At 33.9% G+C, this 287010-nt stretch overlaps 31 protein-coding genes and 5 long non-coding RNA genes across 41 annotated transcripts; 16 read left to right on the top strand and 20 right to left on the bottom strand.

The window, feature by feature from the left end:
- Positions 1 to 3202: 3202 nt before the first annotated feature.
- On the bottom strand, positions 3203 to 6858 carry LOC108217979 (histone-lysine N-methyltransferase, H3 lysine-9 specific SUVH5). Its single transcript, XM_017390892.2, has 2 exons — positions 6784 to 6858; positions 3203 to 5869 (listed from the first exon to the last, which is right to left on the bottom strand). Exon 2 carries the CDS (start codon positions 5816 to 5818, stop codon positions 3458 to 3460), a length of 2361 nt encoding a protein of 786 aa, XP_017246381.2. The 5' UTR covers positions 5819 to 5869; positions 6784 to 6858; the 3' UTR covers positions 3203 to 3457.
- Positions 6859 to 16708: 9850 nt separating this feature from the next.
- Positions 16709 to 23190, top strand: LOC135151994 (uncharacterized). The gene is made up of 4 exons (XR_010291041.1): positions 16709 to 16815; positions 18264 to 18403; positions 19689 to 19778; positions 22897 to 23190. It is a non-coding gene; the product is annotated as an uncharacterized LOC135151994 (long non-coding RNA).
- A 2210-nt stretch (positions 23191 to 25400) lies between these two features.
- On the bottom strand, positions 25401 to 29283 carry LOC108217321 (histone-lysine N-methyltransferase, H3 lysine-9 specific SUVH5). The gene has a single exon (XM_017390157.2). The coding sequence runs from the start codon at positions 27850 to 27852 to the stop codon at positions 25606 to 25608; it is 2247 nt and encodes a 748-aa protein (XP_017245646.2). The 5' UTR covers positions 27853 to 29283; the 3' UTR covers positions 25401 to 25605.
- A 3424-nt stretch (positions 29284 to 32707) lies between these two features.
- Positions 32708 to 36290, top strand: LOC135151938 (uncharacterized). Its single transcript, XR_010290919.1, has 3 exons — positions 32708 to 33092; positions 34876 to 35069; positions 35991 to 36290. It is a non-coding gene; the product is annotated as an uncharacterized LOC135151938 (long non-coding RNA).
- A 7368-nt stretch (positions 36291 to 43658) lies between these two features.
- LOC135151944 (uncharacterized) lies at positions 43659 to 47241 on the top strand. The gene is made up of 3 exons (XR_010290926.1): positions 43659 to 44043; positions 45827 to 46020; positions 46942 to 47241. It is a non-coding gene; the product is annotated as an uncharacterized LOC135151944 (long non-coding RNA).
- Positions 47242 to 54610: 7369 nt separating this feature from the next.
- LOC135151972 (uncharacterized) lies at positions 54611 to 58193 on the top strand. Its single transcript, XR_010290987.1, has 3 exons — positions 54611 to 54995; positions 56779 to 56972; positions 57894 to 58193. It is a non-coding gene; the product is annotated as an uncharacterized LOC135151972 (long non-coding RNA).
- Positions 58194 to 59405: 1212 nt separating this feature from the next.
- LOC108216908 (histone-lysine N-methyltransferase, H3 lysine-9 specific SUVH5) lies at positions 59406 to 62691 on the bottom strand. The gene is made up of 2 exons (XM_017389770.2): positions 62546 to 62691; positions 59406 to 61772 (listed from the first exon to the last, which is right to left on the bottom strand). Exon 2 carries the CDS (start codon positions 61711 to 61713, stop codon positions 59578 to 59580), a length of 2136 nt encoding a protein of 711 aa, XP_017245259.1. The 5' UTR covers positions 61714 to 61772; positions 62546 to 62691; the 3' UTR covers positions 59406 to 59577.
- Positions 62692 to 65557: 2866 nt separating this feature from the next.
- On the bottom strand, positions 65558 to 77197 carry LOC108216056 (ATP-dependent DNA helicase SRS2-like protein At4g25120). The gene is made up of 29 exons (XM_017388717.2): positions 76939 to 77197; positions 75640 to 76804; positions 75509 to 75550; positions 75192 to 75355; positions 74312 to 74513; positions 73243 to 73299; positions 73062 to 73167; positions 72843 to 72976; positions 72643 to 72717; positions 72365 to 72490; positions 72157 to 72285; positions 71983 to 72066; positions 71528 to 71641; positions 71279 to 71379; positions 71129 to 71195; positions 70790 to 70840; positions 70138 to 70215; positions 69603 to 69809; positions 69460 to 69498; positions 68728 to 68799; positions 68530 to 68616; positions 68390 to 68446; positions 67446 to 67654; positions 67264 to 67357; positions 66982 to 67032; positions 66585 to 66647; positions 66357 to 66416; positions 65845 to 65907; positions 65558 to 65723 (listed from the first exon to the last, which is right to left on the bottom strand). The coding sequence occupies exons 1-29, from the start codon at positions 77076 to 77078 to the stop codon at positions 65634 to 65636; spliced, it is 3927 nt and encodes a 1308-aa protein (XP_017244206.1). The 5' UTR covers positions 77079 to 77197; the 3' UTR covers positions 65558 to 65633.
- A 1464-nt stretch (positions 77198 to 78661) lies between these two features.
- Positions 78662 to 85128, bottom strand: LOC108215709 (uncharacterized). The gene is made up of 8 exons (XM_017388260.2): positions 84745 to 85128; positions 82967 to 83106; positions 82711 to 82810; positions 82526 to 82624; positions 81790 to 82137; positions 80618 to 80710; positions 80323 to 80529; positions 78662 to 79261 (listed from the first exon to the last, which is right to left on the bottom strand). The coding sequence occupies exons 1-8, from the start codon at positions 85045 to 85047 to the stop codon at positions 79007 to 79009; spliced, it is 1545 nt and encodes a 514-aa protein (XP_017243749.1). The 5' UTR covers positions 85048 to 85128; the 3' UTR covers positions 78662 to 79006.
- Positions 85129 to 86025: 897 nt separating this feature from the next.
- LOC108215808 (light-harvesting complex-like protein 3 isotype 1, chloroplastic) lies at positions 86026 to 87586 on the bottom strand. Its single transcript, XM_017388383.2, has 3 exons — positions 86720 to 87586; positions 86500 to 86637; positions 86026 to 86421 (listed from the first exon to the last, which is right to left on the bottom strand). Exons 1-3 carry the CDS (start codon positions 87084 to 87086, stop codon positions 86168 to 86170), a joined length of 759 nt encoding a protein of 252 aa, XP_017243872.1. The 5' UTR covers positions 87087 to 87586; the 3' UTR covers positions 86026 to 86167.
- A 129-nt stretch (positions 87587 to 87715) lies between these two features.
- Positions 87716 to 91354, bottom strand: LOC108215807 (glutamate dehydrogenase A). The gene is made up of 9 exons (XM_017388381.2): positions 91111 to 91354; positions 90878 to 90991; positions 90119 to 90340; positions 89930 to 90004; positions 89689 to 89805; positions 89263 to 89513; positions 88603 to 88678; positions 88436 to 88522; positions 87716 to 88069 (listed from the first exon to the last, which is right to left on the bottom strand). Exons 1-9 carry the CDS (start codon positions 91216 to 91218, stop codon positions 87884 to 87886), a joined length of 1236 nt encoding a protein of 411 aa, XP_017243870.1. The 5' UTR covers positions 91219 to 91354; the 3' UTR covers positions 87716 to 87883.
- Positions 91355 to 95394: 4040 nt separating this feature from the next.
- LOC108216482 (mediator of RNA polymerase II transcription subunit 31) lies at positions 95395 to 98364 on the bottom strand. The gene is made up of 6 exons (XM_017389251.2): positions 98244 to 98364; positions 97654 to 97717; positions 97478 to 97575; positions 96661 to 96757; positions 96429 to 96507; positions 95395 to 95957 (listed from the first exon to the last, which is right to left on the bottom strand). Exons 2-6 carry the CDS (start codon positions 97698 to 97700, stop codon positions 95670 to 95672), a joined length of 609 nt encoding a protein of 202 aa, XP_017244740.1. The 5' UTR covers positions 97701 to 97717; positions 98244 to 98364; the 3' UTR covers positions 95395 to 95669.
- Positions 98365 to 104083: 5719 nt separating this feature from the next.
- On the top strand, positions 104084 to 110751 carry LOC108219021 (polyadenylate-binding protein 1). Its single transcript, XM_017392251.2, has 6 exons — positions 104084 to 104338; positions 104460 to 104562; positions 107976 to 108049; positions 108436 to 108627; positions 108726 to 108856; positions 110223 to 110751. The coding sequence occupies exons 1-6, from the start codon at positions 104225 to 104227 to the stop codon at positions 110266 to 110268; spliced, it is 660 nt and encodes a 219-aa protein (XP_017247740.1). The 5' UTR covers positions 104084 to 104224; the 3' UTR covers positions 110269 to 110751.
- A 1822-nt stretch (positions 110752 to 112573) lies between these two features.
- Positions 112574 to 120064, top strand: LOC108219020 (polyadenylate-binding protein 2-like). Its single transcript, XM_017392250.2, has 6 exons — positions 112574 to 112940; positions 113058 to 113160; positions 116566 to 116639; positions 117861 to 118052; positions 118151 to 118281; positions 119712 to 120064. The coding sequence occupies exons 1-6, from the start codon at positions 112827 to 112829 to the stop codon at positions 119755 to 119757; spliced, it is 660 nt and encodes a 219-aa protein (XP_017247739.2). The 5' UTR covers positions 112574 to 112826; the 3' UTR covers positions 119758 to 120064.
- A 2737-nt stretch (positions 120065 to 122801) lies between these two features.
- LOC108216100 (polyadenylate-binding protein 2) lies at positions 122802 to 128729 on the top strand. Its single transcript, XM_017388781.2, has 6 exons — positions 122802 to 123053; positions 123171 to 123273; positions 126369 to 126439; positions 126526 to 126717; positions 126816 to 126946; positions 128231 to 128729. The coding sequence occupies exons 1-6, from the start codon at positions 122940 to 122942 to the stop codon at positions 128274 to 128276; spliced, it is 657 nt and encodes a 218-aa protein (XP_017244270.1). The 5' UTR covers positions 122802 to 122939; the 3' UTR covers positions 128277 to 128729.
- A 4610-nt stretch (positions 128730 to 133339) lies between these two features.
- LOC108216006 (casein kinase II subunit beta-1) lies at positions 133340 to 139065 on the top strand. The gene is made up of 6 exons (XM_017388656.2): positions 133340 to 133599; positions 135583 to 135801; positions 137092 to 137201; positions 137288 to 137453; positions 138172 to 138308; positions 138742 to 139065. Exons 1-5 carry the CDS (start codon positions 133554 to 133556, stop codon positions 138300 to 138302), a joined length of 672 nt encoding a protein of 223 aa, XP_017244145.1. The 5' UTR covers positions 133340 to 133553; the 3' UTR covers positions 138303 to 138308; positions 138742 to 139065.
- An 838-nt stretch (positions 139066 to 139903) lies between these two features.
- On the bottom strand, positions 139904 to 144711 carry LOC108218932 (uncharacterized). The gene is made up of 8 exons (XM_017392114.2): positions 144162 to 144711; positions 142816 to 142963; positions 142562 to 142712; positions 142350 to 142475; positions 142154 to 142234; positions 141423 to 141615; positions 141067 to 141337; positions 139904 to 140513 (listed from the first exon to the last, which is right to left on the bottom strand). Exons 1-8 carry the CDS (start codon positions 144357 to 144359, stop codon positions 140248 to 140250), a joined length of 1434 nt encoding a protein of 477 aa, XP_017247603.1. The 5' UTR covers positions 144360 to 144711; the 3' UTR covers positions 139904 to 140247.
- A 12810-nt stretch (positions 144712 to 157521) lies between these two features.
- Positions 157522 to 158482, bottom strand: LOC108216651 (uncharacterized). Its single transcript, XM_017389476.2, has one exon. It carries the CDS (start codon positions 158271 to 158273, stop codon positions 157740 to 157742), a length of 534 nt encoding a protein of 177 aa, XP_017244965.1. The 5' UTR covers positions 158274 to 158482; the 3' UTR covers positions 157522 to 157739.
- Positions 158483 to 162053: 3571 nt separating this feature from the next.
- LOC108218375 (heat shock protein 90-5, chloroplastic) lies at positions 162054 to 163915 on the top strand. The gene is given in 9 exon segments (XM_064091264.1): positions 162054 to 162156; positions 162416 to 162548; positions 162630 to 162790; positions 162880 to 162971; positions 163052 to 163135; positions 163229 to 163372; positions 163602 to 163650; positions 163653 to 163717; positions 163898 to 163915. Coding segments are annotated over 7 exon segments (456 nt in total). The 5' UTR covers positions 162054 to 162156; positions 162416 to 162548; positions 162630 to 162771; the 3' UTR covers positions 163901 to 163915.
- Positions 163916 to 172232: 8317 nt separating this feature from the next.
- On the top strand, positions 172233 to 175493 carry LOC108215520 (cytochrome P450 714A1). The gene is made up of 5 exons (XM_017387997.2): positions 172233 to 172716; positions 173736 to 173962; positions 174074 to 174324; positions 174560 to 174935; positions 175011 to 175493. The coding sequence occupies exons 1-5, from the start codon at positions 172356 to 172358 to the stop codon at positions 175443 to 175445; spliced, it is 1650 nt and encodes a 549-aa protein (XP_017243486.1). The 5' UTR covers positions 172233 to 172355; the 3' UTR covers positions 175446 to 175493.
- A 762-nt stretch (positions 175494 to 176255) lies between these two features.
- LOC108215708 (uncharacterized) lies at positions 176256 to 179607 on the top strand. The gene is made up of 6 exons (XM_017388259.2): positions 176256 to 176779; positions 177497 to 177605; positions 177727 to 177818; positions 177920 to 178178; positions 178868 to 179011; positions 179246 to 179607. The coding sequence occupies exons 1-6, from the start codon at positions 176433 to 176435 to the stop codon at positions 179339 to 179341; spliced, it is 1047 nt and encodes a 348-aa protein (XP_017243748.1). The 5' UTR covers positions 176256 to 176432; the 3' UTR covers positions 179342 to 179607.
- A 4612-nt stretch (positions 179608 to 184219) lies between these two features.
- LOC108215721 (uncharacterized) lies at positions 184220 to 189619 on the bottom strand. The gene is made up of 8 exons (XM_017388274.2): positions 188934 to 189619; positions 188005 to 188081; positions 187662 to 187830; positions 186911 to 186999; positions 186617 to 186781; positions 186450 to 186527; positions 185942 to 186045; positions 184220 to 184842 (listed from the first exon to the last, which is right to left on the bottom strand). Exons 1-8 carry the CDS (start codon positions 189493 to 189495, stop codon positions 184737 to 184739), a joined length of 1350 nt encoding a protein of 449 aa, XP_017243763.1. The 5' UTR covers positions 189496 to 189619; the 3' UTR covers positions 184220 to 184736.
- A 2230-nt stretch (positions 189620 to 191849) lies between these two features.
- LOC108216001 (hydroxyacylglutathione hydrolase cytoplasmic) lies at positions 191850 to 194349 on the bottom strand. Of its 2 annotated transcripts, XM_017388647.2 has the most exons (8): positions 194190 to 194349; positions 193975 to 194097; positions 193487 to 193648; positions 193087 to 193165; positions 192670 to 192783; positions 192403 to 192579; positions 192102 to 192172; positions 191850 to 191934 (listed from the first exon to the last, which is right to left on the bottom strand). In XM_017388647.2, the coding sequence occupies exons 1-8, from the start codon at positions 194234 to 194236 to the stop codon at positions 191919 to 191921; spliced, it is 789 nt and encodes a 262-aa protein (XP_017244136.1). In that variant the 5' UTR covers positions 194237 to 194349; the 3' UTR covers positions 191850 to 191918. The 2 variants fall into 2 exon arrangements, with proteins under 2 accessions (XP_017244136.1, XP_017244138.1); XM_017388649.2 differs by having other exon boundaries at positions 191933 to 192172.
- A 948-nt stretch (positions 194350 to 195297) lies between these two features.
- LOC108216180 (calvin cycle protein CP12-3, chloroplastic-like) lies at positions 195298 to 195675 on the bottom strand. The gene has a single exon (XM_017388872.2). The coding sequence runs from the start codon at positions 195673 to 195675 to the stop codon at positions 195298 to 195300; it is 378 nt and encodes a 125-aa protein (XP_017244361.1).
- A 793-nt stretch (positions 195676 to 196468) lies between these two features.
- Positions 196469 to 198840, top strand: LOC108216178 (low affinity inorganic phosphate transporter 8). The gene has a single exon (XM_017388868.2). The coding sequence runs from the start codon at positions 197108 to 197110 to the stop codon at positions 198776 to 198778; it is 1671 nt and encodes a 556-aa protein (XP_017244357.1). The 5' UTR covers positions 196469 to 197107; the 3' UTR covers positions 198779 to 198840.
- Positions 198841 to 198967: 127 nt separating this feature from the next.
- LOC108216179 (methylesterase 17) lies at positions 198968 to 201626 on the bottom strand. Its single transcript, XM_017388870.2, has 4 exons — positions 201325 to 201626; positions 201093 to 201233; positions 199521 to 199655; positions 198968 to 199398 (listed from the first exon to the last, which is right to left on the bottom strand). Exons 1-4 carry the CDS (start codon positions 201556 to 201558, stop codon positions 199111 to 199113), a joined length of 798 nt encoding a protein of 265 aa, XP_017244359.1. The 5' UTR covers positions 201559 to 201626; the 3' UTR covers positions 198968 to 199110.
- A 2532-nt stretch (positions 201627 to 204158) lies between these two features.
- On the top strand, positions 204159 to 222190 carry LOC108218626 (uncharacterized). The gene is made up of 21 exons (XM_017391652.2): positions 204159 to 204256; positions 204461 to 205267; positions 205382 to 205585; positions 205911 to 205972; positions 206291 to 206732; positions 207582 to 207782; positions 208678 to 208933; positions 209458 to 209698; positions 209794 to 209963; positions 210047 to 210419; positions 210501 to 210625; positions 210880 to 211046; positions 211349 to 211562; positions 211676 to 211882; positions 214226 to 214342; positions 214831 to 215073; positions 216048 to 216231; positions 217333 to 217532; positions 218115 to 218266; positions 221198 to 221459; positions 221565 to 222190. The coding sequence occupies exons 2-21, from the start codon at positions 204462 to 204464 to the stop codon at positions 221817 to 221819; spliced, it is 4881 nt and encodes a 1626-aa protein (XP_017247141.1). The 5' UTR covers positions 204159 to 204256; position 204461; the 3' UTR covers positions 221820 to 222190.
- Positions 222191 to 225257: 3067 nt separating this feature from the next.
- On the bottom strand, positions 225258 to 227171 carry LOC108216450 (uncharacterized). The gene is made up of 2 exons (XR_001806091.2): positions 226917 to 227171; positions 225258 to 225540 (listed from the first exon to the last, which is right to left on the bottom strand). It is a non-coding gene; the product is annotated as an uncharacterized LOC108216450 (long non-coding RNA).
- A 1905-nt stretch (positions 227172 to 229076) lies between these two features.
- LOC108217898 (two-component response regulator ARR17) lies at positions 229077 to 231625 on the bottom strand. The gene is made up of 5 exons (XM_017390802.2): positions 231098 to 231625; positions 229908 to 229987; positions 229735 to 229812; positions 229522 to 229592; positions 229077 to 229442 (listed from the first exon to the last, which is right to left on the bottom strand). Exons 1-5 carry the CDS (start codon positions 231231 to 231233, stop codon positions 229346 to 229348), a joined length of 462 nt encoding a protein of 153 aa, XP_017246291.1. The 5' UTR covers positions 231234 to 231625; the 3' UTR covers positions 229077 to 229345.
- A 3255-nt stretch (positions 231626 to 234880) lies between these two features.
- Positions 234881 to 239159, bottom strand: LOC108217934 (uncharacterized). Of its 2 annotated transcripts, none has more exons than XM_017390847.2 (4): positions 238238 to 239159; positions 237489 to 237654; positions 236494 to 236618; positions 234881 to 236332 (listed from the first exon to the last, which is right to left on the bottom strand). In XM_017390847.2, exons 1-4 carry the CDS (start codon positions 238241 to 238243, stop codon positions 236009 to 236011), a joined length of 621 nt encoding a protein of 206 aa, XP_017246336.1. In that variant the 5' UTR covers positions 238244 to 239159; the 3' UTR covers positions 234881 to 236008. The 2 variants fall into 2 exon arrangements, with proteins under 2 accessions (XP_017246336.1, XP_017246335.1); XM_017390846.2 differs by lacking the exon at positions 238238 to 239159 and adding an exon at positions 237784 to 238224 and having other exon boundaries at positions 234883 to 236332.
- A 128-nt stretch (positions 239160 to 239287) lies between these two features.
- LOC108216317 (uncharacterized) lies at positions 239288 to 240337 on the bottom strand. Its single transcript, XM_017389050.2, has one exon. It carries the CDS (start codon positions 240155 to 240157, stop codon positions 239420 to 239422), a length of 738 nt encoding a protein of 245 aa, XP_017244539.1. The 5' UTR covers positions 240158 to 240337; the 3' UTR covers positions 239288 to 239419.
- A 5505-nt stretch (positions 240338 to 245842) lies between these two features.
- On the bottom strand, positions 245843 to 252387 carry LOC108215926 (uncharacterized). Of its 2 annotated transcripts, none has more exons than XM_017388559.2 (7): positions 252232 to 252387; positions 249980 to 251258; positions 249377 to 249431; positions 249171 to 249289; positions 247926 to 248016; positions 246380 to 246427; positions 245843 to 246175 (listed from the first exon to the last, which is right to left on the bottom strand). In XM_017388559.2, the coding sequence occupies exons 2-7, from the start codon at positions 251164 to 251166 to the stop codon at positions 246131 to 246133; spliced, it is 1545 nt and encodes a 514-aa protein (XP_017244048.1). In that variant the 5' UTR covers positions 251167 to 251258; positions 252232 to 252387; the 3' UTR covers positions 245843 to 246130. The 2 variants fall into 2 exon arrangements, with proteins under 2 accessions (XP_017244048.1, XP_017244047.1); XM_017388558.2 differs by having other exon boundaries at positions 249980 to 251302; positions 252232 to 252374.
- A 4264-nt stretch (positions 252388 to 256651) lies between these two features.
- On the bottom strand, positions 256652 to 258739 carry LOC108215987 (protein CHLOROPLAST IMPORT APPARATUS 2). 2 transcript variants are annotated; one of them, XM_017388632.2, is made up of 2 exons: positions 258603 to 258739; positions 256652 to 257806 (listed from the first exon to the last, which is right to left on the bottom strand). In XM_017388632.2, the coding sequence occupies exon 2, from the start codon at positions 257796 to 257798 to the stop codon at positions 256767 to 256769; it is 1032 nt and encodes a 343-aa protein (XP_017244121.1). In that variant the 5' UTR covers positions 257799 to 257806; positions 258603 to 258739; the 3' UTR covers positions 256652 to 256766. The 2 variants fall into 2 exon arrangements, with proteins under 2 accessions (XP_017244121.1, XP_017244120.1); XM_017388631.2 differs by lacking the exon at positions 258603 to 258739 and adding an exon at positions 258003 to 258198.
- Positions 258740 to 267157: 8418 nt separating this feature from the next.
- Positions 267158 to 271156, top strand: LOC108219084 (uncharacterized membrane protein At1g16860). Of its 2 annotated transcripts, XM_017392346.2 has the most exons (6): positions 267158 to 267336; positions 268154 to 268922; positions 269055 to 269151; positions 269858 to 270013; positions 270188 to 270399; positions 270619 to 271156. In XM_017392346.2, the coding sequence occupies exons 2-6, from the start codon at positions 268273 to 268275 to the stop codon at positions 270809 to 270811; spliced, it is 1308 nt and encodes a 435-aa protein (XP_017247835.1). In that variant the 5' UTR covers positions 267158 to 267336; positions 268154 to 268272; the 3' UTR covers positions 270812 to 271156. The 2 variants fall into 2 exon arrangements, with proteins under 2 accessions (XP_017247835.1, XP_017247834.1); XM_017392345.2 differs by having other exon boundaries at positions 267192 to 267336; positions 268154 to 269151.
- Positions 271157 to 273998: 2842 nt separating this feature from the next.
- On the top strand, positions 273999 to 278402 carry LOC135152301 (RNA-binding KH domain-containing protein PEPPER-like). Its single transcript, XM_064092188.1, has 7 exons — positions 273999 to 274079; positions 274182 to 274267; positions 274381 to 274433; positions 275737 to 275888; positions 276024 to 276221; positions 277430 to 277624; positions 278361 to 278402. The coding sequence occupies exons 1-7, from the start codon at positions 273999 to 274001 to the stop codon at positions 278400 to 278402; spliced, it is 807 nt and encodes a 268-aa protein (XP_063948258.1).
- A 20-nt stretch (positions 278403 to 278422) lies between these two features.
- On the top strand, positions 278423 to 284390 carry LOC135152300 (uncharacterized). The gene is made up of 7 exons (XM_064092187.1): positions 278423 to 278438; positions 281105 to 281475; positions 281970 to 282219; positions 282768 to 282955; positions 283136 to 283394; positions 283954 to 284105; positions 284223 to 284390. The coding sequence occupies exons 1-7, from the start codon at positions 278423 to 278425 to the stop codon at positions 284388 to 284390; spliced, it is 1404 nt and encodes a 467-aa protein (XP_063948257.1).
- Positions 284391 to 287010: the final 2620 nt, after the last annotated feature.

Raw genomic sequence — 287010 nt, 5'->3', positions numbered from 1 at the left:
TTATTATCACCTACAAGTTACAAGTTCAACCATTACAATTAACATTTCTCAAGAAAAACCAAGAGATTTAATCTTTACAAGAACATGATACAAAATCATAAAGATTTACATAAAAATCAAGAACTGAATACAAAAGTGATACAATCTACAATAAAATTTTTAGGGTAAATTTTTAACTATACTTGCTCGCGGGAGAAAAGTCTTGAAACTACTAGATGAAATAAATAAAATTATGCTCATTATTGCCTATTTATAATACATAATTAGTAGGTTTTGGCAAGAAAGAACAGGGATTAAAATAAAATTACATAATTAATAAATAATAATTAATTGAAAGATTTGTAGGTACTCGAAATATGGATTTTTCTTGTCCATGCATCTTGAATGAATAAACCCATAAAATTAATTGTCTGCAGATTATATTATCTAATTAATTAAATAATTTTTGTGCAACGTGTATCTTATCCTATCTGTTTAATTATATTACCCTATTTGTTTTCGGGTTTTATATCAAACTGGCCACTCGTTGCGTTAAAATATCTCACTTGACCCACACATCTCAACGGGGACTCATTTCAGCCACTATAAACTAAATACATATCATTTTACCCACATCACTATTCATACCTCCTTACTTAATCATTTATCAAAAATTAACCGTTTGTTTTTTTACAACGAAACCACTTCGAGTACTTTCATATTTGTCTCTAGTATTTATCAAAATAATTTGAGAATTTTATAAAGCAACATAACTATGTAATTAAAAATATATGTAGCTATAAATATATATTTATTTGATCACCCTTGTTATGTTACTTTATAATTTCCCAAATTATTTTGATAAATACTAGAGATAATTATGAAAGTACTCGAAGTGGTTTCGTAGTAAAAAAACAAACGGTTAATTTTTTATAAAAAATTAAGTAAAAATGTATGAATAGTGATGTGGGTAAAATGATATGTATTTGGTTTATAGTGGCTTAAATGAGTCCGTTGAGATGTGTGGTTCAAGTGAGATATTTTGACCCAACGAGTGGCCCGTTTGATATAACCCCATTTGTTTTCACATGGCTCGCTTGGTTTTTAGCTGGAAAATTTTACAGCTATCTAAAATTTTGGATTCCATGTGCTCTTGGTTTGGCAACTCCAACAGCTGTGATGGTTGGTACTGGAGTTGGTGCCACTCAAGGTATTCTTAACAAAGGTGGCCAGGCCCTAGAGAGTGCTTATATAACCAATAAACAAACAAATTAGGCTACTTTACACTTACCATCATCGTTCAGGTGAACTGTATTGTCTTTGACAAGACTGGGACTCTAACAATGGGCAAGCCACAGGTAGTCGACACAAAACTTCTAAGAAACATGGTTTTCTTGGAGAATTTTACAAGCTGATCGCTGCAGCTGAGGTGAATTCTTGGTTTTTAGGGCTTATATTTTTTGTTTCCTACGGCCTAAGAATTCATATTTCCGGAAGATACTATATTCTGCAACAAAATTGCAGAATAGGCTTTGGTCTGGCAAATGGATGTCATCTAGATCTAGTAAATACAGTAGCTTTTAAGCATATGAACATATTGCATAAGTACTGTTGTGATGAACTTGTATCAGGTAAACAGCGAGCACCCTTTGGCCAAGGCGATTGTAGAGTATGCTAAGAACTTTAGAGAGGATGGGGAAAATCCTGTCTGGCCAGAAGCTCGAGACTTTGAATCTATTACTGGACACGGTGTGAAAGCTGTAGTTCGTAATCTACGCATATGCTATTGTGTTATTAAAACTAGAACGTTCTAGCTATACAGATTGTCGAAAAGATAAAATCTGATCTTACCTAGCTACAAAATATAGGACATTATAGTCTAGTATCAAAAAGTCATGTAACTGAATATGAGTTACAGGTGCATGAAAGCAGAATATTGTGCAATATGTAGGACATCATCATAAATAAGATATCAGAGAAAATCAAAACCTAGCAGAGCTTTATAGAGACAAATAATGTCTGAAAATAATAAATCATACTTGATTCATCTTAAAATCAAAATCTGAATTGAGTCATGTTAACAACATATATATACTGCATTTTGTGCATACTATGATCTGATTTCTCCAAATCATCGCCTTTTTTCTTGCTTTTTTCTCATCACAAGCATACGACCAAAACTGTTCAATTTGTTATTTAACATTCTAATAATACCGAATTACCGATATAAGGCAAACTAGAGTCTGGAATAAAAATATGCACTTTTATAAAGAGTCAGTGCAAATCTCATTACATATTTTATAGACTAAAGATTCATTGCCATTTTTCTTACTCTTTTTCCCTCATCATTAGATGTATCCCTTTTGTTTTCGTCTTCCAAGCATTAGAACTTTCATTATGCTTCCTCGCTTCTTACTCATTACTTGTAATTCATACTTTCTTTACATTATCTAAATCACTTTTCTAATTATTATTTCTTGCAAATGTGATCATTTCTATTCCCACATCATCCCTTATATTATAACCTGCTAGATCAATGTAAGAAGGAGATTTTTTTCATCCATTAATTGTACAACCAAGGGGAGGTTATAAGTCGGTTCTTCTCCTTCTGTGACCTGCAATCAAAATATAGCATTGTCTTGCATTCTTTTCTGCAGAAATCTCTAATTTTAAATATGTTTGTTAATCTTCATGTTAAAAACAAAGGCAAATACACCCAATTTCAAGACCACGGATCCAATGTTATACAATCTCAACATGGAATAGCTATATTCTTGAAAACATAAATCATGAGCTCATGACAAAATAAAGACCTTTGCTGATGTTTATTTTATAGAATGACCAGTTCTTCATTGTCTTATCTCTGCATAATTCACTATAACATTCTTATGATTTTGTCCTAACTCCCGTGAAGTAGCCAAGTTCACTAGCAGAACAACAAAACAGGACAATTTGGATCTTTAAGAAAAATAAATCTCACCCTTTTATTTCTTAATTAAACATGTCAAAAATATACTAAAAACATCATTTGCTACACAATGTCATCCATTTGTAAAGAAATTCAAATTTTGTAAAAATAAACCGCCAAATAAACTCTAAGCAAAATATTACATGACTATATCCTGTCACGATAAAATCTAACTTTGACAACTACAAGATAAAAGCATTTGTTTGCAACACTGACTATGCACGCAAAAAACCAAATAAACAAACTAGCACCGATACGGCGATACCACATACTAAGGCCCTTAACTCCCATAACTATAAGTCTATAACACATATATTGTTATGCCACTTAAATACAGTTTACTTATGAATAAATTTTGAATGCAAATCGAGTTTTCATACTCATAAAATATGCAATACATGTGACTAATATGAAATTCTTTGAAATATGATAGTAGCTGGATGTAAATCAGAGGCCGCTATCATTTAAGCTAACATAGAGGCTTTGCTGAGGAGCTGTTGTATTACTTGTTCAAGGCAGCTTGTAGTCAAAAGTGAGCTCCTTCCTCGGAGGTATGTTCCTAGCAGCAAACAGCATTACATGCGGCCTTCTCATGTCTTCGTGATCAAATAGAGCACACTTAGCATATAGATTAGGAGAACAGCTATGCCTTATAAATTTTGCCACATTCCCAAACATCGCAGTTTTTGCATCATTAGAATTTCCAGCATCAACTGCTGATTCGTCGAAATCAATTCTTCCCTCCTCTTCCTTGTACTGAAGCAACTCTCCAACATACTCACAGATGAACCTCCCTTCTGAGATAAAATTTCTTGATCTAACACCCCAGCCTGTGGGTATAGTCTTGAAGATCTCTAGCTGGAGTTTTATACCATGTTGGCTCATTCGGTTTTTGCAATCAGGGGGACATTTGCAACAAGGACCACACTCGTAAACAACAGGATCCTTTTTGACAATAGAAACACTGTTGTTTATCGAAACCTTTCCATCACTCTTGTCGATGCAAGAACATAGGATTTCTTTCGAGCATCCATTAAGGCAATCACAGCCACTAGACTTAGTGTCAACACACTGCTGAGAGTGGTACGCCATCTTCGTTGTGTACTTGAAAGCTGGGGGTTTCTGACCATCTATTGCATTTACCACGCGAACTGGCATGTTTTCTTCCCCATTGGAAATATCAAGAATAACTACAGGACCTTGTGTTGCTTTGTTAAATTTTCTCGATGTGTTCTGTGTATTCCACCTAGGAAGCTCCTGCTGTCCCTGGATTCTTTCCAACTGAAACTTGTATACCAAATTTCCACAATGCTCGCGCTCTGGCCAACACTTTCTGACAAAGTATAGCCCGTCATAAACAAATTTTGATTTGTTCACGGAATCTGCAAGCGTCGATTTTGGCGCTTTCATATTCTGCATTCCTCTAATAACCCTCACTGGAACATCATTAATGCTATTCTTTAGTGCAAGGTTACCTCGAACTAATTTCTGGTCTTCAGGTTTCCCAGAACTGGGATTTGGTTTACCACCTTCCCCCCCATAAATCAAGACATCAGAGGAATGATTTTTATCACCATGCCGACCAGAGGTAACAATACTGGTGGCACAAATTTTTCCACCTATATTTTTATAATCTATACCAGCCAAGAACTTGCTGTGTAGGCCAACAATTACAAGTTCAGCTCTTGATTGAAATTGGTCCCCAATTTCAATACCAGGCAGAGCTCCGACACATTTATCAACATTAAGCCATTTCTTGTGATCTTTCAGTTGCATTGCTGCATCTACATAGATCTGCATACCAATCTTTCTTTTTCCATTTGTCTTCACTTTGTCGTCTTTCCGAACCCTTTCTAGTGTATCTTTATATAGATCCAGCACCTTCCTCACCTGATCCTGACAGCGATCTGCCTGATAGTTTTCTGGTAAACTGTTTTGATCAGTTTCCTTGTAGTTGCACGGCATATTGCTCTTATCATTCTCATTTCTGCATGCAAGAGAGATCTTACAAATTCCACTAGAGCCATAACTAATTTTTCCAGCAGGTTCCTCTTGAACTTCCATTATTTTCTCACTTGCATGTGCAGCCAGCTTCAACTCGTCATGTCTAGAAACTACCTTATCTTTTGCTACACTTTTTGCTACTCTTAATGCACCTTTATCAACCTTCACCCCTACCTCCTTCCCATCATTATCCATATGTATCATCTCCACCACAGTTCCTTCTTTTTCTGTATACATCCCATTCCACATCTCACATCCAGAAGAGGTAATGCGATCTAGTCCTCCAGAAGTCTTCTTAGGATTATGAATCTCCTTCTGAATAAGCATTGTGTCCACCAAAGCTGCACGTTCCACATTATCCTTTCCATTGCGTGAAAAATCACATCCAGAAGAGGAAACACAATCTAGTCTTCCAGAAGTTTGTGAAGGACGAGAATCCATCCAAGGGTTATGTGATGAAACCTGCCTATTCTCACCACTGAAGTTCATTTCCCGAGGAAAATCATCAGCCTCCATTCTTCCTAATACAGCCTCTCTAATCACTTTTGGCGGCCTCATCTCTGTTTTTCTTTCAGTTCGCTTCTCTGTTCGGTCAACAACCTCTTCACCATAAGAAACCAGTTGTTCTCTCACTTTGCATGTTGCACCAGCTGGTGCTGATCTACCAGGCAACTCTAGTGTACTGACCCCTCTCTCACTTCCAAGTTTCTTATATTTTAGCTGTGGAATGTGAGGTTGGGGAACCTGATCAACTGTTAAGCGCTCGCAATTGCACGACACATCTACGCCATCACAACTGCCACTCTCAAGTGAGCGTTTTCGGTTGATTGCAGAGCAATCTTCGTTATCAATCAGAAATGTCCTCATCAACCTAGGCTCAACTTGATCTTCTGATAGATCTTGTGATATGTAGTGATGCTGCAAAAGAAACGACGAGGGAAAGAAAAATGCAACATTAAATGGCAGATCCAAGACTCCATTGAAAGGAAGCTAAAACATTGTATAAATTTACACTATTTAAACCATAACATAAGCAAAATTCATAAAGAGCATAGCTCTAAATAGAAAAACTTAAACATTAACAGAATCAGGGTTTACGAATTTATCAGTTACTTCCTTATCTGGCATAAAGTACGCTCAACTTCTGGTTTATCATTAAATATACATTCTATACATCTGTTTATTCGCAATAGCATCAAGAATTAGGTCATGGAATACATTATACACACACAAAAACAATTCAGTTCTACTGTAACTACAATAAGGTGAATGTGTGCCATTGTGCGGGTTTCATCTAGAGACTAGAGGAAACAAGTTACATATAAATCACAATAATCTAAAACCTCATATTACAAAAAAGACAAAACAGACACTCACACACAAAACAAACAACAGGTGAACCGGAGAACAAAATGCATAGAGAATAAGAGAATGTAAGCACAAAAGAGTGATATTTGGACATGACGAAGTTCGTGATTAATTAACCGAAAACTAACCATAACAAGTTCATTCAGAGGAACTTTCGTGAAATTCAAGAGTAAAGTTGAACACACACAGAGTAAGGGGGGGAGGGAGGGAGAGAGAGAGAGAGAGAGAGACTGAGGGGGGAAGAGAGAGACTAGGGGGAGAGGGAGAGAGGGGTGGTCTCTGCATATATATACCTCAAATCAAGATGACATTAGAGCCCTAAAAAGGTGAATTATGCCACAAGAAAACACACAATTAAGCAGAAACTAACTATAAACAGTAGAATACAAGAATCCAGTAGAAACGTAAAGATGTATGAACATTAAAATGTATATGCATAAAAAGAAGAATGAGAGAACACTCACTTGAACGGTATGGAGAAATGGGGTTTGAGTTGGCGACGGAGCTAATGGAATAATAATACTATAATAAAGGAGGGAAGGAAAATACAAAGAGACTTGGCCGTTGGTATGATTGTCCTGTAGCTAAATACAGTATACAGCAACTCTTGTTCATTAAATTTAAATTTAAAATTCGATTTTTCTGTGGGGTAGGCCCATGTTTGCACTAAGATTTACAAGTGTGGCTACATTTGATTGGTTCATACCCTCTCAGCCCCATTGAATTGTATACACTATACAGTTTCTTTTTTGGGACATCTTATCAATTGTATACATACCAAAAATAGTATGTTTTTATAATATAAAAACTTATCTCCACCCACTACTTTCTTACACTTCACCCACTTTATACCTTAAATATTAGTAGGTCCCACCATTTTACTCATACTACACTCTTTTTACACCTTAAATAATAATCGGACCCACCACTTCACCCACTTTTCTTACTTTTCATCACTAAATTACACTTTTTCTTAACCTCCGTGCCACTCCCCATATGTATACTACTCACCGGGACAGAGGGAGTAATTTTTAATAATGGTGAACCTCTCAACAACCACACTAATTAAAAATGAACAAAAATAACTCCTATCTGCAACCATTATTTTATGATATTCTTTTTTAGGATGTCTCATCCAATTTTTTATCTTTCAAAATTTACCGAAAATAGTTAATGGGTTTTACCACTTTCCCACTTTTCTTCCCTTTTTGCACTATTTTTACTCCACTATCTCGTTTTATATATTAAAAATTAATGGGTCCCACAACTTCACCCACTTTTCTTAATCTTTTCCACTATTTTATATTTCTTAACCCCCGTGTCCAAATCATACGTAAAAAATTGCCGCGACGAAGGAAGTAGGATGTAGTGCTAAGCATTTGCTCATGGCACACACTAAACAAACTTGACCAACTTAGCCTTCTAATGGAAATAGTAGGTTCTAGATATCAATCAATTAATTATATTTATACAGGCCCTCTGAGAATTAGCGATTAGTAGTTAGCTGTGGATTGAATTAGATGTTTTGACTAGCTGACTGAATTAGATATTTTGACTAGCGGATTGAATTACTTGTTTCTGATAAAACTGTTTGTTAAATAGATGATTGATTAACTTTTTCTGACACAAATCAAAATCACTAATACAAAAAACTCCACAAAATACTTTTTTCAAAATTAGCTTTTTGGATTCAAACCTCTATTTCATATCCGCTAACTACCAAACACTAATTTTAACGTATTTTAGTAGTTAAACCTATAAAACATCTCAAAACTCTAATTTTGCTCTTAACCTCTAACTATAAAACAGGACCCTAATGTTTGTTAAGTTAACAGCATTAAAAATATTTAATAATTTTGGATACGCGCATTTAATTGATTGACGGAATAATTAAAAAAAAACGGCCCCTCTATATGCAAAATTCAGTTCACTAGCTAGCTCATATTTACCTTTATTCAACCCTAAAATACATAACAAACTCATTATAAATATATGTATAATAAAAGTTGAAATATATAGATATATGACTAAAAAATTGTCTAGATGTCATAAAATTATATTAATCTATGATATTTTATGAATGTGGTACATTTAATCCAATTAAGATGAGATTGTAGGAGAAATTTGATAAAGTATTTTCTAGTCATATATTATTTATTTGATTGTAAAAATTTGACTTTTTTTATTATAACTATATGTTCTGTTAGTTTTAAAAAAAACTACTATATGTTCCGTTTCCAACATTTAACCGAAGCATTATTTGAGAGTAGGCTTATTGAATTCGGTTGAACAATAATATGACTGACTTAAAAACGGTCCCACACAATATTCTAGCCACAGATATATAATAAAAGGGTCTTTCTAATGTGTGCCCATGGCACGCACACACTAACAACCACTTTTTGTTGAGATGGAGGGCTTTTACTGGTCATGTTTTTTGTGCATTTGCAGGGGGAGGTTTTGGTCAATAAAAGCTCTCAACCTCAACAAAAAGTGGTTGTTAGAAAAAATCCGATAATAAAATAGTCAAGAGAGCAAATCTGTGGGTAGCCACAAAACAAGATGGTATAAATTGTAACGTAGATATAAAACTCCAAATACATCAAATTAATTTTTTTTTTTTTTAACGTAGGAACCCGCAACCGCTATAAGAAATGAGTGTAAAGATATCCCCAAGATTGTTTCATTAAATTCAAAGTATTCATATGAAAATAAGATCTATGGAACATTTAGTTCAACTAACTGAGTTTCTAACCATTAACCCCCTCACCGAAATTAATTTACAAATAACCTTACACAACTATAAATTGGGGGAAGGCACTCTTGTATTCCTGCAAGCAACTCACTAGGAGTATTCTTCCCTTAATAATATTAAGGAAAGCAAAAGTTTAATTTTTTTGAATAATTGTATTAATAATTATAAACACCACATAAAATAATTCGAATATTAGTGGTGGATGACGATCTAACAAGTTTATTAGTGGCCAAAGCAGCACTCCAGAGATGTAGTTATGAAGGTCTAGTTTGACTTTTCAATTAGAAAGTTTTCACTTTTGCTTGTTTTTCTTGATAATGTGTGATTTAAAATGTTTGTTTTTAAATGTATCTTCTTGGTACTTTATTTTAGCATAATCTTCTGAATCAATTTTATAGACGGGCAACGACACATAGTAATACAGATGATGTGTGTGTTCCGTTGTGATGGGGAGTGATGTTCGACAATTGTTATCTAAAATATTGATCAAATTCTTGCCTACCTTAGCAACTTATATATAATCACAAGGCAGTATACTATATTTGAGAATTTTTGGCTAGTTTATTGAAAATGTTGTTGAATAAGTAATATATACACACACGTAACAAAAAGAAAAATTCTTACAATCAAATTCCATTTTAAATTTGGCATTATGTATTTAGTCCTGATTTATTCAAAATTTAGTGGATTCAAAAGATTTGTAGATTTTCTTTTATAATTAATCACTAATTAATAAAAAAAAATGTATGTATGTATGTATGTATTTTGTTTATTAGTAAGAGTTTAGAACTTCTACCTCTCAGTATATCAGTGCAGATTTTTCAAGACAATCACCCATTGATGACTGTTTATACTCTGAATTGCAGTGACGGCTGTGACTCATGCCTTACCGGCGCTCAGCATACTTGAGCACAAAGATGAAAGGGAAAGATCGTATGATATGGTGTTAGCTGACGTGCACATGCCTGTCATGAATGGTTTCGACCTCTTGAAACGCGTTAATGGAGAGTTTAACTTACCCATTGTCTGTTGTCCGTAAGTGTCTTTTTTTTTTGACAGATAAGTTTTTGCATCGTTTCTTAATATTATATATGTCATTTATGTTTATATTTTCACGAATTGAATGAATAAATTTGATGTGTACACATTGATTTCACTTCTGACTGAGAAATGACCTGTTTTCTTTTACTCATATATCGAATTATGTTAAAGTTTTCTAATAAGGGTTTTATATCAATCTGGCCACTCATTACGTCAAAATATCTCACTTGACCCACCCATTTCATTGGCGGCTCATTTTAGCCACTATAAACAATATATATATATATATATATATATATATATATATATATATATATCATTTTACCCATATTACTATTCATATCTTTTTACTTCATCATTTATAAAAAATTAACCGTTTGTTTTTTTACTACGAAACCACTTCGAGTACCTTCATAATTGTCTCTAGTATTTACCAAAATAATTTGGGAATTAATAAAGAAACATAGCTATATAGTTAAAAAAATATTTAGCTATAAATATATATTTATGTGATCACCTAACTATTTTGCTTTAGAAATTCTTAATTTATTTTGATAAATACTAGATACAATTATGAAGGTACTTAAAATGGTTTGGTAGTAAAAAAATAAATGGTTGATTTTTGGTAAATGATTAAGTAAAGAGATATGAATAGTGATGTGGGCAAAATGATATATATTTGGTTTACCGTGGCTTAAACGAGTTCCCGATGAGATGAGTGGGTCAAGTGAGATATTTTGACAAAATTGGTAGCCAGTTTGATATATAACCCTTTCTAATAAACATTAAACTTGTGATCAACAGTGATTTCTGCTGATGATAGGCCCAATGTTATCTCCAAAGGGCTTCAACTAGGGGCACCTGCATTCGTCGTAAAGCCAATGATAATTGATCAAGCAAAAACAATGTGGCGACATTGGATGACATGGAAGAATAGGGAAAGACATGCTTGGCGAGAATTCAACCGAGTTAATTCTATACCCAGAATACGCTTTTTCTCGCCTTCTGGTTCTGGCTCAGATACGGAGGTTTATAACCCTAGAGGTTAGGAACCCCTAATTCATTATTAATAATTTAATATGTTTATATACAGTATAGTATAAATGATGCTTTGTTGGCTTTGACACAGAAAGGAAAGGTAATAAAGCTAACTGGACCTCAAACCTTCATAATCGTTTTGTGGAGGTTATGCTAATCCTTGGCCCGAAAGGTAAGCTACATATACACAGACTTTTGCATATCACCCACAGAAATTTACTATACATATTGTCTCAGAAACTAATTACATTATATGCAGAGTCTGTTCCCAAAAAGATACTTGATTAGATGAATGTACCTTGGCTAACCAGGGAACAAGTGGCTATATAGCCACCTCCATGTTTTCGAAATTGAACCTTATTGTATATGCTTATGTTGCACAATTAAAGAGAGTTTAAAAATTAAATTAAATAGCACATTTCATTAGCAAATCAACAACATTGTATTATACTTTCTTTTCACTACTGTAAAAAATGTAACTACCGGAATATTTTTGTGATTGACATGTGAAATGCAGAAATTCCGGAAGTAATTCCGGAATATTTTTGGGAATATTTGTAATGAGATCTTACAAATTCCACTAGAGCCATAACTAATTTTTCCAGCAGGTTCCTCTTGAACTTCCATTATTTTCTCACTCGCATGTAGGGGTGAGCAAAACCGAACCGGAACCGAAAAACCGGACCGAACCGTATAAATTCGGTTCGGTTCGGTCCTAATTTTCTGAAAGTTCGGTCCATTCGGTCCGGACCGAATAGACCGAAATAAAGTTCGGTCCGGTCCGGTCCGTAAAAAAATATTTCGGTCCGGACCGAATAGACCGAATTGTCCAAAATATATATAATTTTAATTTATATTTATATTATATATGTATCTTATATGTTATAATTATAAAATCTAGTTTGTAAATTTAATTATATATATCTTTAATGAATTGGGGGTGATTAATTAATATGAAAATTTTAAAATAAATCATGAATTTTAGTTAAAAAATATAATATTTTTTTATTTTTAAAATAATTTCGGTTCCTTCGGTCCGGACCGGACCGAACCGAACTATTTCGGTTCGGTCCGGTTCGGTCCATTATAAAACTTCGGTCCGGTTCGGTCCGAAAAAAATCTAAACTTGGGTTCTCGGTCTATTCGGTTCGGTCCGGTTTTGGACCGAACCGACCGAATGCTCACCCCTACTCGCATGTGCAGCCAGCTTCAACTCGTCATGTCTAGAAACTACCTTATCTTTTGCTACACTTTTTGCTACTCTTAATGCACCTTTATCAACCTTCACCGCTACCTCCTTCCCATCATTATCCATATGTATCATCTCCACCACAGTTCCTTCTTTTGCTGTATACTTCCCATTCCACATCTCACATCCAGAAGAGGTAATGCGATCTAGTCCTCCAGAAGTCTTCTTAGGATTATGAATCTCCTTCTGAATAAGCATTGTGTCCACCAAAGCTGCACGTTCCACATTATACTTTCCATTGCGTGAAAAATCACATCCAGAAGAGGAATCTTCGTTATCAATCAGAAATGTCCTCATCAACCTAGGCTCAACTCGATCTTCTGATAGATCTTCTGATATGTAGTGATGCTGCAAAAGAAACGACGAGGGAAAGAAAAATGCAACATTAAATGTCAGATCCAAGACTCCATTGAAAGGAAGCTAAAACATTGTATAATGTTACACTATTTAAACCATAACATAAGCAAAATTCATAAAGAACATAGCTCAAAACAGAAAAACTTAAACATTAACAGAATCAGGGTTTACGAATTTATCAGTTACTTCCTTATCTGGCATAAAGTACGCTCAACTTCTGGTTTATCATTAAATATACATTCTATACATCTGTTTATTCGCAATAGCATCAAGAATTAGGTCATGGAATACATTATACACACACAAAAACAATTCAGTTCTACTGTAACTACAATAAGGTGAATGTGTGCCATTGTGCGGGTTTCATCTAGAGACTAGAGGAAACAAGTTACATATAAATCACAACAATCTAAAACCTCATATTACAAAAAAGACAAAACAGACACTCACACACAAAACAAACAACAGGTGAACCGGAGAACAAAATGCATAGAGAATAAGAGAATGTAAGCACAAAAGAGTGATATTTGGACATGATGAAGTTCGTGATTAATTAACCGAAAACTAACCATAACAAGTTCATTCAGAGGAACTTTCGTTAAATACAAAAGTAAAGTTAAACACACACAGAGTAAGGGGGGGAGAGAGAGAGAGAGGGAGAGAGCGAGAGAGGAAAGGAGGGAGGGAGGGAGGGAGAGAGAGAGAGAGAGACTGGGGGGGAGGGGGAGAGAATTAAGCAGAATCTAACTATAAACAGTACAATACAAGAATCCAGTAGAAACGTAAAAATGTATGAACGTTAAAATGTACTCCTATATGCATAGAAAGAAGAATGAGAGAACACTCACTTGAACGGTATGGACTATGGAGAGTTGGCTACGGAGCTAGTTGAATAAAATAATGAAGGAGGGAAGGAAAATACAAAGAGACTTGGCAGTTGGTATGGTTGTCCTGTTGCTAAATACAGTATACAGCAACTCTTGTTCATAAATTTAAATTTAAAATTAGATTTTTCTATGATGTAGGCCCATGTTTGCATTAAGATTTACAAGTGTGGCTACTTTTGATTGGTTCATAATTTTTAATAATGATGAAGTTCTCTGCATTATGACAAGTCAACAACCACATCAATTAAAAAATAAACAAAACATAACTCCTCTCTGCAACCATTTTTTTATGATATTCTTTTTTAGGTGCATCATCCAATTATTTACATTTCAAAATTTAAATGGGTCCCACTACTTTCACATTTTTTTTCTCTTTTTACACTATTTTTACTTCAATGTCTCGCTTTTATATATTAAAAATTAATGGATCCCACAACTTCACCCATTTTTTTTTCTTTTCCACTACTTTTTACATATTTGTTAGCCTCTGTGCCCAAATCATACGTAAAAAATTGGCCGGCCAGGAGGAAGTAGAATGTAGTGCTTAGCATTTGCTCATGGCACACACTAAACATACTTGACCAACTTAGCCTTTTAATAGAAATAGCAGGTTCTAGATTTCATCATCAATCAATTAATTATATTTATATAGGTCTTGTTTGGAAATTAGCGGTTAGCCGTTAACAGATTGAATTAGATGTTTTGACTACTTGATTGAATTAGTTGTTTTTCGTAAAATTGTTTGTTAAATAGCTGATTGATTAACTTTTTATGACACAAACCACAATCGCTAATCCAAAAAACTCCTCAAAATAGTTTTTTCAAATTAGTTTTTTGGATTCAAACCTCTATTTCAATCCGTTAACTACCAAACACTAATATTAACTTATTTTTGTGGTCAAACTTATAAAACACCTCAAATTTCTAATTTTGCTCCTAAAGTCCGATTTCCAAATAGGAACATAATATTTGTTAAGTTAACAACATTAAAAAAAAAATTATGATACATGAGTGGAGGGTAAGGTAATATAGTAACAAAAATAAAAAAATGTGCAACATAAATATTCTAGAAGATTTTACCAATTAAGAAATATATAGGAATGAACAAAAAAAATTTGTCATGTACATAAAAAAAATGTTTGTGAAAAAATTGAGAACAAGTTAAGTGGGACTTCAAGTGGTTGAGCTCTTGGCTCCGTCCTCCTGAAGTGTCTAATCAATTAGAAAAACAATATAACATACTCCGTTATCGGGTTCTTATATTCTCATTTCTTTATTTTGTTTCTTTGTCCCAAAAAGTTTTCAATGTTAAATTATTTTTTAAAATAGCATAACTTTTTTAATAACATATATCTATAAATAAATAAAATATAACTTTTGATAGGAGACGATAAAAATAGGACTCCGAGAGTATTATTTTTGTGAATGATTTTCTTTTTCAATATTAGATTTCCTTCTCTTAATTTTTATAAATTCTATATTGTTAATTAGATATACATATTAAAAGTGTTTTTGTAATCTATTATTTAGTACCTCTAATTTCTTTATAGTTTGGCGCATATTATAAAGTGCACATAATCTATAGTTTCATAATTTATCTTTTAAAATATTATATAAAAATATGAATATTATATATTTTATTAAAATAATTTGTTTTTAATAATTCATGAGACTATATTTATTAAAAGCCGAACTTCTCTCCCCCAACATAAAATATTGAGAGATAGAGCATGTAATGACCCGGGTTTTTCTTTAATTAATTACTAGTTGTTATTAATTTTCTAAAAAGAGGAGGAATAAAATTTTATATTTTATTTTTAATTTGTTGGATTTTCAAAAATAATTTTTGTGAGATTGCAATTATGTGAATAATTGTTAAATGCATTATATGATTATTTGCATTTTTTTTAGATTTAAATTTTCTTGAGCATTGTTATTGATTTTATAATTTTGAGATAATTCAAAATTATATTTTAAACCTAGAATTTTAATTGGTATTCGTTTGTGCCAATTATTTTATTTAGATTTAACTTATAAAATCTCCGATTAGTGATATTTTAAATTTGGGATTATTTACAAAGGTTCATACTTTGTAAATATATATTTATATTATTTTCTAATAAAATGAGTTTCGGTGATTATATAATTTTGTGAATAATTATATTATCTGAAAATATAATTTGAATTGATGTGATTATCAGAATTAATTGTGATACGTGTTAAGTGAGCAATTTTATTTGTTTAATTTCTGTCCGTGTGACTGTGTGAGTAGTTTATAATTGGGTTTATTTAGATTTTTTATAAATTAGAAATCTTCTTTAATTTAGAAATATCAAAATCCGTGTTTATTTATATTACAAAATTTTGTCCAATTGAAATTTACCAGAATATTTCAATTTTGGTATTTTTATGTTTTAACTGATTTCAGAATATTTATAAATCTCGTGAATAATTAATTATAATTATTTGCACTTTAAAATTTTAGTTGGACAATTTAAATTAAATATTTAATAACTTTTAAAAATAAAACATTTCACGGATTTATTGCACTTAGAAAATTTGGGAGTTTCGGATATTTTAGTTAGATGTTTCGAAAACATTTTTGAGCCCCATATTTATATTAATGTTAAAATTATCTTCTTTCAAATTATTGGGGTGGATTTTATCTAGAATAATATAAGCTAAAATTATCTTCTTTCAAATTATTGGGGTGGATTTTATTTAGAATAATATAAGCAGTTGCGTAAGATTGGTGTGTACAACTGGTCGCCTTAAATCAGATATATACTTAGATTTTACTCCCTCCGTTTCAAATTAGATTTTACTCCCTCCGTTTCAAATTACATGCGCATTTTTAAAAAATCGTTTAAGAAAAATAGATTTTGAAAAATAAAGTGTAATAAATCATTAATTGAATCTAATGTGTGGTATATGGTTGGTTTTGGAAATATAAATTGTATAACTTTACATAAAGTTGGATTAGACAAGTATTTTGAAACAATTTTTTTTTCCTAAAGTAAAAATGTATTTTGAAATGGATGAAGTATTTTTTTATAAAATGAAACACAATAGCAACAACAGGCGGCAGCGTGAGAAAGAAATTGGGGAAAACAGGGGTGGGTGCTAGGGTTTTGAGTCCTTATCCATTCAATCCGATTGATTCACGCAGGTAACGTTTTGATAAATGGGTTGTGTGTACGTTTATATATGTACTTGTATACAATGATTGTTGTGTTGTTGAGATCGGAGATGTGGGGGCGGGTGGTTGATAAGCAGAGGGATGAAGAGAGGGAGTACCTGTGGTGATGGTGGTGGTGAGGCGGTGATGCCGCGAACCGAGGAGCCGCCGCCGCGGCTGGACGTCGAAGCGGCGACGCGGCTGACACTGGAGGAGAAGATGGCTGGTGGTGTTTAAGGAGCAGCGGCGATTAACCCCAAGATGAGGGTTGCAGCGGTGAGGTCGTGGTGGCAGGCTGCGTCACCGCCGCTGTTGGAGGTGAACGGAGGAAGTGGGTGAGTTTTGTTGGCTGATGCGCGATTGGTTGGAGGGGTGAAAGACAAAAACAAATATTAATTTTGTTTTATTATTTTTATTATTGTTGTTGTTAATAAATGATAACAATAATATCAATAATATTAATGAAATTAGAGAAAAGTTTTTTGGAGATCACTATTTTATCGGAGACCTTGGAGACCACTTATATTCTCCAATTAAAACACTACAAAATTTATTGTTTTGCGAAGTACATTCTATAAATATCACTATTTCATTGAAAATGTTGAAAATTATTTGTGCTAAACAAGCAGAACATGTATGTTCCGCAAGATCAACAAATGTTCTGTACACTAAACATGGTTTTGTAAAATAATATGTTTTTTAATGTTTTATTTGCCAAATGTATACAATTTGCAAGATTGTTAATAAAATAATGATATTTGTAGAACATGATTCGAAAAATAATACGTTTTGCAATATTTTTATGGAGTATTTTAGTTTCAGTACATAAGTGGTCTCCAAGTCTCTGATGAAAAAGTGGTCTCCATAAAACTTATCCCAATGAAATTAATATATAATTTTGATTGCTCTATTTAATTGCAAGGTGTATTATCATTATTATAATTATAATACAAGGTGGTTATTAATTATAAACCTTTGTTTTCAATTACTATATCCGCTTATTAGTGTTGAATAACATGTTTAGTTATAAAATCTGGCAGATTAGACACGAGAATTTGATTGTTGTAATTATATATTATGTTGATTGATTAATTGTCGGGATTGCTCTAAAATGATAGAGGTGTTGTCCGAATTTTAGTCTATTATTAAGAATTGGATTTAAATTGAGAACCGAATTTTGATTATAATTCAGATTCTGATTAAGATTTGGACAGATTCTTGGATTATCGGTTATGATTATTTATAAATAATAAAGCATGTCAATCTCGTGATACGTGACAATGTGATTACGTGTTTAAATTATGAATATTATGTGTACATAATAGTTAAAAATATTTATATACCACGAAGGGTAGAATTAGATTTCGGTTCGACTTCTTGATTTAGACGACAATCTGGTTTGTTCGTCAACTAAAGTATTATTTTATTGTTGTATGTAGTCGACCAAGATGATTTATCAATGACGATCAGAAGTAGTTGAATTGCGTAGTCGTGTTGTGTTGAGCCAGATGCTAGATGCCAAGGCAATCTAAAGTTTTCGAGTAGCGTGACTGTGATGTCACTAGTTTTGTTGTCAGAGGCAAGTTTTCTAATTATGACTTGTATTTATTGCAAGAAAATTTTTGGTCACTTCTATTTAAAGAGGATCATTCATATTCATATTTTGTTATGGTAACCAGTAGTGCATATCCTATATTTAAAAATACAATGTTATTATTTTTCTATTGTAACTACTTCAAGTATTTTGCTCTACATCTTTTTATAACCAATTACGTTTTATTTTCGTCACTCAATAAACATTTTCTGCTATTGCACATAAGCATTCATGATCTTTTGAATGTCTTTATAAAATTATAGTTGTTTTCAGCATTTTAAAAAGATAAGCTGATTAAGCTTTGAAATTATTTGATTAAAGATTTTCAATTGTTCTCTCTCATATATTTGAACATGTACTTTTTACGAGTATATTAGTTACCTGAACTACCTTACACAATTTCGAGCATGAAAGCTATTTTACTTGCATCATTATGTTGGACATGTGTACACAATAAGTACACTCACATCATGTCTACAATATTTTATCAACTGTTGTTTTATATAAATGTTTCCCCCTGAAAAGAACTTTTATTTAAATGTTTTAGAAATGCTGAACCGTTAATTTAACTGTTATTATCATGGTTTTGATATAAAACAAGGTTGTCGATTTTTCGATACCTCGCTTATTTTGTGATTGGAAGTACCCTCGGGGACCGACTGTCCAGTTACAATTTAGGCCAATGTGTGCCTTGGATCCCTTAAAATTTGGTGACATGCTTCGTGCATGATCCGGTGCTATCTCGCGACTGATCATCGGCTATAGCATAGCGTGACGCTGAAGCATTTGTTGCTCAGTGATAGTTAGAGCTAAGAATGAGTTGAGGTCTTCTTAATTATTCAACTCATCATTGTCATGCTGGTTTAGCAACTAAATATATGGAAATTTAGTCGACAATGATGGACACTGAATATTTAAGAATTTCTTGAACTGTGGTTTATGAACAGTTGATTATCAAAAGTTATTTTGAACTTCTCAAATGATTAAATTTTTGAAGTTCTTGCAAAGGCATTATTTTATGAGATTTGCTATAATGCGAATCAGTATGGTTTGAAAGATTTTGAGGTGAATCATTTATTTAATTCTAAATGTTTTCTCATGATACAAATTCTCTCTCCAATTTGGAATCGCATTATCAATGTTTTAAATTGAAATCCATTATCTATTGGATTTGAAATTCCTGCATATTATGGATTTACCTGATTATCCCTTTAAAGTTTTCTTGCTGAACATTTTCGCTCACCCTTTCTATTATTTCTAATCCTTTCAGCTAGGGTTTAAGATGATTCACCTGTGTAAGCTGTGCGTAAGATTGATGCTAAGCGAGATTGTCAGGTAGATGTCTACGAGACTAATTACGGTTAGAATTATTTTATTTCAGTTCAGTTGTGACTAGAATTATCTATTTGGTTATCAGTTACTCTTCTTATCGAAATTTAACTGGTAATGTAGTTTAAGTTGTAATGAGATTTTAAGGTTTTGGTTTCTGATTTCGATGCTGTAACCTATTAGCGATCCTGTTTTTAGGGGGTCAAAGTGATTTTGATTTAAATCTCTTTTAAAACCTTCCAGATTTTTAATTATATGTTTTACCTTCTTTCGCAAATACAGGTTTTTAAATGATTTTCTTTTAGTGGCACCAAATCCAGACCCCCGGATTCCTAGGCTGTCACAGAGCAAGTATCTTTTCATAAGAAAATGTATTAAGACATTTTCACATTACCACTCGTTGTTAGATCATGAGTCAAGGTATATGTGAAAAGTTGATTGTCACTTGTTGCTATCACCAACAAATTTCCATTCATGACCGTAAAGCCTGATATAGTTGACCTCAAATCTTCATACAATCCCGTAGCCTTTTATTCTATATTCTCATATCCACACAAAAACTCCGCCGACTCCTTGTATTTATTTGATATGAATTTTATTGAGTTGATTCCTATTTAATTGATAGAAACTTTATATGGTTAATTCCCATGTTAAATAGTTCGATAAATCTATAATTTGTAATTAATTTAGAGTTATAATAGATATGTGTTACGTATATTTAATCCGTAATTGTTTTAGAGTTAGATTAGGTAATTCTAATTTTGGTTGGAATTCTTTTAGACGTAAGAGTTGTAGTTGTTTGACAAACGAAGTCTAAAGGAATTTTTAAGTTAAATAACTTAAATATGTTTTATAAATAAAATTCATTATTTAAATATTTAATTTATTTTATGTTCTCAGATCCGTACAAAAGATCTGTTGACTCCCTATATTTATTTGATAAAATTTTTATAGAGAATTCATATTTATGTGATAAGGATTTTATAGAGTTAATTTCTGAGTTAAATTGTTTCGGTTTTAAAATTAAAATATTTAGTTATATATTGGGATAGAATTCTATATCATGAATAATCGTTATGTGAAAAAGTCTTGATCAATATATATGTCTTATATCTTCTAATAGAAGTACAATACTTTTAATAGGAGTTTAATAATGATATAATAATAATTAAATATAATATATGATGACCAAATTTTGGTACTCTGGTATGATATCCCACCAAAACATGGTTTCGCTTATTAATAAAGGGTATTGATTGATTATATTTAGTAGACAACTAAGAGGCTCTTGGAGATGTTCTGACGGGGGTGTATTTGATTGAGATTTTAATGCATTGTTTTTAGTCTATGGATTTTAATGGATTGTATGGGATTTTGATTTTGTGCGGATTCTTGATGAAATTTAGCAGAGTTGATAGGATTTAGGTACAATGCTTTAAAATCCCATTGAATTTGGTGGAATTTCAATAAACTTAAAATACACTGAACAATGCCACAAAATCCATCATTTTAAATGGAAAAAAATCCATCAGCATTTGAATACCATCAGATTTTAATAGATTTTAAACAATCCCAATTGAATACCATCGGATTTTAAAGCATAATTTAAAATCTCAATTGAATACCACCAGATTTTGTAGCATAATTTAAAATCTCAATTGAATACCTCAAGATTTTAATGGATTTCAAACAATCCCAATCGAATACCCTCGGATTTCATGAATGCAAAAAAATGCTTTAAAATCCCAAGCCAATACACCCTTCTAAGTTTTTTTTTTTATAAGAAAATATATTGATTAAGAGATTCTCTAATTTAAAGGTTAGCTTTTCTATATATATTTTACCCGTATCAAAATTGCAAACACCAAATTGTGAGTTAAATAAAACTTGAGCATAGAGATTACAGATACAGAATATCAAGAGAACCATCCAAAGCAAACAAACAAAAAAAACTCCTAGACACGCCGCTATTCGATTGCATTGTTTACTGCAGCGGCAATGGAAGTTCACCATGTCCGCATGGTCTAAGAGTGTTGGAATATGAATAAAAGCACACGTCCTCCCTTCCACATTGATCATGAGAGCCAATCTTAGCAGCTCTTTTCACATTACTACTCGTTGTTAGATCACGAGTCAAGGTATATGTGAAAAGTTGATTGTCACTTGTTGCTATCACCAACAAATTTCCATTCATGACAGTAAAGCCTGATATCGTTGGCCTCGAATCTTCATACAATCCCATAGCCTTTGATCGTGCCTTCATAATCATCCTCCATGTGTTCAAATCAACATCCGTCAAAACCCATACGCTAAACACAAGTTTCATTAATCTGATCAAGCATATAGATTCTGTACCACATTCCGGATCCCTGAATTTGAATACACCAAACTTGCAATTATCATCCAAAACACCCTTTCTTGCAGGTCTCGGTATTTTTAGGAATCTGGAAATAGAGTTCCCAAAATTATAACTCATAATGTATGGCCAATAAAAAGGACTATCTTTTGTTAAATACTTATTCCAATCTGACATGAAGTAAATTGTTCCGCCACCATTTTCATTCTTCAGATAAGCTGGTGATCCAAAGTCAATACTCCTCAAACCAACCATCATCTCTCCACGCTCTTGCCATACTTTATTCTGAGGCGAGTAAATTGAGCATAACCTGGCGTACCAGTTTCCCAAACATCTTCTGACCTTGATCCCACATGCATCAACATGTAATCACCCTCCTGATTGTGATCAACAAGAATAAAATTAAAGGGATGATTATTATTGAAGTTAATGGTTGGCTTGATAATTGGCAACCATGTTCTTGTGACAGGATTACACAAAAAAACTGGATATTCAGCATCGTATATATTCTTACAACACAATAATCCGTTGTGGGATGCTAGAATTGAGCCGGTCATGGATAAAAACTCATGAGAGACAGGAGGAAAACCACAAAAAGATCTAAAAGTCTCACACAAAAACTTAAGTTGCAGAGGGATTGGGGAGGATTTTTCACAATGTTTTGACTGGATGAAAAAACATGAATCTTCTTTATCCTGGAGATTTTTAAATTGTTTATTTGCAAGTAATTGGCTAGATAAATTTTCATGACATTGTTTTGAAATTATACTCAATTTAAGAACTGATTTTGCAGGCAAATGAGAGAAGATTTCAAAAGCAAGAACATCCATGATGACAAAATTGATGAAAAGAATTATCAGACTATGAATAAATATGCGGACATGGCAAGTATATTTATAGTGCAAGTAAGATTTAGCAATTGATATCTAAATTGATTGTTGATATCAAAATAAATTCTAACTCTTTTACTATTGTGTGTAAGATTATAGATTTGATATTTTTTTTTTTGAATTCTTATAGATTTGATATTTGATTTGATGAAGATTTGATATTATTTTATATTTGATTTGATCAAGATTTGATATTATTTTGCATAGATTATAAATTAAGATTTGATATCAATCATCAGTCATCTATATAAAAGAGGATGCGGGCGTCTCTTGAATTGTTTGACTCAGTATTCTAATTTTTCTTTCTTAAATTTATAGAAACTATATTTATTTCAAAAATTATGTTTAAGAATTCTAAATATAATACAATTCTTTTCTTATTGGGTTCTAAAGTTAATTCAATTCTTTTTCATATATAGAAATCATAAGGGTATCAATTCTAAACAATATAAGGTACCATCTATGAAATTCTAAGCAGTTAAGAAATAGGAATCTTAAAATAAAATAGAGATAATTCTAAACAATTAAGAAATAGGAATCTTAAAGAAAAAATAATAGCTAAAAACTATGAAATTGGATATATTTTTCCAATTATAATTATAATTTTATCATAATGTGAATGATTCTTGATTAGTATTGTGTTTGAGGGGAGGGCGGCCCAAATTAATTTTTATCTAAATAATAATAAATTTTTTATTAGTACTATGTAAGACGGGAAAGCGGCTAAAATAATTTTTTATCTAAGTAATTATATATATTTTTTTATTAAAACGGACCACAGCTTAAAAAAAAATTATTCAATTATAATCTTTAACTTTACCATAATTATTTTGATCAAAAAAAAAAAACTTTACCATAATTATAATAATTTTTATTAGTATTGTGTTTGATGGTAGGGGGACTCAAAGTCTCAAACTAATATCAATATTATAATGTCTTGTTATTAGTATTGTGTTTAAGAAGATAGCGGCTCAAATTAATTTTTATCTATATTGTTATATTTAATTTTATCATAATTATAATAATTATTGATTAATATTGTCTTTGATGTGAGGGCGGGTATAACAATTTTTTTATTAGTATTGTGTTTGACAGGAGGGCCACTTAAATAAATTTTTATATTAATTATGATATTTTTTATTAATGATTTTTTTAACAAGAACATGACTCAAAATAACTTTTATGCAATTATAATCTTAATTCGTATTAAAACTTATAAAAAAAGATTCTTAATTAGTATTGTGTTTCGAGAGAACTGCGGTCAAATTAATTTTTATCTAAATAATAATAATTTTCTCTTAGTAATATGTTTGACGGGAAAGCGGTTAGAACAATTTTTTTTCTAAGTTATAATGTATTTTTTTATTAAACGGGATCACGGCTTAAAATAATTTTTATCCAATTTTTAACTTTATCATAATTATAACAATTTTTTATTTGTATCGTGTTTAACAGTAGGGCGACTCAAACTAATATATGTATTATAATTTTTGTTATTAGTATTGTGTTTGACAAGATAACGGCTCAAACTAATTTTTTATCTATATTATTATATTTAATTTTATCGTAATTATAATAATTATTGATTAATATTATTTTTGATGAGAGGGCGGTTCAAACAATTTTTTTATTAGTATTGTGTTTTACAAGAGAGCTACTTAAACAAATTTTTAGACTAATTATAATTATTTTTTATAAATGATATGTTTAATGGGAACATGACTCAAGATAACTATTATGCAATTATAATATTAATTCGTATCAAAATTTATAAAAAAAAATCCATAACTCCGCCGCGAAGAGCGGCTTTATTCACTAGTTATTTTCATAAGATTATTGGTTTGATATCTTTATTGGATCAAGATTTGATATTTGTTTAATAAGATTTTAGGTAAAATGCAAATTTTTATCCCGACGAGTTTTTAGCGTTACTTTATAGCATGCATTTTGAAAATCCTATAAAATACACTTTTATACTAATTATTTAAAAAAGAATTCCCTAAATAAAAGTTCGTCGAACTTTTATTCAAAAATAATAATTAAAAAACATTATGAAACTTTATAAGTGTCTTAAAATGCGTGGAAATGTATATAAATAATCACATGGAACGGAGGAAATATTAGGTAAAAATTTTCATTATATAAAATATAATTTCAATTTATTTGAACCAGACAATAGGCAAACATCAAAAGAAATAATATTATACTAAACTATAAAATCAAAAAATATTCTTATTAGACATAATTAAATTAAACATATTTGTATATATATGCACTAGCTACCATGACAAGATGAAAGAAACAAATACAAAAAAATACGGCGAGTTATTTTTCAAAATCTAAGTGAGATTAGGCATAATGAACTAATGATCCGAATCACCAACAATAACAAATAAGAATGGTGTGCTATAACATTGTGCATCAGATATATCTGATTAAAGATTTCAAATATATGACAATGTCATGGATGTTTCAAAATATGATTAACTTTTAAATGGAAACTGATTTTTCATGCTAACAAAATATGCAATACATGTGACTGATATGAAAATTTATGCATATTCTTTGAATTATGAATAGTATCTGGATCTAAATCAAAGCCAGCTATCAAATTAGCTAACCGAGAGGCTTTGCTGAGGAGCTGTTGTAGGCAGCTTGTAGTCAAAAGTGAGCTCCTTCCTCGGAGGTATGTTCCTAGCAGCGAACAGCATTACATGAGGCCTTCTCATATCCTCGTGATCAAATAGAACACACTTGGCATATAGATTAGGAGAACAGCTATGCTTTATAAATCTTGCCACATTCCCAAACATCACAGTTTTTGCATCATTAGAATTTCCAGCATCAACTGCTGATTCGTCAAAATCAATTCTTCCCTCCTCTTCCTTGTACTTTAGCAAATCTCCAACATACTCACAGATGAACCTCCCCTCTGAGATAAAATTTCTTGATCTAACACCCCAGCCCGTAGGTGTATTCTTGAAGACCTCTAGCTGGAGTTTTACACCATGTTGGCTCGTTCTGTTTTTGCAACCAGGAGGACATTTGCAACAAGGACCACACTCGTAAACAATAGGATCCTTTTTGACAATAGAAACACTATTGTCTATTGAAACCTTTCCATTACTCATGACGATGCAAGAACATAGGGTTTCTTTCGAGCATCCATCAAGGCAATCACAGCCACCAGACTTAGAGACCACGCACTGCTGAGAGTGGTACGCCATCTTCGTTGTGTACTTGAAAGGTGGGGGTTTCTGACAATCTATTGCATTTACCACACGAACTGGCATGTTTTCTTCCCCATTGGAAATATCATTAAGAACTATAGGGCATTGTGTTGCTTTGTTAAATTTCCTCAAAGTGTTCTGTGTAGTCCACCGAGGAAGCTCCTGCTGTCCCTGGATTCTTTCCAACTGAAATTTGTATACCAAATTTCCACAATGCTCGCGCTCTGGCCAACACTTTCTGACAAAGTATAGCCCGTCATAAACAAATTTGGACACGGAATCTGCAAGGGTCAATTCAGGCGCTTTCACATTCTGAATTCTTCTAATAACCCTTACTGGAACATCATTAGTGCTATTCTTTAGCGCAAGGTTACCTCGGACTAATTTCTGGTCTTCAGGTTTCTCAGAACCGCGATTTGGTTTACCACCTTCCCCCACATAAATCAAGACGTCAGAGGAATGATTTTTATCACCATGGTGACCAGAGGTAACAATACTGCTGGCACAAATTTTTCCACCCATATTCTTATAATCTATTCCAGCCAAGAACTTGCTGTGTAGGCCAACAATTACAAGTTCAGCTCTCGATTGAAATTGGTCCCCAATTTCAATACCAGGCAGAGCTCCGAAACATTTATCAACATTAAGCCATTTCTTGTGATCTTTCAGTTGCATTGCTGCATCTACATAAATCTGCATACCAATCTTTCTTTTTCCATTTGTCTTCACTTTATCGTCTTTCCGAACCCTTTCTAGTGTATCTTTATATAGATCCAGCACCTTCCTCACCTGATCCCGACAGAGATCTGCCTGATAGTTGTCTGGTAAACTATTTAGAGTCAGAACCTCATGCATCTTGTTTTGATGCGTTTCCTTGTAGTTGCACTGCATATTGCTCTTATCATTCTCATTTTTGCATGCAAGAGAGATCTTACAAATTCCACTAGAGCCATAAGTAATTTTTCCACCAGATTCCTCTTGAACTTCCATCTCCCTCTCATGTGCAGCCAGCTTAAACTCATCATGTCTAGCAACTACCTTATCTTTTGCTACTCTTAATGCACCTTTATCAACCTTCGCCCCTACCTCCTTCCCATCATTATCCATATGTATCATCTCCACCACAGTTCTTTGTTCTGCAGTATACTTTCCATTCCAGACCTCACAACCGAAAGAGGTAATGCGATCATCAGCCTCCATTCTTCCTAATACAGCCTCTCTAATCACTTTTGGCGGCCTCATATCTGTTTTTCTTTCAGTTTGCCTCTCTGTTCGATCAACGAGCTCTTTACCAGAAGAAACCAGTTGTTCTCTCACTTTGCATGTTGCATCAGCTGGTGCTAATGTACCAGGCAACTCTAGTGTACTGAGCCTTCTCTCACTTCCAAGTTTCTTATATTTTAGCTGTGGAATGTGAGATTGGTGAACCTGATCAACTGTTAAGCTCTTGCAATTGGGCAACACATCTACGCCTTCACAACTGCCACTCTCAAGTGAGCGTTTCCGGCTCATTACAGCGCAATCTTCTTTGTCAATCAGAAACGTCCTCATCAAACTAGGCTGAACTTGATCTTCTGATATGTAGAGATGCTGCAAAAGAAACAACAGGTTAAAGAAAAAATGCAACATCAAATGGCAGATCCAAGACTACATTGAAAGAAAGCTACAACATTGTATAAATTTACAAGCTATATAAACCATAACATAAATTAATTCATATAGAGCACAGCTCAAAACAGATGAACTTAAACATTAACAGAACTGAGGAGTCATGGTACTTTCTTCTGGAAAGACATGAACAGGAACCAAGAGAGACAAAGATGTGCTTAGCCACCTGATGAAAGTCATGTGTATATATAAAGAAGACGTGCATAACATTTTTAACTTATAAATGTGAATGTGAAGGTGCACTCTGCATCTCTCAAGTGTATCCGTAACTTACTCATCAAGTATTGCTGTACCAAATTATTGATATGAATATTGTTTAGTTTATGCATTCCCGTTATGAGAAAAAATATATAGTACCAAAGATCATTTGGTTTATGAATTGGTCAGTTAGTTTCTTATTAATTAATTATTAATCAATCAATTGTGTTTTATTGCTAATATACATTTTATGCCTCTCCATCAAGAATCAAGTCCGGAAGGAACACAGAAAACACAAAACAAGTAACCAACTAGTTACAATCAACAGCACTAGGGTGAATAAATGCATGGTAAATCTATAAACAAAATAATCTGAAATCCCACAAAATTTCAGTAAGCGGAAACTTAATTAAATGGTGATTCAGGCAACGAGAACACGCACATATGCTCTAGAAAAGAAGAGCATTCTTAAATTACAAGAGTAAAGTTGAACATATACATATACATACACCAAGAGATCAAGAATGAAATGATCTCTGGCTCACATAATAATAAAAAATATTAATCTAATCACTTGTCCTGTCCTCAATCGTACAAGTCAAGTAAAATTCTCAAGAATGTTTATTGTAGATAGTTTTGCCTTGTCGACTTAATGAGAAGTTAGCTGGAAAGATAATTCATGTTCGGCTTTACTGACATTTTAGGTTTACCGAATCAGAATCTTCAATATATTAAATCCTCTAAGTCCAGGTGCTGCGCCTATTTTGTTCAACCTGGGTTATCTATATGTTAGTTCTTTTAATTAATATATTCTCATAGGGAACTAGGTAAGCAGAAAAGTATTACTGGATCAGGGTTAAGAATTTATCAGTTACTTCCTTGCCTGGCAAAAAGTAGGCTCAACTTCTGGTTTTATCATTAAGTATACATTCTATACATCTGTTTATTCGCAATAGCATCAAGAATTAGGTCATGGAATAATACATTATACACACACAAACACAATTCGGTTCTACTGTAACTACAATAAGGTAAACGTGTGCCATTGTGCGCGGGTTTCATCTAGAGACTAGAGGAAACAAGTTACATATAAAACACAATAATCTAAAACCTCATACTACAATACGCACGCACACAAAACAAACAACATGGAGAACAAAATGCATAGAGAATAAGAGAATGTAAACACACAAGAGTGATATTTGGACATGACAAAGTTCGTGATTAATTAACCGAAAACTAACCATAACAAGTTCATTCAGAGGAACTTTCGCGAAATTCAAGAGTAAAGTTGAACACACACAGAGTAAGGGGGGGAGAGAGAGAGGGGAGGGAGGGAGGGGGAGAGAGAGAGAGAGAGAGAGAGAGAGGGAGAGGAGAGAGAGAGACTGAGGGAGAGGGAGAGGGGGAGAGAGAGAGAGAGAGAGAGAGAGAGATAGAGATAGAGAGAGAGAGAGAGAGAGAGAGAGAGAGAGAGAGAGGTGGTGTCTGCATATATATACCTCAAAACAAGATGACATTAGAGCCCTGAAAAGGTGAATTATGCAACAAGAAAACACACAATTAAGCAGAAACTAACTATAAACAGTACAATACAAGAATGCAGTAGAAATGTAAAAAAAATATGAACAGAAAATGTATATGCACAGAAAGAAGAATAAGAGAGCACTCACCTGAAGTGTATCGAGAAATGGGGTTTCAGGGGGCAACGGAGCAAATTGAAAAATGATAAAGGAGGGAAGAAGAATACAAACAGAGTTCAGTTGGCATAATTGTCCTCTTATTAAATACGGCCAACTACAGTAATTATGTTTACAAATTTGATTTTAAAATTGTATTACCGTTCTACTTGGAAACGGGCGATTCTAAAATTTACCGATTAATTATATTTATCTAGTTTTTTTTAAGTTAATAATATTGAAAATATTTGATGATAAATCATATATATTTATTTATGAATGAATGACAGTAAGATAATGTAGAGACATAATAACAAAATATAAAGATGTGTAAAATAAATATTCTAGATAATTTTATAAATTGAGAAATGTATATAACTGAATAAAGAAAATTGTCATCTACATAACAAGTAGTGGAAAAATTGAGAACGAGTTAGGTGGATCTTAAAAAGTTAAATAAACAATTATTTTTAAGATTGTCTAGTTATTTAAATTCTCATTTTCTTTTTCTTTTTTTGTTTCTTTATCTCAACAAGTTGTCTATTTTATAATATAATATTACAATTAAATAAAATGTGGATTCGGATTTAGGGACAAGAAACACTACAAGAAATCTCGAAATCACCAACCAAGAGGGGCGTATTGGATTGAAATTTTAAAACATTTTTTTGCATTCATGAAATCCGAGGGTATTCGATTGGGATTGTTTGAAATGCATTAAAATCTTGAGGTATTCAATTGGGATTTTGAATTATGCTACAAAATCTGGTGGTATTCAATTGAGATTTTAAATTATGCTTTAAAATCCGGTGGTATTCAATTGAGATTGTTTAAAATCCATTAAAATCTGATGGTATTCAAATGTTGACGGGTTTTTTTCATTTCATAAAATGGTGGATTTTGTGGCATTATTCAGTGTATTTTAAGTTTTATGAAATCCCACCAAAATCAATGGGATTTTGAAGCATTGTGCTTAAATCCTATCAACTCTGCGATATTTTATCAAGAATCCGTACAAAACCAAAATCACATACAATCCATTAAAGTCCATAGAGTAAAAACAATCCATTAAAATCCCAATTGAATACACCCTCGCAAATTTTCCAACAGAAACAATTCCGTTACAATTTTTCAACGGAAAACTCACCATTTTTTATGCCGTCAAGCCGTCAACAATAGATTACCAACGATCTACTAACTAAAATTTATCAACGGAATATTTCTTTGGAAAACGGGGGCGCCAAAATCTCCCGTTAAGTTATAGCGACAGAATTATTAACGGATTCTCAACGGAAATCTTAGCATCCGAATATCAATAGACTTGTTACGGATTAGCAACGGATAAATTCATCACAATTTTCGTTGGTAATTCTATTGGTAATCTGTCAGTTAGCAACGGAATTTCCGATGATAACTTGGTGTTAAATTCATCACTACTTCTATTGATAATTTCATTGGTAATCTGTCAGTTAGCAACAAAATTTCCATACATGTCAACTGTTTGTAGATATAATCATATAAGCAAGATCATAAATATGAAATTACAACAAATAACTAGTGCTCTACGTGCTAAATTAAAAAACGGACCTCTAATATGCACCAGATTCAAGTGTAGGATTAAATTACACGATAGTGATGAAAAGAAGAATAAAACATATTGTACAACAACAAAATATGTTGTGATCCTGGTGAAAAACTGTATAGTAGAATTGAATAGAAAAAGAACAATCACATGTATTACACAAAGACGGTATAAAAAATATTTTATGATCCCGGTGAAAAAACTACATAGACAATATACGCAACAATTATTCAGACAGTATGAATGACGAACCTCATTTAGTATTACATAAAAATTACTCAAATAGTCAAACAACTAACTTTCAATAAGTCAGTAAAAATAAATGATATTACAATTAAAAGGATTAATTAAATTAAAATTATTTTTTTCTAATTTGACTATTAATTGAAACTGTAATATCCCATATTTTTAAATTTAGATTTGATTGTTATAAATCTATCTGTCTAAATATTATTGTTGGCTTTAGTTGAAAAGTGAATTGATTATGTGAATAGTTTTATATGATTATACTTGTTTTGTGGATTAATATGGATTTTACAAATATTGCGTCCTCCTTCTTTCTCTGATTCCGAGGACGGAATCCCTATAAGGAGGGTAGATTGTAATAACCCGGATTTTAAAAATATCTTTATTAATATTATAAATGATTTTCTTAAAAAGTAAGGAATAAGATTTAATATTTTATTCCAGTTTAAGGAGTTTTCAAGGTTTTATATTTAAACCCCGGGTTATTGTGTTATTGATAAATAATTGTATTTTCAAAAGTGATTTTCATATATTGTTTCGAAAATTCTGTATGAATATTATGTGAATATATGTGTGATGTGAGTAAGTGGTATTGGTGGATTTGTTGGTTAATTAATTATGGTTAATTATGAGTATTATATGATTAATATATGAATTTTTGTGAATTTTATATTATCTGGTTTATTGCGTTAACTGCTCATATGTGTTCGTATTTGAGAGATTTCAATTTCTATATGCTCAGGAGAAAATATAGTTTATTTGGATATTTTCATATCGATTTATGGAATGTTAGATGATTTTATAATCGATTTACGGATTTAATTGCGTATATTTATATTTATTGATTAATTATTTGACTTCCGTAAAACCGTCCACTCGTAACGATGTAGCAAATTTTCTTCCCGAAAGTTTCAACAAAACTGACCTTTAGCCTAATTTGAATATTCCGGACATTTTTCGTGTTTTGACTTTTTCGATCCGGAGTACGGTTTTCCCCGGAGTCGGTCCGGCGGAGTTTTTCGGATATTTTAATTGTGGATAATTATCCAGTTTGTCTCGATAAGCGTGAAACGAGATATTTTGATTATTATATTCATCCTTATCTTGTAATAATGGCAATGGGACCCGCAGACCAATAATTGAGTTAAAAAGCCCCGTTTTGATGATTATCTCGAAAACCAGTACCGATTGGACCCCGCTTTATTAATATAAAGCTATTAAATACGTATTTTCATGTCATAAACGATCCAAAGGGGTACCAATTATTTGTAAATATAAATAGACCTTTCTAGAGCTGATTTTCACCCGTAAAATCATTCCACCAGTTTCTCTGCACGAATACCGAGAGAAACCGAGCGGTGTTCTTCGTGTTCTTCATAATCAAACGAAGATTTGAAGGCGTTATTGGAGTCAGAATCAAGCGTGCGAATAGTCAAATCGAAGATATCGAAGAATAGAACTCTAATCAATCATCAAAAACAACCTGAGATTCACAGGTAGGGAGTAATTGAAGCTTTAAGATTCGAATTATTAAGATTTAAATAGTGAATTTTTGCAAACTTGGTTGTTTGATTGTTTTGATGCTTCTATGTTGTAGAACGTGTTTTTCTCGTCGTTTTGGTATATTATATGTTGATTTTTGAGTTCCATAACACCTAGAAAAATGGGTTTGATTATTTAGTTGTGTTCTTGAATGTTCTTGAGTGTTCTTGGATATTTTTAATTGGAAATTGGGGGTTTGTAATCTGGTAGTTCGGGGTATGATTGGAAGGTACTAGCATGTGTATTTTGAGGTGTAGAATCGATTGGTAGCTTCAAATCGAGTGGAGGAGGTCTGGTCGTGTTCGTCGGAGAAGCTCAGCCATGGCGGCGTCGAGTTTTCTCGGCGGGATTTACGGCCAAATGGCCGATTGTTTGCTTAAAGTGATGGCACGAATAGGTTCCTGGTGGCCTCTAGAGTGATTCTGGAGATTCTGGGAGGCAGTGGTGGCCTCTGTGGCCGTATCCGGCGAAGTTAGTGGTGGCCGGCGGCAAATTGCCGTTTGGCCACCCAACTTGTAAAGATGATGAAGTGCAAGCACTGCACTTTCGTTTTTCGCAAACAGTCCATCAAACTTCTCAAAAGTTACACTTTTCACCCTGTGTTAAAAGTTTATGAATCTGACACTTTAAACCTTTTGATTTTAATTTTCAAAAATTGTTTTTATTTAATTATTTGAATTTCAAAAATAGTTTTTAATTATTTCTTTATTCAAAAATAAATCTAAATTAGTTTATTAATTAATTTTAATTAGTAATTAATTATTTTAATTGGTCAATTAATTTAAATATTAATTGATTAATTAATTTAATTAATTATTAATTGATTTTAATTGATTAATTATTTGGATTTAATTATTCCTTTTTGATTTAAAAATCCCAAAAATAGTTTCGAGCTTTGAAATATTTTTCTAAATTATTTTCAAGGCTCTATTATTGTTTATGAATGATTTCAAGTCCAATTTCAAGTATTTGGGACTTGATTATTTATCCGAAAAGTGATTCTTTTATCGATTTTAATTCCGAAAAATGTTTAAAAATTCCAGAAAATTCCCGAAAAATCATTTTAAACCCAGGAATTGATTTGAAATCAATTGGGATGGGAGACTTAATGTGTAATGTGTTGTCTGCTATCAGTGTAAGGTATTATATGTTGAGAGCGGAGTCAGAAAACGGTTGTGGTCATAACTTTTGATTCGTAAGTCGGAATCGAGTGAAACGAAAGAGAGATGAAAGCTTATAAAGTCTAGTTTGATATGACATAATATTATGATGGAGTCGAGAATCTGAATAATTTTTGTTAAATGTGCAAAATGTGATTATATGTTATTTGATTGCTATTAATTGATGATTACGTGATATATATGTTTATTCTTGATATTATATACATGATAAATGATTTGAATGACATAGTGTCATGACTTGACTGATATTGGATAAGAACATATGGATTATAGGAATTGAAATTGGTTGATTGGTTGTTGATTGAGAATAGGTTGATAGGTGGATAGTCTTATAAATAGACGAGACTCTGTCAGATTATCGATATGATTTATATGAGTTTTGAATTGTGACATACTATGTGGAGAATGATATGACTATATATTAGAGTCAAAGCATGATTATGTGTTAAGTGATATGTGATAGGTTTAAAGGGGTATATAAGTGGGTATCGGTATACGTGATATGTGTATGCGATATATTGTTTAGTGACTATAGTATTATCTTATTCTCATAAAGGATTTGGACGAGACGTGTACGCTGGAAGACGTCAGAAAGTCGGATTGGTATTGCAAAGCGAATAAGGGATGATTGAGTAAGCGAAGCGAAGTGGCGAATAGAGTATAGCTAGAGATGGTCTAGAGATTACGAGATGCATAGATTGTGAAAGTGGAAAGATGAGATAGAGATGTGAGACTGGAGTCAGATTTAAGGCAAGTATCCTACACCCTGCTTTTGGATATATTGCATATTCTGATCCATTCTTTTCTATATGTGTTGCAAGTATCCTAAACCTTTCTCTCGGATATATTGCAAATATTCAGATCCATTCCTTTGGTATATGTTTCAAGTATTCATACCTTTCTTTTCAATGTTCGAAAGTGCGAGTATTCTAACCCATTGTTTCTAATCTTCAAGTTTCTAAAGAATTTCCGTTTTACAAATTAATTCGAAGTTCAGATTGTCATTGAAGCATGTGTTGCTCAGTGATAGTTAGAGCTTTGAATGAATTGGGATCTTCTTGATTATTCAACCCGCCATTGTCATGCTGGTTTAGCAGGCTAAATTCAGTTGCTTAGCCGATAATGGAGGATACTGAATAGTCGAGGATTTCCTGAACTGTGATTTATGAAATGATGGATCATGATTTATGAATAGATTATTATCAAAGTTTGAATTGGAATTATTCTGTTGTTGATGATATTTATGATGATATTCTGCTAATTTATATTGGCTTCTTGAATTGAATTAGAGAATTGGATTATTGTTTTTATATAAACCTGTGGACCAGATTCGTGGTCATGTTAGGCCAATGAGTGCCTTGGATCCAGTGATAGAGCATGGCGGGGCCTGCTCGGGGTTAGTGCGGAACTGATCAGCTGCCTAACCTTGGTTTTAATTAAAATGTGATAGTCCAATTCAATAATTCTTTGGAAAGATTGAATTTCTCAGTTTAAATGCTGCAAGGTATTGTGAATTATTCTATACAATACCATGAACCCATGAACTCAGGTTGAATCCTTTTATATCTTGAACTCGTGAACTTCTATTATATCATTTCAGAACTATCATTGTTTATTATTACTTGCTGAGCATTGTTGCTCACCCTTGCTATTCCTTTCTAACCATTTCAGAAAGGCTTAAAGATGAGATGATTGATTGAGATTGTGAGTAAGGCTAATGCTAGGCGAGGAGACAGAGTTGAGGACCCAGTGGTCGAGGAGTGTTCAGGAAAATTGATGAGGTTGGTGCAAGCTGGAATAGTTGACAGTGATTCTTCTTATTGAGGATGATCTGATTGGTAAGAGATGTTGTGTAATAATAGTGGTAGATTCTAATTTCAATACTGTAACCTGGATGCGATCCTGTTGCTTTTAGGGGGTTTAAATGTTCTCTTTCGAATCAGTTATTAAAGTTTAAATGTTCTCTTGAAATTCTCCTATTATGGCTTTCAAGTTTGAAATTCAGGTTTTGAAATCATTCGATTTATGTTCTCATTCAAATCTTTTATTAAATGTTTTCAGGTTTTAAATTCTCTGATTTTTATTATCTTTTGAAAAAAAATACAGGTTTTCAAAAGTGTTTAAAAATGGGTTTATGTGGTGACGTCAGAATCCAGGCCCCCGGATTCTCGGACCGTCACAGTTGGTATCAGAGCAACAGGTTATAAGTATTTGAAATTAGAATATAGATCATAGTTATAGGTTTTCTAGAGAAGAATGTGGTGTAACCTCACATAGAGGTATGGTCGGACTATTTAGGAATAGTCTAGAGATGTGAGTGAAGCATAGAGTTTAGTTAGATGATCAAGTTAAGTGTGGATATCTAAAGAGATTAGGATTCTTAAGTTTAGACATATGATTTCTAGTATGTTGATTAATTGAGATGGTGAATTGTGGGAAAGGTCAGTATTAGACCTATATAGAAGAGTTTGATAGTGAATGATTGAGTTGAGAATGGTGAAAATGCAGAGTTCAGAGTATTCTGACTATACTGCATATTTGAAATTGGATTATTGTATTGATTTGAGGATGATATAAATGCATGGTTCATAGTATGTTGACCATGTCAGATATTTGGAAGATGTATATGGTTTTAGTGAGATATGAAGAGTTAGTGTAGAATATGAGTTGTGTTGAATTAGAAGGAGAGATTAGTGGATAGAGGTTGATAGATGAGAAGTGCATGATAGAGAGTATGTGGAGTTGAGTCCAGTTATTAGAGGTGATGTCTGCGAGTAAGTTAGAACGTTAGTCCTCGACGACAACGCTTCGAGCTAATCGGGATTTCAAATGGCATCAAGGTGGGCCCATAACCCACAGGTTGATGATCCAGACAATCGAAGATACGTTACGTGTTTGTGCTATGGACTTCAAAGGCAACTGGATGAAACATGAGAACGTGGACTACATGGGCGAGAGTTATTACGAACGATAACGTCTACGATGACATCTTACGAGGCTATTACGAGTCAACATCGATCGATTATCGAGAACGTTGAAAAGAAGACATATATCGAACAATGATTTACTGAAGCAGAGCGGGAATGTGAGAAGACCTTGGCAATACCTCTCTTCAATTAAAGATTCTTTTGCATTGTTTTTCTCATCAGCGAGATATTATCATGATATCTTTTCTACAAAAGTTTTGATAAATGAGATCTTCAATTTCTCACATTCTAAGATGATAATGATATTGATTATTGGTGTGAGTTGGTATTGAATCAGTGTATGATAAAGGCGTGTTTATGAAGAGACAGTGGAATTCCTTGATATTATTTGATATCCCTTGATATTCTTTCATATTCTTTGATATCCCTTAATATTCGTTGATATTCTTTGACATTCTTTGATATTCCTTGATAACTTTTCGATATTCCTTAATATATTCCTCGATAATCCTTAACATTCCTTGATGCTACTTGAGATTTCTTGGATTCTTTCCATCTGATTGGGATGAACAACCCTATTTATAGGGGACACAAGGTATACCTGTCTGTGTGATAGGAGTTGGATGGGACGCCATCACTTGTGTGTGTTGTGATTACAAGAAGGTTAACAACCTTTAGTAGTGTCTAATATGGACACGCAACATTAAGTTCAATTGATCGTATTGATCTCCCAGTCACTCTTGTATTCCAATGTGACCTATTTTGAAAATATCTTGTTCTTCCGAAATTCCCAAAGATTGATTCTTGGGAAATGAAGTTTGCAATTGTGAAGGTGTTGATTTTCCTATTTCTTTAACTTTGAAGGTATGCCAAAGTTGATCAAAGGCGGATGAGCATGTGATATTATGAAGCGTGTACCACGATCTTATAAATGATACGTTTTAGTTTCTTCGGAGGATTCCGAGGACGGAATCCTTATAAGGGGGGTAGAATGTAATATCCCATATTTTTAAATTTAGATTTGATTGTTATAAATCTATCTGTCTAAATATTATTGTTGGCTTTAGTTGAAAAGTGAATTGATTATGTGAATAGTTTTATATGATTATACTTGTTTTGTGGATTAATATGGATTTTACAAATATTGCGTCCTCCTTCTTTCTCTGATTCCGAGGACGGAATCCCTATAAGGAGGGTAGATTGTAATAACCCGGATTTTAAAAATATCTTTATTAATATTATAAATGATTTTCTTAAAAAGTAAGGAATAAGATTTAATATTTTATTCCAGTTTAAGGAGTTTTCAAGGTTTTATATTTAAACCCCGGGTTATTGTGTTATTGATAAATAATTGTATTTTCAAAAGTGATTTTCATATATTGTTTCGAAAATTCTGTATGAATATTATGTGAATATATGTGTGATGTGAGTAAGTGGTATTGGTGGATTTGTTGGTTAATTAATTATGGTTAATTATGAGTATTATATGATTAATATATGAATTTTTGTGAATTTTATATTATCTGGTTTATTGCGTTAACTGCTCATATGTGTTCGTATTTGAGAGATTTCAATTTCTATATGCTCAGGAGAAAATATAGTTTATTTGGATATTTTCATATCGATTTATGGAATGTTAGATGATTTTATAATCGATTTACGGATTTAATTGCGTATATTTATATTTATTGATTAATTATTTGACTTCCGTAAAACCGTCCACTCGTAACGATGTAGCAAATTTTCTTCCCGAAAGTTTCAACAAAACTGACCTTTAGCCTAATTTGAATATTCCGGACATTTTTCGTGTTTTGATTTTAATTGATTTATTAATTAGATTTAATTATTTAAAATGATTTTAAAATTCCGAAAAATAGTTTCGAGCTTTGAAATATTATTCAAAAATATGTGTGAAGCTCGTTAATTGATTTCAAATGCTTTCGGACTTGATTTCGAGTATCCAAAATTGATTATTTATTTATAAAATGATTCTTTGACCTGTTTTAATTCCGAAAAATGTTCTAAAATTCATATAAAATGCCAGAAAAATCCTTTTGACTTCAAACCTTCTTTGAAAAAAATAAATTTTATCGAATATCTTATGTGATACGTGTTATGTGATATCTGATTGATGTGTTACGTGTCTACATGAACATTATAGGATTGTTTTGATATATCTTTTGATCCGTAAGTCGGATTTAAATGAAACGAAGGGTAGTTAGGAACTCGTTACGAAGGTGTGATGATAAGAATAGTATGAGATCATATATTGATAAAGAATTGTTGTGATTAGCAGAAGAAGCGAGACGTAGGAAGGGAAAGCAAGTGGTGATAGAGTAGTATAGCGAGCAAGCGTAGTTGAAACTTGGGATCAGCTATATAAGGCAAGTTCCCTCAGACTTTCCTTCAATTATATGTTGTATCTGTTGTGATTATTTAGTGAACTTTCTGATGAAGTCCTGTGACCTATTGAATTATCGCATGGATTATTTATCCTATTGATTCTTGAACCTTCAACCAAATTTCTTGAACTATTTTATGGATTATTTATCCTATTGATTCTTGAACCTTCAACCAGATTTCTTGAACTATATTATGGATTACTTACCTTATTGATTCTTGAACCTTTGACCGATTCTTTGATACCTGCTACGAAACTTATTTCAATTGTAAACTTTCAATCTTTAAAACTTCCAAATGGTTACCATAAGAACCTAATTTCATTTCAAGAATATACCCTCGATACCTCAACCAGTTATCAATCACTCTTCTTTCAGACCGTAACCAGTTGATCAACCCCAAATAACGTCTGTTATGGCATATACCTTACAGTTGATTGATTCTTTCCATAAACTCCAATTTCTTGATCTTAACAGCATTCGTTTATACTTGGATTCTGTTTGTGAACCTAGAACCCTTCTTCATATAAACGCTACACTTTGATATGCTTTGCCATCTTAGGAGGCAATGTTTGATTCTTGTCTAAACCATGAAGTTATTTCTCATTCCTCCTTTTGAGATCTATCTGAGACACTTTGAATAGTAGTCTGCTTCTGCTTCAAAATTTATTTATGATATTGATGTTTCTATTTTATTGGATAATATTGTTGATCATCTTGATTGTGATAGAATTGGATAGTTTTCTAAAACTTGGGACCAAATGAATGGTCAGACCAGATGAGTGGTCGCTTTAGGCCAATGTGTGCCTTGGATCCAGTAAACGAGCATGGTGGGACCTGCTCGGGGTTAGTGTCTGACTGATCAGCAGCCTAACCTTTGATTTTTAAAAATAAATTCAATATCCAATTCTAATCGTACTTTAAAAAACAAATCTTGGTATTGAGATTGATTCCTTGAGACACTGGTTTCCTTCAGCTTATGATTAATATTTTAAATTGATATTGTTATACTTGCTGAGCTGGTTAGCTCACTCTTGCGGTATTTTATGTTCTTTCCAGTGAAGGCAGAGAAAGTTGGTAACGATGACCCTCAGGCTAGTAGTAAGGTCAGGATTCCAGGCTAGGAGATGAAGAGAGCTATCAGCAGCACCTGGCTTTTCATATATGTACTAGTTTGAATAACGAGACACAAATGGCGTGTAAGCTTGTAAGATTTAAGTTTTTATTTTGGGATTTGGGTTTGTAATAATTAAAGTTGTGTTGTGGCTTGTTTTATACTTTAACCTGTTGCGATCCAAGGACAGTGAAGGGTCACTATATATATTATATCATTAATTACAGGTTTATGTTGAGATGTGGACCCCAAACTTCTGACCCGGGTTTGGAGGGCGCCACAGGTACATAGAGGTATGGTCGGACTATTTAGGAATAGTCTAGAGATGTGAGTGAAGCATAGAGTTTAGTTAGATGATCAAGTTAAGTGTGGATATCTAAAGAGATTAGGATTCTTAAGTTTAGACATATGATTTCTAGTATGTTGATTAATTGAGATGGTGAATTGTGGGAAAGGTCAGTATTAGACCTATATAGAAGAGTTTGATAGTGAATGATTGAGTTGAGAATGGTGAAAATGCAGAGTTCAGAGTATTCTGACTATACTGCATATTTGAAATTGGATTATTGTATTGATTTGAGGATGATATAAATGCATGGTTCATAGTATGTTGACCATGTCAGATATTTGGAAGATGTATATGGTTTTAGTGAGATATGAAGAGTTAGTGTAGAATATGAGTTGTGTTGAATTAGAAGGAGAGATTAGTGGATAGAGGTTGATAGATGAGAAGTGCATGATAGAGAGTATGTGGAGTTGAGTCCAGTTATTAGAGGTGATGTCTGCGAGTAAGTTAGAACGTTAGTCCTCGACGACAACGCTTCGAGCTAATCGGGATTTCAAATGGCATCAAGGTGGGCCCATAACCCACAGGTTGATGATCCAGACAATCGAAGATACGTTACGTGTTTGTGCTATGGACTTCAAAGGCAACTGGATGAAACATGAGAACGTGGACTACATGGGCGAGAGTTATTACGAACGATAACGTCTACGATGACATCTTACGAGGCTATTACGAGTCAACATCGATCGATTATCGAGAACGTTGAAAAGAAGACATATATCGAACAATGATTTACTGAAGCAGAGCGGGAATGTGAGAAGACCTTGGCAATACCTCTCTTCAATTAAAGATTCTTTTGCATTGTTTTTCTCATCAGCGAGATATTATCATGATATCTTTTCTACAAAAGTTTTGATAAATGAGATCTTCAATTTCTCACATTCTAAGATGATAATGATATTGATTATTGGTGTGAGTTGGTATTGAATCAGTGTATGATAAAGGCGTGTTTATGAAGAGACAGTGGAATTCCTTGATATTATTTGATATCCCTTGATATTCTTTCATATTCTTTGATATCCCTTAATATTCGTTGATATTCTTTGACATTCTTTGATATTCCTTGATAACTTTTCGATATTCCTTAATATATTCCTCGATAATCCTTAACATTCCTTGATGCTACTTGAGATTTCTTGGATTCTTTCCATCTGATTGGGATGAACAACCCTATTTATAGGGGACACAAGGTATACCTGTCTGTGTGATAGGAGTTGGATGGGACGCCATCACTTGTGTGTGTTGTGATTACAAGAAGGTTAACAACCTTTAGTAGTGTCTAATATGGACACGCAACATTAAGTTCAATTGATCGTATTGATCTCCCAGTCACTCTTGTATTCCAATGTGACCTATTTTGAAAATATCTTGTTCTTCCGAAATTCCCAAAGATTGATTCTTGGGAAATGAAGTTTGCAATTGTGAAGGTGTTGATTTTCCTATTTCTTTAACTTTGAAGGTATGCCAAAGTTGATCAAAGGCGGATGAGCATGTGATATTATGAAGCGTGTACCACGATCTTATAAATGATACGTTTTAGTTTCTTCGGAGGATTCCGAGGACGGAATCCTTATAAGGGGGGTAGAATGTAATATCCCATATTTTTAAATTTAGATTTGATTGTTATAAATCTATCTGTCTAAATATTATTGTTGGCTTTAGTTGAAAAGTGAATTGATTATGTGAATAGTTTTATATGATTATACTTGTTTTGTGGATTAATATGGATTTTACAAATATTGCGTCCTCCTTCTTTCTCTGATTCCGAGGACGGAATCCCTATAAGGAGGGTAGATTGTAATAACCCGGATTTTAAAAATATCTTTATTAATATTATAAATGATTTTCTTAAAAAGTAAGGAATAAGATTTAATATTTTATTCCAGTTTAAGGAGTTTTCAAGGTTTTATATTTAAACCCCGGGTTATTGTGTTATTGATAAATAATTGTATTTTCAAAAGTGATTTTCATATATTGTTTCGAAAATTCTGTATGAATATTATGTGAATATATGTGTGATGTGAGTAAGTGGTATTGGTGGATTTGTTGGTTAATTAATTATGGTTAATTATGAGTATTATATGATTAATATATGAATTTTTGTGAATTTTATATTATCTGGTTTATTGCGTTAACTGCTCATATGTGTTCGTATTTGAGAGATTTCAATTTCTATATGCTCAGGAGAAAATATAGTTTATTTGGATATTTTCATATCGATTTATGGAATGTTAGATGATTTTATAATCGATTTACGGATTTAATTGCGTATATTTATATTTATTGATTAATTATTTGACTTCCGTAAAACCGTCCACTCGTAACGATGTAGCAAATTTTCTTCCCGAAAGTTTCAACAAAACTGACCTTTAGCCTAATTTGAATATTCCGGACATTTTTCGTGTTTTGACTTTTTCGATCCGGAGTACGGTTTTCCCCGGAGTCGGTCCGGCGGAGTTTTTCGGATATTTTAATTGTGGATAATTATCCAGTTTGTCTCGATAAGCGTGAAACGAGATATTTTGATTATTATATTCATCCTTATCTTGTAATAATGGCAATGGGACCCGCAGACCAATAATTGAGTTAAAAAGCCCCGTTTTGATGATTATCTCGAAAACCAGTACCGATTGGACCCCGCTTTATTAATATAAAGCTATTAAATACGTATTTTCATGTCATAAACGATCCAAAGGGGTACCAATTATTTGTAAATATAAATAGACCTTTCTAGAGCTGATTTTCACCCGTAAAATCATTCCACCAGTTTCTCTGCACGAATACCGAGAGAAACCGAGCGGTGTTCTTCGTGTTCTTCATAATCAAACGAAGATTTGAAGGCGTTATTGGAGTCAGAATCAAGCGTGCGAATAGTCAAATCGAAGATATCGAAGAATAGAACTCTAATCAATCATCAAAAACAACCTGAGATTCACAGGTAGGGAGTAATTGAAGCTTTAAGATTCGAATTATTAAGATTTAAATAGTGAATTTTTGCAAACTTGGTTGTTTGATTGTTTTGATGCTTCTATGTTGTAGAACGTGTTTTTCTCGTCGTTTTGGTATATTATATGTTGATTTTTGAGTTCCATAACACCTAGAAAAATGGGTTTGATTATTTAGTTGTGTTCTTGAATGTTCTTGAGTGTTCTTGGATATTTTTAATTGGAAATTGGGGGTTTGTAATCTGGTAGTTCGGGGTATGATTGGAAGGTACTAGCATGTGTATTTTGAGGTGTAGAATCGATTGGTAGCTTCAAATCGAGTGGAGGAGGTCTGGTCGTGTTCGTCGGAGAAGCTCAGCCATGGCGGCGTCGAGTTTTCTCGGCGGGATTTACGGCCAAATGGCCGATTGTTTGCTTAAAGTGATGGCACGAATAGGTTCCTGGTGGCCTCTAGAGTGATTCTGGAGATTCTGGGAGGCAGTGGTGGCCTCTGTGGCCGTATCCGGCGAAGTTAGTGGTGGCCGGCGGCAAATTGCCGTTTGGCCACCCAACTTGTAAAGATGATGAAGTGCAAGCACTGCACTTTCGTTTTTCGCAAACAGTCCATCAAACTTCTCAAAAGTTACACTTTTCACCCTGTGTTAAAAGTTTATGAATCTGACACTTTAAACCTTTTGATTTTAATTTTCAAAAATTGTTTTTATTTAATTATTTGAATTTCAAAAATAGTTTTTAATTATTTCTTTATTCAAAAATAAATCTAAATTAGTTTATTAATTAATTTTAATTAGTAATTAATTATTTTAATTGGTCAATTAATTTAAATATTAATTGATTAATTAATTTAATTAATTATTAATTGATTTTAATTGATTAATTATTTGGATTTAATTATTCCTTTTTGATTTAAAAATCCCAAAAATAGTTTCGAGCTTTGAAATATTTTTCTAAATTATTTTCAAGGCTCTATTATTGTTTATGAATGATTTCAAGTCCAATTTCAAGTATTTGGGACTTGATTATTTATCCGAAAAGTGATTCTTTTATCGATTTTAATTCCGAAAAATGTTTAAAAATTCCAGAAAATTCCCGAAAAATCATTTTAAACCCAGGAATTGATTTGAAATCAATTGGGATGGGAGACTTAATGTGTAATGTGTTGTCTGCTATCAGTGTAAGGTATTATATGTTGAGAGCGGAGTCAGAAAACGGTTGTGGTCATAACTTTTGATTCGTAAGTCGGAATCGAGTGAAACGAAAGAGAGATGAAAGCTTATAAAGTCTAGTTTGATATGACATAATATTATGATGGAGTCGAGAATCTGAATAATTTTTGTTAAATGTGCAAAATGTGATTATATGTTATTTGATTGCTATTAATTGATGATTACGTGATATATATGTTTATTCTTGATATTATATACATGATAAATGATTTGAATGACATAGTGTCATGACTTGACTGATATTGGATAAGAACATATGGATTATAGGAATTGAAATTGGTTGATTGGTTGTTGATTGAGAATAGGTTGATAGGTGGATAGTCTTATAAATAGACGAGACTCTGTCAGATTATCGATATGATTTATATGAGTTTTGAATTGTGACATACTATGTGGAGAATGATATGACTATATATTAGAGTCAAAGCATGATTATGTGTTAAGTGATATGTGATAGGTTTAAAGGGGTATATAAGTGGGTATCGGTATACGTGATATGTGTATGCGATATATTGTTTAGTGACTATAGTATTATCTTATTCTCATAAAGGATTTGGACGAGACGTGTACGCTGGAAGACGTCAGAAAGTCGGATTGGTATTGCAAAGCGAATAAGGGATGATTGAGTAAGCGAAGCGAAGTGGCGAATAGAGTATAGCTAGAGATGGTCTAGAGATTACGAGATGCATAGATTGTGAAAGTGGAAAGATGAGATAGAGATGTGAGACTGGAGTCAGATTTAAGGCAAGTATCCTACACCCTGCTTTTGGATATATTGCATATTCTGATCCATTCTTTTCTATATGTGTTGCAAGTATCCTAAACCTTTCTCTCGGATATATTGCAAATATTCAGATCCATTCCTTTGGTATATGTTTCAAGTATTCATACCTTTCTTTTCAATGTTCGAAAGTGCGAGTATTCTAACCCATTGTTTCTAATCTTCAAGTTTCTAAAGAATTTCCGTTTTACAAATTAATTCGAAGTTCAGATTGTCATTGAAGCATGTGTTGCTCAGTGATAGTTAGAGCTTTGAATGAATTGGGATCTTCTTGATTATTCAACCCGCCATTGTCATGCTGGTTTAGCAGGCTAAATTCAGTTGCTTAGCCGATAATGGAGGATACTGAATAGTCGAGGATTTCCTGAACTGTGATTTATGAAATGATGGATCATGATTTATGAATAGATTATTATCAAAGTTTGAATTGGAATTATTCTGTTGTTGATGATATTTATGATGATATTCTGCTAATTTATATTGGCTTCTTGAATTGAATTAGAGAATTGGATTATTGTTTTTATATAAACCTGTGGACCAGATTCGTGGTCATGTTAGGCCAATGAGTGCCTTGGATCCAGTGATAGAGCATGGCGGGGCCTGCTCGGGGTTAGTGCGGAACTGATCAGCTGCCTAACCTTGGTTTTAATTAAAATGTGATAGTCCAATTCAATAATTCTTTGGAAAGATTGAATTTCTCAGTTTAAATGCTGCAAGGTATTGTGAATTATTCTATACAATACCATGAACCCATGAACTCAGGTTGAATCCTTTTATATCTTGAACTCGTGAACTTCTATTATATCATTTCAGAACTATCATTGTTTATTATTACTTGCTGAGCATTGTTGCTCACCCTTGCTATTCCTTTCTAACCATTTCAGAAAGGCTTAAAGATGAGATGATTGATTGAGATTGTGAGTAAGGCTAATGCTAGGCGAGGAGACAGAGTTGAGGACCCAGTGGTCGAGGAGTGTTCAGGAAAATTGATGAGGTTGGTGCAAGCTGGAATAGTTGACAGTGATTCTTCTTATTGAGGATGATCTGATTGGTAAGAGATGTTGTGTAATAATAGTGGTAGATTCTAATTTCAATACTGTAACCTGGATGCGATCCTGTTGCTTTTAGGGGGTTTAAATGTTCTCTTTCGAATCAGTTATTAAAGTTTAAATGTTCTCTTGAAATTCTCCTATTATGGCTTTCAAGTTTGAAATTCAGGTTTTGAAATCATTCGATTTATGTTCTCATTCAAATCTTTTATTAAATGTTTTCAGGTTTTAAATTCTCTGATTTTTATTATCTTTTGAAAAAAAAATACAGGTTTTCAAAAGTGTTTAAAAATGGGTTTATGTGGTGACGTCAGAATCCAGGCCCCCGGATTCTCGGACCGTCACAGTTGGTATCAGAGCAACAGGTTATAAGTATTTGAAATTAGAATATAGATCATAGTTATAGGTTTTCTAGAGAAGAATGTGGTGTAACCTCACATAGAGGTATGGTCGGACTATTTAGGAATAGTCTAGAGATGTGAGTGAAGCATAGAGTTTAGTTAGATGATCAAGTTAAGTGTGGATATCTAAAGAGATTAGGATTCTTAAGTTTAGACATATGATTTCTAGTATGTTGATTAATTGAGATGGTGAATTGTGGGAAAGGTCAGTATTAGACCTATATAGAAGAGTTTGATAGTGAATGATTGAGTTGAGAATGGTGAAAATGCAGAGTTCAGAGTATTCTGACTATACTGCATATTTGAAATTGGATTATTGTATTGATTTGAGGATGATATAAATGCATGGTTCATAGTATGTTGACCATGTCAGATATTTGGAAGATGTATATGGTTTTAGTGAGATATGAAGAGTTAGTGTAGAATATGAGTTGTGTTGAATTAGAAGGAGAGATTAGTGGATAGAGGTTGATAGATGAGAAGTGCATGATAGAGAGTATGTGGAGTTGAGTCCAGTTATTAGAGGTGATGTCTGCGAGTAAGTTAGAACGTTAGTCCTCGACGACAACGCTTCGAGCTAATCGGGATTTCAAATGGCATCAAGGTGGGCCCATAACCCACAGGTTGATGATCCAGACAATCGAAGATACGTTACGTGTTTGTGCTATGGACTTCAAAGGCAACTGGATGAAACATGAGAACGTGGACTACATGGGCGAGAGTTATTACGAACGATAACGTCTACGATGACATCTTACGAGGCTATTACGAGTCAACATCGATCGATTATCGAGAACGTTGAAAAGAAGACATATATCGAACAATGATTTACTGAAGCAGAGCGGGAATGTGAGAAGACCTTGGCAATACCTCTCTTCAATTAAAGATTCTTTTGCATTGTTTTTCTCATCAGCGAGATATTATCATGATATCTTTTCCACAAAAGTTTTGATAAATGAGATCTTCAATTTCTCACATTCTAAGATGATAATGATATTGATTATTGGTGTGAGTTGGTATTGAATCAGTGTATGATAAAGGCGTGTTTATGAAGAGACAGTGGAATTCCTTGATATTATTTGATATCCCTTGATATTCTTTCATATTCTTTGATATCCCTTAATATTCGTTGATATTCTTTGACATTCTTTGATATTCCTTGATAACTTTTCGATATTCCTTAATATATTCCTCGATAATCCTTAACATTCCTTGATGCTACTTGAGATTTCTTGGATTCTTTCCATCTGATTGGGATGAACAACCCTATTTATAGGGGACACAAGGTATACCTGTCTGTGTGATAGGAGTTGGATGGGACGCCATCACTTGTGTGTGTTGTGATTACAAGAAGGTTAACAACCTTTAGTAGTGTCTAATATGGACACGCAACATTAAGTTCAATTGATCGTATTGATCTCCCAGTCACTCTTGTATTCCAATGTGACCTATTTTGAAAATATCTTGTTCTTCCGAAATTCCCAAAGATTGATTCTTGGGAAATGAAGTTTGCAATTGTGAAGGTGTTGATTTTCCTATTTCTTTAACTTTGAAGGTATGCCAAAGTTGATCAAAGGCGGATGAGCATGTGATATTATGAAGCGTGTACCACGATCTTATAAATGATACGTTTTAGTTTCTTCGGAGGATTCCGAGGACGGAATCCTTATAAGGGGGGTAGAATGTAATATCCCATATTTTTAAATTTAGATTTGATTGTTATAAATCTATCTGTCTAAATATTATTGTTGGCTTTAGTTGAAAAGTGAATTGATTATGTGAATAGTTTTATATGATTATACTTGTTTTGTGGATTAATATGGATTTTACAAATATTGCGTCCTCCTTCTTTCTCTGATTCCGAGGACGGAATCCCTATAAGGAGGGTAGATTGTAATAACCCGGATTTTAAAAATATCTTTATTAATATTATAAATGATTTTCTTAAAAAGTAAGGAATAAGATTTAATATTTTATTCCAGTTTAAGGAGTTTTCAAGGTTTTATATTTAAACCCCGGGTTATTGTGTTATTGATAAATAATTGTATTTTCAAAAGTGATTTTCATATATTGTTTCGAAAATTCTGTATGAATATTATGTGAATATATGTGTGATGTGAGTAAGTGGTATTGGTGGATTTGTTGGTTAATTAATTATGGTTAATTATGAGTATTATATGATTAATATATGAATTTTTGTGAATTTTATATTATCTGGTTTATTGCGTTAACTGCTCATATGTGTTCGTATTTGAGAGATTTCAATTTCTATATGCTCAGGAGAAAATATAGTTTATTTGGATATTTTCATATCGATTTATGGAATGTTAGATGATTTTATAATCGATTTACGGATTTAATTGCGTATATTTATATTTATTGATTAATTATTTGACTTCCGTAAAACCGTCCACTCGTAACGATGTAGCAAATTTTCTTCCCGAAAGTTTCAACAAAACTGACCTTTAGCCTAATTTGAATATTCCGGACATTTTTCGTGTTTTGATTTTAATTGATTTATTAATTAGATTTAATTATTTAAAATGATTTTAAAATTCCGAAAAATAGTTTCGAGCTTTGAAATATTATTCAAAAATATGTGTGAAGCTCGTTAATTGATTTCAAATGCTTTCGGACTTGATTTCGAGTATCCAAAATTGATTATTTATTTATAAAATGATTCTTTGACCTGTTTTAATTCCGAAAAATGTTCTAAAATTCATATAAAATGCCAGAAAAATCCTTTTGACTTCAAACCTTCTTTGAAAAAAATAAATTTTATCGAATATCTTATGTGATACGTGTTATGTGATATCTGATTGATGTGTTACGTGTCTACATGAACATTATAGGATTGTTTTGATATATCTTTTGATCCGTAAGTCGGATTTAAATGAAACGAAGGGTAGTTAGGAACTCGTTACGAAGGTGTGATGATAAGAATAGTATGAGATCATATATTGATAAAGAATTGTTGTGATTAGCAGAAGAAGCGAGACGTAGGAAGGGAAAGCAAGTGGTGATAGAGTAGTATAGCGAGCAAGCGTAGTTGAAACTTGGGATCAGCTATATAAGGCAAGTTCCCTCAGACTTTCCTTCAATTATATGTTGTATCTGTTGTGATTATTTAGTGAACTTTCTGATGAAGTCCTGTGACCTATTGAATTATCGCATGGATTATTTATCCTATTGATTCTTGAACCTTCAACCAAATTTCTTGAACTATTTTATGGATTATTTATCCTATTGATTCTTGAACCTTCAACCAGATTTCTTGAACTATATTATGGATTACTTACCTTATTGATTCTTGAACCTTTGACCGATTCTTTGATACCTGCTACGAAACTTATTTCAATTGTAAACTTTCAATCTTTAAAACTTCCAAATGGTTACCATAAGAACCTAATTTCATTTCAAGAATATACCCTCGATACCTCAACCAGTTATCAATCACTCTTCTTTCAGACCGTAACCAGTTGATCAACCCCAAATAACGTCTGTTATGGCATATACCTTACAGTTGATTGATTCTTTCCATAAACTCCAATTTCTTGATCTTAACAGCATTCGTTTATACTTGGATTCTGTTTGTGAACCTAGAACCCTTCTTCATATAAACGCTACACTTTGATATGCTTTGCCATCTTAGGAGGCAATGTTTGATTCTTGTCTAAACCATGAAGTTATTTCTCATTCCTCCTTTTGAGATCTATCTGAGACACTTTGAATAGTAGTCTGCTTCTGCTTCAAAATTTATTTATGATATTGATGTTTCTATTTTATTGGATAATATTGTTGATCATCTTGATTGTGATAGAATTGGATAGTTTTCTAAAACTTGGGACCAAATGAATGGTCAGACCAGATGAGTGGTCGCTTTAGGCCAATGTGTGCCTTGGATCCAGTAAACGAGCATGGTGGGACCTGCTCGGGGTTAGTGTCTGACTGATCAGCAGCCTAACCTTTGATTTTTAAAAATAAATTCAATATCCAATTCTAATCGTACTTTAAAAAACAAATCTTGGTATTGAGATTGATTCCTTGAGACACTGGTTTCCTTCAGCTTATGATTAATATTTTAAATTGATATTGTTATACTTGCTGAGCTGGTTAGCTCACTCTTGCGGTATTTTATGTTCTTTCCAGTGAAGGCAGAGAAAGTTGGTAACGATGACCCTCAGGCTAGTAGTAAGGTCAGGATTCCAGGCTAGGAGATGAAGAGAGCTATCAGCAGCACCTGGCTTTTCATATATGTACTAGTTTGAATAACGAGACACAAATGGCGTGTAAGCTTGTAAGATTTAAGTTTTTATTTTGGGATTTGGGTTTGTAATAATTAAAGTTGTGTTGTGGCTTGTTTTATACTTTAACCTGTTGCGATCCAAGGACAGTGAAGGGTCACTATATATATTATATCATTAATTACAGGTTTATGTTGAGATGTGGACCCCAAACTTCTGACCCGGGTTTGGAGGGCGCCACAGGTACATAGAGGTATGGTCGGACTATTTAGGAATAGTCTAGAGATGTGAGTGAAGCATAGAGTTTAGTTAGATGATCAAGTTAAGTGTGGATATCTAAAGAGATTAGGATTCTTAAGTTTAGACATATGATTTCTAGTATGTTGATTAATTGAGATGGTGAATTGTGGGAAAGGTCAGTATTAGACCTATATAGAAGAGTTTGATAGTGAATGATTGAGTTGAGAATGGTGAAAATGCAGAGTTCAGAGTATTCTGACTATACTGCATATTTGAAATTGGATTATTGTATTGATTTGAGGATGATATAAATGCATGGTTCATAGTATGTTGACCATGTCAGATATTTGGAAGATGTATATGGTTTTAGTGAGATATGAAGAGTTAGTGTAGAATATGAGTTGTGTTGAATTAGAAGGAGAGATTAGTGGATAGAGGTTGATAGATGAGAAGTGCATGATAGAGAGTATGTGGAGTTGAGTCCAGTTATTAGAGGTGATGTCTGCGAGTAAGTTAGAACGTTAGTCCTCGACGACAACGCTTCGAGCTAATCGGGATTTCAAATGGCATCAAGGTGGGCCCATAACCCACAGGTTGATGATCCAGACAATCGAAGATACGTTACGTGTTTGTGCTATGGACTTCAAAGGCAACTGGATGAAACATGAGAACGTGGACTACATGGGCGAGAGTTATTACGAACGATAACGTCTACGATGACATCTTACGAGGCTATTACGAGTCAACATCGATCGATTATCGAGAACGTTGAAAAGAAGACATATATCGAACAATGATTTACTGAAGCAGAGCGGGAATGTGAGAAGACCTTGGCAATACCTCTCTTCAATTAAAGATTCTTTTGCATTGTTTTTCTCATCAGCGAGATATTATCATGATATCTTTTCTACAAAAGTTTTGATAAATGAGATCTTCAATTTCTCACATTCTAAGATGATAATGATATTGATTATTGGTGTGAGTTGGTATTGAATCAGTGTATGATAAAGGCGTGTTTATGAAGAGACAGTGGAATTCCTTGATATTATTTGATATCCCTTGATATTCTTTCATATTCTTTGATATCCCTTAATATTCGTTGATATTCTTTGACATTCTTTGATATTCCTTGATAACTTTTCGATATTCCTTAATATATTCCTCGATAATCCTTAACATTCCTTGATGCTACTTGAGATTTCTTGGATTCTTTCCATCTGATTGGGATGAACAACCCTATTTATAGGGGACACAAGGTATACATGTCTGTGTGATAGGAGTTGGATGGGACGCCATCACTTGTGTGTGTTGTGATTACAAGAAGGTTAACAACCTTTAGTAGTGTCTAATATGGACACGCAACATTAAGTTCAATTGATCGTATTGATCTCCCAGTCACTCTTGTATTCCAATGTGACCTATTTTGAAAATATCTTGTTCTTCCGAAATTCCCAAAGATTGATTCTTGGGAAATGAAGTTTGCAATTGTGAAGGTGTTGATTTTCCTATTTCTTTAACTTTGAAGGTATGCCAAAGTTGATCAAAGGCGGATGAGCATGTGATATTATGAAGCGTGTACCACGATCTTATAAATGATACGTTTTAGTTTCTTCGGAGGATTCCGAGGACGGAATCCTTATAAGGGGGGTAGAATGTAATATCCCATATTTTTAAATTTAGATTTGATTGTTATAAATCTATCTGTCTAAATATTATTGTTGGCTTTAGTTGAAAAGTGAATTGATTATGTGAATAGTTTTATATGATTATACTTGTTTTGTGGATTAATATGGATTTTACAAATATTGCGTCCTCCTTCTTTCTCTGATTCCGAGGACGGAATCCCTATAAGGAGGGTAGATTGTAATAACCCGGATTTTAAAAATATCTTTATTAATATTATAAATGATTTTCTTAAAAAGTAAGGAATAAGATTTAATATTTTATTCCAGTTTAAGGAGTTTTCAAGGTTTTATATTTAAACCCCGGGTTATTGTGTTATTGATAAATAATTGTATTTTCAAAAGTGATTTTCATATATTGTTTCGAAAATTCTGTATGAATATTATGTGAATATATGTGTGATGTGAGTAAGTGGTATTGGTGGATTTGTTGGTTAATTAATTATGGTTAATTATGAGTATTATATGATTAATATATGAATTTTTGTGAATTTTATATTATCTGGTTTATTGCGTTAACTGCTCATATGTGTTCGTATTTGAGAGATTTCAATTTCTATATGCTCAGGAGAAAATATAGTTTATTTGGATATTTTCATATCGATTTATGGAATGTTAGATGATTTTATAATCGATTTACGGATTTAATTGCGTATATTTATATTTATTGATTAATTATTTGACTTCCGTAAAACCGTCCACTCGTAACGATGTAGCAAATTTTCTTCCCGAAAGTTTCAACAAAACTGACCTTTAGCCTAATTTGAATATTCCGGACATTTTTCGTGTTTTGACTTTTTCGATCCGGAGTACGGTTTTCCCCGGAGTCGGTCCGGCGGAGTTTTTCGGATATTTTAATTGTGGATAATTATCCAGTTTGTCTCGATAAGCGTGAAACGAGATATTTTGATTATTATATTCATCCTTATCTTGTAATAATGGCAATGGGACCCGCAGACCAATAATTGAGTTAAAAAGCCCCGTTTTGATGATTATCTCGAAAACCAGTACCGATTGGACCCCGCTTTATTAATATAAAGCTATTAAATACGTATTTTCATGTCATAAACGATCCAAAGGGGTACCAATTATTTGTAAATATAAATAGACCTTTCTAGAGCTGATTTTCACCCGTAAAATCATTCCACCAGTTTCTCTGCACGAATACCGAGAGAAACCGAGCGGTGTTCTTCGTGTTCTTCATAATCAAACGAAGATTTGAAGGCGTTATTGGAGTCAGAATCAAGCGTGCGAATAGTCAAATCGAAGATATCGAAGAATAGAACTCTAATCAATCATCAAAAACAACCTGAGATTCACAGGTAGGGAGTAATTGAAGCTTTAAGATTCGAATTATTAAGATTTAAATAGTGAATTTTTGCAAACTTGGTTGTTTGATTGTTTTGATGCTTCTATGTTGTAGAACGTGTTTTTCTCGTCGTTTTGGTATATTATATGTTGATTTTTGAGTTCCATAACACCTAGAAAAATGGGTTTGATTATTTAGTTGTGTTCTTGAATGTTCTTGAGTGTTCTTGGATATTTTTAATTGGAAATTGGGGGTTTGTAATCTGGTAGTTCGGGGTATGATTGGAAGGTACTAGCATGTGTATTTTGAGGTGTAGAATCGATTGGTAGCTTCAAATCGAGTGGAGGAGGTCTGGTCGTGTTCGTCGGAGAAGCTCAGCCATGGCGGCGTCGAGTTTTCTCGGCGGGATTTACGGCCAAATGGCCGATTGTTTGCTTAAAGTGATGGCACGAATAGGTTCCTGGTGGCCTCTAGAGTGATTCTGGAGATTCTGGGAGGCAGTGGTGGCCTCTGTGGCCGTATCCGGCGAAGTTAGTGGTGGCCGGCGGCAAATTGCCGTTTGGCCACCCAACTTGTAAAGATGATGAAGTGCAAGCACTGCACTTTCGTTTTTCGCAAACAGTCCATCAAACTTCTCAAAAGTTACACTTTTCACCCTGTGTTAAAAGTTTATGAATCTGACACTTTAAACCTTTTGATTTTAATTTTCAAAAATTGTTTTTATTTAATTATTTGAATTTCAAAAATAGTTTTTAATTATTTCTTTATTCAAAAATAAATCTAAATTAGTTTATTAATTAATTTTAATTAGTAATTAATTATTTTAATTGGTCAATTAATTTAAATATTAATTGATTAATTAATTTAATTAATTATTAATTGATTTTAATTGATTAATTATTTGGATTTAATTATTCCTTTTTGATTTAAAAATCCCAAAAATAGTTTCGAGCTTTGAAATATTTTTCTAAATTATTTTCAAGGCTCTATTATTGTTTATGAATGATTTCAAGTCCAATTTCAAGTATTTGGGACTTGATTATTTATCCGAAAAGTGATTCTTTTATCGATTTTAATTCCGAAAAATGTTTAAAAATTCCAGAAAATTCCCGAAAAATCATTTTAAACCCAGGAATTGATTTGAAATCAATTGGGATGGGAGACTTAATGTGTAATGTGTTGTCTGCTATCAGTGTAAGGTATTATATGTTGAGAGCGGAGTCAGAAAACGGTTGTGGTCATAACTTTTGATTCGTAAGTCGGAATCGAGTGAAACGAAAGAGAGATGAAAGCTTATAAAGTCTAGTTTGATATGACATAATATTATGATGGAGTCGAGAATCTGAATAATTTTTGTTAAATGTGCAAAATGTGATTATATGTTATTTGATTGCTATTAATTGATGATTACGTGATATATATGTTTATTCTTGATATTATATACATGATAAATGATTTGAATGACATAGTGTCATGACTTGACTGATATTGGATAAGAACATATGGATTATAGGAATTGAAATTGGTTGATTGGTTGTTGATTGAGAATAGGTTGATAGGTGGATAGTCTTATAAATAGACGAGACTCTGTCAGATTATCGATATGATTTATATGAGTTTTGAATTGTGACATACTATGTGGAGAATGATATGACTATATATTAGAGTCAAAGCATGATTATGTGTTAAGTGATATGTGATAGGTTTAAAGGGGTATATAAGTGGGTATCGGTATACGTGATATGTGTATGCGATATATTGTTTAGTGACTATAGTATTATCTTATTCTCATAAAGGATTTGGACGAGACGTGTACGCTGGAAGACGTCAGAAAGTCGGATTGGTATTGCAAAGCGAATAAGGGATGATTGAGTAAGCGAAGCGAAGTGGCGAATAGAGTATAGCTAGAGATGGTCTAGAGATTACGAGATGCATAGATTGTGAAAGTGGAAAGATGAGATAGAGATGTGAGACTGGAGTCAGATTTAAGGCAAGTATCCTACACCCTGCTTTTGGATATATTGCATATTCTGATCCATTCTTTTCTATATGTGTTGCAAGTATCCTAAACCTTTCTCTCGGATATATTGCAAATATTCAGATCCATTCCTTTGGTATATGTTTCAAGTATTCATACCTTTCTTTTCAATGTTCGAAAGTGCGAGTATTCTAACCCATTGTTTCTAATCTTCAAGTTTCTAAAGAATTTCCGTTTTACAAATTAATTCGAAGTTCAGATTGTCATTGAAGCATGTGTTGCTCAGTGATAGTTAGAGCTTTGAATGAATTGGGATCTTCTTGATTATTCAACCCGCCATTGTCATGCTGGTTTAGCAGGCTAAATTCAGTTGCTTAGCCGATAATGGAGGATACTGAATAGTCGAGGATTTCCTGAACTGTGATTTATGAAATGATGGATCATGATTTATGAATAGATTATTATCAAAGTTTGAATTGGAATTATTCTGTTGTTGATGATATTTATGATGATATTCTGCTAATTTATATTGGCTTCTTGAATTGAATTAGAGAATTGGATTATTGTTTTTATATAAACCTGTGGACCAGATTCGTGGTCATGTTAGGCCAATGAGTGCCTTGGATCCAGTGATAGAGCATGGCGGGGCCTGCTCGGGGTTAGTGCGGAACTGATCAGCTGCCTAACCTTGGTTTTAATTAAAATGTGATAGTCCAATTCAATAATTCTTTGGAAAGATTGAATTTCTCAGTTTAAATGCTGCAAGGTATTGTGAATTATTCTATACAATACCATGAACCCATGAACTCAGGTTGAATCCTTTTATATCTTGAACTCGTGAACTTCTATTATATCATTTCAGAACTATCATTGTTTATTATTACTTGCTGAGCATTGTTGCTCACCCTTGCTATTCCTTTCTAACCATTTCAGAAAGGCTTAAAGATGAGATGATTGATTGAGATTGTGAGTAAGGCTAATGCTAGGCGAGGAGACAGAGTTGAGGACCCAGTGGTCGAGGAGTGTTCAGGAAAATTGATGAGGTTGGTGCAAGCTGGAATAGTTGACAGTGATTCTTCTTATTGAGGATGATCTGATTGGTAAGAGATGTTGTGTAATAATAGTGGTAGATTCTAATTTCAATACTGTAACCTGGATGCGATCCTGTTGCTTTTAGGGGGTTTAAATGTTCTCTTTCGAATCAGTTATTAAAGTTTAAATGTTCTCTTGAAATTCTCCTATTATGGCTTTCAAGTTTGAAATTCAGGTTTTGAAATCATTCGATTTATGTTCTCATTCAAATCTTTTATTAAATGTTTTCAGGTTTTAAATTCTCTGATTTTTATTATCTTTTGAAAAAAAAATACAGGTTTTCAAAAGTGTTTAAAAATGGGTTTATGTGGTGACGTCAGAATCCAGGCCCCCGGATTCTCGGACCGTCACAGAAACCAAAGAAATACAAATCTTAGCATTTAAGTATTTAAAAAGTCCTAATTGTAACAAACAAATAATTACCATAAAATTCGTGAAAATAAGTGCACAGCACATTTAAAATTTTGTAACGTACATACGAATGCCATTTATGTGCAGATCTTACAGATACGGTACATGTGCAGGGTATACGGATACAGACATGTCCTCCTATCTCCACCCAAAATTTGTACTGTTCTCAACGGAAAGCTAGACTTGCGCTTGCTTTATACTCCCTCCGTTTCTTTTTTCTTTTCCTATTTGTAATGTCGGTACTGTTCATAACATGAGACAAATTACTAATTTACATCTAATATATAAAACTAAATATAGTCATGAGTGATCTTGTTAGATTCGTATTCACGAGTACTTTAATACGGTGAAGTTTTTATATTTAATGCTACTGCGAAATGAAAGATATTAACGATCAAAAGTGTGTATTGGCAAACGTGAAAAGTACAAACAGGAAAAGTATTTAGGGACGGAGGGAGTACTGTTTTGTTCATCCAAGCGCCAGGCTTTTGCTGGGTTCTTAACATATTCTTCCTTCTACGTATAAAGACAATTAAGTCACAACTCACGACAGCTGCTCCTCTTTAGAATATAGATAAATTAATTAACATATTAGAATTCACTGGTAACCATCAAAACGTTCGAAAGAACATGTTGGAGCAGGTTCTGATGGTTGAACGGGAAAAAAAATAGTAAAAACAAGATTGAATTGCAATCGAGCAGCTCCCAGATGTAATGAATGCACACCCGCGCATTCAAATGAAATGTTTATTCAAACTCTACTACAATTTTCCTTTATTCAAATGAAATACGACTTTAGAATCTAGGCAATAATCAACAGAAAAAAAACAATACACATTGTCCTCGTTTAGTCTTTACCATGATACCAGTCATGAACCTAAATGAACATACAATTACTTCATGAACAAATAAACTTCAATTTGCGAATAGTAGCTATATACTAACAGAATTCTGAAATTTGAGATTGATCATATAGGTATATATATGTACACATAGTTAGAGACAGTATTATAACCTACATTGCGTGAATATTATACCGCTCACTAGTCACTAGTCTACTTGCTTATATATTCTAACCTACCCCAGGAGATATGGTAGGATATAATCACTTCACTCACCACAGCTTGTAGTTGAAAGTCATTTCTGTGTGTGGAGCAATGTTCTTGGCAGCAAACAGCATAACATGAGGCCTGCTGGTGTCTTCATGGTCAAAGAGAACACACTTGGCATACAAATTGGGAGAAAAGCTATGCCTGATAAATCTTCCTACATTCCCAAACTTCACATTTTCCACATCATCGTTATCTTCTGAAAAGGAACTTGAGTCTTCAGTGCCATAGAAATTTCCAGCATCAACTGCTGATTCGTCGAAATCAATTCTTCCCTCCTCTTCCTTGAACTGAAGCAACTCTCCAACATACTCACAGATGAACCTCCCTTTTGAGATAAAATTTCTTGATCTAACACCCCAGCCCCCTGGTATAGTCTTGAAAACCTCTAGCTGGAGTTTGATACCATTTTGGCTCAGTCGATTTTTGCAACCTGAGGGACATTTGCAACAAGGACCACACTCGTAAACAATAGGCTCCTTTTCAGCAGTGGAAACACAATTGTTCACAGAAAATCTGCAATTATTCTTGATGATGCAAGGACATGGGTTATCTTCTGAGCACCCATCGAGACAATCACAGCCACTAGACCTGGAGACGACAAACTCCTGAGAGTGGTACATCATCTTAGTTGTGTACTTGAAAGGTGGAGGTTTCTCACAATCAATTATATTTACCAGACGAACTGGCGTATTTTCTTTCCCTTTGGAAATATCATTAAGAACCACAGAAGCATGCGATGCTTTGTTAAATTTCCTGGATCCTTTCATTGCGTCCAACCTTATAGGGTTCTGTTGTCCCTGCATTCTATTTAACTGAAACTTGTACACCAACCTCCCACCCGGCTCCACTTCATTCCAAAAATCAGTGACTAAATACAGCCCATCATAAATGAGTCGTGATTCCTTCATGATATTTTGACCACTTCGAATAACCCTCACCGGAGCTTTCTTATCTTTGCTATTCTTTAATGCAAGATTACCTCGTACTAATTTTTGATCTTCAGGTATACTGGAGCTGAACACATGATTTCCACCTTCGCCCATATAAGTCAAGACATCTGAGGATTCATTTTTATCACCATAGCGATCAGACGCAACAATGCTGGTGGCCAAAAGTTTTCCATCTATGTTCATATAATCTATGCCAGCAAAATAATCTTTATGTAGGCCAATAATGACCAGTTCAGCTCTTGACTGAAAGTGGTCACCAATTTCAACACCAGGTACAGCTCCAATAGATTTATTCACATTAAGCCATAAGTGTTTCTCTTTAAGTTGCCTTGCTGCCTCCATATACATCTTCACACCACCCTTTCTTTGTCCATTTGGTTTCATTTTCTGTTCTAGCTGAACCTTTTTTAAGGTATCTTTAAACAGATCTAATACCTTCATTACCTTGTCACGACAAAGATCTGTCTGGTCATCGTAGTTGGTTCCTCCAGTAATACTATTACCACCGACCAAATGGAACCTCGAATTTGATTGTAACCTATTCCTTTCGGATGACCAAACAATACTATGTTCTTCTCCAGCTTCCAGACTTTTCTCACATACAGATGGTCTAACTGACTTTTCAGACTGAGTAGCTTCTTTACTACCAGTAAGCCCAAAACCTCCCATAGCTTCCAAAGCATTTTCTGCTGATTTGCTTGTACCTTCATTATCTCGAAATCCTACCTTATTATCCATTTGTATAATCTCATGCAAAAGCCTACATTCCTCATCATCTAGATTCTTAGGAGGTGGTCGAGAATGCTTGTGAGGTATTTTCGTGATCTGGTTGTCAAAGTATATTGGCTCTGAAATTCCATCTAACCCCCCTGTTAACAATATAGCAGTTCTAATAGGTTTTGGCGGCCACATTACTACTTCTCTTCTATTTCTCCCCTTTGTAGGGTCAACAACCTTCTTATCACAAGACATCAATTGCTCTCTCGAGTTGCCTGTTGCAGGAGCTAGTGCTGATAAACCAGAAGACAGGGATGGTGTTATCTCTCTTGTCTCCCTTTCAAATTCCAGATATCTCACACGTGGCACAAGAGACTTTTGATGCTGATTTACTAGTAGGCGCTTGCCACAGCCCTGCCTAGAAGAGCCCTCACAACTGCTTGGTTCATGTCGGCGTTTCGAGTGCATCATTAGCAAAAAATTACTAATTTCGTCAATTAAGACTCAATTCAAAGCTCTGCACTATTAACCTAAAATATAAGAAGAAGTCTGTCAAAAGTAAATTCAATACCAGAAAGCATATCAGATATTAGACTTAAGAGTCAACAAACTCATAAACAACATAGCAGAAAATTCGATTACATGTCTAAATTAAACACATCCAGAAAACTCCGTATTCACGGACTCTCATCTTCAACATACAAACATTACAACTCCAGAGTAAGAACATAGAACGAATACATGCCAAAAATGTGTATAACTTATCTTAAGCATAAATACCATGTCTCCATATAAACAAGATTTGCATGCAATTCAACACATCAAACATGTGAAAAGCATCTCCCGAGGTAATTTTACTAACACAGTATCTACGGTAACTACGCCATGTCCTCCAGCTCGTGATCTCTCCTTCAAACTCAAATACATCATTCTACAACTTATCCAAAAATTTAACAAAACAAAAACACCGCTTTTACAGTTCTCTAATTCAAGTCATCAATTACAATAATCATTCAAACACGACTATCAATCTCTTCATGCAGCATTAGGTAAAATAAAAACCTAAAATATTATTTTTTTTTTAAAAAAGGATAAGAAAAGGTACTAACACACAGGACTCGTAATCACTGCAGAGAATCAAACAGAAGCGAAACAAACAATCAGCGAACAAGACGATTACAAAACGCAGAAGACGAATGATGCACAAAAGTCGTACTGTAAAAACGAGCATAAATTAAGAACTTCATATACACACGTATTAACATAATAATCACAATACAAAACTCTCAAGTAACGTACTTACCAAAAATAGTTGCAGAAATGTTGAGAACTTGCTACAAACCAGAAGCAAGATGCGAGGAAGACGAAGAGTTAGGGCACAGACTGAGACGAAAGAGGAAGAGAATGCCAAGAGACTTGTGTATTGGGAATCGTGAACATAATACATTCAAAACATTGAAATTATAGATACAAAGTATACATACAAATTTGCTTGTTTCGTGTGACAGTGCACTTTGTTTCAAATACTTGAAAATGTTCACTAATAGCATGTCATTAATTCTACAGCGCTACACTCATTGTGACGTTTTTTCAAATTTTTATCGTGCGGTTCTTTTCTTCAATTATTTTTACTAGCCGTGGATATATTTATCCCGTCGTTCTTTTGCTTTGATTATGGTTATAATTTTTTGCATTTCATTTTTTTTTCTTTTTTCAAATTCGATTCTCAGTTTGCTTTGATTATGGTTATAATTTTTTGCATTTCATTTTTTTTTCTTTTTTCAGATTCGATTCTCAGTTTATTTCGATCCTAGGACCCCAGCACAAAAGATTTTGTAGGTCCTGAGTTTCAATAACTATATGATGTATAGATTGTTCTTTTAACATTCCTTCAACTTTATATAAAATATAGAACTGTAAAAAAGACTTTGCGGCTTCTTTTTTTTTTAAGTTCTAGCTTTAACTTAATTAAAATTATATTATAATTAATGTGTGTGTGTAAGTGAGAATTTAACAATTTTCTTAACATAACATTATTTGATACTGTTATTGTAAGATTTTATATTAGATTTAAATTCTATATTTAATTTTTGAATATAGATGAGATTCAATATTAAATCCAGTATATTAATTTTAATTATTACTAAATTTAGCGATTATGATCTCAAAAAATTGCATTTATGAAAGTTGAGATAATTAACGTTGATGAAATAGTTCACCGCCGGACTCTTGTTGACTAGATATTGCAACGATTTCTTGAGTTTATGAGATAGGTTTCGTACCTGGTAAATTTTGCATGTGTAAATCGCATTTAAACTCCCTGAGACAACCGAAATGCCCACGAGAATTATGTTCCCGTAATCACTTCCAATGTGAGAATAAAGAATAGAAATTATAGAACAAACCTATTAGGAAATTGAACAGGGTGAAAGTGTTAGTGTTGTAAAGGAGAGAACAAAATATTTCCAAATAAAATGGTTGGACACGACTAAGTTTCCACATCACTGATGTGGAGTCAATTCTAACCGATTTTCAATTATTATATTCGAAGTAGCAAGTTGCAGGTGTCTCCTTTTTTGGCTGTGAGAAAGCTTTGTTTTGCATGTCTTTTAATTTTAATTTAAACGGATACCCAAATGCCCCAGCCGCGTGAATTAATACCCGAGAATGTTTGATTCAGATTTTAAAAAATGTAAAAAAAAATTGGGTTATCCAATTGTGATTTTAAAATATGCTACAACATCGAGTGATATTTAACCAGAATTTTAAATTATTCTTCAAAATCTGATTGTATTCAATTGATATTGTTTAAAATCCATAAAATCTTATGATATGCAAACACTAATAAATTTTTTTGCATTTCATAAGATGATAGATTTTGTTGAATTATTTAGTGTGTTTTAAGATTTTAAAATCTCATCAAAATCTATTAGATTTTGAAATATTGTACTTACATCCTGAAAAATATGCATCAAACCTGCGACATTCTAACAATAATCCACACAAAATTAAAATCAAATATAATTCATTAAAATTCATAAATTAAAAATAACTAATTCTATTTTCAAAAAAAAAAAAAAACTATTCAATCCAATCTCAATACACCCCTAGAATTCTGATCTAATTAAACGCTTGTCTTATACGTGAAAAACACAGGATTGAAATAATTGATCATACATGTTTTTAGATACTGTTTGGGGTTGTTGTTGCAGACAACAACCGCAGTTTTTTGCTAAAAAACATGTGAAAATTGTTTGGTAAATCTAAAAGCAGCTTTGCTAAGTAGCAGTTTTTAGCTGAAAAGCTGCTTTTAAAAATAGCAGATTATCACATGCTTTTGGAAAAAGCTGTTTTCAGCTTTTGCAGAAAGCTGTTATAAATTTCACTATAAAAACTTACCAAAAAAATTATTTTTTTATATTATAACTCAAAATTAGCAAGTATAAAAAAAAATACCAAACAGTTATCTGATTTCTACAACAGCACTTTTTTTACCAGCACAGCAATTCTTAACAGCACTACCTTTATTTCAATTGATCCTAACTTGTTTTTTTAGAACAATGGGCTTTTTAGCACATTTAAGTCCTTTAATTATGGGGTCGTTTGGATTAATTTAAAATAAGTGACTTCTTACTTATAGTAAAGAACTGGAGCAGAAGTGAGAAGTGAATAAGTTAATAAAATATTTGAAAAATAAGCAGAAGCTGTGAGAGAGAAGTTAGAATTCTCAGCTTCTTAAAAGTGTATCTACTTTTTTACACAAACGGGTCAAAAAAAACAGAAGCACAAAGCACTTTCTACTTTTCGCAAACAAACACCACATGTATATTTTGATCTTTTTGATGCGTTGCAATTTATAGAGTCGGGTGACAACCTACTTTATTCTACACTTTCACTATTACAGGCTAGCTACTCACTGGCATCAGGAAAGTCTGGCAACAAGATATTCTTGTTTTGCTTTTCCACATTGAAAATTTTACTTTTAATTTTTCCGAGATGTTTACTCGGTTAAGTCTTGGACAGATTTAACTTAAATCGGTTCAATAATCATGGGCCAGAAATTAAGATGAGCCACTTCCAATTACGATGATATTGGATTGAACTTTATTTCTCATATATTTCTCATATTTATCTATGTTCAAGTAATTAAATATAAATATATAAGATTAGATGAATAGTAGGAAACATATAATACTCATAACAATTTTATTAATATTTTTAAATTATTTCTACTAACTTAATTTTTCAAATTAAATATATTAATTTTCACGCTAACCAAAACACATTGATACTCCGCGAACCAAACGATGGAGCCTTATCCTAACTGATTGCTTTATATATAGATGCTCAACAATATAAAGTATAAACAATGTCGCAAGGTATAATTTTATTCACAATGCTTTGTACTGTTCAATCAAACGAGAAGCGTGAAGACGAGATGTTGGAACAATGGTACATCCTAGACTCCGCAAGTAACCAATCTGCAATTGTCAAAAGAACATATAGATATAGGGAAGTCCAGGATATTTCGCAAGAAGGAAAAAAGAAGGAAGTAGCCTTTCAAAGATGTTAGATTATATATGATATAGACTTCTTTGGTACCTGTTTAGGAGTAGGTTCTGATGAACCCATTGCATTTTCAATCCTTTGCTTCAGAAAGTGTTCCTAAATGTAACGATAATACATCCTTAAACCACAGATCACATTTGAAGAAATGAACATACTATCTAACACTAGTTTGTCGAGGAATCACTAATAGTGTGTGCGTATAAACTATCAATTTCTGTAGCCTAACGTCAAATACTTTGAAATGGATCTTTTGAAGGTGCGCGCCTGATGGAGCATCTAGTGTAGTAATTGTTTGCTTGTATTTGTGCTTAGTTACGAAAACATGCAGCTATAAACTGTAAGAACAGCTATCATACTTTTAAGTTTGAGTGAGGTTCATACTCTTATTCTAATAAGTACAATTATAGCATGGACAAGCTGATAAGTAATAGAGTAAAGGTTTTCTTGAATGTTAAGAAATGAAGTTACTAAATGGCTTAAAGTGGAGAATAACTACCAACTAGTATAACTCAGCATGTAGATAAAGTCATTGTCAATTATAATACCTGCTTCTCCTTCATTATGTAAGCACGCTGGTCAGCAGGAATTCGTTCCCACTGTAGAACCTATTATTAATATAAAATTTTAATTTTCAGAAGTAGTTGCAATGTACGTTAACAATTATCGAAAAGTTGAAAGTATCGGCCATTATAGCCGTTGAGACTTGACAGCGATCAACAGAAAATTACTTAACATCTAATTTGAAATCTTTCTCAATACCTACAAATACTTACATATTCTGCATATTGAAAGGCCTCATCAGTGCTCAAACAGGACTTCAGTTCACGCAATACATCCTGACAAGGAAGACCAGAAGAGTGTTGATATTATAAATGTATCTACTAAACATTTTTTACTAAAATTCCAAGCTAAAAGCATTCTCATTGGAAGCTCGCTATCATAATGAACTACAATATCCAAGACATATTGGCCATTGTCAAGAGGAAAAAAAATGTATTTCAAGTCCATATAATAAGAAAATATATAACTGGCAAATTTAAAAAGATTAAAGAATAATAATAACATTGGAGTTAACAATTGCTTCATCGATAAAATGTAAGTTGAATACATCATTAAATTTAAAGCCACTTGGTAGAAACTATGATGCAAGAAAGTAAGGAATGGTATAACCTTGTGTGTACTCTTTCTAATTCTCAGGCGCTCATCAATCACAAAACCGACCTGTCCAATCACATGGTCAGGAGTCAGGATATATGCATGCATATACTATCATTACCATATATTTCGATTTCTATTTCTACACATATTTAGGACACAAAATGTAAATTTAAACAGTGTATGTATGACTTCAAGTGGTTAACTACTCACCGATATTACAGATTTATACTCTTCCAACATTGGTAGGCAAAGAACTTATCATTTTCCCATAGGAAAAGAGTAAGAAAATATTACCTTGTCAAGTAACCTTTTTGGTTCCTGAAATGCTGCCTTCTTGGCCCATTGATGGAACAGGTGGGAAACAACACTTCGATCCTCTGTACTAAATCTATAATTAATAGATATCAAATTAAGTTATCCAATATCATTATAGAAATTCCATTCAGTGCATAAAAGTGTCATATAGATAGATGAACCTTCTTATAAAACTGTTTCCATTGCATGCCTGAATTAGTTCCATTGAATCTTCGGAGGCCTCATTTACTGAAATACTATTAGATTCATCAGGCATCATATCTGTCTCAGTAGATTCACTTTTAACTGGTATCCCATTGTTCACGTAATCGAGAGTCTCTACTGGGAGATCCCCACAAAAAGTCTGTTGATTGTTTAGGATTTCCTCATCCTGAAAAGACAGCATAAAATGTCAAGTGATATTAGTTGTATATCAAACATTCCAACAGCTGTGAGGAACACGAATATATTTTAAAACATTTAACATGAACCATATAGGAAGATGATGTCTGTATAGACATTGACTATGAAGTACACCACCCCCTATAAAACGGAAGATGCATTTGTTTTTGTGGCTATGTTACTCGGACTCGGCTAGAAGTGTCCAACCTGGATACGTGTCCATGTGTCGGACTCGGTAATATTTTGAAAAATGTACATGTTTTTGGCCTAAAATAAGTGTCCGAGTCCAAGTGTCCATGTCCGAGTGTCGAGCGTCCAACACGGGTACTTCGAGGCAACATGAAGGTGGTGGATTGGGGGTTGTATATCTTTGACATTTTGAGATGTACACATATCCCCATATTACCAATTTTAATAACCCGTGCTACCGATGTTTAAACTTTGAGACACCATAAAGCGCCACAATTATGGTCAAGGCTGTGGGCAAAAAAATGCTATCCTACCTTGATGAGGTGGTTGTAAGAGTTTATATAACCAAACTAAAATAAGATAAGATGAGACAAAAATGAAGAAAATAGAAAGAAACAAAAGTCTTTTGGAAAATTGCTATTCATAAGAACTGGGATAAGTTCATCTAGTTATGTAAAAACAAATATTAAAGTAACATGGAAACAGTTGTGCTGAATAAATGCTTTTATGTAAGCGAAATTAAAAGGAGGCAAACCTCGCCCTCTTGGAGGTGCTTAGGGATTTCCTTTAGAAACCGTGAAGGTTGAAGGACCTGAAAGAAAAACCATAACCCTAATGTCGACAAATAATATTGGAAATTGAAGAAGAAAATCAAACTCGATGCCATGAAAAAACCTGCCAACTGGAATCCATAAGGACATAAAGAATGAAAAGTTTTTTCTTTGCACGAGTCATGGCTACATACAGCAAACGCCTTTCTTCCTATATGTATTCAAAGATAAGTGTATCAAATACTTGAGAAGAATATGAAGCTTCTAATATCGAAAAACAACCAGATGTTGTCTGAATAGTTTTATGCTTAAGCATTCTCACCTCGAGAGATAAAGCAGATCCATGTGTAACACCATTACTTTCGTGCAACAGCGGGATCTCAGACTCATTTGCCTATAACAATCATCCATATATTAGTTAGTTGCTTATTATAAGGCAAATGATATTGATCATTATTACAAGGGACAAACCAGAGCCATATGCACGACCATTATTTTTTGTTTTGCATGGAGGTTGTACATATGGTCATAACATACAAGGTAGTAGATCATCCTGTCTCAGAATTTTTGCCAACAAAGCATGAAATGCTTTGTAACTTGTCCTGGATTAGGAATAACCAGATACGTTTATTTATTGCTAAGCTGTCAATCTGAAATTGATGACAGGATATATGCTTTAATTCATCCTCTTTCAGGACAGTTCAGCAGTATAATATAAACTCGATATCTTAACCAATTTTACAAATATATACACAAAGAAACAGAGAGGGAACAAGCAATTGTTATCAATGAATAAGCCTGAATAGGTAAATTAATAATAGTTAGGGAGCAGTTGGTTCGTCTTTGGGAGACGGAATGGAGTTCTAGACAACTGATTAAGAATACTACTTGTTCTTAGTAGGCATAAACGTGGTCACTAGATAAGTCTAAAGTTTAACGAAAGCAATTATATTATTGATTGCACATTTCTTTCTTAGACAAAATTGTAAGGTGAAGCACATAGTACAGCACAAAAACAATTTAGAATGAGAAGATTTAATGGTACTAATCATACCTTCACTATAAAGACAGTGTCCCACTCCAAGCCTTTAGACTGAGATTCAAGATAGGTAAGGGTTGGTAATATAGACAAAGCACGCATTAATTCAATTTTGCGGCAGGAACATGATGTATGACAATGTGAGCGAAAAAAGAAACCTGATGGATGGTGGTAAGGGTGACAGAATGTTCATTTTCATGTCTCCTAGAACGAAAATTCTCTCTTTCTCGGACAGATATATAATCAATAAAACCCTTTAGTAGATCTATGCACCCTTTCTCTTCTGCTGCATTTTTTGTCCTTTCAGTTGCACTCTTCTCCAATTTAAGATATTCAGAGACATCATCTAATAGGTAGTGGAGCACCTGCATTCAAGAGAAACAGATGTTCACTAGATTTACACAGTTTATTAGAGCTTACCACTGTTGCTCAATCATTGGCTTCAATAATTACAGGTCTTACTGAACTCACTTGATCTTTTAACACAAATATATGAAATGACTGGGAATAAGTTTTAAAATTTACAGGTATTATTCTTTGGCATTTACTTACTCCTATACATTTAAACCTCACCTTCAGATTTTTAATTTTTTAATTTGGGATTAAATGGTTGAGAAACATTGTCATAATATGATTGTAATATATATTGGCATAGGTAAAATACTTGATACTCCCATAAAGGTCAAGACATACCGATCTAAGGTCATTGTCTTCATTCAACAACTTTCCTCCATCAACATCTATTACTGCCCTTTGTTCAAGAAGGTATTTCTACAAAATAGAAGATAAAGAGCACACTTATATTTTTGATTCCAGTGCTCAGAAATACATGTTATAAGGAAAAATATATACCATTGGTCGAGAAACAAACAGTACAGAGTAAACACACTTTCATGTGTGCACAAACACAAATATATTAATGTTTATATATACAGAAAGAGAGAGGCCTGCAAGAGAGAAACATATCCAATGCACATTTACTAGACATCACAGAATTGATTGTTTAGGAGGCAAAAAAAATGTTTTTTCAAAGCCAGGTCAACTATATTATATTACCATATCTACTATATTATAATGTCTTTACAGCTGCCGTTCATGTCCTACAAAACAAACTCACAGATTCTAGCTACTTTACAAGCCCATAATAAATTAAGATTGTCGTCCGAGTATTTTATTAATTGATATTTAAGAACATCATAGACTGAGTAGTAAGCATAGGGCATACAGAGACAAGCACATCCTAAATATCTAATATCAAATTTTGTAATGAACTTAGTACGTAAAACTGCAAACAAGATGCCCTCAATCAAGTTGCTACTCCAATATTGATGTGAAAAGACTTGACCTGAGGTATCATGTTTGCCACCGAACTGATTACAGCTGAAATTGACTGTTCCTGTTAGCATCAATAAGAAAATTGAAGATTATTACTAGAATTTCTCTTGAACAAAAATGTTTTCAATAATTAAAGTGGGATAAAATTTGAAGCAAGAAATGCTTATTCTGTACAAGAAGGTTCCTCTGTTCCTCCTAAAAATACATTAAACTTCCTTTCGCCTTACTGCTTGGAAATATGTATAGTACACTAGTTTTAGAACTGTTACTGTTGCTGCTACTATTAAATTAAGACATGGTAATGGGAGTACATCAACATAAAACATGCAACCAGATAACATCTTATTACCCGATTAACAAGTTTCAATATCATGTCTAAAGTGAGCAACACTTTGCGACCTTGGGTAAGCTGACTCCTGTAATCAATAAAACATAATCACGATGTTAATTGTTAACAGATATCACACATGCAAGTAGTTCGATACTCTATTTGACGAACCTCTTGAAGGTACCAGAGATCTTTGCACTAAATATGTCACGAGCAGCAGATATGAAGGTGCATCTCCTTACAGTTGAAATTTTGTCAATGTGTTCAATTACCTTCAAATTTGAAGTGGGAGAACAGAACATTAAACAGAAACATGCATGAGAATCCTATACTTTCACAAGGAAATATGCGGTAAAGAATGATAATTAATTAAATGGAAAGATATAAGGAAAAGCATTATTGTTTACTAGTATTTATCACCTTTTTCTTCTCCTCTTTCTCGAAAGGTAGCAATGCCTTAAATACCCGACGAAATGAATCATCATCACAGCCAGGTAAGGTTGTATTAAGCATGGACATAATTGATTTAACTACCTATAACAGAGATAGACATTAGCAATCACAACTAAAACATCTAACTGTCTATAAAAAAATGTGATGTCAAAATCTCCGTATCGTCAAATCTATCAACTAACCAGATATTAAAATCATAGTAACATGAACAAAGTGGCCTTGCGGGTCATATTGATAAGAGAACACAGTGATAACTAACACTACAGTTTCAAGATTATACAAATTAGGCAGCATCAAAAACATGTTTTTTTATTATAACTATACTCATGCTACGATGCACTTGCAGAGCGGACCTAGATTGGTGCCTCCATCGTAATCAGAACAAACATGTAATAAATTATGAAAACAGGGAAACACTAAACCTTTTTTCTGTAGAAAGCCACACCATGGATGTTAAACGGAATGTTTCTATCTCGGAAGGCTTTCTGGAAGATTTTTCCTGACACCTAAAGCAACAAGCAATTCAACAAGCATCCCAACAATCTAGGAGCAGTCAAAAATAAAGATCACCAAAGCTTAAACAGTAATATCTTGACCTGCCTCCGGTAGAGAACAGCTACATTTCCAAAGGAATTATTAGATGTGCCATCAGAAGTATTTTCTAAGATCTTATCCACAACAAATGCACATTGTGCATCCTCGTTACAGCATTCCTTGACAGTGATCTATGTAAATGGATGCGTATCATCAATCACTAATACTCAACCTGATCAAATAAAGAAACAGCTCTCTTGATCACTTTACCTTAGATCCAGAAGAATTATCTGTAAGTACACGTTTTGTTTGGCTACGCTTTGCATTATTTCGTATTAGGAAAGATGCAGCTTCAATGATGCAGCGAGTTGAACGATAGTTTTTATCTAATCTTATCTGAAAAAAGAGAAATAGAGCAACATGCTGAAGTAATATGAACTTATTCCAAGTATGCTAAGCATGATCTGTAGATCTGATTGAGTTGCAGAAAATTCCCACGAGGAACAGAACATCAACAAAATAGAACCTTTTTTTGGTAAATAACAAACCTCTTTGTACATTGGAAAATCTTTACGGAATGAATTGAATCCAAAAGCGTTTGCACCATTGAAGCTAAAAATGGACTGCAAGATAGCAAATGGCTTTTCAATCAGAATATTTTTATTATTGTTTACTGAAAAAACATTGTGTCGAAAGGAGATTATGAAATTTCAAAATAAGGAACTGGGACTTCATATATCAAATGAACCTGATCTTCATCGCCCACAATAGTTATTCTGTTATGGGATGCAAGAGTTCGTAGCAAACTATATTGCATGGCACTAGTGTCCTGAAACTCATCAATAACAATTGCTTTCCAAGATTCCTGGCACTCCTTCAGCACTATTAGAAAAAAGAACAATTTTTAGATAAATTAGAAATATTATAACTCCTTTTCAAGTATTAAATAACCCAAGATGATATGAACCTTCAGGAAAATCAGTTAGTAACTTCACTGAACAAGTGATCAGATCATGGTAATCCAGGGCATTACAAGATTTTAAAATGTTGCTGTAGTTTTGAAGAATTGCAGCCTGTTCCAGATTTACGCATAAGATTAGAGACATGACAATTAATTAAATAACACAAATTTCGTACTTTCAACTTACTCCTATCTCATTCCCCAACTTCTGAAAGTCCTGTGAATTCTTTCCTGAAGCTTTAGCCTGAAAGAAATAATATTTGCATTGTTGTAGCTATAAGATGCAAACTAGAGACGCACAGTGCTTACAGGTATAGAGTATTTAATATATTTTATTGTGATCCATGGGATTAAACTATTTTATAACTATCATTCTATCAATTACCGCTTAACACCTTATAAGTTATAAGTACTAATTATGCGAGAAAGGAAGCAAGTTCTTATAACTAAATAGCAAGTATCCCACAAAAAATTATTACCAATTGTGGCTCTTGTAATCTTGTTGATCTCCAATACGATATATTGATATGGTGTCTCCATCCATTTTATTGTAAACACTCAGTGATGAATATATACAAAAATACATTATAATATATTTATTGTAATTTGTATGTAATGAATTAGCACACTATTGCATAATATCTCTAGAATAAAATTAAAAACATTACCACTAATCATGAAAATAAAATTCATTACATAATATGACGATAAGAGATTATCACATCTAAACACCTAGCAAAGATGAGTAGCAAGTTTTAGAATACAATATGATCTTGGTAAGCCCCCCTCCCAACAACATGAGGTTTTACGAGAACTGGTCACTTAACATGGTATCAGAGCTAGTCTCGCAGGGAGACTTCAGTTCAACTCCCTGGACCACAATATGGGTCTAAAACAATTGTACTTGTAGGCAATATACTTTTTGTTAATATAACATTTGAAAGGCGTTGAACAAATTTATTCTGAATTAGGCAGTCAAGTAAGATTAGCATATATATCGTGTTATGTCATATGTGTAATATCTATAACACAAGCAATTAAAAATAAATCTATCATAGTTTAACTATAAGCAGCAAAGTGGTCTGATATAATTTAATCAAATACCATAAGCACAATTTGATGATTTAACACCAACCAAGCAAGGTCTAACTCCCAAGTACATAATAAGAGACAGCAGGTCAAGCACGATGAAGTTCTTTTTACTTAAAAAGATAATCATCATAATAGTGCAGCAGCAAAAAAAAAGGGAAACTTACCTGAGTCACAAATTTCAGCCATTTTTTGGCCTTATCTTTAGAGAACTGGGGAGAATTTATGTCATTAGACTCTTTACCTAGTTTGCACATATTTTCACCATCTTTCCCATTATTTCCATTGTCCAACAGGCGAATAGCCTCTATGATAGCTCTTCTTTGTTGCCCTTGCCCATAGATCAAGAATTCAGGGGTACGTTCTAACCTGATTGGATGAGCCAAAGTTTAGTATATAATAAGATGAGTTATTGAGTTATTACCAACAAGATTAGGTTAGGCTATAGTCTTGAGAGTGTATAATTAATATACCAATAGCAAGCAATAACTATTGTTAACACATTAAAGATAGTATAAACCATATTAGTTAAATCCAATATATATTTCTGTGAGTGATTGAGAAGGAGCTAAGGGGCGTTAAAACATTCAAACAAAAGATCATATTAAGCATGTCAAGTTGAAGATATGCTGTGATCGGAACACTATAGATATAACACTTTCAATAATTTTCTAATACGCTCATTGGCAGACAGTGTTACATTGGCTAATATTAGAGGCAGAAAATATAAAAAGAATAAAGCCCTAGATATGTCTAATAATCCAGATTCCCTAAATTTAGGAGCAACTAAGATAGAATCATCAAATGTAAAATAAAGAGTTGAGCTTGAGACAGCATACTAGTATAGACCATTTTATGAAAATGGCTGGGGGCTAATACAGGGATTTGCATATTCACTCTAAGCATTTAATTCACTACATTTCTAGTAATATTATAAGAAATTGAGGGTAAAACTTTAGTTACATCATACACTTTATTTTAACTAAAACCATCACATTAAATGTGTAGTGTGATGTGCACCTTATACGGTGCAAGTTAGTTGCTTACTTTTCAGCTTGTGAACGACATAATTGCAAAGAAAATGAGTGGAATGTGCTGATCATCAACTCCTTAGATACTTCCTTTCCAGCCACTGCTCCTATACGATCTCTCATTTCAGAGGCAGCAGCCGTAGTAAATGTCATGGCTAGTATGTTGGAAGGACTAATGCCCTTAAATTGATACCGAAGATAATGGAAAGTAAGCACAATGAAAATAAATATATAAAGAATAATATGTCAAGCAACTTAAAAATCAATTAGCCTGGTGCCTCCATAATTAACATGATAACATGTTTATCAAATCATTCAGTATTATAGCGTTACCTCATTAAGCAGCATAAGGACACGCCCAACCATTGTTGAAGTCTGGAGAACAAAACCAGGAAAAACATTATAATTGGACAAAATTAAAACATGATAAAAACAAAGAAAGAGAAAAAAAGAAGTGCACAGACCTTACCGCTTCCTGGTCCGGCAACAATGACTAGAGGTGTTGAAATGTCACTACAGGCTGCTTCCCTTTGCTTGTCATTTAAAGACTGTATATACTTTGCATATGCCTCGGGCATGCTGCTAGTTTTTGAAGTTTCAGATACTTTAGACCCGTCTTCTACACAATCCAGAACATCAGTGCAATCCAAAAGCTCTCCAGATTTTAGACTTTCCACCATACCAATTGAGCCGACATTGGTTTTACAGTCCCCGTCATCAATTTCTGCACACTGCCCATTCATTTGCACATTGCCAACCATCTCATCTGTACAAGATATCACTCTTGGCCTATTCTCACATAAAGCATCAATTTGTTGTAAGATAGACTCATCAAATTCTTCGTCCAAGAAGCCAAATGACTCCCTCAAACAAGGATACCCCACTTGTCTCACAGGAGTAATGTAAGAGTTCATCCTGGAACCATCGCTCACAGTCACTGTACTTAACGGACCAATAGAGCTACCCTCACTGGATTTGATGATATCATGCTGTGTGCTTGGTCTTTTACGTATATCCGCAACCGGTTTATTTTCAGCTGAGACACCGTTACTTAATCCACTTACATTTCCACCTACACCAGCAGAAAATGAACTTCCATTACATTTTACTTGTCTAGTCGGGGTTTTGAAAGGATCACCAGTCTTTCCGTTCTCGTCCACCTTAATCATTTTCCCCACACTCAAATTAACTGGGGCACGATCACCTAATCCAACCCTACTAGTAGTCATGTTCCCAGAACACAAACTCCGGTTAAAATCAGGCCTCTGAGTTGTGCTTTGATACGAACCAACCCCCTTTCCAAACTCAGCACAAACAACCTCTTTCGTTAAATTACCCCCGATACCCCCACTCAATTCAATTCCATTGCCAATTACAGGTTTAACCGAGGTTCTAAACGTATCCCAACCACTCCCTTGCTTTAAGGGAACATTTACTTCATTTCCACCAACACTTTTCCCAATCGTATTCCCCAAACCATCTCCAATACACTCACTATCCAATAACTTAGCACTCTCCCAAAAACTCGGGTTTAAATTGTTGGACGAAATGTCCGAAAGAGGAACCCTCTTATTCACCGGAACCGGAACCGAAGCCGGACAACAATCAATCTCTTTGGCAACATGTTTTCTAAAACAGGATAATAACACATACTTAAATAAATTAAAACACAAATAAATAGACACAAATAAAAAATTAAAAAAAAAATACAACAATCATGTAAACAATATAATGTCACTTTATACGTATCGTATAGCGCTTACTTAAGCAAAAGCTGATCGGAATCACGGCGTCGTTTCCGATCAAGAATGGCCTTAGCAGCTCTGTAATTTTGCGAAATTCGAGACCGTTGCTCGGCTGATAACACGCTGCCTTCGAGAGATGAATTGTGTTTATTTTCCATGTTGAACACGGAGATGCAACGCAGAAATGATCAGAGAAAATATTAGAATTGTTGATTATAAACTTATAAACCCTAGAAGGCATTTAAGTTTTGGCTCGTTTGTAAACCAGGTTTTAAATTTGTTTTTTCCCTCCGTTGGGTATTTATCTTGAAATTTGGGCTTTTCAGGGCTGGGCTGTACCGCTTCACGGGTTTATCGGCCCCCAGTCCACTTGGCTTTTGCGATGTATTAATGGAAATGGAACTTTTTTTCTTTTAATCGCCTCATTAGGACAAAATACAAATCCACATATATTAATAATAAATAATGTACTTATATAATTTGTTTTTTATTATTTCACATAATAATATTAAATTAAATTTATTTATTTATATAAATTAAATATTTATATATTAGTCATAGAAATACAACAGTATCTCTATCAGAGTTATTCAATCAATCAATTATTTTATTGACTTTTGAGTGATCAAATCAATTTATTTTATTAAAAGATTAAATTTTTATTTTTATTATTATAAAAATTAAGTAATATAAATATAAATTATGTTTTAACTTGCTCCACTTTGGCCATTGTGAAAAGAACGATCATTTGAGTTTACATTGTTACCAGCACTTCCTCCGGATGATTCAGAATTAGCATTCTCTTCGGTTGCATTAGTTTTCCTAGCAACAGTTTCAGATTCATCCCCCCTCATATAGCTGTTCGTAAACTTTTCAAACCCTAAAAAATCGGGCTCATTTTTCTTTTGGAAACTGGAGAGTTAGGTATCGTCAAATATTACATTGATGTTTTCAATCGGTTTATCGTCATTAGGTATACCCTGTACGCTTTTGACTTCAAAGAATAATTCAGAAAAATGCCTCTTCAGTTATAGTATCAAACTTTTTAAGATGTTCTTCCTTCAAAACGTGGCATTTTGCACCAAACATATGAAAGTAATCCAGTGACGATTTTATGCTGGGCATAATTTCACAAGAAATCTTGTTCAGATCCTTGTTTATCAGAGTACGATTTTAAGTGTAGCAGGCGGTATTCACAGCTTCAACCCAAAATTAGATTGGAAATCTTAATTGACTAATTATTGTCCTTGCAGCTTCAATCCACGACACCGTTTTGTTGTGGAGTCCTATGTGTTGAGTATTACCGAGAAATACCCTTGTTTGTACAAAATTTATTCAGAAAAGCATTACGGAATTTTGTTCCATTTTTAATTTGTTTATTTTGTTCCATTTTTAATTTGTTTTTTTAGTGATATAAATTTTACTGTGTTCCATTGTTAAGTATACAAAACCCTATTTCGTGTGCATGATCTAGCATTTCTCTCCAAAATTGGAAACATAAAATTATCGCGTGTTACTAACCGGAATTTGGGGCATTTTTTCCCAATTTTATTATTTTGGACAATATTATTATGTTTTGTGAATTCAATATTATTATGTTTTGTGAATTCTTGGGTCATTTTTCCAATTTTCATCATTTTCTTTTCTTCAATAATTTTTTTAGGCAAGTGGATTTCCTTTCCCAAATAAGTTTTAGGTAAAAAAATATAGCCAATTGGGCACCTTCATCTCATGGCCAGCGTATGAAAACTATTGCATAGCAATTGCTGAAGCAAATTAACTTGCATTGTTTCATGTTTTACAAAATAAATATCTACCAGCACCATGAAGGCTGATTGTATCCTACTTCTCATTAGACATCTTTAGAAAATTGATAATTTTGTATCTGCGAGAACCTAAAAATTGTGAGAATTAGATCTCACTGTACAAGTCATGATGATTAAACCCAGAATTGCACAACAATGCCATTCTTCAGAGTCTCAATAAATTAAGAAGTTACCAAGAACTAGGTACATCACAAGGAATAATGGCCAACCGGGAAGTAGAGCTCCAACAATAACCATGAAAGCAGATTGAAAAAAGACGGTTACAGTCCAGGTATAGCTTCAAGATTGTATGTTTGCGATACTGATGTTTCAGTCTCCCCCGAATTAGGTTTTTTCATTGCATCAAGCGTATGTAGATAGGTGTAAGATGCATTTCTACTTGGTAGAGGGCCTGGGTTGCTCATTCTGCTGGCAAGAAATCGACGGATAAGGTTTCTAAGCAGTGGTGCCATGGTGTCCGGCTCATGTTCCAAGTAGTACATTATTCCACCCATACACATGCAAAAAAGAGCTACCTGCAACAGCAATGTTACAGCGAAGAAGTATTAGTGTACATGCAATTTCTGCAATTAGACTCCAATCCATAACACTAGAATGGTTTACTTTTCTACTATTTTTGTGCGGTAACTACAATATCCCTGACAACAACTCCAACAATCTCACTTAAAAACATTCATTGAAATTAAAACTAAAATCACACACATATCAAATTCAAAAGTACTTTTAGGCCATATTTGTTTCGCGGGATTAAAATCCTTCATTATTAATCCCAAGGATTATAATCCTTCAAATTATCCAATCTTATGTTTGTTTACAAGGATTAAATGAAGGATTGAATTATAATCCTTTAAATTTTAATACTATTGTATGTTTGTTTTGAGGGATTACATATAGGATTGGACTATTATCCTTTCAATGTGTTAAACCCGTGTTTGTTTACACAGGATTAGAGTGAAAGGATTATAATCCTTTAAAAAATGACTTGTTTGAGGGAATTAATAATACTTCCTCCATCCAAGTATTAAGGGGATTATAATTCTATCTCTTATCCAACAAAACAAAAATGGGATAACTATTTTAAAGCATTATAATCCTTGAACTAATCCCAAATATGCTTTTACCAAACAAACATGCGATTAAAAATATTAACGGATTATAAATTTATTATATTATTTAATCCCATGAAACAAACATGGCCCTAGCGTAAAATTTTGATGTTACACCATTTTGGTGATACTTATACTGTCTGGTTGAAGGATTTCTTCTACACCAATATGGTGCAAAAGCACCCTTATACCGACCAGTTTCAGTTGCCCATATTGTAATGCTAGTGTGCTTTATAGGATGCATAATTCATAAGTAGTACAACCAATAAAAGTCAATGAACACTTTTACTTAAGAGTAGGCCTTGTTATGTGCATAAGAATTATGCTCTTATATAATCTACCCAGATGATATGACTCATCAAACAAGGTGCATATTCTATGTTTACAGCACATGAAGTATTTTATGACCACTTATGGGGAAGAGCATATCTCAGTGACATGAGCATATGGTGAAATTATGAAACCAGTACCTCGGCGTTCTTAATATCAGGAAGCAGGTGGCGATTCACTAATATATACCACCATGAATCAACAGCTCGTGGAAGAACATACAATGCAAGTTCTCCTCTTCTTGCTTTTTTCTCCAATAGTACAGATAGAGCAGCTATTCCACCTGCAACCCAATATACAAGTTTGTGGTCCTTTACAGCCACCTTTCTATGCAAACATATTACCCCCTAGATTTCAGAGAAACCAAAATGTTTTACAGGTTAAAGGTAAACTCTCCATCAAAGCTTAAAGATAAACAATTGAACAAGCACCCACCTGAAAGATTCCAACAAAAGCAGACAAGAAGGTTGTTGAGCGAACAGCTCCTGTAACAGCATGCCAGCAAGTTCGGAGGGGAGACGTCATGAACTAGGAGTGACCAGATAAGCATAAGAACACCATTTAGTTCAATGATAAGAAAGGAATATTAAATATATTTATGTGTATAGCTGGGGCAACAAAGAATTAACCCATGAACTACTAATTACAACATTATTTTAACCAAACCATACACACGGTATGAATACCCACACGTTCTCTTAAAATTTAGGGAGTACCGAAGATTTAGAATATTATGAAAATCATTAGGATTTTTATAATATTTGAACTCAGCTGTAAAATGACATGAAAAGGCAAATGATAGTCTGAACTCTGAGTACTAGGATAAAAAACTCTTCGCAAATTACAGGTGAATATACATATGCAAGGAGTAGCTACCGCCACGTAACACACTGGAAACTACATAAACCACAATGACTTCTAATATAAGAACTTTTTGTAAAAATTATATGTACGTCATCCTCCCACAAGAACCGCATATGTCCAATCATAGGAAGGACAAGATATAAATATGAAGTTATCTCAATTTGTCATTATAGTTCAGCAAGTTTCTTTGACTTGGTCCCTAATATATTTCTCACAATTTCACGGGCTCACGGTAAACAATGACGGTTGCAAAAGTCAATCGAACAACGGATATCAAACTTGGGACTTCTGAGAGTTTCAGGAATCTTAAAGTGATCTTCAAATACCACATAGGTGTATGTGATGCCCTGTAGACAATGTGAAAATTTCATTTTCACTTAGTTACTAATAGCTTATAAGTTGCCACTTCATCACATCACAATTTGAGGAAAAGCGAGGTAATGGTATCTTTCTGCAGCCTAATTACATATTTGGATTGACATCAAGGAGTAATATTAATGACTGTGTTATTTATAGAACACGCTGAATACCTCGTCGCGGAATCGACTGTAGCAAACAATTTAACTCTGAACAACATTTCTCAGGTAGACTAATTTTGACATGTTCTACAGTTCTGCCTGCTGGAGGAGGCAGACTGATTTTTTGTAGACACGAAATGCAATCAACAAACTTATCATTATTTTAAAAAAGAAAAAACACGAGTAGAACTGAAAAAACGGAAACTTAATTTGCCAAGATTTTACCTTTTGGAGACGTAGAACTACGAATGGCACAAAAGTCAGGGAGAAGTACAGAGGAAAGGTTTTCCTAAAAGTGGCTGATGTAGCGGAAACATTATGGGCTACACACGAACTTGTATCAGGGTGAATCATGGAGCAAGGAATAATTGAAGGAAACTCTTCCAGCTTCAACGCTTTTGAGACCCTTCTATTAGACAAGTAAATAGATAATGCAGCAATATCTACCGGAGAACCTCTACAGCAGTCCCTCACAGCTTTATATATAGGTGCGGCAACTGGCCCAGTCTTCTGTATAAAATCTTGATATGATTTTGGCAAGCTCTCTGGGCGCATCACAAAAGCATACATGACCTTCAGGCAGCGAAAAGATGGTACATTCAAAAAAAGAAGTGAGGAGCTTGCTTCACATGTCAAACAACAAGTAAATTATCCATACACCAAACTGACATGAGAAGAAAATGTAAAAATGATCAATATAAAAAAGAAAAAAAATAGGTGATACTGTTGGGTCAAAATTGATTATATTCTAACTTGGCTACATGCTCAAATGTCAAGAAAGAGATTTTTATATTTTTTTGCTAAGTTAAGAAAGAGAATATTAAGTTCTGCTAAAGCAGAATATAATAATATTATGACATCGTGATTTTATTATAACATGACTTCACTAGCAGTTATTAACCCAATGTGCAAATGACTCCAGGAACATTATATGTGTACAAAGAATTCAACGAGGCATTACCTGTGCACAGGCTAAAGAGAAGAGCAGAGAATCTCCATGTCGCAAATGACTTCCCAAAAGGTGAAACATATTCTTTGATTTTGCAGAATTATAAGCACACTGTTCATACAGGCATCGCTTAAAATTAAATCTCACATCTTCAACTTACATGTCAATGTACTAGAGTGAAGTTTTTACTTGTGTACCTGTGCCAGTCTAGCCAAAAGATACAAAGCAAGAGTACGCCTACGGTTCGAATCATCTAAAGCTAGAATAGACAGACCAGCAACAGAACCTGCTAGGACTCTGCTCCATTATGGGGTAGAATAGACGAGCATCAAAAGTGTTTAATTACTTATTATATCAACTAATCATTAGAAAGCAGCATAAAAAAGGAAAGAAAGCAACATCACAATCCCAAATCAAAAATATACAAAACATATCATTTGTATTAAAACTTACACATTAAATGGCGTCTCTTTCTTTCTCCACTTCCTCAGTATACAGCGTAGAGCATGATACGATCCCGTAAATCCACCAAATAGAAGACCAACTCGGCATGCCTCCTCTCGTACTATAAGATCTTTCTCCGATACAAGTTGCTACAATCAAAACTCAGAAATTTCAAGTTTGGTACATTACTTCAACGCTATAGCTATAATATAAAACTAAATTTACTAGATGAGCAATATTCACACTTAGTGCTTGATTCGTTACATATAGGTGTTAACTTCCTTGGTATATGATTCTGTACCATATTCCTAGGAAGTAAAAAAAAATTGTTTGGCTGGCATGTAGGATGTCAATTTCCTGGGAAGTGCAGGTAACCGAGTGTGTGTGTGTGTGTGGGGGGGGGGGGGGGGGGGGGGGGTTAAGGAAATTTCCATATTTTATGGAATTCACACTTCCAAGGATGCTTAGTTCTAAATATAAAACATATGATAACTATAGGTAACCTTGCCACATCATCAACAAAAAGAAAAAAAAGGACGGAAACACCGCTGGTACAAATGCCCAAACTTGAGAAAAACAAAAGTTGTAGATACTTTAGCTGTTCAGCAATAGCATTCGATTATTTTAGCACCAAATACACTTTTTAGTGACAAACCAATTAGCTATAGCTGTCTGCTCTTTTAGCATCAGTAGTCGACTTGCTCTAACAAAGACACTCTTCAAAAATCTCATCACAACATATTAATTATTATCAAAAATGTCACTGATCTAATATATCTTTATATATTTGTATTCTCCCGTACAAATATATTGCTAGAAATTGTGCATAAACATCAAGGAAAATAAAAACCACAATAAGTAGTTTATACTTCTACTTTTGAGTGTCTTGCTAGCAATAAATTGCATCCATCGCAAGGAAAAATACATACAAAAAATAAAGCAGAACCTAATTAGATTTAAACAACTCCCTCCGTCCCTTTTTAGTTGTCCAGTTTTGACTTGAAAAGATCACATTGACCAAAGTTTGGCTGAACTTTTTATCTATTATGATTGAAAAAATATACAAAAATTATATCATTATAAAGTATATACAATCTATTGTAAAATACAATTTTCAGTTTTTTAATAAAGAATTGTCCTTAAATTTTTGGTTAAAAATGCTTAATTTGATCATTAAAAGTCAAACATGGACAACTAAAAAGAGGCGGGAGGAGTATATTTTACTCCTGTAATTAGGTACAAGAGTACAATTGCATCAAAAAAAAAAAAAAGGTACAAGAGTACAACATAGTTTAATGTACCTAAATTCCTAATTGCTTCCGATTTATAACCTTACCTGTGTCCCTAACTGCAAAACCTAATATTGCAACTCCTACTATAAGCAACAAAGCAAAATCGATTTGATACCTTCTCTCACTTCTCTTATATTAGTAAAATCTTTCTCCTATCAGGCTATCAAGGTACTACAATCGGTATTGAGAAACTTTCAAGTGCGGTACGTTACACAACCTACGCACTCCAATCTGGTTTGCCACTTCTGTATTTACACTCTAGCTCAAAATTGTGCAGAATTAGTAGTAATTAACAATCAATACAGCTGTAATATAAAATCAAAAATGTAAGTTAATCAGCTACTTAAGAAATTGAAGAAATTACAATAGATGATTAATATATATTTTTCTCGGTCCCAACGTAATAGACAGACAGTGTACTTCTAACTCCGTCAATTAGTGAAACATTTTCAACCCGAAGCTATTCATTTACAAGAAGTTTGACTATAATAATACCTTGAGATCAAGGAGAGAAGCGTAGGAGTGACCACGAGCGAGCTTAAAAGCACGGAGCAAGATTCCGATACCGACACGAACACCGTAAGAGAGTAGAAAGCTCTGGCAGAGATTACCGATGGCGTTAGCAACGCAGGAATCGTCTGCGTGATCGCACGGCGGATGAAGATGACGTGTCCGGCGTTGACGGCGCTCCAGCTCCTCCATGGCCTCTCTCAGGCGATCCTCGGCTTCGCGAATGCTACTCTCGCCGGAGATGTCGAACGCCGATGAGACTTCCGATGAGGCCTTGGAGAGAGACATGTTGTTGATGTGGAGATGTGAAAAAGAGGAAGCATTCTCTTTTATGAGCTCAGATTACGCCAATTTGCAGAAGCATTCTGTAATTTAATATTTTAATAATATTTCCTGATCAATAAATTTCAAAAATTGTCATGAGAAATTCATTTGTTTCTGTTTTATACAAAAATTTATACGTGTGGGATAGGAGTATTTATTGAGTTAGATTGTTTAAAACCACTTATGCTACGAAAAAAACATAAATTATACGTGATAAAAGAGTGTTAGGCTAAAATCCACTTCCTTGTACTTAATTTAGTTTTAATTATATCGATTAGATCATAATTCCAGCATTCAACTTCATAGATACACTCAGATTTTTAAAATAGATTATTTTTCAGTTTATACAAAAAAACATGTATATATCTCAATAACAAACATCGTTAAAAAATTTATTACAATATCAGTGTATTTGTTATTACAAATTTATATAAGGAAAAAATTATGATTTATGTTTAGTTAGCTTATGATAATGACAATGATAATTCACTAAACTACATCCATGTGTTAAAAGTTTGTGTATTAAATCAGCTATAAACTGCAAAGACAAAGATTACTCGGTGACAGGAGTAATTGTTTGGCAATGGATTTTCCTCGCCTTCAGTATCAATTATTAATGGCCGGTTTGTTTCGTAGAACCTGCTTCTAATTTTTATTTTTCGTGATTCGAAGTAAAAGCACTATTAAAAAATTGAAAATGTTAATTTATCTTTCACAAATTTTACCTTTTTCTCAAATATTTTATTAAATTATTTACTTCTCACTTTTACTCCATTTTTTTAATTTAATCAAGAAATCACTTTTTTAGGCTAACTCAAACGGCCTCAATGACTCCGAGTTTAATGCATGCACTTCTTGAAAAGTGTGCCATCAAAAATTCCCCCATCTCTTTGCTACTTATGTCATCGCTAGACCTGATGAATGGCCTTCAATTCCAGAACCGTTTAAGATAGAATACTTCTTGTAATTCACATTTTATTCAGAGTCTTGAGCACCTGGCTCTCCTCTGGAAAAAACAGTCCATGTTTCAATAACTAAACGTATAATTAAACACTACTGCTCAGGGCCTAGGATACACTTGTTTCTACTTAGAAACGCCAGGCTTTCCACTTTCTTCATCTTGCCACGAAGCTTGCCATTGCTTGTCGTAGAAAGTAGCTTCATCAACTAGCTTTTTCAGTTTGTCAACGTCGCTGGATCGTCTAAAAAGAAGGATACCAATTATTGTCAAGAAAAGCCCCGTCTTGCAGAGAAAATTTCCAGTTTGGCCTACAACGTTGAGTCCGGTTAAACCATCCACAATATAGCCCGCGAAGAATCCAATCATTGCAGCTCGTCCTGCACGATACAGTTGATGATTAAGTCTGAAATGTACAATAAAGTTGATGTTAAAAAAAATTAAAAAAAATCATGAACCATTTAGCAGCTCAGCTTCGGGGAGATGGGAGTGTGTGACCCAAGCCCACCATGGTATGACGGAGGTTTTGAAGAGCACCGGGGCTGAATTAGTCGACTCTGCTGGATACACTTCCAGGAATTTTCTTCTTCTCGCTTCTGAAAAACACAGCGACACATTAGTATAGGATAATACGCGAAGAATGACAAAAAAAGATGGATGAGTAAGAATCTCTCTTGCCAGCAACTATGACACCGTCCCAATCCATCTTTCCATTCTTAACAAACATGTTTAGATCCCATGTGCCTTCTTTCCACCTGGAATCAAAAAACTCCGGTTCCTGAGCTGCTTCTTTGTTTTTATGGAGCGATGATTCACCCTGAATTTCCCCGGACTTGTCCAGGCTTAGACTCTTGTCTCCTTCAATATTAAGACTGACAACGGGGGCTGCTGCTGCTGGTTTGGTTGCTAAAGAGCATGAAGGCTTCAACATTGACCGGTGTTTGCTGGTGAAATAGGAGGTGCTGCAAGCCTTGTGCATCGACACGGTAACAGTAAGAGAGGCCATGAATGTTTTTTGGACAACTTGGAATAACAGGATGAACATATACACCTTGAGAAAAACCCATGCTGAGGATGAGATAAAGTATAAACCCAGCTTGTCTTCTCTCGTTACCCTTTTTGTAAGGGCATGGGCAAACTATTATCTGTATACCCTTTTCTGACCAAGGGCATGGGTCACTGAATTCAATTGCATCAGTTGACAGTTATCCAACATGAGCATGATCTGTGATGCCTGGCTCCAGGCTTCATAAAAAAAATCGCAAATGCACAAGTTTTTGTAGAATAAAATGCAGTAATGCTCAATTTGTTTGCCAAAACACAACTGGATACAAAGATCCGGTGATATATTTTCCACGAAATTATGAAAGACGATAAAAAGGTTTCTTCTTTAAAAGACGAGCCATTTTCATGATTTCATAAAACCATTCAAGAGAATTTCCCTGATCTGGAAACTATCCAACCAAGCAAACACTAGAAAATCTGGAAATATTTTCCTGAAGTCGAAAAACATGCCTGAGAAGGTGGGAAATTGTTTTCCCAAGTACAAAGGCCAGAAAACATATATTTTCCATGGAACAGAGTGAGACACATGGAATTAACATAAACTTTTAGCAAGCACGCCTAGAATTAGAAAAAGAAGCAAGGCAATGCGATACTTTGGTAGAGAAGCTGTGAAACAAAAAACGACTAGAACTCAAACAAGAACGTATAAGTAACTCAACTTTTTATGCGATTTTAAACAAGTCTTATCTATTAATTGTATACCCGCTGGATACATCAGTAATTTTAAACCTCCATAATAAGCACGTAAAATACAGGAAAAACCATGACATGACACAATTATGCTTCCCAACCCCTTAACATGGTAGCACGAGCAACCCTGTTCACGCCAAGTGTGAATGCACCCATACGAAGGTCACAGTTATGTGTCTGGCACATGTTCTTAATATTAAGAAAAGCTCTTGTCATGTACTTCTTGAGTTCCCTATTCACCTTTTCTTCATCCCACATGAAACCTTGTATGTTCTGCAAGAAGAAAAAAGAACTATCAATTGTAAGGTTCACTTTTTGACACTTCTCCATATTCAGTAATTAGTTCCCTGTAGAGCATCATTCTAATATTACCAAAGTATGATTAAGAAGTATTTACAAATATCTTTTAAGTCTTTTTGTAAATTTTTGTTCACTGCCGTTTAAAAGTGACGGGATTTGCTTTCCAAATACAAATATTCGGGCCTTCTAAAATTCCTGGCTTGTACAGATTTTAATCCAAGTTGTCAAATTCAAGCCGAGGCTTAGGAAAAATTATATGGCCCGGCCAGACTTTTACGGGCCGGGTTTCTCCCTATCTGGTCTTTTGTGCATCTCACTATAAGTTGTGCTATTTGTTACCTGAACCCACTCAAAATAACTGACAGTCACGCCCCCAGAATTTGCATAGATATCTGGAAGAACTATAACTCCATTTTTAGAAAGAATCTGCAGTAGAAATAGAATTTTATGAATATTGCTAGTCATGTTTACAGAAAAGTAGAGTGCATATATGGTTACAATGCCACCTCATCAGCATCGGGATCAGTAGGATGATTTGCTGCTTCAATTATATATTTCGCCCTCACATCTTGAGCATTTTCTCTGTGTTGAGAGCATAAGAAAATGAAGCAAAGCCAGTTATTAAAAAAATAGGATGAAAAGACCATCGGCACCAATATAGATTAATTCATCTGATAGCGACCTATTTATGTAGCAGGGTTCAGCTTGAGCGATAATCTGGATAAGCAGACAGACTCTTGATTTAACAGACAGACACAATACGGAAAGTATAGGATCCTTCTATTTTTGGCGTGGTAGAGTGAACATATAACATCAGGGTATCAGACCACTCACCTCCTCCAAAAATTAAATTCAAGATATATTTATATCATTATATGTGACTGGGGACGAGGGCTCACTGTTAAACAAAAGTTTCTGAAAACACACGTGGTTGTTCAGAGTAGCCACAATCAATTTAAAAATTCCACTAATGTGATGTAAGATTTCTCTTGGAACGATGAATTTAATTCAAGACTACCATAAACTTATATTTCAAATTCTGCATGAAATTTACAGGGAATCATAATAATAAAATCTATTTTCGTTTAGCTACAACAAATAGTGTACAAATTGGGATAAAAAGATCAGAGCGTGTGATATAATTCTAAAAAGCAAAACAAATATACCTGTTCAAGACACCACCTAGCGCACATGGTATAAGAACATCACACTCCTGCCCAAGCAAGTGCTCTGCAGGCATATCATCTCCACCGCTAAAATTCTTCAAGCTGCCCGTGTCTTCTTTATGCTTAAGCAAAGATGGTATATCAAGGCCATTTGAGTTTTTGACTGCTCCAGTAATGTCACTTACTGCAACAACCTTTCCACCTTGTTCGTGAAGGAGTCTTCCTGCCCAGGATCCCACGTTTCCAAAACCCTACAGAAAAAATTGTATTAATGACTTGAGTTAGATAAAGATACCTAGTAATATAACATTCTTAACTGTGTAGAGCAAGAGGAAATAAACGAATCAATGACATAAGTTATAGATAGATATGGAGTATTCTGAAAGTGCTTTACTCTGCAGATTGATAAAATATAGATTAAGATACCTGAATGGCAAAGGTAAGATCTTTAACTGACTTTCCATGTTCCTCCAACAACGCTTTCGTTGCATAAACAACACCACGTCCAGTAGCTGCTTCCCTACCTAATGAACCGCCGAGATCCTGCAATGTAAGATTATTATGACATCTCTGCAGTTAAATAGCTATATATTTCACAGCTAGTATACAGGAAATCTTAAAACTACTCCTATTCAATAAAGAGAATCCCTTAGATTGTAAAACTTACTATTGGTTTCCCTGTCACGATAGCTGGCGAATGCCCATGAAATTTTGAGTACTCGTCCAAAATCCATGCCATGGTCTGCTCATGCCCAAACACTAAGTCATTAATATATAATATAAAATTTTAAGAGCCCTGGACTAGTAAGTATGTAAATATTGGAAAATAAAAAATACACAGAGCAAGATAGAAAACCTGAGCATTGGTGCCCATATCTGGGGCAGGAACATCAGTTTGAACACCAATCAGATCATGAATTTTTTGAGTGAAAACACGAGTAAGACGTTCCAGCTCACTCTTACTTAGATCCTTAGGATTGCATCCAATCCCACCTTTTGCTCCACCATAAGGAATGTCTGCTACAGCAGTTTTCCATGTCATCAATTGAGCCAGGGCATTCACTTCGTCAGGATCGACCTTAAAATGACCATTTAAGAGCATCCCATTAGGGTTTTACATGTCATTGATCCACAAAAATCTGGGCTAAAGTTACTAAAGCTTAACTAAGGCCTTCCTGTAGCAGGCATGATTCCACAACCAGAAACGACTAAAAGATTTGTTGCAATAACAAGAAGTAACTAAAATTAAAACTCTGTGCTGGTAGTAGACTTAAACCAGTTTTCCCCTTTGAACAAAACAAAAGATCCATCAAAACCAATCGAGCAGTAGATTTAAACCAGTGTCCCCCTTTCAACAAAAAAAGGATCAAGCAACAAACAATTATTAATATATAACTCCACAAGACAAGACTTGCAGGCCAATGACATATTAATCCATCAAATCACATATAATACTTACAGGAATCAATTCCCACAGAACATCCACTAAAACAGCTACAAAAATAAAATAATAAAAAAGGACTTAAACATCACTTTCAACCCAACTTACAAGAATGATCAAAGAATATTACACAGAAACACAAAAGATATTAAGATATAATCTAAAAGATACTACCTCAGGATGATATCTGATTCCTCCTTTCATGGGCCCACGGGAATTATCATGCTGGACCCTAAAACCAACATAAGACACCAAGGTTCCATCATCTTTTGGGATTGTGCATTCAACCTGTTTCAAGTTTTCACACAAAACCCACCAAAAAAATCAAATCTTTTCAACTTTCACACAAACAAAAAACAAAACCAACATCAAAAAAAAAAAAAAATACAAATCTAGAGCAACAGAACCTTGATCTCTCTGAAGGGGATCAGAAGACTCTTCTCGAGTTTCGAGTCGAGGTTGAGAAGCCGAGCGGCTCGTCGGAAATTACGGCTGGTAGCGGCTAGAGCATTCATCCTCGTGACAAACGGGATCAATCAAACAGTGTGTGTGCTCTGTGTGTGTGTCTCTGTTCAACAAGCTTGGAAAATAGAAAACCAAGGCACGTGTATACATACTGTGTCTATCTAGCGTCTGATTATATGATGATTATGGGTGGGTGGGTCTCAATAAAAATTTTCAATTATATAAATTAAATTTTGATTTTCTTTTTATATACTGATTTCTGGTTTTGATAAGAAAATTAAGATATTGTTTAAAAAATCTGGAAAGAAGATATATAAATCAAAATTTAATTTATATAATTGAAAATAATAATTTTATTATTCAATAAATTGATATATAGCTATGTGTTAAACGTCAATGTCAAATGGAAAACTGAGGAAATATATTATATTATGATTATTGTTTTTTTTTAATATTAAGCGTGAATTTGATAACTTAAAATAATGTAAGATAACATCTGTGTTTATATAACCAAACCATAATATAAGTTATATAAAAAGTAAAAACTAATCGTTTACGCGTGATTTAATGATAGTTAAGACAAGCAAAATATAGATAACAATGGCCTTTTTAAAACGATGCGAGGACACGGCTGATGTGTATGTGGCAAGGTAAAGAAAGCGAAAGGACTTTTTAGTACAGATTATATAATTTTTTTTACTTTATAGTTTGTATACAAAACATATATGATAATTTTTAAAAGGGTCCTGTTCCCTGACATGTGGTTGTCAGGGAACGTTTATTTGACAACCTACTCCCCGGCCGTTGGATCGACGATCCAACGGCTGGGACAAAAGATACAGTTTTTAAGTGTCCGCGCTTAAAAACCGCGGACACTAGGTCTTTCCGCGTGTTTCCCCCGCGGACACACATGCCTATCCGCGGTTAATAACAGCGGACAACACAGACTGTGAAAACCTAAGTGTCTACTTCTAAAAAAATATGAAATTATACTTTTTTTTTTGAATTTATGGATTTAGATGATTATTATGATTAAACTAATTTTGTTTTGAATAAATAACAATTAACTTTATTTTATATTATATGTTTAGAATTCTTTGTTTATATATTTTTAATAGTTAGTAGATTATTATTAAAATTATCATTATTACCTATACATTCTAATCTTAGTATTTTATGATAAATTTAATTGTTATTTTTTTAAATTTTTTTTATTGATTGACTAATTTTTTTGTGAATAGTTAATATATAATTTTTATTCTTGTCACATATTATATATTATAAGTATTATTTATTTTTTGTGTTATATAAAATATATTTAAATTCAATTTATTTAACAAAAATATAATATATAATATGTTATATAAAATATAATATTTAACAAAAATATAATATATAAAATATAAATTTATTGTCTAAGTAGCATTTTATATTTTTGTTAAATAAATCGAATTTAAATATATTTTATATAACACAAAAAATAAATAATACTTATAATATATAATATGTGACAAGAATAAAAATTATATATTAACTATTCACAAAAAAATTAGTCAATCAATAAAAAAAATTTAAAAAAATAACAATTAAATTTATCATAAAATACTAAGATTAGAATGTATAGGTAATAATGATAATTTTAATAATAATCTACTAACTATTAAAAATATATAAACAAAGAATTCTAAACATATAATATAAAATAAAGTTAATTGTTATTTATTCAAAATAAAATTAGTTTAATCATAATAATCATCTAAATCCATAAATTCAAAAAAAAAAAGTATAATTTCATATTTTTTTAGAAGTAGACACTTAGGTTTTCACAGTCTGTGTTGTCCGCTGTTATTAACCGCGGATAGGCATGTGTGTCCGCGGGAGAAACACGCGGAAAGACCTAGTGTCCGCGGTTTTTAAGCGCGGACACTTAAAAACTGTATCTTTTGTCCCAGCCGTTGGATCGTCGATCCAACGGCTGGGGAGTAGGTTGTCAAATAAACGTTCCCTGACAACCACATGTCAGGGAACAGGACCCTTTTTAAAATGATGTTGCTTTTACGTTTCTTCCAAAACTGTTTAAAGACAAGCAAATAAGACAATTCTCGATTTCCTTATTATGTTTATGATCAAGTTGATTTTACCCCTCCTTCAAATTATATGTTGGAGACTCTCTTATTTGATCGATCGAAATAATAAAAATTATTATTTTTGTCAAATGAAAAAAACACACAATATTTCTTAAAATTTTCAAATAATGATAGAAAGATATAGCTATAGAATTTGATATCTTGACGTTTTTTTAAATTTTTTACAAGACCATATGATACATAATATTCTTACATTTTACTTCCGTAAATATCTATAAGAACTTCAGGATTGAATATTGTTAAAAGCAAATAATTGTATACATAATTATTTCATCTAATAAACGCTATCTAATTTTTGAATGGTGGAGCACGATTCTGGTCATGAGTTCGACTCTGACTCATCTCCAAAAGCGATTCTCTTATTAGTGTCAATGCAATCAGGAAAGGCTGCTTGAATATGCTGGAGCTTGGACACCTGGTGCAACAATGTAGGAGTATAATCAATAGTAGAGAAGGTGTGTCGGTAGTTTTTGCTAGGAAGCAAGCAAACAAGGCAGCCCATGTTTTGGCTAGATATCCTTGTGAGCTAAATAGCTTCGTGATTAACTGGTCTCCTCCATCATGTTTGTTGGGGACGCTCTTGTCGGATGTTTCGATGATTTAATGATATCGTTTGGTTTCAAAAAAAAAAAAAAAATCTCCAAAATATTTTAGAATAAGATTATAAGTCATATTAATTAAAAAAGAAAAAAAAAATCTGAATGGTGATTTTATCCTAATAATACTCGGTCTTATCCAAACCCAACAATACTATCTAGACATATGATCTGATGATAATTTCTTTTCTTGTTGCCGCGTCTAACAACAGTCTTCGGAAGCATCATCTGTCCCTATTAAACAAGCTCTTCTTTTTTAAATATATATATGAATTAAAAATTTATTTTGATATGGGTCAATAGCTAACAAGCTATGCGGATTTTCTGCCCAGACAGCTGCTGTCGTTTGTGCCAACTTCACAGCCTGCGATTATACTCCCTCCGTCCCTTCCATTTCTTTACATTTTCCTTTTTCCTTTTTGGTGTCCTATCCAATTCTTTACATTTCAAAATTTACCCAAAATAATCAATGGGTCCCACCACTTCTTCACTTTTCTTTTCTTTTCACACTACTTTTACTCCCCGGTCTTCTTTTTATACATTAAAAATCAATGGGTCCCACCACTTCACCCACTTTTCTTTCTCTTTTCCACTACTTTATACATATTTCTTAATCTCCATGCCCAACCCAAACGATAAGAAATGGGAGACGGAGGGAGAGTAACAATAAGATCACTTGTACTCAGTAAGGCCTTTAGTAGTCTACCCGTAACTGCAATATAAATACGAAAGTGCATCAACTACTAATCCCCTGTCTTACTGCTTATATTCCAGTCCTTTTAACTTAGAAGTGAGCCAATAACTATAAGGATAAAAGTAGGAACGATAATAACTTTTGTATCGTACATTCATCATAACAAAGTTGTGCAGTATACAAGAAATCAGCCACCTTTCCTGTAGAAGACATGATATAGTGCAATCAGCTGTTTAAGTTGTTACACATTTTCTCTTCTCAACAAAAATAATTCATTTAAAAAAATACCAATGCACGAAATTTCCAGAGCTTTAATCTGATGTTCATTTTCTTTTCTATTACAGTAAAAGTCAGCATAGCACACTAAATTACAAGTATCATTTCTAAAAGTTCTATTACTACAAGAGTGGACAAAATGCACGAGCATTTGAAGCTCGAATTCTCTCTTATTTACCAAGGGAGGAGAGGCAACCTAGGGATTGCATTTGACTTGGACAGAGAAGTCACTATAAGCACATCTAAATGAGACTCATAGTGGGACATGTAATATGCAAAAACTAGGAAGGGGCAGGGCAGTGGTCGATAATACGCTGGTGCTCGGATCCTTAACCTTCTATTTACCAAGGGAAGAGAGGTAACCACTAGGCTGCAATACTAGGGATTGCATTTAACTAGGACAGAGAAGGTGAACGTTAACTAGGACAGAGAAGGTGAACGTAAACACACCTAAAAGAGACTCGTGGTGGGACAGGCAATATGCAAAAACTATAGGCTTTGAAACTAGGGGTTGAAAAATCAGACCAGACTCAAACCTGACCAGTTACATGACATGATTTACATTAGGCAAAAGCCAAAAATGGCATGAATATGACCTGTTTAAAGGAATTTTATTCCTTTTAAACTCAAATATTCAATTTATTAGACTTCATCATTCCTTAGTCCCATCCGAAAATGGCTCGTTTACAAAAGCGACAATGACCCTAAACCCTGTGTTTTGTCCTTCAGATATCCTAATTTTACATCAAACATCACTCAAGGAACACTGTCAACTGCGAAAAGAAGGTTTACTTTTTCTTTCTTCGATCCACACCACTGTTCCTGGGATCATTCTTTGCAAGTGAAGATCCAGAGGGAATTGCATATGGCATAGGAGAAGGAATTGATCCTGCAGCTGAAGTAGGAATTGGAGTAGAGGAAGCAATAGTACTAGCTCTTGATGTAGCAGGTGCTGGAGGTGGAGCAGCAGCTTGTGGCGTAGCAACCGACTCTGGAAGGGGTCTTGGCAAAATATGCTTCAGCCGGTTGTTCCTGTAGTTTTTCCAAAAGTAAAATTGCTGCCTGTGTGCCAACTCCTGAAAATTCCACAAGGTATAGATGTTATCCATCAACAGAATTGTATTGGCATCCAGATATACAACACGGATGGGTTCATCTGTGTGTCGTTATTATGTACTTTGTGAAGACGAAAACTCATAAAAAGTTATATCAACCATGATCTTTATGGTTAAATGCATCTACAGTACAAAGTTTGTGGCTCTGAGCTGTAACACAAACATGTACTCTTTTTTCGTATTATTATGGTCAATACCAACAAACTAGCCACGCTAAGATTGTTTACAACATCAAAAATAACTAGGAAATGTTGTCAAATTGTTGATCATGCAATGCAAGCAATCTAGATCTATCACGTTTGACACATTAACATGACAAACGTAGAAGGTCAAGTTGATGATTCTGATCCCTAAAGGCTGTGATAGGAAACAAACTTACATACTAGAAAGGAGAAAGGAGAAAATCACAAAAACTACAACTTTACGATGTACCTTGTTGGCAGGATGTGCCATTGCATTCCGGAAACTTTCATTCTGGAGTTGCTCGAGAAAAAAGAGGCTATGTGGATACCTGATCATACCAAACAACAGTTTTTAGCATAAGTATGTATATGTATGTACAGAGAGCAGAGGCGGAACCGAAAAAAAGAGAGCTAAGAGTCCTACACTCTTTATTTGAATTCCGAAAGAAAGGTTTTGATTTACATATAGGATAAGAACTCACATTATAAACTTGATATACTCTGGTCGTTGCCAATACTGAAGGTATTTCAAGTAGCCTATAAAAGCTTCATCTTCAAAATATCTGTTTTGAGCCAAATCTACAGATAGGATTTATCATGTTATATATATATATAAATTGAATTATAAACTAAAATGAGAATTTGAGTTCTATTTAGAAATTCTTTTATTTCAAGAGTTCAAGAGAATCCTAGGTAAGATAAAAACAAGAGAATTTGTACAGTAATGATAGTTAGTTATACTAGCTACAAATAACTCAGACTTAGCAATGTACTAGATGGGGAAACATAAAAACTACATACATATATGAATACCCCATTTATATACGGGGTACTAAAAAAAAATTCAGCAATGACATGTTTGTAAATGAACTCTGGGATATTACTTTCTATGCCAAACCAAAATCGATTTCCTCACCCCTCTCACGTTTATGTAATCAAATATGTTTTCACCTGACAATAATTACTTCTGACTAGAAGGGTTCTGCAAATGAGAATGATAAATTTCCCATTCCTTCACAATGGACTAACATTTTAATGACCAAAGACGTAACTGAAGTTATATTCCTCTGCTCAAAATAGCTCTTTACTGGGCTGGGTTATTATTTTTTTCAAAACAAAAATATTCATATTAACCAAAACTCAAGAAGGCCATCATATAGAACTGAGAAAGTACCAATCAATTTCATCATTTAGACATTTACAGCCATATTTTCCGCTTCATCCTACAGTTTAAGGACCCTAAGGTTGTAACTTAAACAAAATATAACTGTAACCATATACTAGTTTAGTCAAACATACAGTGAATATAAGTGGGATTAGCAAGACATTGCACAAATTCCAACTCCAGCAAGAAGCGTTGACGCCCATCATCTGGATCTTTGTATATGTTCTTTGGCCTAAAAAAGGTTGTATTAATAAAAAAACGAGATTCAAAAAGATGTGGGACATATAGAAATAGGACCGATAAAACTTACGACGGGCTAGCATCCATCTCTTTGGTTTCTTCACTTGAATCCATCATTAATAAAGTGTCCCAAACTGTGAACAAAAAATATTCAAACCGATAATCAATAATGGTCCAGTTTTAAACACAACCTCCAAATCTCATTTCATGTTCAAAAGTGTTTCACAGTAGGGTTTCATACTATACAGCTGAATCAGTGACACTCGATTTTTTCTACTGCTTCGACGTATAACCTCTTATTAATTTAAAAGAACATGAGCTGGTCCTTTTCAAGTGGAATTTTAAATTGTGTTTCATCATCCCCATTTCACATCATCCGAACTATAATACAAAATGTGAGTGGCAGAGATGAGAACTTACATACATCCAGTGTCAACAAAATCCTAGTCACAACCAACTCGTAAATAAAAACCCGACCCAGATACCAAACCCTAAACCCCCAATTTTTACGAATCGGAGCAAAATTTGCATAACACATTCACAATCACTGACATATACATACATATGCACACACATCTACACATATATCTAGCTAAATCTGCCGGTAGAAGCACAATAAGAGCCTCGAATCATATGAACAGAGCCAACAAAAACACTTACCAGGTTACGCCGATACAGTGGGTTTGCTTGTATTTTCCAGGGGTTTGCTTGTATTTTCGTGGGATGTTTTTCTTTTCTTTTTCTTTTTCGCTAAATGGGTGTTTTTTCTTTGGGTCCGTATGCCACGGTCCTGTAGGCTACAGATTTTGGGCCGTTGGATGCATATCCAGCGGTTAGGATCATACTAAAATTTTAACATGTTCAGTTGGACATGAGAATCTCCATCCAGTGTTAAAAAAATGCTGGACATGTTAAAATTTTAATATGATCTTGACCGTTAAATACACGGCCCAAAATCTATATGTGCTCCATAACCATTAATGGTTGTGCACCGAGAACCTTTTTCTTTTGCCAAACAGCTGTAGTTGCGGGGTGATTTTCAAAATCGGGCTTTTTTAAGATTTTCTCTACTATAACGGTGTTCATGACAGTAATTTTTAGTTTTGGATGGAAAATTCGGATTGATGTGAATTTTTATGACTACGGGTAGGGATGAGCAGAAACCGAACCGAAAACCGAAACCGAACCAATAACCGCAAAAACCGCACCAAATAAAACTGCACCGAACAAAAACCGAACCGAATAAAAACCGAACCGATACTTTGGTTTTGGTTTTGGTTTCGGCAAATTTAAAACCGAATACAAACCGAACCGAACCGCAATAATATTTATATTTATTTAATTATTTATTTTATATATTTAAACTAAATATATAAATCATATGTGTCATAAAATATATAAACTAGGCATGAACTTTGGCACCAGTTGGAATGTTGACTGCGAGTACTCGTGCTGTGTTATTGTTTGATTCTTGTTGATGGTTTAGAGTAGAGGTAGGCTCATTTTCTAATGTAGATAGAGAAGATATATGCCTGAATCAGTTTGCGGCTTTGCACAAATCTCACGACTAGACTAGTGATCAACCTTTTATCTGGCTGTAACTGTTTTTATGCTTCCTTTCATTGCAAGTTTGAGGAACCACCTTGCAGGCTTGCACCTTCATTTACTTTCTCTTTCGTTTTCTCCGTGTTGATGTCATGATTTTTAGTTTTTTGGACTTTTCAAGGTTTGAAAACCGAACCGCACCAATAAAACCGAAACCGCTCCTATTATAAACCGAACCGCACCAATGGTGTTTGGTTTGGTTTCGGTTTTCAATTTTAGAAACCGCACCTATGTGGTTTCGGTTGCGGTTTTAGGTGCAAACCGCACCAAACCGCACCACGCACATCCCTAACTACGGGTCATTAATAATACAATTATTTATTATAAGATTGGAATAAAAAAAATGCATCACGTAAATTTGTTGTTAGTGGCACACATCAAAAAAATTCATTTTTTAAATCACGAAATCGTATTGTCCTTATATTAAATTCAGTTTCTTAAAATTTTATCTTTTTAAGCCCTGTTTGGTTTGTTATTTTTTTATATACAATTTAAAACAGTTTTCCGAATATTCGTGTTTTTACAATAACACTCCCCACCCCGATCTGTTCATAAAATTTGGTGATAAATCAATTGGGATGAGTCAATGATGAGTTAGGCGATTGTGATTTAGTTTTAGCCATACCCCGGTGTGTGATATATTTATATTCGGTAAGATAGGGATCGTGTGAATTGACCGCACGACAATGATATGAGTTCAAAATCTTTTGTCTTAGTGCTTTTAAATGTGTTTGTCGCATATGTCCTTTATTATTGGTTATATATTTCGTAATTAAATATGTGATTCGTTTATAACTAGATATATAAGATTTTATATTGCAAATTGTGTTTTAGCCTTGCTGTATCTTTAGTTTTAATTTGTTGTGTTCCCTTCGATATAGTGTCATAGTTGATGGCTTTTTGATCGTATATTGCGATTTTGTTTGTCGTTAATTACCGATTATGTCATTTTGATGACTTTGTTTCAGTGCCTGAAATAATTTTCTGTGCCTATTTCTTTCTTTCTTTCCTCCTCTTTTTCTCTCCTTTACTTTTTTATTTTCCGCGATTTTTTGTCTTTCATCTGGATTTTCTTTTCAATCATTAAAGTTTTATTGACTTAAATTTCCTGATCCGTCTCTGCATGACCTTTGACTAGTCTGTAGACTTTTTTGAAAGAAAGTTCACCTTTCTTCTTGGTTCCGTGAATTTTGCTTTTCTTTCGAGTATTTTTCTTCAGATATCAAAATTCTTATCTTATTTCTCGTGAGACATTTCAACACGCCCTCTGGGTAGATGAGAGATTTTTGTGTATGAAAGAAGCTCTTTCGATATTTTTGATGTTGTATTTCGGTACAATTTATTGACAGGAAAGTCTTATGATAAAAAAATAAAGAATTCATACTCAAGAAGAACTCAAATCCATGCTTTTTTTATTTCGTCAAATGAACGGGTGGTTTTGATCGATTTGATAAATATGTTAAATTTTTTATCTTAAAATATTAGTTTCTTTTATAATGTAATTATAATTATATTAAAAATTAAAATATATTTTTAAGAATATTACCGAATAAATTCTTATCAATGCATAATTTATTTTTAAAAATCATCAATCATCAATATACTTATACAAAGGAGAAGCGAGGGGCGTGTAGTTGGCGCCTCTCACATTGCTCCGTTCTATTTTTCTAATTTTCTGGAATTTTCAGATGAAAAATATCAAAAACTAGAACTATCTTTTTTAGTTTCAGATATATTATAAGCAAGTTTCAGAATCTAATTATGTTTCAAATTATTTATGGAGTATAGTAGCTCGAAAGTTTTAATCTGATTTTGTTTCAGATTATTTAATTATGGGGAAAACAAATTATTTATGGAATATAGTAACTTGAAAGTTTTAATCTGATTTTGTTTCAGATTATTTAATCATCAATATACTTATATAAAGGAGAAGCGAGGGGCGTGTAGGTGGCGCATCTCACATCGCTCCGTTATATTTTTCTAATTTTCTGAAATTATTGGATGCAAAATATCAAACATTAGAACTACCTTTTTTAGTTTCGGATATATTAGAAGTAAGTTTCAGTATCTGATTTTGTTTCAGATTATTTATTATTTATGGAATATTTAGTTAGATTATTTATAGAATGGAATATAGTAGCTCGAAAGTTTTAATATGATTTTGTTTAAGATTATTTAATTATAGGAAAGAATAGCACACAAGTCTCTCTGCACCTATAAATACCTCTATAGGTTATAAGGTTTTGGATCATCTAAACACAACCTCCTCTCCCTCAATAGCACAACCCTACCTCTCTTTGGTGATAGTTCTCTTACTCGATTTCTAACTCAATGGTGTCCTTCTTCTGCAACGATAAGTGAAGGCTGTTTATTTTAGATTATTTATTATTCATGGAATATTTAGTTAGATTATTTATGGAATGGAATATAGTAGCTTGAAAGTTTTAATATGATTTTGTTTCAGATTATTTAATTATGGGAAAGAATAGCACACAAGTCTCTCTGCACCTATAAATACCTCTATAGGTTATAAGCTTTTGGATCATCTAAACACAACCTCCTCTCTCTCAATAGCACAACCCTACCTCTCTTTGGTGATAGTTCTCTTACTCGATTTCTAACTCAATGGTGTCCTTCTTCTGCAACGATAAGTGAAGGCTGTTTATACGGTATTAAAAAAATAAAGGTTGTTGCAAGCAAAGGTAGTTATAGACCGCTATGTGGGAGTCGAAAAATCCAAACACGGGAGATGAATATAGTTTCGACATGATATTGATGGATGATATCAATAAATTAACTATTAGTGATGTATGTTTTTTAGTTATTCTTTTATAATATTTGTTTTGTTCATCGGACATGTTTGTTGTTGTTAATTTTTATATGATTTACTTTGTATACAGGAAAATATTATTCATGCATTATCTGTTTGCTCCGTTCAAGCAACTTTTAAGTGAATAATGTTTATACAGTATTAAAAAATAAAGTTTGTTATAAGCAAGGGTAATTATAGACCGCTATTTCACGAATTTAAGTTAGATGTTTTTGTGAACAATCAATCCGAAAAAATTGGAGGTTGGCGACAATGTAAGAACATGATTACGCGTAGAAATTTATTTTCATTTTTCACCATGAATTATAGTCCAATTTTGCAATTTTATATATTAGTATTGGTATTACATCAATAATATAAAATTTATTTTATCCTACAAATATTAATTTTGAATCATTAATATAGTTTTTATAGATTTCCACAAATATATTGCATTCTACAAATATTAATATTGAATCATTAATGTAATTTTTATAAACCGCCGCAACGCGCGGATTCTTAACTAGTTATGGAAAAGAGTAGCACACAAGTCTCTCTGCACCTATAAATACTCTATAAATTGTAGGGTTTTGAATCATCAAAACACAACCTCCTCTCTCTCAATACCACAACCCTACCTCTCTCTGGTGATAGTTCTTTTACTCGATTTCTAACTCGTAGGTTCCATTTCTTATGCAACAATAAGTGAAGGCTGTTTATACAGCATTAAAAAAATAAAGGTTGTTGCAAGCAAAGGTAGTTATAGACCGTTATATTGGAGTCGACAAATCCAAACACAGGAAAAGAATATAGTGTTAACATGATATTGATGGTTGATATCAATAAATTATCTGTTAGTGATGTATGTTTGTTGGTTATTCTTTTATAATATTTGTTTTGTTTATCGGACATATTTGTTGTTTTTTTTTTGACGAACAATAAGATTTTATTAAACATAGAACTTATGATCACAGTCGGGACAAACCCCCAAACTGACAACTACAACCTGATGTGAAACAAAAATCGAGCTAAACAAATAGCCGCTTTGTTTTCAGATTGCTTAACAGATAGAATATAAATATTCTTGATAATAAAAATGATTACAAAAGTTTCTCGAGCAATCCAGTCGACACCGACATCACTGAAAATAGTAGAATCACAATTGACCCGCGCACATAAAAAATCGATGATAGACCAGTGTTCATATCCATCAGTTACACCAACTGAGGTTGGGGGTACAGATGCCCCATATATTGAACAATCATTTGTTGTTAATTTTCATATGATTTACTTTGTGCACAAGAAAAAATTCACCATGAATTATAGTCAATTTTGCAATTTTATATATTAGTATTGGTTTTACATCAAGATTTTTATAATATAAATTTAATTTATCCTGCAAATATTAGTTTCAAAACGTTAATATACTTTTTATCAACAGCCATAAAATTATTTTATTTTAAAAATATTAACATTGAATCATTAATATAATTTTTATAGATCGCCGCAACGCGCGGGTTCTCCACTAGTATTGATATATAACTAAATATCTAAGTATATATTATTAATTCTCTTGCTAACCCGTTTAAAATTTCGGTTAACCTGCTTAAAATTTCGTTTAAACTTCCGCTTTACTCTATAAGCGCTAGCAGGTACTTCCGCCACTTAGAATCGATTTTTGTTTGTCATAATACTGTATATACTTAGAGACAAACAATATGAGTGTATGACTATACTAAACCAAAAATAAAATTGATTTCCATATCTCCGTCTCATAGATTGATGCCCACTTCCTCCTTTAAGTATCAAAAATTCATATTTTGAGGGTTTAGAGTTTAAGGCACAAGTTGAAAATTTTATTTTTTACGACCAAACACCGAATATGAATTTAGAATGAACCGTGTTTACTATACTTCTAACGGCTTGGAAGGTTATGTAATATACGCGGGTCATATTACCACTCCAGCTGTCTGATACCAGCGTCTCTTGAAGAAATTTACCGCGAGGAAACACCAGAAAAAGGAAACAGAAGACGGTAAAACAAAAACCCAATACCCTAGGGCCGAGCCTGCAGCTGACCCATGGTTAAATTGTTAAATCCCTCCATTTACCACTAATACGCCCTAACCCCTAAATCTTCAAAATCTCCCCTCTTTTTTTTTTTAATTCAATCACATCAAAACCATAGAAAACACACACACACACACTAAACAGCACAGTAGTTTCAATGGAGCAAGAACCAGAGCATGAAGTTTACGGTGGAGAGATACCGGATGAAGCTGATATGGACGCTGATATCGACATTTCTCGGGGCGATGATGAAGATGAGAATGCTTCCAAGGTTTCTCTTTCGACATCGTAAACTTTTGTTTTTGTGACATTTTGTGTTTGCGTGTGTGAGTGTGGGGTGATTGTCTGGAATTAATTGAATGTTCGTGATTGACTGATTGTGTGTTTGGTAGGAATTGGAGGATATGAAGAAGAGATTAAAGGAGATTGAAGAGGAAGCAGGGGCTCTTCGCGAGATGCAAGCCAAGGTCGAGAAAGAGATGGGTGCCGGACAAGGTGTTTTATCTTTGATTCTCTGTAAATAGTGAATCTGGTTATAATCTGCATGTGTGATTGTGCATTGGTGTTTCCTGATTGGACAAATTGTGTTTTTTTTGGTGATTGTGTTACTATTAGGGGTCTATGTTGGTCAGGTTTATCTAGAAAAGGGGGGTTGGGGATAGGGGTAAAGAAGATGGAATTAGCGTAGTACAGAAGATAAGAGGCAAGAGAGGGATATACAGGGATTTTGTACATTTATTTGTAATTAACGGCTAGGGGAAATTTTAAAGAGTGGTCTGTTAAATAACTATGCCAGGTGACAATCACAATGCACGGGTAACGACAAATGCCCAAACCAAATCAATGGCCCAAAAGTGAATACTCAAATATGCTTATATCATGAATACTTTACGTATGCTAGTGGGTGCCTAATTTATTTTTTTTTTTGTCAGGGGTGTGTGCCTAATTTTAAATTCTCTATATGTGTTTACTTTTTACTGTGGTCATATTCTTTGCTTAGTGCTGCTTTGCTGGAGTGTGTGACTAATTTAAAATACATTTTGAAATTTTATTTTGGTTGATGGTCATTTTTTCCGCTTAGTGTTGCTTTGCTGGTACCGACAAATTAAACTTGATATTGGTAGGTATTCGTTCACTTGTCTACCTATCTTCGATTTTTTTGATTAAATGTAGGTGGTGAAGTTTTCGATATGCTACATATGCACATATGTATATATTTAATTTTTTGCCCAATTGCCAGATGTTATGGTGTCTTTCCTTCCTTAGAAACAGACATACTGGATTAATGAACTAGAAATTATATAAATGGAAGTTGTTATGCATGCGACAAAATTTTAAGTTAAAGTATGCACAGGACAGATAAAGTTATAGACTTTTTGGGCAATATGTAGAACTACCAGCTTATTAGATGTATTCTGTATAACAACGAATTTTTTCGCAGTATACTGACATCAAATTAAAAAGCAATGTGGCACATATTAGCATATTGGAAGAGAGTGTGGTCACATTAATTAACAAAACAAAGAAACTAGTAGAAATCACAGAGATTAAATGATAAAGAGAAGATATTAAAATCCGGTGGCCCCACTCCCAACGCTTCAAGAATTATAAATATCACATAACCGCTATTTAAAACCTTGTGATTTCGCACATCTTTCATAAGGGCTGTTTTTTCCCTTCCCTTTTTGCATTCATCTTCGCTGAATTTAGTTCTCAGGAATGCTCGGGACGAAAGGGAATATGAAATATAAATTGGTTGATCAACAACAAATTATATCTAGAAAATCACACAATAAATTTTGGGGGGGGGGGGGGGGGTTAAGGTAACTGTCGAATGTATAAATTCAGGCTCCCTCCGCCTTGTAGCTAATGTTACACTATGCTTCCTTGATTTTAGATAGTTTTATACATGTTTTTTTAATTGTATGGGATATTCATATTTTTTAGGTCGACGATTGATGGATCTTTAGTGTCAACATGTAATTTTTTAATGCGACTTCTACTTGAAAAAAAAGGATTTTGTTAACTCCCTCTCCCCCTCTTGCTCTCCTTATCCTTATCCCTCGCTCTTCTTCTCTCTCGCTCCCCCCCCCCCCCCAAAATTAAATTTCACATATCTGCTATTTAACACCTTGTGATTTCACACATCTTTCATAAAGGCCGGGTTTTTTTTCTTCCCTTTTTGCTTTCATCTTTGCTGAATTTAAGTTCTCAAAAATGCTTGGGGCGAAAGGGAATATGTATAAATGGGTTAATCAACAACAGATTTTATCGAGAAAATCAGACAATAAAATTGGGGTGTCAGGTAATTGTCAATGTATAAATTCAGACTCTTTCCGCATTGCAGCTAATTTTACTCTATGCTTCCTTGTTTTTGAGATAGTTTTATACATGGTGTTTTTAATTGTATATTTATTCATAATTTTTAGGTCGATGATTGATAGATCTTTAATATAAACATGTAATTTGTTTATGCAATTTCTATTTGAACAAAATGGGGATTTTATTCTCTCTCTCACACACATACAACCCATGAGTTCTCATATGTAGGAAAAGCAATTTCGGGTTGATTTTGGGTCAACCTGAATTCAACCCGACCCGAAAAACTCTAACCCGAATTCGTATTTTGCGGGTCGAACTCGTTTCGGGTTGTCGGGTCGGATCTAATATTGCCACCCTCTCCTCATATATGCAAACAATTTGTTTTTATTTGTGTATTAGTTTTCTTCTGGATGATTCAGCGTGCTTTTGTTCCCATATAACATTTTATATTATATCTTATTTTATGATATAGTTTTGTGGGTGATTGTTAATAAAAGCTACTCCCTCTGCCCCCCTAGGTTCCGTACGTTGGGGACAGAGGGCTTGACACGCATTTTAAGGCTCCTATTAAGTAAAGTTTCATAAATTATTTACAAAAAAATTCTTCTGTATAATATTTAATGTTTAAATTTTTATAGATTTTTTTTTAAAAAATAAGTTATGAAACTATACTTTATAGGAGTCTTAAAATGCGTGCCAAATAGTGCAAAAAAAAAACACACCCGTAAAGATATGAGAGGGGCGGAGGGAGTATATATTTGCAATAGAGAGGTGTTATATATTAACTGTTATGTTATGCTTTCTATCTGCTTATTGTTTTCTCTGGAAGCTAGATTCTCTTACCTGCTAAAGTTATTGTCTTGGGAGAATTAATAGGACTTTGGTCTTTTTTAATATCAGTACTTCAGATGAAAAATTATAAAGAAGATCTATGGACTAGGGAGAATGTATGAGAGAATAATGAACGAACATGAAGGAGTCAAAATTTTCTATAATGAAGATTGTAGGGAATGGTGATGAAATGGAAATGAGCTATCCTTCTAAAACATGTGGGTTAGATTTTCTAGTTTAAATAGTTTGGAATTGAATGAAGGAATAAAAATTATAAACATTTGCTCCAATCTCTCTCAAATAAGAGTACAAATTTCATTACATCCCAAACAAGTGAACACAACCATATTGACTTTGGCTATGGTGTTCAATTGTTCACCATGCTTCTGTTAAACAATCCATTTTTGAGGTGGGGTTTCTTCGAACTATTTCAGGTCAGACTCTACAGTTCCATTTCATTCTATATGAAAATCTCAGTAGAAATGATGGACTTACACGTTAGGCAATTTGCTTCTGGCATGGCAAAGGGGTGAATATGTTTTTCAATCAATCTATTAACAGTTCTTAAAAATAAAGCCTATATGTTATATATTAAGACTTCTAGATATATTTTATCTGCAGTTCTTAAAAATTAATTTAATCCAAAATTTTATATGACTGATGACTGCTTCATCTATATATATATCTTCTGTTGCTGCAGATCTTATATTATAAATACATAAGACCTTCATTCTATGTTTTTGCATACTATGCAGATACATCTGGCGCCACTTCTGCTACACTAGCCGAGAAGGAGGAGGCCGATGCTCGATCAATATATGTTGGAAATGTAAGGCAACAATTTATCTTAGTTCAGTTCTTGTGCAACAGTAGCTCTTAAATGTTACATAAACCTTGTAATCTTTTTCGTGCTTATGTAATATGTGCCATTGTGAGATCAGTTAGAAAAAAATTGTTCAATAAGGAAAGCTATCCTCTTGTTGCGAAAACAGTTTTTTAGAAGGATATAGTGGAGCTTAAGAAACATTCTCTCGATCAGTATGCAGTTAATATCCTTTCTCGAAGTGCACTCACCCAGACAAACATGCTTACACACTTGGCCACACATCCACATTTAAATACGTATTCTACACATATGTAAGAAGTGAAACTTTAACACAGCACGGAATGTGAATGAAAAACTTGGAATTGTTTTATTTTACGGTCTCTTTTCAGGTGGACTATGCATGCACTCCTGAGGAAGTTCAGCAGCACTTCCAATCATGTGGCACTGTCAATAGAGTGACCATCCTGACCGACAAGTTTGGTCAGCCTAAAGGATTTGCCTATGTTGAATTCGTGGAACTTGAAGCAATCCAGAATGCCCTCCTCCTGAATGAGTCTGAGTTGCATGGTCGTCAATTAAAGGTTCTATAAAGTTGAATGAGTGAAAATTGCAACCTTGACACAATTTACTTTCCTCTTTTCAGTGATATTTATTATGGCTGTGCACTTTGGGTTTTCAGGTGGCCGCAAAGCGAACTAATGTACCTGGAATGAAGCAATTTCGAGGCAGGCCAGCCAACCCTTACTTTGGGTTTCGAGCCAGAAGACCGTATATGCCAGGCCCACCAATGTTTTCTCCTTATGGTTACGGGTAAGTATCATGAAAGCTTTATGTATTACCTGCAAATCCTGTCAGTTGCTACATGTGAAATCATACTAAAGATATAATTCGACTGCTTTATTTAATAGAATCGACGGACATTGTTTTTCCTATATAACCATTTGTAGGCATTGCTTTGTTATTATAATATTTAGGGTCTAGGTGCACATTTTGGCTAAAAGATGCATATTTGTGCTACATAACTTTTAACAGCTGTGCAAATAAACATAATTTGTATGTAGAACAACCCATACTATTTAAATGCATTCATAATACAGGGCATGATACAAGTATGTGTGTGCTTAAAATTGGGTATAATGATTATTCTACGGCATCAAATATCTTGGTATCGAGTTCATGCATAAAGTTCGTTCTTTTTCCACTATGCGAAGCTAGTTGTAAAAAAATTTGTTCTTCTTCTGCTATACGAAGTTAGTTGTAAAGTATAGGCTTAATTGCTTCACACTTACGAATCTTTATTGTTGTGCAAGTGGCTGGATCTTTGTTTCTATCTTGGACCCCCTAATCGTAGAAGTCTTATTAGAGATATAATTTTCTTTTGTTGACACAAGCTGATAGGAAATTCCAAAGACTTATCAGGTGCTTCTTCAGCAGTGTGATATTTTAAATTTTTTGTTGCTAAAGAAATGATGTTTAACACTTTGGCAATCAATAATAGGATCATATAGACAATTCCTTTTCATGAGCCTACAAGTTCTTTTAGTTTGATTCTTTACTCCTGACAGATTACGTGTTGATTATCCTTCACATTCTCTGTAAAGGATTTCTTGTTCATACGTTAAAAGTTTGTTAAGTGCCAAGCTGCTTGACTGGTAGGAATTAGAGGAAGCTCAAAGGCACTTGGAATAGCTATAGCATCTTAAAATAAAAATATGCCAGATTTCGAGTTTATTCCTGGGGCTTTTATAGCCTAGGTGCTCATTGTCGTTTTTACTGTTCCCTTGAATAATAAGGAATGCAATTTGAAGTTTTGGGTCCAAGTTCTAAATGTGCCAGCCCCGTAATATTAAGGAAAAAAACAAATGCTAGTCACTACTTTTTGTCAAAACTATGCTGTCTAGTTTAGTTTGGGATCAGTTTTTTCATGACTCATTGGACATAGTTTGAGGTGCATAGAACTATAGTCAGAGATAATTTTTCTGTGTTTGTTGTTATATTTATTTATTTATATATAAAAAAATCTGAAATTATTTATTCTAAATCAGAAGTGGAAACTACTTATATTATGGAATAGCATGTATAAGATGTTATGTGTATCAGTATGAAGCAACATAGCTTATGCATTAGTTGGTTGTGCATCTCTTTAATTTCTAAAAGTAGTTGTTCTCTTTTGCAGCCGGATCCCAAGGGGAAGGCGGCCGATGCGTTACCGACCTTACTGAAGGTGGACTAAAGGTGGCATGCTATATTATTAGTGTTCTTCTTGAACCAGTGACATTTTATGGTGCAGTCTATCCATTGGGATAACATCCTTATACCGTATTTGCTCACTAGGTTCATTTTATAGGAATTTAAATATTATTAGCATGCTAAGAAGGCTCAACTCTGTACCATTATCTGGAGCCCCCTAAGAAGGCTCAACTCTGTACCATTAGCCTGATTTTGGAGCCCCCCCTAGACATTTTGCCCCTTGAGACCCATGGACACATAGTGCATTTACCGGGTCGATTGACCTTGTATGTTAAGAGTTATGCACAGTTGTACATTTTAAAATAGCTGCAGGACTCTAGTATTTGCTGTTTACAGATTATTCAGCGTGGGTTTAAGAGTCCTGACATTGAAGAAGTTTTACCTGATACATTAAGTTGTTGCTGAAAAAAAATAGCAGAATCAGCTTTACGCTTTTTCCGCAAGTTCTTTTGTCATGGCTCCCTTTTCTTTATCAAGTTTTAAACTAAAGAAAAAATGGCCTGTTTGGGAATATGGATTTCATTTGAAATTCTGGATTTGATCAAATAACTTGGTTGGGAATTTGGATTTGGATTTCATTTGAAATCCGTACATTCAAATATTAGTATAAATCTGAGAATTTGAAATGACAATTCAAATCCTGTCATTTCAAATCTATCATTTGAAACGAAACATATGTTTCCAAACGGCCCCTTATTGTTTTCTGAAATCAAAATATCTGAAGTGGAGGTTAGTATACTTGTGTTTCCTTGGAAACACGGCCTTTCACGGTTTCACACTTCCACTCCAGGCTCAGTTGAATCTCTTTGTCTTACAGAATGACTGTTGCATAATCAATTCTGATAGTAATGACGCTATTGGATGCTCACCGTAACACTACATACTCGCAGGGTTAATGATATGACAATATATATTACATGGCAATTAAGATTATATATTCGCTTTGCATAGTCTCCATCCTGTAGGTCAATGATATCATTCACTTTGCATCCATTAAGTGTTTTCTGTTTTCACTCTGTAAAGCCCTCCAAATCTAGTTTGATGTGCTTCATGTGTCGACTCTGTCGAGAAGAATTGATTGTTTATTTCGAAAAGGTCTCGTAAATAACAAGAATCACTTTTGAAACTTGGTTGACGATTCAAATCCTTACATGGCTTATATACAATTCATATGCATTGTGTTGGCAATTGGCATGCAAACGCTCGACGCAAATGTAACTCAACCCCTGCTTAGAAGGGTTTGACACATATCGGTGGTTTGAGATAAGAGAAAAAGAGATCGGTCTTGTCAGATGTGGATTAATCAATTAAGTTTGGACATAGGAGTCTTAAATCTCATGGATGATATTATATAAAAATGATCGGAGACGAGAGTGATTGAGGTTCAACTTCATAGTTTACATAAGGTCAGAGTGAAGAAACTGATGACTCAAGTCTCGTGGTTTACAATGGATCAATTTACTTTTAAGAATCTCATTGTCAAGATACTATTTTCTCTCTCTCACACACGTATATCACAACTTTTTGTCGTGCACTAAGTCGGGGTTCACGAAAATAGTCGCCTTATTTTCTCAGAACATGGGTATGATCTAACAACATTTTGTGCATTTGCGATCTTAATTCACAAGCACAATTATCACATTTACACCAAGAAATTGGATTCACATCACCTAGACAATCCCATAGTGCTTTGATATCATTGTAAAATTCAGAAATATTTCGGTTTTCTTGAAACATTTGAGCTAATTATTATTAAGAATAACGCATGATACAAACACAAATCCAAACTTATACTCTTTCTAGTAGACCGAAAAATAACACTCTACAAGCATTATATTCGTCCAAATTAAACAAGATCCAAGAAGCAACAAACAAATTATACATCTATCAAACAAAATATTCAATGAAATTAATAGCACACGTATCTCTAGTGACATTTACAATATCAAGTTATTCTTAATGACGGGAGTAAACATTAGTATTAATCACTTTCATTTTGCATAACCAGTATCTTAAATTTATAGAAACTAGCGAGTTAATTACTGCATAAATGAATGTAAGAAATACAAGATCCATATTTTAAATAATATGATTATTAGTTGATCTCAGGAAAACTGAATCGATTAAAATAGTTTCAGATCAAATTGATTAAAGAAGCACACGCAAATGAAAATAATGTTTTCCAAAAATATGGAATAATTTTTAAACTAAAAACTAATTTTAAGTTTACCGGCTTCAATACTACAAAAGCTACCTGACTTTCATGCTATATCTTGTGTTCTGAAACGAACCTCTTCTGGAGAAATTTACCGTGAGGAAACGGTAGAAAAGGCTATTGAAGACGGTAAAACAAAAATCCCATACACTAGGCTGCAGCTGACCCATGGTTAATTCCCACCATTTACTAATACGCCCGAACCCCCCATCCCCAAATCTTTAAAATCTCCCCTCTTCTTCTCATTTCAATCACATCAAAACCCTAGAAAACACACACACACACACACAAACACCAAACATCATAGTAGTTTCAATGGAGCAAGAACCAGAGCATGAAGTGTACGGTGGAGAGATACCGGATGAAGCTGATATGGACGCTGATATCGACATGTCTCGGGGCGATGATGAAGATGAGAATGCTTCCAAGGTTTCTTTTTCGATATCGTAAACTTTTGTTTTTGTGACATTTTGTGTTTGCGTGTGTGTGAGTGTGGGGTGATTGTCTTGAATTAATTGAATGTTTGTGATTGTGTATGTTTTGTAGGAATTGGAGGAAATGAAGAAGAGATTAAAGGAGATTGAAGAGGAAGCAGGGGCTCTTCGCGAGATGCAAGCCAAGGTCGAGAAAGAGATGGGTGCCGGACAAGGTGTTTTATCTTTGATTCTCTGTAAATAGTGAATCTCGTTATAATCTGTATGTGTGATTGTGCATTTGTATTTCGTGATTGGTCAAATTGTGATTTTTTTGGTAATTGTGTTACTATTAGGGATCTATGTTGGCTAGGTTTATCTAGAAAAGGGGGTTGGGGATACTGGTGAAGAAGTTGGAATTTGGAATTTGCATAGTACAGAAGAGGCAAGATATACAGAGACTGTCTACATTTATCTGTAATTAACGGCTAGGGAAATTTGAAAGAGTGGTCTTGTTAAATAACTATGCCAAGGCGGCAATCACAATACACGGGTGACAACAAATGCCCAAACCAAATCAATGGCCCAGAAGTGAATGCTCAAATATGCTTATATTATTAGTACTTTACCTATGTTGCGTGCCTTTTTTTTTTGTCAGGGGTGTGTGCCTAATTTAAATTCTCTACATGTTTTTACTTTTTAACGGTCATGTTCTTTGCTTAGTGCTGCTTTGCTGGAGTGTGTGACTAATTTTAAATACATTTTTAACTTTATTTTGGTTAACGGTCATGCTTTTGGCTTAGTGTTGCTTTGCTGGTACCGACAAATAAACTTGTTTTTGGTAGGTATTCTTTCACTTGTCTGCCTATCTTCGACTTTTTTGATTAAATGGAGGCGGTGAAGTTTCTGATCTGCTACATGTGTAAATATACATTAAATTGTTTCCCCAATTTCTAGATTTTATAGTGTCCTTCCGTCCTTAGAAACGTACACCCTGGATTAATGAATTATAAAGTATATGAATTCAAGTTGTTATGCTTGCGACAAAATTTCAAGTTAAAGTATGCACGTAGACAGATAAAGTTGTGGACTTTTTGGGCATTATGCAGAACTGCCAGCTTAATGAATGTATTCTGTATAACTCGGAAAGTTTTCACATTGGACTAACTTCATATTAAGGGGGAAGATATGTTAAAATTTTAAATCCTGAAGTGTAGTGTTGGGAAGGAGACCACCGCTTTTTAAAATCCTTTTTTTGTTCTCTTTATTGTTTAATCTCTGTAATTTTTATTAGTTTCTTTGTTTTGTTATTTAATGTGACCACACTCTTAAACCAAGGAGTATGAATCAATTGCATAATTATAAAGAGAATAAAAGTATTTTAAAGACGTTGTGATTCCCATCGCTTCAGTATTTATAAATTTCACATATCCGCTACTTAACACGTTGTGATTCCATACATCTTTCATAAGGGTTGTTTTTCCCTTTTTTGCATCTATCTTCACTGAACCTAAGTTCTCGAAAATGCCTGGGACGAATAGGAAAAATGAAATGTAAATGGGTTAATCAGCATCAGATTAATTCTGGAAAATCACACAAAAAAATTGGGGGTTAATGTAACTTTTGACTCTATAAACTCAGGCTCCTCTGTATTGTTGCTAATTTTACCCTCTACTTAATTTTGAGATCGATCTATATATGATCTTCTTTATTTTGTTTCTATTTATAATTTTTAGGCAAATGATTGATCAATCTTTAATCCAAACATATAATTTATTTAATACATAGGGGAAAAAGGTTTTTTGTTCTAATAAAATTTGCATAAAAAAATTGCATATTTGGATTAAAGATTGATCAATCATCAACCTTAAAATTATAAATACAAATAATAAAATCATGTATAGAACTATCTTGAAATCAAGTAGGGAGTAAAATGAGTTACAATCCGGAGGAAACCTGAATTCATACCGTCGACATTTACCCGACCCTCCAATTTTATTGTGTAAATTTCCAGATTTAATCAGCTGCTGATTAACCCATTTATACTTCATATTCCCTTTCATCCCGTCCATTTTCAAGAACTTAAGTTCAACAACGATGAATGCAGAAAGAAGAAAAACCAACCCTTATGAAAGATGTGTGAAATCACAAGTTGTCAAGGAGCAGATATGTGAAATTTTTAAATCTTGAAGTGGAAATGCCTGGGACGAATAGGAAAAGTGAAATGTAAATGGGTTAATCAGCATCAGATTAATTCTGGAAAATCACACAAAAAAATTGGGGGTTAATGTAACTTTTGACTCTATAAACTCAAGCTCCTCTGTATTGTTGCTAATTTTACCCTCTACTTAATTTTGAGATCGATCTATATATGATCTTTTTTATTTTATTTCTATTTATAATTTTTAGGCAAATGATTGATCAATCTTTAATCCAAACATATAATTTATTTAATACATAGGGGAAAAAGGTTTTTTGTTCTAATAAAATTTACATAAAAAAATTGCATATTTGGATTAAAGATTGATCAATCATCAACCTTAAAATTATAAATACAAATAATAAAATCATGTATAGAACTATCTTGAAATCAAGGAAGTAGGGAGTAAATTGAGTTACAATCCGGAGGAAACCCGAATTCATACAGTCGACAATTACCTGACCCTCCAATTTTATTGTGTGATTTTCCAGATTTAATCAGCTGCTGATTAACCCATTTATACTTCATATTCCCTTTCATCCCGTCCATTTTCGAGAACTTAAGTTCAACAAAGATGAATGCAAAAAGAAGAAAACCAACCCTTATGAAAGATGTGTGAAATCACAAGGTGTCAAGGAGCAGATATGTGAAATTTTTAAATCTTGAAGTGTTGTGAATTGGACACCGCCTTTTTAATATCCTTTTTTATTCTTTTTAATATTTATTCTCTGTGATTTCTACTAGTTCCTTTGTTTTTTTATTTAATGTGACCCCACTCTTTTAAACCAAGGAGTACGAATCAATTGCATAAGTATAAAGAGAATAAAAGTGTTTTAAAAAATCGGTGAAAATTATGGAGAATTGTAGGGAAAATGATGATGAATGAAATGGAGAATTCCTTCCAAAACACGTCGATTAGATTTTTTGTTCAAATAATTTGGACCAATGGAATGAAGGGATAAAAATTATAAACATTTGCTCCAGTCTCTCTCAAAGAAGAGTAAGAATTCCATCCCATCCCATCCCATCCTAGTAACACGATCTAGTGACTTGACAATGGTGGTCAATTGTTCACCATGCTTCTGTTAAGCAATCCAGATTTCAGTTGGGGTCTATTCGAACTATTTGAAGGGAGACCCTAGGGTCCCATTTCAGTGTAGATAAAAATCTCCGTAGAAATGGACTCGTTAGGCAATTTGCTTCTGGCATGGCAAAGGGGTGAATATGTTTTCCAATCAATATATTCTATCAGCAGTTTTTAAAAATACAGCCTATATTTAATATATCAAGACTTCTAGATATATTCTATCAGCAGTTCTTAAAAATTAATTTATTCTATTTTTTATTGTGACCAATGACCGCTTCATATATATCTTCTACTGCTGTAGATCTTATATTACAAATACATAAGACCCTCATCCACTTTTTTTATACCATGCAGATACATCTGGCACGTCTTCTGCTACACTAGCCGAGAAGGAGGAGGCCGATGCTCGATCAATATATGTTGGAAATGTAAGGCAACACCTTATCTTAGTTCAGTTTTGTGCAACAGTAGCTCTTAAATGCTACATAATCCTTGTAATCTTTTTCGTGCTTATTTAATATGTGCCATTGTGAGATCAGTTAGAAAAAAATGTCCAAGAAGGAAAGCTATCCTTGTTGCCAAAAACAGTTTTTTAGAAGGATATAGCGGGGCTTAAGAAACATTCTCTCGATCAGTATGCAGTTCATATCCTTTCTCGAAGTGCAGTCACCCACACAAACACACTTACACACACACGCACACACCTCCACATTTAAATATGTATTGTACACATATATGTAAGAACTGAAGCTGTAAGATAGCACGGAACGTGAATTGTGAAAAACTGAGAGACTCGTGAGAGCCTTAGTCAAAGATCATGAAAAAGGATCTTTTAACAGAATTCAATGTGCTGAAGCATATTATTCATCTGACTTAATTATGCTCAATTCACGGAAAGAGAAAAGATGGGTGATATAGTTGAATGGGTAGATAGGTATTGTGATTTGTGTGTGTAAATTTTGAACTTAATCTCTGTTCTCTGTTGATAGGTATTGTGATGTGTGTGAAAATTTTGAACTAATAGAAATTTGATGACAACCACCAGTTTTCCAGGTTGAAAAATTAGTCATCAAACTGTGCGAGATTGTCTGACCACCAGTTAGCAATATTCTCAGGACTCAATACTTAAATTCAATTTATTAAAATACTTATCTACATGAATAGAACCCCCATCTAAAGCCGATAAATGAACAGATTATCTTTTATGAGACATACAACTACTTAAGAATGAATTCATATCTTCCTTTTATTTTCACATCCATTCCCCATGATGTAATAACTAAATCCTACTAGAATGAATCAAAAAGAGCTCAAATATACGCCAAGTTGCTTATAACTTTTCTTGTCTAAAATCAGAACTTTATTTACTTTGTCAGTTCATCGAAGTCGAGGATAACATGTATTTTGATTCGATGATGATGATGCCCAATTTTGCTCCAAGTGGATACATTTAAGAAAATGTCTTGCTTGCAAATATTAATAATGAATTTCCTACTACTGCTTAATTTGCTTGTGGGTCTGAAAATCGTGTTTTTTTCTAGTTAGTACACATTTAATTCACATGTGCTGATTCTTCCATCCGTAGCTGCTTCTTTTTCTTTTAATTTTTTAGTATGTAAGAATCACTGTGTTTTACGGCCTCTTTCCAGGTGGACTATGCATGCACTCCTGAGGAAGTTCAGCAGCACTTCCAATCATGTGGCACTGTCAACAGAGTGACCATCCTGACCGACAAGTTTGGTCAGCCTAAAGGATTTGCCTATGTTGAATTCGTGGAACTTGAAGCAATCCAGAATGCCCTCCTCCTGAATGAGTCGGAGTTGCATGGTCGTCAATTAAAGGTTCTATAAAGTTGAATGAGTCGAAATTGCAACCTTCACAAATTATACTTTCCTCTTTTCAGTTATATTTATTATGGCTGTGCACTTTGGGTCTCCAGGTGGCCGCAAAGAGAACTAATGTACCCGGAATGAAACAATTTCGAGGCAGGCCAGCGAACCCTTACTTTGGGTTTCGAGGCCGAAGACCGTATATGCCTGGCCCACCAATGTTTTCTCCTTATGGTTACGGGTAAGTATCATGAAAGCTTTATGTATTACCTGCAAATCCTGTCAGTTGCTACATGTGAAATCATACTATATAATTTTATTGCTCTTTTTAATAGATTGGATTAACATAGTTTTTTTTCCGATAACCATACGTAGGCATTGCTTTGGCATTATAATATTTTGTGTCTAGGGGGTTGCGAAATACCTTTTGGCTAAAAGATGCATACTGTGGTACATAACTTCTAGCAGCTGTGCAAATAAACATAAATTGTCTGTAGAAGAACCCAAACTATTTGAATTGTTTCTTAATAAAGGGCATAATATAAGTATGTGTGTGCCAAAGATTGTGTATAATGATTAATCTACAGCATCAAATTTTTTGATATCGAGTTCATGCATAAAAGTTCGTTCTTCTTCCACCATGTGAAGCTAGTTGTAATAAAAATTGTTCTTTTTCTGCTATACGAAGCTAGTTTGTGAAGTAAAGGCTTCATTGCTTTACATTTACGGATCTTTATTGTTGTGCAAGTGGCTAGATCTTTGTTTCTATTATGGATCCCCTGATTGTATAGGTCTTATTGAATATATAAATATACTTTGTTGATGTCAAACTGGTAGGAAATTTATAAGACTTATCATGTGCTTCCTCATAGCAGTGGGATATTTTAAACTTTTTGCTGCTGAAGAACTGATGTTTAACCCTTTGGCAATCAACTATAGGATTATATAGACAATTACTGTTTCATGAGCCTAGAAGTTATTCTAGTTTGGGTCTTCACTCCTGTCGGATTACTTGTTGATTTTCCTTTACATTCTCTGTGAAGGATTTCTTGTTTACACAATAAAGTTTGTCAAGTGCTAAGCTGCTGGACTGATTAGAATCGGAGGAAAAGCAAAGGCATTTGGATTAGCTATAGCATCTTAAAATATACAAGATCAAGTTTACTCCTTTGGTTTTTATAGCCTAGGTGCTCATTATCCTTGTTACTGTTCTCTTGAATATTAAGGAATGCAATTTGAATTTTTGGGTCCTCGTTTTAAATGTGCTAGCCTGGTAATATGAAGCAAAAATAAGCAAGTCAAGTAAACCAGTCAAACAAACTCGAGTTGCATCATTTATAGGAACTACATTTTGTCAAAACTATGATGTCTAGTTTAGTTTGGGATCAGTTTTTTCATGACTCATTGGACGTGTTTGTGGTGCGTAGAACTATAGTTAGAGATAATTTTTTTGGTGTTTTTGTCATATATATTAAATTATATAAAAAAATCTGGAATTATTTACATACAAGTCTATGACGATATATATTTTTGATGCACCTTATGAATCATCAGAGGTGAGAAGTACTTATATTATGGATTAGCATGTATATCAGTCTGAAACAACATAGCTTATGCATTAGTTAGTTGTACATTTCTTTCATTTTTAAAAGCACTTGTTCTCTTTTGCAGCCGGATCCCAAGGGGAAGGCGACCAATGCGTTACAGACCATACTGAAGGCGTGCCGATGGTGGCATGCTATATTAGTGTTCTTGGACCAGTGACATCATATGGTGCAATCGATCCATTGGGATAACGTCCTTATACTGTATTTGCTCACTAGGTTCATTTTATAGAAATTTAAATATCATAGCATGCTAAGAAGGTTCATACTGTACTATTAGCTTGATTCCGGAGTCTCCAAAACATTCTCTTTTACCCCGGGACACACATGGAAACATGGTGCATTTACCGGGTCGATTGACCTTGTATGTTAAGAGTTATGCTTAAGTTATATGTTTTAAATAGCAGCAGAACTTTTGTATTTGTTGCTTACAGATTTTTAGTTTGGGCATTTTAAGAGTCCTGATATTGCTCAAGTTTTACCTTGTGAGTTTGACTGGAAAATTTAGCAGAATCCAGCTTTACTCTTTTTCTGCAAGTTCGTTTTTGGTGGCTCTTTTCTCTTTATCAATTTTTAAACTAAAAAGAAACATGGTTACAGTTTTCTCAAATCAAACATTTTGAAGTGGAAGTTTACTTTGTGTTACTCAGCTCTAATAGTTTAATGATGCCATTCGAACACTAGGTACTAGGTACTTACAGGATTCATGATGTTATTCCAACATCAGATAAGACTAGTAAATAGTTCTGATAGTTTAATGATACCATTCGAATACTAGGTACTTGCAGAGTTACAGGATTCATGATGTCATTTCAACACCAGATACTCACAGACTAATTTAGATTATATATTCTATCCATGATTTATAGTGATGCCATTCCAATACCTGATACTCACATACTAATTGAGATTATATGTTCTATCCATGGTCTATAATGATGCCATTATATGTTCTATCCATGGTCTATAGTGATGCCATTCCAACACCAGATACTCATAGATTAAGATTATGGCTCTATTTGGAAGTTAGAGAATTTGGACAAAATAAGAGGTTTGAGGTGTTTTAGACGTTGGACCACTAAAATAAATATTTGTATTTGGTAGTTAGCGGATTGAAATAGAGGTTTGAATAACTACTTTGAGTAGCTTTTTGAGTTAGAAGTTTTGGTTTGTGTCGGAAAAAGCTAATCAATTAGTTTTACAAGAAACCGCTGATTCAATCCGCTAGTTAAAAGATCTACTTCAATCAGTTAGTCAAAACATCTGATTCAATCCGCTAACTGTTAACCGCTAATGGCCAGTATGTTTTATTCATGGTTTGTAGTACTGTAGTAAATTGATACTGAGATGATAGTTAAGTTCTTTTTAAATAATTCACAAAGGAAGCAAGTAAATAGAATAGCAAGATAAGGTTAAATTATAAGGGTTGTAATGGGGATATATATGTCAACTGCTCTGCCAAATTTCTTCATGTATATCGTGTATACACGTAAAAACTTTCTTTTTCTAGCGCGGAAAAGTAAAGAGGAAAACAGAAGAGGGGGTCTAATCTTCCTTAGTATCCATCTAAAACTAAAATTATGGGAAGAACTTCTTCATTGAAATCGAAAATTGAGGAAGAATTTGGTTGGAATAAAATTCCAATAATATGTATCCTTTTGCTTTCGAGATACAAATATGGGAATATTTGAAATAGTTCTTTGATTGAAAGAATTTTATTCATAGAATACGAGACAACATGTTTATACATGAAGTTTGGTTCAAAGCAATTTGTCATGTGAAGTTTGGTTCAAAGCAAACCACTTTTTTAAATGATATAGAGGACAACATGTTTGTACATGAAATTTGTTTCAAAGCAAACTTATAATGAATGATACATTAGGACGGACAACCAGTCGAATCATATCCCAAACTCGACCGAATATGTTTGTATGAAAAGTCAATTAGGTGATGTGCTATTTTTCAATCGATGGATCTCATACGATCCAGTATTGACTTAACTTCCTTTTTACTTGTTATATAAATATATAATCGTATCCATTTTGTCGAAGTTGTATATTAACCGAATTCTACGAACTTGCAAGTTTTTGTTGGTTGATGTAACATATCATTAAAAACATAACTCAAGTCGGCCAATGTCATGTTGTGTTGAGTTAAGTGTTTTGAGCAACATGAGCTTGTGGGAGAAGAAGTAAACACTCCTAACTTGGATAAAAGGGTGCTAATATATTGAGTTGGTAGGATTTGAGTGAACAACTATATGAGTTGAAGAATGATGAGAATGTCGGTTAGTTGATTAATTTATTTTTTGTATTATTTTATCACACATAAAATGATAATCGATTTTAGTGTGTTTTATTTTAGCAGTTATCCTACATCAGTTGTGGGAAGGGCAAAAAACTCGTATGGGCTTGGTGCAAAGTAGATAATATCTCTGGGATGAGTTTAAAGATGAGGCAAGTGGGTCTTTTAGTTTAGGTCCCGGGAGAGGGCCAGATAACCATAAGGACTTCTAATATGAACTTAAAGAGAACCAGATCGCTAAGCAGGCACAACAAGTGGTATGAGAGACTTAAAATTTCAGGTAGCCAAATAGAAATCTAGTATGGGATGGGCCATCCTAGGATGAGACATGCGGACTTTCTCATTCAGGTCTAAAAGAAGCCCGATACCTGGGTTGGACCAATAATGGGATCCATGGGATCCATGTAAACGTGGTGTTGATCATCGCTGTCATAATAATTTTTTAAAAAAAGTCCCAAATGTCAGTGTCCTAGAAGATGACTCCAACCTACCACTTTGCCCTCCAAAACGTTGGATAATACATAATTGATGCTCTTCACCTTCTTAATACTGCGCTATCTCGCATTACGAGAAACATTATTCCATGTAATTTTTTCTTCCCAAAATGTAGAATCATGTTACATTTTAATATTTTACAATGATTTCCAAAAACATGATTTAGCATTTTATTCTAAAAATCGAAACAATTAAGTCTTCGGCTTTAATTTATCCAGACTATGTTTTGGGCCAAGACGCCAAGTAACTTGTTTTCTCTGCTGCGCCAGCCACTTCTGGAGAAATTTACCGCGAGGAAACAGCAGAAAAGGAAACACAGGACGGTAAAACAAAAACCCAATACACTACTAGGCTGCAGCTGACCCATGGTTAATTATCCCCATTTACTGATACGCCCGAACCCCCCACCCCCAAATCCTTAAAATCTCCCCTCTTTTTCTCTTTTCAATCGCATAAAATCCCTAGAAAACACACACTCAACAGCATAGTAGTTCCAATGGAGCAAGAACCAGAGCATGAAGTTTACGGTGGAGAGATACCGGATGAAGCTGATATGGACGCTGATATCGACATGTCTCGGGGCGATGAGGAAGATGAGAATGCTTCCAAGGTTTCTTTTTCGATATCGTAAACTTTTGTTTTCGTGACATTTGGTGTTTGCGTGTGTGTGAGTGTGGGGTGATTGCCTGGAATTAATTGAATTTTTGTGATTGTGTTTGTTTGGTAGGAGTTGGAGGATATGAAGAAGAGATTAAAGGAGATTGAAGAGGAAGCAGGGGCTCTTCGCGAGATGCAAGCCAAGGTCGAAAAAGAGATGGGTGCCGGACAAGGTGTTTTACCTTTGAAAATAGTGAATCTTGTTGTAATCTGTATGTGTGATTGTGCATTTGTATCTTGTGATTGGACAAATTGTGATTTTTTGGTAATTGTGTTACTATTAAGGGTCTATGCTAGTCAGGTTTATCTAGAAAGGGGGGGGGGGGGGGGGGGGGGGTTGGGGATACGGGTGAAAAAGAGGGAATTTGCGTAGTAGAGAAGATAAAAGATAAGAGGTAAGAGAGGGATATACAGAGGTGGTGTACATTTATTTGTAATTAACGGCTAGGGAAATTTGAAAGATGTCTTGTTGAATAACTATGCCAAGGCGGCACACACAATGCACGGGTAACAACAAATGGCCAACCCAAATTAGTGGCCCAAAACTGAATACTCAAATATGCGAGTGTGTGCCTAAATTTGCTTGTCTGGAGTTTGTGCCTGATGTTAAATACGGGTTTTATATCAAAGTGATTACCGTCCTCATTAAAATATCTCACCTAGCTACCCGATCTCCACGGGGTCTTATTTAAAGCACTCAAATCACTATATACATCACTTTGTAAAATTTTGAAGAAAATAAATAACAGAATTGGAATTTTTTTTATTATAGATTAGGTTTAGACATAGGAAATTCAGAATTTTTGGTTTGATCACTTAAAATCAAGTACAAGAACCAATTGAGGTTAAAAAATTATGTGTTTTTTAATGTTCCTCTACATGTATAGTTGTGAATTATTTTTATTATATGGGTCACGTGTAATATGCTGCATTTTTTGACTAGGATTCAATTAAGTTTTCTATCAATGTGTTTTCTAGATTTAACCTAGTGATATTTATAATGATTTGAGTGTTTAAAATGAGTCCCGGTGGAGATCGGGGAGCAAGGTGGGATATTTTAAGTTTTAAAGAGAACAATGGTCACTTTGATAACGAACCCTTTAAAATACTCTATATGTTTTTACTTTCGCCTACGGTCATATTCTTTGCTTAGTGCTGTTTTGCCCGAGTGCGTGACTGATTTAAAATTTTATTTTGTCCAATGGTCACCTTTTTGGCTTAGTTGTTTTCTGGTACCGACAAATTGAACTTGTTATTGGTAGGTATTCTTTCACTTGTATAGCAATCTTCGATTTTTTTGATTAAATGGATGCGGTGAAGTTTCTGATCTGCTATATATATACATATATGTTTAAGTGTTTGCATAATATTTAGATTTTATTGTCCTTCGTAAAAACAGACACACTGGATAAATGAATTAGAAATTATATAAATGCAAGTTGTTATGCATGCGACAAAATTTCCAGCTAAAATATGTAGATAGACAGATAAAGTTATAGACTTTTTGGGCAACATGTCGAACCACCTGCTTATTAAATGTATTCTGCATGACATGGAAATTTTTACCATCGTATCAACTTCAAATTAAAATGGAATGTGGCACATATTAGCATATTGGAAGAGAGTGTGGTAACATTAATAACAAAACAAAGAAACTGGTAGAAATTGCAGAAATTAAATAATAAAGAGAATAAAAAAGGTTATTGAGAAAGAGGGGTCCCTCTCACAACACTTCACTTCTCAACTCAACCCCTTGTGAAACATCTTTCATAAGGGCTAGTTTTTCCCCTTTCTGCATTCATCTGGAAATGGAAATGGACTGGAAGAAAGGGAATCTGAAGTATAAATGGGTTAATCAGCAGATGATTAAATCTGCAAAATCGCACAATAAAATTAGGGGGTCAGGTAACTGTCGACTGTTTGAATCAGGCTCCCTCTGCCGAGATAGTTCTGTTCATGGTTGTTTTAATTGTATTTCTATTTATAATTTATAGGTTGATGACTGATCAATCTTCAATCTAAACATGTAATCTATTTAATGCAACTTCTATTAGAACGAAAAGAGGATTTTATTAACTATCCTTCTCTCTCGAAACCCCCCCCCCCCCCCCCCCCCCCACACACACACACGCACACACACACAAATTATTGTAGACAAATTCTCATGTTGCAAAAAAGTTTTTTTTTTTCTCTATTTCTTTTCTTTTGGATGATTCTTAGCGTGCTTTGGCTCCCTTATAGGGTTTTATGTTATATATCATGTTATGAAGTTTTGTTATATCCTGTTCTATTATTTAAATTTTATGGGTGATCTATTACAAAAGCTGTATATTTGCGACAGAGGTGTTTTATTGTAAAATTGTTATATGTTATGTTTTCTTTCTGCTTATTGTTTTTTCTGGAAGCTAGATTCTCTGATCTGCTAAAGTTATTGTTTTGGGATGCTAATAGGAAGGGCAATTTGTCTGACTTTGGTCTTTGTAGTTATAGTACTTCAGATGCCGGTCCCCAGGAATCTATCCCTAGGTTGCGTCTAATTGGATGGAATGGAATGGAGAGATAGTGTAATGAATAATTATGAAGTAATTTTATGTAGAAAGAAGAATGCATGTGAGGATAGTGAACAAACATGAGGGAGCCTCAATTCTCTATGATGAATATTGTTGGAGAAAATGGTGTAGAAATGGAGTGGAGCATTCTTTTCAAAGCATGTGGGTTAGATTTAATTTCAAATAGTTTGGAATGGAATGAAGGAATGAAAATTATGAACATTTGCTCTAATCTCTCTCTTAAATATAAGTACAAATTTCATTTTAACCCATCAACTGAACACAACCTTAGTGACTTTGGCAATGGTGGTCAATTGTTCACCTTGCTTCTGTCAGACAATCCAGTTTTCAGGTGGGGTCTATTCGAACTATTTTAGATCAGACTTCGCTCTAGATGAAAATCTTAGTAGAAATGATGGACTTACATGTTAGAAAATATGCTTCTGGCATGGCAAAGGGTTGATGATGTTTTTCAATCAGTCATTTTGTAAGATAACAAATACAACCTATATCTAATATATCAAGAGTTCTTGATATTATCTACCAGCAGTACTAAAAAATTAATTTAGTCTGTATATTATATTGTTAAAAGGTTATGTCATCCCTTGTCTAAATTTTTTATCATGATCAATTACCGCCTCATATATAACTTCTACTGCTGCAGATCTTATATTATAAATACACAAGACCCTCATCCTTTTTTTTGCTATACTATGTAGATTCATCTGGCACGTCTGCTACACTAGCCGAGAAGGAGGAGGCCGATGCCCGGTCAATATATGTTGGAAATGTAAGGCACCACTCTATCTTAGCTGCTTCGTTTTCTTTTAATTTCTTAGTATTTAAGAATCATTAAGTTTTACGGCCTATTTCCAGGTGGACTATGCATGCACTCCTGAGGAAGTTCAGCAGCACTTCCAATCATGTGGCACTGTCAACAGAGTTACCATCCTGACCGACAAGTTTGGTCAGCCTAAAGGATTTGCCTATGTTGAATTCGTGGAACTTGAAGCAATCCAGAATGCCCTCCTCCTGAATGAGTCAGAGTTGCATGGTCGTCAATTAAAGGTTCTATAAAGTTAAATGAGTGGAAATTGCAACCTCGACACATTATACTTTCCTCTTTCCAGTGATATTTATTATAGCTGTGCACTTTGGCTTTTCAGGTGGCCGCAAAGCGAACTAATGTACCTGGAATGAAGCAATTTCGAGGCAGGCCAGCCAACCCTTACTTTGGGTTTCGAGCCAGAAGACCGTATATGCCCGGCCCACCAATGTTTTCTCCTTATGGTTACGGGTTAGTCTTATGAATGCTGCTCTATGTATTACCTGCAAATCTTGTCAGTTGCTACTTGTAAAATCATAGTAAAGCTATAAAATTGTATTTGCTCGTTTTGAATAGAAATTATTAATTTAAGCTTTTTTGAATGACCGATTATAGGCATTGCTTTGGCATTATAATATTTAGTGTCTAGGGAGCTGTGAATACTTTTTGATTAAAAGATACCTGTGCTACATACTCTTGACAGCTGTGCAAATAAACATATATGTACGTAGAAGAACCCAAACTATTTAAATACATTTCTGATGAAGGGCATAATATAAGTATGCCTGTGCTAAAAACTGTGTATAACTTTTAATTTGCGGCATCAAGTATCTTGATATCGAGTCCATGCATAAAAGTTCGTTCTTCTTTATGTGAAGCTAGTTGTAAAAAACCTGCATAAAAGTTCTTTCTTCTTTATGTGAATCTAGTTGTAAAAAATTTGTGGTTTTTCTGCTATATGAAGCTAGTTGGGCTTAATCGCTTTACATTTGCGGATCTTTATAGTTGTGCAAGTGGCTAGATCTTTGTTTCTATAATGGATCCCCTGATTGTATAGTTCTTATTGAAGTTATATTTTTCTTTTGTTGATGTCAAACTGATAGGGGACTTTGTAAAACTTATCATGTGCTTCTTCATAGCAGTGGGATATTACAAATTTCTTGTTGCTCAAGAGATGATGTTTAACACTTTGGAAATTAACAATAGGGTCATATAGACAATTCCTGTTTCATGAGCTAAAGGATATGCCAGATTTTGAGTTTACCCCTTTGGTTTTTATAGCCTAGGTGCCATTGTTCTTGTTACTGTTGTTTTGAATATCAAAGGATGCAATTTGAATTTTTGTGTCTGAGCTTTAAATATGTGCCCAGTTGAACCAGTCATACAAACTCAAGTGTCAGCATTTACAGGAACTACTTTTTGTCAAAACTATGCTCTCTAGTTTAGTTCGGAATCAGTTTCTTCGCGACTCATTGGATGTAGTTTGAAGCGCATAGAAATATAGTTAGACATTTTTTGTGTTTTTTTGTTATATATATTAATTTATATAAAAAAAATTTACTGAAACTATGTATGTACACGTGTATGACTATATATATTTCTGACACCTTATTTTACATCAAAAGTGAAAACTACTTATATTATGGATTAGCATGTGTATGAGATGTTATGTGTATCAGTATGAAGCAACGTATCTTATGCATTAGTTGGCTGTACAGTTCTTTAATTTCTAAAAGCGCTTATTCTCTTTTGCAGCCGGATCCCAAGGGGAAGGCGGCCGATGCGTTACAGACCATACTGAAGGTGGACTAAGGTGGCATGCTATCGTAGTGTTCTTCCTAGACCAGCGACATTATATGGTGCAATCTCTTCACTGGGATAACATCCTTATACTGTATCTGCTCACTAGGTTCATTTTAGAGAGAAATTAAACATCAACAAGAAGGCTCAACTCTGTACCATTAGCTTGATTCTGGAGTTTTTTTTAATTTATTTTCCCCCTTTCAACACATTCCTTTTGCCCCTGGGCACACATAGACACATGGTGCATTCACCGGGTCGATTGACGTTGTATGTTAAGAGTTATGCATCAGTTATATGTATGTTTTAAAATGGCAGCAGAACTCTAGCATTTGCTGCTTGCAGATCGTTAGTGGGGGCTTCTTAAGAGTCCTGATATTGCAGAACTTTTACCTTGCCAGTTCACTTGGAAAAAATTAGGGGAATCCAGCTTTACTGTACTCTTTTTCTGTAAGTTCTTGTTTTTGTTTGTGGCTCCCTTCTCTTTATCAATATTCAGACTAAAAAGAAACAAGGTTATGTTTTCTTAAATCAAAATTTTCGCAGTCGTTGCGGAAAACGGTCTTTCACAGTTTCAGTACAATAGGCTCAGTTGAAAATCTTTTCTCGTCTTGTGGAAATTGACCTCAGTACCGCTTTAAATTAAGGAGTCAAGAACTGAGTCATGTATGAAACTGCATTGGTCGATGTTGCAGGAACTCGGAGTAGAATTGGTCAGATTGATTAGCTTAACCGTGAATTATGAAAACTTGACAATTTTCTTTTCTTTTAAAGAAAATTTTTAGATTTTATTTTTTTGCTTCAAAATATAATCAATATCAATATACTTATATAAAGGAGAAGCGAGGGGCGTGTAGGTGGCGCCTCTCACATCGCTCCGTTCTATTTTTCTAATTTTCTGGAATTTTTGGATGAAAAATATTAAAAATTAGAACTACCTTTTTTAGTTTCGGGTATATTAGAAGCAAGTTTCAGAATTTGATTTTGTTTCAGATTATTTATGGAATATAGTAGTTTGAAATTTTTAATCTGATTTTGTTTCAGATTATTCGCACACAAGTCTCTCTCCACCTATAAATACCCATATAGATCGTAGGGTTTTGAATCAACACAACCTCATCTCTCTCAATACCACAACTCTACCTCTCTTTGGTGATAGTTCTCTTGCTTGATTTCTAACTCGGTGGTGCCGTTCTTCTGCAACGATAAGTGAAGGCTGTTTATATAGTATTAAAAAAAATAAAGGTTGTTACAAGCAAAGGTAGATATAGATCGCTGTGTGAGAGTCGATAAATTGAAATATGGGAAAAGAATATAGTCTTGACATGATATTGATGGATGATATTAATAAATTAACTATTAGTGATGCATGTTTGTTGGTTATTCTTTTATAATATTTGTTTCGTTCATTGGACATGTTTGTTGTTAATTTTTATATGATTTACCTTGTATACAAGAAAATATGATGGAGAAGCGAGGGCCTTGTATGTGGCGCCTTTCATCGCTCCGTTCTATTTTTCTAATTTTTTGGAATTTTTGGATGAAAAATATCAAAAATTAGAACTACCTTTTTTAGTTTCGGGTATATTAGAATAAAGTTTCAGAATCTGATTTTGTTTCAGATTATTTACGGAATATAGTAGCTTGAAAGTTTAATCTGATTTTGTTTCAGATTATTTAATTATGGGAAAGAGTAGCACACAAGTCTCTTTGTACTTATAAATACCCCTATAGATTGTAAGGTTTTGGGTCATCTAAACACAACCTCCTCTCTCACAATACTACAACCTCACGGATTTAAGTTAGATGTTTTTGTGCACAATCAATACAAAAAAATTGGCGTAAGGTGACAATGTAAGAACATGATTATTTTTCAAAAAAAAAACACAAACAAAATTAAGATTCGTCGTGCTTTAAATTGTCATGTATAAATCTATTTTCATTTTTCAACCATAAATTATAGTCCAATTTTGCAATTTTATATATTAGTATTGGTATTAGATCAAAATTTTTATAATATAAAATTTATTTTATCCTACAAATATTAATTTTGAAACGTTAATAAAGTTTTTATAGATAGCCACAAAATTATTTTATGCTATATATATTAATATTGAATCATTAATATAATTTTTATAGGCCGCCGCAACGCGCGGTTTCTCAACTAGTCAATATATATATATAAAGGAGGATGCGAGCGTCTTAAAATTGCTCGATTCAGTCTTAGGAATTTTTTAAATTTTGGAGAGAAAATATAATTGTAATTCAAAAAATCAGATTTAAGAATTCTAAGTGCAATATAAGTGTTTTGTTTATCCTATTCTAAAGATAATACCCTACCAATTACCATAAAAAAAAAAAAGGAATCATAAAAATGATACAATTCTTATTTTTAACTATATATTAATATAATATTGTACAGGTAACGACATTAATTAATGAGACATCTAAAATACAGCAATAGAAGTACAAGTACATTCCTGAAGCAGGATACAAAAAGACCAAGCTGGTCGCAGCTTCAAATGTAAACTACTATTCACCATCATTCTTATCTGTCCGGCTCTTCTTTTATTTTTACAGCGAGATAATAAAGCCGGCTCTTCTTTTATTTTTACAGCGAGGTAATAAAGCCTTCACTTTTCCCCAAATTTGCTTGCTTAGATCTTCCTGTATATTGAGTCAAGTAGTTGTTTATTTTTGAGTTGGTTTTTGTCTCGAGTTTGTTTTGTTTTGCCTGAGTCCCTGTTTGTTAGATTTTTGTAGTTTGAATATTTTTTTTCTCAATCAATATCTAGGTGAGCAAAATCAAGTCTCGACTTCAATGTATTTTTGTAATTGTCTGCGTCTCTCGAATGGCTCGATTCAGTCTTCTAATTTTTCTTAAATTTTGGATAGAAAATATAATTATAATTCAAAAAATCAGGTTCAAGAATTCTAAAAGTGATACAATTCTTTTCTTATTGAATTCTAAAGATGATACAATTCTTTTCCTTTTTATTTAGTATTTCTTATTGACACAATTCTTTTCTTATTTTGTAATCCTAAAACAAATAGGATTATATTTAAAAAATCAGGTTCAAGGATTCCAAAAGTTAATACAATTCTTTTCTTTTTGGATTCTAAAGATAATACAATTATTTTCTTATTTAAGAATCCTAAAAAGAGTAGGATTATATTTATTTAAACTAACAATAATAGATAAAATACAATTTATATTTAAGATTTTTAAGGTAATACATACAATTTTTATTTTCAATTTAGTCTTATATTTTTTTTAAAATTAAAGATAATAATCATGCATTGAAAAAAACTAATAGCAAAAAAATTAGAACCATAAAAGAATAATAATTTTTAAGTAATAAATAGGAATCATAAAATAAAAATAATTAACAAAAAAGAATAGGATATATATAAAATAGGAATCATATATTGATTTTATAATAATGTAAATGATTCTTGATTAGTATTGTGTTTGACGGGCATGGGAGGCGGCCAAGCCAATTTTTATCTAAATAATAATAAATTTTCTATTAATATTATATTTGACAGAAAAGTGGCTAATATAATTATTTATCTATGTTTTTTTTGTTAAAACGGCATCACAGTTCAAAATAATTTTTATTCAATTATAATTTTAAAAAATCAAGTTGAAGGATTCCAAAAATTAATACAATTTTTTTTTCGGATTCTAAAGTTAATTTTTTTTATTATCTAGGAATGCCAAAAGAAATAGGATTATATTTATTTAAACTAATAATCATAGATAAAATACAATTTATATTTAATATTTATAAGGTAATACGTACAATTTTTATTTCCGATTTAGTCCTATAATTTTCTTAAATTTCGAAGAGAAAATAAAGGATTGTAAAGATAATAATCATTAAAAAACTAATAGCGAAAAAATTACAACCATAAAAGAATAATAATTTTAAACTAATAAATAGGAATCAAAAAATAAAAATAATTAACAAATAAAATAATATATATAAAATAGGAATCATATATTGATTTTATGATAATGTAAATGATTATTGATTAGTATATATTGTGTTTGACGAGCACGGGAGGCGGCCCAAACTAATTTTTATCTAAATAATAGTAAATTTTCTATTAGTATTATGTTTGACGGGAAATTGGTAAAATAACTTTTTATCTATGTTATAATATATATTTTTATTAAAACGGGACCACAGTTCAAAATACTTTTTATCCAATTATAATCTTTAATTTTATTATAATTATAATAATTTTTATTAGTATTTTGTTTGACAGCAAAGTGACTCAAACTAATATCTAAATTATAATGTTTTGTTTTCGGTATTGTGTTTAACAAGGGAGCGGCTCAAACTAATTTTGATATAAATTAATATATTTAATTTTATCATAAAAATAATAATTATGGATTAATATTGTCTTTGACAGGAGGGAGGTTCGAACTAATTTTATTATTAGCATTGTGTTTGACTGCATGACCCCTTAAACAAATTTTTATACCAATTATAATATTTTATATTTGTGATATGTTTAAGGTGAAGATCACTCAAAATAATTTTTAGGCTATTATAATACTGATTCGTATCAAAATTTATCACGCCGCCGCGAAGCGCGGTTTTTTTCACTAGTTATACATAAATTAAAGAAGTTGAATCTTTCTTTTCTTTACTATCATAAAAATATTCTGTAACACATGTTTAAGGTAGATCGGGAAAAGGGATGAGAAAAATTGGAGAGAAAGGAAGGTTAAACGGAGGATTTGTTTGAAAATGGTAGAAATTTAGTATTTAAAAATTATTTGATTACTTGATGATTAATAAACCTGTAATTTATCATCAACAAGAAGAGAAATAGTAACCCAACTTAATAAAAAATAATAGAAACAGTGGTGAAAGAGGCAAAGTAAATTCAAAATTACATGTAACTTTTTGTTAGACTTTCTATATATTGGAATTCTTAAAATAAAAAAAATAAAAACATCCTTCCAGAAAGGCAATCGTAAAGCCCCAAATTCTATTCTAATTAATAAATATATGTACAGAACCCTAGAAATATTTCCGAAAAATCAACGCAAATACAGTATTAAAAAAAAGAAAAAAGAAAAGAAAAGCGGGGGGCTCGTGTTGAAGGTGAGTTGAGGTGGAAGAACGAAGCCACCGCACCACCACCATGTTTAACGATTCAACTCGGCGGAGCCGCTGCTAATCAAACTCGCCGCTGTTGTTTATACATATATATACACACCACTGTATTATATCTATTATACACACACCATAACACAATGCCTTTTACTTCAACCAATAAAAACAAGAAGCTGCTCTCCCAGGGTAACTTTACTTACACACACAATTATCTCTATGTGTGTGTTTTATTGTTACGATTGTTGATGAGACTTATGCTACTGTATCTGTTGTTATTGTGTATGTGCGTATTGTTTAATTCATTTCTCATCGTTTCTTATGCTTTGTGTTTCATGCTCTGTACTACTTGTTAGTGATTTACTACTCTTATTGTTATTTCTCGATTTTCACTCTACTCGAAGGCTAGGTATGTGATCATGTCATTGGAGTAAGGCGATGTATGTTTGTGTAGATTGTTGATGTGATTATTTTAGTCCTTGTATCCGAGCATGCATACCGTGTTCTATGCTTTCTTTGTCTGTGTTTATTGTGGATAATTTTTGAAGTGTAATAATATAATTGAAAACATATAATACGGAATGTATTAAGAAAATCTTTTTTTAAATCGAATTTGGGTGTTCATATGTTGATTCAAGAGTAATATTGGAATAAGCTCTGAAAAGTCAAATTGGAGACGGCTTGATTGTGGAACAATGTTAAGATCATGGGGTGTAATGTGAAGATCATCGAGTATATGTTACTCCCTTTGTCTCCCTCATTTCTTTACACTTTTTTGCATTACTCGACACGCATTTTAAGGCGCATATAAAACATAGGTCCATTACTTTTTTTTGAAAATTTTCTTCTTTGTATAAAAGTTTAGATAGTAAATTTTTATTCAGAAGAAAAAAAAAAAGTCCAAAATAATTTATCAAACTATATTTTATAAGAGCATTAGAATCCGCGCCGAGCCCCCGTCCCCCAATGTAAACAATTGATGGGGACGGAGGGAGTATATAATATATAGTTAGCTAATAGTCACTTAGCCTCCAATGTCTAGGATTTCAATAGGAAGAAGGAATAAGTTAACTTGGCTAAACTAATTCCTATATGAAGAAGATGATTGCCAACTACCAAGTTACATTTGGTAAAAGCCAACTATGATCTTGTGGCATTTTTTAATTTAAATACTTTTAAAATGACTAGTTAGTATCTTCTGTGGGTTTAGCATTTGTAAAGCCTAGTAGTGCTTCAAGCAGCTAAGAGTTTCAATACCCATTATCCAAGTTAAGGGGATTGTTTGCAACTACTTTAGCTTATATTTGCACTATATATGCATCGAAATTCAGGGATATAATACAAATAACAAATCAGGGAGCAGATAATCTATGTGTGAGGCTTGTTCATGCTTTTTCTTTGATTGCAGATGTAGTGTGAGAATTTATCTAAAGATTCTTACTGGTTTTGGTGGGCTGTAGATAATCATGGTAGATGAGCCTTTATCTGCTAAGCTAATGGAATTGATGATTTTTGTTTAACATAGTCCATATCTGCGTGAACTCTCCATGTGACCTTATTATTAGCACCTCAAGTTCACTTATTAAACTTTCAAGTTTCAATGCCATCTTTTTTCTTATCTGGGAGTTTTTCTTTTCTTATTGTAGTTTCCTATTTCAAAATTTTATTGTAATTCAAGTCCAGTATCAATAAGTAAATACCTGTGATGATTTCGACTACAGTGGTTAGGTTCAAAGTTTTTCACTCTTCCACCACTGGCTTTGGACAGATGATGCTCCGATATCGAGAGTCCTTCCTTCACAAATTTTTAGCTATCGCCTTGAGTTTAAATGCTTGTTCAAGTGTTGTATATATCTGTAGTTATTTTCTGGGTACTTCTTGTTCCACGAATACAGTAATTTCTAAACTGAATCTTTTCAATTTAGCAATTCTTTGTTTACCTGAAGTAGTTGTGGATACAACTTATAATATGCATAAATGGGTAATACTTAATATCATCAAGTGGATGTAGTCTCTCATGAAGCTGTTTTAGAGTTTCGACCTTATTAACTTTTTTTAAGTTTATTCTTGATAAAGCGAACATAATCCACAAGGTATATCAAACCTCGTTATTTTAATTTCTCATAATTTGTTATTTATTTATTAGTAGTGTTTGCTCTTTTGTTATGACAGAAGAATCTGAAACATCAGTTGAAGAGTCAGATGTTAGTGGTTCTGAAGGTGATTATGTTTCCTGGGTATCCTGGTTTTGCAATCTGAAAGGACATGAGTTCTTTTGTGAAGTTGATGATGATTACATGCAAGATGATTTTAACCTTTGTGGGCTAAGCAGTCAAGTTCCGTACTATGACTATGCCCTTGACTTGATATTAGACGTTGAGTCATCTCATGGTAAATTTTTGTTCTCTCTCCCTAGAGAAACTATATTTAGTTCCATCACTTGATTGTTTGATTAAGTTGTGTACTAGTACTTCAATAAGACTTGTCCTCCATATCCAGGTTATATATATTTTGTATAGGAGAGGATGGAGAGGATTTTCTAATAGTGGTTGGTAGTTCTGACTGCTAGGTAACTTATGTTTCTGCAAGAAAATCACATTGCAACGTATAACTTCTCTCAAAACTGTTGTGTGCTTTTTCATTTTTTTAATCAACATAAAGTCATTTCAGATTAAGCTTTGATCCATTTTTTTACTTGATTGTAATTTCTTGTGCAACTTACTTAACTGTTAACACACTTATTATGTATTTCTTTTTTGTTTTTTGATGCAATTTTAGTTAGTAAATCTATGAACTTCCTCACTCAGACATGTAACTGAGAACTGGTCTTTCTTATATTTGTTCATCTCAAAGGTAATATATCTGTATCTTCCTTTGTGACAAACACATATCTAATGAAAAAATCATCAAATATTAGTAAAAATAAGTTACTACAAGAATAAAGTAGAGGTATAGTTACTGCAGTATAATCTCTTGCCGTAAATTTAAGATGTAGTAAGCACTATGAATGTGCATGTCATTCACTAAATTGATAGCAGTGGGAATGTTGACTACATACAAACTGTCTATACTACATCTTTCATACTGCAAGAGACTTTACCGCGGTAACCATACTACTAAAAGATTTTAGTAACTTATTAGGAATGTTGATATTTATTTAGTAGTGTTGTTGCTGAATGGGAAAAATACAATTGCATAGAGTTCAATATATGTGTGTGTGTGTGGTCTTACTCCGATACAAATCTTCTTAAATTACAAACCACAAACTAAACTAAAAAAAAATAAAAATCTAAATCACATTGAAATATAGCACATATGGTATGACGTTGGGAGATGAAGAAAAATGCAGTGAAGTCAGGTTTCCAAAAAAGCTCACCTATTGACGGGAAAAATCCAATTATAAACGGAGGGGATTATGTGGGATCATGTGTGAGAGGGTGTATTTTAATTGTGTGTGGCGACATCTAGGGGGCATCAGATTAGATTCATCTAAGGGCATAGATTAAGTTTGTAGTTTGTACTCCAATTCGGTTTGTATTTGAGCATCTACCTATGCATATATATGGGCTGCCTCACTTTATGGCTCAAATGGTGAATCATGCATTATCACTACTGACACTCGGTGTACTTTACCTACTTGAATGAAAAGTATGTAACTTACCTATTACTTGTGGTGTACAGGTGATAAGCTTGACGAAGAACATAATTCATTAGTTGATTCAGCAGCAGAGATGCTCTATGGTTTGATTCATTCTCGCTATATACTGACTAGCAAAGGGATGTCGGCAATGGTAAATTTCTCTCTGATATTGGTCTTTTTCTCATTTTATTTACAAGGGCTCAGACTAATATATGAAAATACTTGCTTACTCCCTAGTTGGAAAAGTACAATAGCAATGAATTTGGGACATGCCCAAGGGTGTACTGCAGCGAACAATCATGTTTGCCAGTCGGTCAGTCAGATATTCCCAGGTCAAGTTATGTGATGATCTACTGTCCACAATGTGAAGATATCTACTTACCCAGGACTAGATATCAATATGGTAACTCTATGAGCACGTGTGTACTTGAGCAATTGTTGATTAGCTGATGAAAAGTATTTACTCTATTGCAAAATTCATCCCGTTGTCCTCATTAAATTAATAGAGAATAAATGCCCCATATCATTGGCTGCTGACTTCTAAATTGATTTTAACATCGAGGATGCCGTGTTGTTACGGGCCTTAAATATTTATGCTTAGAAGGCAGGCGCAGATTTAGAACCTCAATAGAACTGTATAGTGTTTTGGCTCATATTTTGTTACCTCATATTTCTTTGACAAAACAAGTTAGCTTTTATGAAGACCGATTGACATGTACCACATTATCCACAAAGCCGCAGATGCGCCCTAATGAGGCAGACCTCAAGAATACATATTTCTATTCAACTTATCATCACTAATGCTTTATAGCCTTGAGGTAAAGACCAATTAAGTCCTTTTAAGTTTGTCCATTTTAAGTTTCTGATGGATTTGCTACCCCTGTAGTGAAGGATATTAATGTGTGTTCGTCCTATTCAATTGATGCATGTTTTTTCTTGAAATTAATTAAGACAAGAATTTCTTTGTGAAGTTCTTTGTAGATCTATCTTCAAAGGAATCCTAATCAGGCCTAGTGTAAGGGCTTCGTATTGTCATTCTCATTTTCCAGTTCAAGGTAGCATCTGAGTTTAAGAAATGTGTTTTGACAATATTTTAATTAGCCTATCTCGAATTTGTTCAGCCATTGACGGAGCTTATTTCGGGTCAACATTTCCTCACTTATTTCTGATGACTTATGGGCATCTCAAGCCACAGCCTGACGCTCGTGGTTATGTTCCGAAAGTATTTGGTTTCAAAGTCCACAAGCCGTAATGCTAGGTATGTAATGTACTTGCAGAATTCAATTTGACTTCATATACTGTGTCTGGGATCTGGATAGTTTTATTTGTTTTTGGATGTCAAAATATGATTGATGGGCCACAACTTGAGTAACTCGTGATTTTGAGTCTTGAAGGTTGAGTTGAATGATTTTCTCTTAATTAAAATTGAGTGTTTCTGGTACCAGTGTTGAAATACCTTTTGAAGTAGTTCTCTACATAATTATTGAAAAGATGATATTTTTAAAGTTTTTTTTCCTTTACATTTAGTTGCTAATAAGATAACCCATAAATACACAATTTGGACGACCAGCATCTGCAATGAAGTTGACTTCTAGTCACAATTATGATGTTTGAAGATTTTTTTTGTCTATATTTCGAGTCAAACTGTCGAATGGAGAACATTATATTGATATATTTTTGTTCTCTTCTAGGTACATTCTTCTGAGATGGGTTACTGATTGTCCCTTGATTCTCTCCCATGATGTAGTTGAACTATTTTATCAGCTGTCTGATACAGTGTAGACCGGGTTAGTGCAATGTAGTAGGGTCTTATCCAATTAAGGCAATACAAATGTAGTAGGACGCATGACTTTGGTAGTTTGGTGGCTAAACCAAAAATGGGTCATTAGGAGAAGCTAAGCTTTTATCTTTATTTCAAGGTCAAAGTTTTTGTTCAAATTTTAGTGAACAAGCAATGTTTCCCACATAATTAAAAATGGGTGTTTGTTTTTTCAAATTAGATAAAGAGTTCTTTATTGATTGCGTATACAATTTATGCGACGGTGCTTAGCTAGCCAAATTTCTTTTATTTGGTGAGGGCTTGTTAGTCCCATCATCACCCAACGTTATATGACTGTTGAGCAACAAAATTAAAAAAGTTTGATCGCAAGTTGGTGTGTATGATGAATTTTTCGAATTATCACAAGAGTGAATAACCTCCCTGGACAGGGGGTAACGATATAAACCACAATCATATATCTTTGGTTTCAAACATTATAAATACGAGTCCTTGGATCTCTCGGTTCCAATTTTGTAATAGTTTGATACAAATGAAAAAATGAGAAAAACAATATTATTATCAGATCTGAATCAACAAAGTTCACATTATTTAGAAAGTAGTTAGAAGTAGAATTGAGAATGCAAAATGCAAGGATATTATTCAGTCACATTAGCATATACCATTCCATAATATTGCACAGCTCCCCAAAATTATTATATATAAGTTCCATAACCTTTAAAAATTATTGCATCAGTGTCCTAGTTGATAACATGCTTTGTAGAGTCTCAGTGAGAGACCAACATTTTTTATTGATTATTTTCTGTTCCGAAGGCTGCTCATTTTCCTAATGAGACGGATACTATCTGGTCACCATCTAAAAACCATCTTGTCATCTCAAATGACCACATATCTGAAACAATCCTTCAAAAAGGAAGGTAACCAAGTGAATGACATTTTCGGTAAAAAGACACATTACAGGACATCCCAGCCTGCCTTGGAATTTTTGTGCATTTTTGCCTAATGAAATACATTTTTGTGCATGAAGAAGCTGGTTTTTGCAAAAACAGATCCAAACACAACTTGCAAACATCACATAGGCAATCACATGAAACTTCATTTAAAAAGTCACCCCATTTCATAAAGCACAACTACAACAGCAAGTTACGTTTCAACATCTCAATTCTCACCCTGCAAACACCCTATATGCGCTATTCATAGAATATAAAAAGAATAACACAGACTACCCCTAATAGAGGGGGGGAATATGAAAGAGGGTACTATAAACTACAAGGGCAATGAACAGTCAGACACAAAACAACTTTGAATCAACTTCAACACCAGATTTTTTACTGAAGGTCGCTCTCACTCCGGGCCTGTGGGCAAACTTGACCAGCTGGGTAGCCATCATAAAATCTGAAGTGAGCACAAAAGAGCAACTTCAGTTAGACCAGACATGAATCATGCCAATCCTGTTACCAGTATATATCTCATTCCGTTCTTCATCATAAAAAAGAGCAGTGATGTCTTCCAATGCATCTGCAACCGTGCTTCTAATCCTAGAAGCTCGGATCCGCTTACTGGACTTGCATTGAATCCCACTACACTTGCTACTACAACTGCAATCCTCGGGCGGAAGGCTGTTGGTGGCTTTTATCTTGGCTAAGCATTTCCCCGTCAAGATATTACTGATGTTTATCGAACCAGCTGCAAGAACCACGCAAAGACACGAGCATAACACCCTTAGCACTAACATTTAACCAAAACTTTCTGCAATTAAATGCCCCTTCGAACAACAATCAGGTTACAAACATTTATTTTATAAATCCATAATAATATAAGACAATAATTATAGAACTGAAGTCCAAATTTGGTCAACTGATTAAAATATTATCTAACCAGACGCTTAAACAGGAAAGCAGAAAGTAAAAGAATTATCCGATTAGAGCAATATGCCCAGATTGTATGTTTAATCTCAGCAAAGGGTGCCTAGGATTCTGCACAATTTAGTCCTTAACATTTAGACATGAAATTTAGTTGCATGTTATGATCGTGGATATGATATGTAGACCAGATTGCCCCAAATGCATTCTAATTATCACTCTCTACCTAAAATAAAATCCTATAGCACAATAAAGTTTTTACCGGCCCTTGGCCAGTTCTCAGATTTAACTAGAAACCTTCCAGTTTCCATATTTAACTAGTTAGCAGCATTGAGGATTATAGCTGTAAGCATATACTAGATTCTGTAATAATTTACCAGTTCCTTCAAGCAGTGGGTCATCGGAATCAGCTTTGCAATAAGATATAATAAGATCCTGGTCACTTGTGATATATATGTTGTTGGTGTTGCAATCAGGATGCCACAAAAGGTGATCCTCAAATGAAGTCACAAGCTCCCCTCGAAAATTCCAGACAGCAACTGTTCGGTTCCTGAACGTCAGGAACAATTGGTTTTCATACAGAAAAATGAATGCTGATGGAGTCATAAATTCAGTTCTGCTGACTTCCGTTTGCTCAGAATTCCGTACCTGCTTAACATAATTGTCATCGTTTAGAATCGAACTACCAACCTACCATACAAGAGCTTAACAAAATATGGAAAAAGATGCATACATCTAGAATCTGTAAGTTCTCATTTTCTTGCTTAACGAGAAGCTTTTCGTTGAACTGCTCGATAAAATCCACCTTTTTGTTGCGATGAAGAAGATGATTAAAAGATTTAAGAACAGATCCATCTTCTATTGAGAGGATCTTAAGAGGAACATGACCACTCGCTTTTGTAAATATCAACAACATTATTCCTGGGCTGCAAGTCAAAATGTGTCAAAAGGTTGTAGATTTATGCATAACACTTATATATAGATTTACGCACAGCACTTGAATATGAAGCAATAAAAACTGATCTTAAAAATTAAAATTTACAACAAAACAGTTTAACAATAAAAATACACAACAGACAATAATTGTATAACAGACTGTTGAAAAAGAACTTAAAAATTGATAATATTTGTAAATACAACTACATAGCATGAAACTAAACAAATTGGCACTATGATACGATTTCACCACGGAATATGTAAAACTAGCAATTTAGCAATGAAAGCACACGGAATGAAGACCCACATGATATTTGACAAGCCAAATAGTTTACAACATGCCAAACTAGAATTGAACAAGACAGAGAAAAAGCAACATGATAAGGTACATTCACTGGGTAAACGGCTATGAATACTACATTACCTCGGGGAAAGGGAACCACGCCTAGCAATACAATAATCCTAAGCAAATGAAAGACACATATCTCAAGTACATGTTTATATGGCAGTTATGAGGGAAAAACTTACCTGATCTTGATTTCTTGTACATTTTTATCCGAGATGGAGTAAAGCATTGTATAGTTTTTCAGGTCAAAGACCTTGTAAATGCTGATAACAAAAGAAATAAATTAAATTAAAATTGCAAAAAATCAAGGAGCATAGAATTCAAACTATGGGTACTGACAGAATACAGAAGATTTAGTAATGAACGTTTTATGCTTACCTATCTTGTGCAGAATAAGTGAGTACTTTCCCATTAACATCATCAAACTCGACAAAGCCAGGCCATTTCAACGACTCGGACTCAAAGAGAGGGAAGCCCGCATCGGGTTTACCACGTCGAATGTACCTAACACCATATAATATGTGAGTAAAAACATATATTCAGAACCTCAGTATGCACTTACAATAAATCAGTTTGAATAATTCACACACTCGATCCTAGTGGTTCTGCATTTCAAGGAGCTGAAGTTGTCTGATGCATAGACTGAAACAGTGATGAGAGAATCATTGTTTTTATTGTAAAACAAGCTCCGAATAACTTCATCAGGACTAACATTCAGAAAGCATATCCTCTGATTGGTTTCTGCATCCAGCATTTCAAATGTTAAATTTACATGATATGTATTTATGTCGCATGAAATACAGTTCTAACATGTAGCTGATGATCATCCAATTAGAAAAATCACCTCGACTGAATGCAGCACAAACACCAGACTGCACAAGAGCAAAGACAATGTCCTGCGCAGAAACTATCTCAATAACTTTTGACCTCTTCTTTAAAAAAGGTAGCACCATAGAAGAATGCCCCTTCGGGTCATGGGTGTCATACTCTTCCTGATAAGGGAAATAAAAAATATAAATATTTGATACATTAACCTTGGGTCTGAATGACATTTCGCATCATCAAAGCTCAACCAATCCAGGGGGTAAGAACCAGCACAAGCACAAATTTTTGAACAATGAACACGACCATACAAGTATTCCGGCCTAGCTTTACTAAGGACCACTTATGCAAAAAACATAAAGCCTAACAATCTTGCAAAAGGTTTCTTATGCCACACATCACAGTTTCATAGTAGTAAAGCCAGGTAAATTGGACTGGAAACCCAACACTTAAGCTTTCCGAGAATCATACAATATAGCCAGTAGCCACCAAGTAGTGATTTTTCAGCGGTCTAATCACCCTAGCCCATCTAATTATGAGTAAAGCTAAGGTGATAAAACCGCAAGAAAAAGCCCAACCCTGCGGTCCCAGGTTATGTACTGCAACCCCTAAAAAAAGAAACTCAATACAATCCGACAACTATATGTAGAGAATAATAACCTTCTGGTTAAGGACCATAAACACAGAAGGACGTGCAAAAAGTACTACATCAGCATAGTAAGATAGTTTGAAACAGGTGAATATTGTGGGGCTAAAGGATTCAGTAAATGCACCCGCCCCTTTTCCCAGACTAGTCAATAACCATTTCTTGAGAATAAAAAAACCTAATGGTCCGACACCCACGCTATAGCAGAGTGTAGACAATATTCTAAATCAGCATAGTAAGATAATTGAGAATTGTTGAAATCATTGGGGACTATAGGATTCAGTACATACATGAATAATATAGGCTATGTAGCAACATGAATGACGTCAACAAGTATACGACAAAAGCCCTTCTCATTTTGTAGTATCTTAAACATCACAACCACACTACACATTCAGCTTACAGTTGCAGATATATTATATGATACAAATCACCATCATTATGTAAATCCTTCGAAACTCTGATAATCATAAACTTCATTTACCAAACTCATCTATGCTTCTTACTAACTAGTCCCCTTGCATCTTCAACAAACTAAAACCATGACAACATACCAGACAATTAAATACAACCGACAACCCTAGTCTATAAGACTAGTAAAAACAACTCAATATCAACAATTCCACTACCCCAATTCCCCGAATAAACTAAAAGGCACACAAAACATTCTACAATACGAAAAAAACATAAAAAACCGAATAAATAATCGAGAAAAACCAAACCTGCAAATGAATGTTCCGAAACCTCTCCTGCGCATTGCTCATACTAAAAGATCGATCACGCTTGGAACAGATCTCTCGCCTTTGAAGCTTCTTAACACTGTTAACAAACCCATCGACCCCGCTACGCTGTCGTTTCTTGGCCACCACACGCCGCCCACAGCACGGCCGCCTGGTAGCTGTAATTCGCCGTCCGTCCATTTAGAAATTAAATCAAGGCCTCGTAACAATGAATTTCACAAAAAACACATCGATTTGAAGTGATTTGGGTGTGTAAATCGTAAAACCCTAGCTACTATTGGGGCTTTTCAAGTGAGTTGTATTGTCCCCACAGAGCATATACCTCTCTCTCTCGATCTCTCTGGAACTAGGGATTATTATAGATGTGTAGTTGGATGTGTGTATCTCCGGCGAAGGGAGAGAGTGAAGATGGAGAGAGAGAGAGAGAGAGGGTGTTGTGTGTGTTTATCCGATGCGTTTGGCGTCCGCCTCAACTTTGTTTCGAGTCCGGATTCAAACTGTTTATGATAAAATATTACCTATCGATGTCGATATTAATATCCATGTATCTCACATCACATAGTTTTAATATGTAGTTTTTTTTAATTAAAAAAAAAGAATTTAATATGTATTTTTAGTTTCGTGAAACTCTTAAATTCAATGAAATCAATTTTTTTAAATTTTAATTTACTATAAATATGTTTGTAATTTATATGAATGATAATTTATAGAATCAAAAAATATAATTCTTTTTCCGTTATCTATTTAACTAGTGAAAAAAGCCGCGCTTCGCGGCGGCGTGATAAATTTTGATATGAATTAGAATTATAATAGGATAAAAATTATTTTGAGTCATCTTCCCATTAAACATATCACAAATAAAAAATATTATAATTGATATAAAAATTTGTTTAAGTGATCATCCTGTCAAACACAATACTAATAATAAAATTAGTTCGAACCCCCCTCCCGTCAAAGACAATATTAATCCATAATTATTATTTTTATGATAAATTAAATATTATAATTTAGATCAAAATTAGTTTGAGCCGCTCTCTTGTCAAACACAATACTTATAACAAAACATTACTCCCTCCATCCCATTTTTAGCGTCCTGTTTTGACTTATAACGGTCAAATTGACCAAATTTTGACCAAGCATAAAAAACAAATTCATTATTATTTTGAAAAACTAAAAATTACATTTTATAGTATATTGTATGTATTTTATAATGACATAATTTTTTTACTTTTAAAAATTATATTATATGTGTAAATCTCAGTCAAAATTTGGTCAATTTGACCATTCAAAAGTTAAACTGGACACTTAAAATGGGATGGAGGAAGTATAATTTAGATATTAGTTTGAGTCGTTTTAGTGTCAAACACAGTACTAATAAAAATTATTCTAATTATGACAAAATTAGAGATTATTTTGAATTGTGTAACAAAAAAATATATTATAACATAGATATAAAATTATTTTAACGACTTTACCGTCAAACATAATACTAATAGAAAATTTATTATTATTTGGATAAAAATTAGTTTGGACCGCCTCCCGTGCCCGTCAAACGATATACTAATCAAGAACCATTTACATTATCATAAAATCAATATATGATACCTATTTTTTATATATTATTTTATTTGTTAATTATTTTTATTTTTTAATTCCAATTTATTAGTTAAAAATTATTATTCTTTTATAAAAATTATTTTAGCGACTTTCCCATCAAACATAATACTAATAAAAATTTATTATTTTTTAGATAAAAATTAGTTTGGACCGCCTCCCGTGCCCGTCAAACACAATACTAATCAAGACCCATTTACATTATCATAAAATTAATATATGATTCCTATTTTTTATATATTATTTTATTTGTTATTTTTTTTATTTTTTGATGCCTATTTATTAGTTAAGAGTTATTATTCTTTTATGGTTCTAATTTTTGTTGCTATCAGTTTTTTTAATGATTATTATCTTTACAATCCTTTATTTTCTATTCGAAATTTAAGAAAATTATAAGAGTAAATCGATAATATAAATTGTACGTATTACCTTACAAATCTTAAATATAAATTGTATTTTATCTATGATTTTGTTAGTTTGAATAAATATAATCCTATTTCTATTAGGATTACTAAATAAGAAAAAAATTGTCTTATCTTTAGAATTCAATAAGAAATACTAAATAAGAAAAGAATTGTATCATCTTTAAAATTTGATAAGAAAAGAGTTGTATTACTTTTAGAATTCTTAAACCTGATTTTTTGAATTATAACTATATTTTCTATCCGAAATTTAAGAAAAATCAGAAGACTTTTCGCAGGGCCCGTCATTCTTCCTTTTTCTACTAATATTGTAATTTTGTCTACTTCATGATGTAGATTGAGGCATGTGATCCTGCAAGCGGTTGACTTTATTACTATAATGAAAAGTCTGGGATAAGTCAATGGGAAAGACCTGTTGATTCTTCTTTGAACTTGGAACCACCAGCTTCTTCGCCTGTTCCTGCCGATTGGCAAGTGCTATTTGATGAAACAACTGGTATGTGATGCACCTGGTCAGTTTTATTGGAATATGAATTTTAGATAATCTTTATGTGAGAAAATATTGATTGAAGAGACTTAAGTTTGCAGCAAGCATAGTCTAAAATCACCACCTGTTCGCGGCGGCGTTATAAATTTTGATATGACATAAAAATTATTTTGAGTCATCTTCCCATTAAACATATCACTAATAAAAAAATATATTATAATTAGTATAAAATTTGTATAAGTGGACATCATGTCAAACACAATACTAATAATAAAATTAGTTCAAACTTCCCTCCCGTCAAAGACAATATTAATCCATAATTATTATTTTTAAGATAAAATTAAATATTATAACTTAGATCAAAATTAATTTGAGCCGCTCTCTTGTCAAACACAATACTAATAAAAAACATTATAATTTAGATATTAGTTTAAGTCGCTTTACTGTCAAACACAATACTAATAAAATTATTCTAATTATGATAAAATTAAAGATTATAACTGGATAAAAATTAATTTGAACCGTGGTACCGTTTTAACAAAAAAAAATATATTATAACATGGACAAAAAATTATTTTAGCCACTTTCCCATCAAACATAATACTAATCGAAAATTTATTATTATTTAGATAAAAATTAGTTTGGGTCGTCTTCCGTGCCCGTCAAATACAATACTAATCAAGAATCATTTACATTATTATAAGATTAATATATGATTCCTATTTTATATATCCTATTTTATTTTGTAATTATTTTGAACCGCCATTTCAACAAAAAAAAATTATAACATAGATAAAAATTATATTAGTCACTTTCCCGTCAAACATAATACTAATAGAAAAATTATTATTATTTAGATAAAAATTAATTTGGGCCGCCTCCCGTGCACGTCAAACACAATACTAATCAAGAATCATTTACATTATTATAAAATCAATATATGATTCTTATTTTATATATCCTATTTTTTTGTTAATTATTTTTATTTTATGATTCCTATTTATTGGTTAAAACCTAATTTTTTAAATATAATTCTATTTTTTTTTGGATTCCCAAATAAGAAAAAAATTGTATTATCTTTAGAATTCAATAAGAAATACTAAATAAAAAGGAAAAGAGTTGTATCATTTTTAGAATTCAATAAGAAAAGAGTTGTATTACTTTTAGAATTCTTAAACCTTATTTTTGAATTATAATTATATTTTCTCTCCGAAATTTAAGAAAAATCAGAATATTGAATCGAACAATTCTAGAGACGCCCGCATCCTCCTTTATATATATACGAGTGAAAAAAGCCGCGCTTCGCGGCGGCAGCGTTATGATTCTTTTTATAAATTTAGAGAAAAAATTGTTTTAGTTATTTTCCCGTCAAACATAATATTAATAGAAAATTTATTATTATTTGGATAAAACTTTTGGGCCGCCCTCGACTCGAACACAATACTAATAAAAAATCTTTTTTTATAAATTTTGATACGAAATAATATTATAATTGCATAAAAGTTATTTTGAGTTAGGTTCCCGTTAAACTTATCATTAATAAAAAAATTATAATTAATGTAAAAATTTGTTTAAGCGGCCCTCCTGTCAAACACAATATTAATAAAAAAAATTGTTTGACCCGCCCTTCTATCAAAAACAATATTAATCAATAAGTATTATAATTATGATAAAATAAATTATAATAATATAGATAAAAATTAGTTTGAGCCGCTCACATGTTAAACACAATGCTAATAACAAAACATTATAATATAGTTTGAGTCGCCTACCATCAAACACAATACTAATAAAAATTATTATAATTATGATAAAGTTAAAGATTATAATTGGATAAAAATTATTTTAATTGTGGTCCCGTTTTAATAAAAATATATATAATAACTTAGATAAAAAAATTAATTTAGCCGCTTTCCCGTCAAACATAATACTAATAGAAAATTTATTATTATTTAGATAAAAATTAATTTGGGCCGTCCTCCCCTCAAATACAATACTAATCAAGAATCATTTACATTATGATAAAATTATAATTATAATTGGATAAATATATCCAATTTCATAGATTTTAACTATTATATTTTTCTTTATGATTCCTATTTCTTAATTGTTTAGAATTATCTCTCTTTTCTTTTAAAATTCCTATTTATTCACTACTTAAAATTTAATAGATTTTAGCTGTTATATTTTTGTTAAAATTCCTATTTCTTAACTATTTAGAATTGTATCTCTTTTATGATTACTATTTTTTAGCTATTTTACCTATTTTATCTCAAAAAATTAGAAATTTAAACGGAAAGTTTCTAGAGAATTCACGTAACCTCCCGCGTATCCTCTCAAGAATCATTTAGGTTATGATAAAATTATAATCATAATTGGATAAATATATCCATTTCATAAATTCATAAATTTTAGCTATTATATTTTTCTTAAGACTCCTGTTTTTTAATTTAAGATTCCTATTTGTTAACTACTTAGAATTTCAAAAATTTTAGCTATTATATTTTTGTTAAGATTCCTAATTCTTAACTACTTAGAATTATATCTCTTTTACGATTACTATTTTTTTACCTACTTTACTTATTTTTTTCCCAAAAAATTTGGAAAAAATAGAAAAAATAACCGGAGAGTTTCTAGACGCGTTAAGATCCTACTTCTTAACTACCTAAAATTATATCTCTTTTACGATCCCAAAAAATTTGGAAAAAATAGAAAAAATAACCGGAGAGTTTCTAGACGCGTTAAGATCCTACTTCTTAACTACCTAGAATTATATCTCTTTTACGATTACAATTTTTTAGCTACTTTACCTATTTTTCCTCAAAAAAAATTATAAAAGAATTGTATTATAGTTAGAATCCTTTTAATAGATTCCAGAGTATTACTTTTAGAATCCGATAAGAAAAGAATTATATTATCTTTAGAATTCCTAAACCTTATTTTTTTGATTTATAATTATATTTTCTATTCAACATTAAACATTATAGTCTCTAGAGTCCCGCAGAGTCCTAGCGAAAAAAGCCGCGCTTCGCGGCGGCATTATGAATTTTTTATAAATTTAGATAAAAATTGTTTTAGCTACTTTCCCGTCAAACATTATACTAATAAAAAAAATATTATTATTTAGGTAAAAATTAATTTGGGCCACCCTCCCCTTAAACATAATACTAATAAATAATTTTTTTTTATAAATTTTGATACGAAATAAAATTATAATTCCATAAAAGTTATTTTCAGTCGTGTTCCCGTTAAACATATCTTCAATATATCTTATCGAAAATAAGAATTGTATATATTACTTTACATATCTTAAATATAAATTGTATTTTATCTATTATTATTAGTTTGAATAAATATAATCTTATTTCTTTTAGGATTACTAAATAAGAAAAGAATTGTATCATATTTAGAATTCAATAAGAAATACTATTGTATCATCTTTAGAATTCAATAAGAAATACCAAATATGAAAAGAACTGTATCGATCTTTAAAGTTATTTTCAGTCGTGTTCCCGTTAAACATATCTTCAATATATCTTATCGAAAATAAGAATTGTATATATTACTTTACATATCTTAAATATAAATTGTATTTTATCTATTATTATTAGTTTGAATAAATATAATCCTATTTCTTTTAGGATTACTAAATAAGAAAAGAATTGTATCATATTTAGAATTCAATAAGAAATACTATTGTATCATCTTTAGAATTCAATAAGAAATACCAAATATGAAAAGAACTGTATCGATCTTTAGAATTAAATAAGAAAAGAATTGTATTATTTTTAGAATTCTTGGACCTGATTTTTTGAATTATAATTATATATTCTCTCTGAAATTTAAGAAAAATCAGAAGACTGAATCGAACAATTCTAGAGACGCCCGCATCCTCCTTTATATATATATATTGATATTGATGATTGATTTTTTAAATATAATTCTATTTCTTTTTGGATTCCCAAATAAGAAAAAAATTGTATTATATTTAGAATTCAATAAGAAATACTAAATAAAAAGGAAAAGAGTTGTATCATTTTTAGAATTCAATAAGAAAAGAGTTGTATTACTTTTAGAATTCTTAAATCTTATTTTTGAATTATAATTATATTTTCTCTCCGAAATTTAAGAAAAATCAGAATACTGAATCGAACAATTCTAGAGACGCCCGCATCCTCCTTTATATATATATATTGAATATTGATGGAATGATAAGCTTTTTATATAATTATTAGAAACGGTCTTCATTGTAAAAATCAAAAACCGACATTTATTGGTGGAGATTGCTGATTCACTTGACTAATAGGTAAGAAAATATAAAAATTATTGTAATCATTTATCATTGAATAAGATTAATGAAATTAGTATATTTTTAGGAAACATGAAATATATAAATAATTAAGTTTATCTAAAGTTTAATTTTTTTAAGGAATTATGATTGCTAATTATTTACATCAAAAATCAAAAATATGTGAAAAGTTGTTGGAAAATGTAAAAACAATACGTCATATATTAGGAGTAGTGTTGGGTGCACATAATTGTGTACAATAAATTTATAAATAATGACATGACAATTGATGTAGAATATTATAATTGAGGTTTTTGATGTGAAACCATTCCAATTAAAACTCATCACATGTCATTATGAACAAAATTTTATAAACAATTACAATCATTTTTCTCGTATTAGTCACATCGCATGTTATATATTTAGTTTTTACACGATGCAAGTAGAATATTTATTTTGTGATTTATTTGTAGTAACGAATTACTCCTTACTAATTTTTGCCTACTTATGGCTGACATTATTTAATAATTCATATTATTTGTATCAATATAAATCTTTTTTTTCAAGTGATATATAGGAAAAAAATTATTTGAATTAATTTAATTAGCAAAGACCTAAACATTTAGGATATCTGCTTACTTTCCATTATCCGTGATCAATTTTTTTGAACAAAGAAAATTTTGTTTCTCTGAACATTGCATTCTCATATTTTTTTTATCAATGAAAATATTTCCCTCTTTTCAAAAAGAAGGAAAGAAGGGGAGGGGGAGAGTGTGTAGGTTTGCTAGTATTGACAAATCTTGGTTCCTACTTCCTACTAATAGCAAGTGTTGTCGTGTTGAAGTTGTATAACAGTAAGAGGAAGATGATTTTACGATCAAAAGAGATGATTTTAAACCTGCTTGTAATCTGTCTCCGAGGTCTACGGACCGTTGAAACAAACAATCACAAGGAGATGGAGCATGTAATTGTTGGAACAAAAATAAATTCTTCTTTCTTTTTTTTTTTACGTATAAACCAGCGGGTAAACGCACGAGCTCACGTAATGGCCTGCAAACTACGTGAACCAGGTAAACCGACATGCTGTGATCCAGGAGGCATAATCACAAATTCTGCTTCCTTCGGGAGTCGAACCTGTGACCAAAAGGAACAAAAATATTTCACAACAATCTATCAGAAGTTTTTCTTGTCAGGGCCGATACGGTCATTCAAGCTCCAAGAGCCAATCCACCGTTAAAAGAGAGCACCTTAAGTTAGACCAATAATGGACCAGGCCAACATTGTTACTGGCATATATCTTATGGGTCCTGATCCACAAATGGTTAACTGGCCCATGATTTTCTGACCGTTGGATGCATATCCAGCGGCCAAGATTATAACAAAATTTTAACACGTCTAGCGGTTTTTAACCGCTAGACGGGGAAAATCTGTCTAGCTATAATCCTGGCCGCTGGATATGCATCCAACGGCCAGAAAACTATATGTTACTTAACCCCTCCCTGGCAATCATATGCCAGGGACCAGCACTCATATCTTATTGCATTATTCGTCGTAAAAGAGAGCAGTGATGTCTTCCGGTGCATCTGCAACTCTGCCCAAATTGCATTTGCTACTACAATTGTTTTTCTCAAGCGGAAGGCTGTTGCCTGCTTTGGTTTTGGCCAAGCATTGGCCAGACAAGATATTGCTGATTTTGATTGAATCAGCTGCACAAAGAACACATGGAATGTCATATATGAACATGCAAATCACACCGAGATCAGAAGATTTTTCAATGAACATTTAAATGGCATCAAGAACCCACCAACTGGTGCACCATGCCTAGATAGCGTATTCACAGTCCTAGACAATCACCAATTAACCGTTACTGTCAATCCGTCATTATCTAGTACTATGATAATGATATTCTTAATTATTCACTCACACCTTCTCCACAAGTACATATTACGGTAGGTTCTTGACTGCAGTCCTGCATATGTGAACCCTTTGTGGACTTTAAGCTCCCGATAGAGTTATCAAAAGTTATAACGACTTCAGCTCTACATATTCAGATCAGGTTTGATTTGGGCGAGTCAACCCGATAATTTTACTTTCTCGAGTGACCTGAAATCAACTAAAAAGTCGCAAACCTCAAACATTCATCCCTAACCTTGATATGTCATGTCAAGTTTCCTGATCGTATTCAATATTGCCACTCCTAATATATATGTATTTAGTTTCCACCTGGCATGTGGGTGTATATAACATGAATGTGAAATGTATGTACAGAACATGTGGGTAGAGGTGGCCAAACGAACGAGTTCAAACGGATCGACTCGTCTCGGCTCGTCTTTTAACTCTTTGAATACCGGTACGCCGCGAGACGAGTTAAAACTCACCTCATCTCGTTAAGCTATACGAGACGATCACGAGCCTGGGTTTGAGAAAACGCGAACGTCTCGTCTCGGCTCGAACGTATCGACTCGTCTCGGAGACGTCTCGCCCGCCTCGTACGAGCTCGCCTCGTACGAGCTCGTCTCGTCTCACACGAGCTCGCCTCGTCTCGCCGTGCAGAGATTTACACCTTCATTTTTACCTTTTCATTCATATTATATACTAAAAATCATGCTTTAATACTGTTGAATATAATACTGAGTAGACAATGTTATCAACACTCTGTCACACTTGTCTCAATTAATATTCAATTGATAAATGATTTTCCTTACATTAATAATTCTTTTATCTCAACATAACACATTTACTGTATATTAACACATTTTTTTATTTATCAAATTTTAAGTATATGACAAACTATCATTTTTACTTATCAAATTTTAAGTATATGATAGATAGTATATATCTGAATATTTAATTATCTATTAGGCAGACAAAAAATATTATTTTATTATTTTTGAAAAAAGAATCACCAAAAAAGTGCATGCGTGTATCTTTTGTATTTTCCATCCAGAGTGATCCAGGCTATTCATAATGCTGTGAGTCTGTGACTAGGTAGCTACTACAACTTCGCCCGTGCAAACTCGCCTCGTGCAGTCTCGCTTCGTGGCCAACACTAGCTCGCAGAGCTCGCAGACCAACTCGAAAAAATATCATAACTCGTCCAACTCGCCAAACTCGCGAGTTGGACACGAGTTTAATAATTTGAGATTTGTCTCGGCTCGTCTCGTCTCGCTAGCCTTAAACGAGACGTCCGCGAGTTCACCTTTCATAAACTCGTCTCGCCTCCGACTCGTCTCGTCTCGTCACGGGCGCCCGTTTGGCCACCACTACCTGTGGGTGTACATGCATCTTCTTGTCTATATTACAGGCTTATGAGGTTATTACATTTGCTACAACATGCATAGTCAAGTCTTAATTTCACTTTACTATCAGTTACATTGTACCATAGCCAACCAAAAGGTTCACACCAGTAGAGATTAAATTTCAGTATACATGTATATACCACTATTACTAATATATATATACAAGTAAAATGTCAAGGAATATATATAAAAAAAATAGTATGTACTAGTTGTGTTCAATAAAAATATAGTACTTGGAGAAGAAAATTAGACATAGAACTCAGTTGCAACCAGCCAGCAGTTCTCAAGTTTAATTTTATTAGCAACCAGCATCGAGGAATTATAGCTGTAAGGGGTTGTTTGGTTCACGGAGTGGTATGAGTTTGGAATGAGGAATCGGGTTAAGGTGGTATGGGGATGATGTATCATTCTTGATATCATGTGTTTGGTTGAGTGATAGAATGAATAATATATTGAATTTAAATATTTTTAAATTATTATTTTTTATTGAAGAAATAATTTTATAATTTTATTTTATCCAATTTTGAGTTGTTGATTTAAAATTGTGTCAAGCATTTGATGTAATTGTATATAATATAAAAAAATTTTGATTCCTCATACCCATGTTCCATACCCACCTCCCCCCTAAGGTATCAAAAACCCATACCTTGGGGGTTTGAGGTATGGGTTTGTACGAATAAATTTTCCAACCAAACATCAAGTATGGGTTTGGAATGAACTAAACCCATACTTGATACCTGAAAAGGCTGAACCAAACGACCCCTAAGTTTATACTAGATTCTTTAACAATTTACTATTACCTTCAAGCAGCAAGTCACCACGAGCAGGTTTGCAATAAGATATGATAAGATCCTGGCCACTTGTGACATATGTAGTTAGTGTTGCAATCAGGATGCCACAAAAGGTGATCCACAAATAAAATCACAAGCTCTCCATGGCAATTCCAGACACCACTGTTAATTCCTGAACATTAGGAATTATTGCTTTTCATGTATAAGATTAAATGCTGATGGAGTCCTAATTTCTGTTCTGCTGACTTCTGTTACCTCAAAATTCCGAACCTGGTCACCACAACTGTCAACATTTAGAATCTTCTGCAATGTCACTTCAAAAAGATGAAAACATATACATACGTCTAGGATCTGTAGGTTTTCATTCTCCTGCTTGACAAGAAGCTTTTCATTGAACTGCTCAATAAAATCCACCTTCTTGTTGCGATCAAAAGATGATTGAAAGATATAAGAACAGATCCAATTTTCTAGGAACATGACCACTTGTTTTTAAAGAAATAACAACATAATTCCCTTGCTGTTAGTCAGAAACTCAGAATATGTCAAAGGTTGCAGCTTCATGCATAACACATATATATAGCAGCAAAAATGACCATATAGATCAAAACGTGCAACAAACAAATTTCACAAATAAAAAATATACAATGAACTGTTATAACAAATTGTACAAATCATCTAGCATATAATTTGAAGCTGGTAACCTAGCAATGGAATTTTAAAATATAATCTGAACTTCAGTCAGATCTGTACACAAGCTAGCGATTACAACTGAATTTTAAAATTCTTAATTTATACATACAAGATTGGCAAGATTAAAACTTGGAATCTGTAATAACTAGTCTAACAGATATCCCTCCTAATAATATATAGTGTTTGACCTCTACTTACCAAAAATAGACTGGTATGTACTAAAACAATATACCAGGAGGGTAATTTCACGAGACTAAAGCTCACAAAAAATAGTGACTACAGATATCGATCACCAGAAGTGAGGCAAAGACCAACTTCCAGCAGTGTAGTGCTCTAGTTGGTCTAATTTCCATATTCATACTATGGCTTTAATTCTTACTCAGTGACATTGATCAATAAGGTGCACGTAGTAGTACTTTGATGATGACAGAATTTAAGTAAATTAGCAATTACTAACATTCAATAGAACTATTGATCTTTATACAAAGGGTCAGTAATCACTCAAAAGAGAGACACCACAGATAGTATTTTCAAAGTTCAATCCATTAAACTCTATTTTCTTCAGTTCTGTGAATATGCATATGATTTTAAGGTGATCGCCATTATCAAGCATGAAGCCAATATAGTTTTCGTCAAAAATTGGTTCCAACACGAGAATTATCAAAATTTAATTCAGTACACAAAAGCATATCATAAGAAGCTCAAATCAGTACAATTATTAAGAACACACCAAGTATAATATAAATCTGAAAATACCCTCAGCAATACCCAAATACATTGAACTTCTGAAATTATGAAACAAGTATCAAGTCACCAAACCTTTATAAAGCTATAAGCTTTTTCCTCTTCTTTCACCTTTTTGCCCTCCACCTCATCCTATACATCTGATTATTTATGAACGTCAATGGACACAATATAATATTGCTTCCACCTTCAAAAACAATCAACACTATGTAGCCAATTACATGGTCATAATTACAGAAGGGTACTTTCTACAGAGCATTTTATACTAACTAGTTAGGAAGAAAGTTATCTTTTGACATAATAAACGTATCGATATATGGCGCGATATATGGCACATCAAAAGTTAGTCTTTCGTTGGAATTTAAATTTTGTCAAAATTTACTATGTAAAAGGAAGTAGTTAATTTCAGCACCTTTAACGGACAACTAAGAACATCCGTCGGAGTTTGTTAGTACAGCCCGTTTGGCTCTAATAAATGTGGCTGCAAAAATTTAACAGCCACAAAGGCCTGTGCCCCAGATTTATAAATAAAGATTTTTTGTAATACGTTAGAAAGGTACTCTGCAATTTTAATTGAAATTTTAAAATTGACAATTCGTTGGATAATGTAGTGTGGCTGGTCAGTTGCGATCAAATTTAACATATTGCAATACTAAGCAAAGATAATATGCCTTGAGGTTGTTCTGGACAATTCCAGAGCATACCTGTGCATGTACACACAGGTACATTGATTTTATAACTTCAGAAACCCCGAAACCGCACATCAGCAAGTCTGATAGCATTATTTCTTAAGTTGTAGACTTGTACCACCTCCTTCCCACTTTATATGAGCTTATAGGTATCAGCCAAATATCTAATATATTAAAAAAACCTTAAAAAAACATATAAACTACTGTCCTAAAGGCTCAAACCCAAAGGTTTAATCTTTAACATATGACTGATCAACATTCAATTTTCAAGGTATAAGATTATTATTTAAGCTAAGACAAAGATTTCATTTCTAGGCATACAAATAAAAGCCATTTAATTCCGCAGTATAAGATTGTTCGTTTAAGCTTCAATACACAAAAGTGTATCATCCGCAGCTCAAATCCAGCAAAATCAGTACAATTATTAAGAATACACCAAGTATAAAAAGCATCTAAAAATACCCTCAATGGTACCCAAAAAATCAAATTTCCGAAACCATGAAACAAGTATAAAATCACTAAACCTCAATAAAGCTCTAAGCTTTCTCCTCTTCTTTCGCCTTTTCACCCTCCACAACCCCTCCCTCCTCCTTCTCCTTCTCCTTCTCCAACTGCTCAACAGCTTCAGCCTCCGCCGCCTTCTCGGCCCGCAAAACTGGTTCATAATAATCAGAATGAGCCTCCATACACTTCTTCAAAGCAGCAGTGACTTCAAAGCACTTCTCCACAATATCTTCTTGATTCTTCTCAGCTTCTTCAATGCACTTTTCCCAACCCACAAAAGTATCTTTACAGCCACCCCCTTTCATGAACAAGCAAAACCCGCACTCACCCTCCTCCTCTTCTTCTTGCTCTAAATTGGTATCACCTTGTGGGTTTTGTTGCATTTCTTGATCTGGGCTTGTAGTGTTCATTGGTTCTTGAATTGGGGATTGAATGGAATCAGCTTGTGGGTTTTGTTGGGGTTCTTGATCTGGGGTTGGAGGGCTCATTGGTTCTTGGATTGGGGGTTGAATGGGTGGTTGAATTGGTGATGATGAGTCTTGAATTGGAGTCTGAAAAGAAGACATTGAGATCTTAAATTAGGGTTTCGGGTGTGAAATTTAACAGCCGACTCTTTTCAAGTCTTAAACCCCTTTCCTTTGATCTTAAGTCCCAAAACTAAAACCCTCTTTTTGTGTTTACTTGGAGGATGGGCAATACATTTTGGGCGGTCTGGTCAGAGCATTGGGTTGGCTTCTAATCGTTTGACTGTATTCGTTCAATTTTCTTCCGGGTTTCGTACAAATTTGCAGAGATTTGACAAATGTAATCATGCCAAAATTATAGACAAAAGGTTAGTCTTGTTGGAATATGTTTTTTTAAGAAATTGATTATATTTTTTATTTTTGGTACACTTATTCGATAAAGTTATTTCAAATTTTTTAAGATGTTAATAATAATAATTTTCTTTTTTACAACAATAAATTATTAGTGAAGTTTTACTGATCAATTTGACTTTTAAATATATTAATTTTTAGGAAATAGTATTTCTAAAAATTTCAACTCCAACCATACTATTTATACTCATCTTTTTTTATATTTTATTAGTATGTGTACTAAAAAAAGGATAAAAATAGGGGAAATGTTATATTCAGAACAAATTTTTATATCCAGAGCTGAAAAAGTATGAAAAGATGAAATTATCCCTCACATTGTTTTTTTTTTTTGCTCTTATTGTGTATGCACGGGGTCAGTTTTGTCTTTTTATGCTTGTTTGCTCTGGATATAAAAACTTTGCTCTTAATATAGTATTTCCCTAAAAATAGTGGACTAACAGAAAGAAAACTTTTTAATAATAAAATTTAATCAAGAATGTGAGAAGACAAGAGAGAGAATAGAATGCACTCTTAAATATTTTGTGGGTGTTGGTCATCACTGCCATAATTTGCAACAAATTTTTTTAAGGCCACAGGTCTAATATTTGATTTTGCTTAAATCATGTATTGCAGGTTTTTTCAGACATAAAGTACTATTTTCGTAAAAAAAATGATGGTGTTAACGGAGGAATCTGGTGATAACAAAATTCGGGAAGGGTTGCTCGGAACTTGTGGTGGACGATGACGGTGGACGACGGAGTATGGATGGTGATTTTAGGTTGGCTGAGATCGTTCGGGGAATCAGGTTTTTCTCACAAGATCGAAGGAGTATTCGCTCTTGCAAGGGTTGTGACTTATCTCCAAACGATGTGCCTACGTACCCTATTTATAGGGATCAAGCCAGATGTAGTTCTTGGGGAACAAGTAACCTAATCAGAATAGGTTCTTCATTCCTTGTTTCCAGCTATGGGCCACCGCCTTAGATCGGACGGATATGGGCTTTTGGAGCCCGGCCTCCTCCGAGGAGCATGGAACTAGGTGGGCTAACCAGCACTAGCCCACGTGGACCTCCCCAGACTCAGCTGTATGGGCTAGCCCTCCGTACTCTCTTAGGGCGAGGCTGATAGTGGGCCTGTGCCCAAGATAAAACAATAATAATTAGGCCTGAGAACCAGACGTATTTGGTCCGTTCTGCATTGGGCGAGGAAGGTAAGCATTGGGCGAGGTCATTCAATAATGAGCGATGACTCCTTGAAGACTTAGGCCGCCAGTCATTGGACCGTGAGGTCTGACACATGCCTAGGACGAGGGTCTATATCGGGCGAGGACCCTTACTGGGTGAGGACCCTTCTACTGACCCGGATCCATCTGTTGCTGGACTTCACTTCCTGAGCCATATAGATGGCGAGGATCATTTGATCTCTGGTTCAGCTAATCATAATCCTATACTCCAACCAGGACAACACATTAGTTGCTAAAATTTTAAAGTATAGATGAATAATTTTTATAAATCCTGGCATCCTGCTGGGCAAGTACCACTGCCCAGCCCGGCTCCCTCCCTCCCTGTCTATGAGCTTCCTGTAATGTGAGGCATTTTCTCTAAACTTGTAAAGAGTAATCCGCAAACAAGTAGTAGTAAATTTTTTAAAAAGAATCCTTTCTTTTTTGGGCTTGTCTAACCTGTGCCTTGAGGGCACAGGTTTAAAACATTTATTGGCTCTAGTTTTCTGTAGATCGTGCAATACAGCTCAGCAACGCATTGATTAATAGTTGGAAAATTCAAATGCTTATATTTACCAAGTTAATTTGATATTTTATCTATTCATGTATTGTATTATAATTCTAGTCAATTATATTTTTTTTAATATTGTTAAAATAATAAAAAAAATCATAAATTGACTATAATATAAAATTGGCTGATTTTAGCTGGAATATTAATTTTAATTAGAAAATTAGTGTATATGCAGGAGGGGGTCTCAATATTATTTGTGGGATGAAATTTATTAAGAGTTTTTATATAAAATATGACAAAAATAATAAATCTATGTTCACACCTTTTTTTTGAAATAAGATAATATTTTATTAATAAATATAAAATTTGAAAGATAAATCAAAAGTAGATGTAAAGATAATATTTAATAAAACTTTGAATGTTTTTTATATACAATGATAATTATGCAAACTAAAATTATTAATCACATTAATTATGATTTATCTTGTGCCCTAAGGCAGGTTAGACATTCCGTTCTTTTATTCCAACTTGAGGACTGTTATGCCGATCGTATCGAAAATGCTCCTTAATTCATCGTATCTCAGGCAGGAGATAGATGGATTAGATTCTCAAATCTTTAAGTTCGCTGAAGCCAGCACATTTTTTGTCAACCCGAAACAAGAACGCAAAAAGACAAAGGAAACCAATAATGGTGACACTACTTTTTGAGTGTTATTTTCGGACAATATCTTATCTTTCTTTTGGCTGAATTTTTGTAATAATATATAACATAAATATATAATAAAAAATATTTTTAAATTCAAAATTTAATAATTTTTCACTTAATATAATTGAAATAAAAGAGTATAAAACTATCTCCAGCAGATTTACTATATGAGGTCTTAAACTAAAATTTTGAGGAATATGAGTAAAAATTCTTCTCTAAAATTTTATGATCCCTTTTCATTCCTCATAACTAGCTAATCCCTAACTCATTTCTCATTTGTTTTCACTCTTACTCATTTATTCTTATTATCTTTTTGTTAGAAGAATTTGAATTTAATACTATAATAATGATAAAGAACACGAATAGGGATTATTGTTAGAGTTGTTAATCAATATAGGATCCCTGTTTTTTAAAATTTGAATTGTTTATTATATATTTAAGGAAACTACTTGGGACACTGCTAGAGATGCTCTAAGTAACTTTTTTATCAGTTTATATTCTTATTAACTCAGGAACGAAATATAAATGATTTTGTGGAGGCCCCTGAGCTCTGGATTAAATAAAAAATCAACAAAAATAAAGAAATTATTGATGTAACTATGTTTTTGAGCTGGAAAGGTAGCTTGATTACAGATGCTTTGCAAAAATCATGAAAGGAGAGTGATCAAGGAGTTAGCTGGTTGCAGAGATGGCCGAGTTGATTGAGAGGACGAGTTAATTTGACATCATCTTTTGGATTGGTTGCGGAAGATTGTGGAAGATTGTCATATATAGTGAGTTAGTGACCAAGAGGAACAGTATTCTTTCTTGAATTATTTTTGGATACATATTGATATATCTGTTATGTTTCGAGTGTTTTAAAAATTTATGGCTTAATTGATTAACTCTTAATCTACTTCTATATATTATATGGCGACAAAGGGCAAAAAGAGCCAAAAAAAGGTGCGTGAAATTACCAGCTTACCCCTAAATATTATATAATTACAAAAATGCCGATGCTCTATATTATAATGTATTACTCATTACTCATAATCGTAACGGTCTGAATAAATGGACGCCGGGAAAAAAATCGGACAGAGTTGACAATGAAAGGTGTGCAGATAACTTGATTTCGCTGCCAATTGAATTCAATCATAGAGAAACATGAGTTACAGAAGGTGAGGGGGCAAGATAGATGCTCAAAGTTTATCAATTTCTCAATATAGTTGATGAATGTATTTTTGGCGCCGATGAGTTTTCGTCATTACAAATTTTGTCTTCTCATTTTAATTCTAAATTCTTTTGTTATATTTATCGTTAGGTAGATTGTGAATTATGTGTTCTATTATGTATTGCCCATGTTTTTTTTGTGTTTTATGTGTTTGGGAGCATAGTCTCTCCCTAAGTGTTGATGCTTGATGTATCTGATAACTACAGTAGGGGAATGAAAATACCAAAGGGAGGTTTACGCACTGCGAGTTGATCAGTCCAAAACATATGACTAAGTTAATCACGGGGCGGGAAGAGAGAAAAGAATCGAGAGGGTGTTCACATGAGCCTGAATTTCGGGGTATGGTAAATGTGCAGTTATATTTTTTAGCAATATGGTTTCCCACAATGTTTGTAGGACTTAGTTTTTTACTTTCTGCAGATGGGACTTATGAAGATGTTATTGTGACAATGTGACTGCATTAAAAGGTTCTATATGATTTTGGGATAAGAATGTTTACTAGAATATAAAATGCTTGATTTTGCAGGTTTGTGGTTTCAGAATTCAGGACCTGACCCGGACAATGGGACCATCACTATCACGTAAGCTAATTCATTGCTCTAGGCTTTGGCCGCATATTTATTTGTTCAGTTTGAGTTGTTAGGTTATACGGATTTTTATTGCTGCATAGACACTGGTATTGGCATGACCAAAGAGGAGCTTATAGATTGTTTGGGAACTATTGCTCAGAGTGGTACTTCAAAAATCTTAGCTGCTCTCAAGGTAATTATAAGTCAAATAAATATCAGTTGTTGAGAACTCCGGCTCAGTCTTTACAGTCTATTCATTTTTTCTTCTGATAGGAAAACAAGGATGTTGGAGCCGATAATGCTTTGATTGGTCAATTTGGTGTTGGGTTCTGCTCAGCATTTTTGGTTGCTGAGAAGGTGAAAACAGAGTCCTGTTCATATATGAAGTTAGAATTTCAATATGTCTTTCAGTTGTTTACTAATTGATGTTTTAAATTTCTGTGTAATTAGGTAGTTGTCTCTGCTAAGAGCCCAAAGTCCGATAAACAGTACATTTGGGAAGCATTAGCAGAAAGTAGTAAATACGTGATTAAGGAAGAAACGGATCCTGAGAAATTGTTGCGTCGGGGAACCCAAATCACGCTTTATTTAAGGGTATTTTAGTTACATTTGTCCCTTGAGTCTTAACATGGGTCAAAAACACGACTAATTACACCAATTTTGTAAAAGTATTGTAATGTTTTATATATTGTGCTTGGAAATAGTAATGCGCCACCTGTGAGTTGTACCTTCTTTGAGTGTGCTGCTTCCGTGAAGGCACCACAGCTGTCTGCTATTATGAAATTTTTTCAGTATGCAACTAACTAAATTGTCATCTTCGCAGTCGGATGACAAGTATGAATACACGGAACCAACCAAGATTCAGAATCTGGTGAAAACTACTCACAATTTCTTTCCTTCCCCATCTACACATGGCAAGAAAAGTCGAGGACTATTAAGGTGAGTTTATTTATGTTGCATCATGTTTCAATGATTTCATTCAATTAAGGTATATTTTTATTTTTTAACTTTGCAGACTAGCATTTGCACTTTATACTAACATTATGAATTGTAAATTAATCTACTATTAAGTACAGACTCGTGGAATTCTAGACTACTTACGCTATTCTGCTGCTGCAGTAGCCTGCCGGACTCGTTTTGCTGCTGCCGTATAAATTCTTGTCTCTGCTGTTCTACAGATTCCATACAGTTGTAGCTTCTGCACTATGATCGTTTTGTAATTCAGGTATTTACAGAGACCAGAGCACTTGTGGCCACAACATTTTTCTTCTTCATCAAGAGCTCTCAAAGAGCATTGCTAACATTATTTTTGTATCTTATATATTAAGAGCTTATTTGAAAATATTTTATAAGTGGTTTTGCACTTGAGCAGAAGCTTATATCGCATTCATATAAATTTGAAGCTGACCTTCACCCTTTAACTTCAGGTTACTTCTGCACAGTGCCATCTTTTCTTGTGTTTGCGTACTCTGTAGTCTGCAATGTGAAATTCACACTTCGTTTCGACATCTACAAGGTGAGGAACTGAGTATCTATTTTCTTGTATGTATTAATATCTTTTTTGGCACTTGAACTTTTTGATTGTAAATTATGTTACGAAGACTCCAAATAAAATTAGATTGATGGCATGAACTAAGGTCAAACTTGGTTGTTGCCAATAATGACAATAATGTGAAAAACAGAACATTCTGCATGCTGTAGTCGGTATTAATCAGCATCTACTACAAACAACATTTGGGGTCACATAGGAGTTCGAATGTTCTATTTGGATTAATCTGTAACAAATATAAATATGATGGAAAGTAAACAAAGGGCAATGGGCAATCATATGGGTTAGTAACTGATCAACGATCATACGGGATTAATTAAACTATTCATGTGCATAGCTATTTATACTTTGTGCTTTAAGCCTAAAATCTCATATTGGTAAATTACTTATTCGACTACTATGGTCTATGAGTAAATAACTGCAATTAGCGCAAATAAATATAGGTAGTGCACAATTTCATGAAGATTTAGCCTTTGGACAAGTTGCATTCAGCCGCAGGAATTTAGTGATAGTTTAGCAAAATCAATTTCATTAAAAGACATCCTCATCTTTGGGACTCAGGCATCAGATATATTTAAACAAAGAACAATTACAAGTACCTTGAATGTAAAGGCTCCATATCTTCCGTCGATATATCCACTGTTATACTCCATCTCCTATGCCAAAACACAAAACACCAAATGTCCTAACTTACCCTGGAACAAGATCGCATAAAGGTTTGAGCAAGAACTGTTAAAATTAGAAGCATGCAAAAAAAGAAGAAAAGAAGATGCATTAGTTACATTTAGGATAAAACTTACTACTGGGGAGGAGTCCTAGCAAATCTATGACACCAAAGCTAAAGAAGTACAGAACTCATAAAAGTAAATCAAAGAACAGCCATTGAAGACCCTTTATCAATCTCACGGCCCTCACCTAAAAAGGTTAAGTTTTTTTCTTACAAAACTTTTGAAAGCAGCAACGTTTAAAGCCCTATTGGAGCTTCACTGTTAATTACAATAAAAATACTGTAAAGGGTCACATGCAGGCTGCTTTATTTTCCTTTTGTTGTTGAGTTTTGGTCAAATTCCTTATGTTTTTTTCAAAAAGGACAGGCTCCAAACAGATGCGGAGGTTCTAACTGGTTTCCTTTATACCTTGTATATGTTGATATGTAAGTTGAATGCCTGTTTTTTCTTTTTTGTCAGGTGTTGAGTGCGTGTTGTTACTAAAGAATATTTTTTTGTCATGAAGGGAAGTTGAACTCTCAGCTCTTGTGTGCTTTTTTATGATTTATCATTTATGTAATTTTCATGGTGAACGGGATAATAGTAGTATAATTCCAGGTGTCTAATTGATTCATAAACGCCCGAGTGTGCCTCTAGAAGCCAATGGTAGAAGAAATGTACATCGAGAGTGAGCTGTTTTGCTATTATACTAATCAAGAGCCCCCTCCAGTTGTGTAATCATATGTAATTGTTATGTACTTGCTGTCTACAGGTCTCAGCTCTTATCTTTCCAAAGCAGGCGGCGACAACTCAAAAAATGTAAGACTCTGTCTGAACTTGTAAATTTATACTTTTCACTAGCCATTTGGGCCAGGTTTCTATGTGAGGTTTTATCTGAATAAAAATACTTAAGTAAGGCGATTAAACATCTTTTTCTTCTTGAAATTAGCCTGAGATGTGACTAGGGGCATAATCTAAGCAACGAAAAGTTGGCTTTAAGACAATTGGAAATTATTGACATTGCTTCATCTGCAACTTACGCATGGGTTATATTGGTGGGAGCAACATTATTGACATAACTCTGTTCAGGTTAGAAAAGACTCGTCGTGGTTTGCTCTTAGCTAGAGTGAGGCATGTTTCTTTCTCGTGTTCACAACTTTTTTATTGCTGCAGAAAAGACGGGAGGCATGCATGCATGATGCACCTGAATATAAGCTTTTCATTTCCTATAGCCGGACTATATATAAGTAGACTACAACCAAAAACCTTAATCATACAGTATTGATGTTTATTGGCAGATGAGGCCTTTTTTTTTCATCAGATGGACAAATCTGGTATTGCACAAGAAGTAGGTGTGTTGTCTGGTTTTTATTGCAGTTTTTCTTGGAGATGTGGCTGTCTTGCTTTGTTTGGAAATACACAAATTAGTCATTCTTGGTTGAAATTATATTTTGCTTGCTTGTACTTTTAAAATTTACTTGTGCTATATAGTAGAATTGCAGGAGAGCGGTCCTCGATCATTCATTTAACCACGTTTCCACTCAATTGGATCATCCAGAGCAAACATGCATAAGGCAACTTCTGATAGCGTTCAATAGTGTTCAACCTTTTTTCAAGTGATTTCAATGTGCGTCCATCTTGGGAAGCTACAATTGAGAGCGGCGGCTGCGTGCATAATCCGAATTCGACTTTTAGGCAAAAGATTTCGGAGACAGGAATTTGGTGCTGCCGAAAACTTGGTGTGTATATCAGTTATTCAGTTGTATATGTGTATGTTGTGACTGAATTGGGTTATTAACATATTTTCATTAGCTAAATTTCTATAAAGAATTATCTTTATGGAGTTGATTATTGTCTTTGAAGTCTGATTTTTATTTGCTTTTATAAATTTAGTATTTTCCAAGTTTTTGATTTCTGGAATTTGTAGAACGAGTTCAGCATTTTAATGTACTTTCTAATTTCACTTTAAGGTACTTCTCTTATAGTGTTCGAGCTATTATTTTTGGAGCAGAGCGTTTATATTTATTTGAGACAATTTTCTTTTTGTTGTTTGATCAAATTGGTTGGTTGCCCATTACTATTTAGTTATTTATATATATTGTGTTTGTCTTCTTGTTTTTAGGTTCATTGATGCCGTGTTACATGTGCCTCTGTAGTTGTTATGACTGGTATGAAGTTAGATGGTAAAGAATTTAGACATATTGTGGCTTCATATTAAACTGGTGATTATGGTGTAGATTCTATTGTGAATGATTTAATCTTGTTTGTAATTGGCAGTCACATATACAGTTTTGTTAAATGTCGACTTTGTGGAAGGCCACTATAGTTCATAGTTTCAAAAGTGGGTACTTCAAAGATTGTGCCTCTCGATTCCCAGCAATGTTCAAGCTAATAGTGCTCCTTTATGTTTTCACTCATGAATATTTTGGTTTTATTTTTTTTTTATGAAAAATGTCATGTGTTGTTTTACTTATTCATAGCAGTCTATATTATATTTAGGTTTGAAATATTTTACAGCAGGCAGCATTGAGGAGGTGCAGGCAACATGTTAAATGTAGATTTTTCTTTTGTGAGGTTATCTGGGCATGACATCCCCTTCTTGCTAATGGATGTTACACTGAGAAAGCGAGGGAGGGAAATTTTTTCCCCTACAAAAGACATGGCGGAAGAGCGTATGGCATTGATGTGTGTGTACTTACACTCGTCGGAACTTGGGTATGTTTTCGGAGTATCCTTCTCTCTTACTGGGTAATTATCTTTGTCGTTTGAAACTATATAAGTTCTAATGATATTAATATATTGATCCAACAATCAAAATTTCTCTCATGTGGAACTAAGGAGGTCTTAGTTTGCCGGATGGTGCAATCCTTCAATTTAATAACATTTTATATTTCCCCCGCCCTAAATTAAATTGCGTTGTGAATACTATGAGTGGTAGCATTCAGTACCAGATTTTACTTCACTACTACGTCGAAAAATAAGGGGGCCACTTATTCTAATTCCTGCCTATTGTTGTCACTTAGTGGATGAGAGTGCCATGTTTAACACCGGATTTAGCTGACAAACTAATGAGGCAAGAGGCTTAGAGCGTCTACTGGGTGATTGCTTGCATGCAAAGTTGGTCAGGGGAAGCGTGTGCAAGCATCTCTCTTGCTTTCACGGGAAGTAAACGCTAATAAAATTATTTTAAAAGTTACGGATAAAACTACACAAATAGATATAATACAATCTACTCCTTTCTTAGAACTATGGACCCAAAAATATCAACACCACTTTCTTATCTCTATCAATCGAGAACCATACTTATGATTCTTGGAGTGTATGTAAAAACTCCCTGACTTTGAAGAAAACAAGTGTAGTGTCAGCAGCAGCTGCTGAACAGAAGCCCAACAAAAGGCATCCTGGTGACGCTAAAGGCTTTGTGGAGGAAATGAGATTCGGAAATTGCATTCTAGGGATTAGGCTAAGGAAGGAGAAAAGGAGCCTCAGGTTAAGCCTGTAGCTAAGTGAGAGTCTACTGTTTAAGGTTACTTGAAGTTCTTGGTTGATAGTAAATTGGTTTATGATACTCTTGAGGGAATTATTGCTAAGGCTGATTATCCTGAATGTAAGTTTATTACTTGCATTTATTTCAGTAGCTATGTGTGTGTTGTGTTTTATTATCACTTGGAATCCTGGTTCAGTCAGATGCATGGCAATTTATTTATAAGGTATCTTATTTTTTTCATATTACAGAGAGCTATATGATGAACTGATTATTTTTTTAAAATGCAGGTTACATATGGCCGACTACATATGGCCTCCTGCATATTTACTATAATAAGGAACACACCTGGACCGCATAGCATGTTCTGATATGAAACAAGCATAGTCCCGGTTGAGTTGCTGGAGTTTATGTTTTTCTTTCATCTTGGTAAAACCATTTGAAAAGAACCAAGAGGATCATGGGACAGATATGTTATTCCTCTCTCTGAGTGCTCTCTGATAATTTTCGTTAGATGCTCAGTTTATATATTGATCCGCAATATTGCAATTAATCTATGTATCATATTCCATGAAACTATAACTAATACTATAATAATTAGAGTTTCCTAGAGGGTTCCCAAGTCATCCTTTCATTTCTAATATTACTAAATATTAACTATAGTTAACGACTTGATTTAAGACTTGAATAAAATAAAGTAGTTTAAGTTGCGCCTAGATTATAATTATTAGTAGCAAGGATTTGATGAGTTTTAGATAAAAGTTAAGTGAGTATTATGTTTTCACAAGTTAGTTAATTATCACAAGATTATATTTCCGCTTAGCAAGTTTAATTATTTTATCGTGTTTATTATAGTAAGGTCTTAAATTCCTTATAGAGGGAGCTGTCACATGTTTGTAAAAATCTCAGAATTGGCATACCATGTTCCTTAATAGTCATAAAACCAAGCAAATGGGATAATATGAGAGATCTCTTTTCCATTTTCTACTGAGATAGAAGGATTTAGCTTAGAGCCCCATGTTTGGATTTTATGTGACAAATTTTAGTACCAGTAAATCCTGTCTTGCCATTAGTCGTATATTTGCTCATTAGATGATGTCCTACATATGGTATAACTGAAAATTCTCCTTGATTATACAACTTTTAACACATCGGATCTTATGTTTTGTTAACAACAACAAAGTGAAAAGGTTAAGGAGCTCACAACTACAAATGTACAGACTCGCCAATTACTTCCGATCAATGTAAAGATATTATGTTTTGTGGCTCATCAGTCGCTGCACTTTTAAATAAATTAATCTTTTACTATTTTTATTTATTCTTGTCTCTAATAATAATTCTTTCTGGCCCACATCATGCACTCTCGGGAAATTGTACCATGAAAGTCCGGCTTATTTGTATTCTATACATATCACCGACCTATGACCCCAGGAGGATCTTGAAGTCAATCCCTAACAATGTACAACTTTTTATTTTTATTTTTTTGGCATTTTAAGTGTATTTCAAATTACTATAACATGTCAGATTTAAGTACTACTTAAGGACGAGGATTTTGTGGCTAATAAGATGTGTTTTTTTATGCTTACTCTTGAGATGTGGGTTAATTTATTTGGATTTTATTTTTTCTATGATATGCTTGGAGGGTCTGACATTGTTTTAAAGTGAATACATAGGTGTTTGGAATGAATCATCTCAAAATCTGACTATCCTACTTGAACAACGCGTTAAAGGGACCAATCAAGCAGAACACTTTCAAGACTTTGGTGGATGATATATATATACTTATAGAATATATGCACGTACCTAATTTCATATGTATGTGTTATAGAATGTATGCATGTATCTAATTTAATGCTAAAATAGTGTGTTGTTTTTTTATAGTTCTCTACAATTACCGAGAAATGGGACCTCTACAATTATCGGCATTATGGTCTGACATGAATTGATGCACCCTTTTCGCAAATAGAAATTCATACAAGACGAGGTTGACGCACAATTAATATACAAGCCAAATGAGTAAAATCAGTTGAAACACCTTTCTAATCAGAAACAATACTGTTATATAACGGTGTCCGTGCCTTGCACGGGTTTTTACGCTAGTTAACTTTTTATACGATGATCGGTCGATTTGATTTTTGAAATCTAGTGTATAATATTTGTTTAAATAAAATATATTCGATAGTTTATTGAGCTTAAAATATTAAATTTCTTTAAATATAAACAATTATAAAATTTGTGATATAGTATACATATCTTTCCAATAAATAACTAATATAAGAATAATTAGATGTTAATTAATATTATAATATTACTACTCCGAATCCCCAAATCTCAATTAATTCTGAAATGATAATTCAATCCATCACGTCTGATTCCTGATTTAGTAAACATCATCGGACAAGTTACTGAAATACCTAAATGTTATTCCATCTGCTCTCTTGTACCAAAATTAAAATCAAACAATTATTTCAAATAGGGGTGAGCAAAACCGAACTGAAACTGAAAAATTGAACCGAATCGTGCAAATTCGGTCGGTTCGATCTAATTTTTTTTTGAAAATTCGATCTATTCGGTCGGAACTGCATAGACCGAAATGAAATTCGGTTCGGTCCGGTTCTTGAAAATATATTTCGGTCCGGACCAAATAAACCGAATAGTGCAAACAATATATAAATTTATTTATATTATATATATATATATATATATATATATATATATATATATATATATATATATATATATATATATATATATTATATACTATAATTTTAATATCTTATATATAAATATAATTAGGTAAAGTGGTAATGATTAGTTAATATTATCTTTTCATGTAATTCATGAATTTTAACATTATTTATGATATTATTTTTTATTTTTAGAAAAACATTTCAGTTATTTCAGTCCGGACTAGACCGAACCAAACTATTTCGGTTCGGTCCGGTTTGATCCATAATAAAATTTTGGTCCGGAAAAAAATAAAATTTCGGTTTTCGGTCTATTCTGTTCGGTATGGTTTGGACCGAACCGACTGGATGCTCACCCCTAATAGTGCGACCAAAACATTCAATAATTCTTTTAAAAGGAAAATAATTCTAACAACCAAAAATCATATAACATCTAAAAATAATCTGGACAAAATTAATACTCCCTCCATCCCGGCCATTTGTTTATATAAGATTTGAGCATGTTGGTTATGAAATATTAGAAAAAAGAAAGAAAAATGGGTATAATGGTCAGATTTATTTTTAATAAATTTTGAAATGTAAAAAATTGGATTAGATATTTTATATGAAATTATCAAAAAAATGATCGGAACCTAGGAGAGGGGGAAGGAGTACGGGTTAATCTAATTTTATGAAAACATAATCAAGCAAGTTGACATGTATGTTATGAAAGGGGTGTTAATCTCGGGTAACAGGTTGTATGTCAGCAATCAGGTCGATTTCGGATCAAGTTAAAAACATTTAAAAATGAATGAAACTAAAAATTAGAGTTATCAGAAACAAAATTCTAATTTCGGATCATTTCGAGTCTATTTCGTGTCAATCGGGTGATTATCAAGTCACTCTCAGATTTTGTCAAAGTAAATCGGGTTGCGGGTTGGAATGGTGTTCTGACCGTGTCACCCCATTGCTATGTAATGCATCACTTTGAAATAAAAAATATAAATGGCTAAAATCAAAGCAAGTTTATCTAATCAAGTCGTATCATATTTATTGCACACATCATGTGACAGTGAGAAGCCCAACACTTCCATATAAATCAAAGCACTCTGGTATAGTTTAGTAGCACAAGAATCACAAGGTGTGGTCAAAGAATAAGGCAAGCCAAAACATGAAAGCTCCTCTCTCCATTATCTCTCTCCCCCTGCTTTTTATTCTTCTTCACCTTGTTATTCTTCCCCAAGCTTCTGTCACCCTTTTGAAAAGTTATACCACCTGGTGCTTTCTAGTAGTTGTTGTTTGTTTTACATTCTTGAACAACAACATATGGCTCAAGTCACTAAGGCTTAGATGGAAGCTTAAAAGGCAAGGCATCAAAGGGCCTCACCCTTCTTTACTCTATGGAAATGTCCCTGAGATGCAGAGGATTCAGTCTTCTACTAAGTCCATCTCTTCCTCTTCTGTTGATTTCATAGCCCATGATTATACTTCTACTCTCTTTCCTTACTTTGAACAATGGAGAAAACTCTATGGTAAGCTCCTCATACATGTATGTATTTGTATATGAATAATATTCATCATCTTTTTGTGTGTGATGTAGACTTTGTTATTTTATATCAAGTTGGCCATAACCATGGCATGTATATAATATCTTATTGGGTGACACTTATCAGGTTAACAACTCTTCCCAGATTTTGATGAGATTAATATGGTGTTAATAAGAAAGCCTGGATATGTAAATTATGCTTATTCGTTGATACATTTTTTCTGATACCATGTTAAGTAAACAACGATTACAAGATATTGCCGTATCGAGGAGAATGAGGATGTATGTATGTGTAATATGATTCTCTGTTAAACCTTCCTCCTAACATCTTGAGGTTTTTGTATCAGAGCTCAAACATAAATAAGCTTTCGACTGAGGTGGAATGTTGGAATATAATATGATCCCGATAAGCCTTCCTCCGAACATCTGGTCATTTAATAGTAGGTAGTAATAGTACTTATGTGTAAGCTCTGCACTCACTGAAACTCAAAATATCAGAAATGCTTTGCCAGCTCATACATGAACATCTGTTTGATACAGTACTGTGACAGCTTAGCAGGTTTCTGTAACAGTGTAAGCATTTAAAGAGCATCCATGATATACTGACTTAATTAATTTGTTCCAACTAATTGATTGGACTGAATAGACTTGTGAATAATCAATGGTGTTTTGTGACAATGCTGGATGTGAGATATATTTCGTCGTATACTTAATACTTTTAATCATTTGCTTGATTAGCAGTAGTAATCTGCTGCTAATCTGTATAGCAAGTAAGTTAAAAGAGGTTAGCAGATCGCATATAATATCTATGCTAACGACATACTGGACCACGTGACGAAAGCAAACAAGAAAAGAAATCATGGTTATGAAGATGCTTTATTTGATTAGACTGGATACATACATGATACAACTCACAAGACAAGCCTTATTGGAGAGTGTTTGAATTAATTAAGAATGAAGTAGAGCACTAAGTTTAAACTATACTGTGGGGTTGTGGATATGCAGGTCCAGTTTATACTTATTCAACTGGGGACAAGCAACATTTGTATGTGAATCATCCGGAACTAGTGAAGGAAATGAACCAGTGCATCACTTTCGGATTAGGGAAGCCTTCGTATATAACGAAGAGGCTGGAGCCTTTACTTGGGAATGGCATTTTGAGGTCTAATGGTCATTTCTGGGCTCAGCAGAGGAAAATCGTGGCCCCGGAGTTTTTTATGGACAAGGTCAAGGTAAGATGGGGAAATCATGGCCCCCGAATAATTTAGGCCACAATTTTATAATAATGTGGGGATTATAATAACTACGTGCATGGGGGAAATTGATTGATGTGTGTGTGACAGGGAATGGTTGGTCTGATGGTGGAGTCAGCAGAGCCACTACTGAAGAGATGGGAGGCCTGCATTGAAGCACAAGGGGGAAGTATGACAGAAGTAAGAGTCGAAGAGGATTTAAGAAGCGTCTCTGCTGATGTTATCTCGAGAACATGCTTTGGCAGCAGCTATGTCAAAGGCAAGCAGATCTTCTCCAAGCTCAGAACTCTTCAAGAGACCATATCTACTGGCAGCGTTCTTTTTGGCCTCCCAACATTCGGGTAGTAGATAATTTATATGTAGTGATATTAGCATGTTGCATTTAATCTTGTGTTTTGTCTTATATCCAGTTGTCGTTTTCAACAGCACAAAAGTTAGTTTATAAGCTGATTTAAACATTTATGAAAACTAGACAAGGGGACCAATACATTTAGTAGCACATACTCTGTTGGTTACCGACAAATTTAGCTTGGGTTGCTTTCAAATTCTTCTACTGATCCTCAAAGTTTGCTACAGATTTCTGGCAACTAGGCAGCAAAAGGAGATAAGGGGTTTAGAAAAGGAGGTGGAGTCATTGATCTGGGAAGTTGTAAAAGAACGCCAAAAGGAATGTATAGATGCCTCGTCATCATCCGAGAGGGATCTGCTGCAGCTGATACTAGAAGAGGCCATTAATGATGTTTGTGTGGGCAAGGAGTCATCCAAGCAATTTATTGTTGATAATTGCAAGAACATTTATTTTGCAGGGCATGAGTCCACTGCTACAGCTGCTTCGTGGTGCTTGATGCTTCTTGCTTTACATCCTGAATGGCAAGCTCGTATACGTGAGGAAACTCTTCAAATCTGCCCTGACAGCGTTCTAGATTCAGACTCAATTTCCAAAATGAAAACGGTACACAATTCTGGACTTAATGAAAGAACTATCAAATATAATAAAATCCTAATATATATAATGCCACTGATTTAGGTAACTATGGTGATTCAAGAAGTGATGCGTTTGTATCCGCCAGCAGCATTTGTGTCAAGGGAAGCACTAGAAGAGACTCAAATAGGCCGAATCACGGTCCCAAAAGGCGTATGCATATGGACATTGATCCCCACATTGCATCGCGATTCAGACATATGGGGAGCAGATGCCAACGAGTTCAAGCCTGAGAGGTTTTCGTCAGGTGTGTCGAATGCCTGCAAAGTTCCACAGGCATATATTCCATTCGGCTTAGGGCCTAGGCTGTGTTTAGGTAAAAACTTTGCAATGGTTCAGTTGAAAGTTGTGATTGCACTTATCATATCCAGGTTCACATTTTCACTGGCTCCCAGTTACAAGCATTCCCCTGCTTATAGAATGATTGTAGAGCCTGGACAAGGTGTGTCCATTGTCATTCAGAGATCTAAGCTGGCCTAATAAATTTTGGTTTTGTGCCAACAGGCACATTGCTCTTTTCTTGCTCAATTCTCTTTACTCATTTCTGCAATAGTGAAACAGCTTGCCATAGAAGGTTGTCAGATTTTCAAGCAACTTTTAAGTTAAAAAGTGTCGGTTTCTCTGCTTTTTTTTTAAAAAGTGTTGGTTTTAATAATTCAGAAACTTGTTAAAAATAAGTTAAAAAATCGACTTAAATCAAGATTAATGTCTGTTTTCCAACTATTTGGTCGAGTTTGTGATTTTACAATAAAAATTAATATCACCATTCAGACCAATAACCAAATCAATTATTTTATTATTATATTTTTAGTAATTCACAATTAGTGCTGAAATAAAATTATTTTAATATGATGATAAATGATGTGAAATCTCGTTATTACATATTACAAAAATTTCGATAAATATAATCAATCACATATAGCTAATAATTTTTTTCCCACAAAAAATTATTATTTTTAATTAATAATTCCTATAATTTTTAATAATAATATATTTTACTACTTATTTTCACTGATAATTTGATGTGATTGAAGAAGGTATGAGTAATTCAAATTGTGTACGCGAAGCACACCGATAAAGACCCAATATTTTAATTTTAATTTTAATACAAATAAAAGTTGACGTAACAAAACGAGCCTAAACACTCCGGGTCGGGTCACAATTTCGGATAACGAGTCGTGTTCGTGTCAACAATCGAGTCGATTTCGGGTTAAGCTAAAATCATTTAAAATTAAATAAAACTGAAAATTGATGTTATTAGAAATGAAATTCTAATTTCGGAATCATTTCAGGTCCATTTCGTGGCAATTTAGTGATTTTCGAGTTTTGTCTCAGTAAATTGGATTGCGAGTTTGAGTCGGGTTCGGGTAGTGTCCGATATCGACACCCCTCTGTCTCCGGCCGGCCTATCATCCATCATTACATACAAAATAACGTAAGAGAAAAAACCGGAAGCATATCTCTAAAATGGAAGCTCTTCTCTGCAGAAACCTAGGAGACCCAACTGTAGTTCCCGACTCAACTGCCACCTCAGCACTCACAATCGACAAGTCTCATCCCATCCCACAACTAAACTCACCGACTGGTGTCAGAGTCAGAGTCAAAGCCACCAGTTTGAATTTCGCTAATTTTTTACAGATTCAAGGCAAGTATCAAGAGAAATACCCTTTGCCCTTCATTCCAGGCTCCGATTTCTCCGGTGTTGTCGATTCCGTGGGACCCCAAGTCACTGCTTTTAGTGTTGGTGATCATGTTTGTGGGTTTATCTCCCTTGGGTCTTTTGCGCAATTCGTTGTTATTGATCAGGCTGATTTGTAAGTTTTGGAGAAACCCAGTTTTCTGAATTTATGGCAACCGGAGAATTTTATTCAATTATCGAGATTAATTATTTGTGTTGGGACTGAGAAAAAACATTAATTTATGGAGATTATAAATTTATGGTTATGTACTTAATTGTATGCATTTGTGTTTGTTTGGGTTCTGCGAATATTTTCCTAATTTGTTTCGTTAGAGTTGTATTTTTGGGGAAATGCTCATTGATGCGAAGTAGAGATGATCATTTTAGGAGGACAAGAAATTTGTATATGGCTGTGGTCAGATTCAAACTTAATTAGGTTATGAACTAGCGGGTTACTGAGATGCGTTATTTAGGCTGTTGTGATGAGGATTTGTGGTGATCTAGCGATTTGTATAACTGATTAGTACTAGTAGTGTGACAAGGATTTGTAGTAAAAACATGAAATAATTGCAGGGGGACATAATCCTATACATATGGTTGCTGAGTGTTTATTTTATGAGCAAGTCCTGATTGGATATCAGGATAAAATGTACTATCTATGTCATGTGTTTAATTTTGTAAAAACAAAACTTTGACCGTACCAACAGTAGAACTTCCGAGTTCTGCTTCTATGGTTTATATCGTAGATAATTTTTTACATGAATAAGTATTAAATTAGTCTCCTGCCTTGTATCAATATATTTTTAAGTTTCTTATTGTGTTTTGTATTTTTACATAAGCTGAAATTTTGTAGGTTTCGGGTACCTGATGGATGCGATCTAGTTGCTGCTGGTGGACTTCCTGTTGCATATGGAACATCTCATGTAGCACTAGATCATAGAGCTCACTTGAGTCCTGGTCAGGTACCAAGCCTTCTGTGCTTCTTGCACATGGTGATATGACACCAAATGATTCTATATGCATCGATTATAATGAGTTTACTTGTATGCGTAAACATTACATTTTAGCTGACAATAATTGTAGGTGTTGCTCGTTCTCGGTGCAGCAGGAGGTGTTGGGATTGCTGCTGTACAAATTGGGAAGGTCTGTGGAGCCACTGTTATTGCAGTAGCCAGGTATGATTTACATTCTATAATGAATTTCTATAGCCTTTCCGATACCAAAATCTCAAGCCATGAACTAGATATTAGTTAGTAATTGTATATGAATTTTTCAGGGGTGATGAAAAGGTGTGTCTTTTGAAGTCTATGGGGGTCGATCATGTTGTTGACTTGAGCACAGGAAACATAACTGAAAGTGTCAAGGGATTCCTGAAGGCAAAAAAACTCCGAGGGGTTGATGTTTTGTATGATCCAGTAGGAGGCAAGGTGACAAAAGAGTCATTGAAGCTTTTAAACTGGGGAGCACAAATCTTGATCATCGGGTTTGCAAGTGGAGAGGTTCCAGTCATTCCTGCAAATATTGCTCTTGTAAAGGTACTGCTCATAAGAAAAAGGTCATATATGTGGGTCCAAATGTTAAAGCTTCACGCATCATATAACTTGAATAAATATAAAAACATTTTGTTAAACAAGGACCTATAAGCTCACCAACATGGGAAAGTACTTTAATGATGACATACCAAACGACATTGTAAGTTTGTCATGCATGAATTGTGTAGTCTTTCAGTGCAGCTCCTTATGAACGTGTATGTTTTTTAGATCAGCAAGCGGGTTACAGTTTCAAGGAGGGGGGGGGGGGGGGGGGTGGTGTTCAGATGTCATGCCATGTAAACTAACTTTAAATGAAACACAAAGGAGGATTCCCTCAAAAGGTCATATTGTTTGGTGTGGGTTGAAATGCATAATTGGCAAAATTTATATCAGTCTAATCCTGTCAGAGAAGTTTCAAGTTATGACAGTACATTGCATGATGAAATTTCTATTGGGAATTACTTATAAGAATAGCCTGCATGATTTATCTATCAAGAACCGGTGAATTTTAGGTTATATCGTTAGAAGACGGGGCCAACTTAAACATTGTTGTTTTGCAGTACATGAGATTACATGAACAACCAACACATTTTTATAAAAAAGAAACTATTTGATGTTCGGTCTTTGTGTTTATCTTTGTCAGTCTTGACTCTTGCCTGTATGCTTCATTGATTCTATTGATCACTTTGCAGAATTGGACAATTCATGGGCTTTACTGGGGAAGTCATAAATTAAACAAACCCGGAGTTCTTGAAGATTCGTTGAATGAACTGCTCTCCTGGCTGGCAAAGGGTTTAATTACCATTAATGTGTCTCATACTTTCAGCCTGTCACAGGTTACTTGCTCTTAGTCTTTTCCTTTTGAATCGAAGTGGTCCTTAATGTTTTTTTTAATAAATTTTTATAGTTATTTTCTAATATAATATAATAAATTTGAGGCTATAGGAGTTTTGCTATATGATAGATGATGAGGATATTTGCTTTAGAGATCACGTGAACTGTGTTGTACTGTTGTTATCTTCATTTCGGGTTTGACAGTAGAACTAATATATATGACATGCTTTTGGCAGGCCAACCTTGCATTTGCTGCTATTAGGGATAGAAAGGTGATCGGAAAGGTGATGATTGTTTTTGATGATCCAAAAAATGTCAAGTCTAAGCTTTAATTTGTTTAGAAAAATTACTGGAATTGGCTGCATAAACTCGACAATGTACTCGAATGTTACTCTCCCACATTACATAGCAAATGGCTGTCCTGTTTTCAGCATCAAGATCACAGTCTGAGTAGTATGGAGGTAAACATTCAGCAACCGACATAATAAATGTAGTAATAATATGCCAGTGTGTGTAATTATGAATGCCATTGTAACTTAAAAATAATATTTGAGAAAATAAGATGTGAAGAAACATAAGCATAAGGGATCTTGTTATATACTTGCGTACTTGCATTATTTTCTTAAATCAGTCCATAACATAAATTTCAGTGTAGAGGGTTCTGTAACTAGATTATCGAGCCCTTTGGACAAATAATGGCTCACCAACTATAAAGTCAAATATGTTGTGGGTTGTCATAGAAGTTATATATGGTTGGTGCCACATGAAGTCGAGTAATAAATTACTCAATATGTGATACTAATTGTTTTTGATATACAAGTGTTTGTATCTGGTATGTCAATGTTCATGATTTCAAGTGTAGAATTACTCGATGCTCAGCTCTCTTATTTTGATAGAATTGACAATATTATATAACAATGTGAATCAAGTTTATCTCTCACTTTAGTGTTGTTGGACAAGACAGCAAATTTAGACATGCAACACTTGTCCAAAAAGGAGAAGAGTAAAAGTTATGGTAATTGAATCATTAGTATTATCAGGGGACGGGAGTTAATGGAAGCTTTTGAAGGTTCAATTCTTCACAGCGCACCATGCTCATAGTGGGAGACAAGTATAGTCTAATCAATACAACAGAACAGGTCCAGTTTCATAGTTGGTGGCTCTGTTTGTGGTGTCAAATTTGTCGCTTCTTTTGCCCAATGCATAGTGTTTGTAAGAATGTTGTCGAAATATAAAATAAGATACGGCTTTGAGAGTAAGAGTTAGAACTTGACCTTAACTTCGAGTATGAAATATTGGGTGGGTTTGTTTCGGCTTTTTGCGGCTAATCATACCAAGAGCTTGTTTGTTTCGGCTCTAAGTGAGGGGCTCTAAGTTAGGGGTTTAAGCTGTTTAATAAGCTTCACTTAAAGTCAGAAGTTTGCTGTACTTTTCTCATTTTGTTTTTTTAAAACTTTCTTTTATAAAAATTACCCATAAGTCATAAGTTACTCATAAATCACTTTGATTTTTATTATTATATGTTTAGTAACCTATAATTAATTAATAAATCAAAATTATCTAAATAGGCATTTTAAACTTCCAACTTATCAATTAAAGTCACGTTAGTTGAGTCATAATTAGGGGTGAGCATTCGGTCGGTTCGGTCCAAAACCGGACCGAACCGAATAGACCGAGAACCGAAGTTTAGATTTTTTTCGGACCGAACCGGACCGAAATTTTATAATGGACCGAACCGGACCGAACCGAAATAATTCGGTCCGGTCCGGTCCGGACCGAAGGAACCGAAATTATTTTAAAAATAAAAAAAATATTATAAATAAAACTAAAATTCATGATTTATTTTAAAATTTTCATATTAATTAATCACCCCCAATTCATTAAAGATACATATAATTAAATTTACAAACTAGATATTAAAATTATAACATATAAGATACATATATAATATAAATATAAATTAAAATTATATATATTTTGGACAATTCGGTCTATTCGGTCCGGACCGAAATATTTTTTTACGGACCGGACCGAACCGAACTTTATTTCGGTCTATTCGGTCCGGACCGAATGGACCAAACTTTCAGAAAATTTGGACCGAACCGAACCGAATTTACACGGTCCGGTCCGGTTTTTCGGTTCCGGTTCGGTTTTGCTCACCCCTAGTCATAATTCATGATTTTAAACTCAGCCAAATGAGCTTTAAGTTATAAGCTGATGTATCCAAATACACCCATCAACTATATACATAATCGGAATTTCTGTATTCTGTCTATCTTGCTGTATACGCCCATCGATCGAACACTGCTGAAATTTCACCGATTCACCAATTTATTCTATGGCATGGTTGATTGTCCCCTCTATCTCCCCGCATAGAGCAGTTGAATTTCATTTTTCATCACTATATATAGTATATACACTGAAATTTCTAGTCTGCCCTCAAGTGAAACTCATACACACTTTTATTTACATTTGTTATGATGATGTTTGTCTGTTCGTGGTACCTACATGATCATTTTACTTGTGTGATGCTGATGTCTGAAATGGAAAGTTCATGAAATATACTCTCATCAAGGAGCTAAAATGCAGCAGTCCGATCAGGTGCAGAAGAAGCTTCCACGATTATGTCCTGATCGGCGTAGGACTACAAGTTTACAACTTGGCATAGCCTCTCAGAAGATGCCCTTTCAGTAATTCTCCTCAGAATTTTGATCCGCTAAATCTTAAACACGTATCAAAACAAGCTTCGAAACAATGAAGATATGTGTTTAATTGAGCATTTACATAAGCCTTAAAGCGTATTTCGCCATTTAATTGAGCATTTACATATGTGATGAACGAGTAGGTGGTGGAGCAATGTAATACATTAGTAACACATTCAGACACTACCAAAGTGTCTTGCTATATAAAGCCTTCAAAGGCTCTTTATCAAACCAACGTGGGACTTGAGCTTTCCTTTCCAATTTTCTACTACCAAGGAAGCAATTTTGGATCATCACAACTCATCCATTCTTTAGTCGTTTTGAGTGAATAAACATGCATTGGAAAGCTCTCTCGGAGGAGAACATGATCCAAGCATAACCCGCCACGAACACGTAGCCGAGCCTCACTCAAATTGATGCTCAAAATGATAATATTCCAACATTGGGAACATGCATATCCCAGACCAAGACAATCACATTGAATCAGAATGACTCGCTTCTCTTACAGAAAAACTTCAAGTTCCTAGTTAAAAGATCAAAGCTTAACCATCAAATCTTGAATTTCAACCGAATAATTCTTTTGTTTGAAATGGCTGCAGTTGAACGTTCTTTTTCTACCCCAGCATACATGACTATATATTTCCAGAAGCTCCTGCGAATTCTCTCGTCCTTGTTGGGAACTTGGTTCAATCTATTCAACAATGGTCCATAGGATTGCTAAGGCTCCTTACCTGTGAAACAAAGATTACATCTTCACTTTATATTCAACATGGGTTCCTCGACTCTCCGATTCTAAATCCCCTCTACTGACATGTTATGAATTCGGAAAAGCTTGTAACAAAATTTACATTTCCTTACTTTCTTAATTCCATAGCTGGAGGTAGGTCAACCTGCCTTTGCCGCCGGAGAGTAATGCTGATGGAAAGGTGATCAACTGATACTTGTTTTCAATGATCCGCTCCAAGCTTTAATCTCCGTGTTGCTGGCTACAAAGAATGAAATCAACACTGATCGTTGACATGCTGCATTAGAAATTCAGTTTAAGCATGTCAAAGGATTTATAAAAGTAACTAAGTTTAAACACATGGAGCTCCAACCAGTTGATGCATCACATCATTTAACTATGACTAGAACATTGTATTGTTATCCAGGAAATGGAAGAAGCCTCTTTGACAAAAGGTGACTATATATCAAACCAAGATCACCACTAGCATAGTAGCATGCAATAATCTGTATGTATGCATGCATGCAGTTTCACTAAAATAAATGCATTTTTAGCACTGGAACAGTATTTCGAAGGAGGCAAACTAGGAGAAGAAATGAAGCAAAGATAGCTGCTGCTGCTGCAGGGAAACAAAAGAAGGGAGCTCCCTTCAGTCCAAGCACTGGAAAACTAGCTATCTCCCGCTTCATTCATTCAACCACCGCGATGTCTACCAGGTGCTTAAATGAATGAGTCGGCCGCAGCAGCAGCAGTAACTAATTCATCCATGACTGGGCTGAAGGGAGCTCTCTCCTTCGGCTTCTCTCTATATATCCTATTTCATCCCACTCTTAATGGATGGGACGCCTACAGAAGCCGTGCTTTAGGTCTCTAGTTCAATTTCAGGACTTCTCAAACACTTGTGGCTCAACCAAGACATAAAATGCCTCTATATATACTAATATTTTCTAATAATGGATTATTATAGCAGCCGTTGAAGATTTAACATACATGTGTGTCTACTCACTACTGGAAATTGAGAATATAAAAAAAGGGAAGCAAGATATACACCCAGATTCATCTGTCTGCTGAGCGACCCGCTTTCGTCATCAGACTCATCACATAGATGTGTACTGTTCATTTTGTAAATGAGGGGATTTGCCTTATTCTTTTTTTTTTTTAATGCATTTAAGAATAAGATGAAGAAAATAAATAATGAATTTAAACTTTGTAATATAAATGGAATAAAGAAACAAAAGAACGCAAATTACGCTCCAAAATTCATTATACCTCCTCCTGATCTCATTTAATGCAGCCAAAAACGTCACAGGTAAAACCGGAGGTGAAAGCTATTCAGTGCATAAACTATAAAGTGCTACATGTTGACAAATGAATATACCAATTGTTTGAGAGACTCAGAGTTATGGTCCTATATTTTACTTCCTTTCTTCCTGTCTGCCACTCTCGCTGATGCTACTAGTAGGGATACTAACAATTTAAAGCCACGTTTTTCAGTTTTGAGGTAGGGTATCGCTCAAGCCACACGCCTGGGTTCTGGAGAATCTGGACTGGATGCATGCGCCTACTAAGTCATGCACCCTGTCTGCGACTCAGAGTTGCCATCTCAGAGCAACACGGTTCTTGATGCATTATATATACTGTACTCCTATATGACAATCCTGGCCGATCACCAAACCGGAGAAGAAAATCAAATCTAGGAGCAATAATTTCTATCTCCATATTGGAGAATGGAATGATGAAGCATATCAGACCATATGTAAGGCCACTAAGTTCACACCAATAAGGAGGATAGTCAACTTATAGATAATACTTTTATAAGGGGGTACACGGAGTAACAAAGTCATACACCACCCAAATATTGGAGACTGCAAAACTGTCAACCCTCAACCACTGCATTCCCTTAACTCATCTACTTTTCTCACCCTCCTGCACTGTTCCATCTCCCATATACTGGTGCTTCAACACTTCAACAAAATCATGCAAAATCTCATTTTCCACCAAAGCACTTTTCATAATACAATTAGGCATTTGAAGCAACCAAGCAACACCTTTAACTTGATCACATGTTTTATTCAATCTAATAACATATATACACTGTATAGACATTTAATCATCGGGTGAGTCTCAGACATATGTACATTAGGCAGGATCTTTTCATCTGAGTCTTCTTCATCTCTATATCTACGATGCCGTAAATGCCAGTCTCTTATTGCTCATTCTTTCTTCCAGAGCAACTCACTTCAAGCAAGCAGAATCCAATAGTACCAATGACAACGCGTGCCTGTAGAGCACACCAAAAATCTAGTATAACTGGAAAAACAAACTTGTTGAACCATCACCATACGACCACATATCAGCTGCCCGAACCAAAGCCCTGCATAAAGGGCAAGTCCTTTCTCTCTCAAACCTGTAAAATTTCAGCAAGTGTTTGATGAGCAAGCTCTCCCAATATCACAAAACTAAGCTTGCAGCAGTGCCAAGAAGTTGCATACAAGAAAAAGAACAGCAGAGAATAGGCATCTAACACATTATTATGTAGTCATATGACTCTTATACATATTAAAGCCTTGTCTAATTGGGAGAACTTCTAAATACCATTTTATAACTAACAGAGACCATATTAAACAGCATCATTTGGCAAGTTAATAGGGTTCATTCAAATGAAAAATCGTATAAATTAAAATGGAAAGTATGCGGCAGAATGATTATTCTAGACATCTGAGCACAACCAGCATTTAAGGTTTCATGTCTAACTTATTATAGCATAGTGACAGTGAGGATAACCATCGATTTTACATAACACTGTACCTCCAATAGGCTGGTATCAAAAGTTAAGTTCAATCCATTCTGTAACTGGAAGCAGCATTTATTGTTCAGCCGATAGAGGTAATAAATATGACCATATAGATTTTACTAAATACAATTATTTAGGACATCATCATATTATGGACTGTTATAATCAAGAAAAACAATTTTACTTGCTGCCTATGGCATCGCCTAAGAAAATGCAACTTAAAAGGGTAAAATTAATGCATATTGTGCTCCATCCGTAGAGATACTAACTTTGCTAGAGGAAGGTCGTTTATTAAGAGGTAGTGATTATTATTTATTATTATCATTACTATTATTGTTTTTGTTGTTATTTTTATGGTTATTATTATTATCTTCTTCTTTTCTTTTCTTTTTTTTTTTGGGGGGGGGGGGGGGGGGGGGGGGGGGGGAGTGGGTGTTCTAAAACGTAATAATATTAAGAGACAGGTCATTTTGGGTCAGATCAAATGTTCTCACTTGTGCTTTCGTACAGAAGGATGAAAGTCTTCCCATATCTTAGTCAATTTTATTTAAGACTTAGCTAAGCCCTTCTGCCCCTAACTATTTGACGGCAGTAGAGAAAAAAACCATGAGAAAAGTATGCACATGCGAATATTATTGCAAATTATAAAATGTATCTATAAACATATAACATAAAATCAGGTCTACAAATGAAAATTTTTTTACAAACTAACCATTCTGAAACGCAGTCTTCACAAAACACGTGTTTACAACATAACTGAACTGGAACATGCATCTTCTCCTGGCATATAGCACATAAGTTTCCTGCATCATTTACCTGCAATAGTGATTAACAAACTTAAGTTTGAAAATATAATGGTCTGGACAAAGATTAGCGCATCCAGCACATGCCAAATGTAATTTGCTAGCAGTCATATATTTTGATGCATGTATTTTAGGAGATCCACATGCAACCTTTAAACCTGTACGGAAATATAAAATTTATCATTCTTCCTTAAACTAGAGCCAAAACTATTTAACCAAATTCATTTGTTAAGCAAAGCATAGAACCAAAAATCCACCAACTAAAAATTTCTAAACAAAATTAGTACTGCAACGCCGACACATCTATCTTCTACTAGACTTAGCCGGGATGTTTTATGAACTTGGGACCGCAGATGAAGTAATTATAGTAAGGAACTCTGTCTTATGTAGCTTTTTCTTAGGGATGTAACTTGATACCTGCTCCAGCGTGGCATAAGAACCGTAGTGCATTTCCTTTCGTGACAAGGCCTTAAAGGCAGAGAAGAAGGATCGTACCTGCAAGAAGTAGAGAGCATATTAAATCACAGCCAGAGTCTGAGCTGAGAAAAGATGGGAAAAGATAACTACAACTGATGTTGGCTAACCTTTTCAACAACGGTAGTTAGCTTGAATGTTAAGTACAGCCCCGTAGTCAGTGATGAGAAGAGGCTTCCATAATCTTTGTTCAGAAAAAAACGATACCAAACAGGTGCCGGCAACAGTGCACGATATAATAACAACGTGTATTCAACTAGAGTCAGCAGTTGGCCCTGGAAGAAAAGAAAAAAGAAAATTTCCTGTCACATTTTAGAAACTATAGAGTCTGTGAGTTTTTATTTAGTTTTTGTTGTAATAAAGTTAAATGTAGCTGGCTTAAATGCATATATGACTGACTATACCTGTCTACGAAAGTTATGACCCTTGCCATTTCTGTAATACATTAGCAGGATCAATTTGAAAGCCATTGCTGCTTGCCGCACCATCGTATCTGGAGGGTTATTAGTTCCAAAAAGATAAACAATCTTTAGGCAGAGTATGTATGTGATGGATCAATATATAATAATCAAGCACTATGTACCAAAGAAAATAAATCAGAAACAAAAAGTTAATACAGTGTCTAAGACATGCTAAGATGCATTAAACCTAAAATGGATGAAGATGAGGCATTTTATGGTGCACTAGTCCATGATAAATTATGGTATGTTCAACTGAACCTGTAAGACCCAGTTGAAAAAATTGCTGGACATGTAACAGCAATCTTTGTGGAACTGACTGGTGCAATTACCTAATAATACTTCCATACAATTTACATATCTACTAGATTGTATATTTGTTTTTAATGAATCCATTTACTTTGAATGAATCTACCATGCAACCTTTGTAACTCGGACTCACTCGGACTCTGCCAGGATTGTCTAACATGGATATGTGCCCAAGTGTCTGGGCTCAGAATTTTCTAATATGAATATATACATGTTTATGGTCTATAAAAAGTCCGACACAGGTACTAGAGAGAGAGAAAAAAGAGTTAGGGTAACAGAGCATGCATACGACTGCCACATGCAATCCAGAAAGATGTTTTTATCATACAAAGTCATACTCGATCGTATTTTTAGAAAATACAAACGTGGGAAAGGAAGAAATTCTTACCATTGACTAAAATAGTGAATAGAGCATGCCAAAATGGAGGTATTTCTTTTGGAGGAACCATGATTAATGGGTAGGAAATATCATCATTACGGTACCACCAATAGATTCCAATCACATGAAGCGTAAAAACCAAAAAATATCCCATTAGAACTGCCAGTTTCCTTTCCCCCTGCACCAGAGAGACAAAGAGAGAAAAAAAATAGTAATCGCAAAGCCTAGTAATGTACACATGTAAATTTACATAATTTTCATCGCAGGGGAGTGATAAACAATACTGAACTAGATTGAGGTGTCAAAACAATACATAAAGATCATTAGTATAGAAAAAAGATGTCTGTCTCACCTTTAAAGCAGTCTGCTTCTTAAGAATATCATTTGACTTGAACAGGAAAGCAGTTATGTATATTGTGACAAAGAATCCTGCATACTCATGGAAGGTATACCACGTTAAATAATGGTAAATGAAACTAAAAAGATGCCACATTCAACAAACCGAACAAGACTAACACTCTTTCCTTCTCCTTGGGACAAACATCTCAACATTTATCAACCCAATGCATTCTCTTTTCTTTATGTAAGAAAAAAGACTAAATAGCATCTGCTTACAATCCACTACCAGCCTTTCTACAGAATTCAACATATATCACTTCAAAGTAGCAGGTGAGTACCCAAATTTGTCACCAGAAAGATCATCTAATGAGATTGAAATATTCATCAATTCTAAGTAAACCCATATTATTTGAAACAGGAATTGAAAAGCGCAACAAAAGGTATTATACTACTTACTATGAATATCAACATCCAACACAATTCTTTTACTATACTTGATAACCTCCTACAGAACATCATATGCTTGAACCACATTATTTCAATGACTGCATAAGGACTGTTAATTGCAAGTTCTGTTTTGTATATCTATCAGAAAATTTTAAACAAGCCACAGCTAGGTGAACAACAGCAAAGTCAACATCCATTAGATTCAACTCGACTCACTGAACATCTAACAACTCACTGGAAGTATATGGCTAAAGTCATCAATGTACAAAGAAAAACCATAAGAGTGCTTGCAGGAAGCTACAAATACATAACCGCTTCCTATTCCTAAATATTGTTCAAGTTTAATAGTCCAAATATATCGTTTCCAAGTCATACACACAGTACTAACGGACAAAATTAATATACTATCATATACTCGTGATCAGGCAAGAGTTAGTAGCAATCGAGAACAAGAACATGATACATTTAAAAAAACGACCAACAGAAAATGATTACCTTGCAAGTGCTGTCGAATAAAAACGAGCATCAAGAGCAAAGAAAACGGAATAATCTGCTCGATCAGCCTCGCCGCGTGCTGTAAATCATACCGCTGTTGATTCGGAGTACGCGGAGCCGCAGCACCAGCCGGAACAGAATTGGAATCAGCATTTCCATTACCACTAGCTGCGCTACCAGAAACATAACTGCGATCATCCTGGAGAGAATCAATCTCGGCGCTACCGGACGAATGAGCGAGCCCTAATTCATGATCAGCTTGGTTCCGTTCTTGACCGGGGACAATACGGATAGAAACCTCCGCAGCGTCGGCGTGGCTAGGGTTAGGGTTTAGCGCAGTGGCAGGGAAGTAATGGGAGAGAATAGTGGAGAGAGGTGCTTGTAAGAAGCGAAACGTGGAGAGAAGTGTTGAGTATCTGCTTCTTCTGCTTCTTGTTGAATTGGTGTTCTGTGTAGGAGGAGGAGGTGAGCTGTTACTGTTGTTAGGGTTAGGGTTAGGGTTTGTATATGTGTTTGTGGATTGTGATGATGAGGGGGATGATGAAGATGATGATTCTTCCATTGTTGTTGTGCGGAAGAATGTTTAGTTTTCGTTGATTATAACGTTTAGGAGGTGAGGGAATAGTCAATAGTCATAGGAGAGAGAGGGTTTATATAGAGAGAGAGAGAGATTAGGGCTGCGTTTGGAAAAGCTCTATTTTACTAGACTCTTTAAATACCGACCTCAGAGGTCCTCTCCAATAGTCCCAGATAGTTCTGGGTGCCCGCGGTTCGGGTTGGGCGGATTATAGGTTAAACCCTAACCCAACCCATTTAGTTCGGTTTTTTTAATTTCCAACCCAACTAAAGATCGGTTTAAATTTCATCGGGTTGGGTCGGTTAGAATTTATTTCGGTTTGGGTCGGTTTGGGTTGGATAGAATAGGTTATTAGAAAATGAGTGTGAGGTAAGGTCACTTAGTTTTGTAATTTCACGATTTTTTCGAGATAAGGTGAGCTCATTATCGAGTTTATTTGCCAATAGCTTAGTTCTTATTAAGCGGAACTCATGATTCGTTCAAATTAGAAATTGTTTCACGCGTTTATTATAAATTTAAGTAATATGTAATATATTTTTAGTTTAGATAGAAAGGCACCTACAAATTGTTTCAGTAAAAACAAATAAAATATATGAAAATTAAATAAAATATGCGGGTCGGGTTAGAATGGGCGGGTTATAGGCAAAACCCTAAACCAACCCATTTAAATCGGTTTTAATAATTTTCAACCCAATCAAAATTCGGGTTAAATATTTTCGGGTTGGTTTAGAGTCGGGTTGGATCGGTTAGATCGGTTTGGGCGGGTTTTGATAACCCATGGGCACCCCTAGTCCCAGAGTCTAAAGTATATTAAAAAACTTATGTATCTTACATACTAATATTATTTATTATATATATAATTTTTATGGTGTTCCGATGAAATCGAAAATTGGAACTAATCGATTGATTATTTTTCTGATAAACTGGAGAATTTAAGCCAAATCAGAGCTTAATCAATAAAATATTTTTTAAGAATTAATAAGGGATTTTTAGAATATTGTGTGTGGCCATCAACACATGCTAACAAATATTCTATGGTTAGATGATAAATTTTTTTGTTCATACACGAAGATATCATAATTTATAATACTAGTATCAAAAAAATATCCGCCTTATTAATAGATTGTTATTAGCCCGTGCTTTAAAAGAATCGATTTTCATTTTTGTTAATGTTGGGTACAACGATCTCGATAATGCTCTCACATCCCGTTTTACATGTTTCTCTTGGAAAAATTACGAAGTTTAGGAAAATATAAATGTTAATTGAGTATTTTCTTATTTACCTCTAATAATCACACTAAATTAAACTGAGATGCGTGCGTGCGTGCGTATTTTAATCAAACATTAAACAATGTATTTTAAGGACTTCCTATAAAAAATATTCAACTTTTTTTTTTTATCAGATAAGGGACAAGTATTTTGAATATTTATTTTCAAAAAAGAACATATAAAATGAGATGAATGGGACAAAGAAAATAATATATTTTTATTATTTTGATCAATATTAATTTTGTATATATTATTAACAAAAAAGAGTTGTTACTATGATCTGTGCTTATTATTATGATTTGTGTTATTATTTTGACCATTGCAATTGTTGTTATGTTCCGAAAGAGTTGTTACTATGATTTGTACTTACTCGTGATCTGTAATAACACAAGTCATTTGTTGTTCACTACAGTTACTATTATGGTCTGATGATCGTCTATTTCGTATATTTCACATCATTAAACCTACCTCCCATATTTGACATTATTAAAGCTCGTCCCCGAATATTAAAAAGTGAGGAGAGCTCGCTATTAGAATGGGAGGAAAGCAAAAGCAAGTGCAAGTAACTTTTTTTTCAACTCATACTTGAGCTCTCAAATTTCTAACAAGGACGGAAACAAGTGAAGATAAATAAAATTGACATATTTTCGTTTCCAAATTCTACTCAAAACTCCAAAATTGAGAAAAGAATACTTTATTTATTTTTCACTACTTTCTCCCACCACATATGCTTTCACAGAATTCATCATAGAGATTGGTTTAAATGCCTTCTCTATTCAAGAAACATGGCAGTATAGCACCTAAATATAATCACACTATCGAACAAAATTTCCGCACATTCAGTTTCGTTGTACTATAAACATGTTTTTCATATTACAAACATGGGCAACTACTTCATTTCAAAACTGAGCTGTGATTATTAAGCTGCCACCTTTCATTTCCACACAAACACTGCGTTCGATGTCAAGTTCTTTTCCTTCAGTTCAAATCAACTAAAGAACGGGGAAAGAATAAATGTTCCTATGTTCACATCGGCATAGAACCACATGGACTAATGGGTCATTGGCCTATCCAGTACAACATTGATGTATTTAATGAACATAAAAAATGTGCACTTTTAGGTATTCCATAACATGACTTCAAAGAGAGGATATCCTGTGAAAGAAGGAGAATTTATTTTTCAAGTTACACATGGTTTTACAGATAGTAGGAAATAAACGCAGATTTAGTCAGATACGAGGAAATAACAGCAGATCCCGTCGATCTGTACTTTGATACATAAACCAGTGGGTACAAAGTATATTGAATTAGCATTTAATTACCCTCTCCAGGTATCTTTGCGTTGCCTAATCTCCCGCATAGCATCAACAGCAGATTTACAACCAACTTTCTCCTGTTAGATAAGCATGTAAGAACTAATATTAGAAAGCTATTCAGCAGGCATATTTCTGCCACGGAGAAGAATATAATAAGCAATGTATAAAGTATCATTCTTACTTGGCTAAACTATCTGGAAATTAATCTATTCCACATTCTTTTTGCACCAATCTCATATTTATATTCCTTAAAACTAGTGAACAATGAACATCAAGAAAAGTAAATTTAACAGACAAGCAGAAATACCTGAACTTCAGGTAAACTGGCTCGCATAAAAGGATTAGTCTCCAGTTCTTCATCTATGGTTGATGGAATAGTAGGAAGCCCCGATTGTCTCTGCTCCTGAGCCCATGATAGCTTTTCTGCTATTTTAGCATTGTCTGGTTCAACAGTCACTGCAAACTGCAAGTTCTTTACTGTATACTGGAGAATGAAATTTAATCAGGCTCCACAGGAAAAAAAGGAATAAGTAAATTGCGTGAAATGCTAATGGACATTAATTTGTTAGCATACCTCATGGCCACAGTAAACCCGAGTAGGCTTTGGCAATGAACTCAATGTCACACATAGAGACTGATGCATCTGTTCGGCTGTTCCCTCGAAGAACTTGCCACAACCAGCAACAAACTATAAACAGAAAACACATACAACAAATTTAGTTAGAAGCAGAAAGGGAGATAGAAATATTACACAAGACTTCCTTGCCACATCAAAGTGGTACTGCAGAGGCTTATACCAGGGTTAGCTCCATGTGCAGATTGCATTTATCTTATTCAGAAACATCAGATAAAGTTAAACACGTCTTATGGATTTAGGACACAAGATTCCTAGTACAAAACATCCTAACTACCATCCTTAAATCCTAAATATACAAGGGAACATACATAAAGTGCAAACTACATCGATTCATCATTTAAAGGACACACTCACCAATGTGTCTCCTGTGAAAACAGCAGGGTTCTCTTCATCTTTTCCAGTAACAAAATAGCTTATATGACCTTTTGTATGGCTGATAAAAGCATCAAAGAAAACAATGAGTGAAGTGCGCCAGAACTCATATAACAGGAAATCAGCTGCATAACTCTGGTCCAAACTCTTTCATTACAGATGCTTTTATAGACGAACCAAAAAAATAATCGCATAATTAGAAAGCTCTTTAACAACAAGAACCTACAAAAAAATCCTACAGTGTGCAGCTCGATGAACAAAAACTATTGACATATTACATCGTTCTTCAGATGTAGAAGAAAGTAGAAACACTACTAATAAGTAAAAAAACATTTCAAGATATAGAATATATGAGCATTTATTACAAAGAGAACATACATACCAAGGGGTATGCAGAGAGAGTACAGTGATATCAGAACTGAGTGAAAACTTGTCGCCGTTTTCCACTTTATCAGTACAGCCCTTAACATTATCAACAGAACCGCCATAAACCTTAATACCGGGAACAAGCTCCTTCATCTTTTCATTGCCTCCAGCATGATCCCTACGAGAATTTTCCATATATCAACCCAGCATAACATCACACAAACACAACAATCGACATAATAAGCACATCACTACGAATGTCTAATTACCAAAACCAACATAGCATAAGAATACAAGATCACAACAACAAAAAGAAAATCATCAAATTAGAAACCAAATAAAAATATATCTACAGTTCATCGAAGTTCATAAAAATTTACATGACATGTAATATAAATTAACTTGAATGACCTAGCAGATTCATATATTCATTCATTATAAATTGGCACAAATAATTGAGCGAATACTAAATAATTTATTGTTTCAGCTTTAATCGAATAGTACCAGTGGTGGTGAGTAGTGAGGACTAGCTTGAGGTCAACACCGTGGTCTTGGGCGACCCGAAGAACCTTTTCGGGTTCAACCGGATCTACAGCTGCAGCTTCTTTGGTTGCCTCATCGATTATTCTGCAGTAATTTAGCGAGGGTATATATTTTCAGATAATTAAGAAAAAATCAAATACGCGAAATTGATTGAATGCATAGAGATGAATACTTACAAGTAGGAGTAGTTGTCTTCCAAGCAAGGGACGTGTATGATTTTCATACCGATCCTGCTTTTGCCGCCGATCGAGTTGTTGGTCGTGTTAGTTAACGGGAAATGATCGGGAGTGATGAAAGTAGACTCTTCTAGAGTGCTACTCCCTCCGTCCCTTTTTATCTGTCCATTTTGGGAAAAAAAACACATACCAAGGAATACTTGATTGTATAAACTTTTTCATTAAATACCTCTAATTAATATCTTGAAAATGGTGGAATACCCCTACTTTATGTCTTGAAAACATGAATTCAACCAAGTTTTAAATAAGTCAAGCCTTGAAAATTGAAATTATGGAGATATATTTGAAAAACTATCATTAAATTAGTTTTGAAAGTATAAATGGACAGATAAATAGGGACAAATTCTTACTTCTAAAGTGGACAGATAAATAGGGACGGAGGGAGTATTATAGATTTTTATCTTTAATTCCCTTGGGAAATTTATGGCAATATTTCACTTAATATTCATTTAAAATCAGTAGATTTTAAATTATCCAAATTTGAAAAATGAGAACTTCAATACTCAATTAAAATGAGAAGTCCAAAAAAAATTTAACTCTCTTATATTTTCAGCCTTTTGATTTTCTTCGGTTAGAATCTTTATAATATGTTTATTTTTAGATATATATCCGTTTTTAAGAAGAACTAGAGAAAAGTTACTTTTAAAAACTCATATTAATTTTATATATTAAATTTTCTATCATGATGCATATTTTTTTAAATTATTATAATGATTCAGTAACATTCGATTGAAACTATTTAAAATTTAACAATATTTGATAATATTTCAATGATAATGAATTTTTTTAATTTAATAAAATAATCAATTTCATAATTATTCAGTATATTTTATAATTTGTTTTTTTGAAGTATCTCCCTTTCCACCGTATTTTGAAGAATTATGCGACGAGACTTTGAAGACTTGTAGAGTTGTGCTTTCTGGAAAAATACAAAACAATCAAACATAACAGTGATCCTGTTTTAACAACAGAACATCTCTGATGATCACTACTCCATACGAACCTTTTTATACGATACACACGCTCTAGTTTACAAGATCTCAACGAATCAATCATCAAACACAACACACTCATCGGTCTCAGGATTCCCATCACAATAAGACTCAAGCGGATCCTCCTGTCTTTCCAGCTTAGACCGTAAATGAGCCTTTGCTTGACTCACCTCCTCGACCTCATCCCACGCAACCTTACACTCATCCGATCCATCGTGATCTCCATCGCACGCCTCCTTGGCTTCCATCACTTTGCTCTCGATCATCTCCGTCAGCTTCTTCTCTCGCATCTGCGTTCCCCTGTACTTAGCTCCCGTCTCTCCTCCCATAGCTCTCACTCTCCACTTCACCGCAACCTGATCAGTTCTCCTCTTTCCTCGGACTTCATTTCTCAGCGGATTTATGTTCACTTTCAGACCTGATATCGAAGACATTATGATAATAATGGCCTAAAATGTTTTGCCTTGTGGAGTCAATTTTAACAAACTAAGAGTGGCGATTACTTATATAAAGAACCGCGTGTGGACCCTTTTAACCAATTGTTCGTCATTTACTATGAAAGATTGTTTGTTTTTAGTATGATTTATGCATACCAACAAACCTTTTATGTAGATAAGGTATGGTGGTATTGGTATATTAAAATAATTCTGCCCATCTTATCTGCAATTCAACTGCCCGAATTAATTCTTTGTGCTCATACAAAGCAGACAGGGATAAGTGGTTGATTTAATATATATCTAAAGAAAGACTGGACATACAGGTTTTTATGTTTCTTAAAATCATTTTTACAGTGATTAAATTCTCCTGAAACCTCAGGGTGTTCCGTAAGGCTTTTTTACGAGGATCATTATATTCTAACACTTGTTCGTATCATTTGAATATTATTGTTATTGCTCATGGTATTATGATGCATTGCAGGACCTCTTGAATTTCAAGATATCCCCTGCTTTCTTCCACCTCAACCTCAGTAATGGAAGAGAAGCATGCAACCTTGTGGGGTACACAAGGAAGTGCTGCAGAGGAAGGTAGCAGGGCTCACCAATTTGTCAAATCAATTGTTGACATTACCCTATACCTGTGATCAATGTTAGTGCCATAACAATAGACAACTACACAGTTTGGTAATGAGGAAAGAACTTTTAAGTTCAGCAACTCATGAGAACGGAATGCTCAATACCAGGGTAAGAGGATCAAATAGTAAATAAAAAGCTATGAAATAGCAACTCAAAAATCAAACTGATCGGTTGTGTACTTTAATATCAGAAATGAAGATCCATCTGGCTCTCCAGTAGGTTTCAATACTCCTCGCCGGCTCTTGTTTCCTCTAGTAGCTGTGCCACAACTATAGCTTTTTATGTAAATACAAGCAATATCCGACACCTGTAGGCTCTGAAGAATCCAAAAGTATATTGTTTGTTTTCACTAAAATGCATATGCACAAACATAAAATATGCATCTTAACCTAGGAGATGTCACAGGTTATACGCGCGTATAAATTTTCTAACTCATCTATGTGGTTATAAAAATTGAATAATGATTCTGGCTTTGACATCACAGACAATTACAATGATGCATTCAGTATTTTGTTTTTACTTACAGTTACCTAGTTGCATTCCCAAGAGTCGGATTCAATTCAAGAAAGTCATAGGCAATTCATAAAGCACAAGAAAAATTATAATGTACAGAAGCAATACCAAAATCAACACTATGGTGCATATTAGAGACAACAAAGGGAATTTCTTGTTAAACAAAGCAAAATAAGCTGTTAACATTTCGAAAAACAATCAACTGTCACCTCACCGCCTAGCTACTTATATAGGCACCATATTCTAGTATGTGCTAAGCAAACTATCAATTATTGTAGCCATGGCTGATGATACACGGGCAGTGTTCTCAGCTCTTGACAATGCAAAAACTCAGCTCTACCATTTCAAGGCTATTGTCATTGCTGGCATGGGCTTCTTTACTGATGCATATGATCTTTTTTGTATTAGTGCAGTTACAAAGCTGATAGGCCGTCTTTATTACTATGATCCATCAAACCATGTTCTTGGAAAACCCCCAAGCCCCGGAACTCTTCCGCCAAATATCAATAATGCTATTACTGGAGTTGCCTTGTGTGGAACTCTAGCAGGACAACTCTTCTTTGGCTGGCTCGGAGACAAACTAGGAAGGAAGAAGGTTTATGGAATCACTTTGGTTACAATGGTGGGCTGTGCACTTGCTTCGGGTCTTTCCTTTGGGTCTTCAGCGCAGAGTGTAATCACAACACTTTGTTTCTTTAGGTTCTGGCTAGGCTTTGGCATTGGAGGTGACTACCCTTTATCAGCTGTGATCATGTCAGAATATGCTAATCAAAAAACCCGTGGGGCGTTTATTGCTGCCGTGTTTGCAATGCAAGGATTTGGAATTTTGGTAGCTGGAGCAGTGTCCATGATCGTTTCCAAGGCCTTTTTGGTTGCATTCCCAGCTGATAATTTTCAAACCAACCATGTATTGTCCACTCAGCCACAAGGGGACTTTGTGTGGCGGATTGTTCTAATGTTTGGTGCTGTTCCAGCTGCTCTTACATACTACTGGCGGTTGAAAATGCCTGAAACTGCAAGATACACTGCATTAGTTGCTGGAAACCACAAAAAGGCCGCTGCAGATATGGCTAAGGTTCTTGAAACAGAAATGCCTTCTGAACCATCACACTATACTAATCCAGTAAAATTGCCCAAATCTAAGTATGGATTATTCTCTAATGAATTTGTTAAAAGGCATGGAATTCATCTGTTTGGGACTTCAATCACCTGGCTATTGTTAGACATTGCATTCTACAGTCTGCAGCTTACTCAGAAGGATGTTTATCCTGCAATTGGACTCATCCCAAAGCCCTCACACATGAATGCTATAGAGGAAGTTTTTAAACTTTCTAAGGCGATGTTCTTGGTTGCCCTCTTTGCAACAGTGCCAGGTTACTGGTTTACAGTGTTCCTCATTGATAAGGTGGGTAGATTCATTATTCAGCTTGGAGGGTTCTTGCTAATGTCCATTTTCATGGCAGTTGTTGGATTTAAATATGAAGAGTTTAGAGGACACTTGTGTACAGGAGATTCGAATAAACAATACTGTGATGGTAAGCCTGTACTCTTTGCTGTCTTTTATGGACTGACCTTCTTTTTTACAAACTTTGGACCCAACAGCACAACCTTTGTTGTCCCTGCTGAGCTTTTCCCTGCAAGATTCCGATCAACCTGCCATGGAATATCAGCAGCATCAGGAAAAGCTGGTGCTATAATTGGAGCATTTATAGTGCAGAGTTATACTCAGAAAACAGAAGGGATCAAGAGAGCAATCATAGCACTCTCTGTCGTAAATCTGCTCGGCTTCTGTTTCACTTTCTTGGTCCCAGAAACTAATGGCCGCTCACTCGAGGAAATATCTGGGGAGGACAAGGACATGGATAGTGGGGGTGGTGATGATGCCAATGGAAAAGAGAAGGCGCAAACAAATACCAATCTTGAGGTGTTGCCAGCAAGTGATATTGTGTAACTGAATGTAGCTAATATTGGTTCATCAAGTAATAATAGTGTAATGATATCAAAGGTAAATGGAGATATCCTTTACACTCTTCCAAAGGTGTCATGTTCCTATGCAGGACTATGTAGAACTGGAATCAAACGTGACTTTGCTTGTATGAACCGCTGTCCTGATAACGATATATATAAGAAATTTAAAGTATAATTATAAAAGTTGAAGTTCATTTCTGATAAAAGTTGAAGTTCATTTACTGCTAATTTGACAAGAACGAAACTATAATTATGTATTCTGAAGAAGATAGCTCTTCTAAAGTTGCAAGAGCGAGATGGGACCAAGTTTTTTGTTTACATAGCAGCAGCAGGAGATGTTGTAGCCTTGACAAGCAAATCAAATAGCGGAAACGGGGTGGAGAAGAAGGGACTGTGATCACTCTCCAATGCATAGACCTCTGATGGTGGCCACCGCTTGATCATTGCATCTTGTTGTTCCGGTTTAATAACTCTATCATATGTTGTTTTGATGTAGATACGAGGTACTTCACATGTCACATGCTCATCTTCCTCCGCAAATTTTGCAGATAGTAATGCTTGAATCGGTCCTGGTCTAGATAGCATTGCAGCTAATGTCGAGTCCTGTGTACGAATTACCATTATCAGGACAGGATGAAATTCGGCACCATCAAAAGAAATTTAGAAAAACAAGGTATCAGGGGTAAAACTAAGTTTCACGCTTACTCGTGTCATACACTAATTACCTCATCAGGACTCATATGATGAGCAATTTTGCGTTGTAGTTCTTTCTTCAGCAAAGCACTCGTAGGGGGTTGATCCTTCCCTGACTCGAATTCAAGGTCAAATGCATCGCCAAAATCTGATAAGTCCGGTACTCCCTGTGCAGAAATTTAATAACTACATTCACTTGATATATTTCATTGCAATATGCATCTAATCAAATACTAGCACCCATCCAAACACCCCCTTATACTCATATACTCGTGTTCCCCATCAAGTTAGGATACATTTGGTTCATGATTAATGAGTCCGGTTAGTGTTTGGATTAGCAATTTTCTGACATGGAATGGGAATCTCAGTCCTACTGGGAGGGTAGTTCCTTATACTCCTATTGGAATATCCATTTTTCTCATTCTCACTCACGGTCTAAATGCCTCCCTAGTTCTGCAAGTGCAGTGTCCAATTGGCAAGGTGGAGTAAAAAAAGGCCAAGTCCACTAGAAAAAGCTTGTCCTGAAAATTACAACCGATCTCAAGGTCAACTTCTATTATATTTTCTTAGAAGCCATAGAAGTCAGAAGTAGGACTAGACAACATTAGAGACAAGAGGCATATTATTAAGTGTATCATTATGCACTAGATTCCCTGTAACCATTCGTTAAATCAATAATTAGAAAGTAATATATAAGCCTAAATTACAGGACAGTTCAGGACTGATTACCTAACATGTGTGCAGACGATTGCAAGTTTAGAAAGTCAAAACTCTAGAACCACACACTACCGCCTGCACAAATTTGTTTTTGGCTCCTCCCAAAATGCCTCATACTAATGAAGTTATTTGACAGCTTATATTTAAGACACGTCTTCTTTATCTTTACGATGTCGGACTTGAGTTGACACCCACTCAAAATGTTTCATCACACAACTCAAACAAAACAAAAGGATTGACTATGCACCACCAGCTAAGCAGGGAAATGCCAGAAAATCTGGGTAACAGCCGTCTGTTAAGCTTGACCTGACTATCCACCACCGTGACTGACGGACGCCCAATTACAATTGATTCCGCAATTTTTCAAATTACAATAATGGCCTGTTTGGGAACCAGGATTTCATTTCAAATTCTGGATTTGATCAAATAACTTGTTTGGGAATTTGGATTTGGATTTCATTTGAAATCCACACATTCAAATGTTAGTATAAATGTGAGAATTTGAAATCACAACTCAAATCCTGTCATTTGAAATCCATCATTTGAAATGAAATACATGTTTCCAAACGGCCCCTAATGGCTTTTGTGCATTTTATTACTCTGCCTCTCACTTAAATTTTCTCTGTTTTCATTTTGTCACTCTTTTCGCGCTTATTATGTGCAGAAAGTATTGAGCTTATAGGTACCATTCATGCTTATCCCATAATATTGTGCTTTTTTGTGCATGATATACGTAAACGTTGGCTGTAAAAGGAACTATACATGATGGGCCTAAAGCTGGCATAACAGCATGAGCTCAGCCATCTTCAATACTCCCCTTACGCTGGTTTTTCAAATAAGAGGTCTAAAATTCCGATGCAACTAAAAACAAACAATAATAAACTCACATCTTTAAGATCCTGAGGAGTCATGTAGCCATGTTGCAGCATCGTCGCTGCCACATAAACAGCCAGACTAATTTTCTCCGCGAACTTGTGAGTTGCTGCAGTCACGCTCAGCCCTCCAGCACTGTGTCCTACCAATATAACCTGATGACACAAATTAATCATCTTTCAGATACATTTAATTATCACTAGCAAAGAGACTCTGACAGAGAGCATGGTGGTGAATTCGAGGAACCTGATCGTTTTCGGGCAAGGCAGCCATGAAGTCCATGAGGGGCTTGTTGTAGTCATCGAAACAGAGGATTTTGTTGGCGTCGGAAGGATCGATCCCTGAGCATTTGAGGTCGATGCAGGAGACTCTGTAGCCGGAATTTTCCAGGAGAGATTTGATTTTGTACCAGCACCAAGCTCCTCCGCTTATTCCATGTATCAGCACAAAGTGTGGCTTCATTGCTGCTGCTGCTTTCATCCCTTGGCTTTTCTTTGCCTCTCTTTTATAACTAACTACAGATGGTTGATTTCGAAAGTTTTTTTGGATTTTAAAATTTAGCGGTATATATTCATTCGAGATTCGAAGAATTATTCATAAATATATGCGTTTGTCTTTGAATTTCGCAGCTGTGAAGTCAATCTAGTTACTCGACCAAATTTTTTTATATTAAATGATCGATATCATCAAATTTAAATATGTATAACAATTTATATTTACAAAAACTTAAAAATTAAAAATAATTTGCGAACTTACTAGAAACTAATAAAAATAAAAAAGATCATGTTATTTAGAGTAAAATAAATAGGGTTAATATGTCGTGCTCACTGGGTGAAAAGACAAACATACCATTTTTTTAAACATGTTTTGGTAAAAATATCACATTTTAAACATTTTTTTGACAAAAACATCATTTTTCGTGTAGATGACAAAAAATATGATTTTGATACGAATTTTAAAACGGGTATTTTTTGATACGCATTGTGAATCACAATAAAATAATTTTTTTTAAAAGGCGTACACGATCTTAAAATGAGTAGTTTTCTTAAAATCTGTTTTTCTTTTCATTCAAATTTTTATCATATACAAATGCAACGATACATATTAATCTACACATATTAGTATCATTGATCATCAAGATTATCATCTTGTGTATCAATTATCTCTTGTTAACAAAAAAATATACATGTCAAATACAAATAAATTGAATTATCCATCCCATATTTACATGATGTTGGGCCCAGTCCTCATCCAAAATTTACTTTTAAAAGTTTTTCAAAAAATTAATAATACAATGATATAGTAACTCTCCATAAATTAATACTGACAGGACCACTTAACTTTAGAGAAATTATTCAAAATACCATCTTTTTAATAGTATTTTCAAAAATATTGTTATTTTGGAACTTGTTTTCAAAACATTATTTTTAAAATTTTGTTTTCAAAAATACGGTCTGCAACTGAAAGTATAATCTTAATTTGCTTTTTGAAAAAAAAAGTTGATTTTTGAAAATAATAATATTATAACAACGACTTCCCCGATTAATTTGTATACTCAGCTTCTTCTTATTAACATACAGCTCACCCACATTTCTGCCCTTTTTAACAACCATCTTTCGTAGCTCATGTCTATAACAATCAACACAACATCTACTCTCCAACTCTCATTCGTCTCGCTTGTCTGTAACCACGAACACAACATCTATTCTCCTGCTCCCATTCATCTCGCTCCAGTCTATATCAACGAACACAAATTCTACTCTCCTACTCCCATTCCTCTCGCTTCCGTCTATAACAATCAACACAACATCTGCTTTCCTGCTATCATTTGTCTCCCTCCTACGTTAACCCATGTCATCGACTAAGATGCCTAACCATGACCTGCTCTCTCTAATTTTCATCATCATCGTCAGACTCGCCGATCATCAACAATTTTGTCGTTGCCGGCCGACGACCGCCCCAACCACCTTCGCAATCACTTAAACCAACAAATACACACATCTCTAATCACAACTGAATACAAACCAGAAGCCGTTGCGGTCATCAACCCGTGGCGGCCATCACAGAAATTACAATTTGCAATCAATTTACAGAACACCAAATCAATACACGCTCCTGCAACCCTCAACGATAAAATCCAATCAATCTATATTTGCTGTTTTCTCGCCGATTCGCAAATCCTAGTTGTTGCTCTTTCCCGCAAATCAATACACACTAACATTTTTCATGTGTTTAATGTAATCTTTACATTTAAGGTCCAATTTATTATGCAATGCAATATATTATGTAACCGAATATAATTTCAAGAATTAAATTATAAAGTTGAATAGTTGGATGATTTTGGTTGATCGGTTGTAAATATGATTGAAACACTTTAAAAACGTGTCATCTTTTAAAGTTGCATTTGTGGTTGATTTTGGTTGATCATTTACAAATATAGTTGCAATATTGTAAACCATAATTTTTATTTATTTTTTAAAAAATCCGTATTTTTTGAAAATTTTATTTTCAGCTTGGATATTTTTAAATAATCCTTTTTTTTATTATTTTTTGAGAATATAATAATTGATGCCAGATATGAAATATTTCAATTACATTTGAGCTAAAGGTTTGCGGTTGAAACACTAATTTATCCATTATTAATTAATTTTCTTTGATAAAATTAATTGATATTTTACTCTATTTTCGATTATAGTTTAGAGAATAAAGGTAAATTCCCAACCGCTATTTTCGATTATAGTTTAGAAAATATAGGTAAATTCCCAACCGCTTTTAACTCAAAATTTTTTCTTGTATTTCTCATAACAAAGCAGGTTTTAACAACACTTCATATATTGTCATATTGTCCGTGATCTTATACTTCCTTAGTCATAAATGATAATCATTTTGAATTTTTGCACAAAATTTTGAGGCGTAATAAAATATAATTTTTACAGATCTGATGTTTCTAAATAATTTTTAATATTTATATTTTTAGTTAAGAAATATTTTCAAATATTATAATTTTTTTAACATCTAAAATTATCGTGTAATAAAAAATTAAAATAAATATTATTTTGAAATAAAAGGAGTTTTATTTTTATTATTTTTTCGTACGCAAGCAGAACAAACCCGAACTTAAATACACTTGCATTAACCCCCAAACTCATCTTCCCGTCACTCGTCTGTTCTTCGTAAGGTATGTTTTTCACTTCTATAATATCCGATACATAAACATATCCGTTGATTCATTTGATTCCTTCTATGTACTTGCATATAAATTATCAAATTCTGTTCGGCGATTTAGATATTTGAATTTTAGAAGCTTTAATGTACAATTCAATCTTATTATGTAGAATTTTCTGAAGTGTTAACGCGCAATTCAATCTTATTATGTGTATAGGATGGGCAGAAAAAAACAGAAGAGACCGCATAGATCAGTTGGTGTTACACATGTTAATAATTTATCCCAAGAATCGAAACTCGAAAGTGGTAATTTAAACGAGGATAGCAAAATTGAGGAGCCTGATGTTCCTTTTCTGGTTCAAGTTGATAGAAGTAGTTGGAATTCTGCTGAGCATTACGATATAGCGGAAATTGTTTTGACTGATTTGGAAATTAGTGAACCGTTTTGTGGATATGTTTTGAGTGAGGATTTTTATAGGGACTCGAAGTATTCTGTACGGTTTAGGTTGATGAATGTTAGTGGTTATGTTGGGAGGATAAAATTAGGTCATTGGCCGGTTTTTTCGGGTAGTGATATGTATATCGAGTTGGTGGAGAAGAGGGTTTTGGATGACGGTGAAACAGATGTTGTGTTGGTTACGGGTAGGTTTGACGGACCGGAGGAGGGTGTTTCAGGGCTTGTACATTTAGCTAGTCTTGGTATCTTGACGTTGAGACCGGTTGTGGGAGTTACTTTATCCGAGAGCGGTTTGAGTTTGAGGATGAGAGTGGGGATATTGAAGAGTGCATTTGATGCGTGTGAGTCGCTATTTGATAATACAAGGGGACTTTGGAGAAGAAGTATGATGAGGATTATGGCGTGGCTGCGTCCAGAAGTTATAACCTCGGAGTCTAGATATGGATGTAGTGCAAAGGTAGATGTGGAGAATGGGTTACCTATGGAGACGGATGGAAGTTCTGCTGACTTGCAAAAGCGGAAGAAGTTCAATGCTGCTGGCTTCTATGAGGCAATCAAACCATCTAAGTAAGGGTCACTGTAGTGGAAAGTTATATGTTACTATTATTTGTTCATGATGTTGTAATATCAAAGCAGCCTTTTATTCTAACAAGGCTATAATTTTTATATGTTTACATCTAGAGAGTATCCGATGCTGGATGACATGCCTGACTTGCTGCCCAAGCTTAGACCATACCAGCGGCGCGCAGCTTACTGGATGGTACAACGTGAGAAAGGGGGCTCTGAAATTTGGGGCGAGAAAGAACGTGATCAGTTCGTTTATCCACTATGTACGCCTGTTAATCTAATCGACTCTTGTTCAACAATGTTTTACAATTCATTTAGGTAATATCTCATCAAGTCTAAAGAACACCATTGAATATGTTCCTTCTATATTTTTGCCTTTGTTGTTTTGCTAGTACTTGAATAGTTTCTATTCAAATGATCATGCTTATAAACCTGTCATATTTCTATATTTAAAAAAAGTTTATGAGGAAAAATATGTTATTTACTTGGGTCATTTTTCTTCATGACTTTCTGTATACGAAAAACTTTTTATATGCATATTTGCTGGTGAGGTTCTTTGTGAATGCCTCTATAATTTTCTTCTCGTTCTATATAGTTATTTTGGTCCACAATATTAACAATCCGAATTGAACTCTTTCTTCAGCGGAAGTGTTTCATTGCATCAAGATTATGAAGTCCCATATGTCTCTGGTGGCATTCTTGCAGGTGAGTAATATACTCAGTTGTGTCTTATGTGTGTAACTGGACTGAATCTTTATAGATCTCTATCTGCTTTGTTCTTCTTGTTGTTGCTAGAATATAAAGGATCAATTGCCATTTGTTGTGGGGATAAAACTTTTAAGTCTCGTGTTTGTTGAATGAAGCGTGCACCTAGTGGCTTACCCCTGCACACAGCACACTTCAGGGATAGTTTCTATGGTGCCAAGGTCATATAAGTGGAAATAAAAATTAAAGGTTGATTGTGCTATTAAAAATTGTTTGATATTTGTCTGCCCCTTTGACAATTGCTTATGACTACTGAAGATGAGATGGGTCTCGGGAAAACCGTTGAAGTGCTTGCTTGTATCTTTGCTCATCGGGAGTCGGCATCTGGAGATGGCCATATGACTAATGACGTAATGCAAGTTTCTCAAGATCAAAACATTAATATCAAAAGAATAAAAAAAGAGCGCGTTGAATGTGTATGTGGAGCTGTAAGTGAGAGTTCGAAGTATGATGGCTTGTGGGTCCAATGTGATATTTGTGATGCTTGGCAGCATGCAGATTGTGTTGGCTATTTAACTGATCGCTCACAAAATATCAACAGAAGCAAGAGAGATTCTGAAATTGTTGTGGAGGATGGAGCTCATATCTGCCAGATATGCTCGGAACTCATCCTAGCTGCTGGCTCGCCAATCACTACTGGCGCCACTCTTATAGTGTGCCCTGCTCCTATACTACCACAGTGGCATTCTGAGATTCTCCGGTAATTTTACTGCTTTTGCTGTGCCTCTGTTGTGCACATAAACCATCATCTTTGCGTCTTTATGAGTAATAAAAGATTTCCAAGCACACACTTTTGTTGGTGTGTGTTACCATAGGTTCTAACAATATAATGTATGATTTCGTGATTGTATGATTTCATACCTTCTTGATCCTCCTATGATTCATATAATACCTATAGGGTTGGTAATGAATCTCCTTGATTTTTAGGTGAATCTTTGCAACAGTGAACAGTCAGTTTATATTGCTCTCGCCTATCTAATTTTCATTTTATTTTTTGTTCATGAATACCTATTCTCCCCCAGTTTCACGAAACACTTACAAGGATAACAATGAAGTGCCCCATCCTGTTATTCTCTGGTCAATTTAAATTAGCTTACAAAGTTTAGTGGGCAAACATTCAATAAAGGTATTAAGTGAATTGTAAATGTGACATTATATATTATCTAATAAAGTAGATAAAATTGATAAGTAATAATATCGGCATTGAGGACTGGCTGATCAGCCCCACAAAGTAAATCCAGAGGTAGAGAACTTGCATTTTTAACAGAGAAAAAAGTACAGCTCTGCAATCTGTATTAGAAATCAGAACTATCTAGGTTATATGGACCCCCTCCCCCAAAACACTACTCTATATCTGGGAGGTGTAAGATGATTGATATTAATATTGAGTTTTTCCCTCTCTAGTGAGGAGGTACATTAATTTGAATTTGAGAGAATGTTTGTTTGGATGTTACTTTAGCTAGATGTATGTCACTGGAATATTTCTTCGATTACTTATAATGGTTGCAACTTGCAAAAGTGTCTTATTGTAATTTATTTTTTGTCCCAGTCATACGAGGTCAGGATCCTTGAAAATATGTGTTTATGAAGGCGTGAGAAACACATCGATTAAAAATGCTTCTCTGACAGATATTGGCGAACTTCTTAATGCTGATATCGTGTTGACAACATATGATGTGCTTAAAGATGACTTATCACATGACTCTGATAGGCATGAAGGGGATCGTCACTTCATGAGATTTCAAAAGAGGTAAACTGATGTTTATAGTTGCTTCATAATTGGAGGGAATGCTATTTGACAGTTAGCTGGAATGTGCTTAGTTGTTATATGTTAATAGCGGGGAATCATGGGCTTCAATGAATCTTGGTGTCCAATTATTTATAATAGAGGAGTATTTTCACTTTACATAATTAAAAGTCTATACAAAGTGCCCACTTTCTGTTTCTCTAAACTAGTACAGTCAGTACTCCCATCTTTGGCTTGTATCTTAGGTGAGGTGAGTACTCCTAGATTCCAACCGTACATGTGCATAAACATGGTTAATAATCTATCTATATTTGCGGCTTAATAGTATGGACAAATTGCTTTCTTAAGTAACGGAAGATGTAAATCATTGGTGATATTGACATATAAAAAATTAAAAACAGAAGTCATGTACATTGTTGATGCTGGTGGCCTGGCTGTGATGGGGAGGTATAAGTCTGTTGATTTTGCTCTAATGTGGTGTGAAAATAAATATAGAACGAGATTACTATAATCGTTGTAGATGTGCAGTAACTCATGGTTATCATAATCACACATATTTCCTTTTCTCAGGTAATTTTGATTAATAAAGATTAAAGGGCAACTTGCCATGATTTTTTGCCATTTTCTGGATGTACTTGAGAGCTTCTTCTTCTTTTTCTTTTTTTTGGGCTAAATGATTATAATGTGTGACAAGTCCTAAAATTGCTTAATCAGAAAAGCATTTTAGCACAAGTTCCAAGCTATTTTAGTTTCCCTTCTCTCCTCTCTTGCAAATTATATTATAAGCCAAAAATGTGTGTTTATGGTCCTTCACATCTTTCTCCCAAATTGCATTGTGTCTCCGAGTTGCATTCTTTTGGGTTTAATAAATGCCTTATATCTGACCTTTGTAGTACAGATACCCGGTTATACCAACAAGCCTTACTCGACTACTGTGGTGGAGAATATGTTTAGATGAGGCTCAAATGGTTGAAAGTAATGTTGCAGCTGCAACAGAGATGGCCCTCCGCTTACATGCTAGAAATCGTTGGTGCATCACTGGAACTCCCATTCAACGCAAGCTTGACGACTTGTATGGACTCTTGAGATTCCTCAAAGCGAGTCCTTACGATGTTATTAGATGGTGGACTGAAGTTATACGGGATCCATACGAGGTGTTTACTCTATCATACTAATCATAAAGAAGTGGTGTTGCTAAATCCTAATTTTATTTGGTCCTTGTTCCATTTTTATACATCGGGTACCATAGCATCTTATAACATAATTTGTCAGTATCGCAACTGCGAATTGCAATTAACATCTCAAGGTTTAAAAGCTTATTTTTATTGCACATAAAATTTAAATAATGGTATAATCAAACCAAGTTTTTTTTTTTTTGATTTTGATCTTGGCTGTTCTCTTAGCTAGCGAACAGTAGCACAGCCTGGTTCTACGTACATTGTTTAACTGCCATGTTCTTTTATATAATATTCATATTTCATTGTTGCCTCAAAATTCTTTGATATCATGTAATTAATAAAAATGCAAATATACCATTGTAATCATCGGTGGACAACTAAAAAAATTCCAATCCTTCCCCTTTTGTTGCGGTTTCAAAATAGATCTCCTCTGAGTTTGGTTTTTATTGAGTGTAACTCTATGGTTAGTGACTACATCCTGATCCTTGGAGATTTTGCAGAATGGAGATGCAGGAGCTATGGCATTCACCCACAATCTCTTTAAGCATATAATGTGGCGCTCTGAAAAACTGCATATTTCAGAAGAATTACAGATTCCTCCTCAGGAGGAACGCGTGTCTTGGATTTCTCTCTCGCCAATTGAAGAGAACTTTTATCAGAGGCAATATGATACTTGTGTTGGCTATGCCCGTGAAATAATGTTGAGTTTTAAAAAAGACTTTCTTAGAAGGAATGTTTCAGGTTTTGGATCTTCTGTCCCAAGTCCTCTCTGTATAGTCTAGTATTAGTATAGAATTCAGTCTACCTGTCCAAACTAAAAAAAGCATTCTATGCAGATTCCAGGTCATCTGATGCTTTATCTGATCATGTCGTTACTCACGTCGAAGCTGCAAAGCTGTTAAATTCACTCTTGAAGCTTCGCCAGGCATGCTGTCATCCTCAAGTGGGAAGTTCAGGTCTTCGCTCCTTGCAGCAGTCTCCCATGACCATGGAGGAAATACTATCGGTGAGTTGATACTTAGTTCACCTCATTTATGTCATGTCGAATTCATTCCTAATTTGAATTTCCGTTAAGATCATGTCTTCTAGGTTCTTGTAGGTAAGACGAAGCTAGAAGGGGAAGAAGCCCTTAGGAGATTAGTTGTTTCGCTCAATGCGCTTGCAGCAATAGCTGTAATTAAGCAAGATTTTGCACAATCAGCATCGTTATACAGAGAAGCATTGACAGTAATTGAAGAGCATTCTGAAGATTTTCGTGTGGACCCTTTGTTAAACATACATCTTCATCATAATCTGGCTGAGATACTTCCTTTGACCACAGATTTCATAAATGAGTTTCACTCTGATTGTAAGTGCCTTGAAACCGCTGAATGCAAGGTTGAGGAGATGCTCGATGAAGCTTGTCATGAGCCAGCTACAAAGAAGGTGAAACTCAGTAAAGAAAAGTCCTCAGATATAACTGGTGAGACAGAGAGCTCAGCGTCTCTTTAGAATTTTGACAAATGAATTGCAAGGTGCTTAATATTGACTTTGTTAAATATAGTGTGCAGCTTGGCAAGCAACCGATGTTTAAGATTGACAAGTGATAATTTAAAAAAGAAATTCTTGTCTGTATTCAATTCGAAGCTGTCTCTTGCTCAGGCAGAATTCAGAAAGTCATATGTTCAGGTATATATTATTTCCAAGCTCTCCTGCTAAAGTTACAATTCAAAGGTCTATAGAGTTCTGTAGTGCTTTATGTAATACTACACATACAAAGCATAAACCCAATCCTTAATGCGTCCCAGAGCATGTTAAGTTGTCAACTGTCCTTGAACTACTTTGGTAGATCCTTATGTGAACTCTTAGCTATGTAATATTCATCATGCATGGTTTATAATGCCGTCTCATCTTTCTGTTCTCCTGGTATTATCCTTTTCAAGGTTAATGATATTCTTACCGAGCGAAAGAATAAACATATGACATGGTGGTTAGATACCCTACATTGCGTTGAGCAAAATAAGGAAACCTCCAGTGAGCTTATCAGAAAGATTGGAGAAGCCATCTCTGGGACACTGAACACTTCCAAGACATCAAAAATATCATCCTGGTTAGTTTTTTCTTGTACAGGCATAGCTGTGCCCATGCCAATTTTTAATCAATGTGTGATGCCAAAAAATGCGTCAAGTACTTACGTTTTAGCTTCTAACCTATCTGTGCAAAAATAGATAGTTATAGAGTGAGTTCCTTTTTCTTTAGCCTTAATTCATACCTCGTACTAGATAGTATTCAATTGCAACTTGATGGGTATTAGCGTGAAAATGCATGCTCTAGATGTCATGAATACTGAGGTAAAATGGTTACATACTTTTCGGATGTCTAAGTTTACTTACCCCATCAATTTTCGTCCAGCTTTCAGAGCATTACAGCTCTTAAGTATTACCTACAGACCACATTAGATTCATTAGAAGACTCTAGAAGATCTTTGCTTGATGGACTTATGGAAATCGACAACAGAATGGAAAATCCTAGAGTGGAGGATATTGAGCGTGTGAGATACTGCCCAAATTGCTATTCTGGTGATGGTATTATGTGTGTTCATTGCGAACTAGATGAACTATTTCAGGTAATAACAAACTCTTTAATCAAATGTTTACTTATTTGCAAAACCAACACTGTCAACACTATCATAATTCTTATCTTTATTACCTTTTTTTCTCACTTATTTTATTTATAAAGGTTTACGAGGCGAGGCTCTTCCGTCTTAATAAAAGAAAGAACGGAGGGTTAATTACATCGGCTGAGGAGGCGGTAGAACAGCAGAAGAAGAAGTCTGCTTTGAATCAGTTCTATTGGAAGCTTTCACAGGCTGGCAAAAGCTCAACTTCAGCCACTGTCAGAACTGAAGATGATGGCAAGAAGAGAGATGCAGGGGAGAAAGTAGTGGTAAGTGAGTTAGTTTTTCAATATATTGGTCATGCGCAATTGTGCGTAAATGAGCTTTTTGGAGACTTTTTATTATGAATTGGCAGTTCGCGTCACAAATTATTGCACAAAGTGAATGCCCTGCTCCCAGTATTCCAAGGGCGGAAAGCAAATGAATGTAAGAAGAAGTAAGTTTAATTGAGTGTAGCGAGTTTCAGTCACTTCCCAATTTTAAAAATAAAAGAGTGAAACTATATTCATCACGTTCTTCCGAGTTTGAAGGAAAACATATATTGATTGTTAAATTACAATTTTATTTCATTTAAAAAGTTACACTTTGAGTGATGAGGGAAACTAAAAAAGTTAGTATGCAAAAATCTTAAGTGACTATTCTGTCAAATAAGTGAGGCGGTAAATGGCTACCCTTGGGGGCAAGTAGTTTCAAATGTTTGTCTTTCACTATTTATGACCTGAAATCCTGTTTTGGTGGTCTCTTTCTATGCTGATTGATTTTGTTACAATGCTTGTAATATGTTCAGAATCTAATAATCCTTTGACAACTGCTGTTTTCAAATGTTATCTTGCACCTGTTTTCCCACTATCTGGCATTTTTTTTACCTTGATCTTACCCATGTGGGAACTTAAGTCGGACAAGGGTAGGGACACCCAACACTTAAATTTTGGGCAAAAACACACAAATATTATAAAACGTGTGTAGCCACATATTTATGGACACTTCTGAATGTATTCAGGTAACATAGGTCTCGCTCTTATTGTTTTGGAGGGAGTCAGATCATTCACTTCATATGATTTTAATGTCCATTAAGCGGATGTATCAAAAAGTTTTTATTAGAAATTAGATCCTTTAATTTTAACAATACACAGACTGAGATAATTATATTAATGGCTAAAATTTTGATAGATTGTTCCATGAGCAACTTATGATCTACTTTTGCGCCCGTAACACCTTCATGCTTTCCAATTTGTAATTATAGTGCCTTTATCAGTTTAAACAACCATATTTTCACACGCAAAATGCAGATGTCATTTAAGGGAGAGTAATATTATCAAAATTGAGCTGAGTTAGTACTAGAAAGCAGATGACAGAGTTCTAGAGATTACCTAGTATCAAACTTTAGGATGCCATAGATACAGTAACTAATCTCAAATAATTTTTCTTAACATGACAATTATATGACTGCTTGAGGTACAATGTTTAAGACACATGGTTAGCAAATGTATTTAAGCCATTTTTTATGCTTAATTATTAGAAGAATAACCTAAATAAAGTGGTCCCACTTTTTGTTTTCATTGAAATAGATACACTTCAGTTAAATGTAATAATAAAATGAAAAATAATCTAATGGAGCTACAATAACTACTGAGTTCAACCAAATCAACTATATTCATATTGTGGCTTAGTTACTAATTTCAACCATTAGTTACTAATTTCAACCAACTATTGATTTTTGGCCTCTTATATCCTGGGCACAGATCTCTTTAAGTCAATTCATTCACTTGGTTTGTCTTCTCTTTAAAGTCAAGCTGCATAAGAATCTATCTAAAAACCTATCTCAAGAACTAGATCTTGATACAAATTATTAAAAATCTATAATATACTAGAGTTGGGTTTATACTTTATACTAATGAAGGCAAACAAGATAAGTAGGCTTATGAGTACTTATTGAATAAGTGAATGAGAATAAGATTTTAGTGGAAGATGAGATCATGAGAAGAAAAGAAAAGAACTTGGATTTTTTTAGTTTACTCTTTAAGAAAGTGAAAAGTGAATTTCTCGCAGAAGGTGTTGCATTTTATGGATAGATAGGCACATCATTAATACATGAATTGCGGCCCATTTCTTTTTTAGGGTGAGTAAAACAGGATAAGTGGTGGTAATCTTGACAATGAAAAGGTGAAACTAGGCATTTAATATTAAATTAAAGATTCAAATTTCAAAGTCATGTTAATGCCACTTCACAAGCCACATTAGTAGTATTGCCGACTTTGAAAAAAATTTATCCATTATATATTATCAATATAATAGAAAATGCACCATATTGTGAAAGAGAGTGGATTGAGACTATTTCTAATGAGTGACCTCTTGGCACTATTAAGCAACTTGAGTGTTGACTTTGAAATCTAACCCAATCTGTTTGTGATATTACAACTTAAAAAGGTTTTTTTATTAAATTTGAAGACCAGTAAATAATATCTATTAGAATTTATGACATGATTGTAATGATGTATAAGTGAAATGGCATGTTAAATGTGTGGGAAGAAATTAGGATAATAAATAATTTATTTGGTTGAAAATTAGTAGTTTTGATTGCTGTTCTCGTCTTGATGACATTACAAATGTAGGTTACAAGATCTTCCTCTGATGTGGAAGTAATTCTTGGGATAATGAAGAGCTACTCCAAGGCTTTGTTGGGCAGAGAGGTTATGGCAACAGCCACCAAGCATCTGTTGCTTCTAGAGGTGAGGCCGTATCAGTTTCTTCGAGTTGAAATTTGTTTGTTGTCGGCTCCAACTTTCATCCATGCAAAGTTACATTCCTTCCTCATTAACAATCATGTTCACGTAAAAAAAAAATCATGTTCTTAAGACCCTTATTACTTAGGTTGGGTTCCTCTGGGTTGTGAGACTGCTGTCATATCTGTGATGGGAGGGACAGAAGTAATAGATTCTGGAGAGAGGGGTTTGGTGTTAAATTTTAGATGGGAGTACCTTTTTGTAACTTAGATTATAAAGAATGAGTGCAATTGATGTTTTGTTTCTAGAGAAGATAAGATTAGCACTTCTACTGAGCTGACTTATTCTGACTATTGGAGTTGCATGGTTAGCAAAAAATTGTTTTTTTAACAGTCTTTACTCTTTACTAGTAAATCATTGCCAGAACCACCAGGCTCTCACTGCTTTCCTACCATGTGTTGATTGCCTGTAATTTCAATTTTTTTTCTGTTAAGGGAATGCGCAAGGAGTATGTGCAAGCAAGGTCTTTGGCAACTGCCCAAGCTCAAGTTCTGCGTGCTCATGATGAAATAAAGATGGCCACTTCAAGATTGCGGCTAAGAGAAAACGAGGATGATATATCTGTTGATGCACTAACTCCAGCAGACTTGGATCCAGCAAACGTTGAATATACTAGTGAGAAATTTGTGGCCTTGTCAACATTGTCTCGCGTAAAAGGCCAGCTTCGCTATTTAAAGGTAATTTATCTACTTTTAGTCTTTATGGTGCACTTTAATTTCATATTTGTTTAAAAATTAGTTAGTAACTTTTTGTTTATTCTCTGGTTTAGCAAAGGGTACGAAAACCTTTTTTTGTTAGAGTAGCTACTTATTACAGTTGATGTTTGACTAATTTAGCAGTATGTAATAATTTTACAAGCAGCGAGATAGAAGATTTCATATATTTAAGAACACCTAAATAACATTGAACTGTTTCAAGTGAGATCCATTCAGAGTATTGTTTTCTCTATGGTATTGCTACCCTGAATTCATAACTTTCCTAGATCTATTTTTATGAAAATGATGGGATACATTATTATACTAAAATTGTTGCATTAGGTGGTCAAACTTCAAAGCAATGTTGAACCACCACAGAGCCACACATTCTAAATTTCTACTAGTAGAGATTAATATCAACGCGATAAATAGTTTAACGTCTATCCTAGTGTTGCCATCATAGATTTTTATTTTTTTAAATTAAAATCTGCACCAAACTCTTAACAATAAAATTTGCACTACACAATAAGTGATAAGATCTCTGATTTGTTGTATTATCTAAATATCTCATGTTGCTTTTATCACAAAACCAATGGTGGGATATGTACTTGGTCTCATTTAAATATGTAGATCTTACTTTATATGTGTAGTTGCTAAATATGGACAGGACTACAGAGATAAACATATATTTGACTGTAATGCTTATTTACTATGTCTCCAGAGGGAAGATGTAAGATTAGAAGAAGAATGATAGGTCATAGGAGTTGGAAAGTTTCAAATAATGTTGTTCATATTTTATCCATGCAAGTGGACTCTTATCTTAAGCAATTAGTATTTTGCACAGTATGAAATACTTCTTTATAGTGTCCAGTCTCAATATTGAATATGTTGCTTATTTTAGAATGTCCTATGTTGCATCTGTGACTAAACAATTTTTTTTTGTTTTTGTATTCCAGGGCCTGGTACAGTCAAAACAAATCAGGAAAACTTCGTCTCTATCTCATGATAAGGATGCCTCTGTTAATGCTACGGAAAATGCTTGCTTAACTGAAGATAGTGAAGAGATGTGCCCAGTTTGTCAAGAGAAGCTCAGCAATCGGAAGATGGTTTTTCAATGTGGACACATCACTTGCTGTAAATGTGAGTTCCTAATATTTCGTATTACGTTATGAGTTTTTGAGTTGGTAGGAATTTCCAAAAAATGGTAAATCTCTTACTACAGCCGTCTACCGGATTAAGTTATGTAGGTAAGATTTTAGAATCATCAAGGATGCATTTGCTGAGGTCAGTCATAACTGGAAAATATGCGCATTTTAATGCGACGGCACTTAAACAAATGTAAACAGATTTGTACTCCAGTGTTAAAGATGCATTTTTTATGAATGCATTTGTTGAGTCATAGCACACATTATATTTTTATTATATCTAGTTACACGCCTATGGAAAAAGTGTTCATTTTTTACATAAATAATATCCATTATCCAACCATTACAATCAACCTGTTCTTCAAGTTTTAATCTTGTTCACTTGATATGACTATTTCCTCTCCAACAATTCCTTCAGATTTTACTTCAGAATTCAGATCCACTTCATCTCTATATATAACAATAAATTATATATAACAATGAGAGAAAAATCGAGATATAGAGAGAGATGTGAGAGATTTGATCAAAAAATCAATACCTTCAATTCAATGGTGTTGCTTTAAAGTTGGAGTTGAAGATAAAGTACTGGATTGTTAGAGGACGATTGAAGTAATGAATTTTTGGAGGAAGATTACTTTATTTTCGAAGTAAGATATGAAAAAATGGGGGTTTTTGAAGAAATGGTTGGAGATGCGGTAGAGGTTTAAGATACATACATAATCGGATAACAGAATTTTCATGCATTATTCAGTACAGTATTGGACATATAGTGTATGTTTATGCATTTCTTTAGTAATGTAAGCAACTTAAATTGTACACTGTTGCTACAAGTCTTTCTAAAGGGACATGCTGCCTACGATATCCTATCTCAAAGGAGTGCCTATTGTGCTTTGTGACAATCTGATAGTGAAAAATCTAGAAGTGCTAACTAACTTAGTGTCTCAAAGGAGGTGCCTATTATGCTTTTTGACAATCTGATAGTGAAAAACCTAGAGGTGCTAACTAACTTAGTTGTCTCCTATGTACTAATCTTAATGCAAGTCCAGAATTATTTACTAGCTTCTACTTAGTGGAAACATTTGAGTATCTCTTGCAGGTTTATTTGCAATGATTGATCGAAGAAGGACTCAGTGCGGAGGTTTTCAGTGTACATGGGTACATTGCCCAACATGTCGAATACGCACGGACTTTGGAAATATTGCTTTTGTTGATGATGGCCAACAAATTTCATCTGTGCAAACTTCAGAGAACTCTCCGGAAGATTCTATAAATGTTCAAGGTTCTTATAGTACTAAGGTATATTTCCTCCTGTTGATGTCAATTTAACAATTTGAATGTTTTTGATCTATACTTAAATGTCTGTTACGTAACGTGTAGGCTTCAAGCATGTTTGAGTTTGTACTTGCACTCGCCTGAGCTCATAGATATTATAATCCCGTATTTTGTTTATTTCAGTTGTTTTGTTTCCTGGCATCCTTTATGCCTACATGCATCTTGACCCATTGCTATTTACCATACTTTATGTTTTGGCTGTACAGTTGACATCTTTTGCATCTGACAGACTTGGTCACTGATATTGAATTTTCAATTTATGTAGTTGTGTTCTGCCGTTCTGGTGTAGTAGTTTCATGTTAGAATTTGTTTGATAGCAAATTATTAATGTAGGCCAAGTATAACATAACATTAAACCAAATGCAACGCGACTCTGGTTCTGCACTTTGTTTGGTTCTACCAAGAATATGTGGTGCACTTTTTTTGGTGCTACCTACCATATTTACTTTCTTTTACTTATATTTTAGTTTTAGCATCCACTGGAGGGAGTCATTTGCCTTGGAAAATGAAAAGCTTTTTCTGATTTTGTTCTTATGCATGTTGAAGGTTGAAGCTGTCACAAAAAGAATTTTGTGGATCAAATCCACAACTCCAGAAGCCAAAGTTCTTGTTTTCTCTAGTTGGAATGATGTCCTGGACGTTTTGCAACATGCCTTCACGGCAAACAATATAAATTTTATCAGGATGCAAGGAGGCAGGTAAGAATGTATTGCAATGTACAGATGCCATTTGTGATTTTAATTCTCCACGAGAGGATAATCGTATTAAAAAAGTACATAGGTAATATGATATTAATGCCTGGAGTCCTGTTCTGGGATCTTATGTCTCATTAATTCATCATGTGGTATGTCACACTGAAATATGTTTATTGAGCATAGTCTGTGGAAAGTTATTATGTGATGCTGCGTGAAATTATGTAGATTAGGCCTAATTTATAACTGTTGGGCAATAGAAAATGGGGTCTCAATTGTGCATGGCCACATTTTACTTCTCCAACTTGCTTGAATTTAATCAGTTATAAAATTGGTTTCTTTTGTGAAGATTAATTTAGAACTGGTGGACATTTGAATAGTCTCATATTGTAATAGGCTTTGTATTTTGAGACTTTGATTAGGCTCTGTGGGAGTCGTGTTAAAAACTGTTGAGTAAAAGTAAAAAGTGAAGGTAAAAAAGTCGTAAAAAAAGTGCTGTTCCGAGAATCAGATAAGCATTTGGTAATATTTTTGATTACCAAACAGTTATCTGATTATCTATAGTGCACCTAAGTTTTTTTATCAAACAGTTACTTGGCTTGGATTAGAATATTATAATAGAAAGAAGTAAATTATGTGTTGCTCTTGCAATCCCTGGCATTCTGATCAAGAAAAATGATAACATACTTAGCCATATAGAATGAACCAATCTTACATTGTATTTTAGAAAAATTGTCACTTACCAAGTAGTTAAGAGATCACACTAGTATCATCATCCGGATTTTTAACATGCTGATAGGCAAGGGGATGGATCGACTTGCAAACTCTACTTGATAATGTTACAGCAACGATCCAGAAATGACAAACACAACTCAATTGCCTGAATAGCCCAGATTAAAATTTCATTCCTTTGAACTTGTATATTCATTTTTACTAGATATTAGTAAGATTTAAATTGATATGGAATTGATATGTTATTGGTCCAATTAAATTTGTGAAATGTAAACATGCTGAAAGAAGGTTTTAAGCTAATCTTGTAGTGTTTTCGGGTCTTTAGAGCAACTTTGAGATCCTCTTAGCGTGTTCCTTAAATATATTATAAAATATATGAGTCCTAGTGATTTAGAACATTATATTGCATCTCAACTCCCAAAAACACAACACATATTATATTATTATTATCATCTGCTGGGCTTTATACAAGTCATGGGCTTTATATAAGCCAGGAACATAACTAAAATAACATATCTCCCTAAACACTGCTATCATTCAAAACTAATTCAAATCTAATCCTGATATAATTTAACTAAAAGATTTGGCCAACATCAAGTCATCAACCAATTATTAAGCCAAATCTTAATTTAAAATTCCAAGCATAATTTTAACAGCTCCTTATTATTATTGCTATAATAATATATACGAACTTCAACTAGGATTCCTAATCGAATAAAAGGAGAAAATTAAATATTTTTTTAATGTAACTGCGGTAAGGAATGACTTTTTTTTTTTGGCTAAAAGGTAAGAATGACTTTTGGTTCCTTCAAAATAAAAAATGAGAGGCATGTTAGGTATAGAATAAGAGATTCACCTTCTAATGCAAAGCGCCCATACAATTATATAACACGGAAAACCCACGTCCCAACTTGTATTATTAATCAAAAACGTTATGAATAATACAATCAATCAAACTAGGATACCCAAGCCTAAAAATACTCAAGCATCCGCCTACAAGCGATACTAAAGTCTACATCTCGAGCATACCTATCAAACACAATATGACTATGCATGTATAGTTATCTCAAACTTGGCTAAATCATAATATTATTTTGAAATTACTAACTCCAATTAGAATCCAATTCTGAAATTTGTAATTCAAATCAGAATCCAATTCTTATTGAGTTAAGACCAAAATCCCCTTACTTGGTGACCAAAACATACCTTTTGTAATAATTGTCTAAACATACAATTATTACCCATATATATATATGGGATCACCAAGCCCGTACCATTGTAATGGGCTGATACCTAACAATCCTCCCCTTCATTCGAATACAATTTTATAACTGATTCAACGGTCACGTGTAAGACACAGAGGTTCAGAGGTTTTCCTGCCAATGCCTCCTCTTGAACAAGAATATTCTCATCTCGTTCTTCCCAGATTTGAGTGTCGCTAAATTTTACTTAATGACCTCCAAGCCACTTTTCTTCATTAGAATCCAATTCTGAAATTTCTAACTTAAATCAGAATCCAATTCTTATTGGGTTAATACCCAACATTCATCCCCTTGGTGACCAAAACATACCTTTAATAATAATTGTCTAAACATACTATTATTATTCATATATATCCATGATCACCAAGCCCATACTATTGTAATGGGCTTATACGTAACAAGGCACCTCTTAACCTTTTAAAAGAACCCTAGGAGGCTCTTGGAGCAATTTTTTCTACCAAATTCAGAGGTCATACAAGTAGTCTCTTGGAGATTCTCTACTAGCCAAGAAGTGAGAACATGTACCTATGAATCCTAGTGATTGAGGAATCCTATCAGGTAATAATTGATCTTTTGACAATGTCTTTGCGGTGCAATCAGTTATGCATAAAGGCCCTCCAGGCCTCTGGCATTCTTATACCTGGTGTTCTGACTAACAACACATGTAAAACTACCTAAGCGGAGCATATACAGTGCTCTATTTTTTAACAGCAGCTCAAACACTTGAATGCCGCTAATTCCTTTCTTATGAATTTCTTTATATTGTCTCCCCGTCTTCTGGTAAAATTGTTTGATGAAAATGAGCTTTTTTGCTATTTGAAGATCCTGGGATTATGGATTGGAAGGTCTTGTAATCCTTGTAAATAGTTGCTTGCAAATATATATCTCCTCAGCTCTAGGCTTCAGTTTTCTCTAAGCCATTTTACAAATGATTATCCTTCAGGAGGTCTCATATTGCTATTAGGCGCTTCAGAGGAGATAAAAATTCTCTAAAAGGAAGTGCTCTGCAAGACTGTCAGCCAGAAATTGAAACAATTCAGGTGTTACTGATATTAGTTCAGCATGGAGCGAATGGCCTTAATTTGTTGGAAGCACAGCATGTAATTCTCGTAGAGCCACTACTTAATCCTGCAGCTGAATTACAAGCAATCAGCCGGGTGCATCGTATTGGACAAGAGAATAAAACAATTGTTCATCGTTTCATAGTATGCGTTTAACTTCTGAAACATTCTTATCAATGTGGCTTTTCCTCATGTTATCCATGCTAAATGCCTAACGTATATTACCTCATCTTTTGCTTCGCTTGATAGGTGCAAAACACAGTTGAAGAGAGCATATATAAGTTAAACAAAAGCAGGACGAGTTCATCATACATTAGTGCAAACAAAAAGAATATTGATCAGCCTGTACTGACCCTTAAAGATTTGGAATCCTTGTTTAGAGTTGCAACTTCCAGTGAAGATCCTGAATTAATTGAAGAACAAAGTGGGAGCTTAAGTCATCTTCCGCCATCTTTAGCTGCTGCTGTGGCTGCTGAGAGGAGACTAATGGAACGATCATCTTAAAAACCCGGATTGGTACTTCTCTACTTCTGCCTTTGTGCATTCAGTTAGCTAACCTAGTTTGAAGTCGTGAAAGAATGAAGATGGCTTCAGTTAGCTCACCTAGTTTGAAGTCGTGAAAGAATGAAGATGGCGCAAGGTTTTACAGACAGAAAAAGAAGTGAGGTGGATAGATAGTATAATTAATGTACACCAAGTTTACTTGTACAGAGGATGATTAGCATTTTATCCTTTGGATCCTTTAGGATAGGTTGTAAATTAATAGTACTTCTACATAAGGATGGTTAGTATTGCATACATTTATGAATCAACTATAGGTTTTTCTTAATTATAAATGTTCCTGAATAGAAGTTATATTTGGAGACATTTTCGTATTTGGTGGTTGTGTTTTTGTTTATTATAATATGCCCAGTGTATTATTGCATGTTTAAATAACAAAAACTTTTAGTATGTAGTGGTTTGTAGTCTGGGGTTATGTGTGAAACCAAATACATTGTTCCAAGTACAATAAGTAAGTAAATTTTGTCATTTGTTAGTGCACAGATGTAATGCATTCTTCACCGAATGTAGCTTAGTTTGTTCAATATAAAGATGCTTACATGCCTCCTGGCGTTGTTTCTTCTACTGTTATACTCCCTCCGTCCCACCGGGTTGTTAACGTTCACTGTTTGCACGCATTTTGAGGCTTTTATAAAGTATAGTTCTATAATGTTTTTTTTTTGTTTTTTTTCTGAATAAAAGTTTAAACATCAAACTTTTATTCAGAATTTTTTTTATTAAAAAAAAAGCCCATGCAACTATATTTTATAGAGTTCTTAAAAAGCGTGCCAAAAAATGATGTTAACAATCCAACGGGACGGAGGGAGTAGTAATTTATGAAATTAGAAATTTAGGGTGGATAAATTTGGTTTCAACAAATTTATTGAACGCGGATAAGGGATGTCAAACAAAATCAGAGAGTACCCGAATATAGGGAAAAAGATTGACAGCATATTCAAACATAAGAAAAAGATTGATCATAATGATAATTTATGATCATATATCGTACACATTTAAATGTAGTTGTATACAAATAAAATTTATATATTTATATTATATTATATTTATATAAAAAGAATTTTGGTGGTCTTCTAATCTCTCCTATATTTGCCCGGGCACAACTGTAATGTAAAATTTAGTTAATTTGTGTAATTCTCATAACCCAAATTTTAATCATACACAGAAAAAGCTGTACAGCTTGATTATTTAGTTATCACTAACTATAATTTTATAAAATGAGATCATTCCTAAAGACGAATAATCAGCAATAAGAAAATATATTTCACTTTATTTTATGACATGTGTTTACATTTAAGCCTCCTTCCAGATGAACGTTTGATTTCCCGTTTGTTAAACAATTTTAATCTTGTTGACTACAATTTATATTTCCAAGATTATATAACAAACGAATTTGTTGACATATTTTATTTTCAATATTAATAATTGAAACATACTTGAAAATCTATAATTTATCAATTGTCCCATAGTTTAACCATTTAGTCACATTTAGATTAATAATCAGCCACATGCATTGAGAACTAAACTAACTAGAATGAGCCGTCCTTTTAGTTTTGGTGCTGCAAAAATAATTGTAAAAAGATAGAGGTTTAATTTAATTTCTTAACTGAAAATTGAATTTTAAATGTTAAACTAAAAGCCTATATATCTTTACTATGCAAGTGAAAATAAGTTTTTCCATAAATTCTTATTAAAATATATCTACAATTATCTTAATTTTGAAACACGTGCTTATCAAATATGAAAGTCGGTGCAACAAGAAACTAGTATATCACACTTCCCAGGACACGTGGCATCATGTTAGATAACACGTGGCCCGACCCTGTTCCCATCTATTTGTATATATGTGTTGTGCAGACAGACTTGATCAATAAACAGATTATTATCGTTCTTTCAAAGAGTTTGTTAGAGTTTTCTTTCAAAGAAATGGAAGCCGCCACTTTGTCTAGCTGCAAAATTTCTCATTCACTTGCACCTCTTATGATACCACAAACCACAAATTATTCGGTTAACACAAAACTGCCTCAAACTCAAAAAAAATTGATAGGTTGCACAAGTACAAAACTTTGGCATGGGAAACGTGCATGTGGATTAGTGATGGGTTGTGCTAAAAGTGGAGGTGGTTCCTTGACGGAAATGGAGGCCAAGATAAAGTCGGAACGAGATTCAGATTTTGAGGGCAAGTGTCAAGGGAAAGAGGGGATAGTTGAGCTCATGGAGTGTTTGGAAAGTGAAGCAATTATGGGGGAAGATGAAGGCAAAGATGCTAGTGACTACAATCGAAGGGCAAAGATTTTTGACAAGAGTGCTCAAGTTTTCCAGGCTCTCAAAGAAGAAACTGAAGAGTCCCGGGAAGATGCATGATTTAGTTGGATGTATTACTATGATCTCTAGGTCAAAAAGTCAATCATCTATCATGTATAATTAGTTGTGTGGTTATGTACTAAGCAGGAGTTACGTGTAAAATTATCTGTGTAATTACTTGTGTAATTACTTTGTGTAATTACTGCAATCCAATAAAACATAAGAATAATAATTTAATGAATTACTTTGGAAATGTGGTCAAAGCTCTTGTTATCATTTTTCTTTCTTGCTTCCTAATGCTATCTTCCAGAATCCTATCAACATGGAAGCCAACTCCTGAATCTTCTTCCTTAAAATGTTCCACCAGATGTATAATAAGCTTTCCAACGTAAAATTCATGTATTTTGTTGGTTAAGAAGTGTATGAATATTTAAACACATGTAGTGAAACTGGATTTGACAAGTTGCAGTTAGAGAGCTGTCATTAATCACGAACACAAATACAAAAGAGCAAAACAAAATAAACTACTACTCGATAAACACAGATTTAGCAGCACAAACTGTCTTCGAACATTGACCAGCTTACGAGGGAAGGGCCGGAGATCTCATTAAATCTTAGTATAACCATAAAGTAGATAATAATCACATGTCGTATAATCTTATGAGTAAGTTTTTAATTGGATTTGAAAACATATATTTTATATCAAATAATGGATATTAAATTACATAAAATAAATTATCACATCTTTAGTAAAATATATACCAAACAACCCTAAATATATACAAAGAACCCCAAATAAGATAATTATTTGCCCATTCCAGCCCTTCTACTCTCTCATTCACAAGGTTGAAAAGCACATAACCACACATAAGAAAAATATTCATCCATTCTGGCATTCTTCCTTTCTCATTCACAAGACCGCCTCCCTCTCAATAATCTTTATCAGCAAAGATTTGCACCCTCACTGGTCCTTCAATATCATTAGCTACAACATTGAACTTTGAAACACAATTTTTCAACACATTCCAGTATCTCCTCACCAAACGTTCAACACGGACAAAGATAATTACAGAAATAACATTGACAGCAACGCAAATATAATAATTAAAATTCATCCACAAATTATTACATCAACAAGTCCTCATGCGTGCACCTTGTCAACGGATACATGGACCCTCAAAAAGAAAAACTATCTTCAGTAAATGAATCTCATGACAGATTCGACAACAAACAACTACGAAAATGATGCATTATTAAATGATACATGTTTATACTTGAAAAACTTGTAGCACCAGAATTTCACATTTCAATTTCCTTCAGGCTCCGGTTTCTCAAAAAAAGTCTTCCTCACCCAGTCGAATGGCTGCAAGTAAAGCAAAAGAAAAACTGTGAGTAAACAATCAAACAGTGCATCAAAATGCAGAAATAAAACAATATATCACGTTGTAGAAAATGCAGAGCTTGAGAAGAAGAAAACAAATGCAACTTAATACTCAAACAAAATTTGCTACAGCAATTAAACCATAAAAGAAATAGGAGACGATTTAAAAACACATTAACAGTGGGTAATCAACACAATAGTATCTCATCTCGATGCACAATCAATAATCCAACTATTTTATTATACCCACAGGGGACAAAACATTCTTCACACTCCTGACTTCCCAATAACATTATGCACTGGCATAAAAGATTGTCATGCATCACTACAAAAGCATGAAAAGAAAGATCAAGCACTATCTACAATCAATCAAAATCTGAATGAAAATTAAGGATTTGCGATCCTTCCAAAGCAGGGAGGTGCGACAGAAATCGAGTTTGCATTGCTATTTTAATTCGATTGAAACATCTGAATCCAGATAATTACTAGTAGCACATAAATGAATAGCATACAACAGCAAAATTGTGTTTCACTTTTTTTTTTATCAGCCGGCCTGCAGCCCAAGGGGAAAGGATTACATATGAGATAATATGAAGGACGGTAGGAATATATACTATTCAGCTTTGTCCGCCACTCATCGAAATGGTAATAAGCTAAGGAGTCACGAAAGGTAAAATGGATATACATACCGTTCGTATCTATGATTTCCGAGTCTACGTAATAAAAATCCTTCAACTCAAGCTTCCAAGAACTGATCTACTTTGTCTAATTTCTAAAATTTAGAAAGAAAGCAATAGCAATATAGGATACATTAAGATCTGCACCTGCCTACTTGTTCCATCTCACACTATCAGCAATTCATAACCAAAACTGAACTGCAACAAACTAATCAAAACGATACTTTGTCTAATCCATCATCATTTAGTACGAGAGTCCAAGTCGCCCTAGAATGCGCAACAGGATATTGCTAGTAAGTCCACATTCTTCATACATTCTAATTAGTAGAACTACAATCACATTACACAATTAGCAAATATACACACAGTCACACACACATCCGAAAACATTTCTGAAATGCGGAAAGTGAGCTAAATTCCTTTACAAATATATCACATATCCCCTCGACTCAACATTTCAACACAAAACAAATTACTGAACAATAGATCATAACATAACAAGAATTAAATTTGAATAAATTGAACTACAAATTAAGATCTGAATAACATAAAACCTAAATCATCCTTTACATATTAGTCAACGACATAAAAGTGAAATCAAGATGTCGATCTATATAGTTATGATTAATAGTTACAGTATAAGAAAAGAAGAAAGGCAAGCAGAAAAGAGAGAGGAGAGACCTGAACGAGATAAATAGCGCCGCCGAGAGCGGCGGTGCCCCAAATAGCAGCAGATTGAAGATCCTGAGGCCTAATACGCTTAAGCAAGCTTGATTTTGATGGTGATACACCGTACATCTTTCTTCTCTTGTTAACAAACGATGATAAGAGGTATAAATTTATGACCGATTTAGCCGCCGGCTCTCTTTTAACAATGGCTTGGATTTCGATTTTACATTTCCACCTTTATTTCGACAAATAACTTAAAACTATGTTACACTTTTATCGGTAGTTTAATATTATAATTAATTTTATTTTGTGTCCAGGTATACATATGCTTGGGACCTGTTAAAAATCATACAGTTTTATACCGCGACCAAGATTAAAACAAAATTTTAGTATGTTCAGCGCTTTTTTAGCGTTGGACGGGGGAAACCCATTTTTCCCCATCTAGGGTTTTTTAGCGTTGGACAGGGGTTTTCCCCGTCCGGCGCTAAAAAAGCGCTGAACATACTAAAATTTAGGGGTGATCGCGGTGCAGGCGGTGCGGTTTTTCACTAAAACCGCGAATCAAAGCGCGCATGCAGTTTGGTTAAAAACTTAATCCGCAACCGCACCACGCTAGCATAAAAACCGCGTAAACCGCACCACAAAAATGCGGTGCGATGCGGTTTGTGCGTTGTGTATGCTTAAGAATAAATATTTTTAGTTGAAATTAGAAATAAAATTTAAATATACAATAATTAAAATCTTTTCTTGTAATGAATTTATATTGTATTTATCATTTCAGAACTACAACAACTACCAAAATAATACAAACAAAAGTGTAAATATGATAATAAATATGAATACTAAAAGACATATTATAATAATATAATCATTTCATACAAATTTGATATAATAGTAATGCGAGATTGATAAGATAATTATTAACTATTATTTGAAGAGATTTAACGAATATATATAACAAAATTATAAATAATATGTAGAAAATAATATAATTTTATTTGACAATCACTAATATATTTATATATATATATTATAATATTGCAGTGCGGTGCGGTTTGAACCGCACTAGGAATATGTCAAACCGCAACCTGCACCGCACCGCGCGGTTTGTGAAAAATTCAAACCGCGTTTTGCGGTACGGTGCGGGCGGTTTATGCGGTTTGAGCGGTTTCTTGATCACCCCTACTAAAATTTTGTTTAATCCTGAAGCTGCATGATTTTTAAAAAGCCCCTAGCATAGACCTGGACCCTTTTATTTTTTTTTTCACAGGTGAAATAATTTTTTAAGTTGTTGAGATTAAATATTGTTTCACGTATACTTGAAATCAATTATTTTTTTATATTTTTCTAAATAGAGTATGGTGTGTAATTTATTTGCATTTACTTGAAAGATTATTTTTTAACAAAAATAATTAAAAAGGCATCTTTCAAAAATATCAAAGAACAATTATGTGCTCATAGTCCATGGGGCGGCACCTGAACAACAAGCCATGCAGGGCACTGGTACAGTTTCATCCTATACAGTTTGTGTGTGTTTACATCTCCTAATATTGATTGTAATCAAGACCTCAAACAAGAAAAAAAAAATAATAATTCAGGAGTACACCTCATTGTAACTGTGATTAGTATTGCTAAGTTCTTCTGATGGATCATGCATTTGTGTAATTTGATCAATTAGAATCAAGTCTTTTTCGACGATGCTGGTAATGAATCGTACTCATAGATAGACATCAATGAAAATGTTGTAGAACCAACGAATCATAATAAATATACTCCATACACCATAGACATCAATTTCCTATGCTAGCTGAGTAGCTGGAGTTTGTTTGAAAGTAGACATTGAATTGGCTGCAGGAATAGAGAGATTTTCATGATTCAGACAATGTGAGAGAGGCAGAGGCTGATACAGTAAGCTTTATTTGATAGCTAATTAAAGCCTAGTCCCAGTTTATGCCAGCGACGACTAGGCTAGTGACCCCCTCTAGCCTTGGTCTGTCACTTCTACTTATCTCTGTTGCCCAAACTTCTCATAGAAGTAAGGAGAGGGTAGAAGCGTTTATGCAAGTTGTGTATGTCTCAGAGTATCCATAGCCTAAGTTCCGAATGGGAGGTACATATATCTGTAGTTGGTTTATTAATGCAGGTGTTAATGATTTTGAGCAGGACCAACAGAAAATTGAAGAATCCTAGACAATATTCAAAATTTCATTTACTAGATCAGATAAGAACAGACTACATTAAATTCATATCAGCGCAAGGTTGCTTTTTTTTTTCATACAAGTTCGTGAAGAGGATCCTCAAGAACGGTTACTAGCTTAAAGGGAAAAACTGCAAAGATATTTAATGTGTATAAGAATCGATAATGATCCTTATCACCATTTGGCTTTTCCCCAGCTTGTGTATTCTTTAAGGCATCTTCTCTAATTTCCTCGACGACTTGATCAGCTTCCACATTTCATCAGTTGACCTCTCAGTTTCTTCACATCGGATTGCTTGAGGGGTTTAAGCATGAACATCTGAGCTCCTTCTTCTAGACACCTGTATGCATATACTTTAGAAAGCTGATAGAGGAAAAAGGATAAGTTTAAATGTATATATTGCCGTTTATGATAATTACTTGTTGATCCGAGTTGGAATGTTCTCAGATGACATTATCACAACTGGAACTTCCTTCAACATGGATGATTCCTGCATTCAGATAACATCGCAACTAAAATTATTTAACTGTATTTAAAAGTCTTTGTGCAATAAGTATAAAACTGATTGCTCCAAACTATAATGGTGAAAATGCCTGCAAGATTATAGTTTTCTCTCACAGAAACATAAATACCTTAATTTTCTTGAGTAGCTCGTAGCCTGTCATTCCTGGCATACAGTAATCTGTTATTATCATATTCACCTTTGAACCCTGCATCAATATGAATTATTACCCAGTAAGAAACATTTCAGGAATTACAGCCAGTAATTGCCAAAAAAACTTCAATTTTGAAGCAAGTTACTTACGTTGCCACTCAAAGTATCTTGATGATCATCTCTTAATCCCAAATACTCTAGTGCCCTCAAACCATTTTCTGCAGTAGTCACTGAAACAGAATTCAACTTGGCAGCTTAGCCTCCAATTAGATGTATAATTTTAATTATGCAATTACAGTTAATTCCTATTTAGCTAGGCACTTTCACAATGCCAAGAAATTAATGACACACTGCTGTGTTTTTATTAATTGTCAAAACGTGCTTGAACGTATCTTTGTGCGTGTCAAACTGTCACTATAGCAAAGAAATGACGGGGAAGGGGACCAAATGGCGCAACATAACTACTACTCCCTCTGTCCCATTTAATTGTATACGTTTCTTTTCAACTGCTCGACACGCATTTCAATGCTCTTATAAAATATAGTTCCATAACTTATTTTTGAAATTTTCTTTTTCTGAATAAAAATATAACATCCAAACTTTAATTTAGAAAAAGAAAATTTTAAAAATAAATTACACAACTACACTTTACAGGAGCATTAAAGTCCGTGCCGCGTCCCCGTCCCCCAATGTATACAACTCAGGGGGACGGAGGGAGTATATTCATCGCCAGTATAATGCAAATGAGACATGTGTTCAGTGAAAATTGGCTGATACACAAGTATTTGACATGCGTGTTTTAGATGTACTTTCTTCTGAAACGTGATGTTTTTGAATTTAAACTTTTGATTGTGTCAAAAAGACCGGCTAAGTCGACCTGCATACAAATTTATCAGCTCACGGTGCAAAAATATTCAGATGCAGTAGTACCAGAAGGGCTCTGGTACTGCTTAAATCATAAAGAAGGCTGAGAAGAAACCACAAACTCGAAATATTCAGACAGAAATTATTGTGGGACAACGAGAGTACTGAGATACTAAAATTATCAGAGCAAAAAAAAAAAACAGCAACCACAACTATGATAAAATAACGCAATTCCAAACAAATACTCCCTCCGTCGGTATAGAGGACCCGAGACGCATTTTAAGAGATAGCATTTTAAAACACATAATTTTGAGTTATAAAATTATATTTTTTAGGAATTTTAAAATACGTGTCAAATAATAGAAAACGAACTATAAAGGAAGAGTAAGACGATGAAAGTAACTGTTAGACCAATACAACTTATTATTATCTAGAATCAAGATAATCAAAACGGCTATAAATTTCATCCTAGGTACCTTTGCAAGAGAAGTTTTTAAGCAGTTTTTCGACGATTTTACGATCAATGAGATTATCATCAACAGCCAGAACATGAAGCTCTTGCACATCCCCTTCCACACGACCACCATCCACCAACGAAGCCGAAACATCCATCTCCACAACTTACAACGAAATAAACAAACAAACAATGTGGCTGTATATATAGAGAGACAAGACAAGAGGTCTTAACAATGTAGTAATATTTTGTAAAGATGTAAAGATAAGAATGAAGATTAAGGAGCAGCTGGGTTGCTAAATATACAAGGGTGGTCACAGATATTTCGTGATACTTTGGGTACTTCTGACCATCTGATACACCGCAGTGTCCCTACACAAATCTCTCTGCTCATATTTATTTCGGTCTATATCGATGTAAATACGCACGTACGTCTTTATGTGTGTTTTGTTCGATTCTGTATACGAGCGTATGAGTATCTGGGTTTTGTCCGAGGAGATTCTCAGATCTCGTTTCTTTGTTTTTGGGGGATTGTTGGGATCCTTCGTCTTGTTATTATTGATTTTGTGTGTGGGGGAAGAAATGTTTTGTTTGATTAATTATTAAGTTTGAGATCTCAACAAATCGTAAATTGGTTCGAATGTGATATGAAAAATCAAAGTTTGCATGCAAGGATTTTTGAGATACTTTTCGAGTTTTATTTACTTGTTTATCTTGGGATAGTTACTTATGTATTTTTAATTTTTATAAGCTACAAATTTGAAATTTTTATTTATTTTTATATTTTGAATAAAAATATTATTAAAATTTTATTGTTAAGACATAGAGTACAAGATTTAGTTATAAAAAATGTGTGAAAAATCAAATAATGTATGTAATTCCCATCGATCAGATTTTGATCAGATTTTAATCACGTTCATCCTCGCATGTCTACGGTCAAATTCAACAAAATGGCTAGTCGGCTGCTGTCACAGTTGAGATATGCTCTATTATTGTGCATTTATATTTTATAGGCAGCAATTAATATGCTAGTGGATCAACGTCACAGTGCTCCATCAATATCGTTTGAAAATTTAACTTTTACGATTAACTTTGAAATAAAATTTTGTTTCGGGAAAAAAAGCCTTTTGAAATATAATTGAGGTATCTCGTGCATTTACTTTGTCCAAGTCAGAGTATATACTACTCACCGAGTATGTTTCTAATATTTTCTTGTCTTTTAAGGTATGAAAATTAAAATTAGGACAATACGGTATGATTTAGTAATTATATAATTCTTTCATCCATTATTTTCTTAATTTTTTTATATTATTTGACAAGTATTTTAAAATACATATAAATATAATTTCTAGTTTTTTTTAGAATTTTTTCTCTTTTAAGTATTTAATTTTATATAAGAGATTTGAAATAATTATTAAATTATATTTTACAAAAAACTAAAATAAGTGTCAAACTCGTAAGCAGGGTAAAGAACCTAGGTTTTGATAGAACAATACAACATACATTTCCCCGAAGAAAAACCTTTTATTTGCTCTGGGATTTTATTATAATTAAATTGATATATACTTTTTCGATTTTTCTAATAAATAAAAATTAAACTTATAAATTGAGTGACTAGTATGTGTATCATATATTTATCAAATTCATATATTTTTACGAAGTTATGGAAGGAGAGCTTTTAACACAATTTCAAAATTATCATATCATCATGGTCGATGTCACATCAACTATTATATTGGATTCAATTATATTAGCTTCAGCCTTCATGATAGACATAAATTTTACACCAATTATCAACTAATTTTGATCATGCAAGATTCCGTAGTGAATATCTTATCTTTAATTCTATATAATTTCTCAAAAGTTAACTTCTCTTAAAATTTCACACATCTCAATTTATACAGAGTAAAAAAGAACATTTTGTGTATTTGTATTTGATCGTAACATTATTTTTTATTATTTATTATAGGTGTCAATAATAAAAAATTTAGGCTACAACATTATAAAACATAAGGGTTGTCTACCCTATTAAATAATAGACTAGAGAGTTGTTTTTTATTTTTGAATCGTGAGACGATCGAAAAGACACAAATATCTTAAAAAATATAATAAATTTAGCTGAGATGGACAAAATTTTACATTCTATACGGATTTTAAAATTTGATATTTCAAATAATTATTTTTAAACTCTAAAATTGAAATGTATCACCACCAAAGTACATTACACAAAAAGCTCTTTATCTTATATATGAGCCACCATTTGATCGTTCAGGATTCTCATATCCATATCTAAAACCCCATAAAAAGTATAAAAAGATGAGTATTAGATGGTGGTATAAATATCATTATTAATATTCTTTTTTTAAAAAAAATTTAAAAAAAATAATAATAACAATAAATTATTTATACGTACAGATATATATTATTAATAATTGTACATATATTTAATTTTTATCTGATAAAATAATTTAATTTAATCAATAATATAGTGATATTTAAAATTAAAGAAATTGATTTTAATACTCAACCAAACACGATATTGATATCACAAATAATATCTTAATCCTGTACCAAACCGCTCTCTACAGCTATGTACCTCCGTCATCATATTTGTCCTAAGAAAATTTATGACTCCAATATTTTTCTTGGAGGATCCCATCCCTTTACTTAGTCAAAATCAGGCCACAACCACCATAATTTGAAAACAAAGTATCAAAAGGATGATTTAACAAAAAGAAGAAAAGGAGTATCAAAGAATCTAACATTATTGATCAACAAATTTCAACTCAAAGAAAGAAAAGTCAATAAAACAAGATCTCTCATCACAAAATTTATCCAAATATGGTTTAATTACCTTTAACAAGGATAAGTGTAAATCATGAAGATTTACACTACCATGTTACGCAAGATCCGATCTCTCTTATATATCTATCAAAAGATATGCCAAGTGATAACACAATAAATTCATGGATAATTATAGAAGAGCGACATGCACAGAGCAACTAATCTTTTATGCATTTAGAGTAGTATAGATTAGATAGTGGGCCGTGTGTAGGGCAAATTATCTTGGGATTCCAATAGACTCAACAACTAAAATCAATAGCATGCGAATTTTGGTGAAAGATGAAAGAAAATGATGTGATAATTACAGCAGATAATTTGCTTGTTTGGGCAAGTTTTATCTCATTTGCTTGTTTGGGCAAGTTTATCTTTTAGACGTAAGGATTTACTCCCATGTCTCCTATTTTTTTACGTTATTTACACGTTTTTTAAAACTCATTTAAAATATAATTTTTTTAAAAGAATAAAAAAAAATTCACGATAAAAGTTTGATATTTAAACTTTTATTCAGAAAAAAGAAAATTTTAAAATATTTTATGGAATTATATTTTATAGGGGACTCAAAGTACATGCACAGTGTACGTAAACTATTGGAAGGGACATTTTAGATGGAAAAATGAAAAATAATTATTTAGTAAAAAAATAAGAACTTAATTTCAGAAAAATTATAAAATAGATCCTTATTTATGAAAAAAATAAATAAGATCAGCTATCCAAAATCCGTGGACCCGGCTCTATATCTGTTAGTACTCCTAGTAAACAATTTGAATATTGGAACTTATGTTTTTCACGTGCATCACGAGACTGAGATTGTCTAGTCAATTTCTTATGATTCAACCTTACATCATGAGGCTGTAATTCTCCGACCAAAACTGAGCATGGCTTAACGCTACTGCTGCATTTTCACTTTTTACTGCACCGTTATTTTGTTTGGTATGGTTGAGTGTTGAGCGGTGCCCAGTACAAGTGGAGTATCAGCACTCAGCAGCATCTTTAGTCTTGACAGTGCGAATTGTAGCCACCATAGCAATAGTCACTTTTATCTGTCAATTTGGTGCTGATGCTTCTTGCTTTAGTAATGGACTGTGCAGGCCAACTAATACTCCTACCCCACCTTTGAACCTTCACGTCCCATTGAGATTTAGCTGTTGTACGAGGGACGATTGTTGCAACACAGAGAACTTCCGGGACATACATCCACTAGTATTACTATCGTTTGAAAGTATGGTGGCATTTTATTAATCTCGGTCGGAACCTGAGTCCCATGTGTTAGTATTTGAATTAGCGGTTTAAGATTTTGAAATGAGAACCTTGTTGTCATTTAACAGCGGAAACAACAGCTCAATTAGCTCCTTAAATCTTAACTATACTTCGCGCATCATACATGAACTACCAACGGTGCTTGCTATAACCGCTGACGGGTATGGTATGGCTGAACATTTTATGAACTATGTGCTTCCTGCATTGTGTGATAATTATTTTGAGAGAGCAGATGACTAATTAATAATATCCAAAATCTACTGGATAAAAAAAATCCAAAATCTACTGACAAAAAAAAAAATCCAAAATCTGTACAGTAGTCCAAGTTCAGCAGTGTATCTGATAGAGAAGAAACAACTACATCATGTTTGTACTGTAGAGTCATTAGTGCCTGGTAAAAAGGCATCTTCGTACTACAGATTTATTTCTGGCTAGAATTCTTTGCTTAAACCATTAGGTCTTAACGCAGGATTAACTATCTTTTAATCTGTATATTGTCAGTTACTAAAGATATACTTGTCTGCCAAGTCAAGATGTTTAGCAACCCTGCAAAATATGGAGGATATCAGCAAGCAAATATCTAATTAACTACATAACTGGAAAAATCAATGTCCAATTACCAATTCTTTTTATCATTCCTGAAACCTGGTTTTCTGATCCTTGACATTGGAGGATTCTTCCTCGATCAATTAATCCTACAGCTTTGTGTAAATCTCTTTAGCTTATCTACTTTTCCTTCTGCTGTCATATTTTGAATCAAACTCAAATTTAAAGAAACTGCCCCCAGTAATCATCTGAATTACCACTTACTAACTAAATTTCCAGCAGCTGACTATACGCCTTCCTCCTCAATCCAGTGATCATCCCAGACTTGATCCCAACCTTCTGCAGCTTCCACATTCGCAGAAGACACTAATTTTGAGTGGCCTATCTCGAGTTCTTGGTATGCAACGCCTTCAGGATGTTGTCTTCTTTTCCAGAACTTTAAGCAGGTCCAAGTCCCCGCTATAATCAGAACTACTGAAAACACTGTGCAGGCTCCACTGATGAGAGTTATATAGGTGTTGACAGAACCGCGCATGTGAATTATACATTGCCCATTTTTAGCATCCAACAAAATTGATGATCTTTTTGTAAAATTGCCTGATATATTAATCTGGTAGGAAAAGGGAACACAACCGAATTAAAATGGAACCAATCACTTCAAACTAGTGAGAGCAGCATCCTTGCAATCAAACAAACAAATTGGCTAAATTAATATTCCAAGAAAATATCAGCAATATACAGCTCCTAATCATAGGAAAACATTAACTATACCTTCTTGGTTTGGTGCCTTGGTATGTCTATTTCCTTGTAGGTTACATTCACTGGAAAAATTGTAACATTGACTTTCAAAGAACTAGTATCATCATTACGGACAATAAGCATAGATCCTTGGAGGCCTGAAAACAACAAGTAGCATTTTTAATTATGCTGCTGTAGTATAATGAAGTGATGAACTATTAAGATCAATAAGTTGTGCATTTGTTGCTAATACAAAACAAAATATGTCAGGATGATCCTGCAGAGCAGAGGGTGAGGATATTAAGCTTTGAATTAAGAAAAGTCCCAGCAGTTTGATGTTCTGAAGAAAGCTTAAAAGATCACGTGTCAATGCTGATTTTAGGCATCTAGTAAATTATTCCGGCCCTAATCCTGTTTGATGTATCATATACAAGCCTGAACATGTGAGTGGAAAGCTAAAGGAGTTCTTCGATGATCACATTTATTAACTAAAGCACCTGATCTTGTACATATATTGTGCAAGAAAGAATTATCTTGTTCTTGGTGCTATCTGCTTGAAGTATATATAAAGACGAGCTCAAAGGAAGCACATTAAGATCTCCTCATATTTTTTTACTTTTTTTCTTTTTCTAACCAGAACTTGCGTATTCAAATGCACTATAATATCAACTACTTAATCTGGATACAAATCTACCATGCTGTAGGGGATTCGAAAAACCCCTGTACAACAATTGCCAAATTTCCCTTCTGCATTTCAAATTTTTTTTTAGCATTGCCCCTTGTTGTAAACGTAGTCATAAACCTAAAGTAATATGAAGTGGAGTTGCTCTATCAACTATGTGAATGTGTAGTTGAAATGTTAAACTTAACAGAAGCCACTATGCAGTGGCGTCATGCTTTTGTTAGGCTCATATCCAATCTACCGATTCTAATTACACAAAATGTTCATTAGAACTCCCAGACGGATTTTTAACTTGAACAGTAAGAGAGTAGTAATACTGTAAGAGGAAGAGCAAGAAGCTTAGTACCGACACATGCAGTGATGCGTTTAAGGTGACATGTCATGAAAATCCTGTCACAGGTCTCTGTATCAACTGGTTCTGGATTAGGCAGAGTAATATATGGTCCCTTATTAGCCAGATCAATGGGGGCAGGCACAGGGGAAGCTGGTGAAGGGCTAGGTGAAGGAGGTATCTGCCACAGCATTTCAAATAAAATTTTAAAATTAGAAAATATTAATGAGCAGAATTCAAATGTTAGCATATATGCAGTAACATGTGGTATTGAATGTAGAACGCGTGTTTGTGTGTGTATGATTTAAACCTGGAGAGGCGTTTGAGGGTTGGCCAATAATCGAGAATCAGTTGCTAGTTGACTAGAAATGTGAATTTGAAACGTAGCATCAGATCGCAAAGAAAAAAGGCAGATGACTAACAATAGGTGGTAATATGACCTTAGATCATAATTCATGATTGTTTATGCAGATGAATGTGTATTACATGTGTATATATGCGTGTATATTTCTAATCTAAAGAACTTAACATGGCGACTTTTATAGATTGAGGAATGAAGAACAAGTTTTTTGAGAGATTTTAGCCTCAAGTCCTCTGAGACTTGGAGTTTTGTTTTCGTCCTGCAGGAAAACTCCATAGGTAAAAGTTTCTTCACGCAGGCCTTGTAATCTCTTCGCTACAAGGTGTTACAAAGCTTCCCTGTTCAATATTATAATTATTCGCATATCTCTGATTCGCTATTCTTATAATTTTTAGCACAATACCTCCATGGCTCCACCGCAATCTTATAACCTCTACCTCCGTCCTCCAACCTGCCGATCTTATAACCTCCGTCTCCAATCTACTGATAGCGTTCCTGCTTCCTCAGTCAAAACTTCTTCAAGTTTTCATAGAAACAAATCAACAATCAGTCCAATTTGTATAGCTAAAATTCAGTCATTTTGAACTCCAATAAGTAATCACAGGATAATTGTGCAGTAAACTGACATGTGCAACTCTATCAATCATTGTCATACAAGGATATAAATGAAGTCCAATTCTACACAGCAGTGTAATGTTTCACGTTATAATCAATTCCAAAAAGATAAAAGGGCACGACTTATTCACATGTTATGTTAAGATAAACCTAGCATATATGATCAGTTTAAAACCATCCATCCCCGTCTATACAGAAGTATTTTAGATGAAGAAGCAACAAAGACTGCATCAAAAAGCGCAGTACACCACTTCTGATGTATCTCTTAATTGCATCAAGAATCAAATCAAATTAAGCTCAACCCGAAACAACAAAAGGTAAATTGTAAGTCAATAAATCCAATCCAATGAAGTTCAACCCGAAACAACGAAAGGTAAAATGCAAGCAGATCAGAGCATCTCCAACCATCTAAATCCCTTGGCTAAAAGTTGAGTTGGCATACCTAAAATAAAAAAATTTAGCCAACAGCTCCAAAAACTCAACTCCAACCACGCTCACCTGTTGTCTATAAATTTAGCCAACCTCTTATGGATGGCTAAATTTGTCGAACCTCTACAGGTCTGTAAGAAAATCTGTAGGAAAATTGTACATCATTTATTACCATATTGAACTGATATATTCTATTTTAACAATTTAAAATATTAATAACATACTATTTTTAAATTATAGCCAACTAATATAGCCAGTACCATTAAAGCAAAATGTCTTATAGGTTCAACAAATTTTACATAATGTCTTACAGGTCTAATTTAGCCAACGATTATAGCCAACGCCGTTGGAGATGCTCTCATATCGCTTAAAAGACAACTTTCATTAGAAAAAACTGCAGTATAATCAGTTCCAATAAAAAATAATATATTTGGAATGTAACAATTGTGAATGATGATGTACAACTTACAAGTCTAATCAAATTAAATCTTAAAAGAAAACTATGTCCAATGAACAGTTGCTTTTTGCCATGCGATGCACACTACAACAACCAGCTGTTCTTGATCTGAGAAAAGGCAGATTCTCTAAAATTCTTAACCTTAACCAAACTAAAATGAGTCCCACAAAGTCCCAACCCAGAATTAACTCTACAAGTCTTCAACAAATAACAAGCTGTCCTACTACATTCTCTCTCCTTCCCTTTTCCTTGTACCAACACTCCCCAGGCCTTTGTCCCATCCTCCTCCTCGGCTTTCACGGAAACAGTCTCCCAACTCTTTTTCCGCGTGCACGTTAGAGTAGAGGTAAGGTCTGCGTCCTCGAAATCAACACTTCTATCATCATCATACTCAATTTTATTATCTTCCAGTTGTTGAACAAGTATGATCCCGTCAGGTGATCGCTTCTCTCCGTCTCTCCATTCCTGTAACAAATCACTCCAATTCTCCGAAGCGCCTCTTTCGCTCTTCACCTCCGTCGCGTCATTACAGTAAACATGAACCATCAGCGGCGAATTCTTCAAGCTCTTCACGATCTCCACCACCGATTCTCTCATCCACCCGTCCAAATTGTCGGTGAACACCCCGACTTTTTCGCGCGCCGTCAGCGACGGATACTCAATCGAGGCCGCCGAGGCGCGGATGCAAGGGGCCTTAACACGCGGAATCGGGATCGATACGAACGATTTCAAATTATGGCGGGAAAACCGGCCGGAGAAGGAGAGCGGAGGCTCCGGCGACAAGGATTTCCCGGCGGAGGGGACCAGAGTCGATGACGCCATCGTGATCGGCGATGGCGGCGAACTTTTCGGGAAGAGAAAAGGCAGGGCTAGAATACAAATAATGTACGTATAGGTGTATGTATATACCTAATTTAGGAGAGATGTGTTGTAATTATTTAAGCTTCTTCTGCGATTGAATTGTGGTTGAATGGAATCCAAGCTATGTAATGCGTGTTATATAACAAGGGGGTGTGATTGTGAATGGAGAGCATGTGGTGAGTGAAGATGGCACGGGCTAGTTTGTTGAATTTGCGTGCCTTGTGTCATGCTCTGGTTTGGTTTCTATGCCACCTCGGATTCCTTTACATGATGTGGCATTATTTTGCGTTTTTTGTTTTTAACGGTTTTTAAACAATTCGATATTAGATTTATTTACATTCGATTTTAATATGGTAAATGCATTTTATTCCTTCAGAGAACGTCAATAGTTTCTTTCACGAAAAAAGATTTTAATCAACTTTAAGATGTAATTTTCAGTTTTTTTAAATATTGAAAGAGTGACTCATAATCTTCAGTAAAAAATTAGTTAATTTGACCAACAAAAACTAAAAGGGAGTAAAAATTATCATATAAATATGTTTAAATATCTATTTGGAATATTCATCTTTTTAACTAATGTACATATTTGAAAATGAAGATAAAATATGATTAGAATAATTATTATTAAAAGATAAATTAGGTATTAATTCATGTTTTCATAGTATTCTAAATAATATAATATTAATTTAATGAACAAATTTATCAAATTTGTTATATTAATTTTAGAATATATCTGATAAGTTGAATTTTAAGAATCAAATTCATTGAATATAAATCCTACTAATTCTATTTGGGTGACTTCTACGATAGATTGATCTCAAAATAGCATATCCAAAACGCTTCGAAAAATTTAATCCGATAATTAACTAATTAACTAAACCGAGACTTTCGATAATTAACTAATTAACTAAACCGAGATTTTCTTTTTGAAAGAAAACTAAACCGAGATTTATAACATAGAATATATAATGATTGGTTAATAATTTTGAGTAATTTGGCCCACCATTTCTGTATAGAATAGAAGAGGACACAGTGTCAATTGGGCATCCCGAGTGGATTCGGGCACGTTGTTCAAAGGATTTCCTGTCGTAGGTTGGGTCGGCTATGACATGGTTGGCCAGTGAGCCAGCCATATTGGAATGAATTTAATAGGAACACGTCAAAGTCTTATGCTCCAACACTCGATCGCTCTTCTTTACTCTACAGCATACTTTGCTTGAATTCAAAGACTTACCAACAATTTAGGAACCAGGTAACCCCCAAATTCAACGAAGAGAAAATAGTGGTCTATGAAAATTATATTTAGATGGTGTTTGGCATGCATGTATAAGCCAACTTCTGGCCTTATAAGTTATAAGCACTTATTTGTACCGTTTGCGTAAAAAATAGAGAAGCACTTAAAAAAAGTTAGGATTACTAGCTTTTGTTTCAGGACTTCTGCTTATTTATCAAACAGTTTAATCACTTATAAGTCTTAACTTGCTTCTGACTTCTACTTCACTTTTTTATTTTAAGCAAAAAGCACTTATTTTAAACTCACCCAAATCATAATAGTATTTCTGTAATATTATCAATAAAAAAAATCACAAATCATCAATATAATCATATAAAGGAAAAACGAGGGGCGTTAAGATGACGGAGAACTCCGTTATATTATATTAATTTTTTGGCGTTAAAGTGATGTCTCTCGAGAGCTCCGTTATATTTTTCTAATTTTCTGGATTATAAATGTCAAAAATCAAAATTACTTTTCAGTCCAATATATTAGAAGAAAATTTCAAGATTACCTTTTCTGATTTCGAAATTATTGGAAACAAATTTTAATTAATTTTGAATATATTGGAAGAAAATTTTAAAACTATCTTTTTCGATTTCGAAATTATTGGAAGGAAATTTTAAATTTCCAATATTAAAAAATATTTTATGACGTAAAGTTTTCAAATGATAGAAGAGATCTATCGGAGGAAAGTTTCAAATCGAAAAAAATAATATTAAATGTATTTTATGGTGGAAATGCTGCAAGAAAATATTTAGGTTAATTTGTAATAGTAGTAAAAACAATACTTCCAGTTTCGAACTTTTTGTAACAAAATTTTCTAAAAAAAAGAAGTAAATACAATACTTGAGCGTATTTAATGGAAAAAAAAAATTCAAACAGGAATTACAATAATTACTTTATAACTTCAAGTTTATTGGGAGAAAGTTTCATGAGTTGATTTCTCTCACATAATTACTTTTCCTATTTTTCTCGAATTTTTGAATTTTAAATATCAAAAATAAAAAGTTAAGAAAGTTAGAAGATAATATTAAAATATATTTCCTGACAAAAAAAAATATTGAAATATATTTATTTAAAAAATGTTTTTGAATTATAGGACTGATATTATAGAAAAATTATAACTGTTTTTTAATTTCAAATTTATTCAATAAAATATTCTAATAAATTGATATTTCAAAAAAAGTCAACATTAAAACTAAAAAATAATAAAGTAAATTGCAAATAATATTTTTTATTTTTTTTTCGGATGTAATAGATTATGTACGAGTTTAGTTTATTCAAATTTGATCATCTTCTCAAATTTCATATTATATTACATAAGGATACAATTATCCACTAAAAATATGTGAATACATTAAATTATGTGATTTATTCATATAATGATCAAAATTTGTAATGTATTATTTTAAATAATCTGTAAACAATACTCCATCCGCCCCCCTCAATTGTTTACATCGGAGAAGAGGCCTTGACACTCATTCTAATATTCTCATAAATATGTTTGATAAATTATTTTATTTTATTTTTTGAATAAATAATGACTCTCAAAATTTTTATGCAGAAAATAAAATTTTCGAAAATAATTATGAAACTATATTTTATATGCGTCTTAAAATAGGTGTTACAGGTGTCGCGAAATGCAAAAAAAAAAAAATGTAAAGAAATTAGAGGCATGGAGAAAATATAATATAGTCATATATTCATTTATTTATGAATTATTTTTAAAAAGTTATGATACCAAAGCGTGATTTATACGTAACTAATTCGGATTCGAATACTCCGGTTTTTTTAGCCTGTTAAAATGAATATTCAATTAAACTGAAACCGGACCAGAATATGATTTTTGATAAATTAAAAAAACTGAATTTGATTTTGTTTTAGTTCGATTCGTTTTAGATTTTAAATTTTTTCAATTATAATTTAATTTAATTTAGATTTTGTTTTGCAAATTATAATTTAATTTAATTTAGTTTTTGTTTAATTCGATTTAGTTTTCGAATCCGATTTTCATTTGCGTTTTTATGGTTTAGGTGGAATTTAATTAGTTTATAATTTACAAATTTATTAAACTTTGTAACTTATTAAAGTTTACCATCACACTTGTTATTAAAAATAATAATAAATTAAAACCAAAAATTGAAAAATAAATACATAAGAATGCACTAAAGACTCACGGTCAGTGTCACTACTTGTCCAAAACTAACACAAACACAAACACACAACTCACGCCAAGACCGACTGAACCGTCGCTACCCGAGCCGCAGCCCGCCAACCCGTACGGCACGTCAAACCTGCCTAACCCGTAACTCCGGTTACGGTTTTGATTTCAGCCAGCTCGGCCCGGCCTGCCTGTACAGCCGTGCCGGTTCCGTGCCTAGAAAAAGATCCCGGCACGCAGTTGAACCGGACCGAACCGGCACGGCCCGTCCGTTTAGCCGGCTATAAAAAGAAAAATTAGGGTTCGGAGAAAAACATACTCCAGTCTCCAGAATACATCTGATGGCCTCCTCCGACTCAGAGAAATATCTGACTGAAGATTTATTGATAAACATCTTTGTCAGATTAGATGTTAAATCTATTCTACGATGCACTTGTGTTCGCAAGTCATGGCATCACCTTATTATTAACACTTCTTATTTGGTTAAAGATCATCTAACCTTTCAGAAAACCTCCTCCCATGCAAAAAAATATACACTACATCAAACTTCCGAAGGCTGCAGATTACTAACAGATTGCACGCCTCTTTTCGACATTACGAAACATTCTGAACTATACTACGCTCCAGACTCATTCGACAAAGATTTTGAAACTCGTACCAGACGCAAATTGAAGATTCACGGGATGTGTGATGGGTTGTTATGTATTTCTTTTGATGCTAGAGAAGTTGGGTATAGTAGACTTGAAAGCTATTGTATTGGAGATAATTTGTATCTTTGGAACCCGATATGCAGAAAATCTAAAAGGCTTCCGGGACTTGAACTCTCGACCTCTGGTGTGAGCTTTGGGCAATATGGTGGTGTGAGCTTTGGGTATTATGGTGGCGATTATAAGGTGATAGTAATTTCTTCGTGTACTGGTTATAAATATTTTGTTTCCGTTTACAGCTTGAGTAGTAATTGTTGGAACGTTATTCGTACTAATTGTTACTATCAAGAGATGAGTGATTTTGCTGTTAAGAATCCTACCAAGTTTGTAGATGGCACTGCATATATGATAACAACTACACGAAAGACACCATTTTTATATGTGCCGCTGACTGTATGGTTTGATTTACACGACGAGACTATTCAAAATTTGAAGTGTCCGGAAGAGTTTGTTGATTATCCTTGCTATACCATTGAAGCGTATGGAGAATCAATTGCTGTTTTCGGATGTGGTAATGGAACGAATGGAGATCAGTATCTTGACATTTGGACATTTTTAAGAGACAGGGACTCATCCAAATCAAGCTGGGAAAAGAAGCTGGTTATTAATTTGAACAATGATTGGTATTCTAATAGGCCTGTAGGATCTGTCAAAAAAAAAAAAAAAAAAAAAAAAAAATAGGCCTGTAGGCTTCTTACAGAATGGTTGGTATTCTAGCATGCCTGTAGGCTTCTTAGACAATGGGAAATATATTATAAGTAATTATTTGATGAAAACTTATCCACCGAAAACCACGTTCCTTATGTGCGATCTGGAGTCTCTAAAAGTTACAATTTACGGATCTCAAAATAATATAGACTGTCACGGCAGTAAGATGAATCCTAATTGTGTGGAGAGCCTCCTTCTACTCGATGAAGATAGCGTGGATCCTTATGTGCACTTTGAGGCCAAGTCTTCTTGTGGTTCGATATTGTTTACTTTGAAGAAGGATATCGGACATCCAACAAGTGCATTGAAACTTGAATTGGTAAAATTTAGGGAACAAATTAGGAGGAAGATAAGATCTAGAAGGTAGAGCTGAAAGGCTGGGGTGAGGAAATCTTTTACTATGACAAAGGTGACTTGTTATCTATTTTTCTTACTGATTCTTAATGCATTAATGTTTTGTAATCTTAATTTAGTTCTGGATCTTCATGGTTTTTTCCAGTATTGATACCGCTTATTTAGGAAGTGAAAACGTGTACTTATAAACTGCAAGATGAAGCAATATTAAAGTTTAACGGCTATATCTTTTCTTGAGTCTTAAAGTTAAATATGTATATAATAATATAATGTGTAGCATATATAATAACATTTACATTATATTTATATATATAGGGGTGCAAGATTAATACTTGGTAATTTAGTAATATTTGCAACATTCATAGACCAGGGAGCAGGCCTTCTTGCATGATAATAGAGTGTAGGTTAGGAAGTTTGGACAGCACTTAGAAACAATCTGGTGAACAACTATGAAACTCCCTCAACATTTATAAGTTAAGCTTTCCATTTCCAGTAGATCTGTTCCTGCTACTACCCTCAAGAGTCAAGAAACATAAACATGCATCCAACCTGGTAGTTTCTGGTTAAACCAACAAAATTGCCTGGTTGAAACTACAACTCAAAGTGTATCTACCAAGTACACAAAATTACGAAGATGGTGATTAAACTGTGCGCGTATTCATCACATCCTCGTCAGGGTCATTGGAATCCATATCACATCCTCGTCAGGGTCATTGGAATCCATATTCTTACTGCAGCCTGGTTTGCGTTTTAGCAGCTAACCGAGGCTTCAACTGCATTATTGAAAGTGTCAGCATGATAGTAATCGGATGGTAAGCATATCAAAGGTCTCATTTCTAAGGAAAATGTCAGAGTGATAGTATATTAAATGCCTTTATTGTCAGACATGTATAATTTGCTGATTTATGTTGATGATCTCTGTTCTTAGCTTAAGCTGCTGATCTAGTGATTTTTGGCTATGAAATGCAGAGACATACCATCTGTATAAACTTCAAATCTTTGAGAACTCTACTTGTATCCACCTCCTGAAATGGACAACAGGAGAGGGTTTGAATAATGAAAGGTAGAGAAAAGAGTAGCAATAACAATGACAAACTAAAGATGTTTGAGAAAATGAATTCACGATAGCAACAAGCACACTGGAACTACTATGAACAAAATTTTAGCGATCTAAGACTAAGGTCCGAAATGTCAAAAAAAATAAGACTAAGGTCCATTATTAGCAAGTCCAGCATGTTCTAAGACTAAGGTCCGAAATGTCAAAAAAAATAAAATAAAAAATGCTAGTGACCATGAGGTATCGTTTGATATGCTTAGTTGTAGAATATCAAAGGTGCATGGTACTATAATGATTGCCGTTGCAATGTATAATTTTGTGATGTTGTAAACTGTAAGTATGTAACTAAGTGAGATTTGACCAGTCATCAGGAACTAAGCACGTGAAGTAGTTTTTTAATCATTCAAGTTAATATAGCTTACTCACATCCTTTCCTCCACCATTCCATGTTCAAACTAGGGTTTGGTAAAGCTTCAAGCTTTCCACAAGGCAGAACTGGTTCAGAACCGACCAAACCAAATTATATTAACATATCACATCAGTTTTGGGTAAGGAGAAGCAAGGTTCAGGCATATTCTACTGTTCTAGTGGGACAAGGTTCAGGTATATTCCAGATAGGTTATTTTACATAAAGGGTCCAGTATCACTTGAACCGCATCCCTAAGTTTGATATCGTTACTACATTTCCTTAACATCAATCTTTCATTGAAAACCCTCTAGACTTGAGGAGATATGGAACAAAATGAAAATTTAATATTTCAATGTGTCAAATATCATTGATGGGATTTAATGTTTAACATACCCAAAGCAATGACAGCCATATTTCTCTATTTTTTTAGCAGAAAAGGCTATACATAGAAAATTAGATATCTTGATCCTCAAACAGAGAGCATATTATATTGATACGCTGACATATTCTGTACAAAACATTATACATTCCAAATCTAAACCTGAAGCTGCAATGCCAAAAGGTCATAGTATTAATGTTGAGGAATGATTAAAGAAGAAAAGCTGTGGTTAGATGTAAAAAATGGTTCTCACTATAAAGTTTTCACACACACAAAGAAATGTACACCCTCATAGGAAGTTAAGATGCCACACAAGCAAAAGAATTTAAGATAGTACAAGTATAAAATCCTGTACAAGCAAAGGAAATTAAGACCACTTTATTAGGAGAAAACACAGAAAAACCAATTACAAAAGGCAGCACATTTCTCTAAGGAGCCCACACCATATGACAAATACCCTCCATAGAAATGAAATTAATAAAAACTATATTAGCTGACAATAATTGTTTTTCCAAAGAACCAAGAACACTGCAAAAGGCATCATTTGACTCTACTAAGTTATTTCACACTGCTAAATTTTTAAATATTGTTAACTCTAGAACATGGCATAATAGCGATAAGCTATATATTTCCAGTTGATATGCTCTATTATTTTTATAGATAGATAAGAGATATTACCTGTGGCACGGCACAATCAGCGTGAGCTGGATCCCAGAGGACACAACGAAAACACTCCCAGTCATCAGTTTGAACTTCAAAAAGAGGTGCCCTGTCATATAACAACTATCAGTTTTGTAAGGCGTCATAAATGTTTATAGAAGAATTAATCATGTGATAAAACGTTGTGAAATAATGTATTATATTGTAACTGTGTCCATTCACTTTCATGCTAATTTTTTGTTCCATTCCCCTGCAAGAAGCACCTAGCTTATTTAAAATACTATTCTATGGAACTTATAGACTCTTCTCTCTTGTTTTTCTCCAAGTAATGATAAACAAATGTGTAACAAATTTTTTTCTGCTCTAATCTCCAAAATCAAAGATCAACTGACTGAGGAGTTGGTACTTCTCAAATATAACACACACACACACACAAGGTGCAAATAAATACACCTTATATTAGTGCTTTGTGGGTTTACAGTGAATATTAGTGCACAGACCACAGAGTATAGTAGATTAACTGTTTACACAGCCTACAAACAGCAACTAGATTATGTGTAGCAATCGAAATTTACATAGTTCATGTTCCAACCAATTGCTAATCAACAGTGAATTTGCTACCAAACTTACAGATCAAGCCCCATCCAGATAGTCCTCTAATCTGGCAGGTTGGTTGGGTATATTATATCTATTCTTGCTGATAACAGTTAAAGTTATCTGATTGATACGATACCTACTGATTCGCTATTGCAGAAATAAGAAAAGAATCATAGCCATAGTGTGTAGAGTGACTAGTATCTCTATGTATAACAGATATTTGTAACTTTCACATTCTGAGACTCATTCCACCAACTTATCTCCCAGTCTTATTTTTTTTGGAAACTTCACATGTACAGACCACACCCAATATTTTACACTAAAAAATGATTGTCCAATCTGGCAGTTCGGTCGGTTACCTAATATCTTTTATTGTTATGGCAGACACAATACTTAATCAGTCATTGGAATTGTGTGTACTGTGTAGTAACATGACATCTCTTTGTACTAAGAGAAAAATAATAAAAAATTAAATCTCAGAACTAGTTACTTAGATCACTCTGACTTGTCTTCTACTCACAGTTTCACAGAAGATTATTTTGATATATAAAATCAATTTGCTAACAACATGTCTCTGGAAGTGAGAAGTTGACACGTATTTTTAACACGTAAAGAAAATGACGGGTACAGTGTTGCAAACTGGCAAAAGAGGAGAGGCTTGTATACCTGCGCCACTTTCCGCAAACAGTTCCATCAAGACCCTCCCCAACACCACAAATAATATCTTGACACTGAAGCCAGTTACAAATGGAGCTGATTTTAGAAGGTTTCCTTGAATTTCCATCCTAACACATGTAAAAGAGTGTTATATCTATTCTTAATCTGAAAATTAAAATAGTAAACAAAGCTATTATAAAACAAAAATTGCTTACTTGAAAGCTACAAGAATGACTTGTTTCTAGCGGTTCCTCAAAGTTATGAACCTCACTGCACCAAATTGACATGGGATTTTATATTTACTAAGCAAAAATGAAAAAAAGATGCAATTGCACAGATAATTACAATGCATTCACAGTGCATAAAACTATAAAAGTAAATTAACGGGACATCGAGAAAGCTTCATATAAATTAGATTTTTTACGGATGTGGGTTGAAGTATAAAGTGGATAGAAAGCAAGCTTAAATTGGGGTAAAACGTACTGCCAGCCATAGAACAGCAAGGCCAGCAGGAGATTTATTTATGCTGAACTTAAATATAAAGTACCCACAGATACAGAGAACATTCAAGTACTTGGATGTGGGTAGATATATTGACTCTAGTTAGCTACTAAATTTATACAGACTACATAATTTAACAACAGATATATGGTCATTCAGAATGAACTGAAGTTTCCTGCAATAAGGCATAGAGCTAGCATTTTGTAGCACCCACTTAACCCACCTTCTTATTGCAAGATAATTTACTGTTTCACAAGATTAAAGTTGGCCACAATTTTCTGAAACAAAAAACATTACAAGCTACTGAAAGAATATACCTGGTGAGTGGACCAGACCAATCAGGTACCTCTGCTTGATATTCCAGGCCAATATGAACACTTGTGTAGTAAGGTTCAGTGTCTTCCAACATAGCTGCTATAGGGCCTGATGTGCCTTTGGAAATTGCAGATCTACCTCTGCCCATCTCCTTTAGTATTTTATGCTTCTTTTTTGAACAAGAGTAACACAACCACTCATTGAGAGGTAACTTTCTCAATCGGGGGTAGCAGCAAGAGATATGGAATGCCTCTTCGCATTGATCACAGATTAGCATCTTCAGTGTGAATTCTGACTGATCACAAGCTTTGCATTGCCGCAAACAACTGCACTCATTACCGGAACCTGGAAATTCCGGAGAAACATGAGTCCTCATACGGCAAGGTCCTCCATCTGACCTCAAGACTTTAAGAATTAAAATTCGTATATCCTTTTCAGATAAATCATCCCGCATAGATTTCTGAATGAATGCCTCAGATGAAGAGCATTCACAAGTGTCATCCCCTTTAGCCTTCATGCTGGCTCCACACATATCCATATTTGATTTTGATGATGAACAGCTCTCATTTGCCAAGCAGACATCTACATCTCTGATCATGTTAAATCTTGAGTCTTCTACCAAACCAGGCTCTTTGCCTAGAGATTGTCTACTGGATGCCGTCTCTATTGTGTTTTTAAAAGGAAGAAATTCATAATTTTTAGCAGCTTCGGCATCAACCACCAATGTTTTATTGGCAGCCAATGTAGGGACTTCAGAACTGATGACCGAAAGAGAATTGTTGGTTGGATTTGCTTTTGTGGATGTTTGGAGAGGACGATCTGTATCAAAGTCTCTTATCTGTTTCCTTCGTTGGTAGAGAATAGGTGTAGAATTCTTGGACATATTGCCCAAGTTTGAATGTTGAGAAGTACTAACGGTTGGATTTGCTTTCGTGGATGTTTGGAAGGAGAATACAGTATCAGAGTCTCTTAGTTGTTCCCCTTGTTTATTTCGATGATATATAGTAGGTGAAGAATTATTGGACATATTACCGATTGAATTTTGGGAAGTACTGGCAACTGGCACTTGGAAAGGTGATACAGTATCAGAGTCTCCTAGCTGCTTCCTTCTCTGGTACATAATAGAAGGTGTATAATTCTCAGACATATTGCCCACGGTCATATGTTGGTAAGTGTTGGCGAAATTCATGGAGCATGCATCATAGCAATCTTTCCTCTCTGCATCTAAAAGACTGGAAGAACTCCTCTATGATCACCTTGGGTTTCTTATCACATAAAGCTCTTCACCACAAGAAGATAGAAGAAACTCAGCAACTTCAATGGAACTAAAAGAATAGAATTGTGTTTCAACATCTTCATATCAATAATTGAAGTGCTATGATTTTGTTTGTACTCCAGAATAAAGCAAATGAATTAACTTTCTTAACACTCGGCTTAAAAGGACATAGAAGCAAATCTTAACTTTGTTACGCAGCCACACGTATTGATGCTGCCCAGTTAAATTACACATGCATATAAAATATCAGATGATGAGGAAATTCAAGCTCGATGTTCCATTTCTATGTTACATCCGATAGGTGATAAAGTTTGGCACCTTGAAAAAGAGAGTCAAAAAACTATTCTATATTACATCTAGATTATGAATCCCTAAAAGTTCTCTCCAAATTTAAAATTCATTTTCCGTCCAGTGGTCTCAATTCAGATATCAACTCAAGATTTCATGATGTTGGTTTCACATTTAATATGTGTGAGTGTGAAGTCTATGAACCAAAACCCTAATTTACAGATACAGAGACACAGCCTCATAGCCCTCATCTATGATTGCCCCGAATCCTCTTCCGCTTCGTGGTCTACTTTTCTAGCCACTACTTCGAACTTATAATTGTTGCGAATATCTTATCAAACATGTTTCTGATTGACAAATACAATGTTGTGCAACTATTAACAGAATGGGTCTTATTCTTGAATTCTGTAAAACAAAGGAACATCCAATTTCTACAGAATTAGGGCTTACAGTACCAGCACATATGATTAATTTTCTCAATACATTCAACAAAGATTAAACTTTCAAACCCAATTTCTATTACAATCAAGAGCAACAATGACTGCACAAATATCAACAACAAATGCTAAATATCAATTGTCAACATATAACAATTCAAGAATCTAAAAATACACACATAAAAACATATATATACACACAGTCATACATATAACCAAGATACAAGAATCAAGAAAATAAAGATTTTTATACCAGAGCGATCTTGAAATAAAGGTAGAATCAAGAATTTGAGAAAATGGAGAGTTATATGAGCTAGTTTTAAAGCCAGAGTCCTAACAAACTCAAAAAAATAAGCCTTTATAGGCCCAAAACCAAACAACTTCTCTCTCCTGATTTTTTATAACTTATTTTTATTATTTTTCAGTTAAAAGTGATAAGATATTTTAATTTTTAAATACATCAGACCATATACTACTTTGAGAATTGAGATTTCTAACAATAATTTATTGTTCATAAGGCCAAAGAGATTATACTAGCGTGCTGTGTCACCTTGGAAAATCAGTGTTTCAGGAAACCTGTTCACTCTGTTCATTCTCAACTAGCACAGTTCTGTTGAAAAAAATTTGCAATATTATTTGTGAGGTTTCCTGTCCGCTGAAATTCACCAAAGCTCGTATTCGGAATATTTTAACCATATTCTTAGCAACTCGCTTCACGAATTTGGAATTTTTAACCATATTCTTAGCGACTCGCTCGGTGACTAAGCTCGTATTTTTTTGCCAGGAAGATAAGTTGCTTTCAAGAATTTTTTGATACTCGTCTACATTCTCGAAAAAACTAAAGATAAATGATTTGACAAAACTAGTGGCCAAGTTCTTCTCTTAACTGGATTACTTGAGCGCTGATATTTTCAAAAAAATATTATCTAGCAGCTCTTCCATTTCAGAAAAAGGAAAAAGAAAAAGGAACTCGATTCGGATTCTATCTATTATATGCAAATTAAGAAATGCTTACAGAAATGATTGCTGCTTATCAACATAATTAGTTTTAGATGTCGTATACATTATCAGCATTAGAAATCCTACATCAATCTCATATGACAAATCCTGAAGCACTGATAAATGAAGCGGATGCTGCAGAATTACGCAGAACATGCTATCAAACATTTAATCTTCTTATTAAAAGCTACTCCCTCTGTCCCTTTAGATTGTTAAGATTTTTTAAAAAGTATGCGCTATCAAACATTTAATCTTCTTATTAAAATCTACTATAAGACACGAAACCTGAAAGGTAATACTATAATCACTAGCACTTAGGAAGACTACAGCATTATATAGAAATTATTAGAATGCTGATCTCAACGACAGCTGCACTCAATGTTGAAGTTGGACGAAAAACAAAAATTTAAGTGGTAGGCTTAAGTAGCCGGTTAAAATCCCAGGCAGAATGTTTTATCGCTAAAAAATAACTGGCCTATCAAATATATAAAGATTACAAGGCTAAATAAAAATATTAGAAAGATAATTTAACCGAATTAAGATAATGGCATCAGCTTTTGTTGTATAAACAGATGAAATTCCGAAATAATAAAGAACTATTTTCAAATGCTACTACTTTTCCATCAATATTCTGCTGCATAGCTGAATATCAAGTATCAACTAGCTTGTTCAATCCTTTCCGATTAGTCCATACAAGTTTACCTCAAAGCAAATCATTTCTGATCATTATTCTTGACAATCAGGCAATCAGCTGCACAGGGACAAGTACCAACTCCTATGTCATTTGATCTGAAAGCAGTGGTTTGACAATTGGTAACAATTTCGTACTAAAACTTCATAATCTGAAAAATGCAGACCTCTTCATCAAAAGCAATGACACATGAGAATGCATCTACTGTTAAATGTTCTGGACAGGTGGCCTGGTGAGGCTTTGAAACTGAAACTTCATCGTTAACTGTTAAAGACAGCTGAAATACACCAAGTAACAATCTTAACGGGTGGCATGGTTCATATATGTAACATAAACACAGAAAGAGAGTGCATTTTGAGATTCTACTAGGGAATAGCGATATCTTCCACTGAAAAAACATTTACCTGCCATTGCGCAAGCAAAATATCTAGGGCTTCCATCTCTGCATCACTGCATGGGCAAATATGAGTCCCATGGTCATCAAAGAGTAATCTTATTTTCTAGCAGCTCCGCAAATGTTAATACAAGGAAAATGAGATTATATGGAAGATAAAAGAAGATAATGTAAATAAAATAAGTTCTGGTTATGCTTCCTGGATGTCGATATAATGGCTTAAAGAATGAAGTTTAATGTGTCAATGGGCAGAGACAGAGGCAGTACTCAAGCATAAGGAGCCCAGAAACAGTTTAGAAGATGAAAATTATTAACACAATCAAAAAGTGATATCCTTCAGAACTCCAAGTTCTCAGTCCAAGCCCTTCAATAACTCTGCTTTGCGTACCTGTTGTAATGCAAGCATCATGCATGCATCAGTATTCAAATTTTATTTTATTTTCCTCACAAACTTCTATTCTCAAGAAATAAATCAAAAGTAAAACGTATCTTAATTTCCATCAATTTTTTCTCATTCTCACAAACTTCTGTACTTTGGAAATAAATCAAAAGTAAAACGGATCTTAATTTCCATCACTTCAGTAGAGATAGGAGCTCAGCTCGAGACGGAGGCAGTAGGGGGCGACCAGAGCAAGATGCCCCTCAAAACTAGTGTAAGATACGTATAAGTTCTATAAATTTGTAACAACTTATTGGTCTAACCCTCTATTACAATAATTTACATTCAAAATCAAATTTTCTTTCTTACTGCTATTATGTGTTGTGATTATTTGCAAATTTGCGTCTCAGAACGACTGATACGAATGGCAAGGTTCCTGAGCGCAGGACAGTATGACATACCAGTATCCACTTCAGATGACGTAACTGTATAATCATTTAGTCATGAAAATATCATTCTGTGAAACTTCAGATAGATTACTTAACATTAATTTATCAGATTAATTCACCTTTGTTCTTCGGAAAAATCTCAAACAGTGTAGTGCTCAGACTGATTACTATGGGTTGATGAACTATAAAGATCATTCAAGTAACAAAAAGCAAGGTGTCGCTTTTGTGAGCAAACAGAATCACTTGCCAGGCCTGCAATTCCGTAACAAATGGTTTTCCAGAAGTTTTTGACAGTAGCTATTGCTTTAATCAGTATTCCTTTCCTTCTTTTTTCCTCTGCTTGCAACTTATTTAGTATTAAGTCGTGTAAAGTGCACAACACTCGTTTCATTTGCTACATATATAATTTTATTTGCATATCTGGTCGTCTCCGGTGCACAATTCTCCATCGCTAGTTACTTATTTGTTTTTATTGCACAAAACAATCCTAGTTTCCTAGATCAGAATATGACCTCGTCATTAATTCTTTCAAAGGGTTAAAAAAGAAATCCTAAACACTTTAATCTAATAGAATATAATGGAATTAAAAAAAATTGTCTTTGTAATTAAAAACGACATGTAATGCCTGCTTAACAAAGTGCAGTGCATCAATTATCATGAATGTCCTCCCAAATTAGTAGAGTAGCACCAAAATGATCGTCCAAGGACTAGAAAACAAGAGAGAATTAATTAACAGAGAAAACATATATAATACCAAGATAGAATATCAAAAATAATTCTTTATTACTTCATATTGACAGGCTACTTTATTCATGATTATTATTCATTCATCCACGTTCCTGTTCTCAACTAGTCTCATCTTCCCTAGCATTAATAATGCAGCAAGTATAACGTTACTGTACAGGTACAACACAATGAAATAAGATGTCGGGAAAAGGACTGCATACATCTCACACTCCACGGATTTTGTTACTGATCAATAACAAAATCAATGGAATGAATCGAAAGAGAAAATGCTCTCGGTATTTTACTCCTAGAATTCGAGTCCGGCTTCTAACAGAACGCCCCTGCAACATTGCAGACATCAATGAGTAGTTATAAGAGGATAATCTGACTTCTACATCCCAATAATTTACTGACTTTTTTTTCAGATTTTTTAAATGATGTAAGAAAAGATATAATGGCTTTGCTGACCAAATAATGCAGCTTATATTATTTACTTACAATGTCTCAATCCTCCCCTCTGACAACATATCTATCTCACCTCACCCAGCCCTGCCTGTTCCAACCAAAATTAAAAAAGTCCAGATCTTGCCGTACGTGTGATGTAGCATACTATCAATGTTTTTTTCCGCGAGATGACATTAATCCTAGACTTTTGATGAAAATGCTGAGCAGTATCGTATTTTTTAGCAAAAAATCACTCATTCTGTAATTTTTACCATCAAACGATTATTTTAGCTGAATATATGTTTGTGGACCATTACCCAAATTAAAAATGCCAGCATTAGGATCTACTTCACCTCTTACATTTACTCCATATTCTGGCCCAGAAGTTCAACACATATATAGTATATAATACAGGCATACCTAAATCGGGAGAATTTATAAGATTTTATATTGAAAAACAGAGTCAACGACTGGGACTTAATTACATTTATATTCCTATTTTTATAATCATTTGTAAATAAGTACTCAGATATTAAGAACTGTTGAATAGTATGAATCAGTATAGAAGCTATGTCAGTGTACTAGATTGAATTTGAGATGAATAACTGACCAATCAACTTTATTGATACTCAAGTGTAAAGCACATACATTGATACACAGTTGTGCACTGAACAAAAATAGCAGCTAACTAATATAACGGGCACAGTTATATGCTGATAGTTTGAACTTTTTTGGACCTAGATTTCCTGGAAGAAGTACTGGTGGATAAACCTACATATATGTCACTTGTGGACCTCCGGTCCGACCAAGCTTCTGATACTTTGTCATAATTTAATTTCAGCCGTGGCCCTCCGCTCAACATCGGTAGCTCTTCTTCAGCAGCAACAGGATTATGGACAGGAGGACTATCTAAATACTTCAATTCCACAATTTTCTTAACCTTCTTTTTCTTCTTTTGTGCTGCTGCTGATGGTGTTTTCTTAAAATTGGGTGTGATGTCAGCCACATCTACTGCAGGAAAGCTCCACCAATTTGATTCATCAGCATCCCTCAATGCCCTTACTCCTCCCCCTCTCATTCCGAAACCATAATCAAAATTACCACTAAATCCCAATCCCAGGGGATAACCAATGCAAGTAGTACTGGTGGACTCATCACTTGCACTATCATTGTTCACACTTAGATTCCCCATGATGCTATCAATGCCTTCTTCAATTTCTTCATCCAGTATCGACTCTGCATCGAAATCATCTTGATGCTCATCACAAATTTCCAACGAATTCCCACACAAATCGCTATCTTGGGGACTGTGGCACACCCTTTCACAAGAATCTACAACTTTGGGCACAAGACCAAGAATGCGTTTTTCTAGGATTGGCTGATGGAGTAAAAAACCAGAATTGTCTATAGTTCGAAAGGGTAGGAGTAATTCTTGAGCCTCATCCACAAAACTGCTGTATAATTTACTAGATTTGCAAAGCTTTGTGAGGTGTTTGGTGGGGAATATTTTGGGGTATGCTGTCGATAGAAGCAGAGCTGCTTCATTGTAGGTTTGGTTTGGTCTCTTTCGAGGGGTTCGAGGCTTTCGATGTAAAATTGTAATTGGGGAATTACTTGATTCTGAGAGTGTAGAAGACGGAGATGACGAATGTGAAGTTCTACTAGAAGTAGATGTCGATTTAACAATATCAAGATCGAACCCATAAGTCCGGCCTCCTCCACTCAAACAAGAAGACATTTCAAAGCCTACCAAACAAAGAGTACAAGGTCAATTCATACGAAACAAGACTCTTGAAACTTGAAAGAAAATCCAAGATACAAAATCAAGAAGCAAACTTTAAAACAGAACAAAATGAATCGAGCTAAAGATTATTCAATCAAGTACTACCCTGCTCACAAAATTATATGCAACAGAAGATTCAGAAAATAAATATAAAAGTACCAATCAGAATCACAAGAACTGGCAAGGACAGTGACCCAATAAATGGCCCAAGGACTTGGCTCAATTTCAGCCACCAAAAAGGCCAAACAGAAGATGATAATAAAAGCCTCCGAGGATGTATGTAGGATTGTGTTGAAATGGTAAGCAAACTATAAAGGAAATAGCACAAAACCCTAAACCCTAAAAAAATACTAGCACCTATAAAAAGAAAATGATGGTCACACAAATAAAATATGCTACAAAAATAAGAGACAAAATGGTGAATAAATTAGTATTGGTAAAGTAGAATAAAAAGATACCAGAACCTTATAAAAAACCCAAAAGGGAATTACAAGTTCAGATCCCAAAACCAAAAAAATCAATCTTTAATTCATCAATCACACACATATAAATAGGCGTTTGAAACAAGAAAGATAGCCAGAAAAGAGCTGTACTAACATTAGACCTAAAAGAAGAAAGTACACTATCACTAGAAATGAAAAGAGAGAAGTATAGATAATATAAAAGAGGATAAATTTGTGATTGCAAATGCACAAGGCCCGAGATTTAAACTTATAAGGAGATGGGGTTTATCCAATAAGTGAGTGAGAAATATCTTACATGAGAGAATTAACCAATAGTGAGAGAACCAAGAGAGGCCAGTGAAAAACTGTAAGAAACAGGGGAGAGACAGGGTTTGTTTGGAGCAGAGAGAGTCACGGGAGAGGGAGAGAGAGAGAGATTCGTTAAGGGTGTTCTGTGAACAGGTCCGGTTTTGAGGGAGTGCAACAAGTGCAACAGCACAGGGCCCATGAAAATTTAGGGCCCCAATCTATTACTACTTCTTTCTATCTTTTGATATACTCATGACAAATATAATATAATATTAATATCTCTTTAATTTTTACTATTATTTTATTTAAACACTAATTTAAGTCTCTTTAATTTTTACCATTATTTAAATATAATATAATATTAATATCTCTTTAATTTTTACCATTATTTTTACCATTATTTAAGTCTAACTACTTAAAAAAACAATTTTTCAGTTGTAGCAGTCTAATTTTGTTTATGATATCATGTTATTTTAAATATTTTAAAATTTTGTTTTGTCATTTGGAAGGGTCTCATTCTTAAAGTCGCACAGGGCCTCAAAAAAGTCCCAAACGGCCCTGTCTGTGAAAATAGCAGAGACCCACCAGTGTTTGTGTATGTATACGCGTGTGTATATGTTTGTTGAAAGCTTGTGAGTTTATCTCTCTGGAATGGACGGAGAGATAGATGGGCGGGAGAGGTAAGTGGACGAGAGAGACGAGAACAGAGGATGCGACAAAGCTTGGCTTCAGTATTTGGACCACGCTCTGCATTGGGGGACGGGGGCGCGGCACGGACTTTAATGCTTCAATATAGTATAGTTCTGTAAATTATTTTTAAAATTTTCTTTTTTTGTATAAAAGTATAACATTTATATTTTTATACAAAAAAAGAAAATCTTAAAAATAAGTTGTGGAACTATGTTTTATAAGAGCCTTAAAAAGCGTGTCGAGCAGTGAAAAAGAAACGTATACAATTGACTGGGACGGAGGGAGTATGTTCCAATTATTTCAACTCTCTGGGTTTACTATTGTGCCCTTTGTTTTCTCCACTGTCAACTCCGGGACTAAAATAGCAAAGTATATTCTATAGAAAAAAATGATTAAAATTTAGATACCCTTCTTAATTACTTAGCTTATTTATATATTTTAGTATTTTACTAATCTGTTAAAAATCAACATAAATGAGTTCAAGTATAAAATCTTTTTCATGTTATTTTTCATTCACCAAATAATAGTGAAACTTATATTGTGATATTTATAAGAACTTGGTATGATTATTGTATATTTAAAATAATTATATATATGAGTTATATGTGAATATGCGGTAATTCACTAAATACTATTGATAGAATAAACAAATTCTAAAATTATTATTAATTATATTCCAATGTATTAACTTATTCGCTATTTATAACTAAATATTCTATGTATTTGTTTGAAAATCAATAATTTGTTTGAATCATACTTATTTTAAAATCATAATATATCATTTCATTTATCAGTGCAATTTATTATTTATTTAACATATGTCAAGAAGTACTTATAAAAAAAACTGATAATGTGGTGGTGTTTGTTTGACAGAAGCCGATTCTGCTTCTGGCTTCTGCTTTTCTTGACCCGTTTTTGTTGTAAAGAGGTAGAAGCATTTTTATGAAGCTGAGAATGCTAGCTTCTCTCTCGCAACTTCTTCTTCTTTTCCAAACACTTTATCAACTTATTTACTTCTCACTTCTACTCCACTTCTTTACTATAAATAAGAAGTCACTTCTTTTAAGTTAACCCAAACAGGCTCAGTCTATCTTTTGTTTCGTGACTTCTACTTCTTTTACAAACACTTAAATCACTTTTAAATCTTATATTATTTCTAACTTCTATTTCACATTTTTTACTTTAAACAAGAACTTATTTTAAAATCACTCAAACGGCCCCTAAAATATAAATACTTTTTTTAAGTTTACCCAAACCGCTCTGACGATTTCTTTGTTTGTTTTTTCTATCTACGTTACCTTGAGTGGCATTTAGAGGACTCACGTTTGCCAATTTAAGACCAATTGCTTCAATTAAATCCAGATAGATAGATCCTCGATTTCCTTTTTACAATCTTCCTCTGCCTTTCGATATGGATAAGTGTGTGGAGTGCGTCGGTGTTCTAAAAATGGGCCTTTCTTTTACCAACACATCCGTACACACCAAATATTCGGCTTCCGCTATCAGAAGGCCCAAGTATTCCTTCAGTACATCCAGAGTTTTAAAATCCCGGAGCTAAAAGCAAGCCCAACAGCTTCCTTTGTTTGGTTCTGGATTTATCTGCTACTCCCTCCGTCCCGGCCAATTCTTTACGTTTGGTTTGGGCACGGAGGTTAAGAAATATGTATAAAGTAGTGGAAAAGAGAAAGAAAAGTAGGTGAAGTGGTGGGACCCATTAATTTTTAATGTATAAAAGAGAGATAGTGGAGTAAAAGTAGTGTGAAAAGAGAGTTAAAGTAGTGTGAAAAGGAAGAAAAGGTTGGGAAGTGGTGGGACCCATTAACTATTTTTGGTAAGTTTTGAAATGTAAAGAATTGGATGGGACATCCCAAAAAGGAAACTGTAAAGAATCTGGCGGGACGGAGGGAGTATGATGTATATAGGCTGGTTGATTCCAAATTCATGCATTACTGGGGGCCCATATAAGACACAATCCAAAATTCACCGAACCCGACTCAATCTGTAACTCGATACTGAGACAGAATCCGAAAGTGGTCCGAAAATTATCCGATTGACTTGAAATGGATCCTAACTGACCCGGATTAGAATTTCATTTCTAAAAATTTCAGTTTTCAGTTTTATTCAATTTTAAATGATTCCAAAATTGACCCAATTGTTGACACGAACACGACGTGTTACCGGAAATTGCCAGATGCATTATGTTTGATTGAAAAATATTTTAGTTTCTTTTTTGTCTAAAGTCACAACTCAAATTCGTATTCCGTGAAATTTTTATACTCAACCACGAAGGTGAATATGAAATATGGATTTGTGAAAATGAAAAAAATATAATTAAACTCTAATTAATAATACAAAAGATGTCTTAAATCAATCATGTTATTACCCCCAGCATTCAAACACATGATATCAAAAATGATAAGTACCTTAATTCCGGTCCATCTTAACCTGATTTCCATCTATAACCTCACAAGTCACACACCCCTTATAATCGAAGGATCTCTAAATGAGCTTATAAGTTCAAATACAGGGAGTATGACTTAAAATGAGCTTTAAATAGTGTCATAGTGATTTCCAAAATGACCATGACATCCTCAAGATTAATGATACCAGATCATTTTATATCTTTTTAAATCTAATATTTTATAAAATTTACATGAATTAAACTATGATATTATTAGACTTGCCCTTCAATCAGTCCGTGTCCTCAAAATTTTGTTATAGCTTTCGCGATATTTTCAATTCAAGAGCAAACTTTTACATTAAACATACGAAAAAAATAAAAATCCAGTACTACTTTTGAACAAAATTTATAAATTTACAAAGTAATATAGAAATAAACTTAAAAAAATTCTGAACCACGAAAAGAGACAAAGAGGCCGTTTCATGATGACACCGTACGCGGAGGATACTGAAATAAGTCCAAGGTGAAAATATATGAGGTTTTAGACTTTTGTAGCATCACATGGGCAATATTATATATAACTAGTATGTGTGCCCGCGTTGCGGGAGGGGCAATTAAATGAGTTCTTATTGAATTTTTTATTCATTTTTTTGAATTATACTAATACATATATTTTAATTTCAAAAAGCTCCATAATTATTGAAAAAGAAATAGTGAGAGGAATTCCGTTACAGTTTGTGAAAAGAAATAAACATTGAGCTTATTTTCTAACACGTAATTGCTTCGGTTACCGTGATTTGTAGGTTTATAATTTAATTCTATTTAGTGAATGTTTGACATATGTTATGATTAAATGACAGTATGAGTCAATTGAGTCAAATGGCATTCTGTGTAAATACGGTAGAATACGGGGGAGCTAGTAGACTTTAGAAGGGTAAACACACAACAGGTTTTATAATATAGATAGATAAACAAAATGAAAGAAGAAGAAGAAATGTACATGCACGACGAGTACAAAGCTGTCCACATAATAGTTGTCTTCTATTTGCCAGAAGGCGAAACAATTATTATCTCGTTTTGTTTTCAATTAGACAGCTCCACTATGCCTTCTAGGATCTGCTATACTGTCAACGTCACCTTACAAAAATAAAAAAAATCTTAATCCCCCCTTTTGCGTCCTTAATTTGATGCATTTGTCTAATTATATATCGAATCAATATAACCCAATAATCGTATCAGTCAGAAAATCATTTTGGATTCAGTTCGCAAAATGATCTAGGAGTATTATAATTTATAATACAGTAGTTTTGTGTTTTGTAAAAATAATAATGAAATCATTTTAAATTCAATTTCGCAGATGATCTCCTATAATGTAATAATAGGGTTGAAATGACTTAAAATAACGATGTAGTAGCATACTAGCAAGGAGTCAACCATTCTATTGAATTATGATGTTTTTCTTAAAAAAAATGAATTATGATATACTTGATTGGTGAAGAAAAATTTAATAGAGAGAGGATAATTGTAAAGGGTCCATATTGTAAATAGCATATTGTTTTTCGACTATTGGATATCGCCCGACGGATACTCATTTGATGTTTCTTAACTAATGAACGAAGTCATTTTACCCATATAGTAGTTAACATACTAGCGTGATAAAAAATTATTATAATATTAATCATCGGATATTTTTTCAACAATCAAAATATAATATGTTATTTAAAACGGCCAACAATTTGCTGAGGTGGAGGACCCGATTATGGGGCCGTTTGGGTAAATTTAAAAGAAGTGACTTCTTGCTAAAACTAAAAAACTGGAGCAGAAGTGAGAAGTAAATAAGTGAATAATGAGAGAGAAGTTAGGATTCTCAGCTTCTTAAAAGTGCTTCTGCTTCTTTACACAAACGGATAAGAAAAACAGAACCCAGAAGCAGAAGCTGCTTCAAGTATATAAACAGGCCCTATAGAAGCTGCTTCTAGTATACAAACAGGCCCTATATATTTCTCCCTTATGTCCAAATAATTTTTTACAGCTTTATTTTCGAGTTGTCCATACAATTTTTTACATTTCAAAACTTATCGAAAATAGTCGATGAGTCTCACCACTTCCCCACTTTTCTTCTCTTTTCACACTATTTTTACTCCACTATTATCTTTTATGCATTAAAAAATTAATAAGTATCATCACTTCACTCATTTTTATTTATTTTTTTCACTATTTTATACATATTCCTAACATATGTATCCAATTTTATACATATTCTTAGAGCATCTCCAACCATCTAAAACCCTTGTCTAAAAGATGAGTTGGCATACCTAAAATAAAAAGATTTAGCCAACAGCTTCAAAAACTCAACTCCAACCATGACGAGCTGTTGTCTATAAATTTAGCCAACCTCCTATGGATGGCTAAATTTGTCGAACCTCTACAGGTTTGTAAGAAAATCTGTAGGAAGATTGTACATCATTTATTACCATATTGAACTGATATATTCTATTTTAACAATTTAAAATATTAATAACATACTATTTTTAAATTATAGCCAACCAATATAGCCAGTACCATTCTAACAAAATGTCTTACAGGTTCAGCAAATTTTACATAATGTTTTACAGGTCCAATTTAACCAGCGATTATAGCCAACGCCGTTGGAGATGCTCTTAACATATGTATCCAAATCATATGTAAAAAAATGACTGAAACGAGATCGTGAAGCATGGTCCTACCGGTAGGGACAAGCGAAAGAGAATTATTAAGCAAGTTCAAAACATTGTCCACCCAGAAACCAAGATTCATATGTAAAACAAGTTTTTGGCCCCCTTCTTTAAGCCAAATTTTGAGGTCTAGATTATACCAACGTTGCTTCTATGCCAACCTTTTTCGTATATAATACTACTATATTATTATTATATATCATATCTTTATGTTAGTGGCTACAGGTTTTAAGGGATAGAAATAATGGCTACTGCATTCGCAGCAACGTTACTGTATATTCTTGCAGCAATTTTTCTTTGTTGGAGTTCTCGGCCTGTCCAACGATGTAAATTTTTTTAATTAAGTGATTCAACTCTAAATTTAGAAAAAAATAGAAAATTAGAGCACAACAATCTTTTACTGTCTTAATCAAAATATAATAAAATAATGTAGATAAATAGAAGAGAATTGCATTAATAATTATAATAATACATTGGATGAGTTCTCGTGATGAAAAATTGTAAAATGGTAATAAGAGAATTGTAATGATTATCTATACAATAATAATCAAGATGAGTGTTTTATGATGAGTTTTTAGCGAAGATATTAATACGATAATTAGGTTGCGTTCAGTTGAATGAAATGGAATGATAGGAGAATTGAATGAATATATATATATATATATATATATATATATATATATATATATATATATATATATATATATATATATATATAGTTAAGTTCTATGGAGTACATAAAAACATTGGAGTATTGGAGTACAAATGATAATTTTTTAGTTTGATCCTATATAATATCTTTGATTATCCAAATTTTGATATAATCTATCATTTATAAGTTGTCTTGCACATAATTGTCAATTAATCATTAATATCTTTCAACTTTAACAAGTATTAAGATTATTGTTCTGCTTATTAGTTATACTGCAGAATATTGAGCACTATGATTTATAAAAGTAATTATTCTACCATTTGATCATGATGTTTATGTTGCAGAACATAATGTGCAGGTTGTCAAATTTTTACAAATATTATTAGACAAAAAAAATTAAAATTTAGATGACTAGATTACATTTTATCAAACTTTGTACTCCAATACTCCAATTTTTTTTGTACTCCATAGAACTTAACTCAAAGTTCTATGGAGACCGTATTTTTATCAGAGACCTCGGAGACCACGTATATTCTGCAATCAAAACACTGTAAAATACATTATTTTGTAAAATATGTTCTACAAATATCATGTATTCATTAAAATTGTTGATAATGCATGTTTTGCAAGTTGAACAAATGTTCTGCAAATTAAACATATTTCATAGAACAAAACATTTTGTAATGTTCTACATGTAAAACTTATATGATATTCAAGATTTTAAATGTAATAATGATTTCGGAGAACATGATTTGTAAAATTATACGTTTTGCAATGTTTTTATGAAATATTTTACTTGCAGAACATATGTGGTCTCCAAGTCTCCAGAAAAAATGTGGTCTCCATTGAAAGTACATAAAAACATTGGAGTATTGGAGTACAAATCATAATTTTTTTAGTTTGATCCTATATAATATCTTTGATTATCCAAATTTTGATATAATCTATAATTTATAAGTTGTCTTGCACATAATTATCAATTAATCATTAATATTTTTCAACTTTAACAAGTATTAAGATTATTGTTCTGCTTATTAGTTATATTGCAGAACATAGAGTCCTATGATTTATAAAAGTAATTATTCTACCATTTGATCACGATGTTTATGTTGCAGAACATAATGTGCAGGTTGTCAAATATTTACAAATATTATTGGACAAAAAAAATTGAAATTTAGATGACTAAATTACATTTTATCAAACTTTGTACTCCAATACTCCAATTTTTTTTGTACTCCATAGAACTTAACTCTCTCTCTCTCTCTCTATATATATATATATATATATATATATATATATAAAGAGTTTTTGTGGAGAAAAAAAAAATATGAGATAATAATTATAAAATATGAGTGTGTTAAACTTCTCATGAAGAAATGATAGGAAAACATGATAAACAAATGGAATGAACATTCCTTCCATAACATGTGGGTTAGATTGTAATTCAAATAGTTGGAATAGAATGGTCGAATTAATGAGAGTTTTCTAATCACTCGAAATTTATATTATAATTTTCATTTTATTCTTTTCTTATTCCATTCTATACAAGTGAGTACAACTTGTGTACTATGGCAACGTATTTACGAAAAATTAGAACTTCGATATAATTGAGTTATCTTCACATAAATATAATATCACTATAAAAGAAGGTACGAAAACTTGGTTGCGACATATATTTATAAATCAATCTTAAATATTCCAAATTATTTTTCCAAAAATATTTTCAAATAGGTGATATCTCAATTTGAAATGATTATATCCATGTCTATTTAATAACTTAGTATCTGATCAAAAATGACACGTGAAATTTGAGAAACATTTTTCAGATATTTAGTATTTTCCGTATTTATAACACTTTGGGCCGTTTTGTGCAAATACAGTGAGAGAGGTTATTTACATTTTTATTTTAAATTTATTTTGACAGAAAATATAACTTAGAATTTATATTAATTAACTATGAATGCAAGTACATTGTTTTTTTTTCCATTAAAAATAACAGTTTTAATTAGTACTAGAATTCGAATTTAATATTTAAGTAAGACAAAAAGTTTAACATATCAAGGAACAGGAAGAAGACATAAATCCCTGTAAACAAATAAATAATCAAATCGTAACTAGTATCAGTAGTTTTTGTTTTCTGACTGAAATTTTGTGAGCAAACACTCATTTAGAACCCACCACCGCCCCTCTCTGAACTCTCTCTCTCTCTCTCTCTCTCTCTCTCTGATCCACCAGCATGGACAGTACAAGCTTCTTCAAATTCCAACTTTACTCTCCTCTTCAGGTGTGCTATACAATCCTCATCTCTTTATATCTATCATTTCACCACGCCTTTCAATTGTACTCATTTATTACCACACTTCTGGTCAATATGAATTATGGGTCTTGCTTTTCTTGCAGAAAGATTGAAACTTTGTTGGGTTCTTGATATCAAAATGTAATCTTGAAATTACCTGATTGTGTTTTGGATCATTTGTGTACATGGGTTTGTTTTTGTTTCTCTGATCTCTAGTTTGAGTACCAAGTGTTTTAGTTATTTTCTATGTTTTTTTGGATCTAGGTGGTTTGAGTTGTACAACTACTTTGTTGATTTATGTGCTGCATTTCTCTTAGTTTATCTTGAATTGATTGCCTGTTGTTTGGAACTGTGATCTATATGCACATTTGGAAAGTCTACTTGGTCGAGATGTTGCTGATCAAGGGTTTTTTTTGTGTTATCTAGCTATGTACTTTCATGTATTATAAACTTGGCTTCCAGATCTGCTGTGTGTTTGATGGTGTGTTTTGCTAAAAAAGTGTGCCTACTCGTGTGATTTTTCATTACTGACATTATTACGGAACATCACAAGTAATTAGCTAGATATTGAATTATAGAAGTGAATATCTTTAATTACTTAGATCAGAAATTCTCATCTCAATTGACGTCAACACGAATATGAATGAGATCCTTTTCCACGTATCAGGACTTGAGAGGCCAAATTTCTTTGGATTATAATAAATGAAAAGTTCATATGATTTGTTTTTTCTAATTACGGATAGCGACAACATTTGTATTTGCCTCTTCATTTAGATGTACATAACTATTACCTGCTATTCATCAGGTACCGGCATATTCTTGATTCGAGAGTGTTAGCCTCTGAAAGATTTTGTGCTTAGGAGTTTGTCTTTGTGCTGTCGATTCTGCTTACGTCATTGGCTATTTTGGCTCTGAAGTAGCTATATGGGTTCCCGATTTCCCTCGCATCAGTTAAGCAATGGCCTATATGTGTCAGGCCGCCCAGAGCAGCCGCCGAAAGAAAGGACTCCAACTATGAGCTCAACAGCAGTACCTTACACTGGGGGTGATATAAAAAAGTCTGGAGAACTTGGCAAGATGTTTGATATATCATCTATGGATACTAGATCAAGAAAATCTGGACCCATAAATAATGCTCCTTCAAGGACAGGTTCTTTTGGCGGTGCTGCTTCACACTCTAATCCAATGACCACTAACTCTGGTAATCGGATGGGTTCTGGTCCAAACGGCGGTGTTCCTGGTTCTGTTTCCATGAAGAAGACCACTTCTGGTCCACTAAATAAACATGGGGAACCAATAAAAAAGGCATCAGGTCCTCAAGGAGGAGCCAACTCTCGACACAATTCTGGCCCCCTTCCACCAGTTCTTCCTACTACAGGACTCATAACATCTGGGCCTATTACTTCGGGCCCCCTTAATGCATCCGGAGCTCCTCGGAAGGCTTCTGGCCCTTTGGATTATACAGGATCACACAAGCAAAGTAGTGCATCTGTGCTTCAAAACCCAGCTGTTACTAAGCTTGGCCAGGAGCACGAGAATTCCTTCTTCAAAGCCTTCCCGAAGATAATTTTTTGGTCCATCATTTTACTCTTTGTGATGGGATTTATTGCTGGCATTTTTATCTTAGCTGCAGTTGGCAATCCTATTCTTTTTGTTGTTGTTGTTATTTTATTTCTTGTTGTAACCATTGTGTTTGTCTGGAATAGTTGTTGGGGAACAAGAGCTGTCACTGGTTTCGTTGATCGCTATCCAGACTGTGAACTCAGAACTGCAAAGAATGGCCAGTTTGTCAAGGTTTCAGGGGTATGTATTATCTCTGTCTCTCTTAACTTCTTTAATGGTCCGTCAGTAAAAGCTGCAGGCTAAAAGCTCATGGGTAATTACTGCTAGCATTGTCGTTTGCCGGCATAGAATGTGTTTTAATAAATATATAATATAGTTAATAATATTCCTTATATTACTCGACATTATCATTTGCTATATTTAAACATGAATCACTAAAAGCAATATTCAAATCCAGAACTCTATATTATAAAACCTTGTTATACCTATGTGATCAATGCATTCTTAATTTTGTGTCTAGAAGTTATAATAAATACGCAGATTCTGTAATCACTTATTTGACTAGTTGTAGCAATGAACTTTACTAGAAAAACGTTTTATTGATTAAATTACTAATAAAATCCAGCGCCGTCATCATTGATCTACCACCAAAACTGGAACAAAATTTTCTTTTGTACATTGCTTGTGGTTGCTGTACAAATTAGCGATAACTCGTTAATCAAAAGGCTTTGGCAAGTAGAAACTGGAAGTGGGATTAAGCCTTTGTACTGCCTCGAAAATGTCTGTAACCATCATTTTTGTTGTTTGATAGATATACAAATGTCCCTCCCTAGTCAAGAATTTTTTTAATAGGTGCATTTGTTTGATTAAGCTTTACCACTTGCATAGAAATGTTTTTTGAAGGGTTCTTACTGCTGATTGCTTAGATTTACTTTCATTTTTGCAGGTGGTAACATGTGGAAACATTCCTCTAGAATCATCATTCCAGAGAGTTCCTCGCTGTGTCTATACATCTACAAGTTTATATGAATACCGAGGATGGGATTCTAAGGCTGCTAATCCAACACATCGTCGATTTAGTTGGGGTGTCCGATCAGTTGAGGTTAGAAATACTGTTGGCGGCAGCTAGTACTTAATTCTCTTTCCATCTATAATGTTAAATTGCTCAAGTATGTTTAGGTTTTGTACATGGCACATTGGTTTTAGGTTCTTTATATATACTTTCGAGCGTATTCCGAATTTTAACCCAAGTAGGTTATTTTTTCTATAATTGCAGAGGCATGTGGTTGATTTCTACATTTCCGATTTTCAATCTGGGTTAAGGGCATTGGTAAAGGCCGGATCTGGTGCTAAGGTGACTCCTTACGTTGATGAATCAATTGCAGTTGACATCAATCAATCAAACAGGGATATGTCCCCAGAATTTGTGAGGTGGTTAGGGAAGAGAAATCTTTCTGGTGATGATCGAGTAATGCGATTGAAAGAAGGGTAATGGTCTTGTTATCTTCTGCATAATATTACTCTCATTATAAAATAGCAAAAATAATTATGTGAAATCAAAACATACCAAATGCATGCTTGCAATAACTAAATTAAAAAAACTGATGCATGTATCTGAACATGTTCATCAATAATTTGAAAATGTTTTTAAAGATCTACTGATATATATTCAAGCTAGAAATGAATTTTACTCTCTCAACATAACAGGTACATCAAAGAAGGCAGTACTGTAAGTGTAATGGGAGTTGTACAACGAAATGACAATGTACTGATGATTGTACCTCCTCCGGATCCAGTACCTACAGGTTGCCTGTGGTCTAAGTGCACTCTTCCTGCGCACCTTGAAGGAATTGTTATAAGATGTGAGGATTCTTCAAAGATTGATGCTATTCCTGTGTAGCCAGCTATTAATAAAAGAAAAACGTATTGGGTATGTGCTGTTTTGGTGCTTTCGATGCTAAATGGGCTTCTTATGTTGTGGTCCTAAGAGTCCTGCTTCGTCCCTTTAACCAGGTGTATAGTTTTCGTATAATCTTTTCCCTTACCCACATTATATGTTGGGGGGCCTTTTTAAATTTCATTGGTGTGATTATTAGAGAGAGATGTTGATAAAATCGAGGAGTTTACAGTTTGATAGTATTATTTGTAGAAAATGTTTTGAGATAATTTTTGTATCTTGTCTATTCGATTTCAAGTTTGTACCTACAAAGTTGTGATATTGTATCGTTGTTTTCTTAGAACAGAAGTGTTGTCTTTTCGAGCAAAACAATGATGGCTTGAATTGATGGTTCCGTTACAGACTTACAAAGGTTGTTGGATGTAGATAGGATTTGTGCCCCATTTTTTGTCTTGTATTTTACAAGTTTCATTGGAGACGGTGCAGTGTATTTAGATTCATACACCCTGCCACACAAATCCCCCAGCACTTTTACCAACATGAGAGCATCTCCGATGGCCGGCAAAATTGAATCGGTAAGACATAAAATTTGCTTTGCTGAACCTGTTATTCGATGATGTGATTTGATGATATTGATTATATTGGTCGGCTATAATTTAAAAATAGTATGTTATTATTATTTTGATCATTATAAATAGAATATATTAGTTCGATATGATAATAAATGATGTTTATAATTTAAAAATACTCCCTCTGGCCCCACATTTCTTTACGTTACTTTTTGGCACGCTTTTCAACCCTCATTTAAAGTATAGTTCCATAATATATTTTTAAATTTTTTTTGTTCTGAATAAAAATTTGATATATAAACTTTTATTCAAAAAATGAAAATTTTGAAAAAAAAATTATGGAACTATACTTTACGGGAGCCTCAAAATGCGTGCAAACAGTGAACGTAAACTACCTGGAGGGAGCAGTATGTTATTATTATTTAGATCGTTATAAATATAATATATTAGTTCATGATTTGTAATTTTGTTAAAGTTTTCTTGCAAGCCTTCAGAAGTTATTAACCCAATATATTAAGATAAAATCTCAAGATAACATGAAAATTATCGTTTGACTCAAAATTAGAATTTCATTCTTAAAATTTAAATTTTCAATTTTATTCTATCTTATATTATTCGAGTATATGATTATTTGTGTGTAATTTAATTGCTCTCGAGTTGGGCATCTAAAAATTCTTGAAAGTATTTATGATTACGAGTGCGGCACTAGCCCAGAAACCAGCTCAATGCACATTATTACTCGACACAAATAATGTTTAACTATTCACGTACCAATTCTGATCATATATCTTCTGTTCTGGGATGGGAGGAAATGCTGGCTAGTGATTTTAATAGGCCAGTCTGGGATCAGATGCATGTGCCGGGAGAGCAAGGCAGACTGAAAATATAGTACTATTGGCCTGTTTGGGAACCGAGATTTCATTTGAAATTCTGGATTTGATCAAAAAATTTGTTTGAGAATTTGGATTTGGATTTCATTTGAAATCCACACATTCAATGTTTGTATAAATATGAGAATTTGAAATGATAACTCAAATCCCGTTATTTGAAGTCCGTCATTTGAAATGAAATGCATGTTTCCAAACGGCCCCTTAATAGAATTTCAATTTCTGTTTACGTATCATAACTGTAATCGGCAATAAACTTGTCTTAGCTTATGTGTTAATGGGAGCTAAAATCTTCTTCTAAACTTGTTTTTGGAGCAAACATATTCATGCCAAACATTTATGGTAAAGCTTCATGCAGTTCCTTTTATTTTTGTGAGCAGAAAGAGGGAGAAACTTCATCGCTGGCAAAGAAATGTAAGATTGAGGTAAAATAGGGTTGAAAAATAGGGAACCCGCCCAACACGCCCCGAATGGGGCAAATTTGCCCCGCTAATATGGGGGATGGGGTAGTGACGGAGAATATATTTTGCGACGCCAAACTATTGGGTAAATATGGTATTTGTTGATTCCCCGCGGGGATTCCCCGCCCCGCATATATTTAATATATATAAATAATATATTTAATATAATATATTTATTATATTTAATATAATATATTTATTATTTTTAATATTATTATTTTATAATACACAAAACTATAATTTTACAATGTATAACATGTCTTTTTGATTTCTATTATATTTAGTTTCTTACTTTTAATATACATGTCTCGTATATTTTTATTAAATTCTGAAGAAAAAATTCTCGTATATTATAGCAGCGGGGCGGGGCGGGGCGGGGCGGGGCGGGGCGGGGCGGGGCGGGGCGAAATTATATTAAATCCCCAGTGGGGCGGGGATGTGGATTGAAAATAAATCCCCGCGGGGAATGGGGCGGGGACGGGGCAGGAAAAATATATATGGGGCGGGGCTGAGAAATGAATTCCCCGCCCCAAACCCGCCCCATTTTTAACCCTAGGGTAAAAACAAGTAATTTGCAGTCGCGAGGATGCTTGCAAATAGATCATTACTTTGGAAGAATATGTCAATAATCGGTGAGCTATCTGTGTTCTCAATTCTCATTACATTAAAACCCGAGGAAAGTGAAACCATAAGATTATTAACTAATCGGAGAAATGCAGAAACTTTACATCCTGAAAGGAAGAGTGATTATTTCATTATAACTTTAAAGTGTATGCTAAAAAAAAAGGTTTAAGATTCTGCATTTTCGGGAGACAAAACTTGAGTGAGGCCAGCTGAAACTGTATACAAGTTCTAATTTGTCTTGTATCAGGTACTATTTTTGCAGCCAACTATATCAAAAATATGAGAAATGCTCTTAATGTAAAAATCGTGTTTTATCTAGGAAGTGGCAGATCAAGCAAGATTATTAACCTTAATATGTGTATTACTTGTGAAAACCGATTCAGCCACTCACAAAATACCTGTGGGTGGCGAACTGCAATTATCTAAAGTTTGCATACTAAATTGTTTTTGAGCCGGAATCTAGGGGTGCGAATTGCAATAAGCTCTTATCCTAACTTGAATTGTTAATTAAATTGGTGTAGGCTGTAGCCGGTTTTGAAACCGTTAGAGATATTATTGCTGCTTCACACCTGGTAGAAAACATGAAGGGTTAATCATTGATGATCCGCTTACTGAATGTTATAAGAGGTTGGGTTGTTCAATAATTCCTATGGACAATGATTCGGAAGACTACATGATGATTGTGAACAATCTGGAGAAAACTTATGGACCTGTCAAAGTCAGAGATACTGTATGATAGATATGTAGAGATCTCACTTCCTATTTTATGTACGATAGAACGTAAGCCGCTGATCACTTCCTTTTGTTCTGTTTCAGAGTTGCTCTGTCTCAGGCGAGAATATATTTGCTGTTGAAGCGAGTGCTTGCCATCCTTGGAAGAGATGAAGAAGCTGCCAAACAAAGTTTTGCTTTGGTGTGGTAACTACTGGTAAACCGCAGTCATTTACTGATAGACTTTATTGTTTTTTCTGTTCTATGTGGTGAATTCTGATGGTGGTGATGATTTCTGAATTCTGTAATTGACATGGAAGGTACAAGGAGCTCAAAACTTATGCGACACTTGCACAAGAGATTCTTGTAGGCGGTTTGCTGTTCCTGGTTACATGGTGAGGCAGCTCTTTGGTTGCTAATGTTGCACCACATTTTCACCTTGTGTAGTTATCTCAGTTCTACTGATTGAAACATTTGGTGGTGTTATAATTTGGGAAAGCAATTGTATGCAATACGAGCTCGCTGTTGTTTGATTAGGCCAGATGGTTTCTTGGTTGTTGGCTTGTTGCTGTTGCTTCTTTGGGCGAGGATTTTATGGGCCTATTTGTTTCAAGGAAGTAGAAGCAGCTTCTGACTTCTGTTTTTTTTCACTCGTTTGTGTAAATAAGTAAAATTATTTTTAAGAAGCTGAGAATACTAGTTTTTCTCTCACAGCTTCTACTTCTTTTCCAAACACGTTATTAACTTATTTACTTCTTACTTTTAACCCACTTCTGTACTTGAAGTAAGAAGTCACTTTTTTAAGTTTGCCAAAATGGTTTTTTTAAATTTTAATAGAACAGAGGTGACAAGTCACAACTCCACGGGAAATAGCATCCTACAATCCTGCTATATATAGCAGCATCTAACCTAGTGAGGAAGGAATAACTAATCATATCTGGCATAATCAGAAAAAGGTACTTTATTTTAAGTCACCAAATATTTTGAGGAGAATAAGATTGCCGTGAAGGTATGTTATTTAAACTATTCTATACAAATAAAAATCGAGCATCAAAATACCTTTTTAGAGTAGTCTTTGTATTCCTAAATTATTCAAACTAATCTAAATAAATATGCCACTGTGCTTTAAAATGACATTTACTTATTTTTATTATATGAATATAAATTATAATAATTAAAATGACAAGTAAACTCATATTCGAATAAGCGAATTCATTTTTAACCTTATAAGAAGGGATGGACGCGCGGCACTTCGGATCGGGAGTACTATCCCTGTCCCTGATCCCTCGAATTTAATACCCATCCCCAACCACGCGCCGAACCTCGAACGGGGATTCTTTGCCTGATTATGTATTCGCCTAAGATGTTTCTATTGTCTTATCACTTTGATATGTCTGCTTCCTCCCTTTTAGGAGCTTGTTTGTGCATTCTGAGATGACTACTTACAAAGTTAGAGTTGTTAAATGTGGATGACATGCATGTGATAATTTGTTATAGGGATTCAAAATATTAGATTAGTCGTATTCTCATTTTTTAAATTGTCTCCGGACTAAGTATCCATAAGTCTAACTCCAGGAGTTTATTCGTTCCCACATGCCCATATCCATAATTACTTTGTTAGTGAAGTACAATTGATCATTATACTATGAGTCATCTAACTAAAGTTTTTTGGATAGCTGAAGTCCCAACCTATGTCATCGATCCAGATGAAAAGGTTGTGGAATTGGAAGGAGAGGCCATCAATGTTCTTAAAGCTCTTAAATATGTTGGTGGACACTTGAGAAATTTTTTGGTGGATCATAGTGTTCTTCCTTTATTTGAGAAGAATGTAAGTTTACCTTTGTACACTTGTATAGCTTTATAATGTGTTTATGCTTTGAATTACATTTTGCTACTTGACTTGTGAAAACACTAAATTGTGCCTCTATATAAACTTATTCAACAAACTGATAATGCTGACAAGATGATGCTGAACCCGACTACTCAAGCAGGATCTGATGGTAGTGAATACTCTGATCTTTCGGTAAAGCAGGATGCACTTTTTGCTGATCTCGAAAGGAATGAGGACCCTGTATCCTATTTGTCTGGGTGGCCATATAATGGACAAGCGGCTGGACTTCCAAGAATATCTTCTTTGGAGGTTGGACCTATCAATCCTCAGGTTTGTTATACCGCATTTGTCCATTTACCATCTATGAGGGGACCTATCAGGGATTTGGTCTATTGGGGCTGTAGGGGCTGCGCTTTAGAAAAAAACTTTGATCGAAGAAAAATATATTCAACACTAATGTCTTTATGTTTAATGAAGTTCATTAACTCAAGAACCATTGCGCTTCAGTTTCCCCTACTTACAGTATTCTCTCTTTAGAGATTACTGAATAAGGGAGGATTAAGTGGTACCAGGAAGCGCGAGATAGATGCTTTAGCCTTTTTTCTTTTTGTTTCTTTGTAATAAATTGAAATTTTAAACTTGAGTTAACCTGTTTAGTTTTAAATTTTGAACCTGTGCAATTGTGCAATGATGGCTGGCAAAAACTGTGGTGCTGATTAATCTTGATAAATTCCTAGCAGAACTTTGCCATTCTTTCGGTCTGCTTCACAGCAAACCAAAACAAAGGAATAGGTTATCTCCTGTTTTCCAACTGGTACCAAACAAAGGAATCCCCTCGAATTCTACCATTGATAAATCGATAAACATCTTTACACATGCAGAATCCATCTATCTTACAATATCTCCAGTGACCCCCTTGATCGGTAATTTCCACTGTTGATCCATGGTCTCTCCATACCCTCTTTCTCTTTGTTCTGCAAACCCCGACCACCTACGAGGCATTTACAGAAGATCTCTCAAATGCTGAAGGCTACAACCTTTACTCCTCCTTATCTCTATCCCTCTCTACTGCCACCTCACCACATTAATTAAGGATTTAATTACCCTTTATTACCCTAGTACATATGTCACTTTAGTAGAGGGTTTGTATTGAGGCATTGCATATTGATTGCATCAAAAAGAGAATACACAAGCTAAACTATTAGGATGTTTACACACATTCAAGACCAAAAATTAGTTTGTCTGAAAGTGGAACCAAATCACCCGAGCATCCATTAGCCATTACTAATAGATATCCTGGGAAATCTATTTACTGATTCGAGGGTCTCTTTTTTTAGTTTTAAAAGCGCTTCAGATTTTTATCAAAGACTAAACTGTTACATTGTTGAATCTGTTTACAGTTAGTGTTGATTTATATTGTCTGGGAGATTTCCAGTCTGTGCTCTGTTCTCATATGTGTTTCGGACATTCTGGAATATCATCTGTATATTACCCTGAAGTGTGGTGTTTCTGACTGTGACATGTTTCCTCATAAATAGGTAGCACAAACAACGCAAGTTCCTCTCATGTATGCCCATGGCATTATTGGAGTAGATGGATCAAATATCGCATACATCCGTCGGTATAGTGGTGCTATTGTGACTGTGCAAGAAAGCCCAGGTTTACCAGATGAAATAACCATTCAGATTAAGGGGACACCATCAGAGGTTGAGGTTGCTCAGCAACTTATTCAGGTAAGAGGATCATTTACACGTGTTCCTCGGCTAAGGACTTCTGCAAAACCTCTTCGGATTGCGTGAAGTGATCCTTGTAATGCCAGGATGGGGACTCTCTCTTTTCTGAATCTCTCCTCTTCTCCGGACTCTTAGCTCTTAGGAAGAAGATTCTATAAGAAAAAGTCTTGTATGCGCGACATGATACGCCGCATTGAGCGAAATGGCTTTATATTTTTTGACATGCTATCAAATTATATTTAGTTTTCCTATGGACCATTTAAGTCATAGAATTTCAGCTAAAATGTGTTTTATTTATGTTATCGGTGTTAACTATGTCCAAAATCATATATATATATATTATATATGACTGGTTCTCTTTTGAGCGCGACCCTATATATGTATATTATTACATTCTTTCAGGTTTTACTAGGTCCCGGTCATGTGATCTTAGTTGACCATAATATACTCAATATCCTGGTTGTCATCAAATTAAATAATTAAAATTATTGTTATTTGCAAATTGCATCCCTACATTTGGGGTCAAAATCACTTTATATTTTTTCATGAAAATCCTGTCCTGTGCTTGCTTTCTCATACTACAGTTAGATCAATGAATTAGACATGACAATACACAGTTTTCTTGTATTATGATTTCTCCAAGTACATGCTAATGCTAGAACCCATACATGGTATAACTAGGAAGGGAAATAAGTGTTTATAAGATCCTGGCTAATATTTCTTTTTCATTCTGTAGGAATGTGTTAGCAAGCTGGACGAAGATCTCCTCAGGAGCTAACGCAATCAGAACTAGGGGACATGGTAGCTCCAGGATGTAAATGCTGGGATAAGATTTCCTTTTACATATGTTGTTTATATTTACATTTCCTGTTTTCTTTTTGCCCCCTTAGAGTCCTTGCTGGTTGTTCTGTTGTACAATTTAAGTAGATTGTTGGTTTAAGTTTGAGACAGATGATTTATACAATTAAGCTTTTCAAATCTTATTTCTACATTATCTATAAATTAAGCAGGATCTCGAGGAGGCAACATGGCATGCTTAGAGATATTCCTAATTTTGAGATATATAGGACTTGATTTAAATAGCGTTACAATGAAATCTTATCAAATTGTGCCCTTCTAAATTGCTAGCTGATGGGCAGTAAGTGTCCTCAACTATATATATGCCTAGCAAAACTTCAAGAGCGGGGTGAAGGATGAGAAATGAGGGCAGGAAGAGTGGGAGGCTGGGGTTTCAAGAGATTAGGGTTTAGATAGGGGAAGTTGGTAGAAGAGGTATTAGAATCCTATTATATTCTATTAACATATTTAATTAATAATTTTAAATTAATTGTTGTAGCAGTGGATATTTGGGTAAGTTCCATTTTTTAAAGAACTTCAAATTTAAGGACTTATTTTTTAATATTTAATTAAAAAGGATATTTGGGTAAGTTTTTTCAAAATTTAAGAACATTTTTAAGAAACAAATACTCCCTCTTTCCCCCTAGTTGTATACGCGGGGGAGCGGCACACACTTTAATGCTTCTTTAAATATAGTTCTATAGCTTATTTTTAAATTTTTTTTATGTATAAAAATTTAACTATCAATTTTTATTCACTACAACAAAACAGGGTATTACGACGGAAAGTAAGCCTAGCATCCGTCTGAAGTTCCGAATTTACGACGGAATACTTCCGTCGTTTTGCTCAATTAGTAAGTTCGGAAAAATGTCACAATTTGATACATGCGTCGGAAGTATTATTAAGCATCGTTAGTTGTACTTGATGGGACCCACAATTCACTAAAATAATAGTTAAACTTACGACGCACATTAAATCCGTCGTAAGTTCCGAATATTCAAGGAAAAAAACCTTAAAAATAAGTAATAGAATCATATTTTATAGAAGTATTGAAGTGCGTGTCAAATAAGGAAGGTAATATAAAACAACGCTAAAGAGATTTTTCTTTGATATGATTACTGAAACGGTCGAATTTATATTTTCGAGCGACCAAAAACTGTCGAAAATTCGAAAATATAAATTCTACGAGGAACGATCGAAAGATACTGAAATCATTTAAAAGTTTCAAATTCGAAAGTGCAGCAAATTTCCCGTCCGAATATTTTTGACCAGAAATTAGTCCCGAAAGGTATAAGTTTTTGACAAAAATAGCTTCCGAGTCAAAAAGCGATCGAATCAGCCGCTTTTCTTGTGGTGTACTCATAATAGTCTAAAGTGATTGTAGAGCAGAATTAAATTTACACAAAATAGTTCACAAAAAGAATCATATTTAAAAAAAAAATATTTAGTTCGAGCGTAAGGAGAGGTGTGTTCAACTCTAATTAACACTAATCTATGGATTTTAATGGATTGTATTTTATTTTGATTTCAAGCATTTTCTTGATAAAATATGATAGAACTGATTTAGAGTGTTTGGGATTCAAGTACAATGTTTCAAATCTCACAGGATGATCTCTTGAAATATAGTAGGACTTCGAAAACCATAAAATACACAATATAGACCTACAAGATTCATTATTTTAAGATAGGAAAATGCTAGGTTACTCCGAAATTTCTTCCAAAATTTTCTTCACAAATCCTAGTTTGCAATATCTGATTGGTTACACTCAAACTAATAATAATCGGATCGGAGCTCCTATATCCATATAAACCGCCTAATTAAAATCATCCATGTGTCTGCCACGTTATTTGTGAAAATTTTTTGAGATAGAATTTGGGGTAGATAATATATCACTCTTTATGATATCCAAAAAATTCATTGATATCATCATATTTAAATAGATTTTAAATAATTTTAATTAAATATCATAGATTTGCAAATATAATTTAAAATCCTTATTAAATATCAATAGATTTTACTCCCTCCATCACCCTCAATTGTTTACATTGGGGGACGGGGGCTCGGCACGCATTCTAATGCTATCATAAAATATAGTTTGATAAATTATTTTGAACTTTTTGTTCTGAATAAAAATTTACTTTCTAAACTTTTATACAAAAAAGATAAATTTTTAAAAAAAAGTTATGAAACTATGTTTTATATGCGTCTTAAAATACGTGTCGAGCCATTAAAAAAATTGTAAAGAAATGAGAGGCACAGAAGGAGTATAGAGGGAGAATAAGATAAATTAAAATCTAAATTAAATAACCAAAGATTTTGATACGTTTTTTAAAATCTAAATTGAATAACCAAAGATTTTGATACGTTTTTTAAAATCTGAATTGAATAATCAAAGATTTTGATACGTTTTTTAAAATCTAAATTGAATATACCGAAACTTCATAAATGAAAAGAAAATCTTTAAAATCCCAATTGAATATGTCCCGATTCTCCGACTAGATACAGAAATTTCGCCAAAAACCTCAAAAAATTCATTTAAAAGAATAGCGGTCAATATCAAGGAATACCTAAATGCCGCAATTGCCCCTAGACCAATTGCCCAGTTATAAATAACCCCTCACTCTCATATTCTCAACACGCAGCAGCAGCCATCTTGGGGCAAGCATTTTTTACATCGCCGCTTTCTTTTTCGCTATCTTACCAACCCACCACCTTTCATAATCTCTCCCAATCAGTGGCCTCCTCGCACCCCACCGTCACCACCACCGCACCACTCACCGAGCCAGAGCTTGTTACATCTCCACTTACACCCACCGAATCCCCAGCGGCCCAGCCTGAGCAGCCCAAGTGGCCTGGTTGGTCCGGATACATCGTGTACAGAATAATCGTGCCTGCGACGAAAGTTAGCTGCATCATTGGTAGAAAGGGAGAGGCCGTCAAGAAGCTCTGCGCAGAGACTCGTGCTCGTGTCAATGTTCTTCATGGCCCTGTGATCACTTCTGCTCATCGCATCGTGAGTATCTAATTTCTTAGATCTAGGGTTTTACTTTCTCGTTTTGATTTATCTTGTTGTTTATTTTTGTTTATAAGCTTGTGATCTGATGAGAACATGTGATTTGTGTTGTTGAAACTGGTGATATATATGGTGCAAATTACTGATTTCTTAGATCTAGGGTTTGAGATCTAGGGTTTTATTTTGTTGTCGATTTACTTGTTAGTTTATTTTGTTTATAAGCATGTGATCTGATGAGAACCTGTGATTTGTGTTGTTGAAACTGGTGATATGGTGCAAATTACTGATTTCTTAGATCTAGGGTTTTGAGATCAAGGATTTTAGTTTCTTTTCGATTTATCTTGTTTATTTTTGCTTATAAGTTTGTGATCTGATGATGAGAACGTGTGATCTGTGTTGTTGAAACTGGTGATGTGGTGCAAATTAGTGATTAGAATGATAGGGTTTTTATCATAAGGTGCTTCTCGTTTAATTGAAGTGATTGTTGAATTCAGGTGCTGGTTTCTAGTAAAGAAGAAGTAGATGCTGTGTTGTCACCGGCTATGGTTGCGGTTATGAGACTATCCAGACGAATAAATGAATTACCCGAGGGTGATGAAGATGACATTGAAACGTCTCCTGTGTCTTGCTGTGTCCGTTTATTGGTTCCTTCTGGACAAGCATATAGTCTCATTGGTCGACAAGGGTTGACAGTCAAGTCGATGCAGGAGGCTAGTGGCGCCGCAATACAGGTTTTCTCAAGAGGTATATGTTTTGTTTGGAAATTATGTAGAGTATTCAATTCCCTTTAATTGCATAATGTATTATAAGTGATGTGTTGGATTTTATCTTTGGTGATCTTCTAATTAGGTATATGATTTTGGGAGAGATAATCGATATTGTTTTAGTTGGCGAAGATATCTTGAATTGCCATATATTGTGTTGCATAACTATTTATTTGCCTGAGATGTTTAATTTATTGTCTGATTACTTTGATACTTCTGTTTCCTCCGTCCATCATTTATATTAGTAGATGTAGATCCGTGTCTGACCTTTCGCGCCAATTTCTAAGGGCTTCCCTTTAGATTTGCTCACTCTTGCTATATTTGACTGCCATTAATTGGAACCAAAAACTTTAGGCAATGATATATTAATGGTCTGCTCATTTTTTAAGTTGTCTCCGGACTAAGTATCCATAAGCCTAACTCCAGGAATCAATTTGTTTCCACATGCCCATATCCATTATAACTTTGTTCCTGAAGTACAGTTCATCATTTTGCTATGAGTCATCTAACACTAAAGTTCGTGTATAGATGAAGTTCCAGCATGTAATATCGATTCAGATGGCTGGCCCGGATGCAACGTGTACAGATTGATCGTGCCGCTGATGAAAGTGGGCTCCATCATTGGAAAGAAAGGAGAGACCGTCAAGAAGCTGTGTGTTGAGACTGGTGCTCGTGTCAATGTTCTTCCTGGGCTTGTCACTTGTCCTCATCGCGTAGTGAGTGCTTCGTTAATTTTTTCATCTAGGGTTTTCAGTTTGTTCTTGTTTATCTTTATGTGAACCGGTGATTTTGTTGTAGTTGAAACTTGTGATTTTGTGCAAATCAGTGATTATGATTATTTTGTTCTTGATTTTGATTTTGATGTTATTATAATTTTAAGTGATTGTTGAATTCAGGTGGTGATATCTGGTAAGGAGGATCCAGATGCTGCGTTATCGCCCGCTATGGTGGCCGTGATGCGGCTATCTAAGCAGGTAATTGGATTACCCGAGGGTGATGAAGATGATATCAAATCATCAGGAGCCGCTGCTGTGAATTGCTGTGTGCGTTTATTGGTGCCTTCGGGACAAGCCTTTAGCCTGATTGGCAGGCAAGGGGCGAGAATCAGGCCGATGCAGGAGGCGAGTGGCTCTGCAATTCGGGTACTTTCAAGTGGTATGTTTTGTTTTGGCGATTATGTGGGTAGTATTATGCATTTATGTGATGTTTGATATTCTTGGTGATTGACTAATACATGTTATACCATGGAAATTTCGAGTCATGCTTAGCTTTTCGTAAGAAAGATCTTTTCCTCAATTGATATAATGAAATGCAGCGTCACTAAGTTGAAGACAGAGTCGATTTTTTAGCAGGTTAATTAATGGGGTTAGATTGTGTTGCCTGATTATGTATTCGCCTAAGATGTTTCTATTGTCTTATCACTTTGATATGTCTGCTTCCTCCCTTTTAGGAGCTTGTTTGTGCATTCTGAGATGACTACTTACAAAGTTAGAGTTGTTAAATGTGGATGACATGCATGTGATAATTTGTTATAGGGATTCAAAATATTAGATTAGTCGTATTCTCATTTTTTAAATTGTCTCCGGACTAAGTATCCATAAGTCTAACTCCAGGAGTTTATTCGTTCCCACATGCCCATATCCATAATTACTTTGTTAGTGAAGTACAATTGATCATTATACTATGAGTCATCTAACTAAAGTTTTTTGGATAGCTGAAGTCCCAACCTATGTCATCGATCCAGATGAAAAGGTTGTGGAATTGGAAGGAGAAGCCATCAATGTTCTTAAAGCTCTTAAATATGTTGCTGGACACTTGAGAAATTTTTTGGTGGATCACAGTGTTCTTCCTTTATTTGAGAAGAATGTAAGTTTACCTTTGTACACTTGTATAGCTTTATAATGTGTTTATGCTTTGAATTACATTTTGCTACTTGACTTGTGAAAACACTAAATTGTGCCTCTATATAAACTTATTCGACAGACTGATAATGCTGACAAGATGACGCTGAACCCGACTACTCAAGCAGGATCTGATGGTTGTGAATACTCTGATCTTTCGGATTATGAGGATACCGCAGCTACTGGATGTGAAAGGGTCATCCTATGTTTGTTGTTTTCATGTACATCTCCTGTAATATTTTTCTTGTAAGAGTCCTGGTTGTTATATTGAAAAGATAATAAGTCTTAGACAGATGATTATACAATTAGTTTAGGAACCTGGATCGGTTGAGATGAAATGTAGAGATTTAGCTAGGGTACTCTCACTGCCGGTTACCATGTTTGTAATATTTATTATGATAAATATATTAATTTGAATGTTGTACACAATATTTTTTTATTAATTTTTAGATATAAATTTATTTTAAATAATATTTAAGTAATTAATCTATTAGTACCTTATCTTAGCTGATATACAGAGATGGACTTTCATTTATCACACAATATAATCCACATATGATAGATTATGCTACACTTGTTAGTGGAGAGACTTGTTAATTTGTCAAAACCCAATAGATACCATTCATTAACGATTAACTTATACATATAGTTTGACCTATAACGTCAATTGAAATTGATTTCATAAAATCTCTGAGAGATCGTCATTGAGATAAAATGGAATGTTGAAAAACACACATACATATATAATATATTTATACGAGTCGCTACGATTGTTTAGATTATATCGATCTTTATATATAAATTTCACTCCCTTTTCTATGAGAAAAAATAAGTTCTATATATCTATTTATAAAATTACACTTTGCATCCCGTATGTTTCAAACTCGATACAGGTTACACCATTTTTATGGATGAACGTTAAAATTGACTGTTAACATTAGTCAAAGGGAAATAATTGCCTTTTCATTCTACAATCCGGCAATTATTCAAAATCGTTCTAAAGCATTACTTCGTCGTCTTAGTAGACCCGGTACGATTCTTCGCGCACAATCACAGAGTGGTGGATCCACACATGCATTTGAATATATTATACTTTGTAATCAACAGAACTGATGAACCGAAACCCAACATTTGAGTCCGTCCAAGCCGTTCTCTCAACCACCCTCTTTGATGGCCTACAAAGGCACATCTCAGCCATGATCCAGATGAGATAGATAATATTTAGGGCTTATAGAAGACCTGTATATGATGAAGAAGAAACATAATTAGGGTTAAGATGCAAAGAGTTGATATATACATACACAGTAATATAATCGTTAAAATGCATAAATCCTGTTATATCCTTGAAAATTTTAACGTTAACATCTTAATTGGATGCTAAAACGGACTGAGGGTGTAACTTGAATCGGCTTTGAAACACACGGGATGCAAAATAAAATTTTATAAAGTAGACATTGATTTTTGGCCATAGAAAAGGGATGCAAAATACAAGTCACTCTTATATATAACAAGCATAGAGAGGATAAATTAGTTGTATATTATAGTACTACTAAATAAATACTAATTTTTTTTTTTTGATGGAAAATAAATACTAATTATAACATGTAATGTAAGTTACATATAAATATTAGTGTTGGGGTTCTGTATATTCCTAACTTTTTTTGTAGTTTTTGTAGACCAAATAATTTATCATTAGATCACAACACTAATGTATGACTGAGATTTAGGGAATAAAATAATAATTTTTATATTTATTTCAACTATCGTATGAGAATTTGTAGAAAACGTATATCTTGCAACTGTAAAAAGGACTATCCCAGTATCGCGTATACATCATTATCACCTACATCTCTCCTAAAAAACTTTAGTTACAATAAAATCTCATCACTGTTAATAAGCTTGCAGCACCATCGTGGTTTGCATCAGTGTTACATCTTTGAGCTTAGCATCACCGCCCGACTGCCATCAGCGACTTCAATTATGTTTATATGTCAGTTGCAAAACATCCAACCCAACTATATCTATCATCGTCCTTTATTTTCATTGTATGCATATGTGATACATTATATAATATCTAGAATTTGTTTAATTAGTGATGATATTGTAGAACTAAACTTGAGTAAAAATGGGTTTTAATTGAAGAACAACCGAATGTCCACTTGTTCTTCGTGGATAATGTTTTTTTCCGGAATGCATGTCATCTATTTTAATCAATTGGAGGTGCAACACAATGAAGAAGATCGAAAATCGGTGATGAACGAAGTGGGCAAACAAGGAACATAGAGTGCAGAACTAACTTAGACAAATGAAGATGCAGCACGACGGGGAAAAAGATCGAAAATCGATGATGAACGAAGTGGGAAACAAGGAACGTAAAGTGCAGAACTAACACAAAGTATGGAGATAGATACAAAAAACAGAGAAGCATTACTGCTACCTTGATTGTAGCTTGCGGTTGTAACTGTTAGAAAATGTAACTACTGCATTTTATATAGTCTATCTAATATTCAACCGTTAGATCACAAATAATGAATGTCTAAGATGTTGGTGTACAATACTACAAATAAAATGTGGTCTCCAAGAACAAATTTCTTGGAGACATATCGATATAGATGAGTCTATCCGGAGATATATCGATATAAAGATAACAATCATATCACTAGTTTAATTAGTGTTAATAGTTATCTAAAATTCCATTTCATTTTATAATTAGAACTCATCTAATTAGTTAATATCATCTCCGTTTCGAAATATATGTTGCTTACTTTTTGGCACATATTTTTAAGTGTTTTGACAGCATAGCTAAAATCAGCCGTTAACTTTATAATAAAAAGAAAAATCAGCGGGGTATTTTCGAGAAAACACACATT

Source organism: Daucus carota, chromosome 4 (genome assembly GCF_001625215.2).
Source record: "Daucus carota subsp. sativus chromosome 4, DH1 v3.0, whole genome shotgun sequence".
Classification (NCBI taxonomy): Eukaryota; Viridiplantae; Streptophyta; class Magnoliopsida; order Apiales; family Apiaceae; genus Daucus; species Daucus carota.
This window is presented reverse-complemented; position numbering and strand designations above follow the sequence as displayed.

Coding starts and splice junctions, on each gene's coding strand:
- LOC108217979 (XM_017390892.2), bottom strand. CDS start 5,818: ATGAGGACATTTCTGATTGATAACGAAGATTGCTCTGCAATCAACCGA.
- LOC108217321 (XM_017390157.2), bottom strand. CDS start 27,852: ATGTTGCATTTTTTCTTTAACCTGTTGTTTCTTTTGCAGCATCTCTAC.
- LOC108216908 (XM_017389770.2), bottom strand. CDS start 61,713: ATGATGCACTCGAAACGCCGACATGAACCAAGCAGTTGTGAGGGCTCT.
- LOC108216056 (XM_017388717.2), bottom strand. CDS start 77,078: ATGGAAAATAAACACAATTCATCTCTCGAAGGCAGCGTGTTATCAGCC. Junction 73,168..73,242: donor AGTTGGGGAATGAGATAGGA/GTAAGTTGAAAG, acceptor AATCTGGAACAG/GCTGCAATTCTTCAAAACTA. Junction 70,841..71,128: donor TATTGAAACTTGTTAATCGG/GTAATAAGATGT, acceptor TGATGCTAACAG/GAACAGTCAATTTCAGCTGT.
- LOC108215709 (XM_017388260.2), bottom strand. CDS start 85,047: ATGTCTCTCTCCAAGGCCTCATCGGAAGTCTCATCGGCGTTCGACATC. Junction 82,625..82,710: donor TTTTGGCTAGACTGGCACAG/GTACACAAGTAA, acceptor CTGTATGAACAG/TGTGCTTATAATTCTGCAAA. Junction 80,711..81,789: donor TAGTTCTACGTCTCCAAAAG/GTAAAATCTTGG, acceptor GGTCACTCCTAG/TTCATGACGTCTCCCCTCCG.
- LOC108215808 (XM_017388383.2), bottom strand. CDS start 87,086: ATGTTCATCCTGTTATTCCAAGTTGTCCAAAAAACATTCATGGCCTCT. Junction 86,638..86,719: donor GGACGGTGTCATAGTTGCTG/GCAAGAGAGATT, acceptor TGTGTTTTTCAG/AAGCGAGAAGAAGAAAATTC. Junction 86,422..86,499: donor CGAAGCTGAGCTGCTAAATG/GTTCATGATTTT, acceptor TGTATCGTGCAG/GACGAGCTGCAATGATTGGA.
- LOC108215807 (XM_017388381.2), bottom strand. CDS start 91,218: ATGAATGCTCTAGCCGCTACCAGCCGTAATTTCCGACGAGCCGCTCGG. Junction 90,992..91,110: donor TCCCCTTCAGAGAGATCAAG/GTTCTGTTGCTC, acceptor AACTTGAAACAG/GTTGAATGCACAATCCCAAA. Junction 88,070..88,435: donor GTTATTTTGAGTGGGTTCAG/GTAACAAATAGC, acceptor TTCTTCTTGCAG/AACATACAAGGTTTCATGTG.
- LOC108216482 (XM_017389251.2), bottom strand. CDS start 97,700: ATGATGGATTCAAGTGAAGAAACCAAAGAGATGGATGCTAGCCCGTC. Junction 97,576..97,653: donor GAGATGGATGCTAGCCCGTC/GTAAGTTTTATC, acceptor AACCTTTTTTAG/GCCAAAGAACATATACAAAG. Junction 96,508..96,660: donor GAGTATATCAAGTTTATAAT/GTGAGTTCTTAT, acceptor TGGTATGATCAG/GTATCCACATAGCCTCTTTT.
- LOC108219021 (XM_017392251.2), top strand. CDS start 104,225: ATGGAGCAAGAACCAGAGCATGAAGTTTACGGTGGAGAGATACCGGAT. Junction 104,339..104,459: donor AAGATGAGAATGCTTCCAAG/GTTTCTCTTTCG, acceptor TGTGTTTGGTAG/GAATTGGAGGATATGAAGAA. Junction 108,050..108,435: donor GATCAATATATGTTGGAAAT/GTAAGGCAACAA, acceptor GTCTCTTTTCAG/GTGGACTATGCATGCACTCC.
- LOC108219020 (XM_017392250.2), top strand. CDS start 112,827: ATGGAGCAAGAACCAGAGCATGAAGTGTACGGTGGAGAGATACCGGAT. Junction 112,941..113,057: donor AAGATGAGAATGCTTCCAAG/GTTTCTTTTTCG, acceptor TATGTTTTGTAG/GAATTGGAGGAAATGAAGAA. Junction 113,161..116,565: donor AGAGATGGGTGCCGGACAAG/GTGTTTTATCTT, acceptor TATACCATGCAG/ATACATCTGGCACGTCTTCT.
- LOC108216100 (XM_017388781.2), top strand. CDS start 122,940: ATGGAGCAAGAACCAGAGCATGAAGTTTACGGTGGAGAGATACCGGAT. Junction 123,054..123,170: donor AAGATGAGAATGCTTCCAAG/GTTTCTTTTTCG, acceptor TTTGTTTGGTAG/GAGTTGGAGGATATGAAGAA. Junction 123,274..126,368: donor AGAGATGGGTGCCGGACAAG/GTGTTTTACCTT, acceptor TATACTATGTAG/ATTCATCTGGCACGTCTGCT.
- LOC108216006 (XM_017388656.2), top strand. CDS start 133,554: ATGCCTTTTACTTCAACCAATAAAAACAAGAAGCTGCTCTCCCAGG. Junction 133,600..135,582: donor CAAGAAGCTGCTCTCCCAGG/GTAACTTTACTT, acceptor TTGTTATGACAG/AAGAATCTGAAACATCAGTT. Junction 135,802..137,091: donor AGACGTTGAGTCATCTCATG/GTAAATTTTTGT, acceptor TGTGGTGTACAG/GTGATAAGCTTGACGAAGAA.
- LOC108218932 (XM_017392114.2), bottom strand. CDS start 144,359: ATGGACGGACGGCGAATTACAGCTACCAGGCGGCCGTGCTGTGGGCGG. Junction 142,713..142,815: donor TTGTGCTGCATTCAGTCGAG/GTGATTTTTCTA, acceptor TGCTGGATGCAG/AAACCAATCAGAGGATATGC. Junction 140,514..141,066: donor CCCACTGCTTGAAGGAACTG/GTAAATTATTAC, acceptor TGGTTCTTGCAG/CTGGTTCGATAAACATCAGT.
- LOC108216651 (XM_017389476.2), bottom strand. CDS start 158,273: ATGTCTTCTTTTCAGACTCCAATTCAAGACTCATCATCACCAATTCAA.
- LOC108215520 (XM_017387997.2), top strand. CDS start 172,356: ATGAAAGCTCCTCTCTCCATTATCTCTCTCCCCCTGCTTTTTATTCTT. Junction 173,963..174,073: donor TTTTTATGGACAAGGTCAAG/GTAAGATGGGGA, acceptor TGTGTGTGACAG/GGAATGGTTGGTCTGATGGT. Junction 174,936..175,010: donor CAATTTCCAAAATGAAAACG/GTACACAATTCT, acceptor CCACTGATTTAG/GTAACTATGGTGATTCAAGA.
- LOC108215708 (XM_017388259.2), top strand. CDS start 176,433: ATGGAAGCTCTTCTCTGCAGAAACCTAGGAGACCCAACTGTAGTTCCC. Junction 176,780..177,496: donor GTTATTGATCAGGCTGATTT/GTAAGTTTTGGA, acceptor GAAATTTTGTAG/GTTTCGGGTACCTGATGGAT. Junction 177,819..177,919: donor ACTGTTATTGCAGTAGCCAG/GTATGATTTACA, acceptor TGAATTTTTCAG/GGGTGATGAAAAGGTGTGTC.
- LOC108215721 (XM_017388274.2), bottom strand. CDS start 189,495: ATGGAAGAATCATCATCTTCATCATCCCCCTCATCATCACAATCCACA. Junction 186,528..186,616: donor TAACTACCGTTGTTGAAAAG/GTTAGCCAACAT, acceptor TACTTCTTGCAG/GTACGATCCTTCTTCTCTGC. Junction 186,046..186,449: donor CTTATGCCACGCTGGAGCAG/GTATCAAGTTAC, acceptor TCACTATTGCAG/GTAAATGATGCAGGAAACTT.
- LOC108216001 (XM_017388647.2), bottom strand. CDS start 194,236: ATGAAAATCATACACGTCCCTTGCTTGGAAGACAACTACTCCTACTT. Junction 194,098..194,189: donor GAAGACAACTACTCCTACTT/GTAAGTATTCAT, acceptor AAATTACTGCAG/AATAATCGATGAGGCAACCA. Junction 192,784..193,086: donor TTTTCACAGGAGACACATTG/GTGAGTGTGTCC, acceptor TTCTGTTTATAG/TTTGTTGCTGGTTGTGGCAA.
- LOC108216180 (XM_017388872.2), bottom strand. CDS start 195,675: ATGTCTTCGATATCAGGTCTGAAAGTGAACATAAATCCGCTGAGAAAT.
- LOC108216178 (XM_017388868.2), top strand. CDS start 197,108: ATGGCTGATGATACACGGGCAGTGTTCTCAGCTCTTGACAATGCAAAA.
- LOC108216179 (XM_017388870.2), bottom strand. CDS start 201,558: ATGAAAGCAGCAGCAGCAATGAAGCCACACTTTGTGCTGATACATGGA. Junction 201,234..201,324: donor CCTTGCCCGAAAACGATCAG/GTTCCTCGAATT, acceptor TTGTGTCATCAG/GTTATATTGGTAGGACACAG. Junction 199,399..199,520: donor ATCATATGAGTCCTGATGAG/GTAATTAGTGTA, acceptor ATTCGTACACAG/GACTCGACATTAGCTGCAAT.
- LOC108218626 (XM_017391652.2), top strand. CDS start 204,462: ATGGGCAGAAAAAAACAGAAGAGACCGCATAGATCAGTTGGTGTTACA. Junction 210,420..210,500: donor AAAGTCCTCAGATATAACTG/GTGAGACAGAGA, acceptor TGTTAAATATAG/TGTGCAGCTTGGCAAGCAAC. Junction 211,047..211,348: donor ACATCAAAAATATCATCCTG/GTTAGTTTTTTC, acceptor ATTTTCGTCCAG/CTTTCAGAGCATTACAGCTC.
- LOC108217898 (XM_017390802.2), bottom strand. CDS start 231,233: ATGGATGTTTCGGCTTCGTTGGTGGATGGTGGTCGTGTGGAAGGGGAT. Junction 229,813..229,907: donor AAGATACTTTGAGTGGCAAC/GTAAGTAACTTG, acceptor ATATTGATGCAG/GGTTCAAAGGTGAATATGAT. Junction 229,443..229,521: donor ATTCCAACTCGGATCAACAA/GTAATTATCATA, acceptor ATATGCATACAG/GTGTCTAGAAGAAGGAGCTC.
- LOC108217934 (XM_017390846.2), bottom strand. CDS start 237,930: ATGAATTATGATCTAAGGTCATATTACCACCTATTGTTAGTCATCTGC. Junction 237,655..237,783: donor ACCCTCAAACGCCTCTCCAG/GTTTAAATCATA, acceptor ATGCTGTGGCAG/ATACCTCCTTCACCTAGCCC. Junction 236,619..237,488: donor ACGCATCACTGCATGTGTCG/GTACTAAGCTTC, acceptor TGTTGTTTTCAG/GCCTCCAAGGATCTATGCTT.
- LOC108216317 (XM_017389050.2), bottom strand. CDS start 240,157: ATGGCGTCATCGACTCTGGTCCCCTCCGCCGGGAAATCCTTGTCGCCG.
- LOC108215926 (XM_017388559.2), bottom strand. CDS start 251,166: ATGAATTTCGCCAACACTTACCAACATATGACCGTGGGCAATATGTCT. Junction 248,017..249,170: donor GTTTGCGGAAAGTGGCGCAG/GTATACAAGCCT, acceptor GTTATATGACAG/GGCACCTCTTTTTGAAGTTC. Junction 246,176..246,379: donor ATTTGAAGTTTATACAGATG/GTATGTCTCTGC, acceptor TCAATAATGCAG/TTGAAGCCTCGGTTAGCTGC.
- LOC108215987 (XM_017388632.2), bottom strand. CDS start 257,798: ATGTCTTCTTGTTTGAGTGGAGGAGGCCGGACTTATGGGTTCGATCTT.
- LOC108219084 (XM_017392345.2), top strand. CDS start 268,273: ATGGGTTCCCGATTTCCCTCGCATCAGTTAAGCAATGGCCTATATGTG. Junction 269,152..269,857: donor AGTTTGTCAAGGTTTCAGGG/GTATGTATTATC, acceptor TCATTTTTGCAG/GTGGTAACATGTGGAAACAT. Junction 270,014..270,187: donor GGGGTGTCCGATCAGTTGAG/GTTAGAAATACT, acceptor CTATAATTGCAG/AGGCATGTGGTTGATTTCTA.
- LOC135152301 (XM_064092188.1), top strand. CDS start 273,999: ATGGACAATGATTCGGAAGACTACATGATGATTGTGAACAATCTGGAG. Junction 274,080..274,181: donor CTGTCAAAGTCAGAGATACT/GTATGATAGATA, acceptor GCTCTGTCTCAG/GCGAGAATATATTTGCTGTT. Junction 275,889..276,023: donor TTCCTTTATTTGAGAAGAAT/GTAAGTTTACCT, acceptor AATGCTGACAAG/ATGATGCTGAACCCGACTAC.
- LOC135152300 (XM_064092187.1), top strand. Junction 281,476..281,969: donor TCACTTCTGCTCATCGCATC/GTGAGTATCTAA, acceptor TGTTGAATTCAG/GTGCTGGTTTCTAGTAAAGA. Junction 284,106..284,222: donor TTCCTTTATTTGAGAAGAAT/GTAAGTTTACCT, acceptor CTTATTCGACAG/ACTGATAATGCTGACAAGAT.